A 288,358-nucleotide genomic window follows, 5' to 3' on the forward strand; every position below is an offset into this window, starting at 1 on the left:
ATTAACACCATGTTATCTTCTTTTATGTTCACTTCAATTAAGAGCCTTTACAATTTTTTAACTTCTTTTCTTCTTCGTAGTTAGAGAATGTCAGAGAGTCTGATCAAAGGCGCGCACCGCTGTCCGCGCACCATAGGTAACGCTGCTTTGCATAAAGAAATCTGCATCTCGTTAAGACGGGTTTTCATTTCATTTTGCATGCATTAGAAATGCAAGGGAGGTGCCGACGAGATGGGGGAGTACGCCTGGCACGCAAAACCTAGGCTACACAAGCAAGCACAGCACAACATTCACACTGCTACTGTAAATTGTAAAATTGAACCGTCTATTAAATCTTGGAACGTTTGAACCTGGCAACGTAACGATGATATGTTTTTATTCATTTCCCCCCCCAGTTGTTGGGAAGTGAATATAGAAGGACGAGTTACAGCGTGCACAATTGGACGGTGCAACATTTCAGAAGTCTTCCGTTACAAGCTGTCGTTGGCTATTAAAAGTGTTAATAACATTAAAGATTGCACACAGCAGATTTAGCACCCAATAACTCTGGCGCTTGAAGTAATCGGCCTGATTTATGTGGGTGATTTTCTGTGCAAGCGCCCACAAAAAGCCGTGTTTGTTTTCCCCACATCTCCATCTTTTAATGGGCCTGCTGGCCAGACCTGGCCTATAATACCCCCTCTCCTCTCCGCCTTGCTGTCGCTCTCATTTGTTCCTCAGCTTTTTCTACCTTTGTTATCCTCCGCCTTCACCGACAGGTCTTTACTGTTCACAGTGGATGCCAGGGTTGATTGAGAAATGACCCCGCTGCGGTCTCAACTCTGCATCTGTTATTCTCTCATAACTATTAAGAAGTGTGTGGGCGTACGACGTGCATGATGTGAGAGTGTATCTAGCCTTTAGAGAGCAGGTGTTGAAGGTATTTTATGCCATAGGGATAAATGGTCTCAGTATTGCACTACTATATAACCCATTTAGGCCTGACCTCAAAATTTAAAAAAAAATATTCTAAATCCTCCAGTTTTCTGAAATAAATATTTTCACGATTTTTCAAAAATAGCAGACCTACAAGCTCGTAGCGCGCCACTCGGTGGCGCGCTATGAGCTTGTAGATCTGCTATTTTTCAATAGCTAAATTATAACATAATGTTTAAAACACCAAAAGGGGTTCCCGCCCAAAATGGGATAAAGTACACTGTATATACGGTAGAAAACCTGTTTACTTGCGTGGGAATCACTGCCACTTAATTACATTACACAGCCCTTAACTATCAATAAATCAATGAGCAAATGAACTGGAGCAGCTATGAGGAATCACCATTCAGTGTGTTTCTGTATTATTCTATTGATGTCCCACTAACGGCTGTCCTGGAGATATTGAATGCCATTTAAGTGATGTGCTGACATCATAATAAAGGGTCCACCGCCACGCTCCGGCCGGGCTGTGCGGTTTGTGTGAGCTTCGGGCTATATAGAGACAGACGGCCTCCAAAGAAGAAAAGGAGAGGCAGGCAATCCTCAAAGTCAATACTGCGACCAAGTGCTCTAATGTGGTCGCATCTACTAAGCATAATGGCACTACAAATGGCCTGCTATACAATTTGGGCCTACACATACTTGTACACGTCACAATGGCATGGGAATAGCTACACCATTTAGAATTGTGACATAATTACAAAAGAATATACGGGGTGAGAATTTGTACTATTAGCTATTTATTTTTGTTTGTACATGTTTTGAATTCAATCTTAAAAATTTAATTAAGTCTTTTTTGGCCCACAAAGAAATCCAAGATTTCTCCATAATGGAATAAAATTAGCAATGCATAAAAGTGTATTTTTAAATCTACACCAGTGAACTTTCACCTCTGTGTAGGTGTATCTGACAGTGCCAGCAGAATTTATCCAATCCACAAAAGTTGGAATTGTTGACTAATTTAAACATCAAAACATTTCCTCTGCTGCTCTGCCTTTGTAGCTGTGTTTTCATAACCCCGATGTCTTACAGCATTAACAAAAAGTCTTTTGCACAGCCTTGCATTTCCAGTGCCAATAATACAACATGAAGACACTACACACCGCCGCCAGCAGAGAACATATAGGAGAGAAAGCCATCTAGTGTTGGAAACGGGCAGATGCACTAGGAAACGGCAAGACCGTACGCTCTACTATAGCCTTTACACCATCTTCATTTAATTTTAAGGACCACCGATGAAGGCATGTTTCAGTTCAAAAACAATGAACGGGAAAAACCAAGAAAATCTTGATTAACCCATTTAGGCCTGACGTCGAAATTTAAAAAAAAAAAGTCTTCTGAATTCTGACAGTTTTCTTACATACCTCATGTTTCTGTATCAGTGGTGCTCAATATTTCATGTCGAGGACCCCGGAAATTATATGTAATTGGCCACCGACCCCCATCTGAAAATATGTTATTCCAGGAACCCCTCAGAAGCAAAGATTTGAGTTAAAAACGTTCGTTGTGACAGAATATATATTCGAAATTTGCACCACATTTTCACGAACTCTCAAAAATAGCAGACCTACAAGCTCGTAGCGCGGCACTCGGTGCCGCGCTATGAGCTTGTAGATCTGCTATTTTCATGTCGAGGACCCCGGAAATTATATGTAATTGGCCACCGACCCCCATCTGAAAATATGTTATTCCAGGAACCCCTCAGAAGCAAAGATTTGAGTTAAAAACGTTCGTTGTGACAGAATATATATTCGAAATTTGCACCACATTTTCACGAACTCTCAAAAATAGCAGACCTACAAGCTCGTAGCGCGGCACTCGGTGCCGCGCTATGAGCTTGTAGATCTGCTATTTTTCAATAGCTAAACTATAACATAAGTTAAAACACCAAATGGGGTTCCCGTCCAACATGGATTAATCCGTTATTCGTGGTGCCATCATTAAAAACAAGTTCTCCTCAGATGCTTTTGTTCTCTGGGACCAGAGACGTAGGAGGAACAGTAATGGTCAGTGTTCAGAATGTGTCGCTTCAACCCACACAGAGCATACAGTAATAATCACGCCCTGGTTTAGCCTAATAGCCATCCTGCTGTGAGAGCTTAACCCATTTTGGGCGGGAACGCCTTTTGGTGTGTGTATGTTATGCTTTAGCTATTGAAAAATAGCAGATCTACAAGCTCATAGCGCGCCACCGAGTGGCGCGCTATGAACTTGTAGGTCTGCTATTTTTGAAAAATCGAAGAACGACTGACATAGAAACATAGCTTTTTCAGAAAACTGTCAGGATGTAGAAGACATTTTTAGAATCTGATCTCAGGTCAGAATGGCTTAACCTCTCCCAGGGACACTACTGAAATAACAAGACATCAGCCGCTGGAGACGGCGGGTCCACCACTTCTACGCTAAATCTTTTGTCGCTTATTCTCACTGTACCCCAATTACAGTTCAATTGCTGAACATTGTGTTTGTGCTAATAATATATGCAACCTAAATAAAACAAAGATATAAACAAATGTGCGATATTGTGTGCATATAGAACAGGGGGGGACATGAATATGTATTTGCCGAGTGCTCAAACAAAGACACAAAGGGAGGCCCAACCTGTTGTTGGCTCAGCCCCCTTTTACGCCTGCTGTGAAAACCCTGCTCCCTTAACCCATTCTGGGCGGGATCCCCTTTTGGTGTTTTAAACATTATGTTATAGTTAAGCTATTGAAAAATAGCAGATCTACAAGCTCATAGCGCGCCACCGAGTGGCGCGCTACGAGCTTGTAGGTCTGCTATTTTTGAAAAATCGTCAAAATATTTATTTCAGAAAACTGGAGGATTTAGAAGAATATTTTTAAATTTCGAGGTCAGGCCAAAATGGATTAATAATCCTACATCATTATGACAATAGATGTTAGGCATAAGCCACGTACTGTACTGTACAGTTGTGCACGCACATGTGTGTATACACCATGCATGCACTGTATCACCTCTTGGTAGCATTTCACCTGCATTTCAACCTGCAAGTTCCGACTAATTATTTTAGAGCTGCGCCGTCCCATAAGTAATTATCAAAACATTCTAATCTAAAAATATGAAATATGGAACGACAAAATATACAAATTATTCAGCAGCAGTAGCAGTCCTATTTTGCAAAATGTATTCCATCAAGTAGTCTCTCTAGCGGGAGACTTATCTTCTGAATTCTGTGCTGGTTATGAGCCCCCATGTATAGCTGTGCCTCAGACCTGTGTGGCAACGCGCACGCACCCTTCCCCGGCCTGATAACCTAATTGCTTTTCATTGATCCTGTCCATTCAGGTGGCCACTGTTCATCCTTTTCCAGGGGTGTCTCCCGGGTGCTCACGTCTGTTCTAAGGTGAGAAGTGTGTCCTACGTTTCATCGCGCATAATTTATTATTATTATTCTTTTTTTCAAGCAAGACAGAGACATTTGAACAAGAGCAGGCCTTGGACCAACTCTCCATGAAAAGGAGAGTTGGTCCTTTGAAAAATGAATATAAATATATAAATACAGGGATATTTTATGGATAGCTTTTCTAGGCGGTTGTCACTTAGTTCCTCCTATGCACCCAGGAAAGGTTTGTTCTCGCTCCACGCTATGAACCACGGGCCCGCGCTGTGGTTGGGGCCACAAGACAGGCATTCTTCATTAACCAACAAGAGAGACATGCGGGCAGTCAGTGCAGTCTTGGACGGGAGACAGTGAAGTAGTCAGCCGTTGTTTGTGTTGGAGGACAGACAGTAAAAGAGCTCATCCTCTCTAAGGTGAGCCAGTCCAAGGATTCGGGGCTGATACCCAAAAACTGTTCCTGCGGATCGTGTGATGTCACACGAGGAGTGAGGGCCAGGCCAGTGTGTGTTGGCAGGCGCACGCACAGGCTGGAAGGGTTCTTCTGAAGGATATTTCATTTTTCTCTGACAAAGAGCGCAGACCATATATATACCTACTACAATACATTAGGTCTTATTTTTCCTTTCTGCTTCAACTTATACTGAACCACCTGACAGTTCCATAGCCATTAAGTCTGAGTTATACTTTGTTATACGAGGCTGCTGTGAGCATAAATTAGGCATTAGCCTGTGGTGCACGTATACAGTACCCAGTCTCGCACGCGCACACGCACACACACGCACACACACACACACACACGCACACGCACACGCACACGCACACACACACACACACACACACACAGTCACACACACACACCTCTCTTCCATCTCTGTGGGTCTGTATCAGTTTAATATGCAGTCCAGTTGATGGTGGTATCAGATCAATGGAGAGGGTTTCAAATAAGACATGGCTGCCGAGAGACACAGAAGAACGCTCTCTTGCGCACATTAAGAGAATGCTTCCCTTCCGGTTAAGATCATAGTTATTCCTTTTTGATGGGGCCATTTAAAAAATAATCAATTGTCCTGTGATGCTCATTAGAAATATTAACTTTAAATGTGGAGTGGGTTGCTTTTTTTTTTTTGCTGCAACTTGTGGGACTGGACTGCTTTGAACGTATAATGGCCTCATTTCAGTAACTTAATGTGTTATTATACTCACCCGCTCTCTGGAAAGAACAGTATGCATTGTAACCTTGACTACGACTTTGTGTCTGATAGCTAAGTTGTCTCTCTCTCTCTCTCTCTCTCTCTGTCTCTCTCTCTCTGTCTCTCTCTCTCTGTCTCTCTCTCTCTCTCTCTGTCTCTCTCTCTCTGTCTCTCTCTCTCTCTGTCTCTCTCTCTCTCTCTCTCTCTCTCTCTCTCTCTCTCTCTCTCTCTCTCTCTCTCTCTCTCAGGAAGAGTGAAGCGAGAACCTGATGTTCAGACTTTCCATTTTCCTTATAGAAAGTAATTATCATTAGTGAATGTGACTAAGGTCAGTCGGTTAATTTATTGATAGTATTATCTAGAATTTGAGAAATGTTGCGGGGAAATTGTAGGAAGGCCAAATATGATTGTGTCAAGTTTGTTACAAACGTATGAAGTCCAATCCTCACATTATGCCTTTCAATAGAAAACTTGACACCTGATATATAAAAAAGACCTCTCTAGAATCCTCACCCATGGTAGCATAGACTTCTCACCTTGCTGCATTAACTTCAAAGAATATACAGATAGTACATGCTCAGTGTGTGTGTGTGTGTGTGTGTGTGTGTGTGTGTGTGTGTGTGCGCGCGTGCGCGTGTGTTCGTGCGTGCGTAAAAGTAGCATATCTACAAGCTCAAAACGTGTCGCTTGTTTGGATACGGTATATCTGCTACTTTTGATACTTTGAGACGCTGTAGTATATGATCAAGTAAGGCATTCATTTATGAAAAAACACAAAAAAGTAAAAAATGGAGACAGCAACGATTCCTGAGTGTTAAGCTGTTAAAATGTTAACATTTATACTTGTGTGCCACACTTATTATTATTATTTTTTTAACAAATAAGTGGTAAGTGGATAAGTGTGTAAGTAGGTAATACTCAGTCAGCATATAGCTTCCTAACGTTCTCCTGATACGGCTGTAACGGCTCCATTCCTGAAGTAACAGCCTGCCTACACGCAGGCATGCAGAGTGTCGACCACTATCACACCACGCTAATGTGATGTAAAAATGAATGATGAAATTCAAGGAGGCCAAATGAAAGAGAAGCCGGTGAGTGTGTGCATCTCTGACAGAGTATAGTATGCACGCGTGTCGTGTGTGTGTGTGTGTGTGTGTGTGTGTGTGTGTGTGTGTGTGTGTGTGTGTGTGTGTGTGTGTGGGAGAGCACACACATACTCTACAGGCCTGCATGTGAGCTCATGTGTGTTCAAAGGTGAGGCCTTGGGTGATAGAGCATAGGCTTCTTTTACCTCCTATAAGTACAGAGGAGGATAAAAGCCAGCTGTAATGACCTTGGTATAATGAAGGCCTGCTGATTTCCATGATTTTCCTGCTTTCATGCCACAAATTTGCTATTCCATGGGAGGGTAAAAAAATAAAACGAGGGGTCTTTGTCTGGCAAAACTTTAGCGACCGACAACATTAGCTCAGAATTGAACACAACCTCTGGTTCCCATGTTCAAGTCATTAAAGAAAAGATTATTATCTCCAGGCAAATTAATAGATGAAACACATTTTTCTAAATGGATTGCTCTTTTTTTTTTTTTAAGTTGACCAATTTAAGTGCAATTTCCCTAATTTGTGAAATTATTTTTGAGAGTGATGTAATGCCTGTTCCTTTTTATCTTGAAAGCAAAGGCTGCATCTAGCCCATTTTGGGCGGGAACCCCTGTTGGTGTTTTAAACATTATGTTATAATTGAGTACCACAGACGAATAACAGTTAAGTCCACACTATTGATCCATAATATATAAATGATAGATAAGGGTTCAGGACAACAAGGCCTTTTCGTGGAGGGGTCAGTCTGAAATTTGGACTTAGACTGTTTTTCGTCTGTGGTACTCATAGCTATTGAAAAATAGCAGATCTACAAGCTCATAGCGCGCCACCGAGTGGCGCGCTATGAACTTGTAGGTCTGCTATTTTTTTTTTTTATTGTTAAAATGTGCCTCAAATCTTTCCGAGAATTGTCATTATTTAGAAGACATTTTTCTTTCGTTTCGACGTCAGGCCTGAATGGGCTAGTCTAGGGCCTCTCAGTACAGCTAATATGGCAAAACGAAATGAAAGGGCTTCAAAAGAGGCTTTTCCACTAGGAGCTCATGTGGTGCTGTGGCCGACCTCCAAATATGATTAGACTGTGGTAAATACAACAATAGAAAACAATAAACAACTGGTAATTGGAGTGATCTTCGGTTCCGACAAAAAAGCTCCCTTGATTTGAATTGTTTGTGTGAGCAGCATTACTATTTTTATTTTTTATTTTTTTACATTATAATACTGCCTTTTTGGGGATATCAAAAAGGTCCAGCTCATGCCTGACAGGACCGTCTGATAAAAGCAGAAATTAAGGTCTATATAGCCTGATTTATACTTTGTCACATAAGATGGTGTCACTCACAGAAAATAGACGATCTACAAACTCACAACACGGCCATGTATGTATAAATTAACCATATACATTCACATCCATTCAGCTTACTAACCGACATGACCTCACATCTAATTCATGCTTGCTGTGTGTGCATGAAGTGAGGTTAATATGGTTTTAATAGGCTCACGTGGAGTGAGTGTGTTTGTTTGCATTTCTCTATGCAAGTGCGTACGTGTGTGTGTGTGTGTGTGTGTGTGTGTGTACATTTACAGTATGTGTATGGTAGTGTACAGCTTGAGAGTGAATGAGTGGTGTAATGTTAACGCATCCCAGGTGAAGTGTGCCCCCTACAGGTAGTAGTATTTATCTCCGCATTTTCATGTCCTATCAAGGCAGTTGCAGTACAAAAAGCATGGATTTCGATTTCAAACAGTGTTATCAACGTCTAGGTTAAGCTGTATCGTGAAACGACATATTCCGTATCACACGTGAATTGTGCATGCAATGCAAGAACATTGTGATGTGGGAGGAGAAGAAGAGCTAGATTGGCACACCGGGAGGTTTTCCTGCTCGGCTCTCCATCTCCACAACCAACACATACCACCTCGTTCATTAATATCACTCCAGATCTCACCACCCCATAATGGCCTAAGTTAGCCTATACTTCATATGATAGTCATGCAAATGTAGTGGGAAAAGTGAAAAAGTATTATAAAGACATCCATTGCAACACAGTCCCCCCGCCCCCCTCTCTCCAGATATGTGATGAGAGAGAGCAAAAAACTCTCCAAAGACCTCAATAGGCTGAGGCATTGTTTCTCTTTTAAAATCCTCTCAGATGGCAGAATCAAACTTCAGAGAGCCTAGTGATGTGTCTAATGAAAGAAGTCTCCTCCTCATGCCGCGTCTCCATTTCGCACAGTGTATTAGGAATCTAAATGTTGACTGAAAAGGGTTTTGATTATTTCCCTGTGATTAGCTTAAGGAATAAAAACAGCATAGCATGTTTACAGGGTAAGCCATGAAAGTGCCATGAGAGGGCTCATCACTATCCTGTGCCATTTTGGGAAGCAGAAAGTGAGGTTCTGTGTTTCGTTCAGTTCAGTTAACCCATTTTGGACTGAGTCGATAAAAAAAGGCTTCTAAATCCTAACATTTTTCTGAAAAACCCATGTTTCTATGTCAGTGGTAATCAACCTTTTTCATGTCAAGGACCCCCAGAATTATCTCTATTGGGCCGCGGACCCCCATCTCAAAATATGTAGTTCCAGGGACCCCCCAGAAGCAAATATTTTAGTTAAAAATGTTCGCTCTGAAATATATATTCAATGATTTGCGCCACATTTTCACGATTTTTCAAAAATAGCAGAACGACAAGCTCGTAGCACGCCACTCGGTGGCGTGCTATGAGCTTGTAGATCTGCTATTTTTCAATAGCTAAAGCATAACACAATGCTAACACCAAAAGGGGTTCCCGCCCAAAATGGATTAAAAGACATATCAAACGGAAATTGTTTAAGGCTGGAATCAAAGCAGATTCATGGTCAAAAATATCCTTAGTTTAGACCGGCATTTGTTCTTGTAGTTGTAAATGTATTATTACTTTTTTCATTTCAACCATGCTTGGCTAATATTGTAAATTGGAGACATGAGAGAATAATGTCCTTGAAAAATATGATGGCTCATAACGTTATGAAGCGAGTATGACACTTGACCTTGTCCTTGCAATGTGCAATGTACCAAAAATAGTAATTGTCCTTTTTGTACAACATAAGGAGCTATCAAAACACTAAAATCTAACAGATCTAACGGATTACAGAAAATGGAAAGTTGTTTAATGAGGAGACGAATGGCGACACTTCCACTCCACACAGCCTAATATACTGCCATATACTCCCATGCTACAGTATTACATTACAATCTTTATTGTTTAAGCCAGGTTTTAAGCTGGTCCATACTCCGCCACAAAGTAATGGATACGCCATAGACAAAGAGTAAACTACAGTCATATAGTTTAAAGTCAATTACATATTAAATAACCAACCGATCCTATAAACTTCAGTTAAAACTGTTAATTAATGATGTCTCTGTCATTGTAGATAAATCACTGGGCCTATGTTTAATTGTGAGCACTACATTCTTTACGCTGAAATTTGAAAGAAAGAAAGAGGAAAAAAAAGCATTCAATTCCATTTGTATAAAATTAGCTGCTATTTCTTTAACTTTTTCCACATTTATTTTTAATTAAACAAATATTTGTGGGGAGGGGGCAGAAAACTGAGACACCCATTGGGTGTTATTTTGCTCAGAGATCAAACTTTGCAAAGCTCAAATAAAAGCAAGTTATACGTGTACACTTATAAACCCATGGCACAACCTAGAATGCAGTCATAACCTACTGCCAATTCTACTGTACTCAGAACATGATCCATGTCTAAATAACTCTCTACAGTACAGGGCAGCAACACAACACTTTCAACTTTACTCACTCTCCTTATTAGAGCCGATTGCTTATCGCCTACTTCACAGAGAGTCCATATAGCATAGCTGACAGCAGTAAGGCAGAGCTGCACACATGAACTCCTCACTAACACTTTCCTGCACTAACCAGCTGTCCCCCTGTGGTTTCAGCCGCGGCCAAACCTTTGAAATGTCCTTCAAGGCGTTAAAAAAAAGAAGAAGAAAACATGCACACAGCTTTGGGTAAAATCCTATTTGTACACTGTAATTACACTTTGAAAAGTTGCAAAGTTTAAAGTTTCAGGACCTTCACTTTTTCTCCTCGCATTTCTGATATTGATTAGGGTCTAAAATACATGTAAGGCTCGCTTGTTGCAAAGTACAAAGAGGTTTCTGATTACGTTCTGTTGCCTCGGAAAACTTTGAATGTTTCAGATTTTGCTTACTGCTGTTATCAAGGGAAGCAATCAGGAGAGTTCAGTCAATAATTTTCACAACCGTTGCAGACAGTGTTCATTTGCTCTTAAAACATTCTGACCTGAGATCAGATTCTATAAAAATGTCTTCTACATTCTGACAGTTTTCTGAAAAAGCTATGTTTCTATGTCAGTCGTTCTTCGATTTTTCAAAAATAGCAGACCTACAAGCTCGTAGCGCGCCACTCGGTGGCGCGCTATGAGCTTGTAGATCTGCTATTTTTCAATAGCTAAAGCATAACATAATGCTAACACCGAAAGGGGTTCCCGTTCAGAATGGGTTAACACAAAAAGCTACAGGCACTTTTTGAGCATAATACTGTATGTACAGTATGTGTGAGAGACCTTGGGTGATAGGCATTCTTTACGGTATACTGTTGTTGCTGCATTTCATAAAAATTGATTTGTGGCAATTCAATCGGTATAATAAAGTTGTATGTTTTTTAATTGTGCAATTTGTATCACTGTGATTAAAACAAATCAGTGGTTTCATTCCAAATTGCTCCCTGTTTAGGAGAAAATATTTTTACCTTACTGTTGAATATATATTAAAAACAAAACACGCACACACACACACACACACACACACACACGCGCACGCACGCACGCACGCACACGCACACACACACACACACACACACACACAAAGATGTACATCCGCTAAAATGTTTCTGACTTCTATGCTATTTTAAAATCCTTCAGCAATATTTGATACGGTGTTCCACTTTCTTGCTAGCAATAATTTTGCCAGACCCAGTGTTACAGTTTTCTTTGGAAAATGGTAGACATAATATAGGAGCAAACCTATTTAATTACACCTGAGTTTGTGACAACAAACAAACCTACTCCACAAAATGTAGCCGCCATAACGGTCTCTCAAATATTAATCATATAGTGAATAAAAATGTCTCTAACACTTCAAAATTAATGAATCTATGAGTGCATGCTGCCGTTGGTATCAGACCTATGTATGTCTGACGTGTGTCGTGGACAAAGGGAAATTTCTTTCCTCTTGCTAGCAGAAGAGATACAACTGTGAGTGTGTCATGTATGGTGCCCATTATTTGAACTGACCTCTCGCGGTGAAGCTGTCTATGGGATGCAGTCATAGGATGCAGTAGGGGAGACACCATGTCTGGGCCCTCTCCTCTCTACGGTAATCAATAAGACCGGCCAGACCAGCTCCACGCTCGCTAACCAATTCTAGCTGCCTCAATGTTGGGGAGAATAGGAGCAGAGAAGAGAAAAGAGAGAGCGGGAATCAAGCACAGATGTATCATTGTTATTCATGCAAAGAGAAGCAGGATCAAGTTTATAAGAGGCTAAATTGAACACACAGGACTATAGTTTCCAGGAAATAACTACTTCAATGAGTTGCAATTAGAACTTAAATCTGGATAATGCATGGCATAAAACAAGCCATGCTAACAGAGGAATGCAGATGACATTTGAAAATGTCAGTGAATACGGAAAACATGGGTGCATCTAATTATGTAGAATTAGGTGTTTCTGAGAGAGAGGGAGAGAGAGAGAGAGAGAGAGAGAGTCAGTCTATCTTTGTGTTCCAGCATTGCCTTCTAAAACTTTTACAGTACTTTATTTATTTACAAAAGTACAGTACTGGACTACACACTGGTCTATCCCATGGGCGTTTGGCGCTACAAACAAAACACGTGCACTTTGGTCTCTGTCTGAACTAACCTTACATGGATGTCCCATTTGACTGTACGGGGGCCGCTTCCTGACAGACAGGACTCGAGCTGTAACACAAAATACAATATTAGAGCTTTAGTAATGCTGACAGCCGACTGGGTGTATAATTCAACAACAAAAACAACAAACAAACCTACCAACCTTAACTACATTAAGGTGAGCAAGCATCTCCCCCTGTAGGAAGTGTGCAGCATCCATCCATGTGAGGCAGGTCTCGCGTTAGCAGCGCTTTGGTTACCAAGGGAACGAGAACTTAAAAACTTGCGCCTCACACCCACATCCGTTTTCCCGGTAAAAGGAAGGAGAGTACCGCACAAAGAACCCGCTGAGATGATATACAGGTATTTACAGTGATTGTCGACAAGGCTACTGACCGGAGAGCATATGTACATGCATATGAATGAAGTCACTAGCGTTGCACGCTCTTGTCTGATTTCTAGAGTTGATGCATTAGCCGCTAACGTGCTAGCATGCTAAGTTTGCTAGCGTTAGCCTACTGACTGTACACATTGATTATTTGCCATGCAGAGTACTGTTGTTGATCTTGGCGCCCGTGGTGTCAGTGAGTAAGTGTCAGTCAACCTTGTCAACATAACATTGCTTGGTCCGTGGACCCGGTGCAGTGGTATTCTATTTGATTGATCAGGAAAGCCAGTGTGTTACTGGGCTGGCTTCAATGTAGTTGATTCATTGAATACTTTAATAGTTTGCAAAAACAAGCACAGGAGAGTACAGTTACAAAGGTAACAAGACAATCGCGCAGACAGTTGAAATTCAACAGTTAAGCTCTGGCTGGCATGCTGCATTAACACCATAGCGATATTAGCTACCGTGGCGTGATTGCATACAAAATACAGCGCTGTCTTTTCTCATACCTGCCTCAGAAGACTCTTTTGGAGGCTTTTAAACATTTCTAAATAAAGTACCTTGACTTTTATCCACCCTCTCCTCATTTAAAAAAAAAAATTGGGTGCTCGGATCGCTGCCTTTTCTTTAGTACAGAGCTGTCTTTATTCAATGGATTTGCTTGAGGCGTTCTGCTGCATATGATATTACAATTACATCCTGTGTATTTCCATGTAGTAGTGTCTGCAGTATTGCATAACGTTTGAACTAAGGCTAGATTGCATAAGTTGAGCATCCTTGTGTTCTTTCGACAGGTGCTTTTGTCCTGTGTGATTTGTCAACAAACATCATACAACATGCCATCGCCACAAGCCCTCCAGCCGGTTCTTAACATGAAGGTGGATGAACTCTTCCAGAGCTGGCTGTCTGAACCAGACACACAGGCTGTCCTGGCAGGCTACCTCCACCTCATCAAGACTGGACAAAAAGTGGACGTAAGCAGCGGGGGAGCCACAGGCTCGGTGACCTTCAGTGAGAAAAACAACAACAACGTGACCACCTTGAAAGGCCGGGCAGAGAGGAAGTCCACCGCCGCAATGCCCAGCACAGCACACACACTGCCCTCTGGGAGCAGCAGCAATGCCAGGGTGATGGGACCCAATGGCAGAGCTCTACGGAAGTCTGTCAGCATGCTCACCCCAAAGAAGGTAGTGTATAGTGTTCCTTAACACTTAGTTGTTCTGGTGAAATGATGGGCAGACAATCGGGTCAGCTTTACTTTCATATTCTTAAGAGAGCAGCATTACAAATGTGCAGGGCTTATATAGAGCAGGGCCTTCAATGCAGAACATATCCATCACCTTTAATAATTAGAGCATTTAATTAGAGTCTAATTAAATGCTCTCACAACATTACAGGTAGAGCCGTCCAGATTATAATCAAGTACAGGGGGGCGAGTGGGTGGAATGATGTAAACACATTTATGCGGTAGTGATCAGATCCTCATCCATTGCAAATTGGTTTTCAAAAGGAAAAACAAACTTAGTAGTAACGTACATCATGATTATATACAAGTGTATCACACTATCAAGATATCACAGCAAAGTTAGGCAGGGTAGGTACTTACTCGAAACACGGATAAAGGGATAACAGACGGAGCATTATATAACACATATTCTGGAACATACAGTATGTACCCCAGATAGTACAACATATTATGTACAGTAGACTTACTACTACCACCCTATAATTACAAACTGTTATGAAACCACTTCACAGGTTTAAACAAGATTCCATAGAGCTTATTATGCCACAGGGCTTACTGTAAATTACAACACCTGAGTTGCACTTGATAATAAAAGCGACACAGGGTGTGGCTAACTGTCAGTTTGTGCATGCTGTGTGTGCTGTCGCTCGAGGTGGCTGCGACTCGAGGCATGTGGAGAGATCTCCCACCGTGTGGTGTGTCATCACAATCTGTTGATGCTAATGTACTGTATGTGCAGACGGAGCTAGAGGGAACACTGTCTCTCACCTTCAGACGTGCTACCTTCGACTTTGAAATGGGAATGGCTTTAGAAAACAAACACCATTACCTGCCAAGTACTTGGCAGCTATGCGGAGATATTATGGTCTGCTCCGGGTAGCTCAGTCGGTAGAGCTCTCGCCTTTGGACCACAAGTTATTGGGTTCGATCCCGGGCAACGCCAACTCGGCATATTTGGTGCGGCATGTCATGCGGGAAGTATTGGGAGCTGATGGTAGGTGTGGCGCTCCAGTGTACCTCAGCAATCCATCTTCCACGTGTTACCGGCTGATTACCGACAAAAAGCCACTTCTACTTCTTCCCTCACTCCTGCCTGTGTGTGTATAGAGGTCCCTGGAATAAAATATTTTCCGATGGGGAGGGGTCCGCGGCCAACTACATATAATTATGGGGGTCCGACTCCTTGGCATGAAAAAGTATGAGCACCACTGTAGCAACATACGTTTTTTTTTAGACTTTTTAAGATTTATAAGACATTTGTAGAATCGGCCTCCGGTCTTAATGGGTTAATCCAATCAAGCATTGCAGACCAAGTGGTGCGAGAGATACTGAGTTGATTAGTCTTTCCGCTTAGTTAATTAAATCAATTCAGTGATTTAGCTGTTTGTGTTTACAGTCAACAGATTCCAGCTTGCAAATGCTCTCTCTGTCAAACGGATACCTAGTATTTCCCCTGTCTCTCTGTCAAACCATATTTTCCCTGTCTTGCCACAAGGGGCTGCTGAGTCACCTATAGCGAGCAAGGGTGGTAAATGGTCCATGCCTTCCCACCAATGGCCTGGATGGAGCCTTCATGTCTGTAAGCATATGTAGAGAGACTGACAAATACTTTCCATATGCTTTGGATACACCCATGAATCAATGTGGTACTGTATGGGAGGAGGGAGCATATGAATGCAGGCCATCCCTGGCACTCTAATAACTCCCCTTATTCTTTTGCACATGGTCTGAGCAAGCAGGAACCAGGCCTGCTCTGATCAGGGACTCCAGAGGAGCGGGGATTTGGGCAGGGACGGCTTCAATTATAGCCTGTTAGAAAACCATTAAATGCTGCTCAGTCTGATTTGTACTACTTGTGCGCCTGTCCTCTCAAGCTGAGAGGTGGTTATCAGTGTGGCCTGGTGAAGGCCTCACTGTATGTGATGACAGTGAGACAGCCAGGCAGCTGGTGGCATGCGCTCTCTGCCGCCTTCTCACATTCTACGTGTTGTTGACACGTTGAGGGCAGGCCAGCCAGAGGAGGTGTTCGTTCGTTCGGCTGGTCACTCGCTGGGCCTCCTCTGCTCTTTCTAAGACCCCCAGCTTGGAGAACCACAGTTTGGCTCTCAACGGCAGTGCTTATCCGAGTGCAGTGGTCTTCTACATCCTGACAGTTTTCTGAAAAAGCTATGTTTCTATGTCAGTGGTTCTTCGATTTTTCAAAAACACCAAAAGGGGTTCCCGCCCAAAATGGGTTAAGTCAAATTATCAATATGACATGATCACAATGCGTCGCATCGCGGCCGATACCACCCCTCAAGTACTCGTACTACTCTGTACTCGGAACTGGCCCGATACTTTGATCCAAGTACCAAAACATCCAATTAACACTAGGCCGAACGAATGCGACAGGAGCAAGTCTGACCCAACACTGCAGCAAATCGCCAAAAAAAGTGTAGATCGGAGATCCATCTGCATCTATGAGAAAAAGGGGGTAAAATAAGTGGTTACTCAACAAAAATAAAGTACTCGTATCGGTACTCGGTATCGGTGAGTACTAAAAAGTAAGTACTTGTACTCGTACTTGGTCTGAATAAAAAATGGCACCGGGACAACTCTAGTACAGTACTTGAGTAATGAGACATGTACTTAGTTACTTTCTACCACTGACAACAGTGCTTATCTGAGTGTCACACGAGAGCTGCAGATGGTACATACAGACCAGCGTCTAGTTTTTGTTTGTAAAATGAGAAAAGTGTCCATTGTATATTTGTATGTATAATAAGCCAGTGTCTATTTTTTTATGTATGCAAATTAAGATCAGTATCTATTTATTTGTGTGTAAAATAGACCTTTTGAATGACGTTTTCATGTTGGGGGGGGGGGGGGGGGGGGGGGGGGGAAGGAACTGGCCACCATCATTAGCGCATCAAAGTCTGGGGTGGTGGTGGGTGGGGTATTCTCAGAAGATCCCCCCCGTTGAATGAGTGACGGCTATAATAGCCTGACCGCGAACGTAACGGAAGACCCAGTGAATTGCTACAGCGTCATTCAGACCCTGTGTCTGTGGACTTCAGATCGCTGTCTTTCTCATGAGGGACATCTGTTGGCAATGAATCTCTTGTCACGAGCCGTCTCACTTTATGTCTGTCTGCTCATGGAGAAACGATAAGAGGTTTGACAGATGCGAGAGAGCTTTTTGATTTCCACGTCCCCCGTTTTCCTCCTGGGCTCCTCGCTGATCTTTGGCCCCCATTCACTGTGAAGAAACTGCTGGGCAGTTTGTGTATTCCGCTGTGGCGAGGCGACGGTATGTGCCCACACCGTGTCACTTCGTATTAACCCATTCAGGCATGACGTCGAAATTTAAAAAAAATGTTTTCTAAATCATGACAATTTTCTGAAAGATTTGAGGCACATTTTAACAATTTTTCAAAAATAGCAGACCTACAAGTTCATAGCGCGCCACTCGGTGGCGCGCTATGAGCTTGTAGATCTGCTATTTTTCAATAGCTAAATTATAACATAATGTTTAAAACACCAAAAGGGGTTCCCGCCCCAAAATGGATTAATAGCCAACGCTAAAATCTAAAATGACACAGATGCTTTCCCGGTTTCAATGGGTTAAAGGGATTGTGATCTAGCATAAAGTAAATGTTCCTATTTAAAGACAGCCAGAGGAATTCCTGAATACAAATGCATTCTTCAAAGGATTAGTTAAAAAATTCAATTAACGTCATACTGATGCTGCCTGGAACAGCTGGTCCAACTTTGACACCAGACACCGATATAGATAGCCTTCGCTCCCCTTGTGTTGGAATTATATACTCCGAACTGAGCCAGAGAGATGAGGTGTGGCATCACATTCATCCTCTGTACGTGCTTCCAGTGAAAACTACAATCGGATGCTCTTGTTGTCTGAATAATTAAAGGTATATTCAGTGATTTGACTTAATTCAAATATCACTTTTTTTTCCTTTTTTTCTGGATAATCCTCCCTACTATAGAGTGTGCTGACCATATAAGGAGTTCCTCCCTGTCCCCAGTGAGCCCCTGGGGTAAAAAAAACCCTAGTTTCAGTTTTGGTGGCGGGTGGCAAAACCTTCATCCAATCAGGATGAGTGGGGCCTTCCTCCAATCATGATCGAGTGGGGGCGGACCTTGGTGCACATGCTGTTGGCCTGTTGCACTTCCCCCCACTGTAGAGCGTGCATGTGCACATTTTGTTACCGGGGCGGACTGGGTGGTTTTCCAAATCACCCAAATCACTGAATGCTCCTTTAAGGGCTGATAATTGTGATAAATCACTCTTGGTATGATCAAATCGGCTAGTAACTTAACGAAGGCTTGGTTTTCAGGGCTGATCAACAACACGGTGTACAGTATGACTGCCTGCTCTGTGCTGAGTTCAATGAGTCACACATAGAAACACAGTAGTCCTTGACGGTTGACCTACAGTTTTCTGATTGCATTTCTAAGAAGATCTAAGTGTAACGAGAAAGTAAAATCCAAATTTGTACACTCTGTGTTAAATTAACGCTGAGCAATGGGGGACCTACTGTAATTAACACTGAGCATATGGAACCTAATTAAAGACATTATGAAATGTCCTTGTATCCTCCTGTGTGGATTTAGCATCCCAGGCTATTTTCTCAAGGTGGCTTTTTATAACGTGCTTGCCTTGGTCGGGCTCAGCAACCTTGAAGCTATTTGAAGCCGGGGTTGAAGGGTCACATTATCAGGAGACACCGAGGTGCTAAACTGTTTTCCGCAAGTGTTTTTTATTAGGAAGCCTTGTTCACTTGGGAGTGCAAAGTAAGCTTTGTCTTTTAGCCAGCACCTTAGCAGATAAATCACAGTGTGTGCTGTTAACAATCTATATACTGTACATAACAGATATTGTCGTTGTCTACTTTAGTACTTTTGTTGTTCCACCAGATAAGAAAATATTTCAACACCTTGAAGTGAGTTTTCACACCCAGGATTATGTATTCACAAAATCTCAGTGTATCTCTCTCAATGCTTACTTATTGACAATATACTATTGTTGCCTCCACCAGTCTGTCTGTCTGTACGGCCAAAGGCCGGAGACTTGTGTTTTCGCCCCTGTCTGTCCCTGTGTCTGTCCGTCCGTGTTTGTCTGTGCAGAGCTTATCTCCTGCACCGTTGGACTGCCGGGAAGGCATTAGGCAACCCGACGTAGCTGCGCTATGAGGAGCGCACCTTTCTAGCGTTGTATTTATTATTTGATATTATTCGCGTGAATTCCGTTTGTGTCCGAGCGTAGGCATGGTAACGCCCCGCCTGCCTGTGATTGGTCTACTGACTGCCCGTCTTGACTGTCCTCCGAGACGCGAGGTTACTCCGTGGTGAGATTGAGAAATAAATAATACAACAAGAGAATGCAGCCTTGTAACTAACTTGTACGTTTTATTTTTGTAGAAGAGGCAAACTAATTTAGTTTATGCCGTTTGCCTGATTTTGATTTGATTGAATAATTGATTGAACACGTATGTTGTACTATGATTTGATTTGGGTGTGTTCTAAATAAACTGATGTGTTGATTATCGTGTATTAATGTAATTATAGTAAACTAATACTATTACACTAAAAAGGATAAAGATGAAGGGAAAATATACCTTTTTATAGTACAATGTTTCAAGTTTACACATACAAACAATTTACACAATAATCAACACAAACACTTTATTTTAGGACACAAATCAAATCATATTATGGCGTGCATGTTCAATCAATTATTCCATCAAAGCAAACGGCATAAACAATATTAGTTTGCCTCTTCTACAAAAAATAAAACCTGTATTATTTCCCACCACCACGGAGTATAACCTCGCATCAGACTATCCAGCATATCCACCTCGGAGGACAGTCAAGACGGGCAGTGTCGGTAGGCCAATCACAGGCAGGCGGGGCGTTACCAGGCCTATGCTCGGACACAAACGGAATTCACGCATATTATTCATCTGTGATTGGAATTGGACCGAAAAACTGAAAGCATGCCCTTTCAGCACCAGTTCTTGTCTATGCTGACTACGCTGCTATTCAATTCTGTATTTCTTTCATAGCCCCAACATAAAGACTGTGGTTGCTTATCTTTAGTGGCGCTCTGACCATTAAGCCCTATACTTCTTCGAACTACACATGGGGACGCAGGCCAGGTTGCAGGTGGTTTAAACATTTCGGACTCTTATGTATGTGTATACTGGACACATTTTATAGCCAACCTCACGGTACCCGTGTTGGGGCGTCTATGATCTTGCATGGTCAGCTGATTTGCTCACATCATGTTGTACTCACTGGCTTTTTCTCCAAATCCACGATGTTGCCAGTTAAGTAGACACTATTTTTGGCCTGAGTTCATATGTGTTCCAAATCCCTGTCTCAGACATCAGATTGGGAAGGATTGCGACAGAGCTCTCTGGATTTCAGTATTGTACCAGTGTGCCCTTGTTGTTTACCAGCTCTCTGTCTCTCTCCAAGCTCTGTCAGACTGCCTGCATAGTCTCTTATTCTTAATAGTTGAGAGGGAGACACCTCCAGTGCTTTCTACTGGTCCACCAGGGTGGTGCTTGTCCTTCATACAGTAATCAGTTTTGCCCTCTACTCCAGTGGCGTAATGGTGATTTTCTTTTTTGTTCTTTTTGCGTTACCACAGCATTTTAATGACGCCACGTGCACGCACTGGTGGTGGTGCGCTCTGCCGACGTTACCTTCCGCAGCACTATAGTGATGGCCCCTGTCGGGATGCTCTGGGTTGTGGCAGAGTAGAAGCATTTCAAGACTATAAATGTAACTGAGGCTGTCTGTCACTCTGTGTCGACAGTGACCCAATACACTGCAGCAGCATCATTTCAACTCAAAACACATGGGGCAATTTGGAGCGGTCAACGACACTGAGGTCATCTGGCAAAGAGCTCAACTATGCATGCCTCTTTGTTGCTCTTGTTCACCAGTATGCTTCAATACTTTGGAGTTTTATTGATGATTTGGGAAAAGCCACGGATGGGGGACAACTTGTGTTGGGTTTCTCCCACGCTTCTATAATGTATATCTTTCTGCTTTAGCGGTATATCTGGACTATAGTGTATATCTTTCAGCTTTAGCTGTCTATCTGGACTGTATATACTATTTACTATACTATTTACTATACTGTGTGATACGTCTCCAGTATCCCCTCTTAAAGGAACACCTTGCCTTCCACATTGATGCTACTCATGCTAGGCAAGCTGGATAGAATCTGTACTTCTGTTCTTTACTTCCTTTATTCTCTGTAAACTGGGGTTTCTGTAAATGGCTCTCTGGGTCTGGCTGCTGGAAAAATTACATCTAGATGTGCTGCCGGTCACCAAAAACCAGACAGTCAATTTCATAATCTCATCAGTTATGTAATAAACTGACACATGGTGGGACACATGGCTGCACTCAAATCAGATTTGGAGTGTTCGGCTTAGACACGTTGCGAGATCACACACTCTCAAATGTCATATTTTCTTGTACTTTTATAGTGAATGCTTTGGAGTCAGGCCTGTACATCTACATAGATTGATAGTGGCCTCTTGGCATGCTGTTGTTTGGATATAGCCTGCCAACAATGACCAGTGAATGACAAACAAATCGGACAACAACTTAATTGTGACTGTGAGCGTGATGCTTGTTGGAGTTTGTCAGTATTTTTTTTTGTTTTTGTTTTAAGGGCACATGATTCATAGTACCATCCTCTTCCTAGGAGGAGTTGTTGGTCTGAAAATCAGAACCTGTGTGTGTGCGGTACTGCGGTTCTGTGCATAATATTATGTGTGTTGTTCGGTTGGTTGCCCTCTTCCACAGTGATCTCCAGTTCACAGTCCACACTCCACAATGCTGCTCAAATGATGTGCACCAGTGTTTGAATACACAGAGTTATTATGTAAACCAGCACATCATTAGTATCATTGTGTGATGACGCCTTGCTATTTTCATGGAACAAACCTCAGATTTGCTTTTAGTCTAACACAAACACAGACTGAAGGGTGTTGGTGGTGGCACATGATGTGCCAGGTTTACGTTGTTGACCCCCGAGCAGCTTGCTTTTTCACGGAACCGACAAGCTTTGAGGGCTGTTGGACAACAAAAGGCAGATGGCGTGAAAATAGGACGTCACGAATATAGCTTATCAAGCATGTGCAGTATCCTGCATGGGGGGGGATAACAGGAACTGGGTTTGGGCTAAAACCAGCGGAAGAATGTGGACTCTGTGATCCCCGTCGTCTAAAAATACCTATCATTTAAGTCCGGGTGTGCTTTTCTCTTTCACACCCACATGTTTACACTCGTACACGTACAGCGAAGGTAGCAACGCACTGCCTCTGTAGTGCCATACATAAACATACACGCGTGCACGGTCGCACGTACGCAGGCACACGGGTCACATTTGCATATAACCTAAATTCTGCGTGAACATTTTTACACATAAAACTTACACACGTGTATGCATTATTTTTCTTCATAATTAGATGCACTTGGAGAAGAACAATGGATGTTCCAGTACAGGCCTATAGGCATTCAGTCAGGACCTCCTCTTCCCAGCACCAGCAACCCTAGTGCAGTTAGCATCAGCACGTTTATGTAGAATTGATGTAATTGCTGTCAGTCCAGGACAGGAGCGAAGGGGGGGTAAAGCAGATGTTTGTATGTCGACTAAGAGATATCCATCTTTGTTTTTACAGATCTGTTTTTTTTGTGGCTTTAATAGGCACTGGCTGGTTCAGCCATAAATCTTTTGAATTTGACACTACCCATACTGCCCGTCAACTGTGATAAGACGACCCGAGCTTGCGAACAAAACAAAAGGAAATGCATACTGTTCTGCATCCAACATGAGATTGGAACTGTACTGTAGATTTACAGTTGTTTGCTTATGCTGTGCGATCATGATTAGGCTTCCGCTCTTGTCAGCTTTGCTTTAACCAACAGGAAAAAACACACAGGCACTGGCATACACATGGGTACATTTCTATGACGCGGAATGGAAAATTGGTCAATACAAATTTGGGAGCTTTTAAAAGGGTGTGCGGATCTCCTCTCTCCTTCCTCAGTCATTGTTTTGGATCCTGCACCCGTTGCAATTCGTGGATGTGCGTGCACCTCTTGACCATTATACATTTCTATGACGGCCTAGAATGCTATTATGAATTCCATTTGGTTCAGCATCTCGGTGACGTGACTGACGTCTACTAATTTTTGTTAGATTTGTAAGGCCAGGATGGGAGTTTCACTTTTACTCCCAGCACATCCACCATGTCCAATGGCTTATTACCGGAATAACTTATGAAGGGAGAAGAACAGCTTGGATTGTTAACCATGTCAGCTGATCGTGCTGTCCCGAGGAGAGGGGGAACAGCTTGCTGGACTCGAGAAGCCGGACATGAGTTTTCCCTTTGATGCGCTTGGTAATGCGGCAGCCGTTTTTTCGAGGGAAGCTGGCGAGCAAGTGTAAGCGCTGTGTCATCTCGGTGTTCAGCTGTGCCCCCCTCAGCGGAATCTGCGGCCGCCGCAAGCCGCAACAACAGGTCTGTCTCTTTACATAACCTTCTATGAGAGAGCTGAGGAATGCAAACTGGAAAGGGCAGATCCACCACACACGCCCCTCCCGCCTTGTGTGTGTGTGGATACTCACACACACACACACCCTCTTCTTTCTTATCTCCCCAGTAGCTTTGAGGCTAGGGCTCCCTGACCCCGGGCAGTGTGTGTGTGTGTGTGCGTGTGTGTTCATGTGTAGTGGCCGGGACAGGACAACAGGCAGAGTTAAGATTGCACAGCCAGATCTGGACTGAGAGGGTGAGATAGAGAGACACACGGTAGCAGCTGCAACCCCGCATTAAGAGTCTCATTCTGACAGAGGACAAATAGAGGGACGCAGCTATAGACAGGACTTCTGCTGCTGCTGCTGCTGCAACTTACTGCGAATACTATTGCAGAACTTACAGCTACAACCGTCTGCTTTGTACAGCTGGGAGGATAAAAAAGAAAAGAAAAACAGATTTGTGTGGGCGCGCACGCCCCGTGCTGGTTGAGGATGAGGATGAAGGAGTTGTCCCTGCGTCAGGACCCTGACCTGAGGAAGGAGTTGGCCCTGTTGGCACGCGGCTGTGACTTTGTCCTGCCCTCGCGCTTCAAGAAGAGGCTGAAAGCCTTCCAGCAAGGACAGCAGGCAGGTGTACATTATGATAGTAGTGTGTCTCTCTTCCCAAGTGTGTCCCAGACCATTAATGTGGACAGACTTGATTGCGGCTGGTAACACTGGTGACTTTAATTGTCAACTTTCTCCACAGGATGATAGTACATGGTCTCTTCTCTTATAGTACAGGATGCTGTGGATATTTATGCTGTGTGTGTGTGTGTGTGTGTGACTGACTGTGTGACTGTGTGTGACTGACTGACTGTGTGTGTGTGTGTGTGTGTGTGTGTGTGTGTGTGTGTGTGTGTGTGTGTGTGTGTGTGTGTGTGTGTGTGTGTGTGTGTGTGTGTGTGTGTGTGTGTGTGTGTGTGTGTGTGTGTGTCTGACTGACTGACTGACTGACTGACTGACTGACTGACTGACTGACTGACTGACTGACTGACTGACTGACTGACTGACTCTGTGTGTGTGTGTGTGTGACTGACTGTGTGACTATGTGTGTGTGTGTGTGACTGACTGTGTGACTGTGTGTGTGTGTGTGTGTGTGTGACTGATTGTGTGACTGTGTGTGTGTGTGTGTGTGTGACTGATTGTGTGTCTGTGTGACTGACTGTGTGACTGTGTGTGTGTGTGTGTGACTGTGTGTAAATAATTGTGTTATGTTTTGTCCTCCTAGTGACAGGTGGTTAGTCTCAAAATTCTCCATCCACTCTCCCTGTTTGGCTACCTGCCAAAGTAGCTGTTAGTGAGTGGATAAACTTACCAGCCTTACCTACCAAGTCCAAATACACCAGCCTTTGAATAGCTCAGATTCGCACTATGGTTGTCATCATCCACTTGAAAATTGTATTATTCATTTACTTTTCTTTGGGGTCTCATTGGGTTTTTGCCTCACAGAAAAAAAAGGACTTTTACTTTTTGTAACATCTGGCTTTCAGAAAAACAATCACACTTGTGGCAGCCAAGTCTATGGACTTTTGCTTTAACATTTGCTTTAAGGCACAGTGACGTCATGATGTGGCAGTCACTGTAAGTTCACATGAGTGTGATTTATTTTGTTTTCTAGTTTAGCTATAGTTTATCAAAGAAAGTTTTGTCCTTGACAACTATGTTTGTGTTTGACCGCCTGACCGAGCCAGGTCAGACTGCATCATAGTGAATGTGTGGAATATCACAGGGATTAGCAGCTGTGCTTAGGGGCTCTGCTAGTGGTTAGCATTAGGAGGGGGGGGGGGGGGGGGGGGGGGCACTGCATGCTGAGCAGCAGTAGATGTCTATGTCCTTTTATAGCCATGGCTGACACCCCCCTACACACACACACACACACAGGACAGTGGAGGGCTGTGGATCAGCTGCGTTTATCATCCGGTGCATTGCACTGTAGCAGAACAGCCACACAACTTTTCCAAATAATCAACATGGACACACACGCGTGCACTGCACACCATACAAGGTTACCGGCCAGATGGAAGACATGGATGCATTCAGCCCCCTACATGGCTGTTGTTGTCTTAATAACCTAGAATTACAGATTCAATCTTCATTTAGCCCAGTGAGATTACAGTCCGCCGGCATGAAGATGTGTGTTTATCAGATCTAACAATAGGCGATAACTGGATAGGTTTGAGTGGCTCCATGTGACAAACGGATGCCATTTTTAACTCCTAGCAGTGGCTGCTAGGCTGTGCAAGTGTTTGTTTATGTGGTTATTAAACTTAAGGCACAGCGGAAGATCCAGTGCACAGATTCTTTAATCATGTAAATAGTCTTTGGGCATGAGCTGGAAGGCAGCAGCCAAGATGCTTTTGGCTGGACAGCAGTAGTGTGCCCAGTCCTGTAACCCATTCTGGCATGACGTCGAAATAAAAAATAAATCATTCAACATTTCTAAATCATGACAATTTTCTGAAAGATTTGAGGCATATTTTACCGATTTTTCAAAAATAGCAGACCTACAAGTTCATAGCGCGCCACCGAGTGGCGCGCTATGAGCTTGTAGATCTGCTATTTTTCAATAGCTAAATTATAACATAATGTTTAAAACACCAAAAGGGGTTCCCGCCCAAAATGGGATAAACACTGCTTGTTCCTGTATCCCTTGTTTCAAATTAATAGCCCCCTACAGCAGTTCATAGTACACGGTCCAGACATACTAGGGTTTGACCTAGTCTTGCGTAGCTAATAATGTGAGACATCACTACACATGCATTTGGGATTTGAATATGTTTTATGTTTGTGTGTGTGTGTGTGTGTGTGTGTGTGTGTGTGTGCGAGCGTGAAAATATGAAAAGCCTGTAGCTGGAACCGTAGTGCCTCTTGGCTCACAAAGAGTGGAGGCTGTGCCATTGAATCTCCTAACAGTATGTTTGCTATGCTTAGCGCAGGTCTACGTAAATCAAAGTGGTATGGAACTAAATTGATCATGACAGGTTAGGCCCGGGGCTTAATGTCACTGCATGATGTCATAGTTGTTAAACCATTGAAAAGGAAAGATTGGTTCCAGTGTTGGTGGTTGTGGAGCTTTTAGTGGCATGCTTTGCACACTCGAAGCCCTTGTAGGCAACACTTTGGTTGGAGTCTGCTTTGGACACACACACACACACACACACACACACAATCACAGCTGTGCACAAGCACTGGCATACTCAAGGTTTTAAGTTACCAAGGGCTGTGGCACTTAGGAATGACATTCATAGGAGTCGGTCGGGATTGAGATGCACAGAGACGGGGAGCTGAGGGAGAAACCGAGCTGGTCCATCATGGCTCCACGTATGAGCCCTTAATCCATTGAGACCTGGAACGCATCCATGTCACGTTAGCGTTTAACCACATTAACCATTAACCCATTTTGGGGCGGGAACCCCTTTTGGTGTTTTAAACATTGTTATAATTTAGCTATTGAAAAATAGCAGATCTACAAGCTCATAGCGCGCCACCGAGTGGCGCGCTATGAACTTGTAGGTCTGCTATTTTTGAAAAATCGTTAAAATGTGCCTCAAATTTTCAAATTTTCAAATCTTTCCGAAAATTGTCATGATTTAGAAAACTTTTTTTTTTAATTTCGACGTCAGGCCTGAATGGGTTAACTCCTACTGTACCTTCTGTACAAACTCAAAAATGTACACAAAGCACATGGCCGCCTTTCATCTATCGGTAAAGCTGTCATGAGCAACTGCTGTTTGCCTGCAATCAAGGCCTGTTATTTAAACCCAGCCATGGTGGCTCCGCTCGTTCTCTCTCTCTCTCTGATGCATGCGTGTCCATTCTTGTCATGGACATGGACAATGTGGTTATCTGGTGATTTGTTATCTCTCCTCTCACTGGATCACACACACATTCCTCTTCCTGAGATGAAGGCCAAACTGTGGTGCCGGCTCTGTCTGTCCCCACAAGCTTTACTCCGCCCTGTTTGTTTGATCATGGTCGGGGTCATCCCTGACTTCTGTCCCCGGTGCCCCACTTACCTCAGTGTTGGGGGTTAGGTTTAAGGTTGTGGCTTTTATGACCGCTGTGTAGGAGCACGTTTCACGTGTGAAAGTTGAGAACGCCTTCTCTGTTGCATAATCTAGACTAGAGTCACTACTACTGTAGCTCACTGTCTGTAAGCTAAAGATTCCTGGTTCATTGTGTATTTTGGGATGCTGTTGGGTATTCTATTGCCTACCCATACAGTAAAATCCTCAGTGTTCATTTATCCATTTAACTGGGGGGTGTACACATACAGTAGACCCATATTGGCTTTCAGACATCAGGTCATGTGGCAGCCAAGTCTATGGACTTTTAATGTATTAATGTCATATTCATGCTCTCCCAAAAATCAGCAAGCCCCCAAAAATCAACATGCCCCACCAAAAATCATCATGCCTCCTGTGATGTCACGATAAAAGCCGCCCTTCACTTCACACAAGTGTGATTTATTTTATTTTTTACACTGCACTCTCACCACAAGCTCTCTCTACTCTCCAGCAATATAGGAGCCTATCTTTTCCTCAGCTCTTCATTGACATGATTTGCTGAATAATGCCATTCATTCGTCAGAAACAGGGCTGTGTGTCAGTCTATCAGGGGGCCAAAATAATAGTAAATGGTCCATTCTGTACCTGCCAATGTCAGTTGACACGTCCTAATTGAAAGCCATTACGGATAAATGGTTAATGGGCAGGAGTGGTGGGGGAAATGATTTGCCTAGCAATCATAACTCTTCCCTAATGGAGGGGCGGTGGGGGTTAGCTGCGTGTGGGTTATGAGTGTTTACTAGGCCTAGCTAACGCCAATTTTAGCACATGGATGTGTTTGTGGATGTGAAGTGTTAGCATTTGCTAGTATCAGTAGCTAACACTGTTTGTTTCTGTCACGACCCCCTCCCACCCCCCCTCTCTCTCAGGCCCAGGTGAAGCCGGAGGAGCCCGTCACCACAGCACTGAGTGAAAGCATTCCAAAGTTCTACTTCCCGCGTGGCAGGCCCAAAGCCAACCTCAACACCGACAGCCTCATTTCCAAGATCGAGAAAATATTTTCCCAATTCCCCAATGAAAGGGCCACCATTGAGGACATGGGGCAGGTTGCCAAGGTGAGAATGTGATTTGTAGCGCGCGGGGGGCTGCCACCGCCACCCGGCAAATTATTTTCATTAGCGCCATTAGCCCCTTCTGACTTTATAAAATGTTTGCTGCTTTTAACCCCATGGAAAATATTATGGCTGGTCCCCCCCCTGAGGAATGCAAAGCTATGACCTGAGGGGAACCTGCACTTACAGAGAAATGACAGCAAGCGTTTTCCTCTGGGAAGATTTTGAATGAAACGATGCAGCACTTATCAACCATGGGATACTGTGTCATTGTTCTGCCTTTTCTCGTACTGCTGTATTGAAAGAAGGAGATTATGCGTGCGTGTGTGTGTTCATCTACAAACATTTTGTTTTCTTCTCTCTTGTTACACATCTTCCATTCTCTCCTCTACACGTCTCTCCACAGGCCTGCGAGTGTCCTCTCTACTGGAAGGTCCCATTGTTCTTCTCGGCTGGAGGCGACAGATCGAGTACAGTGTCCGTTCACAAGTTCGTGGCCATGTGGAGAAAGTAAGACAATGGCTTCTCTCATGCCCAGTGCACCACAGACACACACACACACACACACACACACACACACACACACAATGACAGCAGCTCAATGGTGATCTGAAAACATTGTACAGTTATCTTCCATTATGACCAATTCTTTTTCCATTTGTAACAAAAGGAAAGAATAAAATAAATCACTTAATAGAAGTCACCAGCAGCCTCGAAGGACCCACTTCTGTACACAATACTGTATATGTGTAAAATAGTCAATTCAATGTCTCTTTCTGACAAAGAGAAGGAATACCACTGGGCTTGTATAGTGAAGGCCTGTGCAAGTGTTCAATGGGTTGGGTTCTGCACTGTATGCTGTTGTATGAGACAGTCAGTCATGCTGTTGTAATAATGTGGGAGCCCCGCAAGAGTGGTCCGGCCTGGCCTTTTTATGCAAGCTTGTGACCCAGTGAGACGAGAAGCCATGGAAGAGACTTGCATTATTTTAGCATCATTCCCCTAACGCTCGTCTTGAGCCTGTAATCTCCCCAGCAACAATTTCAGAATCGTAATTTTGGAATGCAATATGTACCAGCACTCCCTCTTTTGAGCTGAAATAATGTCAGACTTGTGTTCTTGCATGTAAAAGGTTGGGGGGTAGCACAAGGGAGGCCGAGGGAGTAACCCAGCAAGCCATCTGTTCTCTCTTTTCCTCTCCAGAACTCTGCAGACCTGTCACGATGACGCGTCTAAATTTGTGCACCTCTTGGCCAAGCCTGGCTGTAATTACCTGGAACAAGAGGACTTTATTCCATTCCTGCAGGTACAGGCTAACAGCACACCCAGGGAGAGGGCTAGGCTTGGCAGGATGGGATGGGGAAGGTAAAACCGGACTGGTGGGGATGAAGATAGTTTTCTAATTGTAAATGTGGTGGACTGGTGTAGTGAATTCAGGGTGCGACACAGGAGGTATGACTTTTGGTCCATGGAATTTTACTTAAAACCTTTGCCTTAAAGGGGCATTCCACTCATTTTCAACATTTTACTATGTCATTAATATACCTTAGAGCCGTTGTGTGGAAATAATAAAAAAGTCCCCTCATTCTGTGTTTCCTAGAACTGGAGATCTGAAAAAAATCATTAACATGGTGAAACACATCTTGATGACATCATCATCATGACATAATTTTTTTATACTTGCAGTTATAGGAAACACAGAATGGGGGTATATTAATGACATAGTAAAATGTTGAAAATTAGTGGAATGCCCCTTTAAGTAAAATTCCCTTCTAGACTCAGGCAGAAACGAATGTCAGGTATAACCTCTTGGTTAGGATGAGATGTATAAACGGCTCTTGCAATCAACTTTCAGCTCGGACTGGCAATGATTTAATTCCGTCTCGGAAAACACGGGATGCACTTTTAATCTCAATGTATGAATGGGCAAATTGACTGTTTGTTAAATCCTGTCATGCAGATTTTGCTGCGCTGGCTGTTTGTTTTCCCTGTCTGTCTGTCTGTCTGTCTGCTGAGCTGTTGGTGAGCCCCGCAGCCCTTCCCCCCCCCACACCCTGATTCATTCTCATGCTAGCGGGAGTGACTGGGCCGAGCCAGCCAGCCGTTAGCATAACGCATTTTGGGCGGGAACCCCTTTTGGTATTAGCATTATGTTATGCTTTAGCTATTGAAAAATAGCAGATCTACAAGCTCGTAGCGCGCCACCGAGTGGCGCGCTACGAGCTTGTAGGTCTGCTATTTTTGAAAAATCGAAGAACGACTGAGACAGAAACATAGCTTTTTCAGAAAACTGTCAGGCTGTAGAAGACATTTTTAGAATCTGATCTCAGGTCAGAATGGGATAAGAGCAGAGATGCCTTCTGGCACGCGCCGTTTAATTTGTATTGTGCCGCCCGGCGAAATCGCCTCTGACTGTTGTGATGAATGAAAGGTGGATTGCAGTGGAGTAGATTTGACTGTCCCCGCCTGTTTCCTCAGCCCGGTGATTTATGTGTTTTTCTATGATTTAATTTCTCCCCAGGAAGAGTCAAAGAGGCACGGCGGCCCGCCCCAAAATAAAACCTTTTAACCCATTCTCGGCGGGAACCTCTTTTGGTGTTTTAAAGCATTATGTTATGCTTTAGCTGTTGAAAAATAGCAGATCTACAAGCTTGTAGGTCTGCTATTTTTGAAAAGTCGTGAAAATGCGCCGCAAATCTTTGAATATATTCTTTCAGAGCGAACGTTTTTAAGTAAAATCTTTGCTTCTGTGGGGTCGCTGGAACAACATATTTTCAGATGGGGGTCGGCGGGCCAATGACATAATAATCTTGGGGGTCCTTGACATGAAAATGTTTGAGAACCACTGACATAGAAACATGGGTTTTTCAGAAAACTATCAGGATTTAGAAGACATTTTGTAGAATCGTCCTCCGGTCGAAATGGGTTAATTTCATTGCCGCCTTCGCATTTGTGTCAACATCTCATCCCCCCCCCCCCCCACCACCACCCCAGCAGAAAGGAGAAAGGGTTTGGAGGCGGGCACAGTGTAAGGGAAAGAGGCGTGAGGGAGTTTCAAGGCAGCAATATAGCTATAGTTCATTGTAAATGCAGCCCCCACCACATGAAAGACCCTGGTGTGATTGTGGCACGGGGAAAAGGGAGAGCAGCCACTAAGAACAGTCACTGCAAGGCCTCCGTTTCTCTGCCCACTCAGAAAAGGTTAAGATCATCATCCCTGAAAAGCATCGGTCCGGTCCACTGTTGCTAGACTTCCAAGATTTAACGTTCAAATTAGACAGACCTTTTTACATCTAAGGCCTGCGATCTTTCTACACAAAGCTCAACGTAAAAGCCAGATGGTCTGATGGATTGATCTAGATGGACATTGACAACTTGTGGATGTTTGAATAAGTACCCCAAGTTCCCATCCCACTTGCGATCTTTTTAACCCATTTTGGGTGGGAACCCTTTTTGGTGTTTCAAACATTGTTATAATTTAACTATTGAAAGATAGCAGATCTACAAGCTCATAGCGCGCCACCGAGTGGCGCGCTACGAGCTTGTAGGTCTGCTATTTTTGAAAAAATGTGGCGCAAATCTTTGAATATATATTCTTTCAGAGCGAATGTTTTTAATTCAAATCTTTGCTTCTGAGGGGTTCCTGGAACCCCTCCTGGGGGGGGTCGGCGGCCAATTACATATAATTTTTGGGGTCCTTGACATGAAATATTGACAAACATAGCTATTTCAGAAAACTGAATATTTTTTTATTTCGACGTCAGGCCTAAATGGCTTAATGTGCACCATCAAGCACAAAAGGCAGACAGATGTGGTGTGTCTGCTGCTCACTCATCTCTTGGATAAACTCCCACAGAGTAAATGAACATACAGTATGTATTTGTTATCATTATTGGGCGCAGGATTCTGCCGTCCAGTCTGGTCCGTTTCCTTTTTACAGTTTTATTGTAGAAATGGGAGAGACAGAGTGGGCTGACTTTTGGCACTTTTCTTTTTACTAAGAAAGGGTAACCCACAACCTTCCATAACCTGAAACCTTCCTTGAACCTGTTAAGTTCTGTCAGTGCGTTTTTGTTTATGTTTTCATTATAGCCAAAACCACCCATGAAGGCCGATCAACAAGCTCACTTGTAGATCGGCTATTTTCTACATATTTGGAAAGTATAATTTCCGAGTTATTTTTGTGGGTTACCAGAACTCACTCAGAGATGGTACCAGGCAGCTCTTTGAGCACAGGGATTCTGAGAACCTTATCTGAAACCAAAAATTTAAATGAATTCAGAACCTGTGAAATACGTAGTATGGCACGGCACGGCTTGCTTATTTCTTCTAGTTGAAATGAGACATTTGCTTTCCCTTTTTTCAGGATGTGGTGAACACTCACGCTGGCCTGGCTTTTCTGAAGGAGGCTTCTGACTTTCACTCGCGTTACATCAACACGGTGAGAGAGACCAGCAAAATAGCACTTGTAGAAATTTGTTGAATCAACACTGTTCATTTAACTCTAGAGAGTGGTAAATAACGCAGAGAAGTGACGCCATTCCAAATGCATCGCACGTGCCTTTACTCAGCAAATATCTCTAGCCGATATACAGATAGTCGTTCCATGTAAATCACACCATATCGGTGCCCTTTCCCCAGTGCCATTCCTACATGGTTGTACTCGCTTGGCAGCACGTTTGAACTGGATACATTGGTGGAAACTAAGTACATTTACTCAAGTACTATTACTTTAGTTTTTTGATACATTATACGTCTGTACTCCTCTACAGTTATTTGATGGCTTTAGTCACTAGTTCCTTTTGCACATTTTGATTAACAGAAGAAATACTGTATAATTCAAAATGATGTATTATTATAGGCTAAGCCACACAACCGCATATACAGTAATCAGCCTCATCTTAACCAGCTGCATCATTAAGGGTGTACCGTAAGTGATGTGAGTGGTGAAAATTTCAGGTTAGGACTTGCCATACCAATTTATCCAATCAATTCTGTTTACTAAAGAGTTGGATAAATGGAGGGACGCCGGTTAATAACGAAACACTCCTGCAATGATTGCTATCAATATATAGAGATATTTACAGGGTTCCCACGGTCATGAAATTCCTGGAAATATTTTCCAATGAGGAAAAAAAAAAACATTTTCCAGTAAAGGTTTGGAATTTATCAAGGGTCCTGGAAAAATAGTTGTCTATGCATTGTTTTTGGCTATAGATTTTGTTAATAGGTTTTGTTTCCAAAACATGTGTAACATTACATGAAATATGTGTAACATAAGTCATTATTCACCAAATGCAAATATCTACAAGCTCACAACGCGCTGCAGCGTGATCCTATGCCCTAGGATAGGTGGTGTAGCAAAATATTTGGCACAAAATTTGGAATTGAATTATAGCATTCTATTCTTTATTGTTGCTACACTGCCTGTCTTTGGGCACATAGGAGTACGAGACTCATTGTTGCGCTAAATGGTTGTTATATAGGCCTGGAAATTGGGTTAAATAAATATTCTGGAAAGGTTTGGGAAATTCATTGGTATAAATGTGTGGGAACCCATTTAACACTTAATTTAACAAAAAACATTTACACCCTTCAAAGTGATGAATACTTATGATTAATTACAATACAATTATATGATTGAGAAATTGACCTTTCTGCTTAATTTAATTAGTACTATTACTTTTTTTTACTTTACTTACTTTTTTACTTCTACTATATTTTCATGTCAATGCTTTGGTCCTTTTATCAAGTACAATAGTGATTACAGGACTTATAAAGCCAAACGTATTTCTACTACCACTGATTGGATATGTGGGATTTCTCAGGTGATCCAGAGGATATTCTACAATGTGAACCGCTCGTGGACCGGCAGAATCACACGCTCCGAGCTACGGAAAAGCAACTTCCTTCAGGTCAGACATCACTCTATAAAGACTTATACAGACAAAGTTAGTTTAAAGTTATTTTTTTCAACATGCTGATTCCCATCTGGTTGTTGTTGTGTTTTGCGGCTATCCTCCGTTTACACATTTAACCCATTTTGGGCGGGAACCCCTGTTGGTGTTTTAAGCATTATGTTATGGAAAATAGCAGATCTACAAGCTCATAGCGTGGCACCGAGTGCCACGCTATGAGCTTGTAGCTTGTAGGTCTGCTATTTTTGAAAAATCGTGAAAATGTGGCGCAAATCCGAATGTATATTATTTCAGAGCGAATGTTTTTAACTAAAATCTTTGCTTCTGTGGAGGTCCCTGGAACAACATATTTTCAGATGGGGTTCGGCGGCCAATTACATATCATTTTTGTGGTCCTTGACATGAAATATTGAGCACCACTGATATAGAAACATAGGTATTATTTCAGAAAACTGACTGGATTTAGAAGACATTTTTTTAATTTCAAAGTCAGGTCTAAATGGGTTAAAGGGCAAGACCGTTTTTTGGTAACTAAGGTGTGCAAGAAATCTAAAAATTGCACCGTTGACTAGAAATTGATCATTCCAAATATGCTCCTCATTGACTTAATCTGTAAGTCTGTAAGTCTTTTAGCTCATGAACGAACGCAAACTGAGTCTATTCAACTTCCTAATGACTTTACTATTTGAAAATCTGTATCCGGCAGATCTAGTATGGGGTTTCTTCCTAATGAAAATGGCTAAAGTCGATGGCTATGGAAGTTGACATTTTTATTTTTCCTGGGTTTTGTGATATTTTATACTGTCAGAATCAGATTTGTGACAGAGCTGTACAGTGTATAAGTCAATAAGGAGTGGATTTTTTAATGATCCATTTCATGTCAATGGAGCATCACGGCAAGCCGAGTACACAACCCAAACCTCTACCAATGTGGTCTAGTCCATTGTGTTTTTCCTCTTTTTATTGAATTTAATCTATTGTGTCGTTTGTTTTCTTTTGTAGGTTTTTTTATAATTTATTTTATTGTCATGCAGGGTGCTCTAGGGGAAAACATGTGCTTGGGCAAAATGGCCAGTTGCTCAGTTGGGAAATGGAGCCATTAGTTTTCTGAAGTTAATGTCTTCCTCTCGTCTCCAGAATATAGCCTTGTTGGAGCAGGAGGAAGACGTCAACCAGTTGACAGAGTTCTTCTCTTATGAACATTTCTACGTCATCTACTGCAAATTCTGGGAGCTGGATGCTGACCACGACCTCTACATAGACCAGAGAGACATGGCGCGACACAATGACCAAGGTACGGTACACACACACACACACACACACACACACACACACACACACACGCACGTCCATCCCACAATACACAACGACTGGGGTATGGTATTTAATTATACAATTATTCTGTATGATGATAAAAGCCTTTAGTGCAAAAATCTTGAGTATTAAAGTCTGAGAGTGTGCAAATGGACCCATACTGTAAGTGTACATTTTGTTACATGTGTACACTCTCTACAGTCTAGTCTACACAGTTACAAATCTATTGTTCTCACACCCCCTTTCAGATGAACTTTGTTAGATAATTAAGCTAAAATACTTACAGAACTTGTGGAACCTTATACCCCGGTCAGGGCTTGATTTGATTTGATTTAATCCGAGACCTCTGCCTCGTGATACATCTGGAGAAATCTAAATCCAGTGGATAAAACTGTGTTGAAACAATTCTAAAATAAAAAATAAAATCAGCCAAATACACAGTACTCTGTTTGAAAACAGTTCAAACCATACAGTACATATTTCTTCCTCCACTCAGGAAAACAAATGCCTTGGTGAAAACCAAGCCCGCTGAACCATAAGGTATTATGCATATCAGCTCATTAGTGTGGTTGCCCAAAGGGCAACCAGACTATAGTACTTGTAACACTTTATTATTTTACTGGAGTAACCTTTTTTTTGAAACGCTACTCCTCCCACAGTTTTAACTGTACGCACTTGACCCATATGTCAAATTGACCGGAAAAATTGGGAATGGTGTGCTTGCTCATTTCTAAGAGAAAGGTTGCATAGTTTAATTGATATTAATTTATTAGTGAATTAAATTTCCCCATTGACATGAATGGGAAAATGCGAAAAATCACGTTCAAGTATTTTTTCCTCGGAGACTGTAAGGGCTATAGTTACAAAACTTTGAGGGATAATTCGTAATACTTACTAAAATTAATTAACTTATAATTATATCGGTCGGCCTCATGGTGGCGCTATAACAGCCCACTTAACGTTTTGGCTTATAACTCTTGAACCGTAGGTCGTAAAATCTAAATTATTTTTGCCCTGGATTCCTTGGGCAATGACGCATCTCCCCATATAGGCCACGCCCATTTGCGTCAGGATAGAACTTCCGCCATTTTGATTTTTCTTCAAAACACACCTTTATTTTCTATTTCTACAGATTCTGTCCGAATCTCACAGAAATCGGTACACATGATCTCTGGACCTATCGGACCGCGTTTACATTTTTTTCAGATTTTTTTGAATTTTTATTGTCCGTATCGTTTGGCCTTAATCGTCGTCCGAAGTTAGCGGGAGGGGCCTATTTTACAAAAAATGCCTAAAATCACGAACGGAATTTCCAATCCATCCCAAATTTGAATCACATGTCGCGGGTGGTTTAATCAACCCAGAGCCAAAATTAATTCCATTTTCATCCATAGGGGGCGCCGCAAATGCGAAAAATGTAACCGTTTCTTGCAGAAAAATGTTTTTTGGGGGGATAAATCCTTGCGATCATTACTTACGCATGATCGCAAGGGTGACACGACATTGTAATTGGCTGGCAATATCAGTGGGAGGGGCATATGTAAGCCACTGCGGCAACCACACTTTGCAATTTTTTTTAAATTGCGACCTTTCTAGTTTTATGTGGTCTTGTATAACCGCTGGTTCAAGAATCAAAAGGTTACCTCTTGTAGCCACCTGCAACCAGCAACATACTGTACCCTCCAGTGTCGCTTTAACCCATTAACCAAAAGGTCTTCTAAATCCTGACAGTTTTCTGTAAAACCCATGTTTCTATATGTCAGTGGTGCTCAATATTTAATCTCAAGGACCCCCAGAATTATATGTATTTGGCCGCCGACCCCCATCTGAAAATATGTTGTTCCAGGGACCCCCCAGAAGCAAAGATTTGAGTTAAAAACTCGCTCTGTAACAATATAAGATTTCAGGCACATTTTCACGATTTTTCAAAAATAGAAGACCTACAAGTTCATAGCGCGGCACCGAGTGCCGCGCTATGAGCTTGTAGATCTGCTATTTTCCAATAGCTAAAGCATAACATAATGCTTAAAACACCAAAAGGAGTTCCCGCCAAAATTGGGTTAACCTCCACAGGGTACCAGATGAGTTGGGTTTACTGTATCAGGCGTTGGTGACGACGAGTAACTTGTCAGTCACTGCCAAGTATTTGAAATTTAATTTAGTAAACGCTTCACATGAAATGTCCCAGCTCCGCTGTTGTCTTCTATGCAACGATTCTCATTTATCTGCCAGGTAAAGAAGGCTGAATCGAAAAATACGTATTTTTGAATACCATTTAGTCCAGACACAAGTACACACTTGGGACAAGGGGACGTTTCTCTCTCCCACACACTCCACACCACATGTTCTTGGTTGATGGGTCCATGAGTGCAGCAGGGGAAATGAGACACAAGATCAATGGGAGAGCAGTGTATTATGCTCTGGCCGGGGTGACGCCATGTCTGGCACAATTACTACCACCGAGTGGCCAAATATGATGAACAGAATATTTATGGTATTGTCAAAAGATAAAAACAGAGCTACATTTTTGCAATGATGTTGGATTTATGACGTGCGAGAAGGGATTAAGGGCAGTCTGAGAGAGTTGTACATTAAGCTGTAAGAGCCAGATGCTTTAAAAACATGGAATTCAAGTGCTTGTATCGTAAATGTTTTCTCTCCACTGTGTTTTCTAGCCATCTCTCACAAGATGATCGAGAGGATATTCTCAGGAACGGTAACAAGGTAAGTGACCATAAATGAACTTCCTTTTTTTAATGGACGAACGAGTCATTCTAATGCTTTGGTAGTGAACTAGTGAACAATGTTGAAAGTTAATATATGATTGATCGCCAACGTACCTTGTGTTCCTCAGAGACAAGCGGGTGCACAAGGAGGGGCGTTTGAGTTACGCTGACTTCGTCTGGTTCCTCATCTCTGAGGAGGACAAGAAGACAGAAACCAGGTAAGCACACATCGGGTTAACCACTGTTAACTAGTATCTCTATTCTGCAGAGCTTCAAGTTAACAACGTGTTCAGATTTGATGTAGACAGGAAAAAAAACATTCAAACGTTCAAAATATGAAAGCGAGGGATTATTCAGCGACTTTATCGTAATGATAGCGAGGTAAGAAAGGAAAAATATTTCTCCCGTTTTTTGTCCGGAACGGAAGGGGGGGGGCTTAAAGAGTAAAAGCGGCCATATCTGCGCGGCACCCCGAGCTGTTATTTTGAAAGAAATCCCGCCGCTGATTTTGTTAAATGAATGTGCTGTAGTTTTTCTTTCCTCTTTTGGCTAAACAAGATGTTGATCCGCCCACTCCCCCTGTGTCTGTCCAGTATAGAGTACTGGTTCCGCTGCATGGACGTGGATGGGGACGGCGTGTTGAGCATGTACGAGCTGGAGTACTTCTACGAGGAGCAGTGCCAGAAGCTGGAGACCATGGCCATCGAACCACTGCCATTTGAGGACTGCCTCTGCCAAATGCTCGACCTCGTCAAGCCAGAGGTTGAAGGTCAGGCCCACTCAACACGCACACACACACACACACACACACACACACACACACACACACACACACTCATTGCCAATGACAGTCACAACGCGTGTCCAGGCCGTGATCATCCGCTTAGCAAATAGTAATCGATTAGAGATTGATTGATTCATCGGTCCTGGCTGGCTTTGCCAGTATGGATGGCAGCAGCAGAAAGAATCTGACCTTTCAGTGGAAGCAGTGACACGCCGTACCAGCCGAGGTATAAGCATGAAACACGAGACATATAAGCCGCACCTCTGCAGGGTATTTTAGGCCGCCATGTTTCTGGTTGAACGCTTGGCCAAATCGAACCTGTGACATAGACATAGGCTGTGGACGACGCATAAGTAGAGTAAGGGAACATTTTGTCATGAAGTTTACCCATTTTATTATATCCCCACTCCCAGGTAAGATCACACTGCGGGACCTGAAGAGATGCAAACTGGCCCACGTCTTCTTTGACACATTCTTCAACATCGAGAAGTACCTGGATCACGAGCAGAGGGACCCCTTCTCTCTTATAAGGGTAATTAATTGACTCTGCACACAGGGCGGCATTATGACCTTACGTCTTGGACACTTTCTAAGGCTGGGACGTTAACGGCCCATGTATTATGTTTTATGTTTTTCTAATAGTTTATTTTTTTAAATAATTGACAAAAGTCTGATTAACCACATAACCCGGTATTATACTTCATTGTACAAAAATACCACATCTACAAGCTGTATCGCGTCACGTTCACACACACACACACACACACACACACACACACACACACACACACACACACACACACACACACACATACACATACACACACACACAAAAAAAGTTCTATAATTGTTCATTAATCATCATCGAGGCATAAATAATAGTACTATTGATTTGAAGTCAAGAGTTCACAAATGCATATTGACGTATTATTGTCTCTGCAATGTGTGTTCTCTAAAGGAGATGGAGCAGGTGGATCACCAGGAGATGTCTGACTGGGAGAAGTATGCTGCAGAGGAGTATGACCTCCTGGTGGCTGAGGAGACCGCCGGCGACCAGTTCAACGAAGGGTGAGACTTGATGCATGCTCATCCAAATATCAATCACTTGTCTGAACCCATTTTGGGTCTGGGAACCCCTTTTGGTGTTTTAAAGCATTATGTTATACTTTAGCTATTGAAAAATAGCAGATCTACAAGCTCATAGCTTGTAGGTCTGCTATTTTTTTTTAAATCGTGAAAATGTGGTGCAAATCTTTGAATATATATGTTTTTTCATAGCAAACGTTTTTAACTCAAAACTTTGCTTCTGGGGGGGGCCCTGGAACAACATATTTTCAGATGGGGGTCGGCGGCCAATTACATATATTTTTGGGGTCCTTGACATGAAATAGTTTGAGAACCACTGACATCAGAAAACTGTCAGGATTTAGAAGGCATTTGTAGAATCGTCCTCACTCAGGTCTAAATTGGTTAAAGGACCACTTCACCCCTTTTCAACCTATCTTCATATAATTGGTCCTCACTAATGTCCATGATAAAATACCACAAAGTTTTTATATGATCCATCCATCATGGCATATTGACCCCCCCCATATTGTTCCCCAACCGCCTCCTTGTTTTAAAATCACTATTTTTATTGTCTCTCTCACACACTCCATCATTGTGTCTGTACAGGTACGACAACCCTTTGACCCCCATCGGGCAGCACATCTCCAGTGAGCAGGATCTGAAGGGCAAGAAGCATTTCTTCGACTTCCCCAGTCCACACTGCAACCTGGACCTGGACATCTGTGAATACGAGGAGGACTACGAATGACCTTCCTCAACCTTTTATATAAACTTAATCACAACCTTTGCTCCGCAACGGACATAACACATACGCTGCCTTACGCGCTGCTAAGGCAGATTGAGCGCCACCAAGCCTCAGTCAATGCTACACAGGTTTCAGGTTTAAGTTCCCATCCAGTGAGACAGGAGGACACACTTGCCCAGGAGCAAACTTTTGCTGTCAAGCCAGAATGACACCCTTATCAGAGCTGTGGGAATGAGGGAGTCTGGGTGGCGCAGGAGTAAAAAGTTCCTTTCTCACCGCAGCGGAGAGTGGGTTTTCATTCCTCCGTGGTGCCTACGGCTTGGCCGGGGTGTTTTAATGAACACAAGTGTTTGCAGGTGGGAGGTTGGCAGGGGGAGGGCTATCTGTCGCTGCACTAGTGACTCCTACAGGTTGATCTGGGTGCCTGTTCAGCAACGAGCAGAGCTGGGATGAATGGCGTGTTCCTCCTCTGCACGCTAGTTAGGAAGACTGGAGACTGACAGGTTTTCTTCAATTCTGACATTTATATATCTCTGTCCATATTTGTTGGAGCCCCCCCCCCCAACTATCCACCGGATGTGCCGTGTTGAATGGTCTTCAGTGTTTACCACCAACGGATGTGGCATCCAGTCTGGCTGCTAGTATTCCGTAATATTCAATTTTGTTGCAATAAAGAGGTGTTCGCACCTCCTTAAGTGTTCAGTGGATATTTGGGGGGGTCCACCAGAACTGACACAGACATAGAAATGTCAGAATTGGTAAAGAACAAAATCTGTCAAAGCCTAGCGTTGCGCCCTTCCGGTAAAACTCTTCACCATCGGGTGAAAAGAAGCAGCTCCCGACTCTGTATCAGAGATGTGGTTGTCCAAAAGCGTCCTTGGGAGGGGGGGGGGGGGGGGGGGGGATTAAATGGCCTTCAAACTACCAGACATATTGTTCACACTTGACACCGATTTACAGGAATGGAAGTTGTGCAGTCTGAGCACTAGTTAGAAGTTGAACACTGGCTGGAAGCTGCTATGTTGAACTGGGCCAACGCTACGTTCACACAACACCCTGCTACTAGAGCTCATTCAGGTACAAGTAGTACATACATGTGTATTATTGGACAGCCACCATTGGTAATTTGAATACTTAACATTTGAGAATCTTGGCTAGTAGTAATAATCTGACATTCCAGATAATAATAATAGTACTCTGTAAGAATGTAAATACTGCCATGGTTTGATTGAAGGAGACCGCTGGAGAATACTGAAAGTGCCAAACTAGAACACAGTTGACCTGCTGTATACACACACACTCACACACACACACGCGCATACACACACACAGTAAAGTTGGCGACACGTGAAGTGTCTGTTTTGTGTTCATTTGTAGAACCTTATATTTTGCAGGATATAAACTTCAGTGTGAGACATGGTTTTATATAAATTGAGATATTTATTAATAGATGTAAATATGTATTTTTCTGCTTGCTGTGTTGTAAAATAATTGGCCAAATTTCTTTTTCTATCTGAGAAGTTTTACAGGAAAAATGGAACCAATTTTTCAATGTTTTGTTTTGTTCAAATAAATGGTGACGATGAGATGTGTATACTGTCATTATTAGTAGGGACTCAAATCACTCGATAGATATCCACTGAAAGTACTGTCACTTTTGGATGTTGTAAATCCACACTTCTAGGGCCCTATTTTCACCAGTGCTATATATATATAGTATATCTATAGTATAGATAAGGCTTAGCTTAACACTGAAAGTATAATTTGATGACCAATAAGTACTCAACATAATTACTCAAAGCCCTGTTATGTGTAATGTGTACCAAGAATGGCTACAAGCTCACAATGTGCCATGAAGTGTTGAGAGCTTGTAGATGGACTATTACTGCAGGACATCGTCATACAAGTATACATTAGGAAGCCTGTATGTGCAGTAATGTTCTAACCAGTAAGACGCCTGAGGGCGAGAAGCATCCGGATGCACGCATCCGCCTCGTTGACGGCAAACTACTGGAAATCTAAGGGTGGTAGCGGGGACATTCTCTTGAGTGTACAGGGTTTGATGAGGACCCAGGGAGGGCCGGGCCTTAATTTTCGGGCCTGTTGAGACACCTAGTTTTCGCCGGCTGACAGGCTGCACTATTAAATGTGCATTAAACGCGGTTTCATAGTTAACTGCGACCTTCGGTCGCAAAAATGCATGTATAGAATTAGACTCGGAACAGACCAGTCTTGTTTGAACCCTCATTTATTTACAAAAGTAAAAGATGCTAGAATTAGAAAACACAATAGTCATGGATATAAAGGTGATGTCAAGTATGATCAGATTACCTCATCTGTATTACTACATTTGACGTATGGTCTAAGTGGAATGTGGGATACCGTGTATGGTCAGTAACAAATATAACTTTTATTCTATATTTAAATCATGGCAACGATGAAAGAGGACTGAAGCTTGGCCTATGCCTCTTTAATATTAAAGACAACACCAGAGAACAAATTGTGAAAAGGAATTATTTAAATGTACACCCAATAAATAACTATTTATTTGAATGCAAATACCTGACCTAATTATGGGTCAAATCTCAAATGCATCTTAAAGAAAACACATTTAAACACTGTGTAAATTCAGCACCTTCAATTATTTACCATAATGTTCCATGCAATACGTTTCAAAATGACTGTGGATTTGTTTACATGATCACAAGCTTGCATCTGTAATAGGTCTGGGAGCACATGAACTGCATTAGCAGAGCTACTGCCCCGACATGACCAAATTAAATTCAGACCACATACTCTTACAAAATAACACATGCAGCATTTTCCAAAGCTAGGATGATACGGGAAAAAAAGAAAAGAGAAAACTAGTGCGGTAACGTCTACACAGAAAGAGCTGACAACCAGATGACAGGAAGGCCAGTCTTCTCTGAGATATTCCAAGACCCTGGGAGACGCTCATGTTCAGGTTCTGAATACCAGAGAACCAAATTATGAAAAGGAATTATCCTTTGAATATAAAACCCAATACATTTTGAATGTAAATAAATACTTAAAGCAGAGTGCAGTTATACTCCAAGTCTGGCCCAATTGTGTATATATATATAAAAAAAACACTTTGGGTCAAGTGCAAATTCAGCACCATCAATTATTTACCATAATGTTCCATGTAAAATACAAATTTATCAAAACAGAAGAATATATACTGAATAATATTTTTACTATTTTACACGATCGCAAGCTTAAAGTGATTTACTTTGCAAGATCTACTGCCCTGACATGACCAGATTCAGTTAAAATAACAGAGGCAACATTACCCGTGTAAGGGATGATAAAGAACTGGTGACGAAATGTCTACAAAGCATTGGGAAGTTGACAATTAGTCGACGTGAATGCCAGAACTTTGAGACATTCCAAGACACTCTGTAACTCCCTACGCTCCTTAATACCCGCCATAAAAGAGCACCTGTCTGCAATTTGTAAATGGTCCTAAAAAAGCCCTGTAAGCTTAACACCTCCAAAAATGACACCCCCCCCCCCCCAGTTTAACTGTACATATACATTCATTGCTACTAGTGTTGATTATGTCATGTTTATTATTACATTATATTGTCTTTAAATCCCTTAATGAATTTAATACACAGGACCACAATGAAAACAAGCCCCTAGGGCTTTTTTTGTGTCATCTTTTTAACAATCATGATAAACCGTACCACTGTACGAATTGCAAACTGTTCATAAAGTATTCAATCAATCAAAACACTGTCCATTCCTTTGGCGATGCTGTCCGCAGGTAGAACGGACGTTGTTCCCCTCTTCCGTCACACGTCAACCTCAATAGTGTCGACGTCCACGTCTTCTTCAGTAGTGCTGGTTACAGTAATGTCTAATCTCTCCTGTATTGCTGGAGGCTCTGTGGTGACGGGACACGGGTCCATTTTGTTGATCTTCTCAGGGGGGTTGGAGACAGACCGTAGCGAAGACGACCTGCAGGGAGACAAGTTTGATTAGAATAGATGCTCCACATTAACCCATTTTGGGCGGGAACCCCTTTTGGTGTTTTAAGCATTATGTTGTACTTTAGCTATTCGAACAAACAAAAAGGTAGGAGCGCCCACCAGTAGTGGGGAGGTGCTGACCGCAGGAGATACAACTTTATTATTCCATTATTGAAAAATAGCAGATCTACAAGCTCATAGCTTCAGATGGGGGTCGGCGGCCAATTACATATATTTTTGGGGGTCCTTGACATGAAAATGTTTGAGAACCACTGATATAGAAACAGGTTTTTCAGAAAACTGTCAGGATTTAGAAGGCATTTGTAGAATCGATCTCAGGTCTAAATGGGTTCCTTTGGGTTATATAAAATAACAGTTAGGGTCAAGATGGTACTGACGGTTCAGTTTGGAACTGTTCTGTGAAGTAAGGTTTAAGGTGGTGCTAAATATCAATATGACAAAACTGCTCTTCAGCCTCACCTTGAGCCAACAGTGTGTTTCGGGGCCTTGCTTCCCTTGCTGATGGCGCTGATCGGGCTGGGGGACTTGGACCCTGGCACAGGGAGAAACAATGATTCAGTCACCAAGTCATCATCACAAAGACAGAATTCTGACTTCATTCTCCATATTGTGTGATTCGCTACCGTCTAAGAGCAGGTTTTGTCGAAGATATGGCCTCTTGTCAAAGCTGACGTAGGAGCTGGCATCTTCCCCGTCGGCTACAGCCAACAGAGACGCTCGGTAATAGATTAGTGGCTGCCAACAGTCCTCCTTGGGGCTCATGATGTGCTCCCCCGTGTGCTTCTGCAGGTAGGTGAGCCTGATTAGGGAAAAACACAAACAATGTTTGAGTGCTTCACATAAACACAGATACGTGTGTGTCCTGTAAGTCCATATGGGCTGGGCTTCTTTGGAAGCATGACACTTTAAAGGGGAAAACCACCCATTTTCAACATTTTACTATGTCATTAATATACCTTAGAGCTGTTGTGTGGAAATAATAAAAAAGTCCCCCCATTCTGTGTTTCCTAGAACTGTAATTATGAAAAAAATCATTAACATGGTGAAACACATCTTGATGATGTCATCAAGATGTGTTTCACCATGTTAATGATTTTTTTCAGACCTCTAGTTCTAGGAAACACAGAATGGGGGGACTTTTTTTAATTATTTCCACACAACAGCTCTAAGGTATATTAATGACATAGTAAAATGTTGAAAATGAGTGTAATGCCCCTTTAAATATAGAATCAATCAAATCACTACGGTGTGTACTGAAAGAAACACTTACACTGTCTTCTTGTCTGGCTTGAGCAGTTTGCTAGAGAACTCGCTCAGAATGGCCAGGTAGGGGAGGTAAGGAGGAGAGAGTCTATCTGGAGTCTGGACAAACCCGTGGAACACAAACTCTATACCGCTCCTGCACGCACGCACACGCACACGTACACGTACACGTACACGTACACGTACACACACACACATACACACGATTTGTGATAAAGACACCCAGTATAAAAATGACATCTTATTAGGCATTGAGAGTTCATGACACTTACGTGTGTATCATGGCCACGGATTCGCGGTACTTGACCAGGTCCCCGAAGGTGAGAGCGAAGCGCCTGGCCAGCTCCTTGATGCTGGTGAAGGTCTGGACGGCTGGGTTGGCCCTGCCGCCACTCTGCTGCTCCTGCTTCAGACGCACAAACAACTGGAAGGACACAAAGACACCAATGTATGCTGTCAGCCTCTCTCTCTCAGATGCCACACTGTGTGCTGTTGATTGGAAGAGGTGCAAGAGAGAGAGAGAGTGCAGGGTCAGTACCTGCTGCAGACAAAGCACCAGTGTGTGAGCACTCTCGATCTTGTCTGTCTGCCTGGTGCGGTACAGAGTCTCCTTTATGATGTCCCCGAAGTCATTGTAATGCTGTAGGATGGACACGAAGACGAGAAGTATGTCACATGGATTAATTAACCCCCATGTCCCTGGGGGACTCAATGAAGAATATACAGGTAGTGTTTAAGTGGTAATGGTTCTTTTATATGTATAGATTTTATAGATTTAACAGTAAAAACTCACACCCGTGTGAAGTGAGGGGCACTCTTGTCATCGTACATCATCATGACGTAACATGTCAATTTGCTCAGATACATATGAGGTCAATTCTCCATTTATTGTCAATGGGAATTTAATCAGTGTAGGACAAAAATACCGATTTGCTCAGACACATATGATGCAAATTCTCTATTCATTGTCAATGGGAATTCAATGTTTGTGTAGGACAAAAATCTACACTAATAGCTGAATTGGTTATATGAAATATTTAACATTTTATTCCTGATGAAGATCCAGTAGGATCAAAACAATAAACAAGTGGAGCTGAAAACCAGTGTTGTAGACTTAATTCTTTATTATAAGTTGATGATCGTTTGTCCGGCACCTAGGTGAGAGATTGGATGTGCATGCACTATTGAGCGTCGCAGTCCCGCCCCCTACCAGGGCCCAGGAAATGATTCTCCGTTCATTTTCCTCATAGACTTTTCAGAAAGTATTTATTTAAAGACGGTTACGCCGCGGACAAAGCCAACTCTTGTCGTGACAAATCATGACAATAAACACAATGTTTTGGGCCAAACAAAGAATTAGAAAGTAGAAAAAAACGGCAGGTTACAACACTTGTTTTGTTGTTTTTCTTCTTTGTAATTGTTTGTTTGGTCCAAAATATTGTGTTTATTGTCATGATTTGTCACGACTGGAGTTAGCTTTGTCTGCGGCGTAACCGTCTTTAAATAAATACTTTTTGAAATGTCTATGCGGGAAAAATGCATTGGGATTCATTTCCTGGGCCTGGCGTCGTCATGACAGGAGGTAGGACTGCGACGCTCTATTGCCTGCAGCAGTTACCTTCATGTAAAACGAGTAGATCCCGGCTGCCATGCTCATCTCCAGCACGCCGTGCACTATGAGTTTAGAGTAGGCCGCGAGCAGGTTCCTCCGTCTGTGAAGGTCCTCCAGCTTCTCCACTTCAGAGTCTTCGCTGACTGAATGAGGCAAACCGAAGGGCCGCCGTGCGGAAGAGAATACAGAGAGAAGCAAAGTCACGGAAATGAGGACAAATACAAAGATGAATTGTAGAGGGGAGCATGCAAGAGAGTGAAAGGCAGAGAGAGAGAGAGTGCACATAGGGTAATTTATTTTTTTAGATCAAACATGACAAAGAGCACAGAGCAGAAAAGAACAAAAGGACAGATGCGAGAGAGCTTTAGTTAGTTTGTGACAATGGCTTTAACAGGTGGAAATCAAAGATAACATGAGTGTAGAGTTATGGCTGTGTGACACCATGTGGGTTCAATCTGTCACAGAGCTAATAAAATAGGCTCAGAGGTGAGCCAGAGCTAATGGCATTTTCTCACGGAAAGAGATTGCCCTCATTTCATGACTTAACTTAATGTCTTTGCCCTCGCAGTGATCCCCCCTCCCCATCCACCGGCTAATAGAAAAGACTGTGTCTATATAACATAACCGTTATGAAGCGAATCTAATAAAACAATAGCTTTTTATTACATGTTCAAAAACCAATAATCCCATATTGAATTTGCTTGAACATTTAAGAGATTCCCATCAGGACAGTTATTGACTTCTATGAACTATCTGTATTTGGATGTAATATGTCTCGGAAAGCGGAGCCTGTACTATATAATAAAATATGGTTTAAGTTATAGTCAAACCATCGATGAATTCATAAGTTCACTGAAAGCACTGCGCAAAAAGAATACCCATTTGTATTTATTTTATTCCAACATATCAGGTCATGACATCACTCCCTGCCCAGCTCATTTTTTCCATTTTACAAGAGTTAAGAACTCACTTATCAATTGACGCTGCTTCACTTTACATAACACAACTTAATATATCCTTTCAGCCAAATTCCATCTGCGTTTGCTAATGATATTACAGGGTTTTCCTTTGTAATTGAGGGTCAATTGTTGGGTCGGGTTGAAAATCCGACCCCTAGTTCATAGTCAGTGGGAAGCTCTGTTGAGTTATTAGCCACGTCTGTGGCCATGCATTTAATATCTGCATGTATTTACCACGGTGAGCTGTTACAGAGAATAAATGCTTTCCTCATTGCTGAGAAGGGAAAAAGAACTGTGCTCAGAGAGAGTGAGATTGCCATCTGCTGGGCAACAACACAATGTGTGTGACCTGGCGTTACACCCTGGAATAGCTGTTCTTAGCACTGAATACAATAATTGAGTACCACAGACGAATAACAGTCTAAGTCCACACTATTGATCCATAATATATAAATGATAGATAAGGGTTCAGGACAACGAGGCCTTTTCGTGGAGGGGTCAGTCTGAAATTTGGACTTAGACTGTTTTTTATCTGTGGTACTCATTATTGTCAACACTTTGAATCAAGTACGTACGGTAGATATTTAGAGAGCACAGTCTCGAAAATGTCTCCCTGTTCCCTGGATAGTTACTGAAATAGGCTTTATAATTCAGTGGAAAATAAAAATTTAAGAAAAACTCAATTCTGTGACCTGATCTGAATGGTTAAGTTCAAGAGTAAATTAACACGCACAATAAGTATTTTTGAACCTACCTAGTTTAAACCCTTGATTTTCTTGTTTTATAATACAGTTCTATTGCCAACATAGAAGTTTCATTATAATCAACTTTTCTAACAAAACCCAACACATGAGTGACACTAAGCACTAAGAACTTTCGTTCAACTTAAAGTTTAACATCCATGAGTCACTTACCGGTACCCCTGTTTTGGCCATTGCTATCTGGGCTGATGAAGACTTGGTCCAACGTGAAGGTGGACAGCGCCCTCTGCAGTTTGGGATTGGGAGTGTAGCGCAGTGGTCCATAGGACGTGGGATCAAACACATGCAGCTGATAGTTGTGGGCTGTCAGGATGTCACACAGGCCCAGGAAAGCCTGACCCAAGAGAAGATGTTCAGTAAAGATGGCATTGATAAGAGAGACTTGGAGAAAGATATTGTATACAAAAACATAAATATAGTCGTCCGATTTTAAAATGGTACAGTTTTATTTTTCTGATCATCTAACATGAATTGTATTTGTATGTTACCATCATCATAATGGACAATGAAGTATTCTGAATCTTCATTATATGAGAAGAAGAAAAGTGATATTCCCAACACAACATTACTCGTGTGTAAACTTTGTTTCTTTCCATTCTTTTTTTTACTTTTTAAATCTTCATACCTGCTCTCTCACATTCATGTTGACGTGGGTGAGACAGCGATAACTCTTCTCACAGAACACGCTCAGCTGAGTCCTCTGGGCTACAGCCTTTTCCTAAGAACGAACAAACAAACACACACACATACACACACACACAGTGTAACAACTCCCTAACAAACAAAAATAAACTGGAAAATCACCTATAAAATATAATCCAATGGCAATTTACCCTGGAGGTCAAAGTTACACCGCTGGTGTTGAGATTCCAGAGCATGGAGAAACACAGACATCTCAGTGACTCCAGCAGGATCTTCACACAGAAGAGAAGCAAAAGTCGAGTGTTTGAATGTAACACTTAAAGCTGCAATATGACATAAGACTTGTATGTCCCACCTCAGTGGTGCATCATGGGAGTTTGATTCTGAGAGGCCACCTCCAACTACCACAGTTGTGTTAGTTACTGTAGTTATATTGTACTCTACTCTATGAAACTCTACCATACTGACTGGTTAAAATAACATTTTGTTCACTAAAATGGTTATGGTTATGGACACTGGCACTCTCTAAAAGAAAATATATATTTTTTTATTGTTGTTGGTACTTAAATAGGTTTACAGACTGGAACTGCAAACCTTTAAATACTGAACTTAAGGTCACTTTTTCCAGCCTAAAATGACTGCTGGTACCTCAGGTGGTACTCCTCCCCAGGTGCTCTCTGCGGAGAAGAGAGGTGTCAGCAGCTCAAACAACTTCAGCTTCAGGTCCTGGGCACTACCGTCACATACAGGGACACACATGAAACAATTCAATAGTACTCATCACTGGAAGAACACTTTCACACGTTCACCTGCAAGTCACATACAAACCTTACTTGTGAAAAGCACTGAGTTTCTTCAGTGTAGCCAAAATGCACCCCGTTTTCTCCTCGTCTGCAGAGAATGTGCCATCCTGTGACAGAGAAGTATGTGTAGATGACGAATATATCACTAAATTCGGGGTGATGTCATGCCGCGCATTAGGTAAGTATAGGCACCTACCGTCAGTGAGACCTCCAGAAGCGGTGCCAGCCTGTCAACCCAGGACTGCGCCAGGGAGTCTCTGGCAGTGCTGGCAGTGAGGTGCCAGGCCTTCTCCTCCCCACATAGACTCTGGTACGAGCGGGCAGCGGCCTCCAGGACACCAGGGTTTGTGTGGAGGTCAACAACAGCTCCCATCTTGGCCAAAAGGTCGAATACCATCTGGAGGAAGACATGGGACTGGGGCATTTACTACCTCTCACCAGCAGAGGGAGATAAAGTGACGTTCATTCAACATCACAAAAACATGACGTTAACTCCAAATATTGTTGATTATAAGTTAACTAATAATACAAATAGTTGTGAACTAGAACTAGAAATTATGATAGGCTGCATTAAACATTTGTAATCATTGGACCTTTGTTATTCAGAGACAGAAAGAAAGAGAGAGGCAGACCTGTGGGTTTTCTGTGGCAGGACACTCTGGAAGGAAATAGTGCGGTATCCTCATCAAGGAGGCCAGCATGTCGGAACTGTGGGAAAACTGTCAACAACCACCCAACACCATCAGCTATTTCCACCCACGACACCATGACCAACTCTAATCAGTTCGTCCTGGAAGGAAAAAAGCCTCCGGGCTCCAGTGCAGAGGTCTAGATCAGTGGTTCTCAAACAAACAAGGACCCCTAAATTTGAATTGAAATTATTTAGAAACTATATCAAACACATTTTGTTGGGGTCCCCCTGGAACCCCCCCAATGACCCCTAGGGGGTGGTCCCCCAGACTCCACTTTGAGATGCACTGGTCTAAATACATCGTACATATGGAAACAAGAGGCTTAGTCCTCTCCTTGTGTTTTTTACCTTGGACAGCATCTTGGGAAGCACCGACAAGAAATGTTCAGTGATTTTGCTACAGTCGTCCATCTGGGTTTTTTTCTCTTTGGCACTCATTACCTGGAACAAAAACAGTTCTCATTACCTGGAAGTTCTGCCAACAGGGTCCCGCCTTGTCCTCAGATTAATAACTCATGTTCTCATGTCTCATGTGCCTTTGCTCATGGACTACTGGGATTTCGGGCATCATCGTAATTAGTTTGCTTGCCAAGGCAAACTGACGTAAATGCTTTTCACTGTGGATATACTGTATATTCCTCTTTTTACTCAGTGTAGATTTCTGTCCAAATGTATGAAGTGTAGTGAGTGTACACACAAACCTGTGTGTGTACGTTACATGTTTGCAGCCGATGCGTCCCACTTTTTAACCACTTTCAACTTGGCTATTTTAGCTTTGTGAAAATGTGTATAATGTGTATAAATTAGCATTTTATATTTACTCTTTGCTAGTTCATTTTATAATTAAAGTTAAATGTTATTTTCATATGTTGAACTGTATTTGTTTGCCTATGCGTTAATGTTACGTTTTTAAACCTGATTTGAACAGATTTTGCACTTTTTGACAAAATATAGATCAAAACATAGTGGTCTGGGACTCTCTAAAATTGTGATTGGCATCAGATGCAAAACTCTGGCATCGGTCAGGCTCTAATTACAGTATCTCCCACTAACAGACGTTACTGGAACAATTATCTCCTACTAACCTTTTTGGCTCCACTCCGTCCAACCAGCACAGGACCCTCGGAGGCCTGCCGCACCGACGCCACCAAGATCTCTACAACCACAGCTTGTTCTGTCGCTGTCAGGACTAGTGGGCCTACAAGGACACCAGTGAATGTGGTATAACATTTTAATTTTCACAAACATTCTCCTTTGAATGTCATAATTTGATATATCTGTGTGTGTGTGTGTGTGTGTGTGTGTGTGTGTGTGTGTGTGTGTGTGTGTGTGTGTGTGTGTGTGTGTGTGTGTGTGTGTGTGTACCTGTGTTGTCCGGAGTGGGGTCTTGTAGCAGTATGGATGTGATCGTTGACCAGTCCTTCAGCAGAGCTCCAGCACAGTCCCACAGGCTGTCCACTAGATACACCACATGTTGATGGAGCTGGATGCACACACACACAGCACACGTACAAGGTGCTGCCACACTATCGAAAGAGCCGCGCACGTTCTCGGCTGCGCGCAGCTTAAATTCTGAGTTTTTAGACAGCTGGTGGATGGAAAAGAAGCTCCACCTCCGCGGACTTTTTGCGCGACGGCCAGATTCCCGGAAACGCTCTCCTCCGCGCAAAAAGTCTGCGGAGGTGGAGCTTCTTTTCCATCCACCAGCTGTCTAAAAACTCGGAATTTAAGCTGCGCAGAGCTTAAGAAGTGCGCAGCTTAAGACCGTTTTGCGCTAAGGTGTGGAGACGGTGACACACACACACACACTTAACCACTTACTCCCTATATCAGGGGTGGGCAACTGGCGGCCCGGGGGCCACATGCGGCCCCCACCTTCATTTAATGTGGCCCTCAGGTTAATGTCAGAATACTGATATGATATAGTATCGGTTTCAGCTGTTTACAATTCAACAACATGCAAAACATGACCCGCTTTAATTACTTCAGTCTAAATTTGTAGCTCATTGCTTCAACACAAGTATAATTAAAGGCATTTGAAATTACATAAAAATGTTAATTTTCAGGATTCCAATTAAAAAAATAGCAAAAATTCAACTCGAATATAGCAAAAATAGCCGATCTACAAGCTCAAAACGCGCCGCAGCGCGACGCATTTTGAGCTTGTAAATCGGCTATTTTAGCTACGACAGTATTATATGGCCCTAGGGAGTGAGTGTGGAAATATAGTGGCCCTCTCCATCGTCAAAGTTGCCCACCCCTGCCCTATATATACACGTTGTTGACCAGAGTACCCTAGAGGTCAATGCCATCTTTTTTTTCTCTCTACACCAAACAAATCCATCTGCAAACTCAAAACACGTGTTGTGAGATTGTAAATCTGTTTTTTTCTAAAATGTTTGCCCATCCCATCTCCACTGAATGTTCGCCCATAATGGCCATGCCCAGAATAAGAACACTAGGGTTGATGTGGTTAACATCTCATCTAATTCTGCCTGATATAGGAGATGCACAGCTCTCATCATAGTCTCAGAACCTCAAAAAGGGTTCCTGTCATCACTGCAGTATGTCCTTTCAGACACATCATGCTAGGACTTTGTTGCGTAGACCTTAGCAACCCAGTGTGTGATGTGTTTCCCGTCACTCACCTCACTGTCCTGGTAGAAGCGCAACAGTGCCATCAGTTTGGTTGTAGTCTGTAGAGTATGCGTGTCGTCCTCATTCCCTCCATCCTCGGCTTCAGGCGTTGGAGATGAGATGTTGAGAAGCCTGGGAGAGACATATTAATGCTATTAATATGCTAAATATGTTGTTTAGAAAGCAGCAAGCTAAACGATCGTTATTTCAATCATTGAATGAAAAGGTATGTGCAATGGCTCATGAGAATATACTCTTAAAATAGTGACTTTTTTTGTTGCACATTTCAATTATTTTCAATGAACACAATCAAATGTTTTAAGGTCATGATTCACCAGGAGCCTGTTTGGCTTGATTCCAGGCTTAAAACTAAATATAAGGATTTTCTGAAACATCTATAGAGAAATTTCTATCTGTGGAAACTGTGCCAATGAAAAAGCTACGCTCTAGTCTAGAGAGCCACGTGTGACCATGAGTCACCAACATGCCCCATATATATGTCTGGCTTTGTCTTATTTACTTTAATTTGTCATTTACATGCAGGTCAGCCTACCTTGAATATAGAAGCTCACCAGCAGAGGTCGCTAGAAGGCGATGTGAAGAGTACACAAACTGGAACAGTTGCTTGTAGTCCTCTGGACTCAACACCTCGTCACTCGTCCTGCAGGAAAGGGGGGATAGACATATAGACAAAGCGAGGAAAAACAGAGGGGACATTGCAATAATATGTATATTTATATGCCTTTTTTTTCTTTTTTTTTTAGTATTCAAACAGCAATGGGTTAAACGCTCCAAAAAACAAATAGTCTCTGTGACACCTCTTGGGGCCGCAGTCTGCATTCAAAGATTTTCCTAGAAGCTTTGTCATTGGTCAAAGATTTCCCGACGGCAAATGACTAACCAATCAGGAAGTAGACAGGCAAATTCAATGCATTATTCCTCATCTTTGAAGGCCCCCAGAGGATGTCACAGAGACGACATTTTTTGGGAGTGATTATTCCATTGCTGGCTGTCTGAATACCAAAAAAAAGTCATTAAAATTTTGACATATTATTGCTTATAGCAACTTTAAGAAACAGCTGGCTACTTACTTGGAGATAAGTACCAGAAGCTTTATGGTCTGCACTGCGACCTCATTGTCTTTATCCAAGGTCATCGACATCATCCGATCCTGCAGTATAGATCATTTACACAATGTTGTACTATATTTTCTTCCCACACATATATAATTTTTAGATGGACACACACACACACGCACGCACACGCACACAAATGTCATCGAGACTGGTTACCTTGAAGCGGTTGCTGAACAGGTCTAGTTTGGACAAGAGCACAGGATCTCCATATAAGGCCTGTAGGCCTAGCACACATTTCAAACGTACTTCTGGTTGCTGAAAGAAAAACATATACTTCTATCAGTGAAGGATCACATACACTTTAAACTACAGTACATAAGTATAGCTGTATTTAATAGTAGAGCCTATATTACAGGGCTTATATTACAATGTTCAAAATGCCACTAATGCAACATTTCACTGTGTGACTCGTCTTTACCCTGTCGTTCAACATCCAGCCCATGTATTTGAGGTAACTGTCATTGAGAAACGATGTGCTGTAGAGTTTCATCCACACGCCCAGCTCCTCCATACATATGGAGCGGATATCTGGTAATACATCACTGTGCAGGCACACACACACACACACACAACACACACACACACCACACACACACATTTTAACAATTTATGTATGTCCACACAAAGGGAATTGCATACAAGGACATAAATAGTTCAGGTGCAGCAAAGTTACATCCACAAAATCAAGGCATGTGTCCTCAGTCATGATACAACAAGCATGTCATGTCCCCCAGCATTCCATGGGAGTAGTGTAGGCATCCTAAGTTCCAAACAGACCTCCAACAACCAGTCCGCAGGCATGTCCCAGGCTGGACCACCCCAAGAAACAAAGTTCCCAGTCCACTCTGGTGGTCTGGTTTTATATCGCTCTCCGTAGCACACATTAAACTTAAAAAGCAGACAATAATGTGTGCATGTAGTACATGAAAACAAAGGCTGACCGTTGACATGTCAGAGGAATATAGGCCTTTATTACCGGTATCTCTTCAGGAAAACACCTTTGAAGATGGTATCCATCATGGTTTCTATCTCCACCCTCTTGTTGCGGAGCTAAAACACAGAGCCAAATACCCAACACATCTCAGTCACAATTTAACCTATTTTGGGCGGGAACCCCTTTTGGTGTTAGCATTATGTTATGCTTTAGCTATTGAAAAATAGCAGATCTACAAGCTCATAGCGCGCCACCGAGTGGCGCGCTACGAGCTTGTAGGTCTGCGATTTTTTTAAAGTCGAAGAACGACTGACATAGAAACATGCTTTTTCAGAAAACTGTCAGGATGTAGAAGACATTTTTAGAATCTGATCTCAGGTCAGAATGGGTTAAGGTTCGCCATGATAACTCACATAAAGAGAGACATAGCCCTCCCTAAATCCCCCTTCCGATCGAAGCTACGTGCAGGTGTAAGTGAACATATAAGTGAAGGTCTTACCTCTGTGATCTTCTTCTGTATTCTGCCTAGTTGAAGTGTGCGTTGGCGTCCTGTGGTCTTGGTCTTCTCCACGTTGTACATTTTCTGGCTGTTCTCCACGCCAACACTCAGACTGAGCGCCACGCCCACTAGAGAGCTCACCAGCTTCACCGCTTTGGAGCAGAGATTCAAAGAGTTGTATGATCCATTTTACAGTTCTCAGTTCTAGTCAGCCATTCGTCGATCTACCAACATCGTTGCGAAAGGGTTCTATACCAAACTTTATGAACATTTATCCACCACCAAGGAAGTCAAGTCATGCGCCATGTCACTAGCCTGGCATGGCCAGACTAATATCACTGCGTAGATATTAGTCTAGAACTTCGGTGTTTTAAGGTTTATCTCCAAGGGGCGGTTTACAAACGGATACCAACGTCACGGCAAAAAAGTCTCACTTTGAATAGTGGTCTCTGATTGGTCACCCACAACTCTGGGGTGAGCGAAATGTAATTCACACTGAGGGGAAATTCATTTTCCTGTGGCAGATTTGTCTGGTTTCCAGGCTACCATGTCACCTCAGTTCACCAGGATTTTTGACATAAAGCGGAACCCAAACCATTAACCATACTACCAGACCAGTGCCTAAACGTAATTATAGGTAATTAACCCATTTTGACCTGAGATCAGATTAAAAAAATGTCTGTTTGAAAATTACAGTTTTCTGAAAAAGCTGTTTCTATGTCAGTCGTTCTTCGATTTTTCAAAAATAGCAGACCTACAAGCTCGTAGCGCGCCACTCGGTGGCGCGCTATGAGCTTGTAGATCTGCTATTTTTCAATAGCTAAAGCATAACATAATGCTAACACCAAAAGGGGTTCCCGCCCAAAATGGGTTAACAATGAAAGCACACCAAACGTCATTGTATCGTGACAGCGATGAGGGTAAGTCACATAGTTTGTGTATGTGCGTACGCTGAGCAATACATTGAATTCCTGTGTTGTGTCCTACTGACTCAACCTGCCAGTGAGGAGCCTTCGTCCTACTCCTCCCACCCAACATACACTCCCTACTGACAGGTGCTGGCGTGCCGCCCCAGCCCGTAGAAACACATGCAGTGACAAATATGACCCTCCCCCCCGCCAGGCCTCCCTTGCTTGAACACGGACCAATTGTGTTCACGCAGACACCCGACAAAGCCGGATGCACCACCACGGGGGATTCTAACCCACCACCTCCGTGGTGGTGGTGGGCAGGGAGTTTACCACTGCGCCACCCAAGTGCCTCGATATATTTATTATTCATTGAAATAATGATATTGTGGAATTCAATGTATTGCTCAGCCATACTTATTCATGGGTATTCAGTCAATAAATATCACAATTTTCGCTCTGTCCACTGGGGTTTCCGTGAAAGCACCAAGGTCCCAAGAATCTAAAACTGAACCAGTTCTAGAACCAAAGTTATTTTGGTGGAAAAGGGGGCCATAGTGATCAGACCGATATAGCCAATATAGTGTGTGTAAATTCTATTCTACCTGCTAGGGTACATGTGTGTCTGAAGGCTCGGACGCAGGAGTCGGACAGCTCTGTGAGCAGGGAGATGAGGATGCTCATCAGGTAGTTGTCAAAGATGACGCTGTGCTGACATTGAGACACCAGCACTGACACAAAGTCACAGAACTCTATGTGGAACCAGCGACCGTATGGCCCTGGCTGGACCAGAGGGTACTCCACGTTGTCCTACAACACAGAAATAAATCCCCCACAGGGAGTGTGTTAAATTAACTAGAATGAAAATGAAGGGTTATCACATTTGAATTAATTGTTCCAGTTTAATTAAGAAGGGGTTTGTGGCATTACCTCCGGACATAAAGACAGACAGGCAGACAGACAGAGAACGCCTAATAATGTAGATGGCTAGCCTCTTACATGGTGTAAAAAGAAACAATGACAAGTGGTGCAGAAAACCTGACTGTGGTACTGACTATGTCCATGGGCCATGTGACTGTGAGGATCCATGGGAAGGCCAGGAACTTCTTGTACTGTAGACCAGCATCCTAAAACACATACACATACATACACAACACATTATAACCACAGTTAGTCATTTCAGTATCCTATATAATTGATAGACATTGTTATGGATGAAAGAGTTCTTACTTCATCCAGGCTCTCCACCATCTTGCTTATGACTTCACGGTCCTGTCTGTTTTGACACATCTCTGCAGTCACCACACCTGGAAATGAGAAAAATATAATTAAGAATGTGGGTATTCCCTCTCACGTGAGCACACACGCACACACACACACACACACACACACACACACACATATCTACTGTGTGAGTGCGTGCGGACAGTGACTGCTTAGTGCTTACCTTTGCAGCCAGAGCACTGAAAGAAGAAGCTGATGAGGTCGAGTAGTGCAGAGTCTCGGTCGGACTCATAAGCCTCGATCCAATCATCAACCACTGCCTGTATGATGTCAAACATTTATCACCAACAAAGCTGACAGTAGAACATACAAAACATACTGGCTCATATTAACTTATTGCTGTTCTTGGCCAGTGGTAGGCAAACAGGCAGCCCAAGGATAGATTCTAGATTTAGGGGCTGTCAATTTGGACACGATAGCCTATAAGTGGGACTGTCCTGTACAATGAATATGACAGGTGAAGTTAAGATAAAGCACACGTCACTGATCATCGATCTGTCTCATATCCTGTACAAAAACCATCATTCATAAGCATCAATTTGTACACTAAGAGAACACTACCCAACTGTTTAGTAATACACATGTTCCTTTACCTGCATGGCACTTCTGCCCATGGTGACAACCTCAAACAGGGTGACAGCCTCCACATTGCTCTGTTTTCCCCGGCCGCTCCTGGCTCTGCTGACACCACCACGGCTGGTCTTGGCACGACCATGTTTGACATTTTCAGAGCCCTCCCGTGCTCTTTTCTTTCCCCTCTGAGGGTTACACAGGGAAATTGAGATTATATATGTTATACAGAGTTGTGTCATGTAATAAGATAAGAATTTAAAAACGTCATTTAGTCCAGAAAAACTCAGGTTTAGTGATTCACACATGAATGATCCGACGTTCTGTCTCGTTGATTGAGTTCCAACTGGAAGACATTAGGCCTCATGCAGCAACATTCTAATTTCTATTATATTTAGAAAATGTTTGAGAAGTGAACTCCAGATGCACCAAATGTTCTTAACATCCAAATTGTGTTTACCCAGGTGTGCTGAATGATAAATCACACTTGAACATAAATTGGAGGAAGCATGGTAATTAGCATAGGTAACGCCCCCTCACAATATAGTAGATTTTTCTGTAAAGAATAGGGATAGGGATATCCCTAGGGATATAGGGAAATCACAAACCCAGAAGACATTTCTGTGATGCTGTAAATGCTGTGTTTTAATAGTAGTGGGGGACACAATAAATTAAAAGGAAGTTTTTTATAGTCGTCATTGGGATGATTATTGTCACATCCCCTTTAGCCTGACCTGCAGGGTCTGTGTCGTCTGTGTCTATCTCTAGTGTACTGGTACTCCCCTCCCCTGTCTATGTTTCCCCCCCCCCCCCCCACAGATCTATGTAGGCGTCAGCCATCTTCCCAATTGGGTATATTGGGAGCACCTGGCCTGGAACCCTATAAAAAGAGGGCTTGCCAGCCATTCTCTGTGTCCCTCTCCTGATGACAGCACCCTTCAGCACCTTTGACTTTATGCCTTGATTTACACACTACACTGATCACACTGACTTACACAAGTGTTACACTGCCTGCATCCTCCATTTGTCATGGCCCCACGGGCTGGGTTGTGACATTATTTATTATCTTATTTCACAACTGCTTATTCTTACGAAGAGCAAAATTAACACATTGCTGAATCCCCATAACAAAATAATTAGAATTTGTAGATGAAAATAAAAACATAAAACAAAATGTGTTCTGTGGCAGTGTAACACTTTTAATAATGTATTAACAAAAGGTATAATAACTTTATTACTATACCAGCTCAGTGGCCTTGTGGTTAGAGTGTCCGCCCTGAGAATGGGAGGTCGGGGTTCAATCCCTGGTCGGGTCATACCAAAGACTCTAAAAATGGGACCCAATGCCTCCCTGCTTGACACTCAGCATCAAGGGTTGGATTGGGGGTAAGTCCCTGCGACATACTAGTGTCATGTCCAGGGGGTGTACTTGTACATCAAGCTGCCTACGCTACAGAAACAGGAGATAGGCTCCTGCCCTATGGGCCTCATGGCTCGGCAAGGCTACTTATAATAACTTAAATGTGTTCTTTATTTCTTCCTGTATGCCTCACCAATGCACATTCCAAAAATACATTAATAACGGTAACCATATCGACCATCTACTCCCTATGGAAGTGTGATAAAACACTTGTTTGGAACCTTTCCATGACCCATGGAAAGAATCTATTCTAGTCAGACAGCACCCACCACACTCTTCTGCCTGTTCTCATTCCCACACTCATCTCCTGAATGATTGACAGTTCCAGAGGCGTTCCTCTCCACACCAGGATTCTCACTGGGAAACCAAACATATAATATGAACTTCAATGAAACACGCAGACAGAAATTGATGAACAGAACAATGATTCTGACCCAAACATGGCAGCAACAACAACAACAACAAAAAGGGGGGATATATATCCTTACTTCTGCTCAGAGGATGCCTTAGCTGCAGCCTCTTGTATCATCTCTTGTCTCAGATCATCCTACAGGGCTTGTTGGTATCTCAAGATCTGTGGAATGGCATACCAACACCCATAAAAACTGTGACTCCTCCTTACCCTCCTTTAAAACCGCCATAAGAGAGCACCTGTCTGCAATTTGCAAATGGTCCTAGAAAAGTATTCTAAGCCTGTGTTTCTGTACAAATAAGTTCATTGCTACTATTATGATTTATTGTATGATGCATCGAAATTGAATACAGGACAAGAATGGAAACAAGCCCTTCTGACTTTTTTTTGCATATCCCTTTAGCAATTTATTGTAGGCCTATGTACCTCTGTACCATTTTGCAAACTGATATACAGTATTCAATCGATCAAACAAATGCAGGCTGCAGGATCAATGCTGTAATAATTAAAAGAGCCATTTGAGCCATGTGTCTATTTGATGACGTCAATATTGGGCTTGTCAATCAAGGCCAAGGTTGGCAGGGGGTATCAAGCGCAGGTGTTGCTGATGGGAGGCAAACGACGACTGTAGTTAGGCTGGTGGACCACCACCAGGCGCCATACATATGTATGGCTTTGGCCGTTTATATTTATTGTATTGTATTTATTTTGTATACTGACGGACTTTGGACGGAGAATAAATATTTAATACAACTCTAAATGAAACGTTTTTGACATTAGTTATTTGATTGACACACGTCTGAATGGTTCACAGACGTGTGTCAATGACGCTCGATCGTAGCCTACTGGACCAGAGCTAAACATACCTGTAGACGACACCCTGCAGACACAACACAATAACATTATAAAGAGAATAAAAACAAACTCACGTAGATTAATGGAAACCATAGTCGACAGTCTACTCTACTGTACGAATGGAATGAAGTCACACCCGTGCAGCGACATCTTTATCAAGTCCGTATCCTCTGACTTCATATTATTTATTATCCTTATTAAAAATGTTTGTATACGACGCGATTTGTTTTTCCTGTGAGTGTTGTTTACAGCTTGTGATTTCTTCTTATTTTTTCCAACGCCCATAAAGTTTGGGACAGCCTAACATTATGGTACAAGCAGCCTATTGGTCGACATTTTCTTAAGGTCTGAAAGCCCAGTATATGATTGGATAAGTCTGACTATCACTCAGTCTCAGCCGGGCAACTGTACCGCCTTCAGCTCCAACAGTGCAACGCAACGTCCAGAAACATGTCTGTCTGGTCTTAGCCTGGATCCAGCCCAAAGACCCCGCCCACTCTCTGAGTGGACTGCAAGAAAGCTACAGTCTGATAATCAGGCTAGTCTGGTCTGGAGTCTGGACCTGTCTGAGACGATCGAGACGTGCACCTCACCTCTGCTGTGTGGGAATGCCATGATGTAGAGCACTGTTGCTACAGCAATGATGGCAGCGGTGGCCGAACGGATAGCGGCGCGGTCTTGATACCGGAAGGTTCCTAGTTCGAATCAGCCGTCCGACACGTTAAAATTACCACCGCTGAAGTGCCCTTGAACAAGGCATTGAACCACTACGATGAAATGTGTTCTATGAGCAGGGCCTGGCTGGAAACAAGTTCTTGAGCTTAGCCCAGATACCCTGGGTAAATATAGATTTCATTTCATTTCATTTGATGAACAACAGCAAACATCGCTGATTTCCCCCTTTTCTGAAATAAGTGACAATCCATTACTGTAGTGCGGGCTACTAATTGGTGAATGTAGGAATATAATATCTCACCAACAAAAACATCATTGTATGCAAGCAAGCAGCTAAAAAGATGTGAGATTCTAAAGACATTTGTGAGAGACGAACAAAAGGCAGCTGATCATGCATTTTAGTGAGTATTCAATCATTCAAATGCAAACGTTTTAGTCAAGCATTGTTCATGTTCAATCATGTCAATTGCATGAAATATAGATCTTTATTGCATACCATTTTATTATCATTTTGGTAAAAATACAGAAATATGACATAAGTAAAGTAAGTAATTGCAGGGAATTATAACAAGGCCCCTAGACCTACAGTAAATCAATATTCACACAGTCCAGAATTCAGATTGTGTAAAGCCAGTTTACAATCCGTAATTGATCAGTAATGTTAATTATAATTAATTAATAATGACATTATTTAGCACCTTTTTATGACATGGCTCCTATATGGGTCAAACTGTCAAGAAGAGAGAGAGTGTGTGTGTGTGTGTGTGTGTGTGTGCGCGCGCGCACGTGCGCTTTTTTGTGTGCGATCAGTGCCAAATGTCTTGTACACGTTGCTGCCAGCAGATCGAGGACATAATTCTCTTTAGAACTTTAACTTTGTAGCCTACTGGCAGTCAACGGAGGTCAGATTTCCCAATTATGTAGATGACTGACATCATAGACTGGCCATTTGACGTCCAAGATCCACATGGAAGACACATCGTTATTAGACCCCATGTCTTGTTTGCAGTCAGTTAAATAGCACATTCCTTCATTTAGAATAGATATATCCAGGAGACCCCTGCAACCCTATACCGCAACAAAACCACTTCCAAGCTAGCCTCAGTCCCAGCCTTATACTCATCTGCGAAGAGAAAAGCCTGGTCACAATATAAGGCAGAGAGTGCATAGGCGGAAATGTTGGGACGGAACATCCGTCAGATGTATTTCCCCCGGATACAATATTTTTTTGACCAATCACAACACTTGTTTCATTCACGGAGAATGTAAACAGATTTGTAAAGTGTCAACGTCATTTCCTTGAGCGGTATTTCCGCCAAAATCCCGCTACTTCCGCCAAATTTCAGCTATGCACTCTACAGCGCATATTGTACCCAGGGTGCTTCCAAGCTGGTTAGATGTCCTATAGATATAGGATAAGTCAGGACAAGAACTGGGACACAAAAGCCATGGGCAGGCTAAGGTCTTCTGTCAGCTCCTCTGGTAGCGATGACACAAGTGACGTTATGGTGTGAGTTATTTCCAATATCCTTTAAGGGACACACAGACACAAATCAGTTTAAAGTAGCATGAAATACACTAGGCAGAACTATAGGCTACCAAGAGATTACCAAAATATTGTATGAATGAATGATTTCATTTAAGTGTCATGCCACCTCGTGGCCTCTTTTCAGATATAGTTACAATGCTTTTTTCCTCAGGCTTTCTTTTATTATTTCGCCCGTTTCAAATATTCAGTTAATAAGCTCAATCATTCATATCCAATATATTAGCACAGTTATTATTGTATGTTTTTTCTACATACAATATTTTGATTTTCTGTTACCAGCTTATGTAGGGTGCTGCCAACTGTGGTTCCTGCCTGGAGCCTTCCTCTGTCACCAGAGATTGTTTCATCTCTTTGAAGTTGGCCTCAATGTCTTTCTTCATTTCAGACAAACACCGGATTCCTCTAAACGAGCAGATGATGTGCTGCGAGAAAGTTTAATTTATAAATGCATGGTGACTGACAGTGAAAGGAACTTCAACACAGATATAGAAAAGATTATAGCTCAATATAATGTGACATGAGTGACTATTTTTCTCACATAGATGACCGAGAGCTGGTGGGCAATGTATTTGTGGCTTCCCAGGTGCCTCACGTCCTCCTCTAGCTGTTGGCATAGGACTAGGAGCTGATTGAGTTTGGCAATGTGGGAGAAGTATTCTAGAACACAGATGGTATCCAATTCAACACATATTGTATCCTTTATTGGTTATTATTACACAAGCCACCATTTCCCCAATCTCCTATTTCCACAGCAAGACAATGTATTTCATTATCTTGTAACTTTATTTTATTGATGTGTCATTATTTTAAATGTGAATGGTTGTCAGTTAATTTAGCTGGTTAAAAAAGGATATTTTTTTAGTGCTATGAATTCAGTCTTTATAGCATTCTTTGAATTCTTGTAACCCTCTGGGTGAGTTGTGTTCCTACTAGTTCAGTAATGAAGGTTTTGTCAAGGTTCATTGTTTTATGCTGCTGAATACCTGACAATCTGGAGACAAAGGTTAACATTAGATCTGAATATGGACCCCTCACCATCCATGGGTGGTCTCTCCAACATGTCCACTGGGCTACCTTGGATGAGGAACACTTCCACACGGGGAAACATGGCCGACAGACCAACTATATCCAAGTAGTCCTGGAGACACATTTATAAACAGGCTAATCATTTCATCACACGCGTAGACAGTAACCTAACCTGTAATTAATTATCTTATTTAATTTACAAATTTGCAATGCTTCAGTGATGACATGGCATTAAAACCATTGGACTGTAATAATTTTAGATAGGTAATACCTCAAGTTGTGGCATAGGCTTTGGTAGATGTTCAAGGCACTGCAGCATTTGGTCAAGGATTTCTGCTCCTGTGTGGTCGAAGCACAAATATTGTTATTCATAATGGTCCCTTTCAAGTTGTGCTCAACAATACCATTGCAAATGAAGGGTTCGGGTATAGCAAATGCACCCTAACACTGAGTCCCCAGTTGCCCTATAGGTTCGATTCCAGGCCTGGCTTGCAATTTGTCCAATATCTCTAAGGCCCCTTTTCCACCGGTTGGGAACCGGTACAGTTCTTTTTGGTTCTTAGTCCATGAGCCAGACCTCCAAAATTGGAACATTAATGATGAATTGAGTGGGCAAAACCATACCTATGTTAAATTGTTTGTAGGATTAAGTAAATTAATAATTTAATATGATAATAGCTTTTTCACATTTTCAATTTTTTGCACATTTTCCTATATAATGCCTAATTTGCATATTTAAATGTACAATTTCAGAAATTTTGTAATACAATAAATCATTGTCTTCGTGTAAGTAATCAACTGCAGGGAAAGTTTCATGGTGATAACTATTTAATTAACATAATTAATTAACATTTTTACCTATTCACCCATCACGTATAGGCCTACTGTAGGTGAAAATTACAAAATATGAAAAAGCTACTCCTGTGGAAGAGTTATCATATATTAATTTAGTTATATTGACCCTATAAACAATTTAATATTGGTATGGTTTTGACCACTCAATTCATAATTAACGTTCCAATTTTGGAGTTCTGGCTCATGGACTGAGAAGTGAGAACCAAAAAGAACTGAACCAGTTCCAAACCGGTGGAAAAGTGGTTCCAGTTCCAAACAAACCTTTTATTTAGGGTTCTGAACCAATTCATGTTCAGTAGAAACACTACTGAACTGAATTAGGCGGGTGGAAAAGAAAGGAACCAGATAAACCCCAGGTAAAAAAGGGGGGGCCACAAAGAAAGCCCCCCAAAATAACAAAAACATAAAATAAAATGTTGACCTTGAACCTGGAAAGTGTCTGACTCCTCTGGACTGCAGTCCTGGCTCAACTGCTCCTGGAACTTCAACATTAAAGTTGGTGAGTAACCTATACTGTAGCCAGCGGTATACAGTATACTCACATACAGTCTCTCTCACACACACACACACACACACACACACACACACACACACACACACTGACACACACACAATATTCTGGTATTTTAAATACCTGTCATACCTGGTTTACCTGTGCCCTGATGAGGAGGTCTAGTTGTCCACACAGACACAACATCTCCAGACCCACCTGTTCAGGACTTAACTGAATGGGCATCAGTGGTCTCTTTAGCTGCAGTTCAACTGACCACAGGTGATACAAAACAGAAGAACATGTCGTCAAGCGCATATGAACCGAACGGCACTGACAAATTCAATCCCCTTTCCTGCCTCACACATTCCCACGGTCTTCTTGACTCTTCGCATGATGAGTAGAATTCAGCGTTAGTAATTTCTGGCATCAGATGAATGGAGAGTGAACGAATGAGGACAGAGGAGTCCATAATATGGACCGAATTGAAATAAGGTGCAGCCCTTTTCTTTGGAGAGAGTAGGCTCTGATCGCGGAACCTCAGACCAGACCAGAATGAATATTAATGTCATGTAGCCTGCCTACTCATTCAATATAATACATAAATTGCATGGTGGCACCATTAGTCTTAAAGTAAAACAACAAATGCATAAATTCAGACGGTGAAGATGAGACCTACCTTTACATTTCTCGTGATAAACGCAGCGATGGCAGAGCGGTTCAGAGATGCTTACTGCCATCATCTGACCTGCAGGGTTTGATTATCGCAGTATAGCCTATTCTGATGAACTAAACAAAACATAGAAATGAGATCCTATATGCATAAGTGGTTGCGTCTGTAACCTATCTATTGTTCTTGAGAAATATGAGTTTTCTTTTGTCGAATCTGATCGTAACTATTTTTCTAACGCAAGGGCTGCATTCATAGGAGCTCGTTCAGAATGGGCGAAGCGAATGCCAATAAAAAAAGGTTTTCACGCACTGTGGCGCACACAATGCAAAAATGCATCAAGTGCAGGCAAACGTAGCTCTCACAGAAGAAAATGCTTAAAATCCAATACAAGTATAGCCTATATTCATTCATGAATCATGTAGGTATTCAATCGCTTGGCGACTCCACATGTCCACACCCATTGCAACCGATTCGCTGTCTTGAACGCCTCCCTGATAGAAGACCACCCGGCATTCAGAATGATGTCATGTTTTGGACCACAGCATGCTGGAAGGCACCTGAATCTGATTTGTCATTAGACTAGTTACCGTGGATTCACAAAGAGTTATTGTTGCGAACAAAGAGTTGTTGTTGCGAGTTATTGTTGCTGTCACAACTCACAACCTTTCACTCACATCCATCAAATATTTTGATATCAAATATTTCAGAAGCACTGAAGGCAAAAGTCATTTTTAGGCATGGTTTATTAAATAGTAATCAAAGACAGACAAGAAGTCTCTGATTATTCATCCAGGACTCAAACGCAGTCATAATAAAATACAGCTGGTTTATAAAGTTTGTCACAGTTTTACAGTATTCAAAGTGACAGCTTCAACTGAAAAGGTTGAGGTCTTGACATAGTAAAGGGAAGATGACATTTAAATAGTGTGCTACCAAAGAATATATCCAATACCACAATGGTATTGATCTGGCATTATAAAAAAAAGAATGTGAAGACAATTTCTATCAAAATTCTAACTCAACTGCGTAGGATTCTGTTCAACACTCAAATATACAACAATATACATCTTTTGGTTAACAACCATATTTTCAATTATATAATCCTCTCTGGGAACAAAAACACTTTTTTTTATATTCTTTTGCATCAGTTTCATTTTAAGATACACCTCTGTAGCAACAGTTGTTTCTTTGAATGACATGTTAGCTTTTATCAAGAATAAATGTGTTTTACAATTCTGCATAATTCACTGGCTTTTATTATAGGAAGAACTGTACATTGGTTGAAGCAGAGAGGGGGGATATGTTGCATTATGACATCTTGGAACTCCAGTTATTTGTGTCCTCTACTCCATCTGACCCTGGGAATGGAAATGTCCCTGGTGAGGTCTGAGGGAGCAGACTGTCCCACTGGGCTCTGGGCTCATGTGTTCTTGCTACTGGCGACCACCAGGGGGAAGTATGAGGTTGGCCATCAGCTCTTGAACAGAGGCGAATATTGTACATTCACCTGAGAAAAAACAAACAAAAAAAATACATAAATATATATAGAGAGAGATTTGTTCTACAAGACATCAGAGTAACAGTAAAGTTTGTGTTGTGTCAGTGCAAATCGAGAGTTATGCATATAACTAATTAGTTATGTGCACCTTAAGGTTCTATGAATACTGGATGACCGCCAGAGTTTATTGCCACTCGGAATCCTGATGAAAACGTTTCATGAGGGTGTTCTATGTGTGTGCGGGGCACCTATATTGGTAGCTCACACCCACAAGGTCACGAGTGACAATGTTGGTTTGGTATTAACGTTCGACCTATGCGCGTGATGTATATCCAGGTGTTGAAAACACCGCCCTCCGACGGTCAGGAGGTATGATATAGAACAGCATCCTTCTTCTCAGATTATTAGTACATTATGCACTACATTTATTATGTGAAATTTGTCCTCTGCACTTAAGCCATCCTACCTATTAGGAGCAATGGGGAGCAGTTGGGGGTTAAAGGGGCATAAAACACTAAGGGCTCCATTTTTGTCACCGCTAAACCCCTTATCCCTTCTTTGCCTTTTTTTAAACATTTTTGAATAGTTAAAATGGCCAGTCTACAAGCTCACAACGTGTCAATGTAGAGGCTAGCTGAACTATTCAAAAATGTTTTGCAAAACAGTAAAAATAAATAAATAAAAAGGGCAAAGAAGTTTAGGGATAAGGGGTTTAGCGGTGACGAAAATGGAGCCCTAAATCTCTCCTTTGTTCTCCCTTTGCAAATTGCATTGTAGCGAGGGAATTGTGCACATGCCAGTGTGTGTGTGTGTGTGTGTGTGTGTGCGTGTGAGGCCTTACCCTGTCTGGCGGGGTGCAGCTCGTTGAACCTCCGGAGGATGTTGGACACCATGAGTGCTGCGGCCCCAGAGGAGCTATGCTGTCTGGGGATATCAGCCTGCTGAGTCAGGCCGGTGGCCATGTCGTATACGATAGGTACGATGATACTAACGGGCTCCTGGGGCACGGGGATCCGCTGGGTCAGCTGGAGCTGTGGGTCAAAATAAAGTTGTATTCACTAAAAGCAGTTATGGTTTTAATTTAACTGTGAGTGTACAAATGTACAAATTGATAAATTAACACAGAGGGTTTTATGGTGTATACAACGTATACCCTTTACATTTATACAATTCAATTAAATTGAATTTCACAGCTGGATATGAAGGTACACTGTATTCTTCACTTATTACAATATGCGTGTACAATATCTTCTTTACAGAAAAGAAGAAGATGCAGCTTTTATCTTTCCAGGTAAAACATAAAATACAATATTGTAAATTAATCAAATATAATATATAATATAATATAGTGGTTCTGAAACGTACGAAGAAGAGCATCTTGGATTTGAGCACCACAGCGATGGTTCCAGGAGGGGCAATGGGAGGTGCACTGGGTGGGATAGTCAGACAGAACTGCACATTCCACTTCAGTTGGCTTGCCTGGTCTGGGAACTGCAGGGATGGACAGGGATGGCAGGGGGGGGGGGTAAGCAGAGAATTATACACACAAAATATATACAAAAAGAAAAAAATGTTGTGACCATACATGGCAACTGGCAAGGCAACAATCGCACATAGCGTCACTGACCAGCTCAAGCTTCATGATGCGCACACAGTCCCTCAGAATGTTAATGGGAGCCCCTAGTAGCTTGGTGAAGGCATTCAGTGTGTTGTACTTGAAAGGAGGACCAGCCACCTGCAGCAGAAGACACAAGAGATTGAATGCATCAATAGAAGCAAGAGACATGTTGCAGTCACATTTTTAGAGTCTTCATATGTTAGACACAGCTTATTATGCTTCTCTGAGGCTCATTCATACAAACTGTTAACTACTCACTCACTGCTGTGTCTTATATGCTCAGATAGGAAGATCTGCTCTGGCCACCCATAGACTTGTGCTTATACACCTTCAAGGCTATTCTTCGTCTGCTTCCCTTATACCTAGGCTATATGTGTTTTTATTTTTGCAGAAAGGTACTGGACATGCTTTATGTTCCCAGTACCTTTTTAATGGTTTCTGTTCCCAGTCTATACCAAAGCCCCCGAAACCAAGAGGGAGAAGTGAAGCCAGTCATGGTGGCCGGTTCTAGTACTACAACTTACCACAGCTGGGGCCAGATAGATACATGAATGAGCGTAAACGGTTTTGACCAAGGGGCTCGACTGACGATCTTGCGCACAGGGTTAAGCACAGAGGTGACACTACTGCACATGCAAGTCGACGCGGATAAGGAATCAAACAGCTGTTCAGAGCAATGTGCCCATGTGGTTTTAACCTTTTACTTGACTATATTGCAGCAAGTTGTTCACCATACTGTACATTGATTGATAGAATGAATACTTTAATAGTCAAACAAATGTACAGCACAAAAGAAGTAAAACATTTAGGCAAAAATTTAGAAGGTCCTGGGGACTTGTTTCCTTTGTGTTTGTGCGAGTGCCTGGTCATGTGGTGTGGAGAACCAGCAGCACCTACCCGTGTCTCAAAGAACTTCTCCAGCACCTGTAGTTCCTCCTGTGACCAGGGGCCAGCGTTCTCCGGGGTAACTTTGAGCTGCAGCGTCTGGTAGTTCTTTGGGTTTAGAGCTACGCGACACTTGAGCACCTCTGTCTTGAACATGATGACACCTGGTTCGTTGGAGTTCACGATGGACAGCTGCAGGAGGGAGGGAATCGAGGTATGAATTAGAAATTCTAAAACGGTTAGTCCCAATACTTGATTCTGATTGGCTGGTTACCGTCACGTGACCGTTGTAAATTTCACCGATAATCCACACCTTCAATCACTTTATATCATTCCCAGCTTATCCTGCAGCCTTGTAGCTGTACTGGGGAAGGGGAGCACTTGATTGCCTTACGCACACTGGCCGTGCGGGCGTGTAAGCACCTTTATGACTGTGAATGTGTGGCTCCAGGCAGCCCCGTAAAGACATCAAGCGCTATTCTCCCGTCACACAGTCTACTTTAGCTTGCCGTGCAAAACAAGGAAGTGTGTGGCTCGCTCTGGTGGCGCAAAGCGTAGCTACTTTTGTGAATTTAATAGTTTTATGAGGTTAATATGGCTATATGTTTGTAACTGTTTTAGAAAAGCAATAAGCCACGCGAGGTCCCAGCTTACCGTGGGCTTACTGAGAGGCATAGTGAGACCCGACGCGTAGTGAGAACTCTTGTGGCTTATTGCTTTAATAAACAATGGAACGTTTTTGGAGGAATTACTGTAAATGGAAGGAAAAAAGTGGCTGAATAGAAGGAGAAAGACACTCTACGTGAAAGCACTGCTGAGCTGTGCAACACTCACATTGGGCTCTTGCTGGATAATCCTCTGCAGGTGGCGTCTCATGATGACAGAGCCCAGGAAGCGTTCCAGTGGAGAGCAGAGGTAGCTCCCCGCCAGGCCCGGCACCAGGCAGGGCGTGGGCGAGGGGAGCAAGAGCACATGCAAGGCATTGTGGGTGAGGATGGTGGGGATAGAAGCAGCCCATGGACGCTGAGGTAGCTTACGGGGGGGAGGCATACTACTGGGCATGACCTGGGGATCTGGGAAAACAACACAAACATTAAGTTAGATTTCATATGATCCATTCCCTTCAAAGTAAAATAAAGTATACTGTAAAAATGCTGCTGGTAAAGGACAGACAAAAGTACAAAGGAGAGAGCAATGCTTACTGGTCACAGTACGTGGAGAATGAGGGTCAGGGATGGGCGAGTGGAGAGATGGGTTTCCAGGGGACATTCCATGCATACGTGGGGAAGGCCCTGGGACCTGGGGAGAGCCTGGCCACTGGCCCCTCTGACTTGGAGACACCATGGCATATGGAGAACTGGGATCTAGAGCACCTTGGCAAAAAAGACACACCGTTATCAGCAGCCACATGGACTTCACTTACTGCCTGCCAACCCAACAAAATCCAAATACATGCACTACAGTGTGCCCACTGTCAATCCACTTGATAAGACCTATTACTATGGGCTAGCTAACCTCTGTGTGGCACTGCCCTAAGGCCAAGCAGTGACTAGACAAAATATCACTAGTTTAGCCAGTCCTTGCCCAGCCCAGCTGATTTTCAGATTAGAACTAACCCCATGTCAGCTCTTTCTGCAACCCTGCCACTTACCGTGGGGGCTGGCAAAGCTTGTCTGGCCCATGGCTATCCCCAAAGAGGAAGGAGACGGGGTAGGACCAAAGGGAGAGGGTGCCCTCAGTGCTCCACTAGGGGAGCCAGAGGTATGGATGGTCCCTGTACACATGCACAGCACACCAAAGGGCTCGTCAGACTCTGGTAGAAGTTGACAAGTTCCTCGCAAACATGTACACAAAATCATGTACACACTAAAGCTGGGCAGCGGGCGGTGGCTTTTGCTGGGGGACTGGGACCGTGCAGGATGGAAGGATCAGGACTGGCTGCATGCTTTCTACCTGCTAGGCAATGAGGCGTGTCTCCAATGTTTATGACACAAACAAAAGTGATTCTCATGTCAAATATCAAAAAGGGCACACACTCTCATGCATTATCTCTAATAAGCACACAGTTTGCTTTGACATGTATACACATAAGAGTGACTACATTTCTTTCTTATAATCAAAACGAAAAATGTATTTCTTCAAGTAGAACCCATCTTGCTAAAACAAATATATCCCGCAAAACATAGAACTCCATTTGCATTTTATTTAGTCGGTTGTGTTGACAATAAGAAAAAAAACCTATGCCTGCCTTATCCTTTAAGCAAGACAGGGTGGCCGATGAGTGTGAACTGAAGGACTGAAAAACCATGGTTTGATTTATGGTGTGCTGACAAGCTCATGCAGCAATAAATACATACATGAAATGCATTTTAATATACAAACACACACAAACACACATACTTCTTCAGTCCATAAAAAACATAACAAAAGCTGGGCTCCACATGGTATCTTTACCTGGCGACTGGGTGGGCATCATGGAGGGTGATGGGGCTACGTTGGTGTGGTATGGTGTTGGTGGCGACGTGAGTGGTGGGTACACCCCTCCCGGACCACTTCTCATTTGCTGCTGCTGGGCTTGCAATTGGTTCACCAGGGTGTCCATCATGTCCGCGCCCACCGGCGAGGGCGGATTGTCATCTTCATTGACAGAGCGTCTGCGAGCATCCTGGTTGCTGTCCACAAACATGTTGAGGAATGTCTGCGATGGAAGCAACATAAACAAGAGTAGAGGAAAATGTAGAACATGATAAAGACAAAGTTAATGGTTTAGCTTGCAACACACAATGCCTGCTGTGTGAAAATACGGTCTAGGAAAAACTAGGGTTAAAGGGGAAAACCACCCATTTTCAACATTTTACTATGTCATTAATATACCTTAGAGCTGTTGTGTGGAAATAATAAAAAAGACCCCCCATTTTGTGTTTCCTAGAACTGCTGTCTAAGGTACAGCTCTAAGGTACATTAATGACATAGTAAAATGTTGAAAATGAGTGGAATGCCCCTTTAACAGGAATAGACACCGAGCATCATAAGGCTCCATGTGGCCCAGTATGTACAGGCATTTATCTCCAGGTAGCTTCGGCAGAAGCACCTTATCTAACCTAGATGAGATGCAGCACTCCGAAACTCTGCCTTGTCACTATGCCAATACCTTGAGTCCCGGGGCCGGGTAGAAGCCCTCTACGATCTTTGTGTTGTCGAAAAGGCTGTAGGCACCGTCTCGAATGGCCACCACCCCTCGGCTTCTGCAGTAGATGTCTATGCAGTACATGTTGCGGAAGGCCAGGCGGATGTGTGTGGGTGACTGGGGTAGTATGGAGAAACACTGGTAGGCGGTGTTGGTGCGCTGGGTCAGACCCAGCATGGGCACCGTAGGCAGCTTGTTGATGGCATTTAGAGGGGCCTGTGTGTCAGACAGAATCTGGGGAACGCAGTGGAAGGTAAGGTCAAGCCCACTAGCAATGTCAGACAAAAGGTATGGGGGGCTAGACAGAAGGAGTACAAGTCAAGACTGAGTCAACAGTAACTTGTAGTTTGTCTTTTTTTTTTCTTTTTCAGTTTACAGTGTAATTTCTCTGCAAGAAAGTATGATTCGGGTACTACGACATGAAATCTCGTCTTTTCATTGCTTTTTTTGGATTCTTTGACAAATTATATCCAAGAATCCCAAAAATGTAACAATCAGTGCTAATTTTTTATCATGGCATTTCTGAATAGAGAACGCAAACAGACTAACTAACTAACTTTGCATGTATGTATGTGTGTGTGTAAATTACTGAATAATAGTAGGCGGGATATGGCACAATATGGGGAATTTAGCCTGATGGGGAAACACGGCGAAAAATGGGAAAACAAAATTCCCCTGCCGCAGCAGAACCACACCCCCTGTATACCTGCAGCAGCTGCACGACATTGGGACACTTGTTGAACATCTCCTGCAGTTGGTGCAGGATGATATTGTGACAGTTGGAACAGCCGGAGTTGGGCCCCACCGTGCCCAGGGCCAGGTGGAAGCGGTGGGTGCTGGAGTTCCACTGGATGGTGACCGAACTGCCTTTGGTGCTGCCGTAGGACAGCACCAGCTTCCTGTAGTTGTAGAGCCGGATCTCAGAGAACAGGCTCAGGTATGACGGCATGTCTGGAATCAGAAACGTTGCATAATGTTTTGATCTATATATAACCCATTTTGACCCGAGTTAAAAACATTCACTTTGAAAAATATATATATTCAAAGATTTGCGCCACATTTTTACGATTTTTCAAAAATAGCAGACCTACAAGCTCGTAGCGCGCCACTCGGTGGCGCGCTATGAGCTTGTAGATCTGCTATTTTTCAATAGCTAAATTATAACATAATGTTTAAAAACACCAAAAGGGGTTCCCACCCAAAATGGGATAAAGGCTGTGTGCAATCCAAGTTGAACGAATAACCATTTAATCTAATGAGCAAAGTTAGTGATCTATTCTACAGAAGATACACACCTGGTAGCGCTCGTGAAAAGTCAAGGACACACTGGTAGAGCTGGCTGATGGAGCTCCAATCATTGAGGAACATCTCCACCACCTTTCTCCCGCCTACTGGCTCCGACAGAGGGTTCTCATAGGTCAGGTATACATGCCGCGTCGAGGCTGATTGGACGAAATGAGGGATGACACATTTAGAGGCAATGGAAAAGAAAAGTAACTAGAGAAACCATAACTCAGCAGGTCCTGATAGTCAGAGGTGATAGCTTTGTATGTGTGTGTGTATATACCTTGCTCCTTGCTGTGTGTGCTGTTTAGTGGGCAGTTGGCCAGCACCAGTTCAGCCACCCACGTGCGGTTGTTCCTGCCCTGCAGGCGGAAGGTGCAGTCCAGCAGGGAGCGTTCTAGAGCTCTCCGGGTCTCCTCTCCTACCTCTTTACTGGGAGGGATTCTAGGGAGAGGGAGAGATATGTAAAATGATTTTGCGGTCAGCATATTTTCAGCAACATTTCTTGAAATAGTTTGATGGTTGTGCTTGAGTGTGTATTAACTTGAGAAGGCGTATAGCATGACTGCATCCGTCTCCCTCCACCTGGACTCCTTGGTTGGGGATCTCCATGCTTGACAGCTAGACACACACACACACACACACACACACACACACACACACACACACACACACACACACACACACACACACACACACACACACACACACACACACACACACACACACACACACACACACACACACACACACACACACACACACACACACACACACACACACACACACACACACACACACACACACACACACACACACACACACACACACACACACACACACACGCACATTAGTCTGGTGATCCGTGAGGAGGGAAAATTAGATGCAAGAACAGAAAATAACAGTAATAATAGTTCATAGGAAGACGACAGTGTCCTCACTCAGATGGTTAGAGAATAACCTTATTTCTCATTAGAGTTAGCCTGAAACAAGGTCTTTGATTCCTGTATCAAAAAGGGAGGGAGGTAATAACACCCCCCAGGAAGCTAATGGTGTTAAGCAAAACGTGATAAAAGGCGTGCTGCACAACTAGAGGCCCTGGCTGTCCCAGGTTCGATTCCAGGCCAGCAATGTGCCGATGACGTGTCCCTAAGCAAGACTCTTAACCCCTAAGATATGGGGACATATCTGTACCTCTGCTCTGAGGCCAATGAAGGGCATGTTGGTGTCACACATGGCCACTAGGTGAGCAAGTTCCTTGTTGAAGGCACACATCTCTCCAGATCGCTTGGGCTTCTTTGGCTCCAGAGCCCCCTGGTCTCCAGACATCTAATGCACAACAGAGAGAAATGCAATCTCAACATACACAACATATCAAAAGAAGCTACTTCGTACTAAGCAACCGACAAATCATAATACCAGTAAGCTGACTTTATCCTAGACTCTTCTACAAATATCTACCTTCCTCTTTGTTCCGGGGCGGGCCCCTTTCCCTGACATGGTGAACTTGTCTTGGACAAGTTGCTCAACGTTGGGTTTGAAGAGTTGGAGGAGCTGGGCACATGGCAATTGTCCATCCTCGCCATCCACGAGCGACACGGAGAGGAAGGAATACTTGTACTGTAGGTCTGTAGGACAACCAGGCACATCCAACATCTCCACAACCTATGGGTAAGGAGAGATGACGAGTGGGAAGAAGAGAGGCAAGAAAATAAGAGATGATAATTGAACCAAGGAAACCAGAGATGGTAAAGGAATAATGGAAAAGCCCATTATTCATCACCAGGAGTGATTGTGTTATTTTTTGTAAGGGACTGCCATTGATTTCATGAATCATGCATTAGGAACTCACAATGTAGTACTGTGGTAGTCGCGTGAGCTTGATGAAGAGCTTGTGTTTGGATAAGTTTCCTACAGGATGAGACGTGGTGTTGGCGAGGTGGAGGATATCGGTGCACACGGTGGGGAGGTGCTTCACAGACTGTCGACAGCGCTGCTCACCCAACCACAACCTGGACAGAGAGAAAGAGATTACGATTCTAAAGAATTTCACATTTCAAATTCCTATCATTGTATAATTTCAGGGGGTGGACAGGACATACTTAAGCTGCTGTAGCCAAGAAATAATACGCTTCATGTCATCGTTGATGGTCTTCTCGATGTCATCCACTATGGACTGTTCTGTTGAGTAGGGATTGCTAGGTTTAGAGATGAAAAACACACAGGCCAATGCTAAGCTTATAAGTTGTTCCTTAACTTCTTTTGCATTTGCCCTTTACCTACCTATTCCATATAGCATGGGCTGGAACATCCCTGAATGAAGGTCTACAAAGATATGTAGGCACTCCGAGCGACCACAGGGCTCCAGAATAGGAATGACCAGAGTCGGTAATGCGGTCTCAATAAAAGCTGAAATATAAAAACAGACACGTGTCCCATGTGCATTCATAAATTATATCTTGGACATTTAGGTCCCAAATGTCACAAGTCTTGGCAATGCAATCTTCTGTTGACAAGATAATACTGACTGGCCTATGGAGGACATGGCAGTGTAGCAAATATCTGAACAATCCTGCATATGGAAGATTGTGGAATTTTAGCTGAGCTTATGCCAAGCAATGTATTACAAATCTGTTACAATTAGATATCTAAATGTGTTGTCACAGACAAGCGGGACAAGAGTTTACTATAGAAATGACAGGCGTTTACTGTAGACTCTTACAGTTATCACTCGGATTGCTGGTCTTTAGAATAGCCTTCAGTTCCTGCAGCTTCTGATGAGAGCGGGCATGTACACTGTCGATCAATAGCTTCTCAACGGACAGGTGATCAATCTACAGGAGCAGGACAAGAAATTACAGTCAAGCAAAACATATATGTTATATAATTTGTAGTAGATAACAGTAGCACAATTTTTAATTTGCACTATGGCCAGAAAAATAATGTAGTCTGTGTGTTTGACTGGATTACTACAATGACCATAATGCTTTGGTGCACTCACCCCACCTTGTGGAGAGTGGGAGGGCTGTCTTACTGAGACCCGTGATTATGTATCCCACCAACGTTCTAGGATAGACCCGCCTTACCATGTATCTGACTGGCTCCCGGGCAGGCATAGTTTTACTGAGGGTTAAGGTTAGGTTTAGGTATAGTTTTACTGAGGTTAGGTTTAGGCATAGTTGCAAAAAACGAGAACTGTCAATCACAGCGACTACTGGCCAATCACAACAGGGCTTTCCTAGAACTGTGGTGGGATACATAGTCCAGGAAGGAAGTGAGACCAGTGTCTGTGACACTTACAGATAATAAAATCTACAAACCCATATTACCCACATAAGGGGTGAAGTGGCCCTTTAATGTTCAATGAGAATTGCATCTTTATCACTGTTCAATGCACCTTCATGGCTCTCTCCATGAGCTTGGAGTCACAGGCAGGAAGAGGAGGCTCATGGGATATCTGTAGCGGCTTGGAGCCATCTGTTTCGTCGATCTTGATGGTGACTTTGTGCACTGAAGCAGTGCCTGTTTTCCTACCCAAGACTTGTTGACTGAAAGGTTGAAGAAGAGAGTAATAGAGAGGGTGTAAGACAGGAAGATGAGATGGAAACGGTATTGACTACAACCCCCCCCCCCCCCAATATAATTTAGTTCCATCTTACTTCCAGACGGCAAGTGTGAGGTATTTGGCGGGCAGGTATCTCTCCACCTGCACCAGGTCTCCCCAGCGCTCTCTGACCAACATTAGGGTCTGGGAGTGGAGAACTTCCAGTTGAAGAGATAGGCAGAAGGAGTCTTAACACATGGTTAAGGAAGATATAAGGCAGAGGGAAAACACCAATAGCGGAGGACTGAAGATATAGTACCACACACATCGCACCCTCTATATTCAGAACACGGACAAACACATTTCCTAAACACACAAATACCCTGTTTACTAAATAAATAAACACTACCCATTAAAAGGGCTATTTGTGCTGAACACAGGAAACTCTTTGAGAGGGTAAGCTGCATGACTGGCTTCGGTGAAGGGGAGGCAGAGCAGAGATGCTCTGATTAGTATTGGGATTAGCATGGCCATGCTCTGCTGCATGCTTGATTAAGGACTTTGATGTTAGCATGAAAGCTAACAAGCTGTTGTTTGCCCCTGCACCTGAGGGTCTAGTAAGGCCCTGCACAGTTTGAATGCAAGCATGTACTTTCCGGGGTAAAGGGGGAGGAGCCTTGCCTGCTGCTGGAAGAGAGCATCCATTATTTTGTTAGTTTACTCCTGATATGCCAAGAACGCCATGGCATTCAGCCGGATTTGTTGAATGAAGCAATAGTGAAAAACAAGACCGACTTGCGAGGCCAGCCACTGAGACGAGTGGATGTGGCCAACTGATGTGTAATACTGTCTCACTGATTCAACGCAGAAACTACAGTCCCTGTAAATTACTGGCCATGTCAGTATGCCAAATGTGACTGTTGTCATGATAAGCGCTATGTGATGCTTTCTCTAGTTGCCATGGCGGTAGCAGTACTTTGTAGCACAAGTAAATTCCCATCTGTGATTTTCCTGAAGTTGCCATCAAACAGAAATCACTTGTGTTGATGGGCTATAATGATGGAAATGAGAATTCAGAAGGAACTCTGCAGCTGTGTGGCTCATTAGGATGCTGCGTGTGTTAGTGCTTGACCAGTCAATACTCTATAAGCTCCAACATACACAGGGTGGCCTTACTGCAGCAGTTCACATTAGGCCCAAATCCAAGAGGCTGCAGGGTACAAAGAAACTGTGTGTATCTGTGCATGTGGGTGTGACTGAGCACATAAGATACACACCACAGGCACAAAAGCACATGCACACACGCACATACACCATACCAGGGTTTCCGCTAGGCAATTTTTGGATCGGCCACCTTGACCTACAGGATTACATTTTTCCAGACAACGAATAAATTAGTCGGCCTTAATATAATTAACGTCACATGCGTGTTTGCAGATACATGCACCCAACTGATCATTACACCTTGTTTTTTATAGTTAACCAAATACAGTAATATAATGAAATATAGCAGACATAAACAAGCTCGCAATGCAGTGCGTTGCGACACGTTTGTAGGTCTGATAGTTTCGATGTGCAACACCATCGTACTGATTGGCTGATCAGATAACTGCAGCGCACAGCAGTCTGTTGGGACTTAAACCACAGGTTGTTATGGTTGTAAACTACGTTATTGCAATGTCGTGTTACTTTATCCAAATAATAATAGTATGCTTCAATTGTAAAATAGTCTAATAACAGCATTTTCCTGGTGAGCCATGGTGGCCCATGATGTTTATATAGTTGCGGTGTCGCATTAAGAGCAGCATGACAACGCAGTACTGATTGCCTACATGTGGCCCACAGGGTAACCTGACTCCGCCAGATGGGGCAGCAGAGAGTACACTGGGTTCCCCCCTCCTACTCCCATCTGGGAACTCTCAGGCAGACTTGATGCCCGGCCACAAAACGGCCTGGCCAATCAGCAGCAGCTAGAGGCGGGATAGCTGCTGCTGATTGGCCAGGCCGTTTTGTGGCACCGCTCCACGGATTCGTCTATACTGGCTAACGGAAACATTGCTCCATACACTGTGAGAAGGATACGTAAGCAGTTGTACATGTCCTGTAGGGGCTTCTCATCTGCAAATAGTCGTGCTTGCACCAACTCGTGAATGAAGTTCACCTGCATGCTGTGCACCAAGGCTCGGCCATCTGTCAGTAAAGAGGGAGGTTGAGAGGGACAGGGTTTGGAAGAAATGGGGTGGTTGAAGAAATTACAGAAACGTTAACCACATAGGCCCTGTGTATTTAGTCGTATGATGAATAGAAAAAAATACCTGATCTACAAGCTCACAATGCGTGCTTCTAGAGCTGCATTTTTAGAAACGTTTGAATACATTTTGAAAATGTGGGAATTCTTTTGGATACGTGTCCATATGATGACATGCACAAAATAGGGACGCTAGGGTTAATCTGGTTAAGAAAACATCAGAGAAGTGTGGGAGAGTCAAGAAATTAGCAAACAGAAGCTAGTTAAAGTTTGTTTGCCATGGTGTGTCTAGACTAACCTGACTCCGCCAGATGGGGCAGCAGAGAGTACACTGGGTTCCCCCCTCCTGCTCCCATCTGGGAACTCTCAGGCAGACTTGATGCCCGGCCACAAAACGGCCTGGCCAATCAGCAGCAGCTTCTAGCAGCTTCTAGCAGCAGCTTCTAGCTTCTAGCTGCTGCTGATTGGCCAGGCCGTTTTGTGGCCGGGCATCAAGTCTGCCTGAGAGTTCCCAGATGGGAGCAGGAGGGGGGAACCCAGTGTACTCTCTGCTGCCCCATCTGGCGGAGTCAGGTTATGTCTAGACACCGCAAACACACGCCGCGTTCCCAGTCTCCCCTTGGCTCTCTGGGTTGTGTGCAGCAGTTGTATCCATCTCACCTCCAGTCTCCTTGTCCTCCACCAGGATCTCAAGCTTCAGCAGCCGCCAGGGAATATCTGGGTCATCTCCCATTACTGTCAGGGTGGCCTCAAACTCCCCCTCCACACGGAACTTTACACGTCCATTAGCTGGAGACGCACACAGAGGCAATGTTTTTAGGATTGATTTTAAAATTCTTTTACTTGTTTATAAAGCTCTCAATGGTCTCGCACCTTCCTACCTACAGGACTGCCTGCCTAAATATGTCCCAAACCGCCCCCTAAAGTCTTCCACTGCGGGCCTGCTCGCTTTGCCTAAAGAAATGGCAACAAAAAAATACGGGGAAGCAGCGTTTTGCTTCTACGGGCCGACGGCGTGGAACAAACTCCCACTGTACCTTCGACAGGCAGCCTCTGTAGACATTTTTAAAGCGCAGCTCAAGACTAGGGGTGGGTCCCGAACCTCGGGACCAAGTATGTACCGAACGTGCTTGGGTACCGGGTACCCATTACAATAATTCAATTTCGGTTCTCTTCATCGGTTCCCACACACGGTCACACATATTTATTTTCTACCCTTTTAATAGAAGCGCAGGGAGCAGAGCTGATCTACAAGCCTACACCGCGTTGCATCAGCAACGCGTTGTGGGCTTGTGGCTTGCAGAGGCGGAGCTATCTGCATGGAGTTGTCGAGGAGTGTAGCATAGAGCTATAAAGGAGTGTAGAGACAGAAACGTGCGGTGCAAAGAAGCATTGAAGCAACATCATTATTAAAGTTTCTTAAACGTAATTTTCAATTTCAAGTGAAGTTTATGGGAGGAAACTTTTAAGAGAGGGGACAGGAATATTGTGCCCTGGTGCCTGAGTTGCCTCACTGCATGATCTACATGCATGTGTGCTGCACAGCATTGAATCAACATCAACCCACCTCGAATGCGTGTGTGTGTGTGTGTGTGTGTGTGTGTGTGAGTGAGATATCACAGCGTAGGGTCCAGAGGCCCAGTCAGTTTAGAGCTTGCAGTCTAACTTGAGAGGTGGCGAAAAAACAAGAAAAACAACAAATGATAGCCTACTCTGGCAGCCCATGTGCATGCAAACCACAGCATGCAAGCCGCCTTTGTTTTCAATGATCCCTCCATTCACACGTCACACACCCCCCCCCCCCCCCCCCCCCCATTAGCGATGCTAATTTGTGTGTGTGTGTTGCTCTCAAATCTCAGACATGCTCTTATTTGCTATTGTCAGTAGTTAGTAGTAAGAGAAGTAGCCTGCAACACTGCCCTGGGTAAATACAGAATAGATATATTATATTTAAAATAATCACTATAGGAGAGGATGTTACACTATTCATCATACATTATTGACATTGAGCTTTTTTGTTAAATAAACATCTAAAAGCACAATATATTTAAACAATGAGACTAATTTTTAAATAATCATCAATAGCACTTTTATATAATTACTAAGTGGGCAAAAGTAAATACTAGAACAGTGAAGTAAGTTCTAAAAATGTGAACGCTTTACTGTAATGCAGCCTTTAAAACCCAGATGATCTATTCTAGTCTCAGCACACAATATCGATATATATATTAACCATCGCGGGGATGGTCGTGTGTACAAAAACGACTTACCCACTGTGAGGTTGGCTAGCTGAGGAGGCAGGTCTGTGGTGACAAGGCGGTGTCGTAGAATCTGATTGAGCTGGTTCAGTGTAGTCTGTTTCTCAACCTTAGTAATGGGGTCTGGAGGAATGATCTTATCCTATATTGAAATGCACACAAAACACACAACAATAAGCTGACAATTAGACTAGTATAAGCTAGTTACAGTACGTATAATAGTTTGCCATAACAACTGTACATCAAGTCTGGTTATTGACTCCTGACTGTTTGTATCAGCATTTATCCAACTTTGTAACTGATGTACATGTTACTTTTACCAGTTTCCATTCGTACACAGGTAGGACTGATCTTCTACAGACCCGTTATAACACATTTTCCAGTCATTCTTTGCGGTATAGTTCCAATTCTGGCAGTTTTAGCATATTGCCTTCTTCCTGGTCTGGTGAGAACTGTGTGCGCTCCATCCCGTTCTTTCCATTTCCTGTCAACTATGTGAATTTAATGAACTCCACCAAGTATCCAAAACAATAACGCAAGCACATATCTACACAAAACAATATGGCATGTTGTCAACAAGAAACTAAAACAGCTCCTACATTAGTAGTGAATTGTATGGGGAATCCTAAAGAGGTAGAAACTTACCCGTATGCACGTGGGCAGCCTAGGATAGGATCCTGTGGTGAGAACGTCAATGGCGAAGGGTATGGCAAAGCTGGGCAATCGGGCATGTACCAGAGCATCTCTGGCCAGTGATGCAAGCCTATCAGCTGTGTCCACAAAGAGGAAGGCCTGCTGGTCCAGGAAGCTGGAGATCATCTGTTACCAATACATGGATACCACAGTTAGAAATTGTACATCGCAGGCTCTAACTAAAATATGGGAGGTTGGGAATGGGACGGGATCATTTTTAATCATTAAACTACAGATCTGAATGTTTGTAAACAAGGTCCGAGGAGACAAATGGCCAGAACCAATCAAATCCAGCTTAATGTTGTTTTTTGTAACCAACCACTCACAAGGGAGGTGGTGGCCATGCTTGTAAAAAACACTCTTCCCCTTGCGATTGTCATTGGATGCGTCCCCAAATCACTGCTTATCAATGAAAAGATTGATAAGGTGCATCAACTATTGCTTAACGATTTAAGCGATAATTTGCATCCCTACCATTAACAGATTTAGCATTGTGTCCGATATAATGTGAAATTACCCTACTGTTGGGGGTGTCAACGGCGATAGCTGCATGTTGCATTGTATAATAATGCTCAGTTTTGTAAGAGACTACCATCTCTTTATTGTGTCACAGTGAATGCAGTTACAATGAGTAATATAAATATTATTTTTTTTCATGAATTCTCTTATTTTTTGTCCGTCTTATTTTTATTTCTGTATGGTATTGTTATTGTAAATGGGTTGATGCAGTGGCGTTTCCAGGAATTACATTTTGGGCAGGCAAGAATTATATTTTGGACAGGCAAGATGCATTTACATCCCAATGGTGATTGAGGGTCGCACTCTACCAATCAGCTGTCCATTAATTAAATCACGTCTTGTTTTTGTCCTCTTTTTTTCTCATTGTATGGATTTTGGCCAGGCCAGAAATGGATTTGGACAGGCGGGCGCCTGCCCTCGCCTTATTGTAGATACGCCTCTGGGTTGATGTCTTTGGTTTGTGAAGGTGTTTTTATTTAAGTGATTTGGAATATCCTTCTAAAAACAGAAATTGTAATAAAAATGCTTCATAATAAAATGCCACCTACATACCGCAGGTGAACATAGACCACATTAATGTAACTTTATTATAACAGCTTAAATGGACAAAAAACAACAACCCTGTACTCATTGTAACAGGCGACTTGTCTTTAACGCTAAAAAGGTGGTTCTGATCTTTTATCAACACATACTGTATATGTATCATGCCCTTATGCTCTTTAGTCTTAGTCTTGTTTTATTTGTTTACTATCCATGGAGTTGATCAAAATATATTACACTCTGGTGGAGCTGTTGTCCCTGTGACCCAACTATAGATAAGCGGTTGAAGATGGATGGATGGTTATTACACTACCAGTAGTTTTTAAGAGTGGTGTGTGACAAATAAAGTTTGAATTTAATGTAATTGTAATTTGTAACACATTTGAAAAGTAGTTGTTACTAGTATTGTTACTCTACGTACCGCACATTTCTCAACTTTCCCAGCATTGCTTGCCCATTTCACCAAGGCTAAGAGGCGCACAAAAAGCTGCCTGGTACGGCTGGCAAACTGGACAATCTCAATTTTCCTGCAAGGAAAAGGGGGTTTAGATGTAGAAAAGATATAGTTTATCAGAATATGTCATCAATGTGTGTTTTGGTTCGTAGTAAAGGCTTACCTCTCCATGTCCGTTTTTCTGGGAAGTCTGTAAGGACACCAAATCATCATTATTATCACATCGTGCTCAGCAAAGTTCAGCCTAATGTGTCTACTGTCTCGTTGACCACAAATTATATTTAAAAGGCTTTCCAGTAAACGGGCTGAGAAGTAGCAGATGGCAAGCTCCTGTTATGTCAACCGTTTCATTCATATCATGACATTTTCTCTAGAAGAACTCATTTACTAGCCACAGTAACACAAATGAAAATATTGGATCAGTAAATCCATGATCATTGATTGGTAAATGGTAAATGGTGCATTTATATAGCGCCTTTATCCAAGGCGCTTTACATAGATTGTGCATTACATTCACCCATTCACACACACATTCATACACCGATGGCGGAAGAAACCATGCAAGGTACCAACCAGCACATCAGGGGCAATTAGGGGTTCAGTGTCTTGCTCAAGGACACTTCGACACCAACTCTGGGGGAGCCCGGGTTCGAACTGGCAGCCTTCCATGAACTCATCAAGTTATAATAGTAGTTATTCTAGCTAGCTCATTGGTTGTGATCTCCCCTTTCGTTGCAGCTCTAGGACTCAAGCTACAGTCAGCGATGGGGCTAGTTAACCTGGTTAGGGTAGCAAAGCAAAGTTCTTTGTTTACCCAGGGAAGTGGACTAAGCTCGAGATGCTTGTTTACAGCCACACCCACTACTTCTTCACACATGTTATTTGTTTTGCTTAACCAATAACCACAAATGTTAAGAATGTTATTTAGATGTATTTAGAGAGTAGACAGATACGATGCTAGGTTTACCTGGGATCATAGTTTCTTTGAAGCTCTACTTGTCCTCTCTCTCTACTTATGTGACTTACCCTGTCGTTAGTTGACTAGGGTTCATGCCATTTACTGAAGTCGCTCTGTGTAAGAACGTCAGCTGTGCTAAACTGTATATACAGGTATACATACATACAGACTGTATCTTCCAATTCCAAACTCTTGGATGGGCAAATAACCCAACAAAAAAACAGTGACTGCATGGGGAGACACTGGCAGTAGTGGAAGAGTGCTAGTGGAAGAGCAAACACAACGTTTTACAGATTAGCAGAAAGTGTTAGTTGGCTGGTTAGCTTAGTTACCCATCTTAGCTTTTACGTTTAGGCCTAGGCTACTTACAGTTCAGCCAGCAGGGTAATTTCGTGGTAGGTCCTCTGAAGTAGAAACTCAATCAACAGGCTCAATCGGACTCCCTGTGTGGCTGGGGCCCCGGGTTGAGGAGGTTGGGGACCAGAGGTTGGTCCCCCAAGCGGGACCAGTTGCCCATCTGATCCAATCTGCACTGGAGCCATTTTACAATGACAATACGGAGCTAAAGCGATGCACACATAAAAAAAAGAAAACTAGCGACTCGTAATAACTTCCAGTGAAAACAGAGTTCACGTATTCTACAGCATTTCTTATTCTGAATAAGTTTCGCTGGTTTTTGTTTTCTTGTTCAATAGAAAACGACCTAAATTCACCCTATTCAGTAACTCATTACGAAAAACGCTGTCCAGCCGCCATCTTTGCTGCCGAGAATGATCACAATTCTGGTGGAAGGGAAAACCCGGACATGGAACGATTACAAGTCAACTCCTTCCTGTCCCTTTCCCTGACGCGCTGCATCTCCTCTCCTCTGCTCTTCTCTCTGTGGTTGTCAGTGTGAGTCTGACTGACTTTACTAGCATGGTCGTAGAGGTAGACGTCATTACCATGTCTATAGGTCACTCATAACGCATGATAGTGTTAACGAAGTCCACACCCACAACACCAGAGGGAGTGCAACGAATCATGTTCAACCCAGATTCGGCCCAAACAAGGGACTAAATTCTTTTCGCTCCTATGCCACCAAAATGTGGAACGCCCTACCAACAGTCATAAAGACATGCGAATCCCTTGACTCCATCAAAACCGCTCTCAAAGGGCACCTACGGATGGCTGCAATTCGAAACTGCCCCCCGTAAAATCTGAATCCCCCCCACCGCCCCCCCCTTTTTTCCCTCACTGTATATGTTTCTTTTCCCTTTTTACCTCCATTATGATGAATTCCTGTACTGTTCTTTGTCTATATAGAAGTGTCTATTTGTACGTCTCTAAATGTTTTGATGATTTGAACATGGTGGACCCTGTTGTAAACAAGTGTAATGCTTAATTGGGTCGTCCACTCACAGTTAACAGCCTTTGTATTGAGTTTGTGCTTGAAATGTACTGTAATTCTGCAAACTGTTAATAAAATGTTCAATCAATCAATCAATAGACGGCTAATCTCAAATGCTATTACCACCCTCACTAGGACATTTTTATATCCCCTATTCATTGTTTTTGAGATCTCGTATTAATATGTATGGATATTGTAACATGTGAGTCAGATCTATTAATTTAAGATGCATTTGTTTTTCCTATGAGAAGCTTAAGAACGAGTTGGGGGCAGCCAAGGACAAACAGATTTAAGGGGGGGAGGGGTACAGGTGCGAACTCCTGGTGTGTTTCAACAAGTTCATCCAGCCACTCTAGCTAACTGAAACTCTCAGTTATGCAGGAGGAACATGGCCTGGTGGCCTGGATTATTATGGACTTGATTGATTGATTGATTGAAAATTGTATTAACAGTTTGCAGAATTACAGTACATTTCAAGCACAAACTCAATACAAAGGCTGTTAACTGTGAGTGGACGACCCAATTAAGCATTACACTACCTATCATCACCAGCAGTCAGACCACACCACAGTATCACAGTAGGCCTATGTCAGATGTGCTGGTGAGGAACCCCAAGGAAGGTGCTGTTCACCTGAGTACAGAGCCCTGGTCTAGAGGCTTTGTTTGTAGGGGCGTATAACAGCAGTTACCTCTCCTCCAGCTTAGCCCTAGAATGTCCCTGATAGTACACTACAGTACATGTATTCTGCATTTGGGAATACATGTAATGTATCTACCTGTACAATCACAGACATTCTAGGGCTACCTACAGTACAGCTGAACACAGGGCCGGATTAACCCTCCCAGGGCCCCCCTGGGCTGTGCGGCGCGAAAAAAGATGGGGGTATTTTGTTTTAATTTTGCTGTCATTTTGGGGTACCCAGCCCCCCAAAAAAGAGAGAGGCAGGCAGACAGACAAGTCGCTGAATTAATGCAGCCACTACTAGTAGCCATGTAGTGCACTAATGCAGTTTTACAGTAAAAATATTTCACAATGTGGTCTATAAAATCACAGTAAGAGAGATGAGCAATAAAGAAAGAGTACAGCCACTAATCGTGCACGAATGCAGTTGCCAGTTTTACAGCAAAAATATTGAGGGTATTTTGGTGTAATTTTGGGGTACCCAGCCCCCCAAGAGAGAGAGAGAGAGAGAGAGAGAGAGAGAGAGAGAGAGAGAGAGAGAGAGAGAGAGAGAGAGAGAGACAGACAGACAGACAGACAGACAGACAGACAGACAGACAGACAGACAGACAGACAGACAGACAGACAGACAGACAGACAGACAGACAGACAGACAGACAGACAGACAGACAGACAGACAGACAGACACAGACATCTTATCTATAGGCCTAATGGATGAAATTCAGCTTGGTTGCTAAAGTTGCATGTTGAGCAATTTTAAAAACATTTTTGAATATTAAAAATAGAAATCCTACATCGACACGTAAGCCTTTATCTTTATTAGTTGAATGATCAAAAACTATCCCATTCCCAATTTGCATGTATTTGAAAACATATTTACAACAAATGTATGAACGGCCAAATATGGTGCAAGCAAATAGCTGAGTTATTGAAATATTGTATTATATTTTAGTTAATGCTGACTGGGTGAGTGTAACTATCATCACTGTTTGAATGTTCATAAACAAATGGATGTGGACATTTTCACAATATAATATATAAATTAAAGTGTTCAGAAATTAGCTGTCTATTATAGCTTTTTTTTTTAACTTTCTTAAAAAAGTAATTAAAAATCTATAAAAAACAGGAAATCATCATATAAATGTTCTGATGAATTGAAAACGGTGGACCCTGTTGTAAACAAGTGTAATGCTTTATCATGGTTCTTTGTAACAGTTTTTGTAATGTTTCGTTAAAAATCAATAAATGAATCAATGAATCAATCAATGTCAGGCTGTGGATATTTAGAACAAGGTAATATATGTAATATATATAATTCTGATGGTCGAAAACATCATCCTGTGCTGTTATTCCCGAAATAGAGTAACAATAAAGTTTTGGTTGTGGCGATGTGATGATGATTCCATTGATTCGGTCTTGAAAATGAAAACTGACCTGGCTAGTGGCTAGTACTACTAGTAATAGTATAATAGATGAATTGAACAAGGTGGACCCTCTTGTAAACAAGTGTAATGCTTTATTGGGTCGTCCACTCACAGTTAACAGTCTTTGTATTGAGTTGTGCTTGAAATTTACTGTAATTCTGCAAACTGTTAATACATATTTCAATCAGAGTTATAAAGGAGGGCACTTTTTTTTAATCAACCGTCGAGTCAAATCAATTGCAATGCCTATTCCCTACGATAGGAGGCGGCAAAGTCAAAATAGTCTGGGAAGCTTTCAAGGTTTGAATTAAACAGCGGAGTCGATAATCCTTGCTGGACCCGGAGTCAGTCAGTCGTCGTAATTCTATGATTTTTTTTGTCCAATCCACCCAGCCCGTGTTCCGTTCCATTTGCAGGACTGTTTTCGGTTGCAGTGCAAACTGGCTCACTGACAGTGTTGACGATTGGAGATCCGAGAGTCGTCTGGGTTTGTTAACTATTTGTATCACACTGCGCTTCCGCCATGTTGAAGTGATTCAAGTTGTGTGACCGACTGAGTAGTGACTGCTGGCTGCCTGGGACAGAAGTGACAAGGAGCCCCATCAGAGATCGGACTAGATACAGTCGGGGGGGCTTGCCTTGCCTTGCTTGCTAGCGCGCCGGGTGACGCAGGAAAAACACCCGAAAAAAGCAGAGGAAAAAAGGAACACAGTAGGAATCATTATCGTCCCAGCAACCCGTTTGTGTCTCGGAAGGAAACAGCCGATGATATAGGCCACGTTTTATGTAATATTACGACGAAACCATCATCGCTCAAGGCTGGAACATAGCCCGTGAATAAAGAGGGGGAAGTCCTATCAAATTCATGGTGAGTTGTTAGCTTTACTAGCCGCGATAGCCCTTTCATCGCACGGGCATGTCACTCAGCAGATGCACGGTAACAACAATTCACCGAAGAAAGTGTCGACGCGACAAGCGTCGACACTTTTTTCTCTGAAATATTACGTCATTTTCTACCGAGTGATAGGCTCGGCGCGGCGAAATATAAATTAGCCCTAACTAGCCTCGCGTAGCTATAATGTTGAATACCAAGGATTTGTTATATATGTCACCGACGACATGCGGAAGTCCTTAGCGAAAAACAAATTCCGCAAGGGCCCCGGCTACACACTTCCGATTGTTTGTGATGTCACTGTGTCATCCGTTAGTATCTTTATCCTAACCTCTGTAGCAGGCTAGTGTTGCTAGCTCCCTCACACACAGCTCTAATATTAGCGTCAGCTGGTAGTAGTGGATGCAAAGGCAAAACGGCAAGAACTGACCGACTGTTATCAGCCAGTCGATGACAGCATTTCCTCCATTAGGTAACATATGTTGCAATTGTATGTACAATAGTATGTCAGAATCGATGATATGAAACTGTAATGTGCTGTTTTAACATCGCAACCCAGTCAGACTCAGTTAGCTGGCTATAGCTTCCCCCGATGACAATCTGAACTAGCCAGACTAGTATGTTAGCTATAGCTGTGTTAGCTGGTAAATGGACCCTGGGGTTGTCTACAAACTGACAATTCCATGTTTACAAGTTGTCTACATTTATAATTGTCTCACGCAATCTTGCAGTCAGTGTGGTTTGCATTGTGTCCGTGAAAGGTTTAATACAAGTTGTACTCTTTTTGTCCCGATCATTGAATTATTATGAATTTCATGGTTGTGTCTTTATTTGTTTTATATTACAAAAAAAATATTGCTGCCGCACAGAACACTTTCCAATTCAATTTCGGGAAGTAGACGAAGCCCCCTGTCTGTCAATAGCAATGGTTATTTGACGTTAGCTATGTGGCTAACTGGTTTGATAACTTGACAAAACGGCATCAAGTAGTAGTTGCGTTGAATTGAACCGCATTGGTGATAGTTAGCAGTGTTTTATATGATGGCACACTATTAAAGGTGCAGCATTAGCTGGCCAATGTTACGCCAATACTGGTGAAATAATTACTTGATTCGGTTTATGACGTTTTGTTTCGCTAGTAAGCTAACGCTAATCTTAGCTAACGTTGAGGCTTATAACTTGTACTTCGTCGCGCGACCGTGTCGCTCGATAAAAATGACGTATTTTCATATGAAAAACGTCGCGTCGACACTTTGTTTTAGTAGAAAACATGTCGATTTTGTCGAGGCTCGCGCGAAGGAGGAGAAATTAAAGCCCGACGGTTCCAACCCAGCAGGGTCGTTGCCCGTTATAAAATGGTGTTAACAACGCCACAGTTGGTTAACAATGACATAAGCTCAAACGTTGGCGCATATATATAAGGTGTTCACGGTCATTAAGCAATAAGTGTGTGTCCGTCAACTCGTTAGCCATTCATCATTGTGCAGCATTTGGACGAAGTGTAATGTCAGGCCTGTCAGACCGTGGCCTGTGTCTGTGTCAATGGAACAGGCTTTGGACGAGGCCTTCTCTCCTCTGCTGTCTGTCTGGGCGGATCGCCTTGCAAGCCCAAAATAGCCGACATACAAGCTCACAGCGGGTCGGATCGCGGCGCGATGTGGGCTTGTAGATCTGCTATTTTAGGCGCGCGGCACCGGCGCGCAACTAACTATAAATCCAAGCACAACATCGGCTACCGCATCCAAGAGCAGGCGTTAACTAACTCAATTGCCAGCTGCTAGTTTAGCAAGCTTATTATGTAATATTACGTTATATTTTTTTTAACGTTATGCTCTTTAGGTCAGTTATCTGTTCAGAAGGCATTGTAAGCTAACATAATGTAGATGGCTGGGGTTTTATTCCATTTTACCCCCTTCACATGCCTGTTCGTTCTAACAGCAACCATACTTATCATTGGTGCTGATATAGGTCATGTCCTGTTAATTGCACATTAGTGATTAATTAAATACATACGGTTTACTTTGGGTTTAACCTGCCCCCTTCATATAACAAACAAGTGGCTATGTGGGATGCTTTCTTCTGGCTAGCTAAATATCTCAGCTCATCGTTGTAATGGCTTGCTTTTTGTATAAACCAACGTGTTCCAGTTGTCCTCCTTGAGATGGTATGCCTAAGATGTTATGGTTTTATGTCATGTATTGATTATTGACTTGGTTCAGATTGCTGATATCAGCTATCATTGGATACTTCCAACACTAAATTGTAAAGTAATACTTAGTAATACACACCAAACAATGACAACAAAAACTCTTAACTGTTGGTCTCACTCTAAGGTCTCTCGCCACAGGATATAAATGACAACTCCATTCTCGGATTATAGATGTACCTGTATGCCCATGTGTAGCGGTAGATTCAGATTGTGCAGTGCACAGTACTAAATTACTGAACAGCATTTATATTGAACAAAATACAGTACCTGTTACAACAGATGTGTCTGTTAACAACCTTGTTGACGAGTGAATTACAGACCTGATGTTTTCCTTTCAAAAGTCCTCTAGTGTTGATTACATAGAAGAACATTAAATATGGATGCATAATATGTCAGGGTTATTTGCCTGTTTTCTTCCTTCAGACTTGCTGTATTTAACAACTTGATGGTTGAACAACAGGTTGAACCATGTACAATACAACTGACATGAATATGTCAGTTGTATTTAAAGTACAACTGACATGAATATGCATCATTGACGAGACAACCTGTATCTCAGCAATGATGATGTTGATGCTTTGCAGCTGTTACAGACTGAAACTGAAGCCATAGCTCCTGACTTGCGGGAGACCCTATTGTAAATAACCTAATAAGGGGGAAACGCATGCTGTTTGTATTGTATTCAATATTATGATGGTTTTTAAATTAAATCGTTGCTATTAAAGAAATTATCCCTACTGTATTCGGTTTTACCGTCAGATCACCCAACCATACTCTCTGCATGTGCCTGCCCTGTGATTTATGCCTAGCTACTGTGGTGCTGCTATGACACCTGCATTTCCCCATGAGATCAACAAAGATCTATCTAACTTTTTATGGCTAACACTAACTAGCTAATTATCCCGTATTCCATACTTCATACTTAACACAGCCTTCCCCAACCAGCTATTGCCCTGTAGGAGACCAGCCTTGCAGCTGCTGTGGTTTTTAATGTTATTTATTATTTTGACAGTCATAATTTGTTAGGTCTCACTCAAATGTGAAACCTTTCATCCATACAGTCTGAAGTTTTTAATGTATTTCCCCTCTGAATTTGTATCTGTCTAGTAGTCTATGAAACATGGTTGCTCGCTTCTGTTGTGTAGGCCTATTTCCAGTCATTTATTGATATGGTGTAACGGTAGGGAAGCAACGGGTATTTCTGGGCAGCAGACGACTGACAACAGTGAGGCTTTTAGCTGTGCACAGTGAGAGGAAGAGTAAACAATGCTCATCATTATGGCTGCTCATGGCCTTATGTGTCCTCTGGGGCTTGACTTTATAAGGGGTCAGCTTGCATATTATGATTGTCAACTACATTGAACCTTTGAGCTTTTTACATGGGGCGAGACCATGGTATGTTTAAGCAATGTTTCTTTTGTATTTATTTTTTGGGGTTAAAGGCTACTTTACAAACGAGATTGAAATTGACATTAACTATCGTTAATCTGCATGACTAGCCGGTCCTCATATGTAAGAGAAAATTAAAAGGATGACAAATGACTGTCCGGCTTCTCTGCCAACATTTCCATGGTTATTGCCGGAAAACCCCCATCTTGCTTGAAACTCACAAAGTCATGGTGTTTTCACTTTGTGGTGTCCTGTACTTTACTGGTTGTGGTCATTGGACTGTCTAGGAGTTTTATTGGGTGTAAGTTCATTATTACACCGCAGCCCCCCACCCTCAACTTCCCATCACCTCTGGGATAAGGACCACACTAAAAGTCATATCGTTATTTTCTAGTTTAGTTCTATTTTGAATATATCACCATGTATTCATTGAAGTGCCCACCTATTTTTGTATGTCCCATGGCTCATTTCTTACACATTACATTGCGTACAAATTAATAATTCAAATGAAGTTCAAATTAATTGGAAGTGAAATTAGTTTGCAAATTTATGAGAGCAATAGGTAAGCAATAGGTAATATTGACTACAGATAAACAGTAGAGGTATTTGTCATTGTATACATCCTAAACAGGGTGTTTTGACTTCAGTGATTAAAAGACCAAAAAGATCATTGTGTCGCCAATTACCGGTGACAGTGGAACATAATGATACGCTGCAGATCAATTTATTGATTAACCTCCTTGTGACATTGAATTTGAATTTCTTGCTAATGTGTGGTGGGCTAATACTAAATCATTCGTTCAATAATACTAAATCATTTGTTCTTATTCCTGGCTACTGTTTGATTTTTTTGTAAATGTACACACGAATGTAGCTAGCTACTGTAGCTACCCTTTATCAGAAGTTAATGGTGAATGAATTACATATCAATCACATAGCAGCACATCTATAGGTCCCTGTTTTGTTTCGCTTGGTAGTCTGTGTGATGCCCAGGTTTAGTGTTCTGTCAGTATGCTTTGTTTTTCAATGCTTTGTCTGAACTCAATGACAACACCTTGTGAGTGTTTGAAACATGGAGGGTAAAAATGGGCAGCTATTCTGAGCTTGTGTACATGGTTTGGTTTTGAGAACGCTTTGCTTAGTCGTGCAGTATGGCAAAATGGCTCACTTCCTTGTACGACAACTTCATTTTCTCTAAAAGCATTTTTTTAACAATAGTCACAGTAGCTAGCTGCCTGGAATGGACTGTGCAAGGTAGTGCAGAGTAGACGATTTTGCAAATATTTCCATAATTCTCTTATTTTGCTTACCGTATTAGCAAAAAAATAGTTTTCCCATTCATTCACATTCCAGTAAGACAACATTGTCTGCCTTTCATTATTTTCAAGGGGAGAAATTAACCTAATATGTTACTTTGCCTTTCATTCAAAGGAAAAAACTAACCGCAAGTCACTTAAAATAAAACTAGTTTTTGGTTTTAATCTCTATTTGTAAGGATTTACAAATATTATCTCTGGGAACACATGGGAGGAGCAAGCAGTGCGATTCATCAAGCTGAGGTGATGACACTGCAACCAGACACTCGAGCAACAAACACTGCCATAACTGTGAAGGAAGAGGAAAGCCATCTTACAAATGTACTTTTTCATACAACAACCGTTATTGTGCAGGCGCCAGGCGGCTGTGACTCAGGAGGTAGAGCTGGTCGTCCAATGATCCCTGGGTCTGCGGTTCGAATCCCGGCTCCTCCTGTCCCCATGTCGAAGTGTCCTTGAGCAAGACACTGAACCCTACATTGCCTCTAATGTGTTGGTCGGTGTGAGCTTGCCACCATTGGTGTGTGAATGTGGGAAGTGAGGACGCTGGCGTCGACTGTTCGCCGCTTCACCTCCAATGTATGAATGAATGAACCATTGTAAAGCGCGTTGAGCACTTGGAAAAGCGCTATAAAAATGCAATTCATTATTATTGTGAAATTAACTTCTGGGAGCATTTTAGGCAAGAATTCAATGGTTTACTGTAGATTTGGAATATTTGCTCATGTTGGAGCATGTTGGCTCTTTTTTGGACTGGGAGGTGATCAAATCTTTTGGTGCAGTGAATAGGCATATTTGGAGAACACATAATTGACAAGACAGCCTTAAAGAACCACTTAGCCTAATGTACACGAGTTAACAAGATGTAGTTTGAGCCAAGAATCTACAATTCAATACCACTGGTCTGCACACCAATAGTAGGCACACCTACCCACAATAGTGGATAAACTCCTGCAGTAACTGTATTGCTGATGTTTATATTTGATGCTTAATACAATGAGTGTGGCCTGCTGGATGAAAGTGGTATGGTGCTTGGGTGTCGGTGATTTCAGGCTCTTCCATCTTGGATGCTAAAGCATAGCATCAATGCCAGCGAGCTAAAATGAGTTCCATCCTTGCTCTAGAAAACGCTGGGGCCCTAGCAAAGGTGCACAGCAATTGGACCGGTTAAAACCGGTTAATCCTACTCATCAAAAGCACCCGTGCAAAATGTATTAATCGGGACGAGTATACCTGTTAACACATTCCCTGGCAGGATCATGAGGCCATTGTAATGCGCGAAAAACGCAGAAGAAGAGACCACTTCCACCCGACCCGGAAGTAATAGCCCTTCATATTTGAGCCACATCCTTATTCTAGTCTGTGTATCAATGCGCGATTGATTAACTCAAAGATTGTCTATATATATGAAGATGCATAAACTTAATTGGAGCTACTAGAGGCGCAATTCCTACTACAAATGCTACTACAAATCTACAAAAAGTACTGTAGGCATGGACCATGGTTTGCTCCTCCCCGACCTCCCCACCACCCTCCCCCTCGTCTCTCCCAGGCTGACAACAACACTGACAACGTCATCTGGATGAGCATTGAGAGCATTATGGCAAATTTCATGATTTCTCAAATCAGCCCCCATCAACCAAGAGTCTAAGACGGTTTACGGTTATGGAAAATATTATTAAGCATTGGAACACACACTTTCATTTCACGTTATAATATTCACATATTCTCAAAAAGGCGTGTGCCGACGTCACGCTGACTCACGCAGATACGGGAAGTAAAGCAAAGAGGGGACCTCTTGCAATTGGCCTCTTGGATTAACTTTCTGTGTATACTATTACTACTAGGCCTATATAATGTATCTATAATAGGATTAGGCCTATATGTTCATTATTTATTCTGACTTCCAAGTTCTTACTAAGTGATGTTTATGCAATCCAATAGCCTATGTTTCATTGTTTCATGTAGTTCTTCTAACTTTCAGTTAGTCCTATGAGCTTAAGTTGAATGTTTCTTAAATGGAACGTGAGGACATTACTTTAATATTTAGGCTACAATCTAGTCTTACTAGTGCTAGTGCTTATAGTTAATTAGAGCCGGAGGACTCATTGGTTACAAAAAGATGTCCCAGACAGCCTCTGCACAGCATAGAAGACTTGTAGTCCAATCGCCAACCAGGCAGTCCGTGGCATGTATAATATTTCTATAACCAAAAAGAATGTCAAAGTTAAATGTCAAATAACATGCGTCTCACACTCTCACTTTACTGGCGAAATAGTGCCACCTACTGCTTATTTTATTATCTTATTTCATATCTCCCATGAGTCGCATTATGTCAGTGGATGGAAACGGCAGACAATTATTTTCTTTTTTCGACTATAATAACAATTTTTGCAAAGGATTAATGGAAAAGCACTTACGGTATAACCTTGTATCGTACCGTATTTGAAGGCGGTCGGGCAAACAGTTCTCAAATTACATGGATTACAGACGTGCACACGTATGTACAGAGATTGTAAAATGTACAGATTAATTGTCTCCACCAGGCCGAAGGCATGGGGAGAGAGTATGTTTTGCACTCCGTCCGTGTGTCCTTCCGTCCGTCCGTCCGTCCGTTATAAGCTAATCTCCGGCACCGTTGGCCCGTTCCATGCCAAACTGTGCACACACACTCCCTGGATGCCAACGACGAACCTCTGCCCCAAATATTCCTCAATGGCCTGTTATAGCGCCACCATGAGGCCGATTTAGGCAAAACATATTTCTGTAGATAACTCGTACACATTTTATCCATACATCACACAATTCGGTATACACTATCTCCATAGTCATGTGATAACACAGATCTGCACAATTTCCCATCTTCCATCCTGATTGGCTAAGATTGCCTTCCAAAGCTCACATGATTGGTCCGTTTCGAACAAAATGCCACAAATCACAAACACAGTGTCCAATTTCCATCAAATTATACACGCACATTTCCACTAGGCCGAGGACGACATGCCACTATTTCTTTCCCAAATCAGCCTCACGGTGGCGCTATAACAGGCCAATTCCTGTTTTTACCTATAACTGCATCGACAACTTATGTATACGCACTCCCTAAAGGCCATGGAAAAACATTTTCCCTGCATCCCTCCACATCTGCCGGTTATAGCGCCACCATGAGGCCGATTTCTGCAAAACACATTGTTTATGTTGGTCGCACAGATTTCATCCAAATCTCACGCAAATCTGTACACATGATCTCTGTAGTCATGTGATCAAGACGAGCCTGTTGGATTTCTCAGATTCTACACTGATTAGCTAAGATTGCCTTCCAAAGTTTTCAGGAGTAGCCCGTTTTGTACAAAATGCTGCACATGTCCTGCTCATCCAGAATTCTATCCTCAGAGATGCTATGAGTGATCTGGCTCTGCATTTCCTCAACAAAATGAAGAAAATTGTTGCAAAAAACAAAAAAACATGTTTATATTACTCCTAAACATTTTGCCAAACATCACACACACTCCTATCCTCCTGGTGGAGACCTGTGCCCAGAAGGGCACTTTTTCTAGTTTAGAATATTCCTGGCTGATTGAATTTAGTTTTCTATGTCTGACTTACCAATACAGATTTGTTTCCGATTTTCTCTCTACTAGACCGGTGCCCAGCTGTAGAGCACCGAGTCGGTAACGATGGAAGTTGGAGATCCATGCCTCACCCGGCTATGCAATACCCGTTGTACCCATGTCAGAGTACCCGTTCCACCCATCTGTCTATGTCCCTTTTATGCCCATATATGGAGATTTCTGTATCTGTCGCGCTGTGCCGAGTGGAATAGTAAGAGTGGCGACGCGCTTTGATCTCGCCGCAAAGGGGGTGGGTGCCTATGGGCTATAGTTCCAAACATCGGAACTATCCCATTGAGATAGAATGAGCACTTCCGCATTCCATTGTTACAATGGGACTCAACGCTAGTGTCGCCACTCGCTCTGTTTCCCTTTATTCCTATATATGGAGTTCTGTGTCAGGCATGCCCAAATATGGAGTGTTGTGATGTCAGAACAGGCAAGCTCCATATATGGCCTGTTATGTCGTTACGATGTCAGAACATGCAATGTCAGATTTGGCAGGCATGCCGAAATATGGAGTTTTTGTCAGGCATGCCCAAATATGGAGTCTATGCAGATGTCAGAACATATTTGTGATGTCAGAACAGGCCAGCTCCATATATGGACCTTGGGCAGGGGCCCTGTCCAGAGGCCGGGCGGAGGCCTTTTTGGGGTGGTTCTGGACAACCGTGGGTCCGACCGACTCAACACCGGGCACTGGTGGTGTGGAACACGTGTGTCGAATTTGAAGGCTTTTTTGGGGTGGTTCTGGTATAAGCTATTTTGAATCGAATAATGAATCTGAATCAAAGTAATTTTGTCGTTTACTAAAATATTCACTCCTATACAGTATGTATGTTACTGTATATGTCTTGCGTAGCGATACTAATATCACTACGTGGATATTAGTCTCGTCCGCCTCAGTGTTAGATTTATTTTTAGCAATGTCTCGCGCCCCATATTTGAATACTGGGCCCTGGTTGGTTATAGCCTGGTTCCAGACGAATCTGATTGACCGTAACCATTTCGGCCGTGAAGCCCTCCCACAATTGCGATGGGCCAGACTTAATCTGCCTGGGGCAATATGCATTGCAAAGGCAGATGAAGGCTGGCTACGTGAGGCTAGAATATGTCATAGTCCAAGAAGAGAATCGGTCAGAGCGAAGGTGCGCTCCTTCTTACTTATCCAAGTCCCGAGGCGGAGCAACTGCGTGAGGCTTTGATGTCCCTGCTGCTTGTAGAAAGCGAATGCTCTGCTCACAGCTGACTGCCAACAAACACATTTAGCCCTAGCAGCTATGCTAGAAGTAACGTTGCCTCCCTTCAAAGTGGTCCGAAAATGGATTCAAACGTCATTCTGAATTAAAAAAAAGAAAAAGATTAAGATTATTGCTATGGGACTCATCGGTGTCTCCCCGGCTTCCGGGGCCTACCAGGAGTGTTTCCTTAGGCATGACGAATGAAGTGGACTTGAGCAACAAGAGGCACCGCTGAGCGAGCTAAAGCGAGTGCGTTGCCGTACCGAACTTTGGGAAGTACCCTTAAGTCGGGTTTCGTTCCAATAGGGATAAAATCATAAGTAATCGTCTCCCCTACACAATATATCCGAGACGGCTTATATATCCGAGCTGTGCCAAGTTCCCAGCTGATCTGACGGGAATAGACCCATAGTCTGCTATCTGGAGTTAGTGGAACAGGTTTTTTACGCTGGCTATCTGGTCACCTTTTGTAAATCTTATCACTCCCACTTCTGTATGAAATTCATAACGCATCGGTTCCACCCCCAACTGTACATAGGTCACTTGGCAGGTAGTTGGGGAGGGAAGATGGCAAATAGCCTAATCCCAGGCCAGCTGTTAGAAATACATTTGATTTGGAATCCAGCTTTGAAGACTGAGAGACATTTCTGACCATCTGTTTGTTTACTTGGCTTGTGAATTTCACATAAACCAGCCTGTGCACTAACCTTTGCCCTTCCTCCCTGCTCCAGGTTATGCAATGGTCTCAGCGGCCGATCCAGACCTCCAGGTGCTTGTGTCCCTCTCTCTCGTGTTCGGGCTCCCATCCCTCCGCTCTGCGGCTGAGGCGGCTGTGATTTCCCTCCTGGCCAGTGCTCCGTAAGAGGCCAAGATTGCCAAAATCTGCCCCGTGGCGAGCATGACGGCCACCACGCGTGGCTCTCCAGTGGGAGGCAATGACAGTCAGGGTCAGGGCCAGGGCCAGGCGCCCGACGCCCAGAGCCAGCCCCCACCGCCACAGAACCAGGTCAGTGTGATCTCGACAGTCAACACTAATTAACATTACCTTACTCGCCTTTTAGTCACCTGTCCATCACTATCTTTAAGAACTCATTTTCTGTTTTTCAAGAAGTCATTTCTCTTTTAATGTCTACCATCTCATCTCCTTTGTGTAGATCCTCCCCCACTTTTGTTTCTCATATTTATTTATTTTTGATCGTTTTTTTTCCCCTCTCTGCCAGTCGCTACTCTTGTCCGGCTCTTTTCTCACCATCTAGATTTTCAGATGGCTGTGTGTTACTGCACCACAGAACAATGTCAGCGGCACTACAGACATGTCATTAAATTAAACTGCAAAGGGAGGAGGAGGAATGGTTTTTGTCCGCCTTGCTCCCTATGACTGCAGATACTGCAGCACAGATTTTTAATTCTTCCTCCAACAGCTAGTGCTCATACCTAAACACACAGATGCCCAAGGAAAGGAATAAAGAGGGAGGGAGCGGAAAAGGGTGAGAAGTCAATCAATGAACAATCAAAGCCAATCAATGACCTCTGTTCATCAATGAACAGAGGCTCCTGAGTGATAGATAAAGGACGTGTGTTAGTGTTCATGCGGTGCACATCCTCTGCGCGTGTGCACGGCCGCCGTCGGTTAGAGATGAGCGGTGTCGAGACGTGAGAGGCAGGCTGCCTATATAGGTCAGGCAAGCAGAAGGAGCCTTCTCCACACACCCCCACATTTCCCAGTATGCAGCTCACTCTCCGGGTGTCTCTTTAGCTTGTGCGTGCACAGCTGCTGATGCCACCATCGTTGCTCATAGAAGATCAACCAAGGACTGGCGGTTAAATGCACATCCTCGCACACATACGGTACCTCACACCGTCTTCTGTTAACACCTCGACATAGCCCACAGACCGCCACATTTATACTTATTACTAACACAAGCATGTTTGGCTTTGTGCAGTCCAGAGCTTCTCTAGGGAGAGTGGATATTAAATTAATATTAACACGGCAGCCTGAATAACGATAGGAGCACGATTCAAAAGGACAACTTTGTTTTGTATTCAACAAAGGTTCATGTTTTAGTTTATTGGAGATGAGTGTTATTTGTTTTCATTCGCTGCGTTCTTTTGTTTTAGTGATTTTGGCTATTTTTTGACAGGGGGTGGGGGTATTCGAACAAGTGGCTATTGCGATTCGCTAATTGTTATTTACTATAGTTCTACTAGACCCCAGGAAATTACATCTGGTGACAAAAGATCACAGTTTTAAAAAAACAAAACCGGCCGGTAAAACCAGGGTTTTGACCACTTGAGGGCGCGCTTCAGTCATTTTCATGTTTTTTCCATAGCTGTGACCATAGCTATGATGCATGTTGGATTAGCATGTAAAGACGCTCCACCCCCCTGCCCCCATTCACTTGAAACCTGACACCTTGTGTGTGCTGCGCTCCTGGCTGCTCTGCAGGCTACAGCAGATTATTAAGCTTTATAATCACAAATTGCACAGCGCAGGTATAATTTAACAACATTAAAAACTAGAAAAAGTGCCCCTCGGGGCACAGGTCTCCACCAGGGCAGGTCAGGTTGTGGCCTCCTGGTGGCGCTATAATAGGTCAATGTGAAAAGGGTGCCATTTCTTCATACGCCTTTGATGGCAATTGGATGATTTGAGGCATTTTGTTCCAAAAATGTGTTTTGCAAAAATCAACATGTTGGTGGCGCTATAACAGGCCAATGTGAAAAAGGTGGGATATATTCCTCAGCCTAGTAAGAAAATGTGCGAAAGATTTCACGTAAATTGCATGCTGTGTTCATGATTTGAGGCTTTTGTTCAAAACGGGGCAATCTTGCAAACTGTGAAAGCCAATTATAGCCAATTAGGAAATATCGGACAGATCCGACTTGAGCACATGACCATAGAGATACTGTGTAACGATTTGTGAAATTTTTGGACAGAATCTGGAGGAGTAATATCAAAAAATTTGTTTTACAAAAGTCGGCCTCCTGGTGGCGCTATAAAAGGCAGATGCGGAAAATGCAGGTCAAAGGTTTGTCCTTGGCCTCTAGGGAGTGTGCATGCAACGTTTCATGCAGATCGGTGCAGTTTTAGGTAAATGTGAAAAGCTGCCTCATGGTGGTGCTATAACAGGCCGTTCTGGAAAATGTGGGGCATCGACCGGGTTAACGGTGCCGGAGATTAGCTGGTAACAGACGGACGGAAGGACACACACACGGACGGAGTGCAAAACATACTCTCTCCCCATGCCTTCGGCCTGGTGGAGACAATAAAGACTCATCATTATTAAGAAATCACATGATGTGAAGTGAGCGGTGGCTTGGGAGTCGAGCACAGTTGTTGACTTACTAGAATTGTCGACCTCTGGGTGAAACGCAAAAAAAGATGGAAAGAAAAGACATTGGTGTTACACAAATAACTTGGCGTCCCATCATGCACCAGTAACCCAACATGCACTATTGTAATAGTTCTAGTTCATAATGTGAAGCTCAACGGCGCCACTTGGTGGTATTGTATTGCAACTGTCCGTACTCATGGAGACATGCATACATACATACATACATACATACATACTAGGGATGCACCGAAAGGGAAATTCTTGGCCGAATACCGAATATGATTAATATTATATATCTTTTTTCCTACCATTGCTTTCATGGCTGTACCTTAAAGCTACCTGATTTATGGCAAAATAAATGGTTATGGCAACACTTAACTTAAATAATAATCACTTATGGGTCCATAAAACATTTATTCAGCTCTTTTGAATGCATTAATTGCATACACTATTCGGTGATATATTTTCTGCCTATTCTGGCTGAAGCCGAATAGGTCGAAAATGCATTTTTAGCCATTTTCTGCGGACGAATATTCGGTGCATCACTAATACATACATACATACATACATACATACATATGTTTTAATCTGAATACCACATTAAGAAATTAGGATCAAATCAATCATACAGACATACATGCTGACACACAAAGCTCTCCTTTGGAGACGGTGCGGGTGTGCCACTGCTAAAAATAGCGGAAATAGTCAAGTGTTGTAAGATGTGTTGTAAGCTGCCATTTCTGCAATTTTTGGTAAATGTTTGAAAATGTATGAACATTTTTCTACATGGAAAGACGCTCCAATAATTGCAATTATGTAATAATTGTGACAGGCCTAGGAGGGAGGAGCCTGCTGGTTGGTCGGACAGGAACCAATCAGAAGGCTTACAAATAGATCAATTAGTAGTCAACAGTGTTTACACACGTCACCCACAATTGATGCCCATGGATTTTTTCAGAATAGAGACGTAGAGTGCCCAGCAGATTTCGCAGGGGGAATTTGTTTTTAGAAAAAAAGCAACAACAAAAAAAACCCAACACACACAATGTGTTAATATAGCCTCGGCTCATGTCAGGGGTACTAAAAAGAAAGCCTGGAAGAAACTGGTACCAGGTACTGGAAAATAACTTAAGTATACACCATATTTATATATTGCCTTATTCTCTTGTTCTGATTGCTCCAGACGTCGTCTCCAAACTCGTCCAATGAGAACTCTCCAGTGAGCCCTCCAGATGATCAGGCGGGCCAGGGGGATGCTCCCCCTCAGCTGGAGGAGGAGGAACCAGCCTTCCCTCACACGGACCTGGCCAAGCTGGATGACATGATTAACAGGTACACACACATGCACTTTAGTAAGTGTCCTTTGCTTGTGAGTCTGACTCTTGTCTTCCTATGAATTCACATGGATGTCTTGCTTTTATCGCAGGCCCCGCTGGGTTGTTCCAGTTCTGCCAAAGGGAGAGCTGGAAGTCCTCCTGGAAGCTGCTATAGATCTTTGTAAAAAAGGTACAGGTCGGATAACGTTACAGATTGATGGACAGATCCCCCCCCTTTTATGCTGATCATCAATGAATTTGGCCAAGAGCTAAATAACGAAAACCGTAACAAATCTTATACCATGTGGCATGTTTTATTTAACCCATTTTGGGCGGGAACCCCTTTTGGTGTTAAAATTATGTTATGCTTTAGCTATTGAAAAATAGCAGATCTACAAGCTCATAGCGCGCCACCGAGTGGCGCGCTACGAGCTTGTAGGTCTGCTATTTTTGAAAAATCGAAGAACGACTGACATAGAAACATAGCTTTTTCAGAAAACTGTCAGGACGTAGAAGACATTTTTAGAATCTGATCTCAGGTCAAAATGGGTTAATGTGACTTTAGAGCAAGTTTCCAAATGTCCATGTTTATTAGATCACTTTCTTACAGCGCTCCTCAGTTAATGAATGCATCTCTGAATGGTTTCCTTTTCTCTGCAGGACTGGATGTAAAGTGTGAGGCATGCCAGAGGTTTTTCCGGGATGGTCTGACCATCTCCTTCACTAAGATCCTGACAGATGAGGCAGTCAGTGGTTGGAAGTTTGAGATTCATGTGAGTGTTCTCAGTTCAACTCCATGCCCTGGTACTCTGAGCTATACTAGTATCTACCTTTTATTGGAGAATGATTCCATTTCATGGATATCAGCTTTACAATCGTATTTATTGTAATTTCATGGCATAATTAAAGCCAGCCGTTGAATAACTATTGCAGAAAAGATTGCTTCAAAGATTACTGTTGCTAATTTTGTGTAGGTGGGGTTACACAAAACAGCACTGACTGGAGTCTTTAGACTTTGATCCTGCCTATAGATAACCACATGTTTCCTCTGCGTAAAAGAGCAAAGGGTCTTGGGAGTTGTTGTTTTCGTTTGTTTATACATAAACATGACTTGGCAAAAAGAAAAGAAGAAAGACGTTCATTATAGAAATGAGAACTTTCTGGTAGACTTAATTGCTTTCTCTGGGATGATTCATCGCCTTTCTTTGTTATCTCAGTGGTTGTATTGTATTTGGTTCTCTGCAAATTGGGTTTTCTGTTTGGCTTTTCTCAGAGCTGAAGGATGCCCGGCATAGCCATGGGTGATCAATGATCTTTTTGTTAAAAGTAATTTAGCCATGGCCGAGTTATTCTGTTAACTTCATGAGATTGACCTGCCAAAACTTGAGCAGTGAAGCAGACTGTGTCGGACTGTGGACACAAAACACCAAAAAACATTGTTTTGAATAGGATTGAATTGATCAAATGTGAACCATGACATTGTACCTACGACTACACTCTTATTTGGTGCGCCATATCTTCTCTAGTTCTCATTAGTACACCCAAACAATAAAATGCAGTAAGCTATATGTTTGAAGCCTTCCCAGCCCCCGAGACAGCTATGTTGAGTCATTGCCATATTGATTTCACCTATCTGGTTCCTCCAGAGCTGTGTTCTAGTCCTACACATAAGAGCGAAAGGAAACACTGGATACACATGGCTGTAAAGAGTATTCTAGTTCTTCAGTTGAATATTATTGTTGAAGGCTGTACTAGGTCGCTTGGCGACTATCTGTAATAGGACAAAGGATGGCAACTTCTTCTTTTAGTCTTGACTGATGTTTTGTGTGTGAAGTGATGTTATCAGGTGGTCATTTGGTGTCATGGCTAATGCCCCCTTTCTCTCACAGAGGTGTATCATCAACAACACACACCGGCTGGTGGAGCTGTGTGTGGCCAAGCTCTCTCAGGACTGGTTCCCTCTACTGGAGCTGTTGGCCATGGCCACCAACCCCCACTGCAAGTTCCACATCTATAATGGCACGCGGCCCTCGGAGACTGTCCCCGCCGGGGCCCAGCTGGCTGATGACGAGCTCTTTGCCCGCCCCCCGGACCCTCGCTCACCCAAGGTGAGATGCCGCCACACAGACGTAATGCTATAGGCACTTGATTTTTACCCACATTCAAACAAAAATATCCTGCAATAATTGTTGTTCAGAAATGTCATTTGGGTTTCGGGGCACAGCAAAATCCCCCAATTATTGTATTATTATACTTGGGAAAGATTCAAGTAGCAAATGCTTTCCCTCACCTATTTATACTCTGTTGTACACGTTGTCGGAATACCTGTTGTACCCGTTTTCTGTGTCTCTTTATGCCCAATTGCCCATATATGGAGTTCCGTGTCAGGCATGCCCATATATGGAGTCTAGGCCACCTGTGATGGCGTCCGTGTACTCCATATATGGGGATATGCATATGGAGATTTGCAGATTTATCTATATTTTTGAGATCTGCTGATTCGACCGACTTTCCACTTGGCACATCACGTCCTCGGGTCCTTGCCGATAAGCACACTTTGAGTCACGTCGGTCCCATACTGTATATGCCGTGCGCATGACCATAATAGTCGTAGTGGTTGGATCGGCGTTTCAGGACAACCAACCGGATGTCCACTATATGCCTATATGTGGCCTTATCGGTTGAATCAGCAGTTCTGGACAACCATTCGTGTCAGCCATCTAGATGGTTCTTGTGATACGGGAATACAGACGGACACTTAGACAGAGATTTGGCGCATTTATTATTTGAAATGTATTTAAAGGAAAGCCCCTTGAGATGCATCATCTCGTTTTAGAGGGGGTCCTCGGGCACAACACAATAAATACAATACATAGACAAAACAGTACATGTCAAGACACAGCAATACACTTACAACATCAAAAACATAGAGGCTCTCCGATCCACTCAAAACACTACATCAAAGACCAGTAGCATCTGCACTGCAACACCTTACAAAATACTAATAATAGTGATAATAATGATGATAATAAAATAAAAGGAATAATCAAGCATTAAAGTACACACCTCTCCCCCAAACTTTAAGATCATTATTATTATTTTGTTTGTTCACTATCCCTGAAATGTCAGCATATTCTAAATGGTTATATTTAAAGCGTCATATTTGCTTTGATTAAAGACAACCTTTGCGGAATGTGGTTGATAGATTGTGTTTGCTTTTGGTCTTTAATGTTTTTTTTTTTCAAATGGGAGAAAGGCTTGAAATAGGTCTTCAATAACATAGAATTCTGGGTATGAGCTGAAATTGCTTTGCAAATGTCTGCCATCCATCTCAGGCGAATCTTAAGACACAGTCCAACATGTAACATGGTTTTCTTTAGGCTTATGTAAGATTAAGTGGCATTTCTGGATTGTCCAGCGGTCTCCTGAGATATTGCCATAGGGACAGCTTTCTGGACAATGGGCAGTTTCTGCATCTACAAACCAATAATTGATCTGTCTTACTTCTTGGAATGAATCCATATAGAGTATACAGCAGGGGTGCTCACACTTTTTGGACTTGAGAGCTACTTTCAAAATGACCAGATCAACAAGATCTACTCACCAAAAACCAAAAAAATGATGATCCCTTTGCTGAAAGTAGTTTAAAAATGAGGCGGCTTTGGAATAGCAGCGCTGGCGTTGCATGCAAGACAAACTCATTTGGATTTTGGAATGGGAAATAGAGAGTGAAATGGAATTGATGTTTTTTTGTTGTGTATAACTTAGTTGTAAATGCTATTGACATTTGTGCACAACATCATTGAAAACGTGTTGCATTGCTGGTTTGAGCTGACAGTCCCTTTTTTGATGTCAATCAAGTCACCTAAATTCAAGTGGCAGATGCCAAAATATATATTTAAACATAAATATATATGTCATGTGGTCTACATGGATTAAAGTTTTCTGTCTTTCATAAGGGGCATGTATGACAGGGGTTCTCAACCCGTGGGTCGCGACCCCTCGAGGGGTCGCCAAATTATTTTAGGGGGTCCCCAAATTATTTTCAAAAATAGCAGACCTACAAGCTCGTAGCGCGCCACTCGGTGGCGCGCTATGAGCTTGTAGATCTGCTATTTTTCAATAGCTAAATTATAACGATGCTTAAAACACCAAAAGAGGTTCCCGCCCAAAATGGTTTAAGGTTATTGTAGCAGTCAATTTATATTGGGGGTCGGGAGGGGGCGGGGCGGGGGTCCCGAGACATTGCCAAAGCATTTCCGGGGGTCCCCGGCCAAAAACGCTGAGAACCCCTGATGTATGAGACCAGTGCAGATATGCAAAAAAAAATACTAAGGCGGTGTGTAGCGATGGCCGAAGCCGTCAAAACGCATGCAGGCTTGGTAGTCTGCCTGTCTCTTTAAGAGCAGCTGTGGCCCGCTCACCCCTCCTCCTCACTCTGAGAGAGAAGCACACAGACTCACAGAGCAGGGTTCAGAGTAGGCATGTAAATTAGTGATGGGAGATTAATCTGCAAACACATCGGTATCGGCCGATTCTAGTTTTTTGTCATCAAAGTTTATTAATGAAGTTTATTAATGATTTTACAATTAAACAATGTTTAATTGTAAAATCATTAATAAACTTCATTAATAAAACATACAAAAAAAGCAAAGCTTTTGCACACCTACAGGCGACAGGTGCGTAGGAGAGGATACAGTGCCCGACAATGAAAAAGGAACAAACACCCGCACACTGTCTTCAAATGCAGTGAACCAACTTTTAATAGGGGAAACGGCAACGTTTCGGCCTATTCATCAGGCTATCTTTATCGTTAAAGATAAAGATAGCCTGATGAAGGCTGCATAGGTGGCTTTAATCCCTGTGTCTACTTGGTACTTGCACAGCCGTTGTGGTCTACTGGTAGATTGCAATCTACCTTTTGGGCACCCCTGGCATACAGGAACTGTAGCCTGGCGTTGGGCTTTGGTCAAACAGAGAATCCTTCTGTGAGAGGGAATGTAAATTAAAAATGATTAAAACCAGAAAAGCCGCCTAGGAGTATTAAAATACAGCTACTGCACTAGATGTACCTTATCTCAGTGAGGTACTACTGTGCTGCAGACTGTAGATACTTTGAGTTTATGCTCCCTCGTACAGCAGTGTGCGCCTAACATAAACGATCCACGCCAGTGTAGCCTGACATCGTGTTGCGGGTTCGAGTCCTGATCCCGACAGCCTTTGCTGCGTGTCACTCCCCATCTCTTTCTCACCATTTTCCTGTCAGCCTAACTGTCCTGTCAATAATAAAGGCAGAAAAAGCTCAAAAATAAATCTTAAATGATCTACAAGCTCATTTGCGCTTGTGACACGCTGTGAGCTTGTAGCTTATGTTTTGTCGTACGACAGTGTTGCTCTCCCAAAGTATTGTATCTACAAGCTCACATTGTGGACTTGTAGATCTTTTGATAGTTCTTATATTGCGTCCATAAGTGATGAATGATTGACATGGCAACTAGAATAGATTGGTGTGGTCTGGTCTGGTCAATGGAATCATTGTCATTTAGAAATTAGATCACATAGATGTTTGAACCGAGATTGTGATTTTAAACATTTGTGCTGTCCAAATCTCCAAGTGTCCAAATCTTATTATATGGCATTTTTATGTCCCGATTATCTCTGTGTTTTCCGCATCTCTGAAATCATGGATCCCTAGAATACACTGAATGGCAAAACCAGAAACACATTTTGGCAATCTCTGATGGCATTTTGGAAAAACAGATGCCGTTTAACCCATTCTGAACGGGAACCCCTTTTGGTGTTTTTAAGCATTATGTTATACTTTAGCTATTGAAAAATAGCAGATCTACAATCTCATAGCGAGTACCGAGTGCCGCGGTACGAGCTTGGAGATCTGCTATTTTTTGAATATATATATTCTTTCACAAGAAAGACATTCTTAACTACAACATTTTTAACTCAAATCTTTGCTTCTGGGGGGTGCCTGGAACTACATATTTTCAGATGGGAGTCCACGGCCAAATACAGATAATTCTGGGGGTCCTTGACATGAAAAAGGTTGAGCACCACTGAAAACTGTCAGGATTGAGAAGATATTTGTAGAATCGTCCTCAGTTCTAAATGGGTTAACCGTGTCTTTTTTTTAAATCTTCTGCTCTTTCTTTTATCAGGGCTGGTTGGTGGACTTAATAAACAAATTTGGCACGTTAAACGGGTTTCAAATGCTGCACGATCGCTTCATGAGTGGACAAGCACTGAACGTCCAGATCATCGCCGCACTTATCAAGTGAGTTTGCCTCAGTGAATTACAATGTGGACAACATTGTACACAATGTTCATGTGCTACTTTATGGATAGACTTTTTGGGCCAACTGTAACTTACTGGTTTCGTTTTTCCAAGTCCTGACTGTGTGTTTTGCCTCTCTTTTACAGGCCTTTTGGCCAGTGTTACGAGTTCCTCACATTGCACACAGTGAAGAAGTACTTCCTCCCAGTCATCGAGATGGTCCCCCAGTTTCTGGAGAGCCTCACGGATGAGGAGCTGAAAAAAGAGGCCAAGAACGAAGCCAAAAACGACGCACTGTCCATGATAATCAAGTCTCTGAAGAACCTGGCTTCACGAGTCCCAGGCCAGGAAGAGACTGTGAAGAATTTAGAGATTTTTAGGTTAAAAATGATTCTTAGGTGAGCATTTCTGACCTCGGTATAAGGTTACAGTCTTTATCCAAAACACAGCGATGAACATTGTCATGTTTGACCATGATGAGTAGCTGATTACTTTTCTTTGTTGTGCACATCTTTTCATCCCCCAGGTTATTGCAAATTTCCTCTTTTAATGGCAAAATGAATGCACTAAATGAAGTAAACAAGGTGATCTCTAGTGTGTCCTACTACACTCACCGACATAACCCTGAGGAGGAGGAGTGGCTCACAGCAGAGCGCATGGCGGTGAGTTTCACCATCTGACGCCACCGCGGCCTCAGTTTATTTGTCTCCGCCTTTTTACTTCGTCAATATTACCATAAATGTATATTTAAATTCTTGACATTTTGTAAATTGATTCATAATCGGCCACGTCCGTGAATTGACACGACTCTGTTTTGTCACTGTGCAGAGCCGAAGTATTTGCCGATGTTGTCAACTGAAACTTGGGGAAAAATGTATCTTGTATTCCCTCATTGAATGTTCTATCTCAACTGTCTCAGGAGTGGATCCAACAGAACCACATCTTGTCCATTGTTCTGAGGGACAGTCTGCACCAGCCACAGTATGTGGAGAAACTGGAGAAGATCCTTCGCTTCGTCATCAAAGAGAAAGCTCTTACCATGCAGGACCTTGATAACATCTGGGCTGCACAGGTACGTCGTGTTTAGGCACACACAGTTGGTCAATATGCCTAAGCATCATGATGCATGTATCGCAATTATCTCCTCTTTAAATGGTAATTGTTGTATTTTTCACCCACAGCTATGGCCTACAAAGGGTAGGACATAGCTGAATGGGTAGAGAGCCTGCCTGGGAAGCAGAAGGAAGCACTGAGAAAACTGTTGCGCCTTTCTTCGTCCTTTTTCCCCCAAACTAGACTACAGGAGGTCTCAAAAACATTTGACAAACTTGACAGAAAATGACTCGCTCAAAAAAATGAAGGAAAACTCCTTAGACCGAGACTTAAGAACATTTTTTCCTTTTATTTTATCATGCTCATAAAGTGCTCTGTGATCAAAGTGCTATATGATTTTCACAGACAAAGAACTTGCTCTTAAAGAGCTCCAAAACAATACAGCTCAGGTTCTGAGAATTACTAATTGTTAATGGTGACATCACCAGAAGGACCCTTCGATTCCTGGTCCGGTAATGTGTCCAGGTGTCCCTGAGCAACACTTAACCCCTAACTGCTCCCCCCCCCCCCCCCCCTTCTGGCATGACTCAAAATTGCTACCGTTTTGATCACTAAAGTGATGACGTAGTCCTTTAATACTATAACCGCCTGCATTAATTAATCCCTCGCTAGCGTATTGCCAAGGTTTTATCGCGCGTAACACTTACTTTGAAGATCCAAATATCCGTAATGGCATGTTACAATGACAAACTGCTATGTGTGGTCTCATGCCCGGATGTTGGTGTCGGTCGGTGGTGGAAAAAGGCGACCGCGAGTGTCAGCCCGCCTGCTACAGCCCGTTGAAAACCCTTGTATTCACCAGAAACGGCCCCTCAATGTCGTTTCTGAGATACAGAGCTGTGAATGGTGGGCTTAGACTGGAAGTGAAGTGGATGCGCGCGCATGTTCAAAATGGCCGCGGCCACAGTGTCTCACTGTTGATGCGGGTAGCAACATCAGCTAGCATTACGATCGTATCAAAAAATGGATTAAAGAATACAACCGAGAATCTCGGGTTTGGCGGGCTAGTTTATTAATTTACACCCTCGTGTTCCTCGTTTGCGGCGGGCAGCCGGTTAAGAGTTAAGTTATTGACCCAGCTATCCTGTTGTCCCTTCTCCAGGCTGGCAAGCATGAGGCCATTGTGAAAAATGTACATGACCTCTTGGCCAAGCTGGCTTGGGATTTCGCTCCTGAGCAACTCGACCACCTCTTCGACTGCTTCAAGGTGAGGAGACACTGTAATTAACAGTGATTATTATAGATTAAGTCATCTCAGACTCTATCTTTCATAGAACACAATTCCCATATGTTGATGTCCTGACCTGTTCTGGTGCAGGCAAGCTGGACCAACGCCAGCAAAAAGCAGCGCGAGAAGCTACTGGAGCTGATCCGGCGCCTTGCTGAGGACGATAAGGATGGCGTGATGGCCCACAAGGTTCTCAACCTGCTCTGGAACCTGGCACACAGCGATGATGTGCCTGTTGACATCATGGACCAGGCTCTTAGTGCCCACATTAAGATTCTGGACTACAGCTGCTCACAGGTACATCCGTGGTGTGCAGTATATATATTTTGGGTGGCAGCTGACCAGAGGGCTGCCTTCAAATCCACACACAGATGATGGTTAGGGATGTTTCTGTTTTTTTTTTTATTAAAACGTTTATTCGAATAGACAAAAAAAAAATGCATTCATTCTTGCATTCATTCTTCCCACGTGAAGAGTATGTTAAGACTAAATAAATTCATTTAAAATGCGTATTATATTGAAATCTACTCTCCTGCTCCCAATTATTAATTACATAGCCAGTGTGCAAAAGTAGTAATGCTTTCAATACAATACAAGTCGGAGCCGGTCAAAAACACACAACTGACCAGCGGGGCAGCTCCCCTTCGAACATAACATACATGCCATGTAGTACGCGTATTGGATTTTCAGCCAAACATTTGTGTTGAAATGTCTTTATTGGGAACAGAGAACGTTTTCACCTTAAATGCTGGATTATTTCTTCAAAACGACTGGGCAGCACGAGGTAATATGGACCATCCAGGTGTTAATATTAGATTTCGATGGGATAGCTTCATCGATGGAAAATTGACATCCAAGTACTCACAAACTTTGCACCGTTGGTTTTCACTTACAGGACAGAGACACCCAGAAGATCCAATGGATAGACCGCTTCATAGAGGAGTTGCGCACCAACGACAAGTGGGTGATCCCTGCCCTCAAGCAGATCAGAGAGATCTGTAGCCTGTTTGGAGAAGCTCCGCAGAACCTTAGGTAATGTCCTAGAGTGGAACCTACTTCATTCAGTTGTAGTTGAATAAGCAGAGAGAGGGACTGCTTAAGCAGACATTGAAAGGTGGGTTTTGATGTATAAACTGTGGTGGGGGAGAAAAAATATCATTACAGTATATACAGTTCAGGATAATACTACCATTGTATGTAACTCAGCATGGCATGTTCTTTGCACATAGAGCTTGTACGTCCCTAAAGAAAACAAAAATACAGCTCGGCCTTCATTTTTCACATATTTGACCAACTGACATCACTGCCATTTTAGTCACATTTTGAGTGGAGCTGAGGCATGTCAACTCGTGATAAATAAGCGTTTTTGTCAACAGTCTGGTCTGTGGTGACCTCTACGTTTAGCATATTCACACCAATGCAAAATAACAGCAATTAACGGCTTTGACTGATCAGTGTTACAGCTGTTGTATATCTTTTACTGATTTGGTGCTTTTCTAGTCAATATAGCAAAAATATGTGTAGCATACATACTTGTTGTTTTTTCAGAAAGAAAATGCCAATTAACATACAAACGATCTTAGTGGGGTAAGTTGTAAGCTAATTCAGGGGTCTACTCTATTTACACAACGTGTCAATGCCACCTTTTATCATGAATCTGCTTTAGCAATCCTCTTTCGGGCTTAATCTCAGATGACACAGACTCCTCGTTCAGCGCACATACAAGATTATTTGATCTACCAGTCCACGCTGCATCGTCTAAGGCCTGATTTACACTGGCAGACAAATCTAGCCTGAATCAGATCTGTGCCACATCAAGATTGAAATCCGATTGGTTTAAATGGTCACATGACTCATTTAGACAAATCAGATTCCAATCTGGATGTGGCTCAGATCTGATTCAGGCAGGCTGCCAGTGTAAATGGGGCCTAATAGTCTTTTTGAGATGGAGCCTGATTTTCCTTGATGCCAGCTCCTTTCAGCTCCAATCACTGAGGGCAAAGTTTGGGGGAATGTTACTCGAGCACGCTTACTGACATTTTGCTAATTCGGCAGCTTAAAGGATATTTCACTTTTCCCATATGATATTCTGTGTTACGTGGTACTCTTCAGAGGAGCACAATGTAGCCATTGTCCATAATAATAAAGAAATCACACCCGTGTGAAGTGAGGGACGCATACAACATCATGCATCTCATTCCGGCCAATCACAATTTGCGTCCTCTCCTTCGCCATCAATGTTTGTGTTACGCAATGTTTGTGTTTACACAAACACTCAAAATGCATTGTCAATGGCATTTAATGTTTGTGTAGTACAAAGTCTATGCGCACACACACACACACACCAAAAGCTGATTATAGGAGGGGCTAGTGCCCCTCGAATACATTAAATTAAAATACATTATTTAGTAACCAAACTAATTGTCACTGGTCATTTGAAACTGCTGTTCCCGGTATGACTCTCACTTATTGAAAGGGATGATGAGTCATGAGACTGTTTCTTGGACTACTCTTAAGGCCAAACATACTTTATGAATATCACATGGAATAGAACAGGAAATGTCCTTTCATGATTAACAAAAAAATCTTTGTGCCATTTGTTGTGTAAGACATGCTCCACACAATATATATAAACACACACACACACACACACACGGAATACCAAAGCTGCTTCCTTCATGCTTTGTCAGATTCAGAACAAGAAATCCCACTCTGGTTTAAATATAACGCAAACTGTATAAAAATATGACGTAATGGCAAGATGCCTTGACCCATCACAGATTCTCACTTCCCCGCTACATGTTTATTTCTTCCACCTTCAACCATTCCTCTCTCTCTCTCTCCAGCCAAACCCAGAGGAGTCCTCACGTCTTCTACCGCCACGACCTGATTAACCAACTGCAGCATAACCACGCTCTGGTCACCCTGGTGGCTGAGAACCTCTCTGCCTACATGGAGACTATGAGGCAATTCTCCAAAGGTAGGCCGACAGGGCATGACAAAGATCACCAGGCATACAGTTGTATTGCTAATATCTACGGTTTGCAGTACATCCAAGTGGACTGATTAGCCTAACGGTCTCTCGTCTATGTTGTTAATGCAGCAGAACAGGCGGAGTTTGACCCTCAGACGGTGAGGACTGGGAGCCGCTACAGCCATGTCCAGGAAGTACAGGAGCGCCTAAACTTCCTGAGGTACAGAACGATTTTACTCTCTTCACAGTTCACACACCATGTTCATCCAGTTATTTAAGTTATTTAATTTGTCATCTGATCATTCTTATATCAGAATAATGCTGATTTTTAAAGCTTGTGAATGTGAGTTGACGTGTGTTCTTGGTTATGTTTCGACAGGTTCCTACTGAAGGATGGTCAGTTGTGGCTGTGTGCCCCACAGGCCAAACAGATCTGGAAATGTTTGGCTGAAAACGCGGTGTATCTTTGTGACCGTGAGGCCTGCTTCAAATGGTACTGTCAACTTCTACCATCTTCTCCCAAACGCTCACTTGAATTGCTATCATAAAGGGCCTTGCAAACGGGGAGCGATACAACGCGCCTATAGTTAATTTTCAATGAGACCTGCGTTTTTGCTCGGAGTAGTCGTGGTGCGACAACGCAAGCGTATTTTCGTGAGCGCGGTCCCGTGATCTTTTTTGCGCGTGTGCTTGTTACGTGCCCGCGACTCACCAGACCTGGATTCTGTTTAGCTTTTTTTCCCGCTTGCGTTGTTGTGCCCCTCTTCAGCAGACCTGGAGGAGACCTGTGTTGATCCAGGCAACAACGCCTGCGTTCCTCGCTTCACGTTTGCAAGGCCCTTAAAACATAAATTCATTGATCTAGTTGGTCAATCCCTGTCCTGACGTAAGGTTTTCCGATTTTGATCCCAACAGGTACTCCAAGCTGATGGGCGACGAGCCAGACCTCGATCCGGATATCAACAAGGACTTCTTTGAGAACAACGTTCTGCAGCTCGACCCGTCTCTGCTAACGGAGAATGGAATGAAGTGCTTCGAGAGGTTCTTCAAAGCCGTCAACTGCAGGGAGGGCAAGCTGGTGGCCAAACGCAGGGCCTACATGATGGATGACCTGGAACTAATAGGCCTGGACTATCTCTGGAGGGTAAGGGACGGAAATGTTTCACGTTTTCATGAAACCAAAAGATCAGCTTTAACACAGACCGAATTTAGAGTTATCCTGCTACTGATCACATGCTGCTTCATCATCTCAGGAGCTGCTGGAAGTAATGGTTTTATTTGTCATGTACTATACTGTGTGTAACAGACAAGGAGAGCTGCTATGCTTGTTGAGAATTTCTGTTTGATGTTTCTCTCTGACCTACATATGCACAGTTCTTGTTCTACGTGTAGAAAACCAGGCAGCAAGCATCTGTTTTTTTAAATGATGAGGCCAGTAAGGAAGAGCCATTTCCCCTGCAGTTCTCCTTAATGGCCGATGTTGCCATTTCCTCTCCTGCTGGTTGCAGAAAAACGGTTTTGGCCGTACTTTACACTTGATTTTATTACCTTAGTGTACATTAACGGTTAAGTGGTTAATTAATTTGTTGAGAGAGAGATAGATAGATAGATAGATAGAGGTGTGTGGCTTTTGGCGTGCCATAGTGACTGACTGAGGGTTTTCAAATATGTCCGAATTATCATGATCTCTGCTGGAAGCAAAATGAGAGATTATCTCCCCCTCTTGTGTGCATGTGCTTGAATAAAGAACGGAATCAAATGAGCTGTACTGTGGCCAACCATGTAACACTGTGGTTATACAGGCCTACTCCAGATGTATCTTTGAATCTGTTCCATCTCCTGCAACTGTTTTTTTTTTTTTAAGCCGTTGCTGTAAATAAATGTTAATTGCTCTCAGTCGTCATATCAGTAAGTAGGTCGGAGTGGCTTCTTGTCGGTATTGGCCTAGAATGAGGGTGTCTATCCCCTTTGCAAATGCATTAGACCCCTTGGAGATGGATTGCTGAGGTGGAGAACTTCACCTACCATAAGCTCCCAGTACACTACTTACAGCAGGTCTTACCCAAGTTGTAAATGGTGCATTTATATAGTGCCTTTATCCAAGGCGCTTAACATAGAGTGTGCATTACATTCACCCATACATTCATACAACGATGGTGGCGGAAACCATGCAAGGCACCAACCAGCACATCAGGAGCAATTTGAGGTTCAATGTCTTGCTCCAGTTCGAACTCGAACTGGCAACCTTGCGGTTACCATCCGGCCACTCTACCCCTGAGCCACTGCCGCAGTTGTACTTAACATGCGCTGCGTTGCCAGTGTTTGGGACTTGTGGTCCAAAGGCAAGTGCTTTACCTACTGAGCTACCCGGACCCAAAGTCTCAGTTGTCGAATATGCGTATGACAGCTGGTTAGCATTAGCAAGGCCTGGTCTGCGAATATGGTGAACTCCTCCTTTTAACATCCTAAAGTAGAGTTTAGCTATGTATCATTAATTTCACTGATATATTCCATAATCTATTCATCTTCTCAGTGCCTCGGTGCTCTCTCACTGTGTTGTTGCTGGCCTATATTGTGAAACACATTGTCTTCTGCCTGGTGTTCTCTCTTGTGTCCTGAGTGGCTTCTAATAAAGGATATGGATGATGAGTCATTGCTCCAGAGCCACACGCATACACTCACAGACAGACGATAATGCAGAGGGCCAAAGGACCATTATTAATGTCTACTGTTATTCCATCTGCACCCCCAGGTGGTAATTCAAGGAAGCGACGACATCGCCAGCCGAGCCATAGACCTGCTGAAAGAGATCTACACCAACCTCGGACCAAAACTACAAGTCAATCAGGTGGGATAGACTATTTGTCTCTTTTAGATTAGCCTGGAACTCAGCTATGCTTTTTATGGCATAGGCAGCTCCCCCGGGAGAAACTGTGCAGCTGCGCGACATGAGACTAATTACTTAGAGCGACAGAGAGAGAGAGTAGTGTGTGTGTGTGTACATGTGTGCGTGTGTGTCAATTTAACAAAGGTGCAGACGATCAGAAATCAGCAGAGAGTAAGCGATGTTTGCGCAACTGTATGCCGAATTGAAGTGGACTTTTTTTTCTCCCTGGAAATATAAACGTCTGGGTTTCCAAGGCTACTTTTAGATAAGCAGCTTCTTTCCTTTTGGCCTCTTGCTCTGTTATCCACCTGGGTTTCTGTCTGTCTGTCTGACCAGGACGTTTGTTCTCTGTTTTTAATTAAACCGCGTTCACTGGCTCCAAAATTAGGCAGATAAAAAGATGTCTCCACTCATTTGACATAATTAAATAATTCTTGTCTTCACTTATGCATTTGCCCTGCAGGTGGAGATCCATGAGGATTTCATCCAGTCGTGTTTTGACCGTCTGAAGGCATCCTATGACACCCTGTGTGTTCTGGACGGGGACAAGGACAGCATCAACTGCGCACGGCAGGAGGCCATCCGCATGGTCCGAGTGCTCACCGTGCTCAAGGAGTACATTAACGAGTGTGACAGCGACTACCATGAGGAGAGGACAATACTGCCCATGTCCAGGTATAAGGGCAAGACTGATGGAGTTGCGAATTTACTCAAAAACAATATTTTACCACCCCAACTTTATGTGACATACTAACAAGACAAGACAACAACTCTTGTTCATATATTGTAGTTGGTAAATACATGCGATTCGTCTCCAAACAAACGTTAATCTGACTGTTTTCTGTCCCCTCTCTCTTCCAGGGCTTTCCGGGGGAAGCACATCACATTGATTGTGCGTTTCCCCAACCAGGGACGTCAGGTGGATGACCTGGACATCTGGTCTCACACCAACGACACCATTGGCTCGGTGAGACGTGGCATCCTCACCCGGATCAAGGCCAACGCCACGCACACCAAGATAGAGCTCTTCATTGGTGGGGAGGTGGTTGATCCAGCCGATGACAGGAAGTTGATTGGGCAGCTCAATTTGAAGGATAAAACGGTGAGACTGATGGAATGACACGCGTTCTCTACACCTTTTAACTGTGTGAAGGAACTAAGGAAGGTGACTCGATTGGGCATTATGTTGTGAGAGTTAAGTTTTGTATCGTATTTTGTAAATACATGATGGCTAGAAACAGGTGAAAAGTCATCGCAAACACAGTGATGTTTGAGGTTTACACAGACTTCTCCTGGTTACTGCTCATAAATATGACAAACTGTTAAAATGCACATACTTCCAGCTCTAATGCAAGTTGACACAAAGTGATGGTAGTCCTGTGTGTGCTTGTGTGTAGTTGATCACAGCCAAGCTGACCCAGGTGAGCGCCAACATGCCCTCCAGCCCCGACAGCTCCTCCGATTCCTCCACTGGGTCTCCTGGCAACCACGGCAACCACTACAGCGATGGACCCAACCCTGAGGTCGAGAGCTGCCTGCCCGGTGTGGTAAGTTTAATGTCAAGGACCCCTTATAGAGAGATGACTTCCGCACACCCGGTAGGCAATTTGGAGCAGGTGCGATGGTGACGAGGCATACGATGTAGGAGAAAGGGACACCCGCACACCACCACTTGCTAGGTTCAGAGCATTTATTGTAAAGGAGCAACGTTTCGGTCTTGCGACCTTCCTCAAGGACCCCAGAAATGATATGTAATTGGCCACCGACCCCCATCTGAAAATATGTTATTCCAGTGACCACCCGGAAGCAAAGATTTGATTTAAAAACGTTCGCTGTGAAATAATATATATTCAAAGATTTGCGCCACATTTTCACGGGTTTTTCAAAAATAGCAGACCTACAAGCTCATAGCGTGGCACTCAGTGCCGCGCTATGAGCTTGTAGATCTGCTATTTTTCAATAGCTAAAGTAAAACATAATCCTTAAAACACAAAGGGGTCCCCGATCAAAATGTGTTATAAGCGCATGCGGATAAACACTTAACACTTATTAGCAGTGTGTTAGTAGCGCTTTTGTCTGGTTCGGGGTGGGGTGGGGTTCGGGGTGTGAACAGCAGTTTCTGGTTTGGGGTGGGGTGGGGTGGGGTGGGGTTCGGGGTGTGAACAGCAGTGTCTGGTTTGGGGTGGGGTGGGGTGGGGTGGGGTTCGGGGTGTGAACAGCAGTGGCATAACTCTGCCATATTTTCCAGATCATGTCGCTGCATCTGCGCTACATCTCCTTCCTGTGGCAGGTGGCTGACCTGGGCTGTAACCTCAACATGCCTCTGCTCCGAGACGGAGCTCGGGTACTCATGAAGCTCATGCCCCCTGGTACGCACTCATGCACTCGGTTATACTAAGCACCACCCGCACACAAATACTTTGTGAAGCTCACTATCTATGTATGTTGGGGCGGCTGTGGCTCAGGAGGTAGAGCAGGTCGTCCAATGATCCCTGGGTCGGCGGTTCGAATCCCGGCTCCTCCTGTCCACATGTCGAAGTGTCTTTGGGCAAGACAATGAACCCTACATTGCCTCCAATGAGTTGGTCGGTGTGAGCTCACCACCATTGGTGTGTGAATGTGAGAAGTGAGGACGCTGGCGTCGACTGTTCGCCGCTTCACCTCTCAATGTAAAGCGCTTTGAGCACTTGGAAAAGCGCTATAAAATGTAATTCATTATTATTATTCAGAAGGGAGTTCCAACCACGCCTCTAGCCTATGGCAGGCCAGTCTGGTGTATCTCAGAAGCAGGACAGGTTTGATCATGACCTGACGAAGATGTAACTGAAACATCGAAACGTCGCTTTTTACTTGTACCCTGTTAATAAGTTAAGGGCCTAAATTGTCTGAGCTGCTCCAGTGCCTCCTTTTCTCATTCTTATTATTGTGTACACACAGATAATACTACAGTGGAGAACCTGCGTGCAGTGTGTCTGGATCATGCCAAGCTGGGAGAGAACAGCCTCAGCCCAACACTGGACTCCCGCTTTTTTGGCCCCTCGCCCTCACAAGTGCTCTACCTCATCGAGGTGGGTCTCAGTGTGACTTCACGTCAGTTTAGCCTGCTCTCCTGGGCCTTTTACAACTGAGCACGTTTAACTTTTTATAGCTTTATTTGTACAAATATTTTTGTAATTCTAACGATAAGCATGGGTTCTTGCTTGCAACTCTGCTGTATTTATGCTCATTCAGTGTAGTTCATTAAACAATATATCATAAAGAACAAAAAATAACATTTGTGGCCCAAAAATATCAATATTGATTGTCAGGTTGGTTCTGCTTTTCTAAACTTCCTTAAACTTCCTTAAGTACACAATTCAACTATCAACCTTCATGTATGTTTATGTCCTGAAAATTACATAATTCTCTAACCCCTCCTTCAAATACTGTTTGTCCCAGGTTGTGTATGCCCTGCTGATGCCTGCCAGCTCCACGCTGGGCGAGGAGGCCAGCGACTTCCAGTACAACTTCCTAAAGAGCGGCGGGCTACCCCTGGTGCTGAGCATGCTCACCAGGAACAACTTCCTGCCGTCTGCAGACATGGAGACGCGGCGCGGGGCCTACCTCAATGCGCTGAAGATCGCCAAGCTGCTACTCACCGCCGTCGGCTTCGGTCACGTGAAGGCCGTGGCTGAGGCCTGCCAGCCCAATGCTGAGGGCAACGTCCCCGTCTCACCGGTTAGACCACGTACACAATTCACACAGACGCATACCTTGTGGAACCGGTTTGAGTCCCTCATAAATCATGTTGTTGTTATCTGAAATGTAAAACAAAAAAGGAGGGGAAAAGCCCTGATGGCAGCCTCTAGAGCAACGGTTCTCAAACTATGGGTCGCGACCCAAAGTGGGAAGTCGGCGCGACCCAAAGTGGGAAGTCGGCGCGACCCAAAGTGGGAAGTCGGCGCGACCCAAAGTGGGAAGTCGCGACCCAATGTGGGAAGGTGCCATTGGAGTCACACATTGGCAACCAAGAAAAATAAAAAGTGAGGTTGTCGTGACCAACGTGAAGAGGACGGCCATTACACTCCTCTCTCTCTCTCACACACACACACACACACACACACACACACAGCTGACAGCTCCGCCTCCAACAAGCAGCAGTACAAGACATATATTCCCACAAGCCCTTGTATGCAGAGGCTGAGGCACACAAACTGATTTGAGCTATTCTGCCTGTTCATAAACTATTTACTTTAATAGTTCACTATGAGCGGGTGGTACAAATACATGGACGACGGGTCCATTTGGTTCCATGACTTCCATCTGTACCCTTGCGGACGCAGAGTTAAATTTAGATCGCGATGTTACCTTACCGAGCAGCTCGCTCGTAGCGGGGGATATCATTCTCACGGACGGACAACCAGACCAGTTACCAACAGCTACCGTGATGGAGAAAAACACCACGGTCGGTGGCCAAAGATGAAATCGAGAGCTGGATCAAGAAATTCCGGAACCATATATTACATACATATACAAAATATTACATATTAAAGGTGTATGGGCGGGTGGTACAAATACATGGTTTACCCTTGCAGAGTTTTCAGTCTAAATTTACCTCATAATATGGTTGTGGTATAAAAAAGGTTTGAGAAGCCTTGCTCTAGAACAGCGGTTCCCAAACCTTTTTGGCCATGCACCCCCTGTTACCTCCTGACCTAGCTGATGCACCCCCTGTTACCTCCCAACCTAGCTGATGCACCCCCTGTTACCTCCTGACCTAGCTGACGTACCCCCTGTTACCTCCCGACCTAGCTGATGCACCCCCTGTTACCTCCTGACCTAGCTGACGTACCCCCTGTTACCTCCCGACCTAGCTGATGCACCCCCTGTTACCTCCTGACCTAGCTGACGTACCCCCTGTTACCTCCTGACCTAGCTGACGTACCCCCCACACATGGAAATATAAATTGCATAAGCTATATAGAGACATACATTTCCTATTTATCCACATATATGGCATATATTGCAGCATAGGCTATATTCTGCATATGCTTGCCATATATTGGCATAATATGTTAATATATTTAAAATTCTTGTTGACAAGTTTGCGTGCTCTCTCCTACTGTCCTATGTGATGTCTAGATTAACCAGGCCACTCACGACCAGGCCCTGGTCCTCCAGAGTGCCCTGCAGAACATCCCCAACCCCGCTTCAGAATGCATGCTACGCAATGTAGCCATCCGCCTAGCCCAACAGATCTCTGACGAGGTGAGACGAGAGAGGCTACCCAATGTGTTTTATAAAGATCAATCTGGAAGCCACGGTTATTGTAGAATTTAACCTAGCATCTCGAACGCTGATGGCATTGACAAGTTATTCTAGAAGGATAAACCTTGTGTAGGATAATGTGTCTATCCTGTATAAGTAAATATGTGAGCTAAATGGCTTCTTTCATACATGGATGAAATGGAAAACAACTTTGTAATGTTGCGAAACTGCACAAGTGGGAGAAGCCACTTTAGAGCCACTTACATGCTCGGCACTTAATATCAGTGAAAGAGCCCAGAGTGAAAATAAGTGGGTGACGACTAAAAGCCTGTTTAGGGTTCAGAATCAATTTCATATCTATAAAAACAGTATGTCAACATAAATTCATGTCAAATGCTTTCATATCAGAATAGGAACATGGCAATGGTTCAGTATTGGTAAGGAAAGTACAATACGAGTTCATGAAAACGTATTCGAGTTGCTACCCAGGATTCCCTTTGGCTTAGTGGTTAAGATGTTGGTTTTCCACCCGGGAGACCCGGGTTCGAATCCTGGGCGTTACATGTACAATGGCATAGCTTTCATGTGGCTGTTCTGTCCTCTAGAACTTCTTCCAGGCGTCGAAGTACATCCCAGACATCTGTGTGATCCGGGCGGTACAGAAGATAGTATGGGCGTCAGGCTGTGGTACAGTACAACTTGTATTCAGCTCCAATGAAGAAATCAGCAAAATCTATGAGAAGGTAAGAATTCAAACACATCTATTATTGCTTTGCCAGGCAATACACTTCATCTGCCAATGAAACCAACTCAGTGCCGATATACAGATGATACTGTTATTATAAGTGATAGAATTAGACGTGCAAATTACATTTAAGAACATTGTGGTATATACACTTTCCATATCTGTTTTGTTGCCTGCCATCGGCTCATTCTGAAGTGGTAATTATGTGTGCAGAATAAAGGGCTTTGATTGTAAGCATGCTGAGATGACTAATTAGCACCTGAGCCAGTGGAATCACACATGGTTTAATGTGTTGACCTGTGATTCTCATTTACCGCCATTCACTGGATGAAATGCAACAAAATGGAACATGCCGCTCTTGTTCCTCTTTCACCCTGGAACCACCCTGTGTTCTGCAGATTGATTGGCAACAACTTGTTGTTATGAGTCTCTTGTGCTCTTTTTCAGACAAACGCGGCTAAGGAGCCAGATGGCGAGGATGAGCAGGTGTGTTGTGAGGCCCTGGAGGTGATGACACTCTGCTTCGCCCTCATGCCCACGGCTCTGGACACGCTCAGCAAGGAGAAGGCCTGGCAGACCTTCATCATAGACCTGCTGCTGCACTGCCACAGCAAGTATGTACAGAATAGCAGCGCGTTATGTTTTTCCTCTACCAGCCGCTTCAACAGGCAAAATGAATTCCTCGTCCTCTGTAGACCCACTTAGCTCGGATTTGAGTGACGTTTGGTACCGTGTGCATTCACCCCAGGTCTGTGCGTCAGATGGCCCAGGAACAGTTCTTCCTCATGGCCACCAGGTGTTGTATGGGACATCGACCCCTCCTTTTCTTCATCACACTCCTCTTCACTGTGCTAGGGGTGAGTTGCTGTAGAGCTGGGGCTTTGCCTGTGTTTTAGGGTACTGCATGTCCACACTCTTTAGTCGTCTTAGGCATGGAGACATGTCCTCTAAACATCCACACAAGTTTCCACTGCTTCTAGCACTACACAACTGAATGTATTTTTGTCTTCTGTGTGGTGTGTGTCTCTGTCTGTCTAGAGCACAGCAAAGGAGCGTGCCAAGCATGCAGGTGACTACTTCACCTTGCTCCGACACCTTCTGAACTACGCCTACAACAGCAACATCAACCTGCCTAATGCAGAGGTGCTGCTCAACAACGAGATCGACTGGCTCAAACGAATCCGGGTAAGATGCCGGGCCACGGTCAATACCTCTCCTAATTTCTAATGATGTTTCTCCGGATCACAACGACAATGATTTGGCTAATGCCACTCTGTGGTGACCGGCGGTGACGGATATTGACGTTGATTAATGTCACACAGGATGAGGTGAAAAGGACAGGGGAGACGGGCGTGGAGGACACCATTCTGGAGGGCCACATCGGTGTCACCAAGGAGCTGCTGGCCTTCCAGACCCCAGAGAAGAAGTACTACATCGGGTGTGAGAAGGGAGGAGCTAACCTCATCAAGGTACTGTACAAGTAGTAACAAATCCTCCTGAGACCAGGATAGAAAACCCAACTGCATTTCTTGTCCGTACTGTTTCATCCTGTAGTCTGGTTATTAATTTTGGGCGGTAACCCCTTTTGGTGTTAGCATTATGTTATGCTTTAGCTATTGAAAAATAGCAGATCTACAAGCTCATAGCGCGCCACTCGGTGGCGCGCTATGAGCTTGTAGGTCTGCTATTTTTGAAAAAAAACGACTGACATAGAAACATAGCTTTTTCAGAAAACTGTCAGGATGTAGAAGACATTTTTAGAATCTGATCTCAGGTCAAAATGGGTTAAAGGAAGAAAAGATGTGTCACATTTTATGGCTAGGTGATATAGCATTCAAGTTTATAATAAAAATTGACAATGCATAAAACATTAGGTATATATTGTTCTAATTGTGTAATCAAGAAACTTGAGAGAGAGAGAACGTGACTATGGATAAAAATGGAATGTCAAATATTGTGACGGCACTTGTAAATGTGTCCTAGCACTCTTTGTTTAGACTCATCCTGTGCGTCTTGTGTCTTTCCCTCTTTCCAGGAGCTGATTGATGACTTCATCTTCCCGGCGTCTAACGTCTACCTTCAGTACATGAAGAGCGGAGAGTTCCCTACTGAGCAGGCCATACCCGTGTGCAGCAGCCCCGCCTCCATCAACGCTGGCTTCGAGCTGCTGGTGGCCCTGGCTGTAGGCTGCGTCCGCAACCTCAAGCAGATCGTCGACACCCTCACAGACATGTACTACTTAGGTATGGTTTTAATTAAATAATTAGGTACTTTTAGGCATTGTGCCACTTATCCATTTCTTTTCCTAGATTGCTTTGAATATTATTATATTTTATAACCGTCTGCACAGGCCCTTAATTCACCAGTGGCTGGTTTTCACAAGTCCAAATAGGACTCTTAAAAAAGGAAGCATGGCTTTTGAATGGTGTTTAGTTACCTGCCAAAGTCAGCTGTTTGAGTAGACCAGTAGTGAGTAGGAATTTGGCTGGTAGCTGGTGTTAATCTCCCTGGCTATAAGCTACATGTCAACTGTATTGCTACGGAGTGCTGTGATTTAAAAAAAAGGTCACTTGTCTGCAGTGATTTTGCTCCTCTGCATCTTAACTTTGTTTCCTTCCTTTCCCTCTGCCCTGCCTGCAGGCTGTGAGACACTAACGGAGTGGGAGTACTTGCCCCCGGTGGGGCCGCGGCCCAACAAAGGCTTTGTAGGTCTGAAGAACGCTGGGGCCACGTGCTACATGAACTCTGTCATCCAGCAGCTGTACATGATCCCTCCCATCCGCAATGGCATACTGGCCATCGAGGGCACAGGCACCGATGTGGACGATGAAATGTCTGGTGACGAGAAGCAGGAGAATGAGGTAGAGTGTGTGTGTGTAGGAATTCATACTTGTGGTTAAGACAACAAACAATCATCCATTTTCAGACTGACTTAGTAGCCATTTCTGGGCTCTCCAGCTGTGTTTGCCAAGAACCATTACCATTCTTTGGCTAAATTCCCACTCACTCAGTGGAGACTTAGAGCTACATGTTTATGAAATAGATATGGTCTATTAGGTAAACGCAGCTTGACTTCATCTCTCCATGCGCGCTACCTCCACAGAGTAACGTGGACCCCCGTGACGAGGTGTTCAGCTACCACCATCAGTTTGACGACAAACCCTCCGGCAAGTCAGAGGACAGAAAGGAGTACAACATTGGCGTCCTGCGACACCTACAGGTCATCTTTGGCCACCTAGCTGCCTCCAGGCTGCAGTACTATGTCCCGAGAGGATTCTGGAAACAGTTCAGGTATTTGAGGGACTCTGGGATCTGTTCTGAATTGGGTCACTGTTTTTAAAATACTTATTAGATTACGGCACATAGCAATGTCTATATTTTCCACTTGATACCCCCTCCAGGTTATGGGGTGAGCCAGTGAACCTGAGGGAGCAGCACGACGCACTGGAGTTCTTCAACTCCCTGGTGGACAGTCTGGACGAGGCTCTGAAAGCCCTGGGTCACCCCGCCATGCTCAGCAAGGTTCTGGGAGGCTCCTTCGCTGACCAGAAGATCTGTCAGGGTTGCCCCCATAGGTGAGACCCCCAAACACCACTGCCAGTCACCATCTCACATTCAGAGTTAATATTTTAACCATTATGTCAGGGTGGTGGAAAAAAACCCAGACAGCTTAAAGGTAACTCAAATATTTGTTTGCCAGGTACGAGTGTGAAGAGTCATTCACCACTCTGAATGTAGACATCAGAAACCACCAGAATCTGCTGGATTCTATGGAGCAGTACGTTAAAGGAGACCTTCTGGAGGGAGCCAACGCTTACCACTGTGAGAAGTGCAACAAGAAGGTGAGAACTCGAGCACCGCGTCCTCTCTGGGTCCCACCCAGTGCCAATATTGATGACGGCAAATCCTCCTGAGACCAGGATAGAAAACTCAGCTGCATTTCTTGTCCGTACCGTTTTATCCTGTAGTCTGGTTATTAAAGGAAGAAAATATATGTCAAATTTAATGCCTAGGTGATATATCATTCTAGTTTATAATAGAAATCGACAATGCATAAAGCCATAAAGCACAGAGGGAGAAAACACAGACAAACTGCCACAAAGGAAAACTAATAAAGGGTAGAAAAGACATTAAGGACTATCCCATATTTCAGTCAACTTGTTTTAGGTGATTTATTCATGGGGACCCACTGCAATGTCATATATTTTGGAATATTGTATCAACGTTTTTTTTGTTTTGTTTTTTTCTTTCCCTCAAGGTGGACACGGTGAAGCGACTGCTGATCAAGAAGCTTCCACCCGTGCTGGCCATCCAGCTCAAGCGCTTCGACTACGACTGGGAGCGAGAATGCGCCATTAAATTTAACGACTATTTTGAGTTTCCGCGCGAGCTGGACATGGAGCCGTACACGGTGGCTGGCGTGGCCAAGCTGGAGGGTGACGACGTTCACCCGGAGAACCAGGTGATCCAGCAGAACGAGCCGTCGGAGCCCACGCCGCCCGGCAGTTCCAAATACCGCCTGGTGGGTGTGCTGGTGCACTCGGGCCAGGCCAGTGGTGGCCATTACTACTCGTACATCATCCAGCGCAATGGGGGCGATGGCGAGCGCAATCGCTGGTACAAGTTCGACGATGGTGATGTGACTGAGTGCAAGATGGATGACGAGGAGGAGATGAAGAACCAGTGCTTTGGCGGCGAGTACATGGGCGAGGTGTTCGACCACATGATGAAGCGCATGTCGTACCGCCGCCAGAAGCGCTGGTGGAACGCTTACATCCTGTTCTATGAGCGAATGGACTCCCTGGATATTGAAATGATCAAGTACATCAAGGAGCTGACCATCTCGTCCAGCAAGCCGCACCAAGTCAAGATGCCATGTGTCATCGAGTGCAGTGTGCGCAAGCAGAACGTCCAGTTCATGCACAACCGAATGCAATACAGCCTGGAATATTTCCAGTTCATTAAGAAACTCCTGACCTGTAACAGTGTCTATTTAAACCCCCCTCCAGGTACATAGAGCTGTGTGTGTGTGTGTGTGTGTGTGTGTGTGTGTGTGTGTGTGTGTGTGTGTGTGTGTGTGCGCGCATATGACCCATTCACACTCATTACTTGCACAAGCATAGCGCACAAGTACTAGTTTCGCCCAACGATGCGTATGCACCGTCCCAGCAAATTACGTAATGACTACTTGTGCCTGATACGGCAATGGTGCCAGACTACATACATGTATACATAGGAGCATTACCTCTAATCCTCCCGACACTAAAACATATCGTCATTACGTCACCATCGAAAACCAATTACACTCTGGCATTGGGACCTTTAATCCACATCTTTATTACGTCATCATTGAGAGCTAGTCATCATTGAGAGCTAGCATATGACGCCAGTTATACCCTGACGTCATATGCTGGGACGTTGCATACGCATCAAAAGTAACCACAGTATACCACTAATCAACTTACAAATTACATATACATAGAGGCATTTCCTGTAATCCACCCGACATTGATCAAGATATACGTCACCATCGAAGGCATTGGGTCCTTTAATCCACATCTTTATGTCATCATTGAGAGCTATAATGATATACCCTGACGTCATATGCTGGGACGGTGCATACGCATCAAAAGTAACCACAGTATACCGCTAATCAACTTACAAATTACATATACATAGAGGCATTTCCTTTAATCCACCCGACACTGATCGAGATATACGTCACCATCGAAGGCATTGGGTCCTTTAATCCACATCTTTATTACGATATACTTCATAATACTACTTTTTTACGTGCAAAAAGTAGGTACGTAGCAAATAGCTAAAGCTAATAATTCAATATTTCAATCGTTCTTTCAAAGAGAATCTGAGATTTGACAGTTTGTAGCGGTCGACAGTACTTGCGCGCTCTGCTTGCGCACTAGTAGGCCATTTATGGCCTACTTGTGTGCAACAAGCAAGTAGGCACTCGACAGAGTGCAGTTCTAGTATATACCACTTATCAGATAACCAACAGACCCTTCTTGAACTTATGGGTAGTATTGAATTATTTGATAGATATTTCAGTAGCCCCAACATCAATTACATGTGATATTTCATAGAGTTGCTAGCCGAAGTAACCTGCTTATGCAGGGAGCTGGAAGAGAGCCACGGTAAACACAAGCTTCTGTGCACTGCACTTTTCCCTACATCTGCGTTCATCGTTAATATGTGCCCGTACATTATTAATGGCTCCACGGACCTAAGGTGCTTCACAGGGAAATAAACGATGAGGCGCTGTAATCGTGTAAAAGCTCTCGGTTGGGATTAAATGTATAAGCTCATCAAAAATGTAGTGTGTGGAAAGCCTGTTATCAGGGCCTTATAGACAAACATGGTGCTCCTGTAAACGCCTAGATAGAAAGACCTTTATTGTTCCCACAAGAGATGAATTTGTCACGGCAGTACAACTGCGGTTATGAAACACAACAATAATGCAGCTGCATGTAAAGAATAATGAAGAGTTAGCAGGTAGCAATGCATGGAATAAAGTACCAGAAAGGATATTTAGGTAGACCGTCTAGGATTTGTGTGGTAGGTGAACTATTTAACGGGTGTAGTGATAAATATATTCAAAGTGCATTAAAGGTATATTAACAGTGGTATTTTAAATATAGTATAAATGTACAAGGAAAATCTACTGGAGTTCTCAACGGGCCTGAAAATTAAGGCCCTAACTAATTAGCATAGATTTTAGGACCCGAAAACATCTGGTCGGGTTCGTGCATAGTTTCTACCCCTGGAAGTGTGAGTAATTCTGAACAATCGGTTCACAGTGGATCATGAGAAATATACAATCTACCCGCATTTCCTTTTTTTTTTTTTCTTCTCGCCAGTATGTAGCGTATACAAATGCCTCTTCATTTAGAAGCAGCGAAATTAACCCATTTTGACCTAAAATCAGATTCTAAAAATGTCTTCTACATCCTGACAGTTTTCTGGAAAAGCTATGTTTCTATGTCAGTCCTTCGATTTTTCAAAAATAGCAGACCTACAAGCTCGTAGCGCGCCACTCGGTGGCGCGCTATGAGCTTGTAGATCTGCTATTTTTCAATAGCTAAAGCATAACATAATGCTAACACCAAAAGGGGTTCCCGCCGAAGTAAAAATGTTCCACCTTTCCAGAGGATGGGATTATAAAACCCTGTTCCACCGCATGTCTGAAACATTACATTTGATGTCGTGGATTGGTTTCCCTCCAGAGCCAACCGATTCATCTTTCTCCGAGTCAAATTAGAAAGAAGCTTCATCCTTGTAGAGATTCACCGGTTAATGTAGAAAACAGAGAAATTTCTATGAGCTGTTGTTGTTGGGCTTGGTCGCATTTCAGACAGGAGACATTCCTTGATTTCCTTACTTAGATTTGCGCTAGTTAAAATATTGCTGTGAAGTGCATTCTGTGTTCTCCGCTTTAATTTAGCCCAGTTTATTCCCTACAAAAATTGTTTTGGTAGGACATCACACGCAGTGAGGAGGACAATGTGTGTTGGAAAAGGCTCAAATGGGCTGTTGAATGTGTCCACAGAAATGGTGTGAAATGATAATTACAGTGCTAGACTTATGCTGAATATAAACTGTCAAGTAAAAATACAAGATTTATTTTCTTTTTATTTATTTATTTTAAGATTTGTTTTTGGCTTTTCTGCCTTTTATTGATACTGATAGATACAAGTGAAGAATGACAGGAAAGGGGGAGAGCGAGACGAGGGGGGGGGGGGAGACATGCAGCAAAGGTTGTCATGAATGGGCCAGGCAATGCAGCGGGTGCCACAAGAAAAATAACATTTTACACATCTGAAGAGCTGACATTTTTTAACATATGCATGTAGTGATGTAGAAAGGCTATTGAACGTGGTGCTAATGGTTTCATTTTTAACCGTTTATTATGAGGGGGACAAACTTGTTTTTTAATTTTTTAACTTTTGAGCATCCCACTATATGTGTTGCTGAATAATGTGTGTTGTCGGTGTCTTGTTTTCATTAGGACAAGACCATCTTCTGCCAGAGGCAGAGGAGATAGCTATGATAAGTGTTCAGCTGGCTGCTAGGTTCCTCTTCAGCACAGGCTTTCACACCAAGAAAGTAGTGCGGGGTCCCGCCAGTGACTGGTGAGTTATATCTACCGGTGGTGTTTTTGTCACTACTTTAGACTTGGGTTGTAAATGTCTTTCTGTCTGTGACACTCCATCTGTGGTCTTCTAGGTATGATGCCCTCTGCGTCCTGCTGAGACACAGTAAGAATGTACGCTACTGGTTTGCACACAACGTCCTGTTTGCCTACGCCAACCGCTTCTCAGAGTACCTGCTGGAGTGCCCCAGTGCTGAGGTTCGGGGTGCGTTTGCCAAGCTCATCGTCTTCATCGCACACTTCTCCCTGCAAGACGGCCCCTGTCCCTCCCCCACTGCCTCCCCTGCTGGACCCGCAGCTCAGGTTTGTTCCAGGTCCTCCGATTGCACCCAGATTATTGCGGTTTGGTTAAACTCGAATCCCATGCTCTGATCTGTGGTGATGTCTAATTACAATGTTGACAGTTGGATGATGCTTGTGGATATGGGACTGAGATCAGAGCACATAACACACATATTTTATCCTCTATAGAGCACCGAAGTCCTGACGTCAGTAGAGGGCGTCAATCCACAGGTTCGTCTACTTTTTATTTGCTTTGTAATCTCCATAGGAGGATTTTAGATCGCCTCATATAAGAACTGTGTTTGAAAAATAAACCGATCACCCCGGCCTTTTCACTCATATGGATATGAAGCATCGACTGAAGGTGGAAATGTACAAATATACCCAAAGAGTAACAAAAAAAGCGTTAGAAACGAGTGAAACAACCCAGAGACTACATTTCCGGTATAGGCGGGTGGCTGCATCTGCCCGTCGCGTTAATTACGTTTCTTTTTATTTTATTGATATTTAATGTTTCGTGGTTAGTACGAGTCGAGTCACCACCAGCTGAGCTTACGTCAACGAGGAATCTCAGGAACGCAATGTGTTGACAGCTGGGCATGACGTATATTAGCAGCGACATTGCCTTCATATGTAGTTTCAAGGCTTTTGCGGCCACATTAATTCCATTTTCTCCAGAAACTGGCTGTATCAAATATGAATGGACATCATTAACGACGCACAGCCACTCCCCTGACAGAAAGGCCGGGGTGGTCAAACACAGTTCTTATATGAAGCGACCTAAAATCGCCATATGGGGATCTCAATGCAACTAAAAAAATCACACCCGTGTGAACTGAGTGGTGCAACTACACATTTATTGTTATAGTTACTGTTATTGTTATAGTTACACATACTAACCATAGCAACCATGCTCGTTTTTTTGGTTGCTAACCATAGCAACCATGCTCGTTTTTTGGTACGAACAAACACGGGTACACGGGTACAAAGCCAGTTGTTGGAGTGGTTTGCACCACTCAAAAATACATGAACCTGTGTATTGGCGCCCTCAGACTTCGGTGCTATAAATGGCATTAGTCACGTAACCAATAAGCTCAAGAGTTATTATTGGTAATGACTGTTGCTATAAGGCCGTTTGCGTGCTGCATCTTGCAATTATGACGCATATGGCTTGGAATAAAATTAGAATATGCATTTTAATGTCTACTTGTAAGCCATGTTAGTGGGGTCGTATCTGATACTTCCATGACTGCGGAGAGCCACCACTGAGATGTGGGTAAAATTCATGAGAGCCCCAAATCCATATGGCCACCATCAAGGCAAAATTACCTAAAATTCATTCTGCTTTAAGTAGCATGTGACATGTCAAACTAGGGGGTTTTCATGATTCTGAATCCATTCCAAGCATTAGTTTTGCACAAAAAACACTCCTTGGGCTAAAAACGGCCATAGCCGTCACACAAATGTGATGGGGTCAACACATTTGAGCACATTTGGGCTATGTTGTGACACATGTTTCTCATGCGTTTGTGTAGCAGGGCTGCGATAACCTGAGTCTGAGTGACCACCTGTTGAGAGCCGTACTCAACCTTCTCAGGAGAGAGGTGTCGGAGCACGGACGTCACCTGCAGCAGTACTTCAACCTCTTTGTCATGTATGCCAATCTGGGTAAGGGCTCCACAAACATGTACACACACTCTTGCCTGTCACGCTCATCTGCTCTTCATCTTAGTCGGTCTCATTCTCCCTCATTGGTTTACGGTGTGTGTGAGAAATCGTTAGAACCAGAACAGATTTTCCACCTCAATGATTTGCTTTGTGTTTTTGCATTTCTTCCCCATACAGGCCTGGCCGAGAAGACGCAGCTTCTTAAGCTGAGTGTTCCTGCCACGTTCATGTTGGTGGCTTTGGACGAGGGCCCCGGTCCTCCCATTAAGTACCAGTACGCGGAGCTGGGCAAACTCTACACTGTGGTCTCCCAGCTAGTGCGCTGCTGTGACGTCTCCTCGCGCATGCAGTCCTCCATCAATGGTATAATTCCGTTGTCTGTTCTTTGAAATTTGACACAAACTGGAGCTAATGTTAGTTGACCTAGACATCTTGTAAAAGGAGTGCATAGATCAAGGAACGCCCAATGAGGATTTTCATCCTTGCTCAGGATCAAGTGACTGACAAAACCAGCCACTCTGAGCTTGTACTGCCATGTAGGCAGAGCTTGGAGCTGAGGGCTTCCAGAGTTGCGAACAAAAGATTTGTATTTATGGGTCGAACAACTGCACGAAAACCACTCATGCTGTCACTCTCTACTCCCTTTCCTCTGCACTTGTCTTACCTATCTCTCTCTCTCTAGGTAACCCCCCGCTCCCCAATCCATACGGTGACACCAACCTAGCAGCGCCGGTGATGCCCGTTCAGCAGCTGGTAGCAGAGATCCTGTTTGTGAGGACCAGCTATGTAAAGAAGATCATTGAGGACTGCAGTAACTCCGAGGAGACGGTCAAGCTGCTGCGTTTCAGCTGCTGGGAGAACCCACAGTTCTCTTCCACCGTTCTCAGTGAACTGCTCTGGCAGGTATAGTGACAACTCGAGTTATTACATTTTAAAGACTGGGTGCAATGGGTTTTTGGAGCATTTTATTTTGAAGTTTCACTCTGAAACAGAAAGCTGTGTTTTTTTTTTTAACCAATCAGAACGTCGCATCCCTTCAGGGTATGGGACGTAGCTCCGCTGCGTGTGCGACGCGTGCGTTGAATTAGTTAGTTTACAAGTCACAGAGAGACGGGCAGCGAAGCTTGTGGCTTATTTCTAACCTACGGTATAATGTTTTCAGATACATATTTTAGCGTGATGATTACGTTTAAAACGAGTAATACACGGTCATCTTGACTGAGATTATAAACGGAGTAGTTCTGTAAGCAAAACCATATATAATACTGTAGGTTACTGTAAATTATATAAAATTCATAAATTACATTGTATTTTACACAGAAAAACTGTAAATGTCCAACACTGGCCATGTCCTACTCTGCCACCTTAACCTGGAATGTAAAATAAAGGTTAAATATATGAGTAAAAACGTTGACCCTGTGTAGTGCATACCGTCTTTACTGCCCGCAAAACCTGACATGGTATGTTTTTGGTTCAGGTGGCATACTCCTACACCTATGAGCTGAGGCCTTACCTGGACCTGCTGCTACAGATTTTGCTCATAGAGGACTCCTGGCAGACACACAGGTGTGTATATATATGTGTGTGTGCTTGTTTGGTGGATCAGTGGTTCATCAGGTGCCGTCGTCAAATTTCCACGGTCCTGACTGTGATTCTAGTACATTATTAATCTCTCCTTTCTCTCTCTGCTTGTGCAGAATACACAACGTGCTCAAGGGTATCCCCGATGACCGAGATGGGCTTTTCGACACCATACAGCGCTCCAAGAACCACTACCAGAAACGGGCCTACCAGTGTATAAAGTGCATGGTGGCTCTCTTCAGCAACTGTTCTGTGGCCTACCAGATCCTACAGGTGCACAACAACTCTCACAGAGGCAGCAAATTGTCCATATTCACATGTCGGCCATATTGCTCTTGCATCGAGCTGGAGTAGTGTTTTCCACTCCTGATTATGACATTGTGTGAATAAATATTGGCAGTCCTTTTCTTATGCACCCGCAATGCTAGCAGCACCACGTTTACTTACTCTCTGGTGTAGCCTTTCCAAAGTGATCTGCAATAACCTGTCCGTGTGTGTAATTGTTGTTCTGCAGAGTAATGGCGACCTGAAGCGCAAGTGGACATGGGCGGTGGAGTGGCTAGGGGACGAGTTGGAAAGGAGGCCATACACGGGGAACCCCCAGTACACCTACAACAACTGGTCCCCTCCCGTCCAGAGCAATGAGACGTCCAATGGCTACTTCCTGGAGCGTTCCCACAGCGCGCGCATGACGCTGGCCAAGGCCTGCGAGCTCTGTCCTGAGGAGGTAATGGTCTGTCTGAGGACACCGTCGTTAGTCTTTACACAGACACGTCATGCTCCCACGCCACCGATTTTACAGTAACATCAAAATTACCTTTAACCTGATTATGATTATAAAGATGCATTCAAAGCAATACAGTAATGTATTCTTGCATGTCACTATTGCATGCATAACAATAAATTGAGTTTGTTCGCATTTATTTCTCGCCAATATAGTCTGACATATTTTGAGTAGACATATTTTTAGTTATTTATTTCCCCCGCTTTGTTTATCATCATATGAGTCTTGTGATTGGAGTGTTGAACAGCTAAGTAACAAAATTCATGAGTTGAGGTTACGTCTAGAAACATTGATTTCCTAAATTAAATACTTTTTGCTATAGATAGGGCTTTGAGTTTTCGACACTTTTATTTACAGTTTATTGGCCCCCCTAGATGTGTACAATTGATCATTTTTACTTAGTCTTATAATTTTAGGTTGACCTTGTTTTTTGTTGCAAAGCTCTGATATCGTTTGTAACCTGATTGATTCTGATCGTAATTGACGTAATTGACAGTATGATAATTGCCGCTATTCATAATATTGGTCGAAATTTGATAACTAAACCAGACTTGTAGCGTCTAATTGACACCTGTGGATATGCAATATTAACTGCCATTTCAAAAATAGTGTCACTTAACGAAGCACGAGGTGGTGTCTGAAGAAGGTGCCGCGATGCAGAAAACATCCTTGCCACAGCAGCTTTTGCCAGGGGAGAGGACAGGACAGCAGCATCACACTGTAAGACTCATATACCCCAGCAGCAAGCTTCCTCTGCCACTGTTCTGCCATCCTACGTCCTCTCTCCTTGTCCACTAGTATAGCAACATGAAAGAAAGATAGCCAGTCATTGTTCCCCTAACTCTGATAAACATGATGGCTAATGTACAATATATTATAACTAAGTGCCATAAGAAATAGTATTTCTACAGCTCGGGACAAGTGAGGAGACTTTTTAGTTTATTTCATGTTTTATTGTGGTCCAAAGAATCCATATTGTTTGTTCTGCCTCCCCAAGTGTAGCCAACAACCTGCACGACTGATCGAAAACTCGAAGCCTTGGCTATAGCTAAAGATGAGCTGGGATCAATTCATCTTTATTTCAAATTGAAGCTAGAAGTACTGCAGGATTTTTGTTCTGGAGTCTTTTATGCTAGCTAATATCTTCACATTCACTTAATATAATAATATAATACTGCACACTCTTCAAATGCTTCTTTGTCGATCTGTCAACAAGTAAACCGCTGATGTGATCACCTTGACATTGACTACCTAAAAAATAATTGATGTAAATAATGTTCACGACTTCATGTATGAGTTTTGAGGGATCTCAAGATAGATGACAAGATTTTAACCACTTTTTACTAGGTTGGTTGGTTATCCTTAAGTTCTTCTTGTCTGTAATATTAAATATTAATTGAAAATTCCTTGCCAATGAACTTCAAACTATATCCAAAATTCCAATTGATTGCAATGAGCTAGAACAGAAAGCAGCTAGAGGCTAACAGAAAAAGGATGGTGCTTAGTCATTAGAATCAATGGTTGGCCATTACATCTTGCAGAACGTAATGTCAGCTTGTCCCAGTCAAATATGGTAATCTTTTTTTCCATTTGTCTTTATGCCATGTTGTACTGTGTTTATTACTAGATGTTGAAATGTGTGACAGCAGCATACATATTAATAACTTATTACCCAGAAGAATGTAGCGATATGACATTGAGACCTGAGCCCACATAGTCTGTGGAGGATGTTTGATTTGAACAGAGAACATTGTATTGCATTCTACTGTTCCTGTCTATGTAGAACCAATGTGGATATCCATCATTAAAAAATACACCAACACAAAAAAAAAATACCTTGTTAATTTGATATGACTTTTCACTCTACACTTGCACAGGTAAATAAAATAAAACGTGAAAGCAGTCGCAAAGTCACAATGCATTTCAGACTAGAGACGCACGTCCACGTCATTCACAGTGGTCGTTTTTTTTGTCTAAAGGATTGTAAAGTCAATTTTCGTAATATGTAGTGGATAACCAATCTCGTACAACTCCCAGGAGCCTGATGACCAAGAAGCACCTGAAGATCAGGACGCCTCCCCACCAGAGGACACCTCTCTCTACCCACACTCTCCTGGAACCACTCCGTTTCAGCAGGTAGACTCAACACACCACTTTATTTTTCCTTAATTGCTCTATAAAGCACTTTGAGCTGCAATTAATGTCATGAAAGGTGCTATACAAAGTTTACAAAGAGAGCCTTTATTTAAACGGCATAAGCTTGGCAAAGAGCATTAAAAAAAGACCCAGTACAACATGACGTCATTATATAGCGACCACAGGTTAACAATCATGATTGAAAACACTTGGAGAACAGATGTCAGAACAATCAAATGTCATACATCATAACATAATTATGTGCACAATATTTTAAAATTCATGAAACATGACCAAAATACCAATAAAACTATAGAAAATTGTATAGAAAAAATAAATCTTAAGAGACAGATCCCCTGAGATATAACACCACAGAAGTGAAGAGTTTGTGAAGAGGAAACCCTTAAGAGAAAAGGAGGAAAATCGGTTTTGTCATTGAGACCTGGGAAGTTTGTGGCTTTAAGGGTTACAATCCAGAAGGTTTCTCTCTGGAGCAACTGTCTCAGTCTGTCACCGCCTCTCACAGTTTTAGGGATGATTTCTATAGCAATAATTTTTAAAGAGCTTGGATTGGCGTGATGAGCCTCTTTGTAGTGTACAGCCATGGGATAATCTGGGTTCCCAGTTCGATGCAGAGAATTACAAAAATAAATAAATGAGAATAAAATTGAATTAGTCTTTGGCTGATTTCCGTTTTGTTTTATTCTCCTCAGCAGAACAACCACCCCCATGGGCAGCCTTACACGGGGCCTGCTGCCCAGCACATGAACAACCCTCAGCGCCCTGGGCCTGCTACTGCGCCAGCGCCAGGCCCGGCCCAGACCCAGACCCAGACCCAGACCCCAGGCCCTGGCCCTACTCCTGGACCAGGCCCACGAGCACAAGAGAACTGGGAGAGCACCGAGGAGGTCGCCCCTGCCTCCACCTCCACCTCCACCCCAGCGCCTGCCCCACCTAAGGAGTAACGTCCCTGTCCCACCCCCACTCCTCTGCTGTGCCTCGAGCCTCCATCGTCCTGCTCTCCCTCCTTATCCTCCGGTTGACAGAGCTCCTCATCGGGACACTTGCTTTCTCTCGCTGGCCCCCAGGGCAGGGCAGAGCTATGCCTCCCAGCCCCTCTCTAGGCCACCTCTGGGAGTCTCCTCCATCAGCCTGCTAGTCAACCTGGGGAGGCGCTCTTCCCTGGCCTGGGGATGCCTGCCCTTCTGACTGGGGCCTGTTGGTGTCTGCAGAGGCGGGGGAGTGGATAGAGCGAACGAGAACAATTTTACCCAGACCTGACGATGCTGATGCGCTTGTCTACATGATGAAAAGGTGTACATAGTATGTTAATGTCTTTGACTATTCAAATCCCCAGTAGCATAACTGTGTCTGGTTTGCTGTTGGGAGATCTAGCAGATCTGATGGAAAAACAAAATGGATACTATAAACAAACAAACAAAAAAGAAAAAAAATGTAAGAAGACAAAAAAACTCCCTTTTGTTTATCACCCATGCTCAGCAGTGAGGTTTGGTCTGCCATTGGACGGTTACTGGTCATTCAACTGTAGGAGGACGCATTGTTATTATCATAATTATAATATTATTAAACTCCTTGGCAACCTTATGACCCATGCCAAATCAACTCACAGCGCTGTGGTTGGTTTTAGTGTGAGACGTGGAATGGTTGGGTGAACTTTTATGGTGTTTGGTTGATGTGAAAAAGCGGTGATGCAACATTGTTCTGAAACTCATTGCCTTTCTCTTTTTTTCTTTTTTTTTTTCTGGTAATTCAATCCTTTTGAAGCTCTAGTTAATATGCTGTAACATTTAGCATGGCTTCTCACCAGAATAGTGTAGCCCAAGGGAAGACTTGTGTTCATAACAACCTACAGCTGTCGTTCCTAATCCACAGCTCCAGAGGGGACTTAATCTTTTTTTTTTTTATTATTTAAATTCATCTACCCCTTGAACATTGAGGGCGATACTTTGAACCAATGTATGACTAAGTGGCTTTTCAATTGCACATTATTATGATCCTACAACTTCACATTCGGCAGTCAGTTTTTGGTGGGCTAGACAGCTTCGTTTTCATTGATAGGAATTCTGAAAAATGAAAAACACATTATGCAACAGAATTGCTACACCAGACTACCTGGTGTATGAATAGACTGTGTGGTTTGCTTTTCTGTCTCTCCCATAGGCCCTAGTCTTAGACAGACTTCTTGCCCGTCGTCTTCCATTCTGCCATGGAGCTGGCCAGTCAGGGCGTCTCAACTTTAACCCAGGGTTACCGTGTCTCGAGACTCCCTCTCCCTCAATGGAGAATTGGTTACACAGCAGGGTTGTACCATAAGAATAGCGGCTGGTTAGTCATGTTGCAACTTGAGCTGACGTGTAATTCTGTAGGAGTAAAAAGGTAACCATCAGTAAATACTGTATTTAATTGGTAACTTGAATGCGTGTATTTTTTGGATTTCATTTTATTATTTTTTGTCAAAAAACATACCAAATACTCCTGCAAATGAAAATATTCTGCCCACCGTATTATATTTAAATATTTTGCTCTTATTTTATAGAATTTATTTTGTTGTATTTCACTAAAAAATAGAATTTGATTTAAGAGGAACATTTTTGTCCTTGTGTTATTTTTAAAGAAGATATTGACTGTACAGAGTTCTGCGCCCTGTTTTTTGCCGACTTTTGTTTTGGCCATGGTGTGACGTTGAATTCTGGAGCTACAGTCGCGATGTGAACTTTCACTTTGTGAGGTTTTTTTGTGCACAGAAATATAACAAAAAAAAAAAGCATTGCGCCCTTAGCAAATAAAGAACATGGAATCTTGACTGCGTCTCATTTGTACCGATGCATGCAGCAAATCAGAGCAGGTTTCCATTTGCAGAATTTCATTTTTTAGTTTCTAATCATATTTCATCACAAAGTGCATTCATATTACGTTGACATGGTAACAGGGTGAAGTATGAGTTGCTGTGAGGTGCTGTTTTATAATGGATTGAGGAGTGTGAAGTTCATGATATGGATTATGGGCTGGCAAAGGGATATGCATCAATATACTTTTAAATTAAAGTCAATGGACACCATGTGATCATGTGTCATTTGTTTAAGGGTCACTACATACAATGTGATTTGTCCTTACCTGTATTCTATAAACCACACCATCGTTGCAGTCGGCTGGAAACAAGCTCCATTAGATCAAATTTAGTCTATAAAATGGTTGAGCTTGTAAATGAAAAACTGGAGATTCATGGTCTCTGCCCAACATACTTTTCCTAAGCAGTAAACATGTACATCAATGTAATTACCATTAGTAAGATGCAATAGGATACTAGGCCTTGAAATACATTGTGTAATGTGTAGTTTCAGTAAGCTACTGTTCCACGTGTGTGGTGGCAGTTGTAGGCCAACCACATTCTGGATGGTCTGGTGTACTGCTGCCAGGGCTTTATTACAACGGATAAACTGGCAACAGGGTTCCCACACTTTTCCAGAATAATTAATCCAATTTCCAGGCCTATATAACAATCATTGAGCGCAATAATGATCCTATGTGCAATGCCCAGACAGGCAGTGTAGCAAATAAAGCATAGAATGGTATAATTCCATGCTACACCACCTTATGAGCTTGTAGATCTGTTCTGTCACATCCAGTGCACATTAGGCGGCAGCCAGTTTGGTAAAAAATGACTTACATATTTTGTGTAATGCCGTTTTGGAAAATGTTAACAGAATACATCTGGGTGTTTTGTGCAAAACTAATGCTTAAAATGGATTCAGAATCATGAAAACGCCCTAGTTTGACACATCACATGCTACTTAAAGCATGATGAATTTTAGATGTCTTTTTGCCTTAGTATTGTCACATGCCAGTTATGAAAATTGCCCAACATATGCAAGTTAGCATCCGGCAGTTTCTAAATGCTGGGGACCCATACTCGATTTCTAACATAGGTTCAACATTCTGGCAAGTGGACTATATCCTAATATCTTTTCCAGATAAATTCCAAACCTTTTCCAGGAATGGAAATTGTTTTCCCCAACTTCAAAATATTTCCAGGAATTTCAGGAGCCCTGTGGCAATAATTGTACATTCTGGATAATTTCAGCAGGATGTTGTTCTGGAAAATGCTACTAATGAGACTGAACAATGTATGTTGACTCCTGAAATGTCTCCACATAAAAGTTGGAACCCAGCCAAAACTATGACATCACCATTGAAGCATGAATATTCAGTGTAATGAAAAGCTACTGAACCAACATTAACTTAAAGTAATGTATCCTTACATTAGAAAATACTTTTTGCATTTCATTTTTGAGGGGCCCCAGGCCTCCTATGCCCAGCTTTCCGGGTACAAACATTGAAGACAAAAGTGAGGACGGAAATTTTGATTGGCCGGAATGAGATGATATATGATAAGAGCGCCCTCACTTCACACAGGTCATCATTATAAAAATAAAAACTATGCCACATTGACACTGGTTAGACCGCTATTATGGTTAAAGGGTAACATTTCCTCACATGACCTTGATGTATGTGGTGGAACAGAAGAGCCCAACACTTCAGATTCTTTTAGAACTTTTTATTAACAAGAATCACAAATAGTGCTTAGAATCACAATTAGTTCTCCTTATCCTGGACAGTCTTTGTTCCACGCAGTCTGCCTGTACGACGGGCAGCAATAAGACCGACCTTGCGACCAGCAGGTGCGTCCCTCCTGATGGTTGAGGGCTTACCAATATGTTGATGGTTACCACCACCGAAGGGATGCTCAACAGGCTGCACAGGGAAGAGAACATCATGATGTCAGTAAAAGGAAATGCTCTAGCAAACTAATGTACTTGGACTGAACATCCTCAAAGATGAAGAAAAGTCCACTTCCATGTTCTTTAGCCTGAGAATTGCAGTAATGTTGCATAATTTTTTTTTATTGTACTCATTGACACGATGTACACTAGAAATGCATGTCCACTTACGTTCATGGCCACACCACGGACACGAGGCCAGCAGTTCCTCTTGGCCTTGTACTTGTGGTAAGCACGACCAGCCTTCAGGATGGGCTTGTCAATACGTCCACCGCCAGCAACCACACCTGGTGAAGACGAGGCACAGCCATTACTCACAAAGCACACAACAGGACTATGCAACACTCACACATGCCACTCCAGCCCTTCACCATCCTGTCATTTAGGTAGCATTACTACATACCGGGCTTGGGAATTAACCGAAAATATATAAATATTAAACCGAAACATAGAACAGACAGACTTAATCTTTCTGATCTAGGTTAATCGAGAAGAAGTTTTCACTTATTTCACACACACACTGAATTGTTTTAATATATTTTTCATAATTGACTAAATCTGTATGATTAACCACATAATCGTGTATTTGTAGATCTTCCATTTTCCTTTGTTTTTGATTGTTCATTAATTGTAATCGAGGCGAATGAGATGTTTGACTTTAAATCAATATCACGATGATTTCATATCGCTCAGCCCAACCATGCTGCAGACAATTCAAAGGAATGGTCCTTACCAACAACAGCTCTGTTGGCAGAGCCAATGACTTTCTTGGAGCCAGAGGGAAGCTTGACCCTGGATTTCTTGGTTTCTGGGTTGTGGGAGATGACTGTGGCGTAGTTTCCGGATGCCCTTGCCAGCTTGCCCCTGTCACCTGGCTTCTCCTCCAGGCAGCAGACGATGGTACCCTCAGGCATCACACCAACAGGCAGGACATTGCCAATGTTAAGCTGAGCTGTGGGATGAACAAGTGGGATGAGACCGGAAGCAGGTTGGAGTCTATTAATCCAATGTGTGTGAACATGAAGACAGCTTCTTAACCATTATTTAGCCCCATGGTCACTATGACTAATTTGACTATCCTAAATCGAACCTAATCGTTACAAGAGACACAATCTTCAAGATTTTCATACTAAAATGGTTTCGACACTCTCGCGGTATATAGCACCAGTAAACATAGGACGTTTGCTAAATTTGCCATCAGACGGCGCCTACATTTGTAGGAATTGTGTACCATTTTGCCTCTCGTAGTGTCAAATGGGATGGTCTAACTAATGTCACTCTAATCCTTCTAAATCAAACATATTTGGTGTTACTTTGAGATGACAGGGAAAACATTGACTAGGAAAGATGCCATCTTTGACCATACACAAGCCTAGTGAAACAACACCGTCTGCGGTTTAGGCCCTTACCCTTCTTGCCACAGTAAATGAACTGTCCAGTGTGGATGCCCTCAGCAGCAATGAAGAGCTCTGTCCTCTTCTTGAAGCGGTAGGGGTCACGGAACGTCACCTTGGCTAGGGGAGCGCCACGGCCAGGGTCATGGATGATATCCTGTGGGAGAGGGGGGGATAACAAGGATTAATACCCTATGATACTGGCATGAAGACAAGCTCAGATATGTCTGCATGAGTTTAATTAAGTTGTTTCTGTGCGCATTTAGTGTTACCTTCACAATCCCCTTGATGTATCCATGACGTTCAGCGAAGTCAATGTGACGGAGTTTAGCAGCACCTTTTCTGTGCTTCACGTGAGCTCTGAATACAGAGCCGGCACCTTTTCTCTGTCCCCTGATAACACGACCCATTGTGTCCTAAAGCAAAAGACAAGGAAGTTAGTTTAAGTATGTCACAGTATAAGATAGGACTGCATCACTCAATCCTGACATCATAATTCGTCATGGTGGTAAAATCTATTGTATATCAGACATACATTGGTTTAGTTGAACAACATCCGATGCACTTATACCGATGCTAACATTGGCACTATGATAGTCAGGCTGCGAATCACACAAACTCTCATAGGCCTCCTTTTATTACATAGTTTCGTTAGCTAGACAGATAAGACTATACCTAGCTTTACGTAATTATGTTATAATATAAATAAAGCCGGTGAGAACTGGCATGAAGCGTGATTCACTGCTTGATTAGCATGCTAATGTTAGCATTGCCGCAGCAGATCTGGCTAATAAAGGGTACAGATCTAAAGTAACCGCTTTAAAGCATTCATATATTAATCGGATATTGTCCAAACATATATAAGATACGTTTGAAGGGAAAGGTTTATCATGAATAGCCCTACTGCCGGTCTTGTTGCAAGCACTTCACAAACTTCACACTGATCGTACTACGCCATGTCATCACACAAAAATTATCCACACAAATTATAGATCAAAACAAGAACGTGATCTTTAAATAGTAATTGAGCCGTACTCTTCTGACTTTGTTTTGTATGATCTAGTGGTGATTTTGGATGGATGGACCTTAAATTAACATGATTTAGATGAGATATTGTAAAGAGAATTAGGCCGAAGCTCCCATACCTAAACTCCGTTGACGGAAAGAGGAAGTGTACGGAACAAGCGTCTGTTTTCTTCCGGGGGAACACGCCAGGGGTGTTATGGGAAACGTAGGCATCGACTGTTGAATACTTGACCGTTGCAAACAGTACAGAGGTACAGACAGTTATAGCCTACATATAATGGCATAATGCTAAAATGATTTTGACATTTTTATCAAATTTGCTGTTCTATGTTTAAATCTAGATCTATGACATTCTATTTGATGAATTGAACAAAGTGGACCCTCTTGTAAACAAGTGTAATGCTTAATTGGGTCGTCCACTCACAGTTAACAGTCTTTGTATTGAGTTTGTGCTTGAAATGTACTGTAATTCTGCAAACTGTTAATAAATATTTCAATCAATCAATCAATCAATCAATCAATTCTTGATAGATGATTTACGGATGTGTAATCAGTAGTTAGTTTAATAATTCCTTAGATTTTATTTTAAGGATGTACTCTATTAAATCTGAATACTTTTGATAACTAAATAATACACCTTATTTTAAATAAACTAGAGCGATGCCTGTGGGGCCTCTACAGTGCCCGTTGTGCAACTGGCCTAGTTGGAAAGATGCAAGTTGAAAATGCATGCCCCACCCAGATATTATGCGTTGGAGCCTCTACAGCTGCTCCCATAGTAGGCCTATTTGTTTTTTATTCTTTTTGTACCAAAATGCACCCAGCCCAGCAGGACAGGATATGCGTGCCTTTTGCCTTCTCTTTAGTGACACCTTTTTCAAACCCTGTAGCCTATGTCAGACTTCTGTATTCGGATAGCAGGGGTCTGGATTGAGAAAGGGGGGTCCTGCTGCTGAGCTCTCAGTGGTGGGTTGACATTGGCATTGTTTAAAAAAGTTGCTGGTAACACCTCTTCAGTTTCAACATTTTTATCAAATTTGCTGTTCTATGTTTAAATTTAGATCTATGACATTCTATTTGATGAATTGAACAAAGTGGACCCTCTTGTAAACAAGTGTAATGCTTAATTGGGTCGTCCACTCACAGTTAACAGTCTTTGTATTGAGTTTGTGCTTGAAATGTACTGTAATTCTGCAAACTGTTAATAAATATATCAATCAATCAATCAATCAATCAATTCTTGATAGATGATTTACGGATGTGTAATCAGTAGTTAGTTTAATAATTCCTTGGATTTTATTTTAAGGATGTACTCTATTAAATCTGAATACTTTTGATAACTAAATAATACACCTTATTTTAAATAAACTAGAGCGATGCCTGTGGGGCCTCTACAGTGCCCGTTGAGCAACTGGCCTAGTTGGAAAGATGCAAGTTGAAAATGCATGCCCCACCCAGATATTATGCGTTGGAGCCTCTACAGCTGCTCCCATAGTAGGCCTATTTGTTTTTTATTCTTTTTGTACCAAAATGCACCCAGCCCAGCAGGACAGGATATGCGTGCCTTTTCCCTTCTCTTTAGTGACACCTTTTTCAAACCCTGTAGCCTATGTCAGACTTGTGTATTCGGATAGCAGGGGTCTGGATTGAGAAAGGGGGGTCCTGCTGCTGAGCTCTCAGTGGTGGGTTGACATTGGCATTGTTTAAAAAAGTTGCTGGTAACACCTCTTCAATTTCAACACCACCTCACAGTCAGTGACCCATGAAAGTCTCACTCCATAAAGTGACCCTCCCACCTCCAGCACAGCGCATCATCAAGACACAGGCACCACCCCATAGATATTAAAATAATCACACCTGTGTGAAGTGAGGGGCGCTCTTATCATCATACATCATACATCATCTCATTCCGGCCACGGTGGCCAATCACAATTTGCGTCCTCACCTTCGTCTTCAATGTTTGTGTTTACACAAACACTCAAAGCTCATTGTCAATGGAATTTGATGTTTGTGTTAACACTAAACACAATGACTATGTCTCCAACGAAGGCGGAAGGAAGTCAAGCGGAAGTGCGGAAGGCACGCTGCGTCGCTGCCCAAGTGACGTCACTCGTGCTTCTCCATGTCTCTCGCTGCCGCTCAAGTGACTACTGGCCAATCACAGCATTCTTTTCCGGGACTTATCGATCAATCCAAAGGAGCTTTATTGGCATGAAAAAACAAATGTTTACATTGCCTCTGATTGGCCTACCAAACATCCCCTTCCGTGACGCACACGGAAGCTTGGCAAGCTTCCGCTCATGCCGGACTGTTGTCCACAAACTGTACCCCGACCCGACTGCGGCCAGGCAACTTAAAGAGGCTTACCATAATTGACTCCATATTTGGGCATGCCTGACAAAGAACTCCATATATGGGCATAAAAGGGACACAGACATAATATTTGGGTGGGGCATGCCTTTCCAATTTGCATCGTTCCAAGTAGGCCAGTGCCCAATGGGCACCGCTGTAGAGGCCCCATGGACACCGCTCTAGTATGTGATATGTCCAGCTCAGTGTCGCAAAGCCACACTTTTTATGACAGCAACGTCGATACACTAAGAAGAAGAAGAGCAAGACCACCATGTTTCCTTACAGCTTCCACCTGGCTATTATCCAACTGTTGAACAAGACAGGATGTCATTTTACCTGTGAAAGTTAACCTTGTGGAAAGTTAACCTTGTGGTTGAACCTGACTAATACGTTGATACTCTGTTTGCACTTTATCTCATGTGCAATGCAACCTACCTGTACCAATGTGCTCCCCACCTTTATTGTGGTAGCTGTAGCTGTAGCTATAAGTAGTTAAAAGATGGAAGATGGATGGAGCCTGCAGTCTAAGATATAAATAAGTGTTTTTGTACCATACCATGTTGTACCATTATCTTTTAACTGAAGTCTCTTTAGGCCAGCACCCACCTGTCGATGTGCGTATTCTATGTCCTCTCTATGCTATAGCCTATATGCTCCATCTCAATGAATTAGAATCAATGAGAAAAAATATTTTTCTTCCGTAATATAATTCAAAAGGTGTCTTATGTCTCACACCTACCTCTTGACAATACAACCTAGATTCTCTGTGGGGTTCAGGTCAGGCCAGTTGGCTGGTCAGTTAAGCACAGTAATACCATGGTCAGTACACCAGTTACTAGTAGTTTTGGCTCTGTGGGCAGGTGTCAAGTGCTCCTGGAAAAGGAAGATCAGCATTTAACATAAAGCGTGTCAATGTACGGAGGGCATTGAATGAATACAGCAAATAAATAATGACAGCATAATAAGTGATTACATATCTGTTGTATTATGTCTTGTTTTGTCCAGCAGGTGGGACCATAAGTCATTCCTCAAAAACATCAATGAAGCTATAAAAAACAAAACAACAGATTATAATAATTAGACATAAGAAAAGATGTTGTGCATTAGAAAAACTAGAAATATCCAAATAAAGCCCACTAAACTCCAGGAACAAGAAGATCCACACTGACAACATTGTCCAATGTCATGGGTTGCCTTGCCGGTGTGGGTACCAGCAGCACTCTCACTCTGCTGATTGGCACACTCTTATTCCACCTTATATAACAGTCAGCTGGACAGGGAGGGACTAGAAACCAGTTGGACAACATTTTTGGAGAAGCCAGGTGGTAATTAATATGGCTCCATAGGTGTGTAGCCTATACTGAAAGCACGTCGTACACTGTGTAACACTACCAGTGTCAAATCAGTAATGACGTAATAAAATATACTATACTCCCACTGTATGCTCAGTGATTCATGGTGAGTCAGAGAGAGGAAAAAACCCATGCATGATGAGTCTTGCTCATGAATCTGTTGTGGGAAACATTGACTTCCGCTCACACCCATATTTGATTGTTTGGATGCATGATATAGGATGCATGATATAGGATGGTACATGGATTGAACTGAGTTCGGAGATTATGAGCCTCACAGACTGGTTGGCATCCGAAGCCACCATCCAATTACCTCTGGTATACTTGATCCCTGTGACATATGGTCACCATAGCATCCCCCCCCCCCCCCAAATGACTTTAATGAACTGCATACACATGGCCTGTGTAAAGCTTTGGCTAAGGACATTTGAAACCGATCAGAAGCCACAGTGACACCAGGTGTCTTGTCCAGTTTCCAAGCAGCCCAGTGGAAGCAGGAATTGTGTGCACGTGCATGGGCTGGTGTGTTTGGTGTTATGATTTTAGACTAGTGGTTTTTCGACTTCCATGAGGTCCCCAGAAAAATAAGTTATACATTTCTGTAGACAGGCCAGAAGAGATTATGTAGCCAAGCCTATAAGAATGGCCATTCGGATAATGCCAGCAATTCTGTGCTAAAAATGTATCTAATTAAACAAAAATCTTCTCTTGGTTCACTGGCACAAAATATTTTCAAATCAGGGTCTGCAGCCTAATTATCAATTTGGGTGTCCTTGACAGCAGTGGTTTGAGAAGCACTGTTCTAGATCAGGTCACTCACTGTGATAAATACCTTATTCTCGTATTTAATTATTATTACTTTGGGATATACAGTATATTTTTTAAATTTACATGATTTTGTTTTGTCCAATCTACTGGCCTTGCTCTGGTCCATAGCTCTAATCTAATGCCGCAAGCAAAGGGCATTTATTTATGTGGCTATGGACCAGAGCTACTACAGGCCTGGAAATACGTGTTTTCAGGATTTAGTTAGTGATGTGGAGCTTTGTCCATTTTCTCCATGTGTCATGTAAAAATGAAGTTGGGTTCAAATCAACATACAGTTACAGACAGTATCTAACAGCTGCAAAAGTCCTTGTATTTTCTGCCTTGGCCAACTTGGCCTGAAAGGTGTACTGTGAGAGGTTGGCCTTGCAAAACGAACCTATCGCGATGTTTGCCCTGGAACTTAGTGTAGCGTGGGTTATCTCGCGGTAACCAAGCGTTGGGTCTTTCATTCCACCTCGGTCAAGACAGCCAGAAGGGGGATTCAGCTCAACAGCTCGACACAATTTTTTTCATTTGGGAAACACGAAAGGATAATTTATTAACAAACAACCGATTTGTTTAATTTATTTATATACACGCAAACGTAACTAACTAGTTACCGATTGTTAACTTAAATCCGCGTTTTCATTTTTATTTTATTTTATTTCTTTCTGCTAACTGGGTCGTGCTAACAAAGAAAAGCCTTTCTCTTCAGAAAATAATCCCCCACTATTCTCTTTAGTTATGAGTCATGTGGTCGTCGATAATTCACACGGTCTAGAGCAGCAGGTCAGTACTTTATTCCAATCTATATTTGCTGTTACATCTGAACTTGTATAACTCTTTAAAACAACTCATTTTAAACCGGCGGAAGAAATTATATCTCGGGCGACTTGTCGTGAGGCTTTGCTAGCTGCTAAGCCGCTAGCTGTGGTGGCTAACGGCTTATTGCTTGGTCGCACAAGCATTATTATAATTAGACAATAGACGTATTGAACTTTCTTTTTAAATTAAATGGTGTTTGTTTTTGTCACGCGACGAAGTTTAAAAATTAACCTTTAAGGTAAACTGGTAAAATGGTGGCGCTTGTGTCGCCGTCGAAAAGCTTGTGATGGCGGAGCTCATTATAGCTGGTTTACTAGATAATTAGGTCGAAAAACCAAATGGGCGATTTGATTAATTTTTACTTAATAACAGCGAATCCCACATACGTGTTTGTTGGTATCTCGTTCAAAAAATAAATAATAGTAAACACAGCGGGTTAATGTCTCGTTCGCGAGCATTTGGATACCGGCCGGTGTTCGCTTAGCATAATTTAGCTAGGCCTTAAAGTACAATAGTACATATGCAAGGATTCGTCAGTAACGTAAATCTCATGTTGGAAGAACTCCAGTCCCGTCAGGCCTGCACGAAGCTACAGGCTACACTGGTAGCTTCCGACTGTTTGTGACGTTGCTGACTTATCCTAGGTAGATTCTGGTATTACTAGGCCCATATGAGCATGAAACGTGGCGCAGGAAAAAAACGTTGCGGCGAATTTAGTTCCTCTTTGGCCCCATGCCGGCGTGACAATAAGTAATATATATATTTAGGCCTATACCTTTTTTGTGCTAATGCCAGGTAGCCATTATGTTTAGCTCGCTGGTTGATCTTTTTTCCCCCGTCGGTGTGAACAATTGTTTGTACTCATTCTGTCAAGTCTGGGATAGTAGAAAATAGGTGGCACGTGATTAGATGTAATATAGTTAGGCCTACTTGATGCAGACAGCGAAAGCCTATTCATCTGCGATGGTTGATCCCACTAATAGAGCAAAAATTATGATTGGAACTGGTTTATGGGTAGAAATGTATAACATTACTATACGTTTAGCTGAAAGAACCATTTTAACCAGCTATTTAAACGGCACCGATTAATGTGGTCATTCTGAACCAACACATTGCAGCTCAAAACAAATTAACACTCTAAAATGGCTCCTTTTCTCTAGCTTGCTGTCCTAGACTTGAACTCTGCTGACGGACAGGGTGGAGGAACTGGCAGTAAGTATTGAACTAGTCTTTGCTTTACAAGTTATATAAGTGGAATAAGTAAACATTCTCTCATTTGCTCTCAACTTAAATGTTCTGTCAACCAGAACATAATACCGAATTTGATAAATTATTCCGGTTATAATTGTATTTTTTTATCCTGCAACAACCCTCTGTTTTCTGTACACACACAATTGTTTTGATATTGCTGAAAATGTTTTCTTTTCTCAACCCAGGGCAGCGTTACATTCCACCTCACTTGAGGAACAGAGATGCTTCCAGAAATGGTGAGCTTTATCTCTAATATCTTGCCAGACAGCCACATTCACACCATCAACAATAGTTCACTTGTAGCTTTATATTCTGTCTACAGTGAAGCAATGTAGCAATAAGAGAAACTATTAAATGTCACATTGTTGACATTGTTCTTGAATGAATGCTCAGGCATTCCTCCTTCAGATGTACGACCATGTCAAGAAAATGTCGTACATTTTTGTTTGACTCAATAAATTGTCCTTGCAAATGGAAGTGCCTTCGTATTGACATGTTTTGGATGATGCACTGCCTTTGCTGTTAAGCTAAAGACTGCCGAATGAGTAAATTGAGTTATTGTGTCATATGGAACATAAACCACTTTGTTGATTTTGTGCCTGAGCATCATAGCTTGCATAGGCACAGGTGAAGTAGGACAAGTGGTGGGTTCATAGACTTCAATTGGATATGGCCTTGTTGCTCACATTCAGTTGACCAATGAAATTTTGAAAGGTGGCCAATATTCATTGGCCTAAAGCAGTTTAACATTCGATTTCTTTGGGAGATGTTGACTTAATTGATTTCAGAGTGGCAGTTATGATGGCTCGATTGAGAGGACAAGAAGTGGTAGGTTGTTGCTCTAATAAAGGCATAGGGATACCCAAAATGATTCAACCACCCGTCTTGGTTGTTGCGTGCGCTGTACAGCCAAGTAGTTTTGCTTTGATCTTATCGAGATTAAAGTGAGATCTGAGTATTTGTGAGATATCATACAAGTCTTTGGCGACAATCACAAATTTCACTTTTAATATCATAGTACCGTATCGTAGTCTTTGTGCCATTACACACTGACTTTTCCCCCCCGTTTGCTGTTTTCTTATTCCACAGCAGGAAATGCTTATTCCGCTGGTAGACAGTGTGGTTATTCTGTGGCACCAGTAAACCTCTGTAAGTCCCTTCTGTCTGCTTTCGCTGAGGGCATCCTGCATTCCCAAATGCATGAAATAGCCATTTACACACCAGCAAAGCCAATGTGAATTGGGAAAGGACTAGTTTATCTACGCACACACTTTACATGTAAGCTTGACAACGGTCTCATGGTTAATTAATGAGCTTATCTTTTCTGTGATGCTTGCTCACTTGAGAGGATGCTAGACGTAACAGGAAGTTAAATGTAAGTGTTACCATAGTGTCATGTTAAAATGATAAAGGCAGCACAAAAAGAACACATTTTAAAGGCCACTTAAAATTTGCCAGTAATTACTGATGCATGAAGTTTTAATATGCATTTACAACTTGTTTTTTTTAGAGGGGACTCTGACACTTTAATATGGATTAATTCTTAACTCATTCACTGCAGAGAGAAGGACTTATATTTATTTGATGTGTTTTTATTGAAAGCCAGGAGCATCAGGAACATGGTTTGTGGTTTTTGAGGGTTTTATTGATTTAGAATCGTCTTGCTATTATCCAATTTCTGGATTTCCCCACTGTCCACCGCCATTATTAGCACATCTTTAAACCTGCATCTGCGGTGTCTGAACAGAACGCAAATGTTTTGGGCTAATTATTTTTAAATTTCAAAATAAAACGATGCGCTGTATGCGGTAGCGGACAGCACTGGAGGTCAATGAGTTAATTGTACGCAACAGGAACGTTTTTCACACGACTAAATGTTAATGTTTCTGAAGTTTCTTCTAAGCAGTACCCACAGCTATGGCAGGTAGAGTGTGAGCAAAGATATAGACATAACTGTACTCCTGGACGGGATGACTGTAGGACCGGTAAAAACATTTATTAGTCGACCAACACCCATACTGCATTAGTCAATAATCACAACAGTTTTTTTATAGCCTGTATCCTTACCTTTTACTTAGGTTACCCAAGACTGGCCTCTCAGGAGCTTGCCTTTTACCATGCCTACAGTGGGGGCTGGCCAAACAGATGTGGTATACCTTAATGTACCTGCATGTCATGCCACCGATTCAGTTCATCCTAGTATATAGAAGTGGCCGGGCCTAGATGAGTGCGTAGACAAAATGCTTTGTGCTGGCTACTAAAGAACCATGGGAACTTTGGTCTAATGCAGTCTAGTTGAAGCTTGCATCTCTAGTTGCTTGTGATGCATGGTGCTTTGAAGGTTCTGCATTGCACCAATAGTATGCCTGTCTTACTAATGACAGTGAGTCACAATATCGGCATTTGGACGGTATTGGTCTAGTGATTATTAGCCATGTTCATTCTTCAACCACTTCTAAATTTTAATTTGTGGAAATATAAAAATCAAATCAGTCATAGGAATGTAGAAATTCACAGTTTTACAACTATGTTGCCAGGTTGTATCCTATGCCAGCACAGGCATTTCTCACTTATCAGGTTACACTCTGAACCACCCATGTTTTTTATCTGCCCATGGCAGATGCATAATGTTAGACATACAGGACATGTAAAAGTTGAGGCTGGAGGAGATGTTTTATTTGGTTTGAACAAATATTGGAATGAATCTGGCACAACCAGACTGACCAGGAAACATTAGCATTTGTCAAATGCTTGATTTCAAGTGCTTCGACTGTAGAACTAGCCCTTCTCTTTTACTAGAATCCAATTGATTGTAATAACCGGCAGAAGCAGTGATTCTGGAATTGACTTCTGTGACTATTCCCCCTCAGTGCATAGTGTGAATACGGAATGAGCTAAATAATTTTCAACTTGGCTGCCATTGTTAGTCTAATCTTGATGATCTGGTTCGGTGTGGAGTCATTTGAGATGCTGCCTATGAATGCCTGTTAGCCTTTGATTCGCCATTGCTCAGTTTAAAGCATTTGGGTTGTGTGCTTGTTAAAACAAGTTACAAGGTGTTTTCCTTTGTGTGTGCACTTGTAGTCGGCACTGCAGTGAATGCACCTAATGTGTTGGCCCACAGATCACATTAGATCATCTTATCACAGACCTGAGAACAGCCTCATCATGCCTGCCTGGTCCCATCCTCTTAACCAGCGTTCAGGCAAAACTAAGCCTAGATGTGTTTGCCCCGGGAATGTCCCCTGATGCTGCTGTGGCGTAGTCTCAGTTACTAGGCAAGCCTCACCTTGGTGATGCTAACTGTCTATTGTCCCCTACCAGCCTCTTCCTCAGCCCATGCTGATAACGGTGTGGCCAATGATGGGAACGATGATACAGCCAGTGTGCACAGCTGGGCAGATCGTTGTGTTAATTGTCCCTCTAAGGCAGAGAAATCGTGTAATTTATGACTTATGGTTCAAGAGCTCTTCTCTGCCTCCTGGTCGTGCTATAACAGATTTGGGACAGGTTTTTACATGGCCTCCAGGCAGTGTACATTCAAAGTTGCGTGTCAAGTCGTCCAATTGTGCCGGAGATTAGCTGCTCACAGACTGAAGGCCACACGGACAGACAGGGGCGAAAACTGTCTCGGCCACGCTTTCGGCCTGGCGGAGACAACCATACCTCTGTGATTGAATGGTGACTTTTAAGCGAGGCCATCAAATTCTCCTAATTTGTCTTTAAGGGAACTAGGTGTGTCTGCGTGTGTGTCTGCCTGCCTGCCTTTTGGATTATACAGCATTTCTTAATTTGTGGTGAAAGATCCATTGAGAACATAGGAAACATGTCACTCATGTCTTGATAGGGAAGGAACCTTATCATTCTGCTAAGCTTTAGCTTCTTCTGACACACCAGCTCTACACTCTCATACAACTCTTCTCCCCCTTTCATTATGTTCTCTCCTCTTTCCAAAGACTCACCTGGATGCGACGGTGGACGCAGCAATGGAGTAGCGAACGGGTTCCACGACAACCGCACAAATGGGGGCTTCGGAGGGCGTGGTGGAGCCGTTCGCCAAGATAGAGGTGGGTGTGGGAGCTACCGTGGTAAAAGGGGCGATGGCTCGTTTAATCAGCCAATGCAAAATGCAGGTGGGGAGGCCTTCTGTGCCACTCTGTAACTGTAGCCATAGTAGTAGCATAGATTTAGATGGACAATGGATTATTTTACACCAACCCCCCCAGTAGCTATTTTTTCTATAGACGGCTATGTGTGTCCCTGGCTGGCTGGGTCTGTCCCTGCCTGGCTGGCCTGGTCTGTCCGAGCACAAAATAGCGTTTGGTTAGTTTTCACAACCAAGTGTCACTGTTGCGCAGCCTAACACACACATATATTAACTGTATATATGATGATTTGGGGTGGTACAGTAGAGGGACCCCCACACGGTAATTATCATTTCTCGACCGTTTCGGACGCGGGGTGGCTCGCCGGAACCGGGCCAGCCCCCCTGGGCACTTCACACGGCTGTGATTTTGTACTTTTATTAAGGGTAGTTTAGACAATTTATGTACATTGACAGTTCGCTGCAATTGCTGCCTGTCGGCTAAGATGAAATAACCGCTGGATGATTTGAACGAAAGTGAAGTCTTACTCGGAAGGGAACCGCAATGCTCTGTCGTAGGTAAGAATACTAATTTGGGGCTAGCTTTTTCTTTTGCTGTATCCTTGATTGTCTCTCTGTTCCATACCAGCGTTTGGAGGTGGTACTGAAAGTGGCTGGGGAGGAGGAGGAGGAGCTCAGAGGGATGCTGCCTATAACAGCTTTGGGGGACGAAACGATAGGGGAGGAAAGTCTGCTTTCTTCGGTGACCGTGGGGCAAGTAACAGGGGAAGGTGAGTCAAGATTGTCGTTACTCCTATGAATAAATCTAAATGTAATCCTCTTTGAGCAAGTGGCGAATTACTTGATTAAAAACTGTAGATTGTATTTATTTATTTTATTGCATGTGTTGACCTTGTTTTTTTTGTGCATTGTAGTTACCAGCGTGGGGGCTTTGGTGGTGGAGGAAACAGCCGCTGGCAGGAGGACTCCAGAGAGGAAGACGATTGGTCCAAACTCACTGGAACCAATGAGCGCCTGGAAAGGTAAGGCCAAAATGCTGATCGGGAAAATGTGTATATATATACTATATAAATATCCACTTTCTTTGACCCAAACCATTGTGAATATGTATTTCCCCCTCCAGTGAGCTGTTCGCCGGGAGCAACACTGGGATTAACTTTGAGAAATATGATGACATTCCTGTGGAGGCCACTGGAAACAACTGCCCGCCACACATAGAAAGTGTAAGTCTGCCTGCACTCAGCCTTTCGCATTCTAATTCTTTTGAAAAGGTAATTTTCCAGTACTATCGCTTTATTCCTTGGTGAGTTTGCTCTAAGTGCAATGTTTCATCAAGGATAGAGGTGTAGGTAGCAGCAGATGTGAAGTTTAGCTTTAATGTTTTTTTTTTACACAGACACTTGCAGAAGCACACCCCTCTGGGTGGTTTCTGCCAGCACCAGAAGTGCCCTTGAGGCCCAAGTACAGTGCGCAGTACTTGAGCAGTGCACATGTCTGTTATGAGTGGTCTCAAGATTTCTGAAAGTACACTTTTGTAGTTGCCGATAGCCAAAAAGACTTGTTATTGGTCTTTTTTCTCTCTCTGATTGGACGATGATAACACCCCTTGCCTATAATCCCACAGGATACACTTTTTTGCACTCATACGATTGTAAAATATACGGTGACATCACAATATGTAATTTAGATAGGCAACCACACTTGCAATTCCACAGGATGACATCTTTCTAGTTGAACATAATATAGTATAATCTTACGTTTATGATGTTTCTTTAACCCTATCCCTAGCCAAGTAACCATAGGTTAACATCTCTGTGAGGGAATCTGTCAGTTATCTTGGCAGTGGCAGCTTTTGTGTTTATTTCACATATTTGCTGTAATGTTACTGTGTGATACTTGCATGACAAGGCAGGACTACTTTCCTTTAACTAATGATAATACTTAATCGGCATTGCTTGCTTAATTTGTCTACATTGCGTTCATTATAATTGTTCTAATCTTATCGGGTAAGTGCAAAGTTTCTTGTTTATGCTTTGCTTACAGGTGTGAATTGACCTGGATATGAAGCAGAACCCTCCTTTCCTTTTTTGTAAAATTATAAATAAAAACCAACAGCGACTGTCCTATTTCAGGAGCAGCATTGGGTGCATGTAGGGTGAACACTGACGTGGAACGATAAGTCTGTTATACTGATGTGTGTTTGTGCTTATGATTTAGTTCCATGATTTGGACATGGGGGAGATCGTCATGGCCAACATAAATCTGACAAAGTACACTCGGCCCACTCCGGTCCAGAAACATGCCATCCCCATCATCAAGAGTAAGAGAGACCTGATGGCGTGTGCCCAGACTGGTGAGTTAGACTTGTAAACATGATGCATACCTTCTTGTTGTATACCTGATACAAGAAAGTCTCGTCACATTCTTGATTTTTCACTTGCTGGTACTAATTCACCTGCTATATTAAATGTGGCATGGATTCATTGCTTGGGTCACAGGCGTGTGGCATGGTATTAAGCTCAGCCTCTAGGTGCTTTTCTATACACACTGTATGGATACCAAAATACGTCTGTTGGAACAATTCCTGTGCCTTAGTGTTTTATATTTAGGTGGTGTTTGAATAATTAATAACTAATGGACTCATCCCATGCTGTATTTCAGGCTCTGGTAAGACTGCTGCGTTCCTGCTACCAGTGCTGAGTCAGATCTACAGCGATGGGCCTGGAGAAGCCGGGGCGAAGAACGGTGGTGTAAGGAAATTAATCTGTTATTAAACGCATTATCCTTTATTTGTCTTCAAATGATATCGTTTTGACACAATTTTCCCTCTTAATCTCCAGGAGAATGGAAAGTATGGACGCCGTAAGCAATACCCCCTCGCCCTGGTTCTGGCTCCTACCAGAGAGTTGGCCTTGCAGATCTACGATGAGGCGAGAAAGGTAAGCTAAGTATACTGCTGCCTGACACTAAGCCAACTATACTGCTGACTGACACTATGCACAAACACACACATGTCATAACGGGTGTGTAGCTTAAAACCTAAGTATGTTTCTTTTCCTTCCCCATTCTTTAGTTTGCCTATCGCTCCAAGGTGCGTCCCTGTGTGGTGTATGGTGGCGCTGATATTGGCCAACAGATTAGGGACCTGGAAAGGGGCTGCCACCTACTGGTGGCTACACCCGGGCGTCTGGTGGACATGATGGAGAGGGGCAAGATCGGTTTGGATTACTGCAAGTGAGTCTAGGTCTTTCATCAAAATGTGCTTGTGCTGCTAGGAGACGAGCCAAAACTCTTGGACACATCGGCCTGGGGCTAGTTAGGCCATCAGTTCAGCATTTATTTTAAGTCTACATTACATTATACCTGCGCAATCAAATATGTAGTCCAGTGTCTGGGTCTTAATATAGTGTCTGTGTAATTCCCTGCAGCTACCTTGTGCTGGATGAGGCTGACCGTATGTTGGACATGGGCTTTGAGCCCCAAATCAGACGTATCGTGGAGCAGGATACAATGCCACCTAAAGGCATGCGCCAGACCATGATGTTCAGTGCCACCTTCCCCAAGGAGATCCAGGTACATAGATGGGCAAATAATCCTTCTATTATAAGGAATATAATTAAAATGTGCACCGTCTTGTCTGTCACATCAAATGCAAAAGCATAGACGTTTCTGTGGCTAGTGGGGTTTGTGGCTACCGGGGTGCGGTACCGGGGTACCGCATGTGGGCTGGTCTTTTTACCAGCCCACGTGCGTTCCTCGGCCACACACGTGTGTAGACAGCATTATCATTCACAGAAAACCACCCCATGATAGAACCACTGTATTTTTGATTCATTCACTGTTAAGTTTAATTGAATAATTTCTTAACAAGTTAAGTGATTAATTATTAACATCCCTACTTGAGAACTGATCGATCGACTCATAGGTGGCTTTCCAGAAGCACCGATCCAACCGTGTGTCGGGCATAAAATGGACATGGGCAGTCGGACAGACAGGCATTGCACCGTTACCGGGTTAATTGACCTTGATTTTGTTTGTTGACTTAGATCTTGGCACGTGATTTCCTTGAGGACTACATTTTCCTGGCTGTAGGTCGTGTTGGCTCCACTTCTGAAAACATCACCCAGAAGGTGGTCTGGGTGGAGGAAACTGATAAAAGGTCCTTCCTTTTAGACCTTCTAAATGCCACAGGTGAGACAAACATGACAGAATCCTTTCTAACAAATAAAGCATGTAATCCAGTTTTGGTCAGTGTGGCCTATGCTAAGCTAATATTGACATGTGTATGTACATCCCTGTAAATACGTTTATTGACTAGAACCCAACAGCAAAAAGCTGTCTTGTTTATTAGACATAATTAATCGAAACGCAGTAATCCCTGTTTAGTCGTTAGCAGCCAGGCACTCGAACAAAACAATGTTTTAAGGAGTTTCTTCTCATTTGGGTCGTGTTTTTAAGGGGTTTCTTCTCATTTGCGTCTATCAAAGCTGTTACAGTTGTATTGAGTAGCCCCTAAAGTTTACTGGACGCTTTGCTTTTATCTACCGGTAGTCATTCCCAGTGATGTTCCGGAAGCTGTTGTCGACCCAGACAAGCCTGGTAAGTGAGCATACTGTACTTATGTCTGACCCACAAGACAGAAATATCACATTCCACAATTCACTCCCTGCCCCCCACCCACCCACTCACCTACCACCCCCTGCTCCCCAACTGAAATGCCTGCTCAGTTTTTGTTTTGTGCCCTCGCTTCTCATTTGCGTTATTAGGACCTAGAACCAGCGATTACTAGTCTCTTGAGACAGACTGTTGACTGACACAATTTTAAAATGCTTCAGTCAGGCAGTCTGTGCATCGAGGTTCTGAAAATGAGAAGACGGGTGTAGTACAGTCGCGTGAATCAATGTAGTCTGCATATATAGCTTTCTGCTTTGCAGAAGTTTAAATGTAAACCATTTAGCCCCGGTTTCCATTGGATGACTGTTACAGAATGGATATTGCTAGTTCTCAGTAAACGGGATACTGTCATTAAACAGTGTAGATCCAGGACCACATAGCTACCCGTATTTAAAGTTCAGAAAATCTGTCATTAGTTGCTTGGGATGTCTCCACTCCAGTTCCCAACACTGCTTTTATTTAGATGGATATTGGTGCAACCTTTTTTTTTTATACATGTATGATATGGGCAGCCTGGCTAAAGCACTCATTAGGTATCACCATGGTAACGGACTGCTGGAGATGGCTAGCTTTGTCAGTGTCTCCATGCACAATTTCCCCACATCAAAACCGGGTCTGTTCAACATCCACTCAATCTGCGACCCCCAGAGCTATCTGGTCTCAACCAATTACTATCTCACAGCTAAAGTGACACCATGGGGCGTGGGCCGTGGCTCAGCGGTCCAGGCCGGTAGTCAGAGTCTGGCAGTGTGGCGTGGGTTCGACTCCCGATCCCGACGGCCTTTACTGCATGTCACCCCCCCATCTCTCTCCCCCATTTCCTGTCGGCCTACTGTCTGTCCCTCTATATAAAAAGGAGAGAGCCAAAAAAAAAGGTGACACCATGGCCACACTGCTGTAATGATGTACATTGTTTTGGGCTGCGGTCACGGGGGTGCTTTGACTAAGTTTGAAGGGCTAACGGAGAACGATTCTATTTGAATGGCTGATCCCACCCCACTTCTGCTCTCCCATCTTTTTCTCAAGCTTTTCTGATGGCCATTAATGTATATGTCTAACTATATTTAATGATTAAGTAGCTTAAAAGATGCCATGTGAGGGTCATTAATATATACAAATATTTGCTAGAATATGGATATAATTTATATAATATATATATATATAAAATGGCTTGTAAAGGTATATTAAAGTAAGGTTAATGGTTGTCAGTCAATGCAAAGCTTTTTTTGCACCCACTACAATTTTATTTTTCTCCATGGGCTCACAGCAGCTGGCATTGTAGTATGAGGACTTTTTATATGTTCCTGCTCCCATCTCTTGTATGTAATCAAGCAGCATTTGCAGTGCCGTGGCTGCTTCTCAATTTGTTCCCACTTGCTCTTCTCTCTGCCTGCCTGTAGTCAAGGAAGCCCTGACGTTGGTGTTCGTGGAAACCAAGAAGGGTGCAGATTCCCTGGAGGACTTCCTCTACCGGGAGGGCTATGCCTGCACCAGTATCCATGGAGACCGCTCCCAGAGAGACAGAGAGGAGGCTCTGCATCAGTTCCGCTCTGGACGGTGCCCCATCCTGGTGGCCACAGCTGTATGTAATTCCACACACAAGCAGTGTTCCCATTCTTGTCTCAGAGCCAGACCATGATTTTATATATTCCTTTATCTCCTTGTCTAGGTGGCTGCCAGAGGTCTGGACATCTCCAATGTGAAACATGTTATTAACTTTGACCTGCCCAGTGACATTGAGGAGTACGTTCACCGTATCGGCCGTACGGGACGTGTGGGCAACCTTGGTAAAGAACACTTTTTTTTTTGTATTGAGTCTTATGCATAGCTTTATTAATAGATTTGACCTTCTTTTTGTCCTTCTGTTAAAGTCTTATTACTATTGCCCAATTATTGATGTCTAGGTCTGGCCACGTCGTTCTTTAACGACAAAAACAGCAACATAACCAAAGATTTGCTGGACATCCTGGTTGAGGCTAAGCAGGAGGTTCCCTCGTGGCTTGAGAGTCTCGCCTACGAGCACCAGCATAAGTGCACCACGGGCCGTGGGCGCGGCAAGAGGTACTCGCCTGTTACTGTTGGACATTTTTTACTTGTAATTACTGGCACATAGATATGTGTGCCTGCCTGGAGAAGCATTGGTATATATTTAGAAGTTTATTTTTTATTTTTTGTGTAGATTCTCTGGTGGTGGTTTCGGAGCCAGAGACTACCGTCAGACGGCTGGAGGTCCCAGTAGCTTTGGCAGCAGCGGCGGTGGTGGTGGTGGGCGTGGCGGCGGGCGCAGCACCCCTGGCCATGGAGGAAGCCGTGGTGGATTTGGTGGAGGTAAGTTGTATTGTTCAGTTCACACAGTCCACACAGTCCAGTCAGCTGCCCAAAGAGAGAAAAAGGCATCGGTTCAATCTACTCATTTAACTAGACCCTCTAGAAAACCGTGATTATGTGGCATCGGTTCAATCTACTCATTTAACTAGACCCTCTAGAAAACCGTGATTATGTGCCATCGGTTCAATCTACTCATTTAACTAGACCCTCTAGAAAACCGTGATTATTTGATTGTTTGTGCATATTTTGCAATTTCACCGCACATCACATACAAACCCTGCATATTTCATCACATAATCAAGCATTTTAACACAATCAAGGATTTTTGCCTGCATTTTTGAGGGTCTAGCAACCCCATCACTTCCTGGGTTGACGACTGACTTCTGTCCCTTTTCTTCTCAGGTGGCTTTGGTGGTGGTGGTGGTGGCGGCGGTGGATTTTACGGCAATGATGGCTACGGTGGAAGCTACACCCACTCTGGAAGTGGGGGGCAAGACTGGTGGGGCAACTAGTCGCCATAGGAATAGGTTGCAATGCCAACCCCATGGAAACCACATGTTAACTTTAGCCAGACAATAACAATCCCCCCTACCCCTGTGTAGCTTCACTGACACACAGTACATTACCAACCCTGATTCTCTGCCCATGACTTCTTACAAAACAGAAGTGCAGCGCGATGCAAAGGAACGTCACATGCACGCGCGAACCCACTGGAGACTGCAGAGATTTGCACACCTCATTATAGAGAGTGAGCATGGATGCTGACATGCGTTGTCCGATAGCAACCTCGGACTTATTGTAAAAGAAATACTATACTTTTTTTTTTTGTCTTTCTGGGGGGAAAACCAACAACTAATTGAATAACCTGAGGATCACTTGTATGTTAATGTACTGTGCCTTTTGAATTTAAACAGGAAATATATGTTGTCATTTCACCAAATGAACTTGGCCAAGAGCTCTGAATTTGGTAGTATTGTTATTTTGTTATTTGGTGAAAAGCATTAGAAATGTAAAATCAGCTTGTACTTAATCAAACCTTGGCAAACACTGGGGTGTTGTGGCTCGTGCGAGGCATGATTCCATTTGAACTTCAAATTTATTGCAGGGACATCATGTAGCCTTTTTCTACAGTCAAACAGCTAACGGAGCCATCACTGTCTGATTCCATTGGGGACAATTCTCAGTGAAGAAACCATAATCTAAACTTAAGGGACAAAAGAGTTTGTTTACTGTTTTTTTGTTTTGTTTTGTTTTTGTTTGTTTTGGTTTTTTCGCTCACTCTATCCTGGACAGGCTCCTTTTATGGACATGGTAGTCTTTGAAATAGCCATTCCTATTGTGATCTTAATCAACAAAGTCATTAAGCTCAGTGCCAACACTCGCTGAGGTTTAAACAAGAATAATCGATGCTGGAACTTGTTACTCCACATTTCCCAATTGACTTGACAGTGTTACGGCAGCTAGTATGTTAACAAAGTGCTAGCTACATTAAGTGGGCGGTGTTTTTTGTTTTTATTTTTACTTGAGAAAGTTGAGACATTTTAAGTGCATACATGCACAATTGAAAAACTGAGTCAGTTTTTTGATTTTTATGAAATGTTTCTTTACAAATAGGTATCAAAACAAAAAATGCCTGCCATGTTGAAAGTGAAGTTCAAAATGGCTGCATAAGGACCACAGCATTGGCGGCATCGGGAGGGCATAGCGGGGTGTTAGCGTTTGCCGATCTACCATTAACCGCAAGGCCCATACGGTATTCTACGCATGCTAGTGTTTTGTTTTTTGGTCAAGGAGAAAAGACGTGAACTGAGGCTTAACTTAATTACAAACGTTTTCTCTTTTCAAGCTGCGTTGGAGGCATGGTTCATCTTTAAGAGACAGACATTAGAATGATCACTGAGGTTTATCAGTTCAACAGCAAAGGCCGGAGCAGAGCAGATCAGCACTCCGACCACTGGGGTTACGGGGCGGGGGGGAGGGGGGTGGGGGGGGGGGGGACTAGGCGTGGGGCGCAGTTTACAGTGCACCACCATTTGTCAGTGGCTTTGGGTTCTATTGCTGCACATTCTAACTGTGGAGGTGGCCAAAGATAGGCGAGAGTGTCCACTTCCTAATGAGGACACGAGTACTGTCAACTCCTCAGGGGGTTCATCTGCTCAGACTTGTATAAAAAAAAAGCTCTGGCTCAATTTAGCCAGACCAGGCTTTTCCTCTGAAAGAGGAGCAGCCAATGAGAGGAGGAGGGAGTTGGGCATTTCAACCTTGAGTGCTCAGTGTTTCTCCTCAGGTGTGTTGTGCCTTGAAAACTTTTTTAGAAATTGAACTAAAAGCGGATGCACTGACAGTGTTTGAGAACTTTGAGATTGAATGGTGCTACTTGATTTAGGTCTGTAGGCCCTTGTACGTCGTGCCCATCGAGTTTTACAGAAGTTATTTTATTGCACATCTAGAGTTTTATATAGATGTCTTGGATATGTGTCCTTAAGCTTCCAAATATTGTGTGTGAGGAGATTGTGAAAAACGCAGCTTGTTTACAAAGGGGAAGGGTTCTCAACGTTAGACCAGGATTTATTTGGGACCAGGGGATTTAGCAGTTGGGGAATTTAGCCATTTGCACACAGATTTCTAGATTCTACTTTTGCTGCTAGTTTTGTGTAATTTATTAAGCATTTTTGACAAATATTTATTTTTGTAAGCCTCAAAGTGATTCTTTGGAAGTTTCAGAAACTTGACCAAAAGACAGTACAAAAACACTGGCACTTGAATGTTGAATGTCACCTGTATGCGTGAAATTTATATATTTCGGGGTAGTGTGAGCTTTTTAATGTTTAAGACGCATTGGACTCAGTAAATAATATCCACAGCTGTTTCAAGGCCTCCTCAGGGCCAATCATCTATTAGATACCCAATTGGCCGTCAAATTTGGAATGGTTGGAACAAAGTAACAAACATGCCAAGGTTTGGAATAAAGTTGTCAAAAGAGCAAATTTCCTAAGCGTATCAGTGCAGAAGTGTTCGGATTCTCCAAGTGTGTGCATAGTTTATGATTCTTTACTCTAATTTGACCTGATAATTATTTTTCTCCAGTGAATGTCTGGCACATGGCAATCTTTAAGAAACAAACATGTGGTTTATTCTCTATTGTTGCATTTGCATATATGGCATCTCTTGATTTCTCCCTGGGTATGGAGCAGGTCTCCACTGCAATGGTGATATATATATATATATGGCAGCCCTGTACTGCTGAAGCGAGCTCTGTGCACTGCACAGGCTGTGCAAGGCAGAGCTCTGCCCAAGACTTGCTCCATGCTTAAAAGGAGAACCCAGAGCTCTGTAGATGTAGACTTTGCTTTCTGTACTAGCTTAGAGGCTAATGCACTGCATGGGAAATACTCAGCTGTGCGTTTATTGTATGATTTTACCAAAATAAAGTTTGAATGCAAAAGTATCTGGAAAAATCAAGCATGTTTACTGTAGATGTGCAAAGGACACTGATGTAGCAGGCACGCTGATGCCTTCTGTGGCTGCATGGTGGATAGGCAGCAAAATCTAATTTGGCTTAGATTTGTTGTTTTGAAAATATATAAAGATTTCATTTGTAAACCCAACTGTCTATGGTTTTATTTTGCCAGGAGCAAAATCACGTGATCTCTGCACTTTTTGCCGTAAAACAAATGCTTAAAAGTAACCACTGCTGATCGAGAACCCGTGAAGAATTGTGAGGGGGATTGAATAGGGTGTTCTGTAAGAGGCCATTAAATATATATTGGTAAAATATACATGGCAAGTATTTTTTTTCAGCATGAAGAGCGTGGCCTCTCCCGGCATGTGTCTGCCACAACAGTGTGTTCCCCCACCTGGTTTATAGTGAAAACGGCTAACGCAAATCTTTTTCTTTTTTACTTGCACCACTGTGTTGAGTAGGACTCATAATCCCTGAAACCCATTTAACATCAGTTGCATAATTTAAGATTTGTCTGCATCAAAAAGTGGGTCCATTCTTTCCTGACTGATTTATTTTGGACTTGTTTGTACACTGCAAAACCCTATAATCACATTGTAGTGTAATTTATTTTTTACCTATGGTAATGGTTTACACCCAGAGTTGCCAAGATGTCCATTTCATAGCATTTAAGCAGGATTATAGGCTAGCCCAATAATATGTTCAGTCTTCTAGAGAGATGATGGCTGCAATAATGTTAACCGTGGCCTAGATACTGCTTTCAACTACCACTCCTCACATCTTGTTATTGACAAACTATCGATGATGTACTTTTTGATCCTCTATCCATATCAAAAGTTCCCTCTGTCCATGTTTGGCAGGGTCAAAATGAATGTGTATGGTCTTTATTGTTACGTTTTGTGTTTTGTGTACAGGTATGCAGTAAGAGTAAAACATATTTGTTTGGCTCCTCAAACATTACCAAGAGAACTGTGTGTGTGTGTGTGTGTGTGTGTGTTGGATGGCACAGTAATCTGAGTGCTGTGTGTTTTAGTTCCAGGCCTGCCTCTGGTGTTTTCCTTGATCCGAGTGCTGCTTTACGCCTTTAATCCCGCCAAACGCCCATCTCCCTTCATCTCCATCCATCTCTCCATCCAGGGGATTTGGCTACCATTAAGAGATAGCTTTTATGAAAGTGTGTGTGTGTGTGTGTGTGTGTGTGTTAATGATGAAACAGCCTCGACCCTGACCCTAAGCCAACTGCTCATACAGTAGCTGAAGCGCACACTTTTCTCTCGCACATGAAAATTGTGTCAATCACACATCCAGTGAGCTTGTTCAGTTATGCCGTGAAGAGTGAGTTGTGACAGACACAGAGTGACATTTGGACATTGACTTTTGTAACACATGGACACAATTGTCAGGTATGATCTACAGGTAAGCATGTTTCTCAATTTCTGATCTCAATTTTGTGATTTTACAGTTCAACTGTTTTGTAGACCTTGAGACTTTTAATCCGCAGTGTTGCAGGCATTCTGCTTTGCAGTGCTTTACCTCAATACTTCAACAGTTTAGCATTAGATCCTGGGTGGTTTTGTCATCAAACAACCTGAGAAGAGGTTCTGCGTAAAATAAAACTAGATTCAGTGCTACACTCCTAGTAGAAAAAACAATATATTATATATTTCTCTGTTGGTATTGTGGGCACTAAGGAAGGGTGATCGCCTCTGTTTGCAATCTTTTCCCAAAATGTAAAATATTTGGATAATGAAAGTAAAGTATACATGATTAGAATGTGCTTTAACATTCGACAATTTGGGTCTAATATTTCTATAATTGCTACAAATTGCTATAAAACCTGTATATCCAGTCATTTTGGGTCATAAACAAGAAGTTGAAGGATAAAATGAAGTCTGCTAATGATGTAACGTGTATGTTCACATCATGTATACTATTTTAGACCAATTTTCAAATATCTTTTTAACATTTTGGACAAAATAGCCAATTTTACATCGAGGTGGGGGTGCCCTCTTCCTCCTTAGTGCCCACTCTTGTGTCCGTGTAGAGCCTCGTTTCATACATGTTTTTAGCTTCAGAAGTTGTTTACATAATTATTTTAATTCTGATTTGAGTGCACAGATCATTTATTGCATAATCTTTAAAGGTTTCATAATGAATTTACCACTATTACAAGGGTTAGTAATATTTACAGTAGCAAGTGGCAGTGCGAACTTCCCATGGTACTGAAATTCTACATCATGGGCCTTAGCTAGAACTTGTGGTTCCCAAGCAAAGGGCCTTTTAATACATTTAGATAATTCACAATTATTGTCATAGTTAATCAGAAGTGCTACTGTGCTTTATGTCATTCCAGATCTCCTTTAATCCTGGCATGTCCCAGATGAGAGGCTACAGGGATGACTCCCATTGCTTTCACTGGTTAGTATCAATCCACACTGCTTTTCAACAGATGCTCTTTTGTCAACTGCAAGACTGCCTCAGGCCTAAATGGAGAAAAGGTTCTTCTTAAGGCTGTGAGACAAAGGTTTGGTTTTACATTTTGTTGAGGGTCGGAATGTGGCAAAGTAAAGTTCCCCATGAAAAATAAAGTATATGTTCCATATACTGATGGCAATGCTTCGCTGATCCTTAGAATTAATTGTTTGCACCATTTCCCAACCACTGTTATCGTTGACCAGAATTAAATGTGTCTCTGTTGGAAGAAAATATTAAGATTAAAATGTGACTGAAATGAGGGCTTTTGTCTAGAGAGATTGATTGATTGATCAAATTAAAAGGCAGGGCTCCCAACTCCAGTGTTAACATGAAATTAATGAAGGATGAAATCCCAGGTGCAGACAATGGCTATTGTTGTTGGGCTAATCTCTAGTGTAAGCTGTTCACCACGTTTAGCAGCTGGGAAATAAACCGTTGACCCTCAAAAATAGCCCATCAACCCGCCAGTCAACGTGATCAGACATCAAATCATTACTCCACTATGCCCTCCAGCTGCTAGTAGAAATATTTTCAAAATCATTCAAAAATAGCTCAAATAGTTAGTTCACAATGCATTTTCATCTTGTAAATTGTATGACGATTCTTGACGAAGTATACAGGTAATTATTGCGACTGTAGTCACATTTACTATGGAAACCTGCGTCTCCTGTCCGTCAGTCACATCACGATATATGTCACATCACGATATATGGCATCACGTGACATCACGCCTCCATATATGATCACGCCTTGTAACATCATGCCTCGTGACACGTCGCACCACCATATATGGCCATCCCATTATGAAGATCACGACACTGACCTCATCTAACCCTGGATAACCGTACATGGAAAAGAGATGGAAAACTGAATCATCACCTAGATCTGCATTAGGGCTGTGAATCTTTGGGTGTCCCATGATTCGATTCGATTCTTGGGGTCACGATTCGATTCAAAATCGATTCAACTCTATTCTCAATCCAAAAACGTTTTTTTTTTTAATTCTAAAGCATTTTTTGTTCCAGATTCAAAACTATTGTCTATTCAAAATGATTCTCGATTCAATACTACAATACAATACAGCGGTGCTGATCTGAAGTGACTAGTACTGACTACAGTAACTTGAAAATGACTGAAGGCATGATGTTTACTGTGATTAGAGTAAGCTTACATTTCATATCACAAACGCCATGTAGTGAAAACTAACTAAGAAGAGAAAAAAATCTAATCTGCATATATGAAGCAGGCCAGCAATCTACATCTGACCTCAAACGCTTAACTCTCCATATATGGAGCTGACCTGTTCTGACATTCCATATGTTGATCTGACCTCATCAAACCCTGGACACTCAAGACACGCTCCATATATGGCCAGGACATAATTCATCCCATATGTTGATCTGACCCCCCCCCCCCATGCCAAAGCGCCAGCGCTCGCCCAGCAGTCTGCCGTCACCCAGGCAGATGCGTGCTTCTAAATTCTCGCCCTCAGGGCGTCTTACTGGTAATATGACTTAAAGCGGAATACCACTCATTTTGCTATGTCATTAATATACCTTAGAGTTGTGTGGAAATAATAAAAAAAAGTCCCCCCATTCTGTGTTGCCTAGAACTGGAGGTCTGAAAGAAATCAGTAACATTATAAAACAAGTAGTAATTGAAGACATGGTGAACTCTGAAGTCAATGCTAATATCATGCTAAAACTAAAACAATCCTCTCCTCAGTCCTGAATCATTTTTGCAAAGGCAGACCTCACCATTGCCGTGATTACCTTTTCACCATAAATTAATGAAAAATAATCAAGATACTCCTAGAACGGAATATGAATAATTGCTACTTCATTAGAGTAGTTTTAGAGTAGTTTCTTTTTCAAATAATTATCTTCAGGCTTCAACTTTGTCTCTTCCTTTCAGTCTCCTTGCTGTGCCTGCTGCCCCAGGCTGCATTGACACTGTGGGCATGTGTGCGTGCGTGTCCAGCCTTGTGCACCTGCACCCAGGAGAAGAGCTGCAGTGTGCTGTGTGACCGATCGAGCTTGAGTGAACTGCCTGGAGAGTTTCCCTGCGAGGCCTCTTCCATCAACCTGGACAAAAACAGTCTGAAGTTCCTGTCGGAAAGGGCTTTCGGAACGTTGCCCTCGCTCAAGACCCTCTCCCTGGACCACAACAACATCTCCTTTATTACACCCGGAGCCTTCAAGGTCTGAATTTACTCCAGATATAGATATCTGAGTCCTATTTCCTCTCAGATAATGATCCTTGGGCATTAAACATCAACATTAAAACATTAAACATTTTTAACATGAACTATATCTTCTGTGGCTACATCCAGAAGCTTATTAACAAAAAGGGTCTAATAACAGCGTGGCTTCCATGGGGGCTCATGTCATGCGACAGTCTCATGCCAGTGACGGTCATCTATGACGTCCAGACAGATTTCCAGTATACATTTCAAGTTATAAATAGTCACAATATGTGAAAGAAAAATACTGGAATACTGGCAGCATGCAAAACAAATATTGTCCTGATTGATCCTGCCGTTTGCGATGTGACATTAGCCCCAGATTAAGAATACTACATTTGCTGTCTCGCCACATATATCCTCTGTTGAGATTTGCCTGATGGCCAGAGATATGTAGGAGAAAACTATCGCACACCTAGCAATCAGGCGTATGCACAGGTGCGGTCACTAAGGACCTTCCTCAGGCCTTCCTCTGCCTGAGGAAGGTCCTTAGTGACCGAAACGTTGCTTCATTAAATAAGACAATACTCTTGTGCCGAGCAGATACACAGTGTGCGGGTGTACCTTATTGCTTTCCCTGATGGCCAGAGAAAAATGGGAAATACAAATTTTCTTTCACCACTCCAGGTGGTATATTATGGTATTATGTGTGAGACTCAAAATGCCCTATGTGCAATTACACAATATCCAAACTTGTATCCTGCAGGGCCTGCATAATTTGGTGGAGTTGAGGTTCGCCCATAATGAATACATCAGCTACCTCCACACACGCACCTTCCAAGGGCTGAAGAAGCTTGTGCGGCTGGACTTCGCCAACTGTAACCTGTTTAGCATCCCTGACCGCCTCTTCCTCGAGCAATTTGCTCTCAAGGAGCTAGTATGTGTCCAGAACATGTTCCGCAGGATCCCTGGGACTTTCAGGGGAATGGAGAACCTCACCCATATCCACATGGAGGGGAACAAGATAGAGGCAGTCGCATACAACTCCTTATTGGGCCTTCTGAGACTCAAGTAGGTGACACAGAGAATGGAATGTGTGTATAGCCAGAAGGCAGCATTAAAAAAGGTTTCTTCTACAGTCAAACTCATTTGTTATTATAGTTCCATTGAACTCTGCCCGTCTTTATTTCCCTTCTCGCATTTGTCCAGGTACCTGAACCTCCAGGAGAACCTTATCATGACCATCCATGAGCATTCCTTCCAAGACCTGGGGCAGCTAGAGCACTTCTATCTCAATGACAATGTTTTGGTTAACCTGCCACGGGTTGCTTTTCAAGGCCTGACCCGCCTCAAGATGCTCAACCTGGGGGGCAACCTGCTGCTCAATGTGTCTAAGCACTGGTTCTGTAACCTGGCGGAGCTGGAGGTCCTCTACCTGGACAGGAACCGGATACTGTACATCGAGGAGGGCTCTTTCGAGAACCTGACCAGCCTGATGACCCTCCATCTGAACAGCAACAACCTCACCATCCTTCCCTTCCCAGTTTTCCAGCCAATCTACTTCCTGGGGCGCCTCTATCTCTTTAGGAACCCCTGGGAGTGTGACTGTAATCTTGAGTGGCTGAAGGACTGGATGGAGAACTACAATCTTGTACGGGACATACCCTGCGCCTCGCCCTCCTCTGTGGCAGGCCTGGACCTCGCTGAGGTCGTCTTCGCCAAGTTGAACGGTACATGCGTGAACCCTGGAGAGCTTAACCTGACCAGAGAACCTGAGATTATCACCACCACAGAGAACCGCTTCAATAGCCTCATCTCCAAGCTGCTTCAGCAGGAGCAGCTCCTCAGAGAGGAGCTGGGGAACGGGACGGAAAGCCTCCGCAATGGCACTCTGCTGGACCCCGACGAACTCTCTGCAGGGGCTGGACGGCTGGACCAATCACTACTATGCTGCTTTATAGTGTGGCTCATCTGGGGGTTTGTTGGTCACTTGGAAATGGTTGTTTACGTTTCTGTCACATGAGAATTGTGGAAACAGTGCTAGCTGATGCTAATTTGTCTTTTTAGCTTTTTTTTTTTACAATGCTACTGGATGCAGAACATGTATGATAATCTGATTCAAATAAGCACTGATTCAAGATCTGGCTATTGACACAAGTCTGCCCTGCCGAGGAGAGAGGAATTTGGGTTTTTCTCTCTTTTAAAGAATAGGCAAGGGAAAATTAGTGTAACTTCAGTTAGGCAATTGAGAAGATTTTATTATGTAAAGACTCTGATAGACAAATGAATTATTGAGACAAGGAAATTACGCATAGTATTTATAGATTTGAGAGATCATAGCTGCTTATTACTTTTCTTCTAGGTTCATAAACCACTGTGCCGAGCTGTACAGTATAGACTGAGTACTGGGTATGTTTGACAGAATTAGTTTCTATATTTATAGAGACGCATTGGTCTGAGCCTATAGACTACTGATGATATGATGAAAATGTACCTTGAATTTTCCTCAAATGAAAGTAGATTTAATTAATGTTATGTAACATACAGTATGTACTATGTAGCATTGCGTAGTCTTTGATAAGGTATTTCATTTCTACGCTCGCGTCTATGTGTAATGCAAAGAGGATGAGAGCGGTTGCCCCCGGTCGTTATCTCCCAAACAGATGTCTGTCTCTCTTCCCCACGTTTAGATTCATTCAACTCAACTGTAAATGGAGGCTCTGCAGCTTCTCATAGACGCGTTAATCTTCTTATTGCATGCAGCTCATGTGTACTCCTCATGGAAAGCGTGTATGTGCTGGGATGCAATGGAGGGACTTTTTCATTGCATTTGCCTCCTATGGATGGAATGCCTTTCCTACACAATGATAGATCTATCATTATCACTATAGACTGGATGTGGACGTTGTGATTTTCATATGGGGGTTGTGGATATTAGTGGCCATATTAGTGCCAAAGCACTTCAGCCCTCTTGTAGACATTGTATGAACTCTGCATCATTCTCATCATTTTGATTATTATATCTGCTAGTATATCTAAACCTGTACTGACGTGCTGTTTAGCTAAAGATGTTAGTTAGCACCAATGTAATATTATTAATAATCACTCTTTAGCAGAGACCATGTTTTGCTGCCTGTCTGTCTGTCTGTCCGTCCGTCCGTCCTTCCTTCCTTGTGTCCGTCTGTGAACAGCTCATCTCCGGCACCTGATCGATGGGAAAACTGCACATACGGTACATCCTTGGATGCCAGAGAGCTCTGCCCCAGATCAGCCTGTTATATTGACACCAGAAGGCTTTTTTTGTTTTGTTTGTTAATTACTCCTACAGACATTCCATCTCGATTGGCTAAGATTGGCATCTTAAGTGGCTCATTTTGTACAGAATACCGCAATGAATGCAGTGTCTGGTTGCTGTGAAACATTGCACCACATCCCACAAATCAACATATTGTGAGTGTCTGTGCAACTTCATCAACATTAATCCCTCAATTTCTACAGATGCCACTTACCTTTATAATGACTGAATTCCGAACATTGCTGGCCCACAATAACATATACCTGACCTGGCGGAGTGCTCCGATGAGCACTTTTTCTAGTTTATCCCGATGTTGTGTATTGAATCTATGTTGCTTGGTCTCATAGCTTTTTACATTATCTATTTTTCTAAATAAAAAGTCTGCTGTTGAACTTTGACATGACTGCTAAGTGAGTCCTTTTAGCTTTGGAGAGATGTTGATCTCCTTCAGCAGTGACCTATAAATGCCAATGAAAACATTTTGTCTGCTTTTACATTATGCTCTTTATGGCAGTGGTCCCCAACTAAACGATAGTTTGGAAACAAATTGACCCTTATGAGTCTGTAACTCTGTGTGCACATCTCTTATGGGGGTCCGTGCCTCCGCGGGCTAATTAGTGTCAATTTGGTTTATGGTAGTTATTAGCAATCATATCTTTGCCTTATTGATTTGGAGGGGAATGGAAGGAAGTATTCTACAATTTTCTAAATTAATTTTAGAAAGACATGTTTGCCTGAAAATGTATCTTTGAAATGTTTCATAGTTTTAGAAATATATACTGTAGTGCTTTCAAATTTGAGAAAATTAGAATGGGGGTCAATGGCAGATTTTGACATACTATAGTTCATGGTTTTCGACGACATATATCCATGCTGGAACTTTTTACTTGTGAAAGTAAAATGTGAAATGTTTTGTAGTTTCTGAGTTATTTAACTTAAACGCCCAATGCATTCTCAAAAGGAATCTTTGCAATGTTTCATAGTTTTAGAAATATAGTGCTTTTAAATTTGAGAAATTCAGAATGGGGGTCAATGGCATGTTTTGGCACTCAAAAAAATCACTTTCACCTAGAAACTCCATTCACACTTTATAATTCAGCTTACTGTGGAGACACATGCTGGAACTTTTTACTTTGAAATGTTTTGTAGTTTCTGAGTTATTTAAGTTAAACGCCCAATGCATTCCCAATGGCAATAGCACAAACTCTGGCATGCTACTAGTCCTACATACTTACACCTAGAAACCCCATTCAAACCTATTTAGGTTCATCTTACAGTGGACATGTTTGCCTGAAAAGGAATCTTTGAAATGTTTCATAGTTTTAGAAATATAGTGCTTTCAAATTTGAGACATTTACAATGGGGTTCAATGGCAGATATTGGCACGTCAAAAAAGCACTTTCACCTAGAAACTCCATTCACACTTTTTATAATTCAGCTTTCTGTGGAGACACATGCTGGAACTTTTTACTTTGAAATGTTTTGTAGTTTCTGAGTTATTTAACTTAAACGCCCAATGCATTCCCAATGGCAATAGCACAAACTTTGGCATGCTACTAGTCCTACATACTTACACCTAGAAACCCCATTCAAACCTATTTAGGTTCATCTTACGGTGGACATGTTTGCCTGAAAAGGAATCTTTGAAATGTTTCATCGTTTTAGAAATATAGTGCTTTCAAATTTGAGACATTTACAATGGGGCTCAATGGCAGATATTGGCATGTCAAAAAAGCACTTTCACCTAGAAACTCCATTCACACTTTTTATAATTCAGCTTTCTGTGGAGACACATGCTGGAACTTTTTACTTTGAAATGTTTTGTAGTTTCTGAGTTATTTAACTTAAACGCCCAATGCATTCCCAATGGCAATAGCACAAACTTTGGCATGCTACTAGTCCTACATACTTACACCTAGAAACCCCATTCAAACCTATTTAGGTTCATCTTACGGTGGACATGTTTGCCTGAAAAGGAATCTTTGAAATGTTTCATCGTTTTAGAAATATAGTGCTTTCAAATTTGAGACATTTACAATGGGGCTCAATGGCAGATATTGGCACGTCAAAAAAGCACTTTCACCTAGAAACTCCATTCACACTTTTTATAATTCAGCTTTCTGTGGAGACACATGCTGGAACTTTTTACTTTGAAATGTTTTGTAGTTTCTGAGTTATTTAACTTAAACGCCCAATGCATTCTCAATGGCAATAGCACAAACTTTGGCATGCTACTAGTCCTACATACTTACACCTAGAAACCCCATTCAAACCTATTTAGGTTCATCTTACGGTGGACATGTTTGCCTGAAAAGGAATCTTTGAAATGTTTCATAGTTTTAGAAATATAGTGCTTTCAAATTTGAGACATTTACAATGGGGCTCAATGGCAGATATTGGCACGTCAAAAAAGCACTTTCACCTAGAAACTCCATTCCCATTTTTTATAATTCAGCTTTCTTTGGAGACACATGCTGGAACTTTTTACTTTGAAATGTTTTGTAGTTTCTGAGTTATTTAACTTAAACGCCCAATGCATTCCCAATGGCACTAGCACAAACTTTGGCATGCTACTAGTCCTACATACTTACACCTAGAAACCCCATTCAAACCTATTTAGGTTCATCTTACGGTGGACATGTTTGCCTGAAAAGGAATCTTTTAAATGTTTCATCGTTTTAGAAATATAGTGCTTTCAAATTTGAGACATTTACAATGGGGCTCAATGGCAGATATTGGCACGTCAAAAAAGCACTTTCACCTAGAAACTCCATTCCCATTTTTTATAATTCAGCTTTCTTTGGAGACACATGCTGGAACTTTTTACTTTGAAATGTTTTGTAGTTTCTGAGTTATTTAACTTAAACGCCCAATGCATTCCCAATGGCACTAGCACAAACTTTGGCATGCTACTAGTCCTACATACTTACACCTAGAAACCCCATTCAAACCTATTTAGGTTCATCTTACGGTGGACATGTTTGCCTGAAAAGGAATCTTTGAAATGTTTCATAGTTTTAGAAATATAGTGCTTTCAAATTTGAGACATTTACAATGGGGCTCAATGGCAGATATTGGCACGTCAAAAAAGCACTTTCACCTAGAAACTCCATTCCCATTTTTTATAATTCAGCTTTCTTTGGAGACACATGCTGGAACTTTTTACTTTGAAATGTTTTGTAGTTTCTGAGTTATTTAACTTAAACGCCCAATGCATTCCCAATGGCACTAGCACAAACTTTGGCATGCTACTAGTCCTACATACTTACACCTAGAAACCCCATTCAAACCTATTTAGGTTCATCTTACGGTGGACATGTTTGCCTGAAAAGGAATCTTTGAAATGTTTCATCGTTTTAGAAATATAGTGCTTTCAAATTTGAGACATTTACAATGGGGCTCAATGGCAGATATTGGCACGTCAAAAAAGCACTTTCACCTAGAAACTCCATTCCCATTTTTTATAATTCAGCTTTCTTTGGAGACACATGCTGGAACTTTTTACTTTGAAATGTTTTGTAGTTTCTGAGTTATTTAACTTAAACGCCCAATGCATTCCCAATGGCACTAGCACAAACTTTGGCATGCTACTAGTCCTACATACTTACACCTAGAAACCCCATTCAAACCTATTTAGGTTCATCTTACGGTGGACATGTTTGCCTGAAAAGGAATCTTTGAAATGTTTCATCGTTTTAGAAATATAGTGCTTTCATATTTGAGACATTTACAATGGGGCTCAATGGCAGATATTGGCACGTCAAAAAAGCACTTTCACCTAGAAACTCCATTCACACTTTTTATAATTCAGCTTTCTGTGGAGACACATGCTGGAACTTTTTACTTTGAAATGTTTTGTAGTTTCTGAGTTATTTAACTTAAACGCCCAATGCATTCCCAATGGCAATAGCACAAACTTTGGCATGCTACTAGTCCTACATACTTACACCTAGAAACCCCATTCAAACCTATTTAGGTTCATCTTACGGTGGACATGTTTGTCCGAAAAAGGAATCTTTGAAATGTTTCATCGTTTTAGAAATATAGTGCTTTCAAATTTGAGACATTTACAATGGGGCTCAATGGCAGATATTGGCACGTCAAAAAAGCACTTTCACCTAGAAACTCCATTCACACTTTTTATAATTCAGCTTTCTGTGGAGACACATGCTGGAACTTTTTACTTTGAAATGTTTTGTAGTTTCTGAGTTATTTAACTTAAACGCCCAATGCATTCCCAATGGCAATAGCACAAACTTTGGCATGCTACTAGTCCTACATACTTACACCTAGAAACCCCATTCAAACCTATTTAGGTTCATCTTACGGTGGACATGTTTGCCTGAAAAGGAATCTTTGAAATGTTTCATCGTTTTAGAAATATAGTGCTTTCAAATTTGAGACATTTACAATGGGGCTCAATGGCAGATATTGGCACGTCAAAAAAGCACTTTCACCTAGAAACTCCATTCACACTTTTTATAATTCAGCTTTCTGTGGAGACACATGCTGGAACTTTTTACTTTGAAATGTTTTGTAGTTTCTGAGTTATTTAAGTTAAACGCCCAATGCATTCTCAATGGCAATAGCACAAACTTTGGCATGCTACTAGTCCTACATACTTACACCTAGAAACCCCATTCAAACCTATTTAGGTTCATCTTACGGTGGACATGTTTGCCTGAAAAGGAATCTTTGAAATGTTTCATCGTTTTAGAAATATAGTGCTTTCAAATTTGAGACATTTACAATGGGGCTCAATGGCAGATATTGGCACGTCAAAAAAGCACTTTCACCTAGAAACTCCATTCACACTTTTTATAATTCAGCTTTCTGTGGAGACACATGCTGGAACTTTTTACTTTGAAATGTTTTGTAGTTTCTGAGTTATTTAAGTTAAACGCCCAATGCATTCTCAATGGCAACAGCACAAACTTTGGCATGCTACTAGTCCTACATACTTACACCTAGAAACCCCATTCAAACCTATTTAGGTTCATCTTACGGTGGACATGTTTGCCTGAAAAGGAATCTTTGAAATGTTTCATCGTTTTAGAAATATAGTGCTTTCAAATTTGAGACATTTACAATGGGGCTCAATGGCAGATATTGGCACGTCAAAAAAGCACTTTCACCTAGAAACTCCATTCACACTTTTTATAATTCAGCTTTCTGTGGAGACACATGCTGGAACTTTTTACTTTGAAATGTTTTGTAGTTTCTGAGTTATTTAAGTTAAACGCCCAATGCATTCCCAATGGCACTAGCACAAACTTTGGCATGCTACTAGTCCTACATACTTACACCTAGAAACCCCATTCAAACCTATTTAGGTTCATCTTACGGTGGACATGTTTGCCTGAAAAGGAATCTTTGAAATGTTTCATCGTTTTAGAAATATAGTGCTTTCAAATTTGAGACATTTACAATGGGGCTCAATGGCAGATATTGGCACGTCAAAAAAGCACTTTCACCTAGAAACTCCATTCACACTTTTTATAATTCAGCTTTCTGTGGAGACACATGCTGGAACTTTTTACTTTGAAATGTTTTGTAGTTTCTGAGTTATTTAACTTAAACGCCCAATGCATTCCCAATGGCAATAGCACAAACTTTGGCATGCTACTAGTCCTACATACTTACACCTAGAAACCCCATTCAAACCTATTTAGGTTCATCTTACGGTGGACATGTTTGCCTGAAAAGGAATCTTTGAAATGTTTCATCGTTTTAGAAATATAGTGCTTTCAAATTTGAGACATTTACAATGGGGCTCAATGGCAGATATTGGCACGTCAAAAAAGCACTTTCACCTAGAAACTCCATTCACACTTTTTATAATTCAGCTTTCTGTGGAGACACATGCTGGAACTTTTTACTTTGAAATGTTTTGTAGTTTCTGAGTTATTTAAGTTAAACGCCCAATGCATTCTCAATGGCAATAGCACAAACTTTGGCATGCTACTAGTCCTACATACTTACACCTAGAAACCCCATTCAAACCTATTTAGGTTCATCTTACGGTGGACATGTTTGCCTGAAAAGGAATCTTTGAAATGTTTCATCGTTTTAGAAATATAGTGCTTTCAAATTTGAGACATTTACAATGGGGCTCAATGGCAGATATTGGCACGTCAAAAAAGCACTTTCACCTAGAAACTCCATTCACACTTTTTATAATTCAGCTTTCTGTGGAGACACATGCTGGAACTTTTTACTTTGAAATGTTTTGTAGTTTCTGAGTTATTTAAGTTAAACGCCCAATGCATTCTCAATGGCAATAGCACAAACTTTGGCATGCTACTAGTCCTACATACTTACACCTAGAAACCCCATTCAAACCTATTTAGGTTCATCTTACGGTGGACATGTTTGCCTGAAAAGGAATCTTTGAAATGTTTCATCGTTTTAGAAATATAGTGCTTTCAAATTTGAGACATTTACAATGGGGCTCAATGGCAGATATTGGCACGTCAAAAAAGCACTTTCACCTAGAAACTCCATTCACACTTTTTATAATTCAGCTTTCTGTGGAGACACATGCTGGAACTTTTTACTTTGAAATGTTTTGTAGTTTCTGAGTTATTTAAGTTAAACGCCCAATGCATTCCCAATGGCACTAGCACAAACTTTGGCATGCTACTAGTCCTACATACTTACACCTAGAAACCCCATTCAAACCTATTCAGGTTCATCTTACGGTGGACATGTTTGCCTGAAAAGGAATCTTTGAAATGTTTCATCGTTTTAGAAATATAGTGCTTTCAAATTTGAGACATTTACAATGGGGCTCAATGGCAGATATTGGCACGTCAAAAAAGCACTTTCACCTAGAAACTCCATTCCCATTTTTTATAATTCAGCTTTCTTTGGAGACACATGCTGGAACTTTTTACTTTGAAATGTTTTGTAGTTTCTGAGTTATTTAACTTAAACGCCCAATGCATTCCCAATGGCACTGGCACAAACTTTGGCATGCTACTAGTCCTACATACTTACACCTAGAAACCCCATTCAAACCTATTTAGGTTCATCTTACGGTGGACATGTTTGCCTGAAAAGGAATCTTTGAAATGTTTCATCGTTTTAGAAATATAGTGCTTTCAAATTTGAGACATTTACAATGGGGCTCAATGGCAGATATTGGCACGTCAAAAAAGCACTTTCACCTAGAAACTCCATTCACACTTTTTATAATTCAGCTTTCTGTGGAGACACATGCTGGAACTTTTTACTTTTAAATGTTTTGTAGTTTCTGAGTTATTTAACTTAAACGCCCAATGCATTCCCAATGGCAATAGCACAAACTTTGGCATGCTACTAGTCCTACATACTTACACCTAGAAACCCCATTCAAACCTATTTAGGTTCATCTTACGGTGGACATGTTTGTCCGAAAAAGGAATCTTTGAAATGTTTCATCGTTTTAGAAATATAGTGCTTTCAAATTTGAGACATTTACAATGGGGCTCAATGGCAGATATTGGCACGTCAAAAAAGCACTTTCACCTAGAAACTCCATTCACACTTTTTATAATTCAGCTTTCTGTGGAGACACATGCTGGAACTTTTTACTTTGAAATGTTTTGTAGTTTCTGAGTTATTTAACTTAAACGCCCAATGCATTCCCAATGGCACTGGCACAAACTTTGGCATGCTACTAGTCCTACATACTTACACCTAGAAACCCCATTCAAACCTATTTAGGTTCATCTTACGGTGGACATGTTTGCCTGAAAAGGAATCTTTGAAATGTTTCATCGTTTTAGAAATATAGTGCTTTCAAATTTGAGACATTTACAATGGGGCTCAATGGCAGATATTGGCACGTCAAAAAAGCACTTTCACCTAGAAACTCCATTCACACTTTTTATAATTCAGCTTTCTGTGGAGACACATGCTGGAACTTTTTACTTTGAAATGTTTTGTAGTTTCTGAGTTATTTAACTTAAACGCCCAATGCATTCCCAATGGCAATAGCACAAACTTTGGCATGCTACTAGTCCTACATACTTACACCTAGAAACCCCATTCAAACCTATTTAGGTTCATCTTACGGTGGACATGTTTGTCCGAAAAAGGAATCTTTGAAATGTTTCATCGTTTTAGAAATATAGTGCTTTCAAATTTGAGACATTTACAATGGGGCTCAATGGCAGATATTGGCACGTCAAAAAAGCACTTTCACCTAGAAACTCCATTCACACTTTTTATAATTCAGCTTTCTGTGGAGACACATGCTGGAACTTTTTACTTTGAAATGTTTTGTAGTTTCTGAGTTATTTAACTTAAACGCCCAATGCATTCCCAATGGCAATAGCACAAACTTTGGCATGCTACTAGTCCTACATACTTACACCTAGAAACCCCATTCAAACCTATTTAGGTTCATCTTACGGTGGACATGTTTGCCTGAAAAGGAATCTTTGAAATGTTTCATCGTTTTAGAAATATAGTGCTTTCAAATTTGAGACATTTACAATGGGGCTCAATGGCAGATATTGGCACGTCAAAAAAGCACTTTCACCTAGAAACTCCATTCACACTTTTTATAAGTCAGCTTTCTGTGGAGACACATGCTGGAACTTTTTACTTTGAAATGTTTTGTAGTTTCTGAGTTATTTAACTTAAACGCCCAATGCATTCCCAATGGCAATAGCACAAACGTTGGCATGCTACTAGTCCTACATACTTACACCTAGAAACCCCATTCAAACCTATTTAGGTTCATCTTACGGTGGACATGTTTGCCTGAAAAGGAATCTTTGAAATGTTTCATCGTTTTAGAAATATAGTGCTTTCAAATTTGAGACATTTACAATGGGGCTCAATGGCAGATATTGGCACGTCAAAAAAGCACTTTCACCTAGAAACTCCATTCCTATTTTTTATAATTCAGCTTTCTGTGGAGACACATGCTGGAACTTTTTACTTTGAAATGTTTTGTAGTTTCTGAGTTATTTAACTTAAACGCCCAATGCATTCCCAATGGCAATAGCACAAACTTTGGCATGCTACTAGTCCTACATACTTACACCTAGAAACCCCATTCAAACCTATTTAGGTTCATCTTACGGTGGACATGTTTGCCTGAAAAGGAATCTTTGAAATGTTTCATCGTTTTAGAAATATAGTGCTTTCAAATTTGAGACATTTACAATGGGGCTCAATGGCAGATATTGGCACGTCAAAAAAGCACTTTCACCTAGAAACTCCATTCACACTTTTTATAATTCAGCTTTCTGTGGAGACACATGCTGGAACTTTTTACTTTGAAATGTTTTGTAGTTTCTGAGTTATTTAAGTTAAACGCCCAATGCATTCCCAATGGCACTAGCACAAACTTTGGCATGCTACTAGTCCTACATACTTACACCTAGAAACCCCATTCAAACCTATTTAGGTTCATCTTACGGTGGACATGTTTGCCTGAAAAGGAATCTTTGAAATGTTTCATCGTTTTAGAAATATAGTGCTTTCAAATTTGAGACATTTACAATGGGGCTCAATGGCAGATATTGGCACGTCAAAAAAGCACTTTCACCTAGAAACTCCATTCCCATTTTTTATAATTCAGCTTTCTTTGGAGACACATGCTGGAACTTTTTACTTTGAAATGTTTTGTAGTTTCTGAGTTATTTAACTTAAACGCCCAATGCATTCCCAATGGCACTGGCACAAACTTTGGCATGCTACTAGTCCTACATACTTACACCTAGAAACCCCATTCAAACCTATTTAGGTTCATCTTACGGTGGACATGTTTGCCTGAAAAGGAATCTTTGAAATGTTTCATCGTTTTAGAAATATAGTGCTTTCAAATTTGAGACATTTACAATGGGGCTCAATGGCAGATATTGGCACGTCAAAAAAGCACTTTCACCTAGAAACTCCATTCACACTTTTTATAATTCAGCTTTCTGTGGAGACACATGCTGGAACTTTTTACTTTGAAATGTTTTGTAGTTTCTGAGTTATTTAAGTTAAACGCCCAATGCATTCCCAATGGCACTAGCACAAACTTTGGCATGCTACTAGTCCTACATACTTACACCTAGAAACCCCATTCAAACCTATTTAGGTTCATCTTACGGTGGACATGTTTGCCTGAAAAGGAATCTTTGAAATGTTTCATCGTTTTAGAAATATAGTGCTTTCAAATTTGAGACATTTACAATGGGGCTCAATGGCAGATATTGGCACGTCAAAAAAGCACTTTCACCTAGAAACTCCATTCACACTTTTTATAATTCAGCTTTCTGTGGAGACACATGCTGGAACTTTTTACTTTGAAATGTTTTGTAGTTTCTGAGTTATTTAAGTTAAACGCCCAATGCATTCTCAATGGCAATAGCACAAACTTTGGCATGCTACTAGTCCTACATACTTACACCTAGAAACCCCATTCAAACCTATTTAGGTTCATCTTACGGTGGACATGTTTGCCTGAAAAGGAATCTTTGAAATGTTTCATCGTTTTAGAAATATAGTGCTTTCAAATTTGAGACATTTACAATGGGGCTCAATGGCAGATATTGGCACGTCAAAAAAGCACTTTCACCTAGAAACTCCATTCACACTTTTTATAATTCAGCTTTCTGTGGAGACACATGCTGGAACTTTTTACTTTGAAATGTTTTGTAGTTTCTGAGTTATTTAAGTTAAACGCCCAATGCATTCTCAATGGCAATAGCACAAACTTTGGCATGCTACTAGTCCTACATACTTACACCTAGAAACCCCATTCAAACCTATTTAGGTTCATCTTACGGTGGACATGTTTGCCTGAAAAGGAATCTTTGAAATGTTTCATCGTTTTAGAAATATAGTGCTTTCAAATTTGAGACATTTACAATGGGGCTCAATGGCAGATATTGGCACGTCAAAAAAGCACTTTCACCTAGAAACTCCATTCACACTTTTTATAATTCAGCTTTCTGTGGAGACACATGCTGGAACTTTTTACTTTGAAATGTTTTGTAGTTTCTGAGTTATTTAAGTTAAACGCCCAATGCATTCCCAATGGCACTAGCACAAACTTTGGCATGCTACTAGTCCTACATACTTACACCTAGAAACCCCATTCAAACCTATTTAGGTTCATCTTACGGTGGACATGTTTGCCTGAAAAGGAATCTTTGAAATGTTTCATCGTTTTAGAAATATAGTGCTTTCAAATTTGAGACATTTACAATGGGGCTCAATGGCAGATATTGGCACGTCAAAAAAGCACTTTCACCTAGAAACTCCATTCCCATTTTTTATAATTCAGCTTTCTTTGGAGACACATGCTGGAACTTTTTACTTTGAAATGTTTTGTAGTTTCTGAGTTATTTAACTTAAACGCCCAATGCATTCCCAATGGCACTGGCACAAACTTTGGCATGCTACTAGTCCTACATACTTACACCTAGAAACCCCATTCAAACCTATTTAGGTTCATCTTACGGTGGACATGTTTGCCTGAAAAGGAATCTTTGAAATGTTTCATCGTTTTAGAAATATAGTGCTTTCAAATTTGAGACATTTACAATGGGGCTCAATGGCAGATATTGGCACGTCAAAAAAGCACTTTCACCTAGAAACTCCATTCCCATTTTTTATAATTCAGCTTTCTTTGGAGACACATGCTGGAACTTTTTACTTTGAAATGTTTTGTAGTTTCTGAGTTATTTAACTTAAACGCCCAATGCATTCCCAATGGCACTGGCACAAACTTTGGCATGCTACTAGTCCTACATACTTACACCTAGAAACCCCATTCAAACCTATTTAGGTTCATCTTACGGTGGACATGTTTGCCTGAAAAGGAATCTTTGAAATGTTTCATCGTTTTAGAAATATAGTGCTTTCAAATTTGAGACATTTACAATGGGGCTCAATGGCAGATATTGGCACGTCAAAAAAGCACTTTCACCTAGAAACTCCATTCACACTTTTTATAATTCAGCTTTCTGTGGAGACACATGCTGGAACTTTTTACTTTGAAATGTTTTGTAGTTTCTGAGTTATTTAACTTAAACGCCCAATGCATTCCCAATGGCAATAGCACAAACTTTGGCATGCTACTAGTCCTACATACTTACACCTAGAAACCCCATTCAAACCTATTTAGGTTCATCTTACGGTGGACATGTTTGTCCGAAAAAGGAATCTTTGAAATGTTTCATCGTTTTAGAAATATAGTGCTTTCAAATTTGAGACATTTACAATGGGGCTCAATGGCAGATATTGGCACGTCAAAAAAGCACTTTCACCTAGAAACTCCATTCACACTTTTTATAATTCAGCTTTCTGTGGAGACACATGCTGGAACTTTTTACTTTGAAATGTTTTGTAGTTTCTGAGTTATTTAACTTAAACGCCCAATGCATTCCCAATGGCAATAGCACAAACTTTGGCATGCTACTAGTCCTACATACTTACACCTAGAAACCCCATTCAAACCTATTTAGGTTCATCTTACGGTGGACATGTTTGCCTGAAAAGGAATCTTTGAAATGTTTCATCGTTTTAGAAATATAGTGCTTTCAAATTTGAGACATTTACAATGGGGCTCAATGGCAGATATTGGCACGTCAAAAAAGCACTTTCACCTAGAAACTCCATTCCCATTTTTTATAATTCAGCTTTCTTTGGAGACACATGCTGGAACTTTTTACTTTGAAATGTTTTGTAGTTTCTGAGTTATTTAACTTAAACGCCCAATGCATTCCCAATGGCACTAGCACAAACTTTGGCATGCTACTAGTCCTACATACTTACACCTAGAAACCCCATTCAAACCTATTTAGGTTCATCTTACGGTGGACATGTTTGCCTGAAAAGGAATCTTTGAAATGTTTCATCGTTTTAGAAATATAGTGCTTTCATATTTGAGACATTTACAATGGGGCTCAATGGCAGATATTGGCACGTCAAAAAAGCACTTTCACCTAGAAACTCCATTCACACTTTTTATAATTCAGCTTTCTGTGGAGACACATGCTGGAACTTTTTACTTTGAAATGTTTTGTAGTTTCTGAGTTATTTAACTTAAACGCCCAATGCATTCCCAATGGCAATAGCACAAACTTTGGCATGCTACTAGTCCTACATACTTACACCTAGAAACCCCATTCAAACCTATTTAGGTTCATCTTACGGTGGACATGTTTGTCCGAAAAAGGAATCTTTGAAATGTTTCATCGTTTTAGAAATATAGTGCTTTCAAATTTGAGACATTTACAATGGGGCTCAATGGCAGATATTGGCACGTCAAAAAAGCACTTTCACCTAGAAACTCCATTCACACTTTTTATAATTCAGCTTTCTGTGGAGACACATGCTGGAACTTTTTACTTTGAAATGTTTTGTAGTTTCTGAGTTATTTAACTTAAACGCCCAATGCATTCCCAATGGCAATAGCACAAACTTTGGCATGCTACTAGTCCTACATACTTACACCTAGAAACCCCATTCAAACCTATTTAGGTTCATCTTACGGTGGACATGTTTGCCTGAAAAGGAATCTTTGAAATGTTTCATCGTTTTAGAAATATAGTGCTTTCAAATTTGAGACATTTACAATGGGGCTCAATGGCAGATATTGGCACGTCAAAAAAGCACTTTCACCTAGAAACTCCATTCCCATTTTTTATAATTCAGCTTTCTTTGGAGACACATGCTGGAACTTTTTACTTTGAAATGTTTTGTAGTTTCTGAGTTATTTAACTTAAACGCCCAATGCATTCCCAATGGCACTAGCACAAACTTTGGCATGCTACTAGTCCTACATACTTACACCTAGAAACCCCATTCAAACCTATTTAGGTTCATCTTACGGTGGACATGTTTGCCTGAAAAGGAATCTTTGAAATGTTTCATCGTTTTAGAAATATAGTGCTTTCATATTTGAGACATTTACAATGGGGCTCAATGGCAGATATTGGCACGTCAAAAAAGCACTTTCACCTAGAAACTCCATTCACACTTTTTATAATTCAGCTTTCTGTGGAGACACATGCTGGAACTTTTTACTTTGAAATGTTTTGTAGTTTCTGAGTTATTTAACTTAAACGCCCAATGCATTCCCAATGGCAATAGCACAAACTTTGGCATGCTACTAGTCCTACATACTTACACCTAGAAACCCCATTCAAACCTATTTAGGTTCATCTTACGGTGGACATGTTTGTCCGAAAAAGGAATCTTTGAAATGTTTCATCGTTTTAGAAATATAGTGCTTTCAAATTTGAGACATTTACAATGGGGCTCAATGGCAGATATTGGCACGTCAAAAAAGCACTTTCACCTAGAAACTCCATTCACACTTTTTATAATTCAGCTTTCTGTGGAGACACATGCTGGAACTTTTTACTTTGAAATGTTTTGTAGTTTCTGAGTTATTTAACTTAAACGCCCAATGCATTCCCAATGGCAATAGCACAAACTTTGGCATGCTACTAGTCCTACATACTTACACCTAGAAACCCCATTCAAACCTATTTAGGTTCATCTTACGGTGGACATGTTTGCCTGAAAAGGAATCTTTGAAATGTTTCATCGTTTTAGAAATATAGTGCTTTCAAATTTGAGACATTTACAATGGGGCTCAATGGCAGATATTGGCACGTCAAAAAAGCACTTTCACCTAGAAACTCCATTCACACTTTTTATAATTCAGCTTTCTGTGGAGACACATGCTGGAACTTTTTACTTTGAAATGTTTTGTAGTTTCTGAGTTATTTAAGTTAAACGCCCAATGCATTCTCAATGGCAATAGCACAAACTTTGGCATGCTACTAGTCCTACATACTTACACCTAGAAACCCCATTCAAACCTATTTAGGTTCATCTTACGGTGGACATGTTTGCCTGAAAAGGAATCTTTGAAATGTTTCATCGTTTTAGAAATATAGTGCTTTCAAATTTGAGACATTTACAATGGGGCTCAATGGCAGATATTGGCACGTCAAAAAAGCACTTTCACCTAGAAACTCCATTCACACTTTTTATAATTCAGCTTTCTGTGGAGACACATGCTGGAACTTTTTACTTTGAAATGTTTTGTAGTTTCTGAGTTATTTAAGTTAAACGCCCAATGCATTCTCAATGGCAACAGCACAAACTTTGGCATGCTACTAGTCCTACATACTTACACCTAGAAACCCCATTCAAACCTATTTAGGTTCATCTTACGGTGGACATGTTTGCCTGAAAAGGAATCTTTGAAATGTTTCATCGTTTTAGAAATATAGTGCTTTCAAATTTGAGACATTTACAATGGGGCTCAATGGCAGATATTGGCACGTCAAAAAAGCACTTTCACCTAGAAACTCCATTCACACTTTTTATAATTCAGCTTTCTGTGGAGACACATGCTGGAACTTTTTACTTTGAAATGTTTTGTAGTTTCTGAGTTATTTAAGTTAAACGCCCAATGCATTCCCAATGGCACTAGCACAAACTTTGGCATGCTACTAGTCCTACATACTTACACCTAGAAACCCCATTCAAACCTATTTAGGTTCATCTTACGGTGGACATGTTTGCCTGAAAAGGAATCTTTGAAATGTTTCATCGTTTTAGAAATATAGTGCTTTCAAATTTGAGACATTTACAATGGGGCTCAATGGCAGATATTGGCACGTCAAAAAAGCACTTTCACCTAGAAACTCCATTCACACTTTTTATAATTCAGCTTTCTGTGGAGACACATGCTGGAACTTTTTACTTTGAAATGTTTTGTAGTTTCTGAGTTATTTAACTTAAACGCCCAATGCATTCCCAATGGCAATAGCACCAACTTTGGCATGCTACTAGTCCTACATACTTACACCTAGAAACCCCATTCAAACCTATTTAGGTTCATCTTACGGTGGACATGTTTGCCTGAAAAGGAATCTTTGAAATGTTTCATCGTTTTAGAAATATAGTGCTTTCAAATTTGAGACATTTACAATGGGGCTCAATGGCAGATATTGGCACGTCAAAAAAGCACTTTCACCTAGAAACTCCATTCCCATTTTTTATAATTCAGCTTTCTTTGGAGACACATGCTGGAACTTTTTACTTTGAAATGTTTTGTAGTTTCTGAGTTATTTAACTTAAACGCCCAATGCATTCCCAATGGCACTGGCACAAACTTTGGCATGCTACTAGTCCTACATACTTACACCTAGAAACCCCATTCAAACCTATTTAGGTTCATCTTACGGTGGACATGTTTGCCTGAAAAGGAATCTTTGAAATGTTTCATCGTTTTAGAAATATAGTGCTTTCAAATTTGAGACATTTACAATGGGGCTCAATGGCAGATATTGGCACGTCAAAAAAGTACTTTCACCTAGAAACTCCATTCACACTTTTTATAATTCAGCTTTCTGTGGAGACACATGCTGGAACTTTTTACTTTGAAATGTTTTGTAGTTTCTGAGTTATTTAACTTAAACGCCCAATGCATTCCCAATAGCAATAGCACAAACTTTGGCATGCTACTAGTCCTACATACTTACACCTAGAAACCCCATTCAAACCTATTTAGGTTCATCTTACGGTGGACATGTTTGTCCGAAAAAGGAATCTTTGAAATGTTTCATCGTTTTAGAAATATAGTGCTTTCAAATTTGAGACATTTACAATGGGGCTCAATGGCAGATATTGGCACGTCAAAAAAGCACTTTCACCTAGAAACTCCATTCACACTTTTTATAATTCAGCTTTCTGTGGAGACACATGCTGGAACTTTTTACTTTGAAATGTTTTGTAGTTTCTGAGTTATTTAACTTAAACGCCCAATGCATTCCCAATGGCAATAGCACAAACTTTGGCATGCTACTAGTCCTACATACTTACACCTAGAAACCCCATTCAAACCTATTTAGGTTCATCTTACGGTGGACATGTTTGCCTGAAAAGGAATCTTTGAAATGTTTCATCGTTTTAGAAATATAGTGCTTTCAAATTTGAGACATTTACAATGGGGCTCAATGGCAGATATTGGCACGTCAAAAAAGCACTTTCACCTAGAAACTCCATTCACACTTTTTATAAGTCAGCTTTCTGTGGAGACACATGCTGGAACTTTTTACTTTGAAATGTTTTGTAGTTTCTGAGTTATTTAACTTAAACGCCCAATGCATTCCCAATGGCAATAGCACAAACGTTGGCATGCTACTAGTCCTACATACTTACACCTAGAAACCCCATTCAAACCTATTTAGGTTCATCTTACGGTGGACATGTTTGCCTGAAAAGGAATCTTTGAAATGTTTCATCGTTTTAGAAATATAGTGCTTTCAAATTTGAGACATTTACAATGGGGCTCAATGGCAGATATTGGCACGTCAAAAAAGTACTTTCACCTAGAAACTCCATTCACACTTTTTATAATTCAGCTTTCTGTGGAGACACATGCTGGAACTTTTTACTTTGAAATGTTTTGTAGTTTCTGAGTTATTTAACTTAAACGCCCAATGCATTCCCAATGGCAATAGCACAAACTTTGGCATGCTACTAGTCCTACATACTTACACCTAGAAACCCCATTCAAACCTATTTAGGTTCATCTTACGGTGGACATGTTTGTCCGAAAAAGGAATCTTTGAAATGTTTCATCGTTTTAGAAATATAGTGCTTTCAAATTTGAGACATTTACAATGGGGCTCAATGGCAGATATTGGCACGTCAAAAAAGCACTTTCACCTAGAAACTCCATTCACACTTTTTATAATTCAGCTTTCTGTGGAGACACATGCTGGAACTTTTTACTTTGAAATGTTTTGTAGTTTCTGAGTTATTTAACTTAAACGCCCAATGCATTCCCAATGGCAATAGCACAAACTTTGGCATGCTACTAGTCCTACATACTTACACCTAGAAACCCCATTCAAACCTATTTAGGTTCATCTTACGGTGGACATGTTTGCCTGAAAAGGAATCTTTGAAATGTTTCATCGTTTTAGAAATATAGTGCTTTCAAATTTGAGACATTTACAATGGGGCTCAATGGCAGATATTGGCACGTCAAAAAAGCACTTTCACCTAGAAACTCCATTCACACTTTTTATAAGTCAGCTTTCTGTGGAGACACATGCTGGAACTTTTTACTTTGAAATGTTTTGTAGTTTCTGAGTTATTTAACTTAAACGCCCAATGCATTCCCAATGGCAATAGCACAAACGTTGGCATGCTACTAGTCCTACATACTTACACCTAGAAACCCCATTCAAACCTATTTAGGTTCATCTTACGGTGGACATGTTTGCCTGAAAAGGAATCTTTGAAATGTTTCATCGTTTTAGAAATATAGTGCTTTCAAATTTGAGACATTTACAATGGGGCTCAATGGCAGATATTGGCACGTCAAAAAAGCACTTTCACCTAGAAACTCCATTCCTATTTTTTATAATTCAGCTTTCTGTGGAGACACATGCTGGAACTTTTTACTTTGAAATGTTTTGTAGTTTCTGAGTTATTTAACTTAAACGCCCAATGCATTCCCAATGGCAATAGCACAAACTTTGGCATGCTACTAGTCCTACATACTTACACCTAGAAACCCCATTCAAACCTATTTAGGTTCATCTTACGGTGGACATGTTTGCCTGAAAAGGAATCTTTGAAATGTTTCATCGTTTTAGAAATATAGTGCTTTCAAATTTGAGACATTTACAATGGGGCTCAATGGCAGATATTGGCACGTCAAAAAAGCACTTTCACCTAGAAACTCCATTCACACTTTTTATAATTCAGCTTTCTGTGGAGACACATGCTGGAACTTTTTACTTTGAAATGTTTTGTAGTTTCTGAGTTATTTAAGTTAAACGCCCAATGCATTCCCAATGGCACTAGCACAAACTTTGGCATGCTACTAGTCCTACATACTTACACCTAGAAACCCCATTCAAACCTATTTAGGTTCATCTTACGGTGGACATGTTTGCCTGAAAAGGAATCTTTGAAATGTTTCATCGTTTTAGAAATATAGTGCTTTCAAATTTGAGACATTTACAATGGGGCTCAATGGCAGATATTGGCACGTCAAAAAAGCACTTTCACCTAGAAACTCCATTCCCATTTTTTATAATTCAGCTTTCTTTGGAGACACATGCTGGAACTTTTTACTTTGAAATGTTTTGTAGTTTCTGAGTTATTTAACTTAAACGCCCAATGCATTCCCAATGGCACTGGCACAAACTTTGGCATGCTACTAGTCCTACATACTTACACCTAGAAACCCCATTCAAACCTATTTAGGTTCATCTTACGGTGGACATGTTTGCCTGAAAAGGAATCTTTGAAATGTTTCATCGTTTTAGAAATATAGTGCTTTCAAATTTGAGACATTTACAATGGGGCTCAATGGCAGATATTGGCACGTCAAAAAAGCACTTTCACCTAGAAACTCCATTCACACTTTTTATAATTCAGCTTTCTGTGGAGACACATGCTGGAACTTTTTACTTTGAAATGTTTTGTAGTTTCTGAGTTATTTAACTTAAACATCCAATGCATTCCCAATGGCAATAGCACAAACTTTGGCATGCTACTAGTCCTACATACTTACACCTAGAAACCCCATTCAAACCTATTTAGGTTCATCTTACGGTGGACATGTTTGTCCGAAAAAGGAATCTTTGAAATGTTTCATCGTTTTAGAAATATAGTGCTTTCAAATTTGAGACATTTACAATGGGGCTCAATGGCAGATATTGGCACGTCAAAAAAGCACTTTCACCTAGAAACTCCATTCACACTTTTTATAATTCAGCTTTCTGTGGAGACACATGCTGGAACTTTTTACTTTGAAATGTTTTGTAGTTTCTGAGTTATTTAACTTAAACGCCCAATGCATTCCCAATGGCAATAGCACAAACGTTGGCATGCTACTAGTCCTACATACTTACACCTAGAAACCCCATTCAAACCTATTTAGGTTCATCTTACGGTGGACATGTTTGCCTGAAAAGGAATCTTTGAAATGTTTCATCGTTTTAGAAATATAGTGCTTTCAAATTTGAGACATTTACAATGGGGCTCAATGGCAGATATTGGCACGTCAAAAAAGCACTTTCACCTAGAAACTCCATTCACACTTTTTATAAGTCAGCTTTCTGTGGAGACACATGCTGGAACTTTTTACTTTGAAATGTTTTGTAGTTTCTGAGTTATTTAACTTAAACGCCCAATGCATTCCCAATGGCAATAGCACAAACTTTGGCATGCTACTAGTCCTACATACTTACACCTAGAAACCCCATTCAAACCTATTTAGGTTCATCTTACGGTGGACATGTTTGCCTGAAAAGGAATCTTTGAAATGTTTCATCGTTTTAGAAATATAGTGCTTTCAAATTTGAGACATTTACAATGGGGCTCAATGGCAGATATTGGCACGTCAAAAAAGCACTTTCACCTAGAAACTCCATTCACACTTTTTATAATTCAGCTTTCTGTGGAGACACATGCTGGAACTTTTTACTTTGAAATGTTTTGTAGTTTCTGAGTTATTTAACTTAAACGCCCAATGCATTCCCAATGGCAATAGCACAAACTTTGGCATGCTACTAGTCCTACATACTTACACCTAGAAACCCCATTCAAACCTATTTAGGTTCATCTTACGGTGGACATGTTTGCCTGAAAAGGAATCTTTGAAATGTGTCATCGTTTTAGAAATATAGTGCTTTCAAATTTGAGACATTTACAATGGGGCTCAATGGCAGATATTGGCACGTCAAAAAAGTACTTTCACCTAGAAACTCCATTCACACTTTTTATAATTCAGCTTACTGGGGAGACACATGCTGGAACTTTTTACTTTGAAAGGTTTTGTAGTTTCTGAGTTATTTAAGTTAAACGCCCAATGCATTCTCAATGGCAATAGCACAAACTTTGGCATGCTACTAGTCCTACATACTTACACCTAGAAACCCCATTCAAACCTATTTAGGTTCATCTTACGGTGGACATGTTTGCCTGAAAAGGAATCTTTGAAATGTTTCATAGTTTTAGAAATATAGTGCTTTCAAATTTGAGACATTTACAATGGGGCTCAATGGCAGATATTGGCACGTCAAAAAAGCACTTTCACCTAGAAACTCCATTCCCATTTTTTATAATTCAGCTTTCTTTGGAGACACATGCTGGAACTTTTTACTTTGAAATGTTTTGTAGTTTCTGAGTTATTTAACTTAAACGCCCAATGCATTCCCAATGGCACTAGCACAAACTTTGGCATGCTACTAGTCCTACATACTTACACCTAGAAACCCCATTCAAACCTATAGGTTCATCTTACGGTGGACATGTTTGCCTGAAAAGGAATCTTTGAAATGTTTCATCGTTTTAGAAATATAGTGCTTTCAAATTTGAGACATTTACAATGGGGCTCAATGGCAGATATTGGCACGTCAAAAAAGCACTTTCACCTAGAAACTCCATTCCCATTTTTTATAATTCAGCTTTCTTTGGAGACACATGCTGGAACTTTTTACTTTGAAATGTTTTGTAGTTTCTGAGTTATTTAACTTAAACGCCCAATGCATTCCCAATGGCACTAGCACAAACTTTGGCATGCTACTAGTCCTACATACTTACACCTAGAAACCCCATTCAAACCTATTTAGGTTCATCTTACGGTGGACATGTTTGCCTGAAAAGGAATCTTTGAAATGTTTCATCGTTTTAGAAATATAGTGCTTTCAAATTTGAGACATTTACAATGGGGCTCAATGGCAGATATTGGCACGTCAAAAAAGCACTTTCACCTAGAAACTCCATTCACACTTTTTATAATTCAGCTTTCTGTGGAGACACATGCTGGAACTTTTTACTTTGAAATGTTTTGTAGTTTCTGAGTTATTTAACTTAAACGCCCAATGCATTCCCAATGGCAATAGCACAAACTTTGGCATGCTACTAGTCCTACATACTTACACCTAGAAACCCCATTCAAACCTATTTAGGTTCATCTTACGGTGGACATGTTTGCCTGAAAAGGAATCTTTGAAATGTTTCATCGTTTTAGAAATATAGTGCTTTCAAATTTGAGACATTTACAATGGGGCTCAATGGCAGATATTGGCACGTCAAAAAAGCACTTTCACCTAGAAACTCCATTCCTATTTTTTATAATTCAGCTTTCTGTGGAGACACATGCTGGAACTTTTTACTTTGAAATGTTTTGTAGTTTCTGAGTTATTTAACTTAAACGCCCAATGCATTCCCAATGGCAATAGCACAAACTTTGGCATGCTACTAGTCCTACATACTTACACCTAGAAACCCCATTCAAACCTATTTAGGTTCATCTTACGGTGGACATGTTTGCCTGAAAAGGAATCTTTGAAATGTTTCATCGTTTTAGAAATATAGTGCTTTCAAATTTGAGACATTTACAATGGGGCTCAATGGCAGATATTGGCACGTCAAAAAAGCACTTTCACCTAGAAACTCCATTCACACTTTTTATAATTCAGCTTTCTGTGGAGACACATGCTGGAACTTTTTACTTTGAAATGTTTTGTAGTTTCTGAGTTATTTAAGTTAAACGCCCAATGCATTCCCAATGGCACTAGCACAAACTTTGGCATGCTACTAGTCCTACATACTTACACCTAGAAACCCCATTCAAACCTATTTAGGTTCATCTTACGGTGGACATGTTTGCCTGAAAAGGAATCTTTGAAATGTTTCATCGTTTTAGAAATATAGTGCTTTCAAATTTGAGACATTTACAATGGGGCTCAATGGCAGATATTGGCACGTCAAAAAAGCACTTTCACCTAGAAACTCCATTCCCATTTTTTATAATTCAGCTTTCTTTGGAGACACATGCTGGAACTTTTTACTTTGAAATGTTTTGTAGTTTCTGAGTTATTTAACTTAAACGCCCAATGCATTCCCAATGGCACTGGCACAAACTTTGGCATGCTACTAGTCCTACATACTTACACCTAGAAACCCCATTCAAACCTATTTAGGTTCATCTTACGGTGGACATGTTTGCCTGAAAAGGAATCTTTGAAATGTTTCATCGTTTTAGAAATATAGTGCTTTCAAATTTGAGACATTTACAATGGGGCTCAATGGCAGATATTGGCACGTCAAAAAAGCACTTTCACCTAGAAACTCCATTCACACTTTTTATAATTCAGCTTTCTGTGGAGACACATGCTGGAACTTTTTACTTTGAAATGTTTTGTAGTTTCTGAGTTATTTAAGTTAAACGCCCAATGCATTCCCAATGGCACTAGCACAAACTTTGGCATGCTACTAGTCCTACATACTTACACCTAGAAACCCCATTCAAACCTATTTAGGTTCATCTTACGGTGGACATGTTTGCCTGAAAAGGAATCTTTGAAATGTTTCATCGTTTTAGAAATATAGTGCTTTCAAATTTGAGACATTTACAATGGGGCTCAATGGCAGATATTGGCACGTCAAAAAAGCACTTTCACCTAGAAACTCCATTCACACTTTTTATAATTCAGCTTTCTGTGGAGACACATGCTGGAACTTTTTACTTTGAAATGTTTTGTAGTTTCTGAGTTATTTAAGTTAAACGCCCAATGCATTCTCAATGGCAATAGCACAAACTTTGGCATGCTACTAGTCCTACATACTTACACCTAGAAACCCCATTCAAACCTATTTAGGTTCATCTTACGGTGGACATGTTTGCCTGAAAAGGAATCTTTGAAATGTTTCATCGTTTTAGAAATATAGTGCTTTCAAATTTGAGACATTTACAATGGGGCTCAATGGCAGATATTGGCACGTCAAAAAAGCACTTTCACCTAGAAACTCCATTCACACTTTTTATAATTCAGCTTTCTGTGGAGACACATGCTGGAACTTTTTACTTTGAAATGTTTTGTAGTTTCTGAGTTATTTAAGTTAAACGCCCAATGCATTCTCAATGGCAATAGCACAAACTTTGGCATGCTACTAGTCCTACATACTTACACCTAGAAACCCCATTCAAACCTATTTAGGTTCATCTTACGGTGGACATGTTTGCCTGAAAAGGAATCTTTGAAATGTTTCATCGTTTTAGAAATATAGTGCTTTCAAATTTGAGACATTTACAATGGGGCTCAATGGCAGATATTGGCACGTCAAAAAAGCACTTTCACCTAGAAACTCCATTCACACTTTTTATAATTCAGCTTTCTGTGGAGACACATGCTGGAACTTTTTACTTTGAAATGTTTTGTAGTTTCTGAGTTATTTAAGTTAAACGCCCAATGCATTCCCAATGGCACTAGCACAAACTTTGGCATGCTACTAGTCCTACATACTTACACCTAGAAACCCCATTCAAACCTATTTAGGTTCATCTTACGGTGGACATGTTTGCCTGAAAAGGAATCTTTGAAATGTTTCATCGTTTTAGAAATATAGTGCTTTCAAATTTGAGACATTTACAATGGGGCTCAATGGCAGATATTGGCACGTCAAAAAAGCACTTTCACCTAGAAACTCCATTCCCATTTTTTATAATTCAGCTTTCTTTGGAGACACATGCTGGAACTTTTTACTTTGAAATGTTTTGTAGTTTCTGAGTTATTTAACTTAAACGCCCAATGCATTCCCAATGGCACTGGCACAAACTTTGGCATGCTACTAGTCCTACATACTTACACCTAGAAACCCCATTCAAACCTATTTAGGTTCATCTTACGGTGGACATGTTTGCCTGAAAAGGAATCTTTGAAATGTTTCATCGTTTTAGAAATATAGTGCTTTCAAATTTGAGACATTTACAATGGGGCTCAATGGCAGATATTGGCACGTCAAAAAAGCACTTTCACCTAGAAACTCCATTCCCATTTTTTATAATTCAGCTTTCTTTGGAGACACATGCTGGAACTTTTTACTTTGAAATGTTTTGTAGTTTCTGAGTTATTTAACTTAAACGCCCAATGCATTCCCAATGGCACTGGCACAAACTTTGGCATGCTACTAGTCCTACATACTTACACCTAGAAACCCCATTCAAACCTATTTAGGTTCATCTTACGGTGGACATGTTTGCCTGAAAAGGAATCTTTGAAATGTTTCATCGTTTTAGAAATATAGTGCTTTCAAATTTGAGACATTTACAATGGGGCTCAATGGCAGATATTGGCACGTCAAAAAAGCACTTTCACCTAGAAACTCCATTCACACTTTTTATAATTCAGCTTTCTGTGGAGACACATGCTGGAACTTTTTACTTTGAAATGTTTTGTAGTTTCTGAGTTATTTAACTTAAACGCCCAATGCATTCCCAATGGCAATAGCACAAACTTTGGCATGCTACTAGTCCTACATACTTACACCTAGAAACCCCATTCAAACCTATTTAGGTTCATCTTACGGTGGACATGTTTGTCCGAAAAAGGAATCTTTGAAATGTTTCATCGTTTTAGAAATATAGTGCTTTCAAATTTGAGACATTTACAATGGGGCTCAATGGCAGATATTGGCACGTCAAAAAAGCACTTTCACCTAGAAACTCCATTCACACTTTTTATAATTCAGCTTTCTGTGGAGACACATGCTGGAACTTTTTACTTTGAAATGTTTTGTAGTTTCTGAGTTATTTAACTTAAACGCCCAATGCATTCCCAATGGCAATAGCACAAACTTTGGCATGCTACTAGTCCTACATACTTACACCTAGAAACCCCATTCAAACCTATTTAGGTTCATCTTACGGTGGACATGTTTGCCTGAAAAGGAATCTTTGAAATGTTTCATCGTTTTAGAAATATAGTGCTTTCAAATTTGAGACATTTACAATGGGGCTCAATGGCAGATATTGGCACGTCAAAAAAGCACTTTCACCTAGAAACTCCATTCCCATTTTTTATAATTCAGCTTTCTTTGGAGACACATGCTGGAACTTTTTACTTTGAAATGTTTTGTAGTTTCTGAGTTATTTAACTTAAACGCCCAATGCATTCCCAATGGCACTAGCACAAACTTTGGCATGCTACTAGTCCTACATACTTACACCTAGAAACCCCATTCAAACCTATTTAGGTTCATCTTACGGTGGACATGTTTGCCTGAAAAGGAATCTTTGAAATGTTTCATCGTTTTAGAAATATAGTGCTTTCATATTTGAGACATTTACAATGGGGCTCAATGGCAGATATTGGCACGTCAAAAAAGCACTTTCACCTAGAAACTCCATTCACACTTTTTATAATTCAGCTTTCTGTGGAGACACATGCTGGAACTTTTTACTTTGAAATGTTTTGTAGTTTCTGAGTTATTTAACTTAAACGCCCAATGCATTCCCAATGGCAATAGCACAAACTTTGGCATGCTACTAGTCCTACATACTTACACCTAGAAACCCCATTCAAACCTATTTAGGTTCATCTTACGGTGGACATGTTTGTCCGAAAAAGGAATCTTTGAAATGTTTCATCGTTTTAGAAATATAGTGCTTTCAAATTTGAGACATTTACAATGGGGCTCAATGGCAGATATTGGCACGTCAAAAAAGCACTTTCACCTAGAAACTCCATTCACACTTTTTATAATTCAGCTTTCTGTGGAGACACATGCTGGAACTTTTTACTTTGAAATGTTTTGTAGTTTCTGAGTTATTTAACTTAAACGCCCAATGCATTCCCAATGGCAATAGCACAAACTTTGGCATGCTACTAGTCCTACATACTTACACCTAGAAACCCCATTCAAACCTATTTAGGTTCATCTTACGGTGGACATGTTTGCCTGAAAAGGAATCTTTGAAATGTTTCATCGTTTTAGAAATATAGTGCTTTCAAATTTGAGACATTTACAATGGGGCTCAATGGCAGATATTGGCACGTCAAAAAAGCACTTTCACCTAGAAACTCCATTCACACTTTTTATAATTCAGCTTTCTGTGGAGACACATGCTGGAACTTTTTACTTTGAAATGTTTTGTAGTTTCTGAGTTATTTAAGTTAAACGCCCAATGCATTCTCAATGGCAATAGCACAAACTTTGGCATGCTACTAGTCCTACATACTTACACCTAGAAACCCCATTCAAACCTATTTAGGTTCATCTTACGGTGGACATGTTTGCCTGAAAAGGAATCTTTGAAATGTTTCATCGTTTTAGAAATATAGTGCTTTCAAATTTGAGACATTTACAATGGGGCTCAATGGCAGATATTGGCACGTCAAAAAAGCACTTTCACCTAGAAACTCCATTCACACTTTTTATAATTCAGCTTTCTGTGGAGACACATGCTGGAACTTTTTACTTTGAAATGTTTTGTAGTTTCTGAGTTATTTAAGTTAAACGCCCAATGCATTCTCAATGGCAACAGCACAAACTTTGGCATGCTACTAGTCCTACATACTTACACCTAGAAACCCCATTCAAACCTATTTAGGTTCATCTTACGGTGGACATGTTTGCCTGAAAAGGAATCTTTGAAATGTTTCATCGTTTTAGAAATATAGTGCTTTCAAATTTGAGACATTTACAATGGGGCTCAATGGCAGATATTGGCACGTCAAAAAAGCACTTTCACCTAGAAACTCCATTCACACTTTTTATAATTCAGCTTTCTGTGGAGACACATGCTGGAACTTTTTACTTTGAAATGTTTTGTAGTTTCTGAGTTATTTAAGTTAAACGCCCAATGCATTCCCAATGGCACTAGCACAAACTTTGGCATGCTACTAGTCCTACATACTTACACCTAGAAACCCCATTCAAACCTATTTAGGTTCATCTTACGGTGGACATGTTTGCCTGAAAAGGAATCTTTGAAATGTTTCATCGTTTTAGAAATATAGTGCTTTCAAATTTGAGACATTTACAATGGGGCTCAATGGCAGATATTGGCACGTCAAAAAAGCACTTTCACCTAGAAACTCCATTCACACTTTTTATAATTCAGCTTTCTGTGGAGACACATGCTGGAACTTTTTACTTTGAAATGTTTTGTAGTTTCTGAGTTATTTAACTTAAACGCCCAATGCATTCCCAATGGCAATAGCACCAACTTTGGCATGCTACTAGTCCTACATACTTACACCTAGAAACCCCATTCAAACCTATTTAGGTTCATCTTACGGTGGACATGTTTGCCTGAAAAGGAATCTTTGAAATGTTTCATCGTTTTAGAAATATAGTGCTTTCAAATTTGAGACATTTACAATGGGGCTCAATGGCAGATATTGGCACGTCAAAAAAGCACTTTCACCTAGAAACTCCATTCCCATTTTTTATAATTCAGCTTTCTTTGGAGACACATGCTGGAACTTTTTACTTTGAAATGTTTTGTAGTTTCTGAGTTATTTAACTTAAACGCCCAATGCATTCCCAATGGCACTGGCACAAACTTTGGCATGCTACTAGTCCTACATACTTACACCTAGAAACCCCATTCAAACCTATTTAGGTTCATCTTACGGTGGACATGTTTGCCTGAAAAGGAATCTTTGAAATGTTTCATCGTTTTAGAAATATAGTGCTTTCAAATTTGAGACATTTACAATGGGGCTCAATGGCAGATATTGGCACGTCAAAAAAGTACTTTCACCTAGAAACTCCATTCACACTTTTTATAATTCAGCTTTCTGTGGAGACACATGCTGGAACTTTTTACTTTGAAATGTTTTGTAGTTTCTGAGTTATTTAACTTAAACGCCCAATGCATTCCCAATGGCAATAGCACAAACTTTGGCATGCTACTAGTCCTACATACTTACACCTAGAAACCCCATTCAAACCTATTTAGGTTCATCTTACGGTGGACATGTTTGTCCGAAAAAGGAATCTTTGAAATGTTTCATCGTTTTAGAAATATAGTGCTTTCAAATTTGAGACATTTACAATGGGGCTCAATGGCAGATATTGGCACGTCAAAAAAGCACTTTCACCTAGAAACTCCATTCACACTTTTTATAATTCAGCTTTCTGTGGAGACACATGCTGGAACTTTTTACTTTGAAATGTTTTGTAGTTTCTGAGTTATTTAACTTAAACGCCCAATGCATTCCCAATGGCAATAGCACAAACTTTGGCATGCTACTAGTCCTACATACTTACACCTAGAAACCCCATTCAAACCTATTTAGGTTCATCTTACGGTGGACATGTTTGCCTGAAAAGGAATCTTTGAAATGTTTCATCGTTTTAGAAATATAGTGCTTTCAAATTTGAGACATTTACAATGGGGCTCAATGGCAGATATTGGCACGTCAAAAAAGCACTTTCACCTAGAAACTCCATTCACACTTTTTATAAGTCAGCTTTCTGTGGAGACACATGCTGGAACTTTTTACTTTGAAATGTTTTGTAGTTTCTGAGTTATTTAACTTAAACGCCCAATGCATTCCCAATGGCAATAGCACAAACGTTGGCATGCTACTAGTCCTACATACTTACACCTAGAAACCCCATTCAAACCTATTTAGGTTCATCTTACGGTGGACATGTTTGCCTGAAAAGGAATCTTTGAAATGTTTCATCGTTTTAGAAATATAGTGCTTTCAAATTTGAGACATTTACAATGGGGCTCAATGGCAGATATTGGCACGTCAAAAAAGTACTTTCACCTAGAAACTCCATTCACACTTTTTATAATTCAGCTTTCTGTGGAGACACATGCTGGAACTTTTTACTTTGAAATGTTTTGTAGTTTCTGAGTTATTTAACTTAAACGCCCAATGCATTCCCAATGGCAATAGCACAAACTTTGGCATGCTACTAGTCCTACATACTTACACCTAGAAACCCCATTCAAACCTATTTAGGTTCATCTTACGGTGGACATGTTTGTCCGAAAAAGGAATCTTTGAAATGTTTCATCGTTTTAGAAATATAGTGCTTTCAAATTTGAGACATTTACAATGGGGCTCAATGGCAGATATTGGCACGTCAAAAAAGCACTTTCACCTAGAAACTCCATTCACACTTTTTATAATTCAGCTTTCTGTGGAGACACATGCTGGAACTTTTTACTTTGAAATGTTTTGTAGTTTCTGAGTTATTTAACTTAAACGCCCAATGCATTCCCAATGGCAATAGCACAAACTTTGGCATGCTACTAGTCCTACATACTTACACCTAGAAACCCCATTCAAACCTATTTAGGTTCATCTTACGGTGGACATGTTTGCCTGAAAAGGAATCTTTGAAATGTTTCATCGTTTTAGAAATATAGTGCTTTCAAATTTGAGACATTTACAATGGGGCTCAATGGCAGATATTGGCACGTCAAAAAAGCACTTTCACCTAGAAACTCCATTCACACTTTTTATAAGTCAGCTTTCTGTGGAGACACATGCTGGAACTTTTTACTTTGAAATGTTTTGTAGTTTCTGAGTTATTTAACTTAAACGCCCAATGCATTCCCAATGGCAATAGCACAAACGTTGGCATGCTACTAGTCCTACATACTTACACCTAGAAACCCCATTCAAACCTATTTAGGTTCATCTTACGGTGGACATGTTTGCCTGAAAAGGAATCTTTGAAATGTTTCATCGTTTTAGAAATATAGTGCTTTCAAATTTGAGACATTTACAATGGGGCTCAATGGCAGATATTGGCACGTCAAAAAAGCACTTTCACCTAGAAACTCCATTCCTATTTTTTATAATTCAGCTTTCTGTGGAGACACATGCTGGAACTTTTTACTTTGAAATGTTTTGTAGTTTCTGAGTTATTTAACTTAAACGCCCAATGCATTCCCAATGGCAATAGCACAAACTTTGGCATGCTACTAGTCCTACATACTTACACCTAGAAACCCCATTCAAACCTATTTAGGTTCATCTTACGGTGGACATGTTTGCCTGAAAAGGAATCTTTGAAATGTTTCATCGTTTTAGAAATATAGTGCTTTCAAATTTGAGACATTTACAATGGGGCTCAATGGCAGATATTGGCACGTCAAAAAAGCACTTTCACCTAGAAACTCCATTCACACTTTTTATAATTCAGCTTTCTGTGGAGACACATGCTGGAACTTTTTACTTTGAAATGTTTTGTAGTTTCTGAGTTATTTAAGTTAAACGCCCAATGCATTCCCAATGGCACTAGCACAAACTTTGGCATGCTACTAGTCCTACATACTTACACCTAGAAACCCCATTCAAACCTATTTAGGTTCATCTTACGGTGGACATGTTTGCCTGAAAAGGAATCTTTGAAATGTTTCATCGTTTTAGAAATATAGTGCTTTCAAATTTGAGACATTTACAATGGGGCTCAATGGCAGATATTGGCACGTCAAAAAAGCACTTTCACCTAGAAACTCCATTCCCATTTTTTATAATTCAGCTTTCTTTGGAGACACATGCTGGAACTTTTTACTTTGAAATGTTTTGTAGTTTCTGAGTTATTTAACTTAAACGCCCAATGCATTCCCAATGGCACTGGCACAAACTTTGGCATGCTACTAGTCCTACATACTTACACCTAGAAACCCCATTCAAACCTATTTAGGTTCATCTTACGGTGGACATGTTTGCCTGAAAAGGAATCTTTGAAATGTTTCATCGTTTTAGAAATATAGTGCTTTCAAATTTGAGACATTTACAATGGGGCTCAATGGCAGATATTGGCACGTCAAAAAAGCACTTTCACCTAGAAACTCCATTCACACTTTTTATAATTCAGCTTTCTGTGGAGACACATGCTGGAACTTTTTACTTTGAAATGTTTTGTAGTTTCTGAGTTATTTAACTTAAACATCCAATGCATTCCCAATGGCAATAGCACAAACTTTGGCATGCTACTAGTCCTACATACTTACACCTAGAAACCCCATTCAAACCTATTTAGGTTCATCTTACGGTGGACATGTTTGTCCGAAAAAGGAATCTTTGAAATGTTTCATCGTTTTAGAAATATAGTGCTTTCAAATTTGAGACATTTACAATGGGGCTCAATGGCAGATATTGGCACGTCAAAAAAGCACTTTCACCTAGAAACTCCATTCACACTTTTTATAATTCAGCTTTCTGTGGAGACACATGCTGGAACTTTTTACTTTGAAATGTTTTGTAGTTTCTGAGTTATTTAACTTAAACGCCCAATGCATTCCCAATGGCAATAGCACAAACTTTGGCATGCTACTAGTCCTACATACTTACACCTAGAAACCCCATTCAAACCTATTTAGGTTCATCTTACGGTGGACATGTTTGCCTGAAAAGGAATCTTTGAAATGTTTCATCGTTTTAGAAATATAGTGCTTTCAAATTTGAGACATTTACAATGGGGCTCAATGGCAGATATTGGCACGTCAAAAAAGCACTTTCACCTAGAAACTCCATTCACACTTTTTATAAGTCAGCTTTCTGTGGAGACACATGCTGGAACTTTTTACTTTGAAATGTTTTGTAGTTTCTGAGTTATTTAACTTAAACGCCCAATGCATTCCCAATGGCAATAGCACAAACGTTGGCATGCTACTAGTCCTACATACTTACACCTAGAAACCCCATTCAAACCTATTTAGGTTCATCTTACGGTGGACATGTTTGCCTGAAAAGGAATCTTTGAAATGTTTCATCGTTTTAGAAATATAGTGCTTTCAAATTTGAGACATTTACAATGGGGCTCAATGGCAGATATTGGCACGTCAAAAAAGCACTTTCACCTAGAAACTCCATTCCTATTTTTTATAATTCAGCTTTCTGTGGAGACACATGCTGGAACTTTTTACTTTGAAATGTTTTGTAGTTTCTGAGTTATTTAACTTAAACGCCCAATGCATTCCCAATGGCAATAGCACAAACTTTGGCATGCTACTAGTCCTACATACTTACACCTAGAAACCCCATTCAAACCTATTTAGGTTCATCTTACGGTGGACATGTTTGCCTGAAAAGGAATCTTTGAAATGTTTCATCGTTTTAGAAATATAGTGCTTTCAAATTTGAGACATTTACAATGGGGCTCAATGGCAGATATTGGCACGTCAAAAAAGCACTTTCACCTAGAAACTCCATTCACACTTTTTATAATTCAGCTTTCTGTGGAGACACATGCTGGAACTTTTTACTTTGAAATGTTTTGTAGTTTCTGAGTTATTTAACTTAAACGCCCAATGCATTCCCAATGGCAATAGCACAAACTTTGGCATGCTACTAGTCCTACATACTTACACCTAGAAACCCCATTCAAACCTATTTAGGTTCATCTTACGGTGGACATGTTTGCCTGAAAAGGAATCTTTGAAATGTGTCATCGTTTTAGAAATATAGTGCTTTCAAATTTGAGACATTTACAATGGGGCTCAATGGCAGATATTGGCACGTCAAAAAAGTACTTTCACCTAGAAACTCCATTCACACTTTTTATAATTCAGCTTACTGGGGAGACACATGCTGGAACTTTTTACTTTGAAAGGTTTTGTAGTTTCTGAGTTATTTAAGTTAAACGCCCAATGCATTCTCAATGGCAATAGCACAAACTTTGGCATGCTACTAGTCCTACATACTTACACCTAGAAACCCCATTCAAACCTATTTAGGTTCATCTTACGGTGGACATGTTTGCCTGAAAAGGAATCTTTGAAATGTTTCATAGTTTTAGAAATATAGTGCTTTCAAATTTGAGACATTTACAATGGGGCTCAATGGCAGATATTGGCACGTCAAAAAAGCACTTTCACCTAGAAACTCCATTCCCATTTTTTATAATTCAGCTTTCTTTGGAGACACATGCTGGAACTTTTTACTTTGAAATGTTTTGTAGTTTCTGAGTTATTTAACTTAAACGCCCAATGCATTCCCAATGGCACTAGCACAAACTTTGGCATGCTACTAGTCCTACATACTTACACCTAGAAACCCCATTCAAACCTATAGGTTCATCTTACGGTGGACATGTTTGCCTGAAAAGGAATCTTTGAAATGTTTCATCGTTTTAGAAATATAGTGCTTTCAAATTTGAGACATTTACAATGGGGCTCAATGGCAGATATTGGCACGTCAAAAAAGCACTTTCACCTAGAAACTCCATTCCCATTTTTTATAATTCAGCTTTCTTTGGAGACACATGCTGGAACTTTTTACTTTGAAATGTTTTGTAGTTTCTGAGTTATTTAACTTAAACGCCCAATGCATTCCCAATGGCACTAGCACAAACTTTGGCATGCTACTAGTCCTACATACTTACACCTAGAAACCCCATTCAAACCTATTTAGGTTCATCTTACGGTGGACATGTTTGCCTGAAAAGGAATCTTTGAAATGTTTCATCGTTTTAGAAATATAGTGCTTTCAAATTTGAGACATTTACAATGGGGCTCAATGGCAGATATTGGCACGTCAAAAAAGCACTTTCACCTAGAAACTCCATTCACACTTTTTATAATTCAGCTTTCTGTGGAGACACATGCTGGAACTTTTTACTTTGAAATGTTTTGTAGTTTCTGAGTTATTTAACTTAAACGCCCAATGCATTCCCAATGGCAATAGCACAAACTTTGGCATGCTACTAGTCCTACATACTTACACCTAGAAACCCCATTCAAACCTATTTAGGTTCATCTTACGGTGGACATGTTTGCCTGAAAAGGAATCTTTGAAATGTTTCATCGTTTTAGAAATATAGTGCTTTCAAATTTGAGACATTTACAATGGGGCTCAATGGCAGATATTGGCACGTCAAAAAAGCACTTTCACCTAGAAACTCCATTCACACTTTTTATAAGTCAGCTTTCTGTGGAGACACATGCTGGAACTTTTTACTTTGAAATGTTTTGTAGTTTCTGAGTTATTTAACTTAAACGCCCAATGCATTCCCAATGGCAATAGCACAAACTTTGGCATGCTACTAGTCCTACATACTTACACCTAGAAACCCCATTCAAACCTATTTAGGTTCATCTTACGGTGGACATGTTTGCCTGAAAAGGAATCTTTGAAATGTTTCATCGTTTTAGAAATATAGTGCTTTCAAATTTGAGACATTTACAATGGGGCTCAATGGCAGATATTGGCACGTCAAAAAAGTACTTTCACCTAGAAACTCCATTCACACTTTTTATAATTCAGCTTACTGGGGAGACACATGCTGGAACTTTTTACTTTGAAAGGTTTTGTAGTTTCTGAGTTATTTAAGTTAAACGCCCAATGCATTCTCAATGGCAATAGCACAAACTTTGGCATGCTACTAGTCCTACATACTTACACCTAGAAACCCCATTCAAACCTATTTAGGTTCATCTTACGGTGGACATGTTTGCCTGAAAAGGAATCTTTGAAATGTTTCATAGTTTTAGAAATATAGTGCTTTCAAATTTGAGACATTTACAATGGGGCTCAATGGCAGATATTGGCACGTCAAAAAAGCACTTTCACCTAGAAACTCCATTCCCATTTTTTATAATTCAGCTTTCTTTGGAGACACATGCTGGAACTTTTTACTTTGAAATGTTTTGTAGTTTCTGAGTTATTTAACTTAAACGCCCAATGCATTCCCAATGGCACTAGCACAAACTTTGGCATGCTACTAGTCCTACATACTTACACCTAGAAACCCCATTCAAACCTATTTAGGTTCATCTTACGGTGGACATGTTTGCCTGAAAAGGAATCTTTGAAATGTTTCATCGTTTTAGAAATATAGTGCTTTCAAATTTGAGACATTTACAATGGGGCTCAATGGCAGATATTGGCACGTCAAAAAAGCACTTTCACCTAGAAACTCCATTCCCATTTTTTATAATTCAGCTTTCTTTGGAGACACATGCTGGAACTTTTTACTTTGAAATGTTTTGTAGTTTCTGAGTTATTTAACTTAAACGCCCAATGCATTCCCAATGGCACTAGCACAAACTTTGGCATGCTACTAGTCCTACATACTTACACCTAGAAACCCCATTCAAACCTATTTAGGTTCATCTTACGGTGGACATGTTTGCCTGAAAAGGAATCTTTGAAATGTTTCATCGTTTTAGAAATATAGTGCTTTCAAATTTGAGACATTTACAATGGGGCTCAATGGCAGATATTGGCACGTCAAAAAAGCACTTTCACCTAGAAACTCCATTCACACTTTTTATAATTCAGCTTTCTGTGGAGACACATGCTGGAACTTTTTACTTTGAAATGTTTTGTAGTTTCTGAGTTATTTAACTTAAACGCCCAATGCATTCCCAATGGCAATAGCACAAACTTTGGCATGCTACTAGTCCTACATACTTACACCTAGAAACCCCATTCAAACCTATTTAGGTTCATCTTACGGTGGACATGTTTGTCCGAAAAAGGAATCTTTGAAATGTTTCATCGTTTTAGAAATATAGTGCTTTCAAATTTGAGACATTTACAATGGGGCTCAATGGCAGATATTGGCACGTCAAAAAAGCACTTTCACCTAGAAACTCCATTCACACTTTTTATAATTCAGCTTTCTGTGGAGACACATGCTGGAACTTTTTACTTTGAAATGTTTTGTAGTTTCTGAGTTATTTAACTTAAACGCCCAATGCATTCCCAATGGCAATAGCACAAACTTTGGCATGCTACTAGTCCTACATACTTACACCTAGAAACCCCATTCAAACCTATTTAGGTTCATCTTACGGTGGACATGTTTGCCTGAAAAGGAATCTTTGAAATGTTTCATCGTTTTAGAAATATAGTGCTTTCAAATTTGAGACATTTACAATGGGGCTCAATGGCAGATATTGGCACGTCAAAAAAGCACTTTCACCTAGAAACTCCATTCACACTTTTTATAAGTCAGCTTTCTGTGGAGACACATGCTGGAACTTTTTACTTTGAAATGTTTTGTAGTTTCTGAGTTATTTAACTTAAACGCCCAATGCATTCCCAATGGCAATAGCACAAACTTTGGCATGCTACTAGTCCTACATACTTACACCTAGAAACCCCATTCAAACCTATTTAGGTTCATCTTACGGTGGACATGTTTGCCTGAAAAGGAATCTTTGAAATGTTTCATCGTTTTAGAAATATAGTGCTTTCAAATTTGAGACATTTACAATGGGGCTCAATGGCAGATATTGGCACGTCAAAAAAGCACTTTCACCTAGAAACTCCATTCCCATTTTTTATAATTCAGCTTTCTGTGGAGACACATGCTGGAACTTTTTACTTTGAAATGTTTTGTAGTTTCTGAGTTATTTAACTTAAACGCCCAATGCATTCCCAATGGCAATAGCACAAACTTTGGCATGCTACTAGTCCTACATACTTACACCTAGAAACCCCATTCAAACCTATTTAGGTTCATCTTACGGTGGACATGTTTGCCTGAAAAGGAATCTTTGAAATGTTTCATAGTTTTAGAAATATAGTGCTTTCAAATTTGAGACATTTACAATGGGGCTCAATGGCAGATATTGGCACGTCAAAAAAGCACTTTCACCTAGAAACTCCATTCCCATTTTTTATAATTCAGCTTTCTGTGGAGACACATGCTGGAACTTTTTACTTTGAAATGTTTTGTAGTTTCTGAGTTATTTAACTTAAACGCCCAATGCATTCCCAATGGCAATAGCACAAACTTTGGCATGCTACTAGTCCTACATACTTACACCTAGAAACCCCATTCAAACCTATTTAGGTTCATCTTACGGTGGACATGTTTGCCTGAAAAGGAATCTTTGAAATGTTTCATAGTTTTAGAAATATAGTGCTTTCAAATTTGAGACATTTACAATGGGGCTCAATGGCAGATATTGGCACGTCAAAAAAGCACTTTCACCTAGAAACTCCATTCACACTTTTTATAATTCAGCTTTCTGTGGAGACACATGCTGGAACTTTTTACTTTGAAATGTTTTGTAGTTTCTGAGTTATTTAACTTAAACGCCCAATGCATTCCCAATGGCAATAGCACAAACTTTGGCATGCTACTAGTCCTACATACTTACACCTAGAAACCCCATTCAAACCTATTTAGGTTCATCTTACGGTGGACATGTTTGCCTGAAAAGGAATCTTTGAAATGTTTCATCGTTTTAGAAATATAGTGCTTTCAAATTTGAGACATTTACAATGGGGCTCAATGGCAGATATTGGCACGTCAAAAAAGCACTTTCACCTAGAAACTCCATTCACACTTTTTATAATTCAGCTTTCTGTGGAGACACATGCTGGAACTTTTTACTTTGAAATGTTTTGTAGTTTCTGAGTTATTTAAGTTAAACGCCCAATGCATTCTCAATGGCAATAGCACAAACTTTGGCATGCTACTAGTCCTACATACTTACACCTAGAAACCCCATTCAAACCTACTTAGGTTCATCTTACGGTGGACATGTTTTCCTGAAAAGGAATCTTTAAAATGTTTCATCGTTTTAGAAACATAGTGCTTTCAAATTTGAGACATTTACAATGGGGCTCAATGGCAGATATTGGCATGTCAAAAAATCACTTTCACCTAGAAACTCCATTCATACGTTTTATAATTCAGCTTACTGTGGAGACACATGCTGGAACCTTTTACTTTGAAATGTTTTGTAGTTTCTGAGTTATTTAAGTTAAACGCCCAATGCATTCCCAATGGCAATAGCACAAACTTTGGCATGCTACTAGTCCTACATACTTACACCTAGAAACCCCATTCAAACCTATTTAGGTTCATCTTACGTTGGACATGTTTGCCTGAAAAGGAATCTTTGAAATGTTTCATCGTTTTAGAAATATAGTGCTTTCAAATTTGAGACATTTACAATGGGGCTCAATGGCAGATATTGGCACGTCAAAAAAGCACTTTCACCTAGAAACTCCATTCACACTTTTTATAATTCAGCTTTCTGTGGAGACACATGCTGGAACTTTTTACTTTGAAATGTTTTGTAGTTTCTGAGTTATTTAACTTAAACGCCCAATGCATTCCCAATGGCAATAGCACAAACTTTGGCATGCTACTAGTCCTACATACTTACACCTAGAAACCCCATTCAAACCTATTTAGGTTCATCTTACGGTGGACATGTTTGCCTGAAAAGGAATCTTTGAAATGTTTCATCGTTTTAGAAATATAGTGCTTTCAAATTTGAGACATTTACAATGGGGCTCAATGGCAGATATTGGCACGTCAAAAAAGCACTTTCACCTAGAAACTCCATTCACACTTTTTATAATTCAGCTTTCTGTGGAGACACATGCTGGAACTTTTTACTTTGAAATGTTTTGTAGTTTCTGAGTTATTTAACTTAAACGCCCCAATGCATTCCCAATGGCAATAGCACAAACTTTGGCATGCTACTAGTCCTACATACTTACACCTAGAAACCCCATTCAAACCTATTTAGGTTCATCTTACGGTGGACATGTTTGCCTGAAAAGGAATCTTTGAAATGTTTCATCGTTTTAGACATATAGTGCTTTCAAATTTGAGACATTTACAATGGGGCTCAATGGCAGATATTGGCACGTCAAAAAAGAACTTTGAGAATGCATTGGGCGTTTAAGTTAAATAACTCAGAAACTACAAAACATTTCAAAGTAAAAAAGTTCCAGCATGTGTGCCCACAGTAAGCTGAATTATATAAAGTTTGAATGGAGTTTCTAGGTGAAAGTGACTTTTTGACGTGCCATAGAGCTGCCATTGAGCCCCATTATAAATGTCTCAAATTTGAAAGCACCATATTTCTAACCAACTATGAAACTAGGATGAACCTAAATAGGTTTGAATGGGGTTTCTAGGTGTAAGTATGTAGGACAAGTAGCATGCCAACGTTTGTGCTATTCTATTGCCATTGAGAATGCATTGGGCGTTTAAGTTAAATAACTCAAACTACAAAACATTTCAAAGTCAAAAGTTCCAGCATGTCTCCACAGTAAGCTGAATTATGTAAATGGAGTTTCTAGGTGAAAGTGATTTTTTATGTGCGAAAACCTGTCATTGACCCCCATTCTGAATTTCTCAAATTTAAAAGCACTATATTTCTAAAACTATGAAACATTTCAAAGAAAATTAATTTTCAGGCAAACATGTGTGCCTATTGCGGAGAGTTGTTAGGAGCTGACCAAATGTGAGTGCATCAAGTGCATGTACTGGAAGGTGTAAGACAAGTGCATCAGATATGGCCTCAGTTGCACATGCAGTTGTCCCTGGGCCCCCTGCTAGAACCTATTTGCATGTTTCTGTTCATATTCCCTGTTGTCCTCTGTGTTTTCAGTTGTAGGCCTATATGGCTCGGCTTCCCCTCGCCACATGCTTTACTTTGTCACCAGCCTACTGACTGTTAATTTTCAGTTGTTACTTTGTAACGTTGCTTACACTGTCCGTTCAGCTGTGACAATTCATTAATCTTATTTTTTGTTTCCCCATACCTAATATTTACTTTACAAATGTAATGCCTGTTAGTTTAAAAAAAGAAGAAAAAGAGAGAAGAAAACTCCCTTGTTACCTTGTCGTAACTTAGCTTGTGTGATGCCGGTGGGAGGAAAGTCCTTTTACCAAACTAGGTTGTGGGCGGAGACAGACAAACCTGCTGCCTGTTAGAAACCACCTAACTCCAAAATGTTCATTTTTCAGGAAATGAAAAAAAAACATCCAGCTCAAGTGGAATTAGGAGGTTTTCGCCGAAACACTTTCCATTCGTTCCAAATTTTCATTTTTTAACCAACACAGACGTAAAGGTTGTTCAATAGCATTAATTAATGGGGGGAAAAATATATATGTCTATATCAATAACCTAAAAATATGGAGTTAGGTGGTTTCTTCCGGACAGTAACATTATGTTATTTGTATAGATAAAAGCAATTGTTAACAAAATATTCAATATTAAGTGGTTAAAAGATGTACAGCATTTACTCTTTGTGAAGTGCTGTTTATGAACACCAGTGTGTGTGTGTGTGTGTGTGTGTGTGTGTGTGTGCAGAGGGGGAAGAAAGGAGCCTCAACCCGTTTAATTTTCCAACACATAAAAGTAAATATATTTTAAAAAATTGTTCATACTGAATAACTTTTATCATTGCAGAGTCATTTACACAAGGGGAGTCTGTCAGTCTGTCAGATTCATATACACGGTTATTCAGATGCACAAACTGTCTCTTCATTTGCAAAGTTATCACTTTGCAAAATGTAGTGTGCACACCCCCTTTCCAAACAGATACACAGTTGCAGAATAAAAATCAGCATTTTACCTTTCATTGATTTAAACAGAATTGAAAACATTAATACTCTCGGACAACAACATTTTCTGAAATGGCAAATGAGGAAAAAGGTGGAATCCCTTTCTCCCTTATCTTCATCTTTTTTTGAATATGACAATTCAGAATTTGAGAAATGTTCTTCTTCTTTTTTCTTTACAAACACATCTCACTACATGGTCGATCTTTATAAATTGGTGGTTTACAAATGTCGCCCAAAATGCAAAGGGATGTGCATAGAGGTGTCAAGACAATGTCCGGCTGTGTTGTTGCTGCTGTAGTAGTAGTAGTAGTTGTTGTTGGTTAGCGTCCGTGCTTCCCTCAATCGAGTTCAGTCTTCCAAACATGTGGAATGTGTTTTTTATTTTCTTCTTCTTCTTTCGTTTCTCTTCTGGAGGTTTCACAGAGGGAGAGGGCGGGGCAACACTGACTGACAGCATGGAAGCTTGCGAATGTTCACATGCACATTGGTGACCTCATTCAAACCTCTAAAACGTTTTAAGAAATTAGAAGAGACAGTACCTGGTAGAACGTGTGTGTGTGTGTGTGTGTGTGTGTGTGTGTGTGTGTGTGTGTGTGGCTGTGGCGACTGTTACTGTACCATTAAAAGGGATAAGAAAGATATTAAATTAACGCATAACAAGATAGGCTCATCCGGATAAGACTGCTACCAAAAGGGAAGGAATTAATAAATAATAAGGGTGACCGGGGGAGACACTGCAGTGTTTGTGCGCTTTTCTTCAGTCTGGCTAGAGAGAGAGAGAGAGAGAGTACCCACCAACAGTGCTGTTCTAGGGAGCTACAGATGCTTAAGAACTACAACACCTAACAGGACTACATTGCGATGTGTGTGTGTGTGTGTGTGGGGGGCGGGTGACACGCAAGGGAGGACACAGTACTGTCTCTTTAAAACAAAACAACTACCAAAATGTCGCCTTGCTAGCTAGCACAAACATGACGATATTCATTGTTTTGTTTCACTTTTGTTTTTATATAACACTACGTCTAGGTAGTCTGTAAGGGCAGAGTCTTGATTGGCCCGCTGCGGGTGTTTGGCGCAGCACCCAGAGGAGATTTGATTGGCCCGCTGCGGGTGTTTGGCGCAGCACCCGGAGGAGATTTCGGCATGGCTGCTCCAAGTTCTTTGTGCAGGTTTTGATTGGCTGTTGAAGGTCAAGTGCAGTGTGGAGAGACAGAGTGAGAGAGAGGTTTCTGATCGGTTGAGCTGCTTTTTTTTCTCTTCTCCATTTATCAGAGTAATCACGGTATTATTATTATTATTATTGATTTTCTTTTACGCATCTCTGGATGGAGAGAGTAGGAAATGGAGAAAGGGGGGAGTTCGAAGGAGGGCAAGTTGGAGCTTGACAACTCAGATGAGTGGAAGTTGAAGCGGAGTAGGCCTGGGAGTTTGTAGCTCAGTAGACCCAGGAGACGGGCACCCACTGGCCAGTGGTGCACACCAGATCGATGGCCTCCTCCAGGTGCCTGATGGTCTCGTCGATCTCGTTGTTGATGATGGTCTGGTCAAAGTAGTGGGCGTAGGTCTTCTGGAGGATCTCAGACTCCTTCTGCAGTCGCTGGAGGGACTCGTCCTGTGGGGAAGAGAAGACAGGAAAAGAAGGTTGGGAGGCGGTGGTTTTCAGTGTAGGGGCCACTGGGGGGCGCCAGGTGGTCAATTGGAGAGGACAATCTAAGAATTACGTCATTGTCATACATTTCTTCAAAAATGTCCAAACCTTTTAAAAAAAATAGTACAAAAGCACATTGCGGTGCAAGGCAATGCGAGGTTATAGATCGGCTATGTTTTATTTGAATCCAGTTTACAATGCACAATGAGGCTGTGGCTATTTGGGGGTCCTTGGGATGGAAATGTTTGGGAAAACCTGTTGGAGGAAGGATAGAGAGCTGGAGGGATAGAGGAGAGGGTGGTGCATGGCTGAGGGGCTTCAGACTAAAATAGAAACGCTTCCTCAGCCAAAGGAGGTGAATAAGAAACACGACTGGGAAAGCTGAGCAGACAACGCTAACTAACGACTAAGACCATGCATTCAATGGATAGCAATGGAAATTATGTCTATTCTGTTTCGTACTTACTGGCAGCTTTCGACACCACCTGGGCATCTGAGAGGAATGCCAGAAAAAACAAACACATGCAGCATGCAAAGTAAACAAGCACAGAGATGGATAAGAGAGAGAGAGAGAGAGAGAGAGAGAGAGAGAGAGAGAGAGAGAGAGAGAGAGAGAGAGATAAAGAGAGAGAGAGCAAGCTCTGCTGGCACACACATGCTTGATGACATCACGTAATTACTTTGAATATTTTAAAATTGTAATAAACAAAGAGCTTGCAGTACAGTGGAAAGAGATTGTGCACAGCATGTGCGACTGCTTATTATTCACAAATCTATAAGAAGCATCTGCTGGTGCTGCTAAACGTACCATTGAGAAACGTATTGCGTGTGTATTTGTGGTGTCCATAATAATCATACCTCATTGATGCCTGGTGTGATGGTTGGTGCGGCAATGAACACAACGTATGGGGCAAACTCTGCCGTCCGCAACACCTTCAGTGCCTAATGATGGAGATCATATTGACAAGGTCAGTGTGGCAAACACAGCAACACAAGACACGAAGGCACCCCATTACAATACAGCAGTGGTTCCCCCAAATTGACACTAATTAGCCCACGGACCCCCATTTGAAAAAAGTATGCCAGGGACCCCCATAAGAGAACATTTCCACGTCTCTAGAAGTGATTCTCAACCCGTTTAATTTCAAGGACCCCCCCAGTTTGACATGCATTGGTCTACGGACCCCCATTTAATGTGAGTGTAAAAATGGAATTGAAAATTTGGTTCCATTTGTACAGTCTCAGAGTTACATACCTATAAGGGCCCATCTGGTTCTAAACTATCATTTAGCTGGGGACCCCCTGGAACTGCCTCAAGGACCCGTGGGGGTACCCGGACCCCACTTTGGGAACCACTGATCTACAGTACACACACACACGCACGCACGCACGCACGCACGCACGCACGCACGCACGCACGCACGCACGCACACACACACACACACACACACACACACGCGCACCTGAGGTTCTACATCCAGGATGGATATGAGTCCCTGTTCGTGGATCTTGCGGATGGTCTCCAGCCGCGTGCCGTACATGGCGTCCTCGTGGCTGCCGTACTCCAGGTACTCGTTGTTGCTGATGTCCTGCATCATCTGGTCGTGGGACACGAAGTAGTAGTTCTTCCCGTTCTCCTCGTCCTTCTTGGGAGGTCTAGTCGTGTCTGAGAGACACACGAGTGGGAGGAACGGTGAGCGATACTTGTATGTAGTGTGTGTGTGTGTGCGTGCACGGGAAGTTTAAATTTAATGCAGAGAAAACCTCAATTAACAAACAATGCTCACTGCTTTGGAACCCAGTCCCTAAATGAAGCACCAACCTAAAGTATTTGCATTGGTTCTGCAATACAGTTATCTATATATTTCCACTGAGTTTTAGCACCTACTGTACATTGAAATCGGACGTCACCAGATGTATCAGAAGGCGGAGTTCTACATTGTCTGGAGAGACCGACTGACTAAATAAATGATTCATGCACTACTCCATATCCATGCATGTATGCGTACACACACACACAGTCATACATACAGATATGAGTGATGTTTGTACAGTTTGTGTGCGTTCATAGGTGTGACTGAGTTTGACTTCAGTGTGTTAATGTGTGAGTAGTGTGTCTTACGAGGGATGGGGTAGGCGAATCTGTCAGGGTGTTTGGTGATGAGTGTGTTCTTGATGTGTCTCCTGCCCACTCCATGGGCACCTGAGGAAGGAAGGAAGGACAGACAGACAGACAGACAGACAGACAGACAGACAGACAGTGTGTCAGACTGTCCGTAGTGTATTCTCTTCATTCTACTACCAGTTCCCATGTGTATCCATTGACATTGTATCCCACAAACAGTGGGGAGGAAGGGCAACCAAAATGCCACATACCGTAGAATAATACAAGAGAATGTGAGAAGTGTTGTTTATTTGCTAATAGCACTACAACAAACAAAGCAAGTAAAGGCCATATACATGAAAACGTCTTGCAATATTATAGTGCAACATATTTCAAGCTCTTCCTCAGGCAGTATCCCTTTATGTATTCATAGCCTTTGTTCTAGTGCTATTATGAGCAAATACATACCACTTGTTAACCGCTTAAAGGGGCATTTCAATTTAGAGCAGTTTTTAAGTTGCTTGATAAAACATTTTGATATCCAGAGATGTATGTATATTAATTTCCGCCCATCCCATGCAAGCCCATTCAACTTCAACCTCACATTAGACTAATTTTAAAAATCACACTTGTGAGATCTTACAATGTCAATCACTGCCCTGAACAAACATTAAAGTCCATAGACTTGGCTGGCAAAACATACATCATAACTATTAACAACCCTAAACGAACATTAAAGTCCATAGTTGGCTGGCACGAATTACATAATTTCGGAAAGCCATTTATTGGAGGGGCTAGCGCCCCTCAAAAACGTGCTTTCATCTCTGACAGTCTTTTTAATGAATGAGGAGACCTTCAGTTTTAGACTAGTTGTTGATATTAGTCTTTCACCTGTACTGACCTAATAAGACTAGTGTTTTCCTCTTGAAAGCAGGGAGCTTCACCACCTCCTCATATGTGACGAGGTCTAGTTGGTCAAACACTGTAGGGAGAGAGACCAGGGGGAGAGAGAGAGAGAGAGAGAGAGAGAGACAGTGAGTCAACCTGGGGAGACGGCTAAGACAACAGCACTGTGAGGTGGTTCTACACATCGCTAAAGACTAATTTATACGTTGTTGTATGACCATGTCGCTCACCAAACAAAACTGATTAGGTGAACGAAAAGGTTGTATGACAAAGTATTACATGGTCTACTAGAGGAGTGTCAGACACACTTGGGGGACAATAGGCTTTTGTGGAAGTAGGGTCACATGTAATCTTGTGTACTGTGTAGCAAATTCACCGTAGGGGCTGAATGGGAAAAACAAAACTGCATTGCAGAACTAATGCAAAGACCTCATGGCGTTCCCTCATATTTGGACGGTGATACGATTCGTTTTCAAAGCAGTGGACATTGGGTTTGAAAGCAACCATTCTCGCTGCTGTTTTATTACATTTACATTTCCCCAGACATATCAGTAGCGATTTCCGATCGTCTGGTTACGCGAGACTAGCTCACATGTAGACTTAGATGAACTGATGGATGTCAGGTTTATCGTTAAAACATACAGACAGTTGGTAAAGGGCCGTAATGTCTGTGACAAAGTGAAATGTGGCAACTCACTGTACAGTTCAGAAGACTTAATTGCTTCGACTGAGCTGATATGGGACACAATAATCAGACCAAGCAAAGGACCAAGGGTTCAGTCCATGGCATGAATACATACATTTTCAGGTGCAGGAGGTATTTGAGGTATTTGATAAAAATTATAATTCCATTACTAGCCGCTGCAACAAATACTTCAAACAAATACAAACCTTCAGCAAAGAATACGTATAAATACTATATATATGTGTAAAGTGCAAGTTTCATTCATTATAGAGATCCTATAAAAATGTTTTATTTAATTGAATTTGAATATAAATGTTATATTGGGGAAAGCTTGTGGAATCCGTTTAGTTTTCCATTCAGTAAGGTGGGAGAGGAGAGAATGAATGGTGGCTGGTGCACATGGAGCGCAGGTGGAAGCACGCCAAGAGGTCAATTTAGGGAGCAAGAATACTACACTCCCTTCGGCCCTTGGATGTCTGCAGTGCAGTTCACTGTACAATGTGTGCTCAGCCCCCGTAATATGAACCACAGAGTCTGGCTGGATGGAGGGGGCTGACGTGTGAAATACAATACCCACAAGTCACTGTGTTCTCTCGTGTAACAGTTGACGCTATCATCGATGATTGATGATTACTGACCATCTGGCTGTTGCTAAAGCATACAGTAAATGGGCTTTTACAAAGTTTGTGCTCCGTATTTAGTTCATATACTAAAATTGAGCACATCAGCAAATGCCATTGACCATCCACAGTAGCCATCTTACTCTTATGTCATACTCGGAGGACACGTGCACATTTTGCGATTATGAGGCAAGACAAAAATGGCTGCCATTTGACTAATTGCACTAATATCACAACTGAAGAGTTGTCATTGTTACTGCCGTTTGTAATACTGTCCATTTTGAGGAGTTATTGAGCGCAAATGACCAGACAAATTAGAATTAGACATTAGGAGGATGACAACACACAATTATTATGAACAAACACACATGGTTTCAGTTAGTTATTCTGAGTAAATAACAGAACAAAACTGAAACTGTGGCAGTGAAAGCTGATAAGACTAGAGGGTTTTTAAACCAAATGGAATGAGATAGAAAGAGAAAGAGAGTGATAGGCTAGAATAGAAGTGTGAGACAATGCATGATGTGAATTGTGTGTTATCTGTTATATGTGTTTAGATAAAGTAGGAGGAAGCAAATAAAGCATTAGACTCCATCACAGTTTGTTACTTACATGCAGAGAGGCCGTTTGATAGGAAAGCGAGAGAGATGGACAGGGGGAGGGGTCATAACATGGTCCAGTTACAACAGCAGAATTACCATACATAAATTGCACACACACACAGCAAACATACATTAGTTTGAGTGGCCATGCGACACTCCACAACGGTTCAGTCAGGACACTCATTGCAATTAAACAAAACAAACAGAAGAATATTGCAGTGATATTATGTGATAGTGTGGCTCTAGAACACGCCTATGCAAGCATAACACAGACTTGACACTGAGCTCACAACCCCTATAAGACTGAGCCTAACGCAGTTATTACATGTACATGATCATACACACGAATCCCTCAATGGACACGACCTAAAAGATGAACGTGATAATTCACACATACTGTATGAACCCGCATGGCGTGACATGCTGACATAGTGAAGACCTACTGTACGTACAGTGCATGCTATTACAGGAGGAGAGGCACTAGGAGGCTGGGGAGTTTAGTCGTGGGACAAACTAGCATTTGTTGTAGTGGTGAGAGATCTGAGCGTGTACGAGTGAACCTGCTTAAATAATAGACCACGTTGTTCCGTTAATAGATTGTGAGCATATGAACGTGGGATGGGACCTCTGTATCAGAAATGATCATCACGGACTGTGTCACCCCATGTGGACAGGAAGTGAGACACAAAAATGTTCGGTTTATCTATGCAGTTTCTTATCAAATGAGGTCTTGAAACTAGATCAACTACAGTGAACAAACACATGCTGCAAAATAGATTATATCATTGCTGTTGGGCAGAAACCTATATCCATAATGCATATTTTCAACGTTTTATGGTTTTTCTCAAATGAATGTCTTACTTCATTGTACAAGACTGTCTGTCAACCAAAAACAGCCAATTAAACTAATTCAAGTATTAACAAGAGCTTGTGACTAAATAAGAATTACTTTGGATCCATTGGAACAAAAGGTTATTTTTATTTTATTTGATCATTTCCTGAAAAGTTACAGTTCTGGACAAGGCCTCCACCCAACAGCTTCGACATAGATGTGATATTGAGTAAGAGTTACAGTGCTACTATTAATCACCAATGGCTAGATGCAGAGATACACATTATATTATTACATGCTAAATAGTAAAGTATATTAGCTTTAAATGGACATTGGCAGATGTGAAGGCTCTTTATGGCCTGCTGAGTTGACATGCATACCAACCTGATATTAGGCAACATGCACACACGTCGTGCATGCACAGACACACAATCCCCCCGACCCCCCCATCCCTCAACGCCCACATATCGATTGGGAGCAGGAGAGGTCTTAAAATACCGTAAACCCCCCAATCCAGTTGTGCAACACTCAATTCCCATAATCCCTTGGAGGGGGAAAAAAAAAGCTGCACGTGCACATGTGGCGGACATGTGCACAACATCTTTATACAATTAAATAATATAGGAAATCCAGTGGAAAAAACAATTGATACCAAACCTTCCCCCTTTCTCTCTTTCTGCTGAATAAGGGCCTGTAAAGGTCCTGTAGTGTGAACGCCATGCTACGCAGGTTAGGTGCAGAGGCACGAAGACAGCTTTAAGTGGGTGTTTTATGGTCAGTCCTGTGAAGAAACCTTGCCCCCTGGGCTGCTGGTCACTCAGGGTGCTAATCTTAGAACAAGTGCGAAGGCCACTGAAACCTAAAGAGTGTGGTAGTCTAGTGATATGCAGACAGGCTGTACTGCCAACAAGCTGTAGTGTAGTGTGCCCAGAAACTTTCCCCGCGAATACACACAAAAACACACAAGGGTGCTTGTATGCACAATCTCACAAATATTAGAGGTTGGATCAGGAGTGTTCCAGCCAGTGCACAGGCCTGAGTATAGCCAAACTCGGAAGCCCTCGCCATAAACCATACCCGTCCCTCTCACCTCATTCCTCCTGCTTGTTGCTTACTAACGACCCTACGTCTCACACACCCCTGAACTTCTTTTAAACCTTACACCCCCCTAATTATCTTTCCCTGACCGCCTGTGGTCATTTGAGCTGCTGCCACAGACCAGCAGTGACTGTCCCGGTCTCTCGACACCTTGCTTTGGCCTCCCCTGCTCACACAGAATGGCACTGGTGTTCACGAGGTGATGTGCTAGGTGCTGCCATCTACGGCCAAACATGGATACTGCAGTCACAGAAAGAACGTGTCCGCAGCTGGCAGCTGGTACCTATTACTTAAGCTGGGCCTCTATTTCAAGCCTCACGTTTCACTTAGTGATGGGTATACCTTGAGATAAAAGTATTTTGGCAATCTTATTATTATTATTCGGTATTGCTATATTACTGTTATTTTTTGTATTTGTACATTTTTTCAATTTTTTTTTAAAGAAGTATTTTTGGGGATTTTTGCCTTAGTTGATAGATATATATTAGGTTGACAGGAAACGGGGAGAGAGATGGGGGGGGAAGACACGCAGCGAGGGTCGTCGGGATCGGGACTCAAACCCGCGACACGCTGCCAGGCTAGGTGCCCGGACCCCTAGGCCGGCCCGGGCCATTTCCGGGGCTTTTCTGAGCCTTTATTGAAACAGAGAGAGAGAGAGAGAGTAGGGGAGGTCCTTCTGACCAGGCAGGAATTGAACCAGGGACTCGCTGTCAGGAATTAGAGCCCATGTGCTATGTGCCCTAAGCATCCAGATTTACTTTTGTCCCTGGATGACATTCCTGCTACTCTCCATGTGCTCCTGTGCACACGTGTGTCAGTTATTCCTGGCATGAAGGTGGAACTGCTATTGGGCTAGCTGTATGGCATTAGGTCCTGTTACGCACGCACGCACGGTGTCGCACGCACACACACACACAATGCCAGTACTCACCCTTGTCTGCATGCCTTCATGCATGCATAGACAAGTTTGCGTCAAATCATGGATGCCATGAGACATCACTGAAATTTTGGAACAAACTGTTTTTACATGCATGTGGAACTACCAGAATTTTAATCCAGGTCTGGGAAACCAAATATCTGCCGCTCAACCAAAGGTGAATCCTCCCTTTAGCTATGAGAGATATTAGGCTTCTGGTCATAAGCCAGGTTTACTGGGCTACCCCATGCATACATGCATGTGTGTGTATGTGCATGTGGTGTACCTGTTTACTGTGCTACCCATGCATACATGCATGTGTGTGTATGTGCATGTGGTGTACCTGTTTACTGTGCTACCCATGCATACATGCATGTGTGTGTATGTGCATGTGGTGTACCTGCGTTGTGCTTGGCCAGATACTTGTCTTTATACTGCTTCTTCTTCTTGCCAAACCAGGTACAGCTGGCCTGCTGTTCCTGTTTGGTCTTCTCCATGGCTATACAAGCCACACGCCTGGAAAAACAAAGAACAAAATCAACATTATGAAATCAAAAGAACAAATTCACAAATCACAGTTATGTACTTGGCGAGTTGGCAAGGTATCTCTTGATGTTCTTTTTGAAAGTCATTTTGTTATGTATTGTAGACAAGATGTTTTTGGGCAGAGCATTCCAGAGAGTTATTGACCTAAATCTTTTTTGTCATTTTCATTGTCAAGTGATCAGGGGAGGCAGTGTGTGCGTGCGTGCGTTCACTTGCCACTCCTGTAGCTCTGGTGAGGGGATGAGGCCCGCCGTGCCGTTCTTGGTGTTCTCCAGCTTGCCCTGCCACCAGTTGTGGTCGTCCTTGGAGATGATCTGAATGATGTCACCCACCTGGAAGCGAATGCCGGCTTCCTTGCAAGGGATGAGCTCGTCCCTGGAGGGATCGTACTCGAACTGAGCCCTCACGTAAATCTGCGGTCGGGAGGGAGAAGGCCACAGTGGTCAGGAGGGAGAGGGGAGTACGGGAAGGGTCGTTTTCGACAAAGGGAAGGGCAGAGCAAGAAAGACAGAGCAAGATGGGATGTGGTGGATAGTGTAGGTCCTGTGGGGCATGGCGAGCGCTATAGAGCTGACGCAATGACTAACGTACGAACAGAACCCTTGGATGGAGGGCCTTTGGAGGGGGGGGGGGGTTGCACGGTTGCCAGGTTAGAGAACCGTTTCCAAGGCAGAGACGGTGTCCCACGAGATGCTCTCAGACACAGCTGGGCTATTATTAATGAGCCTCTGAACACGCTGGTAATTATGGCACAGGCATTGTTTGTGCGTCTGCGACTTCAAAACAACATACAGTACATTTCCCCTGCTTTAACGTGGCCACTGTCACTTTCTGGTTTCCTCTACCCTGCATGTGATCTGGGAGATATGGCCGTAGAACGGCTTGGGCACACAACATTGATTGGACATCCATCCGTCAGTGCCGTTACAGTAACACCGACTATTTGGGGTGGCGTTACAGTTGACACTTTGGTCGACGTCTTTATTTTGCTCTGGGCGGGGCTGTCTCTTACCTTGATGGACATTTTATCCTTGATTGGAGGTCTTGGTATGATCTAGGAACGTGAAAGCATCACACACATCATGCAGCAAAAAGATACTGACTGTCTCTAAAACATATAATGTTGTTATCTAAGGCCGGTGGGAGCTGGGGAGGGTATCGGGGGAGCGTAGCGAGATGGACCATGGCGGTATGAGGCATACTGTTGTTATCTAAGGCTGGTGGGAGCTGGGAGGAATCGGGGGAGCTGGGAGGGTATCGGGGAGCTGGAGAGGGTATCGGGGGGAGCGTGGCGAGATGGACCATGGCGGTATGAGGCATACTGTAGCTAGGTAGGAGAGCTATATCAACACTATGGGGACACTAGACAATTACACCTCTAACATACAGTATTATGGGCATGCTCTTCTGTAACTGAGACATTACAGGCATGATTAAAACTACTGCAAATGAAGGTCTGCCAAGCTGCTGTGCATGGTTGCCTGTAGAGCCTTGTGCCCTCCACTGGTAGGATCTGGTACCAGTGCTAACACAACATCAGCACTTTTTCAGCCTCTGCCGTCACATCCCTTGTTTCGCTTCTAAAACAACACAGAACTCTCCGATTTCATTTTAGGCTTGTTTTGGGAATTAGTACAGATGATGTTCTAACAAGGAATATATATACAGTACACAGTAGAAGCCGGAGTGTCAATTTAACACAAAATCTGACCCTTAAATGAACACTCTGGATTTTGCTGCGTATGCGTCTACTGGTGAGATGAAATGGGAAGACAGTTAGGGTACAGCGTTGAGTTAGGAGTTCTATTTTGAACTGCGCCGAGGTAGAAGTTGCCCATAAGTCCTGATCTATAGAGTCATTTAAACCGCATTAACCATTTCTCTGGAAAATAATTCATAACGTTTCTGGCTGAGGATCAGCAGCTAAGGGCAATTTCTAGGCTCTCCAAAATGTCAATAATGCCTGTGCCATTAGTACCATACGGACAGCAGCAGTGAGGGAAGGGAACTGCACCGTCAAAGCTGATAAGACACCCGAGTACACTGCAGTGGTCACGGACTTTGGTCCCGACTGGTTTGTCATGGTGACAATTTAGCCATATTAAAAAAACAATTGAGCCCAATGGCCTTCATGAGTTGTTCATGGATGTTCAAAGTGTCCCATGCGCTGAAGGTGCCCTGCACTAAGACATGGCGACCACTGCGGTGACTTGTGCTTTCTGCTTTAAATAGCGGATTGTGTTTTTGTCTTTAAGGGGAAAGGGTGTGGTTGTTTGCGACTAAAATAAGCTGCTGCTCAAAGCCCCTTGGCCAGATAAGAAGGCGGGGGGAGCGAAGGGAGGGCTTTGCAGGTTATGGTGGAGTATCGGGGGGGGGACGGAGGTTGTTGGATCTCTGGCTTCCTTTATCAAGGTTGACCGTAGACAGATGGCGCTCAGGCATCTCTAAAACGTTTCCATTTGGCGCGGCGTACAGGGTAGTGTTAAGGTCAGACCATTTCTTCTCAGAAAAAATAAATCAATCAATGAAAAACTAATTTCCTAAAACACCGGGCCAAACACAAATTTAATTGAGTTCTATCGAACTCGAGAGGTCTCGACTCCATCTTTCTCTGTGGCCGCTGTAGAGCATTTCATTGTGTATTATAGACTCTAATGCACTTTGGAGCCGGTCCAATATCCAATAGTGTTCGTTTTAAATGGAGGTCATGCCTTGGCCATCCATACTGAGAGTGCCAGCTTGGATCTGGTGGACTCAGCGGGGTGGCCATGGTCTTAAAGATCAACACTGTAAATGAAGCCACGTTATTTTGGAGGAACTAAACTCCACCATGGATTAGTGACTGGTTTCTGTCAAACCAGAGGTGTGAGAAGAAGGGAAGAAAAAAAGCAAACACACTAACACACAGGGACATGTGAGTGTGCACACACACACACACACACAAAACAAATAACACAATGTGCACAAGAACACAGTGCTGAATTGGGGTTCGGGATTGTGAGGGGCTAATGTGAGGGGCTAATCTGTTATTCACCTGTCGACCTTTGGGCTGGATGGTGGACGGCAGATCCTGTGGGGTAAACCATTGACGACATAGAGACAGTTTAGAGGCAGATGACACACAGCAGAGTTACAGCAATGTAAATGCACTAATAAAAAAAAAACTACATTTTATCTTCAGAACGCCAGAGAGACCCAACACAACATGCAACATTCACTGGGAAAAAAAGAAAAAAGACAAAAAGACAAGAGTAAGAGATAAAGAGAGAAGAGAGTAATTGTCATCCGTTATGGATCAGATCTGGTAGCTGTGTGGAGCGAGCAAGCAAGCACAAAGCAAGCAAAGCATCAGCATGACCACAGTGTCTGTCTGGAGCATTGGTGAGGTTAACGGAGGGGAACGGAGTACGCAAATGTACTGCACAAGTCTTTAAGTATATATACCTTATATATCTCGTCCAGTCGAGATATTATCGATGGAACAAAATGTTTTTTATCTAAAAAACATTTTTGTTCCGTAGCCATTCCAGGGCTTTTTCTTCTTTTCAAATTTATGACATTTAAGACTTTTTTTTATAAATTCAGTTATGAAACTATTTTGAAAAAAGCTTGAATTTGTTTTTAATAATTGATGAAAAAGTTTACATTTTTTGGGAGATTTTTGAAAGTCTTTTGAAATAATAATAATAATAATAATAATGAAAAACTAAATCTCAGAAACAAAAGAAATACAGGGACGTTTACCCATAAAAATGGGCCTGCGACCCACAAATGGGTCCTGAGTGACCCAGGGTTTGGGAAACAGTGCTGTATACCAGTGGTTCCCAAAGTGGGGTCCGGGGACCGCTAGGGGTCCTTGAGGGAGTTCCAGGGGGTCCACAGCTAGTTTGCTAGCTTGTGTTGTGTCAGCACAGGCGCACGGCACGCAGCAGGCTTCATGAGGCACACCAATTTGTTAACTGAGATATCGGACACGGCTTTTAGCTTAAAAAAAAAAGAACAGATTGAGAATGAGGGGATAACGACACACAGGGAATGAGACCTGACGAGATCCTCAGCACAGTCGAAAGAGTACCAACACTGCTATACTATAGTCATGCCTGATTTGTACTTGCTTTGCGCAGTGTTTGTCCCACACCTGAAAATGTGACGTGCTATGAGCTTTTAGTTCGGCTCTTTTAGTATTTTCATTGTGCGACACCGGCACGCAACCATGTATAAATCAGGCTTTAACAAAATAAATCACACTCCACGCCTGGTAATGTCTGTTAAAATTTCTGTAAACAAGCATTACCAGGCAAACAGTGCTCTAAAAAAAGATAAAAAAAGCCATAGACTTGGTTGCCACATAACGTAATTCCCGCCAAAAACAGGAGAGAAAAACAAACATACAAACAAACAACGAAACAACTACAGACACACGGTTGGAGTGACGGACGGACATGGACAAATGGAAACGTGGAGACAAAGAGACGCACAAAATAAACTGATGGTTGTGGGTCTGTCTGGGAAAGGGCAGTTGTTTTATGTATTTATTTATTGTTGCTTTATTTAATTTAAAGGGGGAGGGCGGGGCCTTACCAAGATTGAACTGTTAATGCTGGAGTGGCCATTGGCAGGGGACTGTCTGGAGGTGGTAGGGGACTCTTTCTGAAATAAGACATACAGGTCAGCAACATACAGACGGCACACACAGACGCACACCAGCGTCACTCAGTAAAAAAAAAACGTGTGGCACAGGTATACAGTACATTGACTATGTCTGTACTCAGATATTTATACACACGTGCCGGCTCACTTGCATGTACACACACACACACACACACACACACACACACACACACACACACACACACACACACACACACACACACACACACACACACACACACACACACACACACACACACACACACACACACACACACACACACACACACACGTGATGATGGCCTCCCACACCGGGCATCAAAGGGAAAGCAATCGCGGCAAAATTCTAGATCCTTCTCAACGTTGACGGAATGAATGCATCGAATGCAAGATATGGGACACTACGTCATACATACATCCCTGGAGCCGGCACATCCTTATGTCACCACAGGGGGGCAGTAGTTTAACACCACAGACAGCATCTCTGTCTTGCAGGGTGCAGAGAGTGGACTTATGAGACCAGGAACACTACCCTAGGCTTTCACAGCACTTAAGATGAAGACGAGACGAAAATCCTCCACGCACACTCAGGAATCCTGTGTGTCGTGGGGACGGTTATGTCATGTGTGCTCTCATATTGTCGCTGTCTGGCAGACACCTTGTATATCCAAAAGGATATACAAGGATATCAGGAAATGGAAAGAATGACCAGTGTGTTCCAATGGCTCTAATGTCATTAATCTCCTGTTACTTATCATTGATTAGATCTTAATTATGAAACCCTAATCCACTGACAGACCACGTCGATGTCGTAATGTGTCGTGATGTGACGCGTTGTGAGCTTGCAGACTGGCTATGTGACTAAGTCTGAAATAGGTCATTCATTTATGAAAATATGTATAAAGGATGATATGGAGATACAAGATTTCTGCCCGACAATGACGATATATAATGTCTGTGCGTTATAATAACATGTATGTACTTGTGTGCGCACACAGAGCGGAGTGGCTCAAGTGTTGACCCAGAGGAATGGGCGCAGGGGGTCCGGTATCTTGGTTGTGAAATTGGTGTGCTGAACGTCTGACCCAGCCCCAGCAAAAAAACACAGCAAAACACACGCTAAACAAAACGCACGCGCACACGCACACACACTAGGCGCACGCTTTCTCCCATCCGCAAATACACAACATACATGGTTAGGCACACATACACGCACACACGCACGCGCTCGGTAACTGGGCGAGCGGTTAGTAACCAGATCAGGGGGAGATGGGGAAAACAACGCCAAGGAGGAGGGAGGAGAACGGGGGGAGCTGAGAGTGGAAGTGGGGTCGTTACCTCACACGAGGAGCCCTGCTGCGTCCGGTAGCTTGGCACTATCTTGAAAGTGATGCTGCCTCGCATCTCTCTCTGCATGGATACAAAGTACACAACACTCGGTTAGGTGCCCTATCTTCAATTCGGCATCGAATGTATTCACTGTGATCTCCAGTCACACTGAGAATCGCACACGTGCGCACACACACACACACACACACACACACACTCGCGCACACACATACACACACAAACAGACCAGCATCTTCTGTAGCTGCTCGACGGTCTGATTGGCCACGCTGATGCCGTTGATTTCCCTGATCTCGTCTCCCACATGCAACGTTCCTGAGAACAACAAAACAGAGCAGGAGCGATACATCAGAGGAGGACCCGTCAAAGGCACGGCGATACATCAGAGGAGGACCCGTCAAAGGCACGGCGCTGTCCCTCATTATTCCACTCCAGGACAGAAACACAGCCCTGAACACTGTGGAATCACCCTGAAAAAGATGACCCAATTTGGTCGCTGCACGGGAGGCATCCTTTGGTTAGACATAGCATTGGTTAGACATTGATTGATTGATTGATTGAAATATTTATTAACAGTTTGCAGAATTACAGTACATTTCAAGCACAAACTCAATACAAAGACTGTTAACTGTGAGTGGACAACCCAATTAAGCATTGCACTTGTTTACAAGAGGGTCCACCATGTTCAATTCATCAATCATTTAGAGACATACAGATAGACACTACTATATAGTCAAAGAACAGAACAGGAATTCATCATAAAGGAGGTAAAAAGAGAAAAGAAACATATACAGTGAGGATTCAGATTTTACGGGGGCCAGTTTCGAATTAGGACCAACATAGGATTGGTCAGACTGGATTAAGGTTGGTGAGGGGTGCGTTAAAACGACCGGATTAAGGTTGGTGAGGGGTGCGTTAAGACGACCGGATTAAGGTTGGTGAGGGGTGCGTTAAGGGTTGGGAGAGGGTTAAGGTTAGGGTTTAGGTGTGCTGCCCCGTGGGAGGTTAGGATTAGGGTGAGGGTTTTGAGATATCGGACCAATGGTATGTCTAACCAAAAGCATGCAAATTGTCCAGCTGTGAGGAATACGGTGGTCCTCCTTCCACACATACTCCTGGTGAAGCTCCTCACTGGCACGTGAACAGAAGCCCCAGGTGCTTCCATGACTGGAGGTGGCATGTGCTTTCAATACTGCCCTATAGGACCAAGTTCAACCATTCTGACTTTCCCCACACAGTTGTCAGAATGGTTGAACTTCCTATAGGGCTGTTCACGTGCCAGTGAGGAGCTTCACCAGGAGTATGTGTGGAGGGAGGAACACTGTATTCCTCACAGCTGGACCATTTGCAGGAGCTACTGGTGCAGCGACAAAGATTACCCTCCCCACACTGCTTCGGTTGGCGGTGGGAAGGAACTTCACCCCTGCGTCACCCGAGCGCCTACTGAGCGCCTACTGAGGGTCCATTCTACAGTGGCCATGAATCAGCTGTGTGTCAAAGGTGTGACATCTGACGACAAGGCCTGTGTTCTCCTGAAGACCAGTTAATGAAATCACACAGTCGTCTATTGCAGAGGCAGAGGTTTATGTTGCCAAGATATGGCTGCGTAACACGACTCTATGGGCCCTGTCTTGCACCAAACCGGCCCTTACCCCTTATCCGTAAACATATTTGCCATTTTTTACGATTTTAGAAAAATATTGTAAAATAGTCCAACTAGCCGATCTAAATCGACTCGTTGTGAGCTTGTAGATCGGCTATTTGAAATATTTAAAAAGCTTTTAAAAAATAGTAAACAATGGCAAAGAAGTTTAGGGATAAGGAGTATGACTCTTTTCCCCACTGAGGTGGGTGTGTGGGTCCCTTTTTAAAGATTTGTTTTTGGCCTTTCTGCCTTCATTGATAGTATCAAGTGAAGACTTGACAGGAAAGAGGGAGAGAGAGAAGGGGAGAGACATGCAGCAAAGGTCGTCACAAGGGATGTCCCGATCACGTTTCTTTGCTCACGATCCGATTCTGATCATTTGATTTTGAGCATCGACCGATACCGATTTTTCCCGATCCGATATTTATATTTTATAGAACACGTTTATGCCATATCACAATAGTACAATATCCCAAATCACAATGTCCAGTCTAATATCATGATATGGATATAATATTGATACTAGGGATGTCCCGATCACATTTTTTGGCACCCGATCCAATTCCGATCATTTGAAAATGACGTGATCGGCCCCGATTACCCGATCCGATCGGGACAACCCTAGTCGTCATGAACGGGACTCTTTCAGGGACCCTCTTGTAACTCAGAGAGTGTACGCTCTCTTAGCTGAAGGATTTTACGGTGTAGATAAAAATGAAAATAATAATCCTTGAAATGAAAGGATGACTGCATTCAGGTATAAAACTCTAAGCTAGGAGTGTATACCTTGTCTGTGGATCATCCCTCCGTGCATTATCCTCGCCACGATGCAGTGGTTCAGATCGTTCATCTTCAGCGTAATGCCCTGCTCGCGTGCACACACACACACACACACACACACACACACACACACACACACACACACACACACACACACACACACACACACACACACACACACACACACACACACACACACACACACACACACACACACACACACACACACACACACATTCAGAGGCCTTGGTTACATATAGGTGCAGACAAACATCTGCTGTATCATCTCCATGTTGATGTCTGTGTCACTCTACGTGTGTGCGTGTGATGTGTCGCGCACCATGGGTTCGTCCGTGTTCTTCTGGAACTGGACCAGGCGGACTCTGGTGACGTTCTCCAGGTCCATGTCTCCGTTGGCGCTCTCGGGGGAGTCTCCGTTCAGGTAGGGGGAGGTGGGCGGCGGGGTGACCCTCAGAGCCTCGTCACTGTACACCTCATGGGCCACCACGTCGTGGGTCTGCAGCAAGGCCTGCACACACACACACACACACACACACACACACACACACACACACACACACACACACACACACACACACACACACACACACACACACACACACACACACACACACACACACACACACGCACACGCACACACACGTCACACACACACACACACACACACACAGACGCACACACACACACACAAACAAGTGTTGGACTTTACATTCCACAGCATCAACATGCGGGGGTTTCAGTTGTCAGTTTGGATTGCTTTGTGCTGTTCCTCTAAAGCAGAACAACTTTTTCCCCGTCCCCTTAATCAGCCTTTTGCGGCAGTGCTTTAACAGTGGGCCTGCTGATCCTGCTCGCTCCCACCCACTCACAAAGCTCACTCCGCTGACACACAAAAAAAGCAATCAAAGCGCAACTGCCACCAAACCACTCTCCACTGTGTCTTGTACACATGCGCGCGCACACGCACACGCACGCACGCACGCACATCAGGAATGCTGTTTATTTTCAGACACACATACTGGAGTTGTCTCACACAAACACTGCACGCATGCACGCACGCATGCACGCACGCACGCACGTGCACGCGCAGAGCAGATCAGAGAAGCAGAGACATGAAGGCAGTGGCAGCGTCTCTAACTCTCATGTCAAAGCACATCACCCACAGAGTGAACCTCACACAGGAGGCATGTTTATGTGTGTGTCCTAATGAGTACAGGGTTAAGGAGGTTAACTAATCCCTCCATGGTGCATATATGTCAGTGTGAGAGAAAGAAAAAAACAACTCAAGAAAAGCGAAAGAGGGGTTGAGAGAAGCCACAGATGAAAAAAAAACAATCTACAGAGCTTGCACGAAATGGCTCACGAATGGCTCGTTAAAAAAGAAATGTAGGTATCCGAAATGATATGCTAATCTCAGTAAGACTGGAACAATGAGACGATGACTTCGTCCTGACTAGCACAACTGCACGAAAACAGTTCAGACGAGGTTAGGTTTGGCTTTGTGGGTTTGAATGAAAAGCAAAGACGCGCTATTTGAACCCATTTTGGGCGGGAACCCCTTTTGGTGTTAGCATCATGTTATGCTTTAGCTATTGAAAAATAGCAGATCTACAAGCTCATAGCGCGCCACCGAGTGGCGCGCTATGAGCTTGTAGGTCTGCTATTTTAGAAAAATCGAAGAACGACTGACATAGAAACATAGCTTTTTCAGAAAACTGTCAGGATGTAGAAGACATTTTTAGAATCTGATCTCAGGTCAAAATGGGTTCTGAGAGGGTACAAATGTAACCAAATGGACTCTTACGTCGGGTACATCGGCTTAGTGTCAAATGGATGCAATAATACTGAGGATTTTACGGTGTGGCTTTGCGGTTTGCAATTTGAAAGGCCTTTCCGACAGGCATAGTGCAGACGGGACCGTTGGACAACTCCTCCAAAGAATTAAGCAGCAATGTACTGTACTGTACTGTACTGTACTGTACTGTACTGTACTGTACTGTACTGTACTGTACTGTACTGTACTGTACTGTACTGTACTGTAGCACAATAGCAGGACATACAGTACAGACCAATATAGAAAATGTATAGATCAACACACATTTGTTCATTTGTTCATTTGAACTGAAGAGTATGAAATGTTGGCACACATAAAAGAAAATGTGCGCGCACGCACGCACGCACGCACGCACGCACACGCACGCACACACAATCCTCACCATGTCCACTGGAGTGGTCGGCTGCTGTTGCACACACACACAGGAGACGCAACAGAGCTAACACAGACATACTTTCCTTTCCTTGTGCGAGTGTGTGTCTTGGAAAGCAGTACTACACGACGGCACCTCCATTCCTCCCTCCCTCCCTCCTTTCTTTCCTCTTCCTTCTATCCAGGGTACGAGGGAGCCAGACCCCCGACCCGGCACAGCACATTACCTCAGACACACATGACTGACCCTGCCCCCCCCCCCCCCCCCCCCCCCCCCCCCGCTACACTGTCAATCCCTCTCCACATCATCTCTTCTGTCCTCCGTGCTTTATTAGAGCCTTCTCTGATCCTTCCACTCCTTGTATCTGGGTTTTGATCTCGGTCCTACTCTCCTACTTTCTTGGCACTGTGTCTCCCCGGACGGACGATGACTCATCCAAGCTCTGCAGCAACTTAGGTTACTCTCGTTCCCCATGATAACACGGGGAACGCTCTCCCTCTGTGAGGCTAATGAAGGGAGCGTTCCCCATAGTGAAAGTGAGACACACCGAAATTACATTTTGAGAGAGAACGGCAACAGAACAATTCATTCACTGTTTGTTTTACATGGAATTACATGCTTAAAGAAGGGAGGGGGGGGGGGGGGGGGGGGGTCAAAGGCACTCTGGAACGGGAGGTGCTGAACATTGCGAGGCAAGTAAAAGTGGAGTGAGTGAGTTAAGCGGTAAACTCGCATATTATGGTTTTTCCTTGTGAGCCTTTCCTGTTATATACTTGTCAAGAAGCTTCCGCTGCCTGCTGCAACATGGAAAAAAGAACACACACACACACACACACACACACACACACACACACACACACACACACACACACACACACACACACACACACACACACACACACACACACACACACACACACACACACACACACACACAGTCTAGACTTCCTTCCTCACCCAGCTTATGAGGCTCTGGAGAGAAGTCTTCCTCAAGGGGAGCGCAGTGTTTGTTGGCAGAGTTCCGCTATGTCGCCTGCAGCCTCCCAAATGGGGTGCTCTGACAGAAATAAAACCTTCAAAAAAAGAAACGGTAGACACCCTCGTCTTGTCGAGTTCATGTCCCTTTTCTCACCACCCCATCTTTCTCTCCTCGCTCAGTCTCTCCTTTCCCCAGACAGAGCATTGAGGAACTCCAGAGAGAGAGAGAGAGAGCACAGGTATAGTATCAGCTGCAGTGTGATTACTGCGGCCAGCGGTGTGTGCTTAATGGAAGTGTTTGGATTCTGTCTGGCCGAGTCTGGCCAAGAATGTCCTCGTCAGCAGCCCTGAACATTGCTTAGGGGCCTAGTGCACCCTGTGGCAACATGACGGCCTTGGATTATACGTGTGTGTGTGTGTGTGTGTGTGTGTGGGGGGGGCTCCTTGACCTACCATGAAATGAGGCTGGGTTAGTATCCGTCTGAGTTCTTTAGCGTCGTGGTTCTCTGGATAGCAGGAGATCTCTTCCAGTACCTGAAGAAGCACACAGACAAACACACGTCAAAGGCAAAGCATACACACAGTCACACACACACGCACGCGCGCACACACACACACACACACACACACACACACACACACACACACACACACACACACACACACACACACACAGTCACACACACAGTCACGCACACACACACACACACAGTCACACACAGTGTCACACACACACACACACCCTTGTAGACTGGAGAGTTGGGGGAAACATACTGAGAACCGACCCCTCAGGGTCTCTCCGGAGCCTTCCCTAATCCCACCTCCCACGTCAACACAGTCGATTAGAGACCAGCGTGGATATACCGTTCAGCCAATCGAGAATCTGCATGGTCAAGTTCAAGCACCTCCCCCCCCCTGCCCTTTTGCCGCGAGTTGATTTGGTGTACGTCATTTCAAGTTATGTTGCGCCTGGCTGCTGAATGTGGCATTGTAGAGGTGAGAGGCGTGTGCGTGTGTGCGTAATACACTGTAATATTGTCAGAGCTAAGACTTTCTGGTCTCCCAGCCAGCATGCTCACTTAAACCCCTAATGATCCAGAATGCAGAGGCAACGCCTGGTTTTCAACCACCCAACATGTCAAATGTCTCTCCTTTTCATCCCGTCCCAGGCCTACAGTTGTTGTTGCCCACGCACAGTACAACGCGCTGGTGACGACCCAATAAGGAAATGAAGGGCATGGCACCCCCTTACCTCACTTACAGCAGACACAACGTCACAAAGCCCGTTCGTCCCTTCCCTAAAATAATCTGGTCAGGACAGAACCACACGTTCCTAGACTCTCTTCTCCCTCCTGGTTCCCAAGCGGTGGAATAAACTCCCCCCTCTCTCTCTCTCTCTCTCTCTCTCTCACTCAGAACTGCAGACTCACTCCCCATTTTCCGCCGCAGTCTTAAAGATCACCTCTTCAGCAGTGGTGGAAACTGGAAAGTTAAAAACCACCGTCCACTTGCATTGAACTCATTTTCCCAGAAGCCCTTGCGGCCCAGAGCATGGCTCGATTTCCGGTTTCGTCGCCATAACGCGACGGCCTCGTCACCAGGTCCGCGACAAATCCGCTCTTTCTTTTTAATTATTAAAAAACGTCAAATTAAAATACATAAAACAAATAGCGGGTTTAGCGGATTAAGCACCGAAACATGGATTAAATAGCGGGGAACACGGGTTATGCAGTAGAACTGTTAACAGCGGGCGAGCATCGGGTGACACATCGCCTAATCGCCCAAAAAGATGAATTATTTGTATATTTTCGGGCGACGTTCCTCCGCCCACTTTTCGACCATCGCCTGTTCGCCTGCTATCGCCTCTATCGCCAGTAGTTGCCGGGTCCCATAGACCAGGGGTTCTCAACCCGTGGGTAGCGACCCCTCGGGGGGTCGCCAAATTATTTTAGGGGGCCCCCAAATTATTTTCAAAAAAATAGCAGACCTACAAGCTCTATGAGCTTGTAGATCTGCTATTTTTCATTAGCTAAATTATAACATAATGCTTAAAACACCAAAAGGGGTTCCCGCCCAAAATGGGTTAAGGTTATTGTAGCAGTCAATTTATATTGGGGGTCGGGAGGGGGCGGGGCGGGGGTCCCGAGACATTGCCAAAGCATTTCCGGGGGTCCCCGGCCAAAAACGTTGAGAACCCCTGCCATAGACAAATAATGCACTTCCGGAAAATTCGTCTGGCTGTCGCCCGCTGTTAAAACGTACTGTTATAATAGACGACAGGACTTGTTCCTGTGTCATGATACCACAAATGTTACGAATGCTATCATTCTATATAGATAGAATGTTGTTTAGACAGATTTAACAACATACTCCCTATATATATTGTGCGTGTGCGTGTGTGTGTGTGTGCGCGTGCATGGATGCGTGTGTGCGTGCGTGCACTTTCGCACACAGGACAAGTGTATGTGTGTAACTGTGTATTTGGTCACAGGAATGCCATTCGGCATCTGTAACTTGCGATTGGTCTCATCCACTCATCTCACAGAAAGAGCCAGCACTGACCAGCCTATCAACAGGGATGCACTATCTTCTGATTGGTTCACACACACACACACACACACACACACACACACACCCAGCCTCAGTTGACCCCACTAACGCATGCAGTTGAAAATCCTCCGGATCTCCAGAAATGATTCCGTCCATCCAGGTAGAGATCCAGTGACAATAACGGATCTCAGACGAGCTCAAAAAGAGCTCAGGTGATACCAGTATGCAATTACAAGCCGAGGCATCTACGTAGTTTGTCTTTGGTTCTGTTTGTTGGTGTTGTGAGGGTGGTAGAGAGGTGTGAACGTGTGAACATGTCTCGGGGGCTTACACATTCCAGATGTTTCAAAGCGCCGTTTGCTCCGTCTTGGGAGGAAATCTTGCCGGAGGAAGACACAGGAAGAAGGGTTACACATGTCGCTGAACTGTCCTGGTTAGAGAACTCAAGGGTCAAGGTTGAAAGGTCAAAGGTCAAGGTCAAGAGAGGACAGAGGTCAGGGGAGAGTAAAAAAAAAAAAACTTCGCAACTAATGATCTATGCCAGCCAAAAAGTAATTAACCCATGATGTGTAGGGAGAGGTTAGTATCTATAGTTCTAACATCTAAAGTTCACATGGTTAGAACAAGAAGAACCTTGTTAGTTATTGAAACAGCTCACCCCTTGCTCTACTGGGTCAGAAAGCCCCAGAAGGCCACAGTGTGATTGGCTCAAAGCACTGAGGTTTCAGCCGGAGGGGATCAGTACACGGGAGCAAAGCAGTGGAAGGAGAGGAAAAGCCCCTACAGAAAAGCAAGAACAGATGAAAGAAGTGTTCGCCTGTTGTGAAGCGGTTTTCGCAGCAGCACTGCATTGCCTAGAAGAAAGCTTAGGAGCGTGTTTGTAGTGCTTAAGTGAAAGTGAAGCTCAGTTCTGAGCAAAGAAGGACAATGTGATAAAAGACTAGTCTGTGACTAGGAACTCTCCCCAACACCCACATATAAAGCCGTAACGTTACCACATCTAGCGTGGGTCCCATCCTTAATCCCTCTAGACTGCTTTAGGGTGGAAGATGTGAGTCTCTGCTCTAATACCAGGCGGAGACTCCTCCGACACAGCCGTTCTAGAGCGGCGTTAATTAGCCAGGCCTATTTGACGTGAACCAAAGCCACATACAACAAAGCTGGGCACCCTCCTCTCTTAGCCTTCCCAGTATTAACACAGCTGGGATTTAAGACAGGCAGCAGACCTCCCTATTCAGACTTCTTTAATTGCTCCCCCGACAAAGCTCACAAATGTAAACATAATATAAGCTGGGGGGGGGGGGGGGGGGGCACTCGCTTCGCGCACTCACACACATGTACAAACATACGAGTGTGCATCGAGGCACAGGCATGGATGTACACACACACACATACACGTGCGTGCGTGCGCACACACACACACCACAACAACTCTAGCAATTTCTTTCACACACACCATTCCTCTGCTGTTCTCCGTCTGCTTCCTCCTCCCTGTATCCTGCATTAGTGTGTGTGTGTGTGTGAGCGCACTGTGTGGTAAACACACACGTCTCTAATCTAACGGTGCGTATACGTTTTAATGGTGTCAAATCCTGGACTCCACAATGGGAGTCCTGTGTGTGAGAGTGGAAAACATCTACATCACACTATAGCTCACAAATACACCCATGGATATTGTGTGTGTTTGCGTGTGTGTGTGTGCGTGTGCGTGTGCGTGTGTGTGAATACATATTGCCTTTTTTTCTTCTTTCTTTTTTTTGTAACCGAAATGAATGCCCTACTTCGTCATACTATTACTATGGTGTCACACAAAAGTAGCAAAAATAGCAGATCTACAAGCTGGATATGCTATTTTTGAGTGGTGCAACCACTCCCTTACGGAGCTATGTGTGTGGGTGGGTAGCTGGGTAGCTGGGTAGCTGGCTGGGTATGAGCACGAAAACAACATGGTCATTTTTCACCACCTGTGCGCACACACAAATACACACGCACATATTAACTGTATATATGATGCTTTCGGGTGTGCCAGTACAGTACAGTGACAGTACAGTACAGTACAGTACAGTAGAGGGTACAGTAGAGGGACTGCCACACGGTAACTCTGTCATTTCTCTACCGTTTCGGACGCAGGGCGGCTCGCCGGAACCGGGCCGGCACCCTGGGTGCGTCCCCCCCCCCCCCGCAAACCCCCACACGGAGTTGCACCACTCACTTCACACGGGTGTGATTTTTTATTTGTTCAATAAGTGTTAACTATTAACACTCCCATCGCCCAGGACGAAGTACTTTGTCCTTTCTATTAGTAACGCCCGACGCCCAGGACGAAGTATTGTCCAAAAGACGAAGTTTATTGATATGAGAACGGATCGCATGGCTCTATAGCCCAGGCGCTCCTGCTGGGCAATCCTCGGTGACGCGCAAGAGTGAGACGTCATCGAAAAACTCCCTCCCCTGTTTAGCTGATGAAAACGAAAATCTTAAAACGTTCATAACTCGCAATCTAAATCATCCCGTCTTTTTCTGAAAAAAGATCCGTGTTAGACGGCGCTCCGCGGTCCAGTCGCTAGTCTCGATAGATTCATTCTCGTCTCCCGTTGTTGTCGATCGACTCTAGAGTGGTGTGGCTATTGTTAGCTGCTACACACACATCAACAACTTCCGCCGGTCCGTCCGGAAAATGGGTCCGTGTTTATAAATCGAATGGGCGCTATAATGTAATAGATTAAATAACACCGGGCAATTAAAGTGTTACTACGCGAATTGTGCATCTTCCAATAAAGACTAGCTTGCCATGTGCCAGCCAATGGGGATACACGATCACAAGCACAATCTCAAACCTGTGTATTTGGCAGTGGACTCTCATCTAAAAGATGTTGTGCTTCCAGGGACTTCCATAAGAGAAAATTGTGTTAAAAGGCTGTGTTATATAATTAAATATAGTTAAATGGTTAAACTTATTTTGATGATACAGTATATTTGCTGAGGACCCCTTGGGGGTCCCCAGACCCATTACTCTATGCAGTAAACGTCCAAACCAAGAAAAACGTCTATCAAAACCTCAACTCTCTGACTTTCAGCTCCAACGTCAACTTCTCTGAAATGCAGGGAAAACGGTTGGTTTCCACCAATGGCGTCTGCGCTTCTCGCAAACCAATAAAATTACTTTTGAATGGGTTTCCTGGACCGAGGCGGCATAAAGCAGCATGAATTTTTGAAACCCTCCCACCACGGAAATGCAAGGCACCAAAATCAGTGTCTATGGTTATTCACGTGACAGCTCAGAAAGCCTCAGATCCAACAGTGATGTGCACGCACATTATTATCCCAACTTACTCCCGAAGAGACAAGCAGTGCAACAACGCTAGGTGTTCCACTAGTGAAGAGTTAGAAGGTTTAGTGATCACTAAAGTGGACAGAGTGGGTTAATATAGGCTGAGCTTCGAGGGAACAGAGACGTAGTTATAGGTTAGGAGGTGCTCAGAGAAGACAGGGGAGGAAATCTGCCAACAACATCGGCATCAGCATCAAAAAGAGACTTACCGATATGACCGGTGGAGAAGTAGAATACAATACTGTGGATGTTTGTGAGTTATCCGTGAGATAACTGTCAAGAGTGTGTGTGTGTGTGTGTTTGCGTGTGTGTGTGTGCGATACGTGTGTTTGTGTGTGCGTGCGTGCGTGCGTGCGTGCGTGCGTGCGTGCATGCGTGCATGCGTGCTCACCTCTTTGGCTCTCTGTACTGCATCACTGCGGGGGTTTCTGATATTAGGGGAGGACTTGGTGTTGATTTTGTCATACAGCTGAAAAGACAAAAAATAAAGACATCAATCAATCAATGAATCAATCAAATAGTGGAGAAGTGAACAACGATCCTGAGTCCTGGTGGTGCTACTGTATAAAAGGCAGATGTGCATTTTTACATGCTTTTTGGGAATGTCCTGTGGTTATACCATTCTGGAAAGAGGTACTGGGGAAACTTGGAGACTGGATGGGGCTAATACTACCAGAATGCCCGAGGTTATGTCTCTTGGGTGATCGCACAGTGCTGCCACAGGGGGTCACCAAGGCACAACATGCATTAGTGACTGCAGGTCTTATTACTGCAGCCAGGTTGATTTTGAGAAAATGGAAGAGCTCTGTTACGCCAGAGATCACAGACTGGACTCAACTTATGACGGAAACTGCATCCTTCGAATACTCAATTGCCAGGAGGAACAATGTCAAAGGGAAGTTCCATGAAATATGGGACTACTTTTATTTGTATATTAAAGGATTGTTGCATTAACAATTTGTAATTGGTAATACATTACGGATATAATCACTATTGTCAACAACAGAATGTGGAGGGGTGTTGTCCATTGGGGTTTTTCTTTTTTGACTGCTAGTTTTGTTTTTGTTTTTTGTGTGTTTTTCTTGTCTCTTTCTTTTGTGTAAGTCATGTGTATTTTGTATGCTTTATTGTAAAATCATTAAAAAACTTTGATGACAAAAAAAAAAAAAAGGCAGATGTGTAAAGCGCTCCGTGATTCTCACCGGTCGCCGGATCGATCATAGTGGAGATAAAGATTCTGTGACTACTTAAAAGTTATGGAGCAACGAAGCAAAGCTGGCCGTGGGTGGATTATGACATTACTAGATAATGTGTACTGATTTGCGTGATGTTTGGACAAAATCTGTGGGAGTAATAATTATAAAAAATGTGTTTTGCGGGCCGATATGAAAGATTCTGACCTCCAGGGATTGTGTGTGTGTGTGCACAGTTTCACGGCAACGCTGCCGAAGATTAACTGTATACACAGACAGACGGACGGACAGAAGGATGGACAGACGGACAAAACATAGTCTCGGCCACGCTATGGGAGGATGTGTCAGCGCATGTGTACCGTATGTGTGAGGAACTGAGGAATTATTTATTAATATTTGTAATTGTTAACAGTGAGTGAACCCGGCCTGGGCCGTGGCTCAGCGGTCCAGGCACCTTGGCTGGTAATCCAGTCTGGCAGTGTGCCGTGGGTTCGACTCCCGATCCCGACGGCCTTTACTGCATGTCATCCCCCCCATCTCTCTCCCTATTTCTTGTCAGCCTACTGTCTGTCCCTCCATACAAAAAAAAACATAAAAAATAAAAAAAAACATAAAAAAAAAAATAAACAGTGAGTGAACACAGAATCTGCTGCCGGCCTTAGATGCACACAGTCTCAAGGCATGCGTTCGCATCTAAAATGATAATAAAGAGCTCTTGTTCGTTTAGCTCTCTGATGGGAGCACAACAGCCTTTTATAGAGACATAACGGCACTGACTCACAGGACCACTCAAGGCCTCTGTTTACAGAAAGCCAGCTGACTAATAAAAATATTCAAACTGACCCGTCTTCCACAGCCTTGGTTTGTTGTACGCGCGTCTGTGTTTGGATTCTTGTTTGTCGGGTCCATAATGGACTTCCAGTATGCTGAGAGCTGCATTCTACAGTATATACACACAGCAAAGTTTGCTTCCATGGGTTCCCCAGTTAAATAATTGATAGTTGGACGCTTACGGAGGATTTTACAATGTGGATGTGGCCTAATGCATATCATCATAACAAGTGTGAATAAGCACCTTTGTGCAGTCTACACAGGAAAGGATGTGACTTGAATCATATGACTGTCTGGTATTTAACAGGTGATTTATCCAGAATGTGACTGACAACTGTCTGACCAGCAGAACACATGCTGAGTGAATGTATGCGTGCACGTGCACACACAATTTCGTAAGAGATATTTCGACACCACACAAAAGGAGCCAAACATCTTCCACTTTCCCTGTGATCAGGGCAACACGCGGCACTGTCCCAAAGACATGTGAGCAATGATAAACACATTAACGACAACATTAACAACTATGACAGAACATTACATGTTTATTTTCTATATTAAAGGACAATATGTTTTTTTTTCAACCAAGGTTCATGTGGTTGAACCAAGGTTCATGTTTTTAGAGAAAGTAAAAGATGAGTGTTGTTTATTTTTTCGTTTGCTGCTTTATTTCGTTTTAGGGATTTTAGCTGTTTTTGAAAGGGGGGCGGGGGCATTCGAACATGGGGCTAAATACGTATTTATTTATTTTTTTACAAAATATTGTGGTGATTTATTTTTTATTATTTACTATAGTCCTACTAGACCCCAGGAAATTACATCTGGCCACAAAAGATCACAGGATCTACTGAATGTGAGGGTAGCCTACTGGGGGGAAGCTGTGTGTCGTAGGCTCAATATGTCAGTTTGTCACATTCAGTGATGTTTCATGCTGAGATGTTTGCGCGTGACGTTTAGACATTCGCTAGGTTTAATCACACTCTGGAACCAGGATAAGAGCATTTTGCTGAATGCCTGAATTGTAAATAGGAATTGCAAATTGAAATCCTAGTGTTCATTTCAAGGAAAACAAAGCAGATTTTCGAGCATCCAGTTCCCATGCTGCTCGATGAAGTTTAAAGCGCGGTTGATGACACAATGTGGAGAAATAACAGATAGGAAATCGGTTCAGATTTTACCGTCAGTGTAAAAATGTACCCGTGTGGGCCCGAGGACATTCACTGGGTAAGAATACAGTACACACAGTCCGTGTGCATGTGTGCATTTCTGCAAACACAGATGCATAATGGAGGGGAAGAACAAATGGCTGAACAAATAGCTCTCATTGAGAGAGAGATAGAGCGCTCCCCCCACCCATGTGGAACACAGACACCCAGAAAAGGGTTAACCATTACAGAAACCTGGCATCCCTATTTTGGGTGGGGTGTGGGGTGGGGGGGGGGGGGGGGGGTGGGGGCACTCCACGACAATTTCAGATCTAAAAGCTCACTTACGTGGCGCAATGGCGGCGCGTATATGTGCTATTTTCGGGCGGCGACATTCGCGAGACAAAAAGAGGACCAAGTACAGAGCCTATCCCCAGCCAACTAAGTATTAGTTTACTAAGTATAGGGGGTATGATATGGGAACCACAACACACACACACTGTCAATAATAACCCGACACACATGCACGACATCACACAGGCACACGAGTACATGGCTTACGAGTACTAATTACACCGTTACGCAAACGGGAAGGCCTTACGTTTTGAGCAGAGGAGCTCAGAGTTGTGATGTGCTCCCTTCCTTTTATAGCTGCGGGTTTCCTCAAGGACAACGACACAACTTACACCACCTGCCTCCACTAACTAGGAAGGAACTGAGCCGCTTACGGAACTAGTGAAATGTGAACAACAACAAATGCGCTCGACTAAAGCACCTCATTAAACATGTCGGGGGAAGAAACAGAGGCGCGCGCGTGCACACGCACACACGCGCACACACACACACACACACACACACACACACACACACACAGGAGAGGGGGGGAGTGGGCTGGCTGACTTCAAATTAGCTTAGAGCATCTTGTGACAAAATACTCTTCTCCTAAAGACAGCAAAAAGGGAGATGAGAAAAGACGAAAAACTCACACTCACCCAGGAGCAGTGTGTCAGAGATGTGCAGCCAGCAGAACACACACACACACCCACACACACACACACACAAACGCACAAGACACAAGTTATCTAAACCACCGAGGCTCCATCCGTTCTCTGTTTGCTGGCTCTCCCAGTCTCACCCCCAGCCTGTATGTGTTTGGGTGGGTGGAGTGGAGGGCAATGTCAGCCTCTGCATGCAGATGGATGGGCAGATACTGCTTTGGAGGCTGGCTGTGTCTGCCTTGTGAATGGAAGTGAGGCTTGACAATAGGTGCCATTGTTCCTTCACGGACCGGGGCTGGGCTATATCCTCCTCTCTGTGTCTCCCTCTCTCTCTCTCTCTCTCTCTCTCTCTCTCTCTCCCTCTCTCTCCTCTCTGCTCCCTCTCCTTCCTTCTCTCAGGAAAGGGGTGTGAAAGTGGTGCTGAAAGCCATACATCTGCAGTCCCAGGCTCCCAGTGTTACGAGGGCAACTGCAAATCTGGCAGCTTCTCTCCCTGCAAGTCTTCTCACTGTTGAAGCGATCTCTTATGCATGCGCGCGCGTGCGCACACACGCACACCCCCAAGTGCCATAAATGTGCGCTCATATGTGGGGGCCCCACCACCCTCCCTGCAGTTGGAACGCCTGTGTCCTAATGTGGCCTGGAGTCCTGATATGAGCGGGCAGGGCTGCCTCGCTCCTACACTGCTGTGAAGTGAAGTGGTGACTGATGGACTGACTGGCTGTCGTGACTGACTGACTGACTGACGCATGGCCTCCACTAGAGCTCTTACTGGGCCAGCAACCACATACAGTATTTTTTTTTAAATGTTTTTTTTTTGTGGCTTTCGCCTTTATTTTATATTTTTATGGAGGGACAGACAGTAGGCTGACAGGAAATGGGGAGAGAGATGGGGGGAAGACATGCAGTAAAGGCCGTCGGGATTGGGAGTCGAACCCGCGGCACACTGCCAGACTGGATTACCAGCCAAGGTGCCTGGACCACTAAGCCATGGCCCAGGCCACCACATACAGTATTGACACAGGTTTAGAGTCACTCAAAAGGTCAGGCGGACGGCTCAAAATAGAGACAGAGAGAGGGGATCAAAAATACTCACTATAAGAGGAAACACAGACTTGATCTCAACGGCTGGACATCATTTTTAGAGATAATTTCACTGTGATGTTATAGTTCCACTCTATCCAACTAGCCTCTTCCATCAGTGTGCCACTGCTAGTGTGGTGGAGAACCACCTGATGTCCACAGCACTGCTAGTGTGGTGGAGAACCACCTGATGTCCACAGCACTGTGGTCAGTTTATCTGCAGAGTCAAATCTGACTCCTCCAGATGCAAGCAGCTGCAGAGCATTAGTCAGAGTCATAGCTTGCACTCTGCCCCGCCATTCGCCTTCATCCAGCACACAAACAAACAAAGGGTGTGTGTGTGTCTGTGTGTGTGTGTGTGTGTGTGTGTGTGTCTGTGTCTGTGTGTGTGTGTGTGTGTCTGTGTGTCTGTGTGTCTGTGTGTCTGTGTGTGTGTCTGTGTGTGTGTGTGTGTGTGTGTGTCTGTGTGTGTGTGTGTGTGTGTGTGTGTGTGTGTGTGTGTGTGTGTCTGTGTGTGTGTCTGTGTGTGTGTCTGTCTGTCTGTCTGTCTGTCTGTCTGTCTGTCTGTCTGTCTGTCTGTCTGTCTGTCTGTCTGTCTGTCTGTCTGTCTGGCTGTCTGTCTGTCTGTCTGTCTGTCTGTCTGTGTGTGTGTGTGTGTGTGTGGTCTGCGTCTGACTAAAAGAAGAAAGTACTTCACATTGTATTGCTGCAAATCCCCACAACCCCACAAGCTGCTATTCAGAACCATTAATTCTCTTTTCCAGGCAGTCCCGATTCCAATGAAGTGTCTCCTATTAAGAGATGCGAGACATTTTTTGTTTCCTGCATTATAGCCCAAATCCTGCCATCTCGGTGTATTCTACCACACAGGCAAAACAAACTAAGTGGATTTCATTTTATTCAGAAGCCCAGTCAGATTTACTGAGGATGATTAATGGCATGAAATCCTCCTCCCCTCTTTTAGATGTTTTACTCACACCACTTCTAAAATAACTTTTTCCCTTTTTATCTTCAGATATTTTGCAATATTTAACCAGTAGGAGTTATTCCTCAAATGTTTTTAATCATGTGTGTGTGTGTGTGTGTGTGTGTGTGTGTGTGTGTGTGTGTGTGTGTGTGTGTGTGTGTGTGTGTGTGTGTGTGTGTGTGTGTGTGTGTGTGTGTGTGTGTGCACACGCACGCGCGAGTGGGTGACAGTCTCAATACTTTTAGACCCAGATCTAAATTACCCTTTTTGCCAAAGTACTGGCGAAAGTAGCATATTTTCAGCGCATATCTTTTATGAATGAGCACTCACTCTTTGAAAAGACTTGATAATGACATATTAACTGGCAATGAGAATCAACCTCTGCACCACTGTTGGCTGGGGGAGGAAGCTTGAAATATTGACTGTTAAAGGGCTTCGTTTAATTTGTTAAATTAATTTAAGGTGAATTAAGTCAAGCCCTTAACAGCCATTATTTAACTGACATAATGCTAGTGGTCCGGAGCTCAAAAAAGATTGAGAACCACTGATCTATGGGTCCCATGGTTGCCCTGATTCTGTTTTCTTAACTTCCATATTAAACTCATACATATCATACATGTGTTTGCATGATTATATGGGCACATTTCCTCATATTCCCTTGAAATTCTAACTCCCTTTTCTGTGGAAGTTCTTGACCACCGACAACATTGATCAAGTCATCATACATCACCAGGTCATTGGCCAGCCTTCACAAGTGGGGCAGTAGCCCAAGCCCACTGTGTGCGTGTGGTGAGGAGCAAACTATGGAGCACATCATAGAAGTTTGTCCTCTCCAAAGACTGGAAGGAGGATTAATCACCCTCCATACAGCAGACCAGGAGGCAACCACTTGGCTAAAGGACTTTGCATTCGCTAAATAAAAAAAAATAACCAGGTAATTCTCCAACTAGTGGTCGATAAAAACAAATCTTCAGTTTCCTACATTACTAGTAAATGCATGGTCAGGGACCACATATGCAATACCTTCACGGACCACCAGTGGTCCACGGACAACCAGTTGAAAACCTCTGCTCTAGGTTGCTAGGAAACCGATAAAAACGGGAATAAAAGTGCGCCTTCATCCGCCTCAATGTAAACAGATTTACAAAAAATGCATTTATCTCTGATTCTTTAGCAGACCTCTAAGCTCACAACTGTCCCATCGGTGATGTGATGTGAGCTTGTATATCAGCCGTTCTTGGCATGGTGAAGTATATACAGTGCGTTTCGCTAGGAGTGTCTCACTAGCCAACACACAAGAGGAGGTTGAGTGGACTGAAACCGTTTGAAGATCTGTTGGGAATTTTGATTACATGAAACAGTCACCCGTGCATAAATACAATGTATTATTACTTCTTTATCTCGCCGGTGTGTGCAACGACACTTACGTCAAGCAGCGTGTGTAGATGTTGGTCCTGGAAAACGCTGTGAAGAAAGTCCAAATCCTTCTCACTGCAGTCTGTCAAAGCATGAATCTCTTCCAAACTGTCCAGCACCTGAGACACAGCTCCTGTAAGCACACACACGCGTTTCTATTAGGATAGTTGTGAGGACATCAAAACGTTTAACGTGGCATCTTCATAAATGCCATTTCTACCATCCTTCTTCACATTTTTTACTTTCACTCTATAGCTCAAGTTATACGTACAGTAACTGCATGTGGTGTGGCGTGGCATCGAAAATAGCCAATCTTCAAGCTCACAAAGCATCCTATTGTGAGCTTGTATCTGCTATTTTCTATATTTACACCGGTGCGCAATTCCATATAAAATCAGGCATACCCTCCCCAACACCTAGACCAGGGGTGCACATAACTGGTTCAGTCATAACAAGTTGCTCTTATTTTGAAGAGGAAGACTGTTTTGGTTGTAACCAAGCTGCCATGACAGTTGTTGAATGTAAAAGTAAGTTATGATACGGCTGCCGCTCGGAGCGCTGGTCTAGTCAAATAAACAAGAACACATGTGGATTAAACACAACCTTCATATAGTTACGATATGAAAACCATGCTACTGTGACACACTTTGGAATTACGTTAAACATGGAACCTCCGTATGGCATTAGGAGTGTAGTTCATTGTATCCGTCTCATGTTGGCTACAGTAACGTTGTGGTAGAGTAGAGCCGTCTGCCGGCAGTGCGCACCAATAATAATAATAATAATAATGGATTTTATTTATAACGCACTTTACATTCCTTGGAATCTCAAAGTGTCAAACACACCATTAAAAACATCTAATAAAACAGGAACATTTAAAACATAAGGAACATTTAAAACATAAGGGCAAGGCTATAAAAATGCTTTGGTAAAAAGGAACGTTTTTAGTCCTCTCTTAAAAGTGTCAACCGACTGTGGGGCTCTCAGGTGGGCGGGGAGAGCGTTCCACAGTTCGGGGGCGACCGAGCAGAAGGCCCGGTCACCCATGGTGCGTAGGTTTGTCTTTATGGGTTTGAGGAGGTTGGTGTTTGAGGAGCGGAGGGAGCGGGTAGAGGATTGAACTGTGACAAGTTCCTTGAGGTAGGGGGGGGGCATTGCCGTGGATGCACTGGTGGGTTAGCAGGGAAATCTTAACCCTGCACCAAGCAACATCTCCTCTGAGAACTAGCCCAAAAGAGTTATGTGCACCCCTGATCTAGACTTGATTTCTAAATGCCTAATCCAAACACTGACCCCAGCCTGAACTTTTCCTAATTGTAAACCTAAATCTTTTTTTAACCACCCAAACAACCATTTATTTTGTGAGGACCATTAATTAAAGTGTATTTCTGACAAGATACATTGGCCCTCAGGAATATAGTAATACAAGTACACAACACACACAGACACCCAGACACCCAGACCCACACACACTTCGCCATGAACATGCACACAAGGTCCACTCAAAAGGTAGATGAATGTTGTCAACTGCCTCATCCATTAATGCTCAGTATGACATGTGAACGGAAGGGTCCAGCTATTGAGAAGTACAGACATGTGACGTCACAAGACACAGACGGACTTGACAGCCATGAACGGGACAGTGTAGCATGCATCACAGTGCAGAAGGAACAGAAAGATACCTACGTTCTGCCGCTAGTAGTCCTATAGCAGGTTGCATTAACACAAAGATTTATGTCATGACCTTCCAGAAATATGTTCATATATTATTTCAAAGGTTTACTGTATAATAGGCTATGCCATAGAATTATAAACAGGTTCATTTAATGTACCTTAATGTACCTTCAGTTAGTTTATGAGATGCTCTATGCAGGCTAAAGATTCACTTTACGTTAAGCTACAATGTATGAAAATACAGTATATATCTAGTATTGTTAAAAGTTTGTTTGTTACAGCAATTTTGACAACCTTGTTTTAGCACATTGCTTACTGTACTTCACAGCATCAGCTTATGACAACGTAGCGCTGAAAATAGTTTTTTTCAGGCAAAAAACTAAGTCACAAATTGAGCAGTGGGGCATTTGAGGACACTCTTCCTCTCGTAAGCTTGAACATTGGCTATTTCCGATGTGCGACACCATCGCACAGGTATAAACAATGTGTTGCAGAGCAGTGGTTCTCAAAGTGGGCTCCAGGGAGTCGGGGACCCCAGGGGTCCTTCAGGGGGTTCCAAGGGTGTCCCCAGCTACTGCACATTTGTTAATACAGCATCACAAAACATTTTCAGATGGCGGTCTGCGGCCAAATACATACAATTTGATACTTGACGTGAAAAGGTTTAAAGGACCACTTCACCACTTTTCAACCTATCTTCATATAATAGGTCCTCACTAATAATCATGCAGAATGCCCATTGTATTTACCACTTCCTTTTCTTGACTCTAGGCATGGTTCATGTTACTCAACTTCCGTTTTGTCAGGAAGTCCTCTGTGCTAGCACTTTCTATTATTGTTACCAACAACATAATTATGTTAGCCGGTATGAAAAACACAAAACGAACCTTTTGCACACCTGGCAGTGAATACTCTGCAACAGTGTGGCTCTTAAACCTTAAAGGACCACTTCACCACTTTTCAACCCATCTTCATATAATTGGTCCTCACTAATAAACATGATAAAATGGCACCATTTTTTTCTACTCAGTCTGTGTCTCATAGGAGGGCTGTGGGCAGTTCAGAAACCCGTCCACCAGTGACATCATCGATGGGGAATCCAAGCTATTAGAAACTGCAGGCTTTCTAGTCCTGAAAAGTTGCAATGCGAAAACATTTCTAAAACAATATTGTTTAAAAACAATCTGCCTAACGATGATGTCACTGGTTGACGGGTTTCTGAACTGCCCACAGTCCTCCTATGAGAAGCAGACTGAGTAGAACAAAATGGTGCCATTTTATCATGTTTATTAGTGAGGACCAATTATATGAAGATGGGTTGAAAAGTGGTGAAGTGGTCCTTTAAGGTTGCAGGTGTGCAAAAGGTTCGTTTTGTGTTTTTCATACCGGCTAACAGAATTATGTTGTTGGTAACAATAATAGAAAGTGCTGGCACAGAAGGACTTCCTGACAAAACGGAAGTTGAGTAACATGAACCATGCCTAGAGTAAAGAAAAGGAAGTGGTAAAGACAATGGGCATTCTGCAAAACCGTGGAGGGGGGGGGGGTGGAGGGGAGGCCCATACAGTGTCTCATATTTATCAATTGCTCACACTTTACACACCCGGCATCACAACAGCGCTACTCAGGTGTGCAAAGATTTTTTTGAAGGTCAAGGGTATATTCAATGTGAACGTGCATGCATGCACGGGTGCACATTACCTGAGGAGGTGGGGTCGTCAGAGAAGTCGTGGAGCTCCTCCGGGGGGTCTCCGTAGAAGGAGTTAAACTTGTGACTGGAGACGGCAGCCAGCACAGCACCCTGCAAGCACCACAACAGCAGTTGCAGTACACATTCTATACTTGTCTTTTAACACATTTTGGGGGCGGGAACCCCTTTTGGTGTTTTAAGCATTATGTTATGCTTTAGCTATTGAAAAATAGCAAGTCTACGATCACCTTCATGACCTTTTGACATGAAAAAGGTCGAGCACAACTGACATAGAAACATACGTTTTTCAGAAACTGTCAGGATTTAGAAGACATTTGTAGAATCGTCCTCATGTCTAAATAGATTAAGACCACATTAACCCTGACATCCCTACTAGGCAGGACATTTGTTTCCCACAACTATCCCCCAAATTCTCATCATTTACAACAATTCAAATAGCTGAGACATACAATAGAGCTTAAGAGGTAAATCTGTTGATATCTGTTATATCATATTTGTCTCTGCATCAGATTTATTGTGCTGTACACATATTCGTCATCTAGCCTGGTGTGTGTGTGTGTGTGTATGGTCTTGTGTAGACTGTGACCTTGAGCTTCCTCCTGGCGTTGAACTTTCTCAGCTGCTCCACAGTTTCTGGCAGGTGGATCTTATAGGCGTAGCGGTCTCTCTCCTGGGAAACGTGGCGGAGCACAGAGAGCATTAATCACACAGACACAGAGCTCAAACTGCGCTGTGACGCAACGCCAAAGCAACACGTTGAACACTGGTGGACAGTGACTGCAGAGTACTGGTACTAAAGTATTCAGATCCTTTCACACGGGAAGCGACTAATGCGCCCAGTAATTCATTTTCAATGAGAGGCAAGCGGGAGGGCACTCTGACAGGCGTAGTGACAAGCAGGCGCACTCCCGTGAAACTGTGAGCGTTTATGCTCACGCACACACAGAGTTGAAATGTTGTGTTGAAAGTTTTATGGCATGGCTCTGCAAAAGACCGTCTAGGACTGGGTCTTTGTGCGTGCGTGCCAGTAAAGAAAAGCTTAGTGTTAACCCATTTTGGGGGCGGGAACCCCGTTTGGTGTTAGCATTATGTTATGCTTTAGCTATTGAAAAATAGCAGATCTACAAGCTCATAGCGCGCCACCGAGTGGCGCGCTATGAACTTGTAGGTCTGCTATTTTTGGAAAATCGAAGAACGACGGACATAGAAACATAGCTTTTTCAGAAAACTGTCAGGATGTAGAAGACATTTTTAGAATCTGATCTCAGGTCAAAATGGGTTAAACCACTATCACTGTTGGTGTGATGTATTTTTTATGCAGCTCTAACTGATAGTATCAGCATGAGAGTGAAATTGAAAGGTTTTGTGTCATTTTGTAAATTATGTACCTTGAGCCAGGGGTGGTTGAGAGCCTCGTAGACAGTGATCCTCTCAGCAGGGTCCAGCATCAGCATGCGCCTCACCAGATCCTTGGCACTCTCTGAGATGTGACCCCATTGGCGTGGATGTAACTATATTCGCGCGCACACACACACACACACACACACACACACACACACACACACACACACACACACACACACACACACACACACACACACACACACACACACACACACACACACACACACACACACACACACACACACACACACACACACACACACACACACACACACACACACGCCTCTGATCAGCAAGGACTCTTAGCTAAGTGTGAGTTGTTTGAAACCACACACAAATTGTCTATACAACGCAGTAAAATCTGCAGTTTTCACAGTGAGGAGGACTCAGGAGACTTCTTAAAACGGACCCTTACCTTGTACTTTCCCTTGCAGATGGCCTCAAACAGGCGCTCCTTGGTGCCATAGAAGGGCAGACAGCCAGAGAGGAGGATGAAGAGGATGACTCCGCAGCCCCACACGTCCACTGGCTTGCCGTACGGCTCCCTCTTGACCACCTCAGGGGCCATGAAGTGGGGAGTACCCACACGACCTGAAGAACAAACCATGGCAGTGGAGCTACAGTATTGTAAAGACTATGAAAAATCTAGTCATGGCACATGATCCAAGAAATCTAGGGTAAATATTATTACGAATTTGATTGTATGACCTACAGTTCAAGAACTATAGGCCAAAACGTGAAGGAACCTCACCTATAGCACCATCATGACGGAGATTTGACAAAATGTGGGGTGGTTGCTGTTACTTCCTAGTGCAAATGTAATATATATCTTGATCATAATTATCACTACAGTGCACCAATTTGCGTAGGAGTGTATCTGTACAGAGTTGTAGCAAAAAGTGTGTTTTGCAAAAATGTAAATCTCAAGGGAAATGGCCATGGCCATTATATGATTTATTTTACTGTATTACCTATGGATCAAGAGTTGTAGGCCAAAACGTGATTCGGCCTCTTATAGCACCCCCACCATAATTCATTGTTGTTTTTATATGAAGCGCATAGTTTATTTGGTATTATAGTGTATGTCTCTCCTTACTGGCCTACCGGCATGCGCACTTAAGCCTCTCCAATTGATCCAGAATGCCGCAGCTCGCTTGGTCTTCAACCAGCCTAAATTCCCCCTTCTTCGCTCCCTCCATTGGCTCCCGGTCGCTGCCCCACTGTTAGGTTCTTAGCTTGACTCTTGTTTTCTATGTATTTGATGTATTACCATGTTTTTGTTCCTACTTACTGTAAATCGCTCTGTATTAAGAGTGTCTGCTAAATGCCCTACATTTTAAATTGTATGTGGTATACAAATAAAATGGACTTGACAAGAGCAATGAAAAAACCTCTAGTGCAGAACTATCTGAGCTGGTAATAAAAATTAATGACTTGACTTTTTGACCCTGTTCTTTGCTGAAAGGTGTAAAGTTCCAGTAGAGGTAGATGTGTGCTGCTAACCAATATGTAAAGTAGTGCGTGCGTGTGTGTGTGCGTGCATGCGTGCAGTACACATTATTCTTTCCACTCCCCTCCAAAGCATCATCCAAATCCAGGCTGACTCTAAGCCCATCCTAAGCCTTCGGGCTCCCCTATTGCCAGACTTAAATATATCTTGGCACTTCCCTCGTTATTCAAAATCTGCTCCTTCCTTCCATACTCATGTTTCCAACTATGGCAGATGCAGTTAGAACTTATAGAAGTTCACTTCTTCTCATGCTAAGTGTTTGCTAATGTTAATAGAATGCTAAGAAAATGAAAATGGCCTTTTTCCTTAAGTTGTACAAATGTGATTCATTCAGTTTACTAACAGGAACATACCGTGTGATGCCTGGGAATGGAAAAAGAGTGCGTGCGTGCGTGCGTGCGTGCGTGCATGCACATTATCTGTCTGTAAAGATAATAAGTGGGTATTGCAATGATGTACTATACCTCCTGCCACCAGTCCTGATTCACCAAGCTGGATTGCTACTCCAAACCCCCCTAGCTTGACTGGAGCAGAGTTCTCCTTGGACGCCAGCAACACACAGTGGGGCTGAAGAAGAAGGGAGGAAAGAAGAGTTAAGTGGAAGGGAGTACTAGGAGAGGAAGAGAAAGAGATATGAAACTCTTCCTTTGATAATTAAAGAGGGGGCAGCCTCCTATAAATGACAATAATCACATGACAGACACACCCAAAGCCCCAAACCACAAAGCCCTCAGATCTCCACATACCCTCCTGCCCACCATGAGCACACATGTATGTATAACCGACAGAATCCGAGATTAAAAGCCTTACGAAACGAATAACTTACAAGCATATGTTCAAATCTACTGGTGATAATTTTAGCAGCAACCTTTGAGCTCATCTCAATCTTGTGACTTAAACACGCTTTCCTTTTAGTGACAACTTTGTAGTTTCATCTACTGCTTTTCCCTCATTCTCTTCTACTTTCAGTGTAGACTTGATTGAATGAGACATTTAAGGGTAAATCATTTCTTCTGTCTGTTTTGACCTGAAACTGTCCGACTAGCCATGGCAGACTGAATGCGATAGGACACAATTGAGGGCCACTCCCACACATTTTGGAAGCCAATCAGAATGGAATCTCAGTGATGTAAACAGGTTTTCAATGTAATGAGTCCCGGGATGCAGGGATGGTCTTTTAGATGAGTCCCAGCAGGGACATTTTATGAGTCCCACTTCAACAACGTTAGGAGTCATATTTCTCCATTTTAACTCCCATTTCATTTTATATGTTTATAATAACCATTTCTGCTTCGGTTTTCTACATGAATATAACCACATTATAACTAAAGCTAGCAAAAATAAACTAGAATAAAAAACAGTACAGTAGTGCATCCCGTGGATGCAGGGGTCGTTGTTTTATTGCGTCCCTTAACTATAAACTGCGTTTTGGGATGCAAAATGCACCCTATTTTAATCTCTGGAATCTGAAAGATGTCTTGATCGTATCACTTCACTACTACTGTACACAGTGTGTGTGTGTGTGTGTGTGTGTGTGTGTGTGTGTGTGTGTGTGTGTGTGTGTACACTGTAGGCGTAGTAGCAAAAAGTGCAGACATTCTTTTTTAGAATTGCATCTGTTTGCTGTCCTTTGTTTCAACAACATCAACTGAAACATTTCCACAGGATTTTTCTTTTGAATAACAAGAAACGAGACAAAGTCAAAACCTATCCTAGGTATAGCCTAAATGCTACATGCTTTGAAACAAGGGTTAATGGGAGAGCCGACGCTCAGCTGAGGTGAGTTACTGTCTGAGTAGCCTCGGAAACCCAGACGTTTTTATTTCCAAGGGAGAAAAAAAAAAGTCTGGGACCGAGTCCACTTCAATTCGGCATAGAGTAGCGCAAACGTTGATCACTCTCTGCTGATTTCTGATCGTCTGCACCTTTGTTAAATTGACGCACACACGCACACACACACACTCTCTCTCTGTCGCTCTAATTAATTCGTCTCATGTCGCGCAGCTGCGTCTAGATTCTCCTGGCGGATCCTGCCTATGCCATAGAAAGCATAGGTGGACCCCAGGCTACTGTCTGAGTCACTGACTGATGAAGTTTCACCATTGGATCAGAGGACTTGATGTTTATAATGGAGAAAAGTGTGGTTGGCATTTTGATAAAATCCTGCCACTCCACCCTGTGTGAAGTGTGAATGGTGTTGATAGTGATGTGGTGCAGACTGTTGAACCACAAAGACTATAAATAGGGTTTTGGTAGCCTATTTACTCTTACAAGATAATTGTGAAGAACTGGTATGAAATGGAGTAGCTAGCTACAAGTTGTCTGAACTCAATAACACCACACTAAAATGTCTGTTACTGTAACTGTAGGCCTATTAGGTCTCAAGTAATTGCTCCACATTGAACCAAGGCTATATGCTGGCATGAACAGCAAGCATATTCACAATAATTCACCATTAATACTTAAGAAACGTTAACTTGACGTTGGTCTAGTTTTTGGCTACCGTCTCCATGGGTGGCAATTTAAACTCGTCCCTGGCTCATCTCCACTAGCCATTGTTTTGATTACTTGGATGGCGTGAAGTGGCTATTTCTGGTACCCATCTGGTACCCATCTCTTACATCAGAACACTCGGCAGGTACCTCTGTATTATAATCAGAGCCCATGTGGGACAACGTGCTGTAAACACAAGCGGTGAGAGAGTGAGTGCTCTGTGATTCCACGTCTAATCAAAAGTTAGTGCTCTGTAGGCCCTGCCCCACCTCTCTGACACCCACTGCTCTGTGGTTTTGAGGCTCTGGCTTCCTTCCTCCAACAATCAAAGAAGCATCACCGCAGTCTTCTTTTCAGCATTTCTGCGTCTGCTTCTCGTGACTCGCGAGCACAGCTGTGTACAGCTGTACACAAAGTGAAGAGGGAGCAGAGGGGAGAGGATTTGCCTCCGGACCCTGTGGCGTATACGTAGTCTACGAAAAGTGATATCATGAGGATTGGTTGCTAAATGGATGGGCAAGAAGCACATTAGAGAGGAAATGAGTCTATTGTGGAAATCAATCTGTAGACTTTTTCCATCAGATTCAACAAAAGGAGAAACTGTGGGATGAGTCAGATGAAAAGAAAGTGCACTGTAGGAGTCACAAGGGGGCTACCGTTCCGTGTTTTATTCTCTGCCGCCACACGGTCACACAGGAAAAACAAGAGCACTTCAACAAGTCATGGACTGCATTCACACGGTGAGTACTACTCTCCTCTGTAAGCCATTAGTATGATGTTTTTCTGGTTCTCCCTATGCAAACTTAAAATGTGTTGGGTATCTATTGAGGGTTCCGATCTCTTGATGTGACCTCATTATTTTTGCACTAAATAAATAATTGTGCATTAGCTAATCTAACTGATCTTTGGATAAGATGTACCGTCTTAAACTAACCTTAGTTTTAAGGTCTACACAAGGTAAGATCCTCTATGTACACCGGCACGCAGCCGGGCTTTAACCCATTAAAGACGGAAACCCATTTTTGGGTTGTTGTTGCCATGTACAGTATACAGTATAGCAACATATTTCTACATTTTTGAATACATTATTTGAAGTTTTTCAGAAATCTTAGTTCGGAATTTAGAAGGTGTTTTAAAACCCAAACCACACCAATCCAGTTGCAACTATCCTTGCAACAAAACAGTTAAATCAACCGCACCACTGAAACTCCTTCCAACTGCCATTTGGGATAATGGTTGCAACTTAAATTGCAAGTATACCGGTAGTTGCATGGGGAATCATTGGTGTGGTTTGGGCTTTAGAATCGCCCTCAGGTCTAGATTGGTTAACCCATTTTGGGCGGGAACCCCTTTTGGTGTTTTAAACATTATGTTATAATTTAGCTATTGAAAAATAGCAGATCTACAAGTTCATAGCGCGCCACCGAGTGGCGTGCTATGAACTTAGAAGACTGAACTTAGAAGTCTGCTATGATTTAGAAGACTTTTTTTTTTAATTTCGACGTCAGGCCTGAATTGGTTAAGTTTGGTTGAGTAGAACTTCTTGCTTGAACAGCTGCTGAGATGGTCAGCTGGGCAGGCTAAGAGGGCAGGATTAATGTCCATCCAGTCTAAAACCACACAGCTGGCCCTCGGCCATCACATACACCAGCGCTAGAGAATGTGAGCTCTTCCCAAGAGGACTAGAACACCTCCAAAACACATTATACAGTAGTTAATCTGCTAATCATTATAGTAAATAAAACTATTGACTGGCCACATGAATAAAAAAAACCAAACAAATATTCATGTTTTCCCCTCTTTTTCCTCTGTGTAGTGCTGAGAAACTAATACCCAACATGATGGCCGCTTTGTTTCCGACCACCACGACTGCCACGAGCACGCATCGATCCCCGAACACCTCCCTTTTCCTCTTCACCGACGACGCCAACAGCAGCCAGGTGACCCCGATAATCACACCTGAACCCTGCGTTATGGACGACAGCTCACTGCGGGTGCCCCTGGCGGTTCTCTACTCGCTGCTCTTCGCCCTGGGTCTGGCCGGCAACCTGCTGGCCCTCTGTGTGTTCTTCAGCGTGCACTCCAAGCGGAACTCTGTCCGCGTGCTCCTCATCAACGTGGCCTTCGCGGACCTGCTGCTGGTGGTGTGTCTGCCCTTCAGAGTGCTCTACCACAGCCAGAACAACCGCTGGGACATGGGTCCCACCATGTGCAAGGTGGTGGGAAACCTCTTCTACATGAACATGTACATCAGTATCACGCTGCTGGGGCTGATCAGCGTCGACCGCTACCTGACCATCCAACAGGGCATGCAGTACCGGCCCAACGCCAGGAGATGGAGCACCGTTGCCTGTTCCGTCATCTGGGCCATGGCGTCGGTCACGTGTTTGGTGATGGTGTTCTCGAAGAAAGAGGGGGATGTTAGCAGGTTGGTGATATCTTTAATCAAACTAAAAATTATCATGTCTCAAAGTTTTACATTTGACGCAACAGTCCCTGTATGTGTATAGCGTGCTACCAGTATCACAAACTAATAGTCTATACTCTGTGTCTCGAATAGGTGTTTCCAATACAAAAACCTCCAGAATGCAAAGTGGAAAGCCTACATCAACCTCTCCCTAGTGGCCGTCTTCTGGTTCGTATTCTTCGCGCTCGTCGTGTCCTATGGGAAGATCGCCCTGAAGCTTTTAAGGACATCGCGGGAGAAACCGGACCTGCCTAACGCGCAGCGCTACAGCCGGACCGCCAAGAAGTCCTTCTTTGTCCTGTTTCTATTCACCATCTGCTTCGTCCCCTATCACCTGGTCAGGGTGTTCTATATATACTCCCAGATCACACACACGTCCTGTTTGCGGAGGGGTGTAGTCGACAAGGCCAACGAGGTGGCTCTACTGTTTTCCGCCCTGAGCAGTTGCCTGGATCCCGTTATGTACTTCCTGTTGTCCTCGTCCGTGAGGAAAGAGGTGCTGCGATTGGTAGGCAACATGTTAGTCGTACGAGAGGGCACGACCCTGGGGGGCAGCTCCACTGTTGATGTGGCGAATGGGAATAGGAATGCTGTCAGTGGCAGTGCACATGCATCAACTGGGAGTAGGAATGCTGTCATTGGACACTAGGCACTAGTTAAGTCAATAGTGTGCCAGGTCAATTGGAAATCACAACATACATATTCTGTTTGCAATGATATTCATTGTTTACGTTGTCTTTTTTTGCATTAATCCACGACCCCACAAAGGTTAGGAAATGGTCTGGCATACGTCTGGAAACTCAACAATCTGAAAAGATACCAACTGAAAAGTTATTGCAGATTCTGAGATGGCATGATATAACATTTGCCAAAAAAATGGTGGAGGTCCCAGATGACCATTAAATCATTGTCTTGGCACTAAGCAGTAAAAGTAAGTAAGTAGCCTTGGGACTCGGGAGCCATGTGGCCCATAGGCATAGCATAGGGCAGGAGCCTAGCTCCTGTTTCTGTAGCATGAGACGGCTTGATGCACAGTACACATGCTTCCTCTAGCCAAGATGTACAAGTCCACCACCTGGACATGAGTGGCAAGCAGGGAGGCATTGGGTCCCATTGTTAGTCTTTGGTATGACCAGGCCAGGGTCACAGTAGCAGGGATCAGCAATAACCTTGCTCTCGTGAAGATCAATGGACAGCAAGCAAAGACTATAAACAAAAAGGTCCACAGCACAACGGTCCTTGTGAGGTGCCAGACAACGGGGAACAATACTAGTAATGTAAACATGTATAGCCGTACACTCGTAGCTGCCAATGCCAAACGTTGATTGTGGACACAGAGAAGAAACCAACGTTTCGGACAGATGAACTGCCTTCTTCAGGCCCCTGAAGAAGGCAGTTCTTGTGTCCACAATAAACGTTTGGTATCGGCAGCTACGAGTGTGTGACCACAAGCAAATAATCATGAAACCAGCATCACAGAGGGAATTAAAAAAAACACATGGATGAAAACTCTGTATGCGCCAACATCTCTTGTTCTGCATCTTGTTCCTAAAATATGACAGATTATGTTGTTTTGACATTGATTTTATGTCATTTTGATCCTGACCTTGATAGTGATCTTGACCTTTGAGACCAAATAGTTTAACGATCTCTTTGAGGAAACCTACGCAGAATTACCACCACATTTCATGAAAATCCCCCCATGCATATTTTGTTATTTTGTTCACAGACATCCCACATTTCATGAAAATCCCCCCATGCATATTTTGTTATTTTGTTCACAGACATACACCGCATACACACAGACAGGAGTTATTACAAAACTGCACGTAATTATTGTGTAAACATTTTCTGCTGGCGTTCTCTTTATTTCTAACCATTAATTTGTGTGCTCAAGCACTGTTGAAATAAAAGCAGCAGATGAACAAAGTGAGCTCACAGCCATAGGACATGCTGATGCATTATGATGAAACCAAATGAAAGGGAATAGTGACTTTACAGACTTTATCAAGACAGTGGGTAGTCATCAGAAATTTTGATCAAAGAAACTTATGGAGAACAAGCCACATGTTTTATTAAGCATGGGTCTGTGGTGGTGGTGGCTGAATTTATAGATAGCCAAATATATGTATTATTGTGTATCGTCTGCCATGTCATTCAATGCTAGTCGGCCACTTTTCACATCAATGTACTAATTCTAACTCAACTGCAGCTGTCAATCTAACAGCTGAGCGGACTCCTCCATGCTCACTTTCATTCTGTCAGCGAATCTGTACTTGTGCAACTATTTGTGTGTCGCCCTTATCTCTAGTATACATCCTTATGACTATTGAGAATAGCATCTCTGTTAAGAGTGGCCTATAAGAACTGAGATTGGGGCTGTGGAGGCTTGTGCTCCGAGGGGCTGCCGGGTTCTTATGATCTCATCTGTATGCTGTTACTCTGCTTGAATCTTCCTAATAAATTGACTACACTTCACCCTGACTGGATATTAATAATATTTTCCATTCGTTTTTTTACCACTTCAGTCCTATTCAATAATGTTTGAAAAAAGCCAATCTACAGTACAAGCTCACAACAGCTTGTATAACTGCCATTTTGAACGTTTTCTCATATAATGACGTGCCCGAAATAGGCGCCGGTTTAAACCGGTTAAAATGCCACATCAAAATGTCACTGCTTTTGAGACCTGTGTCAAAGAAACACGATGCATTTTAAAGGGAGAGTTCATCCAAAAAAACTATAGCAGAGGTTCCCTATGGAGACACAAATAGGCTCCTTTGTGTCTCCATTAGGGAACCACTGCTGGTAATTAAATTATTGTCTTAGAAGTGTGACAAAAACAAAAACATATCCATGAATTCAAGTCTCCATGGGGTGAGTAATCAATAGGGGAAAAAAATCATTTTGGGGGTGAACTATCCATGTAAGACAACACAACTCGCATTGTATAACTTGATCATTTCTGGTTTTGTATGACAATCAGTTCAAATATGAATGTGATGATAAAGGCACAAAGGGAAATGTGAGCCCTCGTCTACAAAACCAACACTCTTTACTGCCCAACCAGTTAAAACAGCAGCACCGCCCCAAGGCAGATGATAAATGGACAATAGACAACATAGAAGAAATGACCATTGAAGAGTGCCCTCCACTGGCTTATGTCTAATGGTGCAATGGTTAGGGTTTCTAGTAGCAGGGGATTACTTCATATCTTCTGGCAACTGTGATACGTTACTTTATTGCTGCTTCAATGCATTAAAAGATTTGAAACTACTTTGTGAGTGTTGCTTTTTTTGACACCCACATTTTGCACACACACTTGTAACAAAAAAATCACACCCGTGTGAACTGAGTGGTGTAAGGTTTTATATAGCATGATCAGCTGTGGTCTGACGTAATGTCTGACGTAATGAAATAAGGTAAGGTATTATGTAGCCTGATCAGCTCTGATCTGACGTAATGAAATCACACCCGGATGTGATTTCACAACTGGCTTTTTCTGTGCAGAGAAAATGACCATGGTTGCTACAGTCATCCAGTTCACCCGGGTGTGATTTAATTACGTCAGAAATTATTTTGAACATAGCAACCATGCTCATTTTTTTCTGCACACAAAAGCCAGTTGTAGGAGTGGTTTACACCACTCAAAAATACTACTCTTGAATCTTGACCACATTATTGCAACTTTACTTGGTACAATTCCAGCCCGAGTCCTGAGATGAGACCTGTGTTGCTTGTCCCTCCTTCTCTCTACCATTTCTGCCTGTCTTTCTTATCTAAATAAATAAATACTGACCCCCAAAAGAATGTATTCATTCTCCAGTAAGCAATACTGTTACATACAGTACAAATAATAAATACAATTAGTGTAAAAAAAGAAAAGCAGCTGCATAGGAAGAAATAAATCATGTACAGTATGTAAATAAATCATGTCTCCTTTCTAGATGGTATTTCTCCTTTCTATCCAACAGGCCACAACAGGTGAGATTTAATTTGGCGCTCTCTGACAGGGCAGTAAGCAGTAAAGGGGCCCCCCAGGGGACAGTTAGTTCCTCCCTTTTGTTTACCCTATACACAAATGACTGTGTCAGCTCACAGTCCAATCAGTGTGTAGTCAAGGTACTGTGAAGGTACTGTAACACCAGTAACCTGGTGTGATGAACATCACTTACAAGTTAATGTAAGGAAACCTGAGGATATTGTAGTGGATCCCAGGTCTATAGGTGACCACACCACGATCACCATACATGGTCATGACATCAAACAGTGAACTTGAGAAAGCCCGGAGGGGCGAAACGTTGTTGTATTTATAGGTTGAAATAAAAAAGACGGGGAGCAGAATTATATTGTGTGCGGACATTCCACTTTTTTCTTCATTCATGACATCAAACAGGTCACCTCCTATAAATATCTAGGAGTGCACATGGATTTTGATATAAGCTGGCACTCCCATGTGACAAGTATGTGTGCAAAAATACACCAGCGCCTTCATTTTCTCCGGAGGCTCAGACTTTTTGGTGTAAGTAGAAACATTCTATAGAGCTAGTGTAGAGTCAATTCTAAGGTATGGTTAGGTATCACCAGTTGGTTTGGAAACCTAACTGTAAAGTACAAATCTGAGATCCTTAGATTAGCCAAAATGGCAGGGAAGATCATGGGTATGTCTTTGTCTACACCTCCGATCACCCCCCTGGTCATCTTTGAGCAGGCCACCATTGGACAGGTTAAGAGAATTGTGTCCGACCCCTCCCATGTACTATACCCTGAGTATCGGCTAATGCCATCAGGTAGGACGTACGAGGTCCATGTGTGCAAGTATAATAGGTACAACAAGCATTCCTTTGTCCCTCTGTCAATCACACTCCTTAACAGAGTCCTTGCAGAGGGCAGACAGGGTAGGGGTCGAATGTTTTGAGGTGATGTCCTTCCCCTCTTTTGCACTAGGTATGTTGGTGTGTGGTATTTAAATGTTGTACGAGTCACTGTGTGCCTTTGTTGTCTTGTATTGTGTAATGTATTGTATTGTATTATGCTGCAGGGCGGGTCCTTGGGGTCCAAGACAAATTTCTCATTCGGGTGACAAAATAAAGAAACCTTGAACCACAATTGATGTATGAACAAAGAAGCGATTCCTACCGTCTGCACTTGCCAGTGCAATTTACAAAAACATATTGTTCCACACAGGATTCTGGGTGGATTGAAACTAATTTCTAGTTGCAACATAGTGAATGGAATTATATCGCTACAATGTTCCAGAATTTCAAAATTTGGATTGTTTGTTGTTGTTGTTGAGTAGACAAAGACCAGATTAAGAATCTGCGCCCAGACTATAGGATCAGAATTGGATTAGAAGAAATGTTGGTGCTCACGTCAGATAATCCAGTAGTAGACGGCAGTTTATTGTCATCCATTTACATGTTGGGGGCATAATGAATTATGTATCAGAAATAAAAAAAATTGTAATGTATTACATTACTGTACCATCTATAACATGATACAAGTGAAACAATATACTACCACTGAAAGACAGACTGTCACTATGCCAAACCACACTCGCATTTCCCATGCTTTGTCATGTTGTCACTTCCACAATAATGCTTCACATACATGCATTACAAATGAATTGTAATGCAGTGTAAGCATTTCATCCAGTGCGGCTTACAAAAGGTTAGAGTAAGTGCCAAGAGCACTTGGCAAACAACAGGGCAAGTGGTGAATGGTCACAGCATTATCCCTTTTGACCTGAGATCAGATTCTAAAAATGTCTTCTACATCCTGACAGTTTTCTGAAAAAGCTATGTTTCTATGTCAGTCGTTCTTCGATTTTTCAAAAATAGCAGACCTACAAGCTCATAGCGCGCCACTCGGTGGCGCGCTATGAGCTTGTAGATCTGCTATTTTTCAATAGCTAAAGCATAACAGAATGCTAACACCAAAAGGGTTCCCGCCCAAAATGGGTTATATGAGATATATGAAACACATCTGCTGTAGCTACAGTATAGAGTTCTCAGCGACAGTATAATTCAAACTTCCTCTTCCCTATACTAGCAAATACAGTACGTACAACTTACAAGAAGCTTACTCATTCTGCCTTCCACTGCCAGTGAGTTTCTCATCTTCTGTGTGCATTTTGTTAGGGGAGTTGACGTTGAAAGACCTGCCGATTCCGAATGTAAATAGGACTCTTGTGATTGGTATGTATAAAGATTGGTATGTATGAAGATTGGTATGTATGAAGCAAAGAATTGATCAGAGTGCAGTGCCAATTTGTCAATTTAGAGTTGTCAAAGGTAAAAGTTTATGGCTTGTATGACAATCATTCAGATAATTACTTATTGATTATATGTTGGCATGATGTATTACATGAGGTATATAGTCAATTATGTATCACCTTCTGTATCACCTGTGTCAAAAAATATGCTGGACAATGTTGTTCAATGATGTTTTACATCTTCTTGGAGGAGGAAATGTTTCTCTATAAAAGTGACTATCAAATGGTCAGCATAACTAATTATTTACACTGCTCAGCTCATCCCAAATGACAATTTACATGTACATTGTATTTCTCAATATGGCTTTTCACAAATACTGTACATTTCACACTGGTATTTATTAACCTGCCCATTTACCATAAGTCCTAGGTTAAGCATTCGTACTTGAAAATCAAAGCCCAGGGATAACATGGTTTATATTGTAGACAACTCGAGCAGGATCTTTGGACAAAGACTTTTGCTTTTGCTTTTGTTCTAACCATGATTTCACTAGCGAACTTAACCCCAGTGATTTTGGGGATAACTGTGCTCTGGATGGGGGTTTAGGAAGGTTGTGGATATACCACTTTCAAAGGTGTAGGTGTGAATCTACTGTAAGCTCAGGGCTAACAGAAATGTAAGCCTGGACTAACAGGGGATGGTTTTCACCCATAGCTAAGTGTCGTGGGAAAAGACCTAATGCCTGTATTTCTCTCTCCCCCATGTAGCTCAATGGAGAATTCACCCTACTCGTCCCTGTTGGTTAACAGCTCCCTCTCAACCCCTGCATCCGACCCGGACTCCACGTTCTCCCTCTGTCCCACGCACGCCACCCTCACCTTCCTCACCTCCCTGTATGCTCTCCTCTTCCTCACCGGTCTCCCAGGCAACGCCCTGTCTTTGTGGGTGTTCCTGCATTGCATTCCCTCCAGAACACCCACTCACGTCTACCTGGGCCACCTGAGCTTTTCCAACCTGCTGCTGGTCCTCACCGCGCCCTTCCTGGCGTCCTACTACGCCAACGGTCTGTCGTGGCCACTGGACGGGTTCGCGTGCCAACTCGTCCTGCACGTCGCCACTCCGGTGCTCCACGTCAACATCTACATCGGCGTGGTCCTCCTCACCTGGGTGGCGCTCAACCGCTTCTCCACCCTCATCCAACACACGCACGCCACCAGGCCCAGTGCCTGCACCACCCTGCTGCCGCCCGGCGTCTTCGCCGGCCTGAAGAAGGCGTCCGTTGCGCGGGCCGTGTGCGCCACCGTCTGGGTGTTGTCGCTGGGGGCCATCGTTCCTGTGACGGTGTATTACTCCAAAAAGGAAGTCATGAGGGCAGCAGGGGGCGGAGCGGGAGGAGGAGCAAGGCAGGAGGTGTGTTACAGCCCAGCGGTGGAGATAGGGGGCAGTCTGTCCAGGGCGTCCACCGTGATCGCCGTGGCCGTGTTCTTCGTGTGCTTCCTGCTGGTGCAGATGTGCTACATGACGGTGTTGAGGCACATCAGGCGCTCACGCCGCAGCACAAAGATCACAGAGTCACAGAGGCTGCTGGCACGGGTGTTCCGGAACATCGTGGTCATCCAGGTGAATTGGTTTAGACTACTATGTACTGCATTTACCTGCCCAAATAAACAAACACTAACAGTGGCTATTAAAAAAAACACATTCCTTTGCAAATTTGGTTGAAATACCAAGGGAGTGTAACTGGAAATTTGAAAGGAAGAAATGATTCTGTTCATGTATCCATCGCAAATGTTCATTAAGATTAAGATTTATAGTGACTTTTATAGTCACTATAAATTTGAATGCACGATATTTGACTTTAATAATGAGAATTTCCTTGTCTTACTACAACTCTTGCCAGGTGGTTCTGATTGTATGTCTTCTACCACACCACATATTCAAGCCCATCTTTGTCTCTTTGGTCCAACAACAACAACAACGGACAGTTCCAGCACCACCCAGTCACACCACAGATCACCACCACTGTCATCCACTGTCCGGCCTCGTTGAGGTGAGCAAATAATGCCCTGTAAAGCAATGGGCATGCTTATTTACTGATCTATTCTATAGTACACGGACGGCGTCCATGGCTAGAAAAACAGGATGCAATATGTGGTACAGTATATGTAGAAAGATTTTTGAGTGGTGCAACCACCAGAGTGGTGGAACAGCAATGTCCTAACCTATGTGTGTGACTATGAGTACCAGTAGGGGCAAAAGTGGCGCTGTTGTGCCAGAAACACAGAGAGAGAGATAGTGCTGCACTGTTGCCTGTTAATGAGAGACAGAGAGAGAGAGAGAGAGAGGGGGGGGATGTTGCATCACTCAGTTCACACAGGTGTGCTTTTTTTATGCAAACAGTTTGCTATGGTGTGATACTCCTATAATCATTGTTAAAATTACATAGTCTGAAATAAATATGTATTTGTCTTTATCTTCCTCAAGTTGAAAAACTGTCTGCTCCTTCTGACTGCTCTGAGGGGTTCAGCTGACCCGGTGATGTACTTCCTGTTGGACAAGACCTTCCGCAAGCACGCCTTCAGTCTCTTCAGATGCTGGACACAACCCTCTGGCAGCCATTCATCTGGCTCAACGTCGGACAAAGCCAATGAGAAGACTAGGGCACTGCGGCAGGGACAGAAATCCTTCCAGTCCAGCCGAGTCTGCGAGTCTACGAGCTTGTAGATCTGCTATTTTTTGAAAAACATTGTGAAAACGTGTGCAAATCTTTTAATATATATTCTTTCACAGCGAACGTTGGTAACTCAATTTGCTTCTGGGGCATCCCCGGAACAACATATTTTCGGCTAAATAATTCTGGGGGTTTGAAGTTTGAGCACCACTGAAAAATATGTGTACTGCTCAGTGGGACAGCAAACTAAGAATTAAAAGTAATTTCACCACAAGCACAAATTTCCCAATGGGTTATGCACAAGGAACTTTGAAATTACGTTTCAGATCATGTTCAATTGATTGAATTCCTGTACATGTAAAGCTATTGAATGTTCATTAACGTGCACTTCTCAATACATTTCTGATCTTGTTTGCTGCTGCCTTTTATTGAGATTTAAAAATTATTCTTTTGCACTGTAAATGTACTGTTATTTTTATTTTTTACTGTATTCAAATGTCCTTTTTATATACTACCTTAGGGGGCCACATCCCCTATCACTATGACTCATCTGTGTCGTTATTTTTCTTAGATCAATTGTATGTTCCTGTTTTTTGTTGACTATTATTCTGTTGTATTTTGCTCGTCTGTTTTTATTTTCTGCATGTAAAGCACTTGAGTTTTCTCTGTGAGAAGTGCTATATAAATACAATTTACTACTTACTCAGACATAACTATAGAGTTCACTATGACTCGGACATAAACATATAAAGAGTTCCCATTGCAGCTACACCTACATGTAAATATGGTGCGTGTCATGCCGACTGTGACAGCATGACGTAACCGACTAACCGTGTCGTGACAGACTCTAACAATCACATAAGGATCCATATAAGGAGCTCCACGTCAAATGCGACCATATATGGAGTTCCGGGTTGACCATGGCTCTAACCTCTTGAGTATGGTTGATGCAACGTCCGGTATTTCAACATCATGTCAGACACAACAGAAACCATGTATTAGTGAGGCTATATACATCTTTTGTCCCCACATGTCTCATATTTGCCACTGACAATGAAAGGAGAAATTAGGTCATGTGTGCCTCAAATATGACGAAAAATCTGTGGCAACAAACGTTAAATGCCATTGACAATGAAGGGAAAATGTAGACGAACAAATCGGCTAACCAATCACATAAATTCAGTTGTTCATGAGATGATGATGTATGATGATAAGAGCGCCCCTCACTTCACACAGGGGTGATTTTTAGATGTCTCGTGATGGTCATCACATTTGGGAAAGTGGCTATGGCTGATTTTAGCCTAAAGATTGTTTTCCGTGCAAAACAAATGCTTGCAATGGGCGTGCGTTGTCTATCGGTAGGGGCGTTGTCTATCGGTAGGGGCATTGTCTATCGGTAGGGGTAATCTGCTTTTATGTTGGCGGCGATCTCCACTTCCCACTTGTCTCCGTTGTTGAGCAGCTTCTCCTTGTTATAGAGCAGCTCCTCGTGGGTCTCCGTGGCGAACTCAAAGTTGGGGCCCTCTACGATGGCGTCCACGGGACAGGCCTCCTGACAGAACCCACAGTAGATGCACTTGCTCATGTCGATGTCGTAGCGCGTCGTCCTCCTGCTGCCGTCGGCGCGCGTCTCCGCCTCGATGGTGATGGCCTGGGCGGGGCAGATGGCCTCGCACAGCTTGCAGGCGATGCAGCGCTCCTCTCCGGACGGGTACCGGCGCAAGGCGTGCTCCCCTCGGAAGCGGGGCGACAGAGGTCCCTTCTCAAACGGGTAGTTGATGGTGGCGGGTTCTCTGAACAGGTAACTCATGGTCATGCCCAGTCCTCTGAACAGCTCCGTCCACAGCAGTGTCTGGGCGGCGCGGTCCGTGATGGACCTGAGATCTGTGGGAACGTCCTGAGCATTCACATACTTGAATCCTTCCCACCGTGATGATACGGAGAACGCCCTCACTATACTCTGGCTGGCCGTAAAGGTGGCCGGCCTTGGCACAGAGTATAGTAAGCGCAGTGTCTTTAACATGCACTTGCTATTTGGATTCCTCAGAACAGCGGGATGGACCTGGCATGCACAAAGGACACCAAGGCTTATAGAAGTGTTTATATGGCGGTGTAGTCTCCATACATGGATACGTTACATTTGTGACATGGAGATTGTCAGGCGTCTTCACCGCTTGGAAATCTGCATATATGGGCATGTTACGTTTGTGACCTTAAAGGTCCACCTATGCATGATACGTTTGTGACCTTAAAGGTCCACCTATGCATGATACATTTGTGACATCCCACGCCAATTTTTGAGTGGTGTAAACCACTCCTACAACTGGCTTTGTTAGTTTACGTGTCTGTCCGTACCAAAAAAAATCACACCCGTGTGAACTGAGTGGTGTAAGGTCTGTCTGACGTAATGAAATCATGTCTGACGTAATGAAATCACACCCGGGTGTGATTTCATTACCTGGCTTTGTTTGTGCAGAAAAAATGAGCATGGTTGCTATGTTCACCCTGTTCACCCGGGTGTGATTTCATTACGTCATTACAACAGGGTGAACATAGCAACCATGCTCATTTTTTCTGCACAAAAAAGCCAGTTGTAGGAGTGGTTTACACCACTCAAAAATGAGCATGGTTGCTATGGTCACCCAGTTCACACGGGTGTGATTTCATTACGTCAGACATTACGTCAGACCACAGCTGATCAGTCTATATAAGACCTTACACCACTCAGTTCACACGGGTGTGATTATTTTTTATATACAGGTATAAGAAAGACTGCAAATGTTTTATTTCATCAATTTCCACCTGAAATTAAAGGACGCTTGAACAGGCTGCAGCCTGCAGGCAATCTGAAGGAAACATAAAGACGAAACATTTGAGTCTAACCTCACCGTCTATACAAGGGGAAAGTAGCGGAAGTGGCGTGCTGCAACCGCTATCACTGCCCCCACTTTCCACTGCTGTTTTTGCCCATTACATCTCTAATTATCACACGTCAGCAGCCACCACGTCTATAACGCACTTCAGCGTTGCGCCGTGCTATTGAGCGCTATTGACATTGCTCCCTACCATTTCTGCCATTTTTATTGTCTTTGCCCCATTTCGCCTCTGCAGCCAATCACAACGGACCGCTCCGGAAGGCAACGCCATTAGCCGATCATGTGACACAGTGCAATGCATGTTGGGTTACAGGTGCATGATGGGAAGACTTTTTGAGTGGTGTAAACCACTCCTACGACTGGCTTTGTTAGTTTACGTGTCTGTCTGTCTGTCTGTTCGTACCAAAAAATGAGCATGGTTGCTACGGTCACCCAGTTCACCCGGGTGTGATTTCATTACGTCAGACATGACGTAAGATCAGAGCTGATCAGGCTATATAAGACCTTACACCACTCAGTTCACAAGGGTGTGATTTTTGAGTGGTGTAAACCACTCCTACAACTGGCTTTTTTGTGCAGAAAAAATTAGCATGGTTGCTATGTTCACCCTGTTCACCCGGGTGTGATTTCATTACGTCAGACATGATTTCATTACGTCAGACGGGCTATCCTATATAAGACACCACTCAGTTCACACGGGTGTGATTTTTTAATTACTATTACTACTACTACTACTGCTGCTGCTGCTGCTGCTTGAAAATGCCCCACCCAGTTATTATGTCTGTGTCCCTTTTATGCCCATATTTGGAGTCATTTGTCAGGCATGCCCAGATATGGAGTATATGCAGATGTCAGAACAACAGTGTGATATCAGAATAGGCCAGCTCCATATATGGAAATATAGAGGTGATCAAGGCCTCGTGACATCACGTGATGTCATCAATATTAACAAATTAAATGCTCGTGCAATTAAATAACTGAGCTTGTGCAATTAAATATGAGCATGTGCGTGCACACGTACACACGCACACACACACACACACGAAAGGGGTTGTTCAAATTAGCCAAGCGAAGAATTTCCTTAAGTCACACTTGTTTACCCCAATCAATCTTGATCTTAATCAAAGGATTTTTCCCCCACTCATTTTCTCAGAGTAGCACTCCTCACCAAGTGATTACTGCAGTAATTCACATGATTCCCCAATTGTTCAGCCTCATTACGGTTACGGATGCCGATGGCCCATGAAAGTTATTTTATGTGCGTGCGTGTGTGCATACAGTATGTCAATATGTGTACGCGTGTGCCGATGTTCGTCTGCTGAGGCTGTGTGGTGGACAAAGTATTCAACAGTACTTGAGCAAAAGCACAGATACTAATGGTCAAATGTACTCCACTACTAGTAAAAGTAGCTCAGTCAAAATGTTGCTCGTGTAAAAAATACTTAAGTGCAAGTAAAAGTAAAAGTAGATTTTATATCAATGCATTGCTGTAATGTTTTCACAATGAATTTACAGAACCTTGTAAGCAGAGAGTTTGTTTTCGAACAAACTACATCGACAGAAAGCATTTGAAATGTACCGGTATGTTTTTTGAGCGGTGCCTAACCACTCCAATGAACAGCTGTGTGTGTCCCTATGTATGCATGTCTCCATGTCTATGTCTTTTGGAGTACGGACAGCTGCAATACCACTGGGTGACCTAAAGTGGCACTGTTGAGCAGCGTGGCTGTGTGTGTGTCTATGTACGGCATGTATGAATGTTCACACACACACACACACACACACACACACACACACACACACACACACACACACACACACACACACACACACACACACACACACACACACACACACACACACACACACACACACACACACACACACACACACACACACACACACACACACACACACACACACACACACACACACACACACACACACACTGTTGTGATTCGTTTTTTGTCTGAAATCCCGAAATCTCAAACATGGGCGTCAGATAAGGCCATGGGTGTTTGTCAGGCTGATGAGACGATCAGCGTGCATGCGTGTGCATGCGTGTGCATGCGTGTGCTGTGGAGGCTCAATGTCAGGATGTTCTGACATCACAAGGCCCACTGCTTGCCATTAGGGAAACCATTAGCTTTGACCATGTAGCCACCCATTATCACACAAACAGCACCAGCGAGGCTGCTAATAGCCCCCTGTGTGAAACAGGAACGGGGCCTGAGTGGACTGCTGCAATTTTACCTTGTAAAAATAGCTGACATTCAAGTGCCCAATGGGGAAATAAGACCCTTCCCTGGATCCCTTAATTCAAGACATTCATATGGAGAATGTGACATTTGCTCCGGAAGCGAGACTTAACAGTGCAGAGAAGAGAGACTGACACAGATGCAGCGAGCCAGGCAGACAGACTGTTGATGGTAAGATTGACTGAAAGACGGACTGATTGACTGCTTTATAGATGCTTTAAAGGCTTCGGCTGATTTATCTGAGTGATCAACAGACACCCAGATCCGTCTAGACAGATGAATCGAGCATACAGTAGACACAGAATAAACCCATGGGAAGATCAGATCTTTCCTGCAGCGTCTGGTTCCGTTTTCTGCCCCAAAACAACTACTCAGCATCTCCAACTCACACCTCCTTGTCTTAAACAACCCCCATGGAAGACAGGATCAGATAAACATCAGGTTCTAACCCGTCAACACCAGGAAAGAATCTGTTCTCAAAAATAGCAGATATACAAGCTCACAGCGTGCCATTTAGTGAAAAATCCTGAAGGTGTTTGAAAAAGGTTTTAATAATTTTTCTCTTCAGGGGGTCCCTGGCACAAATCATTTACAGATGGGGGTCCATGGCCAAATACATATAATTTTGGGGGTCCTCGGCATAAAAGTGTTTGAGAATCACTGATTTTGAGGGCATTCGTAGACTCGGCCTCAGGCCTAAATGGGTTAAGAGAAGAGGACTCATGTCCAACACAAGCACACATTTTCTCTGTACTAATTGGAACCTTCTTGTCTGCCATTGTTTACTTCTTTTCACAATTACAGCATCTGAATCTGATATGCGCCATTAGGTACCATAAGTCAGAGCGTGTGTGTGTGTGTGCGCACGTGTGCGTGTCTCTATAAAGTGTGTGTTCTGGTCAGTTGAAGCAAAAGTTATACTAATTACCTGTTAGATGAATGTCAGACTAGCATCTTCTACAAAGCAAATAACAGCTTCATTAACCTATCATAACAACACATGCACACACTTAATTATAGACTAAGCAGGGGTCAACTGTCTTTCTGATATGAAGCATTTAGCAGAAATAGCATTAAGAGCAGTGGTGTCATGCTCGTAGAGCGCAGTACCACACCGTGGTACCAGTAATTTTTTGACGGTGACCCCCCCCCCCCCCCCCCCCTAAGCATGCATACTTACAGCAGTAGGCTGCTATGGTTTCCAGTAGGCTACTGCTGCTGTGTGGTCTTCTGCACACAAGAAGAATGCCTCGATCCTTCAGAACAGATTCATTCGTCCAAAGCAAACTTTTTAGTTTTGCTAGTGTGCAGTAAAGATGTTTGTCCGACTAATTTAAGTCTACTTTTGAGTTTGTGTCTAAAACTCTCATACACTATTTAACAATATAGGCTTAGGCTATATCAGCTGTTCTGTGTTCTGCGATATCAGCTATATCAGCTGTTCTGTGTTCTGCGATGCGCACGTGCACACATGTGTGCGTGCACGTGGGCGTCATTAACCCATTTTGGGCGGGAACCCCTTTTGGTGTTTTAAACATTATGTTATAATTTAGCTATTGAAAAAAAGCAGATCTACAAGCTCATAGCGCGCCACTCGGTGGCGCGCTATGAGCTTGTAGATCTGCTATTTTTGAAAAATTGTGAAAATATTTATTTCAGAAAACTGGAGGATTTAGAAGATTTTTTTTTAATTTTGAGGTCAGGCCTAAATGGGTTAAAACACTGTGGTACCAGTAAAAAAAACCACCATGACACCACTGACTAAGAGCCATGGCACAACAAGCATTTACATTTCCATCTACATGCAGCGACAGCATGCAGAGTTTCAGATAACCTGAACTACCAGTGATATAATAGTCTGCTCTCCTTCCATCAGCAATTCTGACAACTCACGCCATCACAGCAGTACACCCGTTAAAAAGGAGCAATGTGGGGGTTTTTATTCCTGTTCCGTGTTTACAGTAAAGGCATAATCATGTTAATGAATTCCTTAACCTACTGCAAGTACAGTATGCATTAACCCATTTTGGGCGGGAACCCCTTTTGGTGTTAGCATTATGCTTTAGCTATTGAAAAATAGCAGATCTACAAGCTCATAGCGCGGCACCGAGTGCCGCGCTACGAGCTTGTAGGTCTGCTATTTTTTTTAAATCGTGAAAATGCGGCACAAATCTTTGAATATATTCTTTCAGAGTGAACGTTTTTAACTCAAAGGGGTTCCTGGAACAACATATTTTCAGACGGGGGTCGGTGGCCAATTACATATCATTTTTGGGGTCCTTCACATGAAATATTGAGCACCACTGATACAGAAACATGGGTATTTCAGAAAACTGTTAGAATTTAGAAGACATTTTTTTCAGGCCTAAATGGGTTAGTGTGTCCCTATTTGCGTATCAAAGATAGCGTTGCAAAACGCAAGACATTTCGGGGAGCCCGCATCACACATGCATTCCAGCGGCTACTGTGAAAACACAATCTTCTTTTTTAAAAACCATCTGGGCCTGTTGGAGCTGGTATTCAGGTGGACCTGAATACCAGCTCTGCATTCAAAACTTGGGAGAGTGGGATAATCAGATGCTATCATTTTGGATTGCCTCCGCATTGCTGTGCTCATCTCTATGCAAACTCCAACACACACACACACACACACACACACACACACACACACACACACACACACACACACACACACACACACACACACACACACACACACACACACACACACACACACACACACACACACACACACACACACACACACACACACACACACACACACACACACACACACACACACACAGGATTGCAGCAGTCTTCAGTGGAGGTCTGTGATGAGGCAATTGTAGAACGGTAAACACTGCGAGACAAACAACGTCTCAGTGATTTATGAACGTCAGGATTCAAGTGAATTCAGTGACTTTGACTTTCATCTGTGACTGTGGCTGACTCAAACCTATCCATATTCAACAAGGACACACACAAACACACTGTGTTTGTGTGTGTGTGTGTGTGTGTGTGTGTGTGTGTGCGTCTGTGTGTGTGTGTGTGTGCGTCTGTGTCTTTGTGTGTGCACGCACACGACTACATGTTTCCAACGCTATCCCACGTGGTGCGCATAAATCCGAGGCGGTGGATCTGATAAAGCAGAGACAGGACACTTGCTGCAGTCAATGTTTAAATGGTGATAAAGGAAGTGAAAGCCACCCTGTGTGCCAAGGTCAAAACCCACAAAGTTAAGCCTACGTTAACCATACATCCATCTTCAACCGCTTATCCGTAGTCGGGTCACGGGGGGCAACAGCTCCAGCGGAGAGCTCCAGGAGTCTCCTTCCAGTGGGTCGTGCATCGTCGAGGACCTCCCTAGGGAGACGCTCGGGAGACATCCTTACTAAATGCCCGAACCGTCTAAGTTGGCTCCTTTCCAAGCGAAGAAGCAGCGGGTCTACTCGCGTGACTGAACTTCTCACCCTGCGTTAGTTATACTTAATTGTGCATGGGTGTCACACACCAAGAGTATACAGGCTCACACAACACATCTCAACTAAGTTTAACTCGGGCATCATTCAACTCACTTGTAGTCTTCTTCATCATATTGATGAGTTTTATCTTGACTTCTAGAGTCTAGAGCAGGGGTGCCCAAAAGGTAGATCGCGATCTACCAGTAGATCACAAAGGCTGTGCAGGTAGATCACATGACATATTTAATTTAAATATAAAAACATTTTTTGGCATCTGCCACTTGAATTAAGTTGACTTGATTGATTAACTGACATAAAAAAGGGCCTTGTCAGCTCAAACCCATAATGCAATACTTTGTTTTCAAGAGTGTTGCTGTGCACAAATGTCGGTAGATTACAAATGAAATACAAAAAAACTCTAGGCCTACCTATTCCATTTATCCCCTTTCCCATTCCAAGTGTATTTGTCTTAAATATAATGCCAGCGCCGCTATTCCAAAGCCATTTTCAGCAATGGTATTATAATGTTTTCATTGGGTAGATCTTGTTGAGCTGGTCATTTTGAAAGTAGCTCTCAAGTCAAAAAGTGTCTCTAGAGTAGACTCTAGAGTAATATCTACATTGTTTAGCATTAACTGGAAATGAAATGCTACATTTGCACATTTGCCATCTGGTGCACTCGTGATATTGTTTTATGTCCACAATCTGTCCGCAACGTACCATGTACTGTTTTTGAAAAAATATTGGCTGCAATCATAATCCACCTCCATAGAGTACATGCTGTCCCTTGTTGCTGTTGCATATGGTCCGACAATAAACAATGCAGTATCGTGTTGTCAGTGTCATACACAAATATAAATATATTGAACTACAACAAACACAACCAGATGGTAATGGATTCATGGAGAAAGATAGCACACAGTTTGTCCACTGACAGGGCGCACAAGGCACTCTAGTGGCCAAAATATGAGGTAAAATCCAGATGGGTTGGAAAACACAGCATGATACATTGAAGTACGTACAGTTGTGACAGAAGCCTGCCGATGAAATCAGTCAGAAAACAGGCCTTGGACATTGCAGGTTTATGTAACGTTATCAAAGCAGTGTCTGGGACAGTAAATACAATTGAAATACAAATAAAATAAACTATCTCAGCGAAGAGTAACTTGTGCACTGCTGAATTCACTCAGTATCATTGCTGTGTTCAGTATGATACAGTGTGTGAACATTATTCATTCTGTAATTCTACCTAGTTGGCAGGACAGCTACAGCGGTCAACACAATTTACACACAAACAGCAAAACACCACCCGGAGAGAGAGATTCTGACCATGGACAGAATGAAAACCTAATACAGCACAGGTGTAAATCAAAACCCACAGTGCAGCAACGGCAGCAGCAGCACTTGGCTACTGTCTGGCAGTAAAGTATGGCAGAAATACGAGACGGGAAAGGCTGTAAAAAATTGTGAATGGAAGAGATACAGTGCAAGTCAAACGACCACTCCCTCTTTCCTCCTCCGTCGCGCACACACACACACACGCACACGCACACACACACGCACACGCACGCACACGCACGCGCGCACACACACACACACGCAGCGGGCTCTTGTCCTCCCATGCCCCTGAACTGACTGACTGGCAACCTCATTACTCACACAGAGACAATGGAATGGTGAGGGCTCAGCCGGGGGGAGCCAGGGCAGGGCATGGAGAATAGAAAGCAGGGTGAGGACAGAGGAGAGGACAGACGGAGAGATAGCACTCTATAGGTCCAGATGACTAATACAGTATGCCAGCCATGCTTTAGCCCATTCTGGGCGGGAACCCCCCTTTTGGTGTTTTAACTAAGCATTATGTTATACTTTTAGCTATTGAAAAATAGCAGATCTACAAGCTCGTAGCGCGCCACCGAGTGGCGCGCTACGAGCTTGTAGGTCTGCTATTTTTTGAAAAATCTTGAAAATGTGGCTCAAATCTTTGAATGTATATTCTTTCAGAGCGAATGCTTTTAACTCAAATCTTTGCTTCTGAGAGGTTCCTGGAACAACATATTTTCAGATGGGGGTTGGTTGGTGGCCAATTACATATAGTTTTTGGGGTCCTTGACATGAAATATTGAGCACCACTGATACAGAAACATGAGGTTTTTCTGAAAATTGTCATAATTTAGAAGACATTTTTTTAAATTTCGACGTCAGGCCAAAATGGGTTAGAGAGAGATAGTGATCCACAGGCTGGGAGCCGACGGACTGCGGCCGTATAATATGCATGGCGAGTCTCCGGGATAGGCAATAAAACACGTATACAAAAGGAGCCACCACTATAGCAGGCTCCCCGAGTGTGATATAAAAAACCATTAAATCCACAGTCACGGAGGAGAGCTGCCAGGGGAATTGTGTTTCACTCTGCTTATTTGTTGAATGTTGAGAGCGAGACGCAGACAGAGGAGATGAGAGGTGGTTCGTTGGGAAGGAAGGAAAGACTTAATAGAGTTCTGATGAAACCCAGGATGCTTTTACTCATTATGCCGGTTCTTCATGGGCTTGGGGGCTGACGATGTGTTTCTATCGCAATGCTACCGGTTCAGGTTCAGAGTTCACCCACAGAACACACACACACACACACACACACACACACACACACTCTCATACACTGCAGCTGGGTATACCACATTCTCAGTATGGCATTCCCATGTTTACTGGTGGCAGATTTATTTTACTGAAGAGACGCAAAAGAGATGTAGCTTAACAGAAGGATGATTCTGGCGCACGCATGCACGCACGCACGCACGCACGCACACACGCACGCACACGCACACACAAATAACTCAAAGATGCAAGTGAAATATGAATTTCATAGTTCATTGTTTTTCTACCTGCAGGTCTGCTGTCAATCACAAACCACTTTATCTGACCTGATCCACCTGCCTACAGGCTACAGTGTATCTACCACAACCAGTTGTTAGTACAGCATGTGTTGTTAACACTGTGCATGACAACCGCAAGACCTGCCTCAATCTGCATCCTTCTGCAGCATCCAACAGAGGCCAAGGTCACCCCGGAGACCATCCCTTGATTTGGCTCTGAACGCAGAAATCATACAGGCTTAGGCCATTTTACTAAGTGAATTTGCATAAAAACACCTCCTTTTTTTTATGTCTCCCGATCTCCCTAACATGAGACAGATGCAAACACAAAAGTAAAAGGCTATTAATCATTTGGGTTTTCATGTGCAGGAAATCAAGAGAGCCTTGAGAAGAACTGAGTAATCAGAACAAGAGTAGAGGAGAGTCAGCCTTTTGCTCTCTCTCTGTGTTTTTATGTGGAAAATGTCAAGTCTAAGGTCACGGTGCGTGTGCACTGTGCAGAGAGAGAGAGAGAGAGTCTAAGGTCACGGTGTGTGTGTGTGTGTGTGTGTGTGTGTGTGTGTGTGTGTGTGTGTGTGTGTGTGTGTGTGTGTGTGTGCACTGCGCAGAGAGAGAGAACAAGTCTAAGGTCACCGTGCGTGTGCACTGTGCAGAGAGAGAGAGAGAGAGAGAACAAAAAAAATAAGGCAATTCTACCCAACATTTTCCAACAATGCCTCCGTAAGGTGCCGTACTAACCAAGCTGTTGCGTTTTCTCAGAATACATCACTTCCTGATATGCCAGGCAATACAATAAGTAACCCAAACAACCAGTCTGGTCGGGAATACCTTGACATCTCGATGAATGACATTGTTGTCATGGCAATACCGTAGCGCCTCGAGGATCTGTCTCATGTAGTGACTGAGGAGAGAACAGAAAAGCGCTGTCACGGCAATGTCACACACAAGAGAACAGCACAAATGACACCATTCAAAGCCATTTGAAAGTGTTTATCCGCATGCCAATGCGACATGATAATTATACAGTAATAATGGTGAGAACGTGACGTTCCGCATCGCTATGTGTACCAACTTTATCGAGGAGTGATTTGGAGCGGTTATGAGAGAATAAATTATGCACAAATAAATTACCTGGCAACTGCTTCACTGTAGACAAAGCCGGCGTCTGCTCTCTTTACAATCTCAAAGCACAGGTCTGCTCCGTCCATGCTGAGAGAGAGACAGAGAGAGAGAGAGAGAGAGAGAGAGAGAGAAGGCAAGGGAGGGTGGAAAGAAAAGAGAAGGGGGTCAGTGTGACATAAAGGTCGGTGCAGGCATCCAGGAGGAAAGGAAAGGTCACTCTTATTAAAACACAGTTTGTCTCTGGCTGCTTGTAGAGGTGAATAGGGAGGCATGGCGAGAGAGAGAGAGAGAGAGAGAGAGGAAGGCCATAGTAGTGTGTGTGTGTGTGTGTGTGTGTGTGTGTGTGTGTGTGTGTGTGTGTGTGTGTGTGTGTGTGTGTGTGTGTGTGTGTGTGTGTGTGTGTGTGTGTGTGTCTGTGTGTGTGTGTGTGTGTGTGTGTGCGTGCGCGCGTTTCAGTCAGAAACAGAAAGTATTTCACGGAGACTAAAATATTTGTGAGCAGTAATGCAGCTCCACGACATTAATCGAGTCCCCAGGAGGACAAGGTATTACTGTAACTAAGAGGTTTATATATAGCGCTTTGCATTGAGAAAAGCCCTGCACATTAATTTACAATAATGATGAGGCTCAAACAGCTCCTCAGAACAGTTAAGACCAGATTGTTGCTAGAGGTGACAGCGTGGCTCGATGCGCAGGCCAACAGTGCCCGTCACAATCGATGCTGTTAGGGATGGTCTTTTAAGATATGGCCATTAAGCCACACAGCATCCACTCAATTTAGCCTACTTAGCTTACTTACACAACTACACATGCACGCACTGACCATGCTACAAAAACACACATTGTGTGTGTGTGTGTGTGTGTGTGTGTGTGTGTGTGTGTGTGTGTGTGTGTGTGTGTGTGTGTGTGTGTGTGTGTGTGAATGAATGAATTAATTAATTTTTATTTTCGTGTCTTGTCGTTTAGACCCATCCCTTACGGGATTATAAGACACCAACAACATAAATAAACAATATCACGTTCACTTCCCACACAGAAGTTACAAGTTATAAATAAACAATATCACGTTCACTTCCCACACAGAAGTTACAAGTTATAAATAAACAATATCACGTTCACTTCCCACACAGAAGTTACACCAAGTATTTGTAAAAAAAAACAAAAAAAACAGAAATAAGCAAAAACATAAAAATAAAATAAAATACATCACATATAAGTTATCTTTGTCCGCATGTCCCAAGCTTTCTCTATATATATTCTCTATATATTCTGTGTGTGTGTGTGTGTGTGTGTGTGTGTGTGTGTGTGTGTGTGTGTGTGTGTGTGTGTGTGTGTGTGTGTGTGTCTATGCAGTATGCACATTGCACACACACACTCA

The 288,358-nt window shown here is 42.5% G+C and overlaps 12 protein-coding genes across 46 annotated transcripts in view; 6 read left to right on the plus strand and 6 right to left on the minus strand.

The window, feature by feature from the left end:
* Positions 1-12,788: 12,788 nt before the first annotated feature.
* On the plus strand, positions 12,789-43,072 carry ppp2r3b (protein phosphatase 2, regulatory subunit B'', beta). Of its 2 annotated transcripts, XM_079518156.1 has the most exons (14): positions 12,789-12,934; positions 13,754-14,146; positions 28,749-28,934; positions 29,338-29,441; positions 30,135-30,237; positions 33,298-33,372; positions 34,760-34,846; positions 35,987-36,143; positions 38,839-38,887; positions 39,018-39,107; positions 39,483-39,658; positions 40,087-40,205; positions 40,632-40,741; positions 41,348-43,072. In XM_079518156.1, the coding sequence occupies exons 2-14, from the start codon at positions 13,796-13,798 to the stop codon at positions 41,487-41,489; spliced, it is 1,749 nt and encodes a 582-aa protein (XP_079374282.1). In that variant the 5' UTR covers positions 12,789-12,934; positions 13,754-13,795; the 3' UTR covers positions 41,490-43,072. The 2 variants fall into 2 exon arrangements, with proteins under 2 accessions (XP_079374282.1, XP_079374283.1); XM_079518157.1 differs by lacking the exons at positions 12,789-12,934; positions 13,754-14,146 and adding an exon at positions 24,018-24,397.
* An 863-nt stretch (positions 43,073-43,935) lies between these two features.
* Positions 43,936-63,237, minus strand: LOC306935116 (cohesin subunit SA-2). 3 transcript variants are annotated; one of them, XM_079517991.1, is made up of 32 exons: positions 62,963-63,237; positions 62,110-62,195; positions 61,891-61,978; positions 60,225-60,389; positions 59,795-59,891; positions 59,578-59,654; positions 59,403-59,474; positions 58,953-59,157; positions 57,440-57,591; positions 56,983-57,056; positions 56,425-56,548; positions 56,163-56,261; positions 55,962-56,041; positions 55,424-55,531; positions 54,882-55,002; positions 53,599-53,716; positions 53,319-53,431; positions 52,582-52,674; positions 52,175-52,261; positions 51,739-51,939; positions 51,573-51,649; positions 51,388-51,472; positions 50,931-51,011; positions 50,723-50,815; positions 50,257-50,431; positions 48,384-48,520; positions 47,304-47,405; positions 47,038-47,189; positions 46,773-46,901; positions 46,126-46,301; positions 45,962-46,034; positions 43,936-45,470 (listed from the first exon to the last, which is right to left on the minus strand). In XM_079517991.1, exons 2-32 carry the CDS (start codon positions 62,148-62,150, stop codon positions 45,305-45,307), a joined length of 3,561 nt encoding a protein of 1,186 aa, XP_079374117.1. In that variant the 5' UTR covers positions 62,151-62,195; positions 62,963-63,237; the 3' UTR covers positions 43,936-45,304. The 3 variants fall into 3 exon arrangements, with proteins under 3 accessions (XP_079374117.1, XP_079374116.1, XP_079374118.1); XM_079517990.1 differs by having other exon boundaries at positions 50,251-50,431; XM_079517992.1 differs by lacking the exons at positions 61,891-61,978; positions 62,110-62,195; positions 62,963-63,237 and adding an exon at positions 60,508-60,648 and having other exon boundaries at positions 50,251-50,431.
* Positions 63,238-64,053: 816 nt separating this feature from the next.
* LOC306935258 (uncharacterized protein) lies at positions 64,054-68,588 on the minus strand. The gene is made up of 8 exons (XM_079518226.1): positions 68,163-68,588; positions 67,637-67,755; positions 67,415-67,475; positions 66,410-66,477; positions 66,148-66,250; positions 65,651-65,769; positions 65,389-65,534; positions 64,054-65,092 (listed from the first exon to the last, which is right to left on the minus strand). Exons 1-8 carry the CDS (start codon positions 68,224-68,226, stop codon positions 64,984-64,986), a joined length of 789 nt encoding a protein of 262 aa, XP_079374352.1. The 5' UTR covers positions 68,227-68,588; the 3' UTR covers positions 64,054-64,983.
* Positions 68,589-68,881: 293 nt separating this feature from the next.
* med14 (mediator complex subunit 14) lies at positions 68,882-88,725 on the minus strand. 2 transcript variants are annotated; one of them, XM_079517974.1, is made up of 29 exons: positions 88,212-88,725; positions 87,048-87,074; positions 86,852-86,957; positions 85,324-85,497; positions 84,691-84,820; positions 83,081-83,209; positions 82,255-82,362; positions 80,288-80,420; positions 80,026-80,176; positions 79,351-79,462; positions 78,912-79,037; positions 78,731-78,809; positions 78,481-78,640; positions 78,090-78,293; positions 77,823-77,957; positions 77,173-77,249; positions 76,912-77,072; positions 76,640-76,786; positions 76,051-76,295; positions 75,309-75,578; positions 74,612-74,855; positions 73,797-73,931; positions 73,360-73,521; positions 72,992-73,230; positions 72,170-72,349; positions 71,282-71,389; positions 71,020-71,145; positions 70,496-70,685; positions 68,882-69,663 (listed from the first exon to the last, which is right to left on the minus strand). In XM_079517974.1, the coding sequence occupies exons 1-29, from the start codon at positions 88,382-88,384 to the stop codon at positions 69,590-69,592; spliced, it is 4,305 nt and encodes a 1,434-aa protein (XP_079374100.1). In that variant the 5' UTR covers positions 88,385-88,725; the 3' UTR covers positions 68,882-69,589. The 2 variants fall into 2 exon arrangements, with proteins under 2 accessions (XP_079374100.1, XP_079374099.1); XM_079517973.1 differs by lacking the exon at positions 73,797-73,931 and having other exon boundaries at positions 73,360-73,530; positions 88,212-88,724.
* A 2,974-nt stretch (positions 88,726-91,699) lies between these two features.
* On the plus strand, positions 91,700-144,569 carry usp9 (ubiquitin specific peptidase 9). 18 transcript variants are annotated; one of them, XM_079517407.1, is made up of 49 exons: positions 91,701-92,206; positions 102,728-103,002; positions 106,515-106,663; positions 106,758-106,837; positions 107,308-107,420; positions 108,537-108,755; positions 112,818-112,933; positions 113,080-113,331; positions 113,460-113,595; positions 113,853-114,005; positions 115,149-115,253; positions 115,365-115,571; positions 116,170-116,306; positions 116,823-116,861; positions 118,121-118,254; positions 118,378-118,468; positions 118,628-118,741; positions 119,140-119,392; positions 121,001-121,096; positions 121,599-121,810; positions 121,997-122,237; positions 122,533-122,682; positions 123,384-123,504; positions 124,073-124,203; positions 124,574-124,852; positions 126,257-126,382; positions 126,988-127,125; positions 127,575-127,741; positions 127,876-127,984; positions 128,166-128,312; positions 128,450-128,596; positions 129,163-129,370; positions 129,768-129,988; positions 130,231-130,418; positions 130,529-130,702; positions 130,828-130,969; positions 131,386-132,136; positions 135,151-135,274; positions 135,369-135,597; positions 135,766-135,807; positions 137,112-137,244; positions 137,422-137,607; positions 137,927-138,147; positions 138,722-138,810; positions 138,942-139,098; positions 139,340-139,552; positions 140,219-140,329; positions 141,647-141,745; positions 142,459-144,569. In XM_079517407.1, exons 2-49 carry the CDS (start codon positions 102,895-102,897, stop codon positions 142,708-142,710), a joined length of 8,010 nt encoding a protein of 2,669 aa, XP_079373533.1. In that variant the 5' UTR covers positions 91,701-92,206; positions 102,728-102,894; the 3' UTR covers positions 142,711-144,569. The 18 variants fall into 18 exon arrangements, with proteins under 18 accessions (XP_079373536.1, XP_079373538.1, XP_079373533.1 ...); XM_079517418.1 differs by having other exon boundaries at positions 137,115-137,244; XM_079517419.1 differs by having other exon boundaries at positions 91,702-92,206; positions 119,164-119,392.
* Positions 144,570-146,306: 1,737 nt separating this feature from the next.
* Positions 146,307-149,178, minus strand: rpl8 (ribosomal protein L8). Of its 2 annotated transcripts, none has more exons than XM_079517621.1 (6): positions 149,084-149,178; positions 148,211-148,354; positions 147,954-148,095; positions 147,278-147,496; positions 146,716-146,831; positions 146,307-146,518 (listed from the first exon to the last, which is right to left on the minus strand). In XM_079517621.1, exons 2-6 carry the CDS (start codon positions 148,346-148,348, stop codon positions 146,360-146,362), a joined length of 774 nt encoding a protein of 257 aa, XP_079373747.1. In that variant the 5' UTR covers positions 148,349-148,354; positions 149,084-149,178; the 3' UTR covers positions 146,307-146,359. The 2 variants fall into 2 exon arrangements, with proteins under 2 accessions (XP_079373747.1, XP_079373748.1); XM_079517622.1 differs by lacking the exon at positions 149,084-149,178 and adding an exon at positions 148,974-148,997.
* Positions 149,179-153,904: 4,726 nt separating this feature from the next.
* On the plus strand, positions 153,905-170,266 carry ddx3xa (DEAD-box helicase 3 X-linked a). Its single transcript, XM_079517581.1, has 19 exons — positions 153,905-154,264; positions 155,461-155,512; positions 155,737-155,787; positions 159,508-159,618; positions 160,285-160,426; positions 160,571-160,678; positions 160,780-160,879; positions 161,874-162,009; positions 162,318-162,406; positions 162,497-162,595; positions 162,730-162,890; positions 163,085-163,229; positions 163,703-163,847; positions 164,208-164,255; positions 165,731-165,912; positions 166,000-166,117; positions 166,235-166,391; positions 166,510-166,658; positions 167,061-170,266. The coding sequence occupies exons 1-19, from the start codon at positions 154,220-154,222 to the stop codon at positions 167,168-167,170; spliced, it is 2,148 nt and encodes a 715-aa protein (XP_079373707.1). The 5' UTR covers positions 153,905-154,219; the 3' UTR covers positions 167,171-170,266.
* Positions 170,267-172,517: 2,251 nt separating this feature from the next.
* On the plus strand, positions 172,518-176,983 carry nyx (nyctalopin; the record flags this gene model as incomplete). Its single annotated transcript, XM_079518708.1, has 4 exons — positions 172,518-172,539; positions 174,511-174,797; positions 175,545-175,849; positions 175,988-176,983. The coding sequence occupies 4 exons, from the start codon at positions 172,518-172,520 to the stop codon at positions 176,799-176,801; spliced, it is 1,428 nt and encodes a 475-aa protein (XP_079374834.1). The 3' UTR covers positions 176,802-176,983.
* Positions 176,984-218,742: 41,759 nt separating this feature from the next.
* The window catches only part of caska (calcium/calmodulin-dependent serine protein kinase a), a 143,227-nt gene continuing 73,611 nt past the window's right edge, over positions 218,743-288,358 (minus strand). The window contains exons 5-29 of one of the 13 annotated variants that reach the window (XM_079518813.1): positions 286,990-287,067; positions 286,687-286,759; positions 261,009-261,111; positions 259,450-259,625; positions 259,019-259,141; positions 258,217-258,300; positions 257,621-257,720; positions 254,257-254,378; positions 247,004-247,081; positions 243,613-243,660; positions 241,185-241,265; positions 237,866-238,054; positions 237,532-237,610; positions 235,330-235,415; positions 235,092-235,163; positions 233,685-233,753; positions 232,138-232,173; positions 230,116-230,157; positions 229,320-229,516; positions 228,958-229,073; positions 223,800-223,880; positions 222,917-222,997; positions 222,258-222,460; positions 221,653-221,736; positions 218,743-220,758 (exon numbers count right to left, since the gene is read on the minus strand). In XM_079518813.1, coding sequence (XP_079374939.1) covers positions 220,582-220,758; positions 221,653-221,736; positions 222,258-222,460; positions 222,917-222,997; positions 223,800-223,880; positions 228,958-229,073; positions 229,320-229,516; positions 230,116-230,157; positions 232,138-232,173; positions 233,685-233,753; positions 235,092-235,163; positions 235,330-235,415; positions 237,532-237,610; positions 237,866-238,054; positions 241,185-241,265; positions 243,613-243,660; positions 247,004-247,081; positions 254,257-254,378; positions 257,621-257,720; positions 258,217-258,300; positions 259,019-259,141; positions 259,450-259,625; positions 261,009-261,111; positions 286,687-286,759; positions 286,990-287,067 — 2,578 coding nt within the window. In that variant the 3' untranslated portion in view covers positions 218,743-220,581. The remainder of the gene's footprint in view (positions 220,759-221,652; positions 221,737-222,257; positions 222,461-222,916; positions 222,998-223,799; positions 223,881-228,957; positions 229,074-229,319; positions 229,517-230,115; positions 230,158-232,137; positions 232,174-233,684; positions 233,754-235,091; positions 235,164-235,329; positions 235,416-237,531; positions 237,611-237,865; positions 238,055-241,184; positions 241,266-243,612; positions 243,661-247,003; positions 247,082-254,256; positions 254,379-257,620; positions 257,721-258,216; positions 258,301-259,018; positions 259,142-259,449; positions 259,626-261,008; positions 261,112-286,686; positions 286,760-286,989; positions 287,068-288,358) is intronic. The other 12 variants (XM_079518822.1, XM_079518820.1, XM_079518819.1 and 9 more) reach the window with 12 other exon arrangements.
* On the plus strand, positions 263,459-267,971 carry gpr34b (G protein-coupled receptor 34b). The gene is made up of 3 exons (XM_079518342.1): positions 263,459-263,777; positions 264,854-265,465; positions 265,598-267,971. The coding sequence occupies exons 2-3, from the start codon at positions 264,876-264,878 to the stop codon at positions 266,151-266,153; spliced, it is 1,146 nt and encodes a 381-aa protein (XP_079374468.1). The 5' UTR covers positions 263,459-263,777; positions 264,854-264,875; the 3' UTR covers positions 266,154-267,971.
* gpr82 (G protein-coupled receptor 82) lies at positions 272,491-274,557 on the plus strand (the record flags this gene model as incomplete). The annotated part of the gene is made up of 3 exons (XM_079518628.1): positions 272,491-273,339; positions 273,620-273,769; positions 274,204-274,557. 3 exons carry the CDS (start codon positions 272,491-272,493, stop codon positions 274,441-274,443), a joined length of 1,239 nt encoding a protein of 412 aa, XP_079374754.1. The 3' UTR covers positions 274,444-274,557.
* On the minus strand, positions 275,781-276,413 carry LOC306935716 (NADH-ubiquinone oxidoreductase subunit 8-like; the record flags this gene model as incomplete). Its single annotated transcript, XM_079518894.1, has 1 exon — positions 275,781-276,413. The coding sequence occupies one exon, from the start codon at positions 276,411-276,413 to the stop codon at positions 275,781-275,783; it is 633 nt and encodes a 210-aa protein (XP_079375020.1).

Source organism: Electrona antarctica (genome assembly GCF_951216825.1).
Source record: "Electrona antarctica genome assembly, chromosome: 13".
NCBI lineage: Eukaryota > Metazoa > Chordata > Actinopteri > Myctophiformes > Myctophidae > Electrona > Electrona antarctica.

Coding starts and splice junctions, on each gene's coding strand:
- ppp2r3b (XM_079518156.1), top strand. CDS start 13,796: ATGCCATCGCCACAAGCCCTCCAGCCGGTTCTTAACATGAAGGTGGAT. Junction 33,373..34,759: donor ACTCGCGTTACATCAACACG/GTGAGAGAGACC, acceptor GGGATTTCTCAG/GTGATCCAGAGGATATTCTA. Junction 39,108..39,482: donor GACAAGAAGACAGAAACCAG/GTAAGCACACAT, acceptor GTGTCTGTCCAG/TATAGAGTACTGGTTCCGCT.
- LOC306935116 (XM_079517990.1), bottom strand. CDS start 62,150: ATGATACAAGAGGCTGCAGCTAAGGCATCCTCTGAGCAGAA. Junction 56,262..56,424: donor GCTGGATGTTGAACGACAGG/GTAAAGACGAGT, acceptor TTTTTCTTTCAG/CAACCAGAAGTACGTTTGAA. Junction 53,717..54,881: donor GCTTCTACCAGGACAGTGAG/GTGAGTGACGGG, acceptor GTGTGCATCCAG/CTCCATCAACATGTGGTGTA.
- LOC306935258 (XM_079518226.1), bottom strand. CDS start 68,226: ATGATGGCAGTAAGCATCTCTGAACCGCTCTGCCATCGCTGCGTTTAT. Junction 65,770..66,147: donor GGAGAGACCACCCATGGATG/GTGAGGGGTCCA, acceptor TCTGTGTTCTAG/AATACTTCTCCCACATTGCC. Junction 65,093..65,388: donor GCAGCACCCTACATAAGCTG/GTAACAGAAAAT, acceptor TGTCCCTTAAAG/GATATTGGAAATAACTCACA.
- med14 (XM_079517974.1), bottom strand. CDS start 88,384: ATGGCTCCAGTGCAGATTGGATCAGATGGGCAACTGGTCCCGCTTGGG. Junction 86,958..87,047: donor AGAAAAACGGACATGGAGAG/GTAAGCCTTTAC, acceptor TTTTCCTTGCAG/GAAAATTGAGATTGTCCAGT. Junction 73,932..74,611: donor GATGCCCACCCAGTCGCCAG/GTAAAGATACCA, acceptor GCATGTGTACAG/GGACCATCCATACCTCTGGC.
- usp9 (XM_079517407.1), top strand. CDS start 102,895: ATGACGGCCACCACGCGTGGCTCTCCAGTGGGAGGCAATGACAGTCAG. Junction 135,275..135,368: donor CGGGGTCCCGCCAGTGACTG/GTGAGTTATATC, acceptor GTGGTCTTCTAG/GTATGATGCCCTCTGCGTCC. Junction 139,099..139,339: donor TGGCCTACCAGATCCTACAG/GTGCACAACAAC, acceptor GTTGTTCTGCAG/AGTAATGGCGACCTGAAGCG.
- rpl8 (XM_079517621.1), bottom strand. CDS start 148,348: ATGGGTCGTGTTATCAGGGGACAGAGAAAAGGTGCCGGCTCTGTATTC. Junction 147,497..147,953: donor CATTTACTGTGGCAAGAAGG/GTAAGGGCCTAA, acceptor TTCATCCCACAG/CTCAGCTTAACATTGGCAAT. Junction 146,519..146,715: donor TCCGTGGTGTGGCCATGAAC/GTAAGTGGACAT, acceptor TTCCCTGTGCAG/CCTGTTGAGCATCCCTTCGG.
- ddx3xa (XM_079517581.1), top strand. CDS start 154,220: ATGAGTCATGTGGTCGTCGATAATTCACACGGTCTAGAGCAGCAG. Junction 155,513..155,736: donor ACAGGGTGGAGGAACTGGCA/GTAAGTATTGAA, acceptor TTCTCAACCCAG/GGCAGCGTTACATTCCACCT. Junction 162,407..162,496: donor CCGGGGCGAAGAACGGTGGT/GTAAGGAAATTA, acceptor CTTAATCTCCAG/GAGAATGGAAAGTATGGACG.
- gpr34b (XM_079518342.1), top strand. CDS start 264,876: ATGATGGCCGCTTTGTTTCCGACCACCACGACTGCCACGAGCACGCAT. Junction 265,466..265,597: donor AAAGAGGGGGATGTTAGCAG/GTTGGTGATATC, acceptor TGTCTCGAATAG/GTGTTTCCAATACAAAAACC.